Raw genomic sequence first — 244,745 nt, 5'->3', positions numbered from 1 at the left:
GGTTGCACATGCTCACTATCCTTTCATTTATACAGGAGCCTTTTGGACCCTTGTTCTCGAATCGGTAGAGGCCTCAGCAGTTAGATTCCCAGAGATGATAGATGATAAATGTATGATTTATGCTGTTTATGGGACAGTACTTTTAACTGTCTGAACTACAGTATATGTAGTTTCTGTTTCCTCTGTAAAGCAGTGTTCAGACTCAATTTTCAATGCCGTTTCACACAGTATAATATTTATTATAAAGCTATCAAAACCCCATTGAAATTTAACCTGTCAGTCGGATCAACCCTCCTAAGCAGATTTTCATGCAGATGAGTGTCCGGCTTAAACAGCCGGACATGTAAATGAGCTGAACAGCTCATTTACATATAAGAAAAACTTGGATTTTTCTACAATAAATCATCGAATCATCAAAGTATCATTTTATTCAGCTTCTTTTGAGTTACAGTGGCTTGTGAAAGTATTCACTCCTCCCCTTCCTTGGCTTTCTACCTATTTTGTTCCATTACATCCTGGGTTTAAATATGTTTGTAATCCGATTTGTGTGTGATGCATCAGCACTAAATAGTCCAAGTTGGTGAAGTGAGAAAAATATAGGTATAAATTAAATTTATGGAATCAAATAACTAAAAATTGGCATATGCAACATTGTGTGTCAGTATATACACACCTTTTCTGAAAGGCCACAGGGGCAGCAACACCATTAAGCTAGAAGCACCACTAACCAAACATCATGAAGACCAAGGAGATCTCCAAACAAGTCAGGGACAAAGTTGTTGAGAAGTATAAGTCAGGGTTGGGTTATATAAAAAAAAATTATATATATATATATATATATATATATATATATATATATATATAATACTGCTCAGAAAAATAAAGGGAACACTCAAATAACACATCCTAGATCTGAATGAATGAAATATTCTCATTGAATACTTTGTTCTGTACAAAGTTGAATGTGCTGACAGCAAAATCACACAAAAATCATCAATGGAAATCAAATTTATTAACCAATGGAGGCCTGGATTTGGAGTCACCCCCAAAATTAAAGTGGAAAAACACATTACAGGCTGATCCAACTTTGATGTAATGTCCTTAAAGCAAGTCAAAATGAGGCTCAGTATTGTGTGTGGCCTCCACGTGCCTGTATGACCTCCCTACAATGCCTGGGCATGCTCCTGATGAGGTTGCGGATGGGATCTCCTCTCAGACCTGGACTAAAGCATCCACCAACTCCTGGACAGTCTGTGGTGCAACGTGACATTGGTGGATGGAGCGAGACATGATGTCCCAGATGTGCTCAATCGGATTCAGGTCTGGGAAACGGGCGGGCCAGTCCATAGCTTCAATGCCTTCATCTTGCAGGAACTGCTGACACACTCCAGCCACATGAGGTCTGGCATTGTCCTGCATTAGGAGGAACCCAGGGTCAACCGCACCAGCATATGGTCTCACAAGGGGTCTGAGGATCTCATCTCGGTATGTAATGGCAGTCAGGCTACGTCTGGCGAGCACATGGAGGGCTGTGCGGCCCTCCAAAGAAATGCCACCCCACACCATTACTGACCCACTGCCAAACCGGTCATGCTGAAGGATGTTGCAGGCAGCAGATCGCTCTCCACGGCGTCTCCAGACTCTGTCACGTCTGTCACATGTGCTCAGTGTGAACCTGCTTTCATCTGTGAAGAGCACAGAGCGCTAGTTGTGACTTTGCCAATCTTGTTGTTCTGTGGCAAATGCCAAGCCTCCTGCACGGTGTTGGGCTGTGAGCACAACCCCCATCTGTGTACGTCGAGCCCTCATACCACCCTCATGGAGTCTCTTTCTAACCGTTTGTGCAGACGCATGCACATTTGTGGCCTGCTGGAGGTCATTTTACAGGGCTCTGGCAGTGTTCCTCCTTGCACAAAGGACGGAGGTAGCGGTCCTGCTGCTGGGTTGTTGCCCTCCTACGGTCCCCTCCACGTCTTCTGGTGTACTGGCCTGTCTCCTGGTAGCGTCTCCAGCCTCTGGACACTACGCTGACAGACACAGCAAACCTTCTTGCCACAGCTCGCAGTGATGTGCCATCCTGGATGAGCTGCACTACCTGAGAAACTTCTGTGGGTTGTAGAGTCCGTCTCATACTACCACGAGTGTGAAAGCACAACCAACATTCAAAAGTGACCAAAACATCAGCCAGAAAGCATTGGTTCTGAGATGTGGTCTGTGGTCCCCACCTGCAGAAAAAAATCCTTTATTGAGGGTGTCTTGATAATTGCCAATAATTTCCATCTATTGTCTATTCCATTTGCACAACAGCATGTGAAATTGATTGTCAATCAGTGTTGCTTCCTAAGTGGACAGTTTGATTTCACAGAAATTTGATTTACTTGGAGTTATATTCTGTTGTTCGTGTTCCCTTTATTTTTTTGAGCAGTGTCTATATGTGTATGTGTGTGTGTATGTATGTATATGTATATGTATATATATATATATATAGTACAGACCAAAAGTTTGGACACGCCTACTCATTTAAAGATTTTTCTGTATTTTAATGACTATGAAAATTGTACATTCACACTGAAGGCATCAAAACTATGAATTAACACATGTGGAATTATATACTTAACAAAAAAGTGTGAAACAACTGAAAATATGTCTTATATTCTAGGTTCTTCAAAGTAGCCACCTTTTGCTTTGATGACTGCTTTGCACACTCTTGGCATTCTCTTGATGAGCTTCAAGAGGTAGTCACAGGAAATGGTCTTCCAACAATCTTGAAGGAGTTCCCAGAGATGCTTAGCACTTGTTGGCCCTTTTGCCTTCACTCTGCGGTCCAACTCACCCTAAACCATCTCGATTGGGTTCAGGTCTGGTGACTGTGGAGGCCAGGTCATCTGGCATAGCACCCCATCACTCTCCTTCTTGGTCAAATAGCCCTTACACAGCCTGGAGGTGTGTTTTGGGTCATTGTCCTGTTGAAAAATAAATGATGATCCAACTAAACGCAAACTGGATGGAATAGCATGCCGCTGCAAGATGCTGTGGTAGCCATGCTGGTTCAGTATGCCTTCAATTTTGAATAAATCCCCAACAGTGTCACCAGCAAAGCACCCCCACACCATCACACCTCCTCCTCCTCCATGCTTCACAGTGGGAACCAGGCATGTAGAGTCCATCCGTTCACCTTTTCTGCATCGCACAAAGACACGGTGGTTGGAACCAAAGATCTCAAATTTTGACTCATCAGACCAAAGTACAGATTTCCACTGGTCTAATGTCCATTCCTTGTGTTCTTTAGCCCAAACAAGTCTCTTCTGCTTGTTGCCTGTCCTTAGCAGTGGTTTCCTAGCAGCTATTTTACCATGAAGGCCTGCTGCACAAAGTCTCCTCTTAACAGTTGTTGTAGAGATGTGTCTGCTACTAGAACTCTGTGTGGCATTGACCTGGTCTCTAATCTGAGCTGCTGTTAACCTGCGATTTCTGAGGCTGGTGACTCGGATAAACTTATCCTCAGAAGCAGAGGTGACTCCTGGTCTTCCTTTCCTGGGGCGGTCCTCATGTGAGCCAGTTTCTTTGTAGCGCTTGATGGTCTTTGCAACTGCACTTGGGGACACATTCAAAGTTTTCCCAATTTTTCGGACTGACTGACCTTCATTTCTTAAAGTAATAATGGCCACTCATTTTTCTTTACTTGGCTGCTTTTTTTCTTGCCATAATACAAATTTTAACAGTCTATTCAGTAGGACTATCAGCTGTGTATCCACCAGACTTCTGCACAACACAACTGATGGTCCCAACCCCATTTATAAGGCAAGAAATCCCACTTATTAAACCTGACAGGGCACACCTGTGAAGTGAAAACCATTTCCGGTGACTACCTCTTGAAGCTCATCAAGAGAATGCCAAGAGTGTGCAAAGCAGTCATCAAAGCAAAAGGTGGCTACTTTGAAGAACCTAGAATATAAGACATATTTTCAGTTGTTTCACACTTTTTTGTTAAGTATATAATTCCACATGTGTTAATTCATAGTTTTGATGCCTTCAGTGTGAATGTACAATTTTCATAGTCATGAAAATACAGAAAAATCTTTAAATGAGAAGGTGTGTCCAAACTTTTGGTTTGTACTGTATATTATATATATATTATATTATATATATATTAATATATATAATATCCCAATCTCTGATTATCCTCTAGAGCACCATCAAATCCATTATCATCAAATGGAAAAAAACATGGTACCAGTACAAACCGGCTAAGAGCGGACCGGCCACCAAAACTGTCAGCCCGGGTAAGGAGGGCATTAATCAGAGAGGCAGCACAGAGACCAAAGGCAACCCTGAAAGAGCTGCAGAGTTCCTAAGCAGAGACTGGAGTATCTGTCCTTAAGACCACAATAAGCCATACACTCCTACACGGAGGTGGTTCTTTATGGAAGAGTAGGCAGAAAAAAGCCTTTACTTACACACAAAAATTGTAAGGCTCCTTTTGAGTTTGCCAAAAGACACGTGGGTGTCTCCCCAACTGTATGGAGGAAGGTGCTGTGGTCAGATGAGACCAAAATTTAAGTTTTCGGCCACCAAGGTAAATGGTATGTCTGGGGCCAAACTAACACAGCTCAGCACCCCAAGAACACCATCCCCACAGTGAAACATGTTGGTGCAGCATCATTCTGTGGAGATGTTTTTCGGCAGCAGGAAGGGAAGAATGATGGTGCGATATACAAGGATATTCTTGAGTAAAACCTGTTTGTCAGTGATTTGAGACTGGGACGGGGGTTTATCTTTCAACAAGACAATGACCCAAAGCATACTGCTAAAGCAACACTCGAGAGGTTTATGGAGAAACGTGTAAATGTGTTGGAGTGGCCTAGTCAAAGCCCAGACCTTAATCCAATTGAGAATCAGTGGTCATACTTGAAGATTGCTGTTCACCAGAGGAAACAATCTAACTTGAAGGGGCTGGAGCAGTTTTGCCTTGAGGGATGGGCAAAAATCCCAGTGGCAAGATGTGGAAATCTCAAAGAGGCTTATCCAAAATGACTTGCAACTATAATTGTTGCAAATGGAGGCTCTACAAAGTATTTACTTTTTACTTTTTCAGTTTTCAGTTACTTTGTACTATTTGTTGATTGATTCACAATAAAAAGAAAACCAAATGTTCACAGTTGTATGCATGTTCTTTACATGAACTGATGCAAACCCTCAAAAAAAAAAAGACTGTGAAATTCCAGGTTGTGAGTTAGCAAAACACAAAAAATACCAAAGGGGTGAAGACTTTCTCAAGCCACTGTCTATGCCCATATAGACAGCTTAGGAGGGTTGATCCTACTGACAGATTCCCTTTAAACATGGCAGATTTCTAGCTGTGGAGTTTATGGTATAAGGCTGTGTGCCCACGATGCGTTTTTTTAAGCGTTTCCACAGCGGCAATTCCACCGCAGAAATGCTTAAAAAACGCTTGGTAGAAGGTCTCCTATGTTCCCCAATAATAATCCGCATGTGCTGTGCACATGCTGCGGAAATTTCCGCTGCTGATTATCATTGTAGAAAAAAATGCAGCACTACCAATTATTATACGGAAGCGCTGCGTTTTCGCCGCCATTGACTTGCATTGGAACACATGAAATCCGCATCACTGAATCTGTACATGCGGAATCCAAGCATTTCAATGTGCGGATGGTACCCGGGTTTGGAGAGGAGGAGACTCTCCTCCGGACCCGGGTACCATAGAACCTGTAAAAAAAAGAATAAAATAAAAAAAAAAACATTATACTTACCTTCTGATGGCCAGCGGTGTCTTTGTCCTGGCTTGCCGGCACATCGTGGTGGACTGAAGGACCTGCGCTGACTTCATTTAGTCATGTGACGGGTCACGCGACCGCTGACGTCGGCAGGTCCTTCAGTGAACCGCGAGCTGCCGGCAAGCCGAGACCCATCGGATAAAGACTCCGGGGGGCTATCAGAAGGTAAGTATAGATTTATTTTCTACCATTCTTTGGGGTCACACTATATAAATCCATGCTGTTTACATGGATTTATATAGTGTGACCAAGTTGACAAGCACTTTCCAAGTGATGCTAAAATCGCTTGGAAAGCGCTTGACAACCCGCATGCGGAAATGCATGTGAAGAACGCTTCACATCCGCTTGTCCCTGGCAGGAAAAACGCATGTACAATCCGCATGTACAATCCACATGTACAATCCGCATGTACAATCCGCATGCGTTTTTTCTGCCAGGGAGATGCAGAAACGCTCAGGAAAAATCCGGAGCATTTCTGCATTGTTGGCACATAGCCTAATGCAGATTTATAATTCCCCAGTATGCTGTTTATGATCCAGAGGAGAGATCTGAAGTAGAAATCTTGTATCTGATTCCACCCTGACAATCAGTTTTGGAGTTTGTGTCAAGTGTACGGGGCAAGCAGTCGCCCATCAGCAGATGTGATATAGATGGCTCCTTCACAGTATACAGTGAACATCTATAAGAAATTTTGAACAAGTAAGGAAAAAGACACTTAAAATGAAAACACTCTGGAAGTCTCCATCATACATCTTTTATTCCAGTGGGTCTTGTTGAACAGAATGCATTAGTAAAAATACATAGCTTTGTCTTGTAACATACATGTAAATATATATGCATTTGTACCACCATATGGCATTCTATGGAGAAGTGAGTACTGTTCGCATTTTGACAAAATGTAGAGTGAATCAGTATTAAAGTTACATGAGCACCAAGCAGAGCACCTTACAGACCACACGGCCAAGGGCTAAAACTGGTTAATACTATACCTCAATATTTATAAATTATTTCTTACATTTTTCTATACACTTACTAAAATCCTGCCATTTTAGGGATTTTATCAATTCCCACCTAATTAAAAATGGAAGCAACTCACAGTTCAGAGAGATCTATCTACCCTGAACATTTATCACCTATCAACACAATAGGCAATAAATGCTTGATCCACACCAATGACTGGTAGAAGGGTCTTGAGTTGCCCGTTCCTCTTAACTACATGACCACTCTCAGTAGGACGCATACTTCACCACCGTTCTATATAAACATCGTGCCCCAGCCGTACAGATTTAGGAAACTGACTTGACTGGCTTGAAGACTAGAGAAGATGCTGCAAGTTTGGGAGGCTAACTGTTTATTAAATGACAACAAAGGCCAACAAATATTTTTTTTGTAACAGAGCAAATGTGTGAAAAATGCCATCAGGATTATTTAATGTGAATTGTCACACTGAACATGTTGTCCTTTCTATGGAGCAGGAGGATGAGAAGAGTTGCAAGAATTAGGAGTCCAGTGGGTGGAGCAACATGGAGATTTACAGCCCTCTCTGTGTGAGGTTAAAGATAGCTGTCAATCACTGAATTGAACCGCCTATTAGACTCCTAAGACATCATGAATTAGACCTAATTTAGGTCTCATTCACATGTCCGATTTTTGCGTACGAGTGCCTATGATATTCTATGGGGCTGTGCACGTCCAATTTTTATTTTTTTTTCCATCGGATCAAATGGTCCGTGAAAAATATAGGAGACATGCTCAATTTTGATCCGCGGGTCAGATCAAAATCAGCAATCCAAGTCAATGGGTCCATGAAATATCGGACTGCATTTGGATAACATCCGAGTATGGTCCTATTTTCTTGGACTGCCAGAATGGAGAAGGTGGAGAAACTTTTTTTTTCTCCACATACGAGAAAAACAGATGACACTTGGATCACACTCTGATCAAAGTCTAATCAGAATAATCGGTCTGTTTTTCTTGTACGTGGAAAAATGTGTGAATGAGCCATTAGGGTGTGTATAGAATACATCTTTTTCAGGCAGATTACGTCTGGAACTAAATCTCAAAAGTGCTGCGAAACCTCAGCAAAAAGTTAAAATAATGTAAAAACATCGATGCTGTGCCATGTGTTCAGTGTTAAAGAGGTTGTCCACTACTTTTACATTGAAGGCCAGTCCTTAGGATTGGTCTACAATGTCCGATCGGCCAGGGTTCGACACCTGGCACACCCCGCCGATCAGCTGCTATCTGTGTCGGCGGCCGCCGTCCAGAAATACTCACTTGCCAAGCTGCCCAGTCTACTTGTAGTGGCTGCCACAGGGTACTGCACATCCGCCTCCTATTCAAATCAATAGGAGGCGAATGTGCAGTACCCTGCGGCAGCCACTATAAGTAGACGGAGCAGTTTGGCGAGTGAGTACTGGCAGCCACCGACACCAATAGCAGCTGATCGGCGGGGGGTGCTGGGTGTCGGACCCCGGTCGATCAGACATTGATGACCAATCCTAAGGACTGGCCTTCAATGTAAAAGTAGAGGACAACCTCTTAAATCATGAAGCAGTAAAAAAAAGTAACATGTTCATTCTTCGGTGTCTTATACAAGGAAGCTGCCCACTCGTTATAGATTAAACTATAGAAAACAAGATTATGCCGGTGAAGCCAGTGAAGCCACTTGAGGAAAAAAAGACGTTGGCTTTTTCCTAAAGCAGCTTTACCTAGCAAACATCAGCAAGTCTGCAGGTATCTTCAAGACGTCAGGTGCACATACCCTTAGACATCGGCATTTGTAAAACAAACCAGGAGTGGAACCTACACAGAGATAAGTATAATAGAAAGATTTTCACCTATTCCAGATTTGGGTAGCACTCAAGATTTTGGCTTACAAACACTGAGGCAAAAGAGACCCAATGCCAACTTCTATACAATAAAATCCTGCATTAAAGAGGTTGTCCACTACTATGACAACTCCTTCTTGATCTAAATGTTCGGCCCGATAAAATAAAAAAAGCTTATATTCACCTCCCGTGCCGGCACCATTCCCATGTTGCCGGCACTCGTTCTCCCAGGGGTTGTCATGTGGGTATTGTGAAAAGTGAGCCTGGCGCCCAATCATCGCTGGCGTCACTGTCCCTGACTTCAAACGAATTGAACATGAGGAGGAAGTCAGAGATCAGCTGCAGCCCGGACTTCCTCTTCATGTTCAATTCGTTTGAAGGCGGAGACAGTGATGCCAGCGCTGGTTGGGCGCCAGGGTCACATGTCACAATAACCGCACGAGAGCCCTGGGCGAGCAAGTGCCGACACCACTGGAACGGCGCCGGCACAGGAGGTGAGTATAAGATTTTTTATATTATCGGGGCCAAACATTTAGATCAAGAATGGGTTTTCCTAGTAGTGGACAACCCCTTTAATGTACTCTATTCCTCCTGCCCCATAATACTCTGAGCACAGACATAACAAATGGGTTCAGTGTGACAAATTTGCTTTGAAAGACAAATCAAGAAATTGTTGTTATTCAGTATTATAAAGTACAAATCTGTTTCGCTATTACTGTAATGTGGAATAATAAGATTATAATGAGGATGCAGAATACAGCTGGGTTCATAGCGTCAAATCAAAATGGACAGCATACCGTTTCCCAACAAAATCCAATAGATGTTCCTTGTTAGAAAAATTGATTACTTATTATGATCTATCATATTTTCCTAAGAAGACTATGGATCATATGTTTTAACTCTGGCTGGCCAAGATAGGTTAATTATACCTATCATGTGAAGTGCTACTGCGGAGAAATTGAGCTTTAAAGCCATATGCAAATTAACCTGAAAGTGCATTGGGGTGATGTTGATGCACTTGGAGCACACCTCCACTCCCCAATGCACTTCCGGCCTAATTTGCATTTCGCTTCAGAGCTCAATTTCTCCGGGATGGCTCTTCAGATTACAAGGCTGGTCTCATTTTTATTGCACCACTAGTTTCAGTAGTAAAATTATCCTAACCGATTCCCTGTAGTGCAAGTGAATTAATATGGTTTTGTTTTCAGTCTCTGAATGTAGATATCTAGAATAACCACCAGTTGTATATTTCTGCATTTATGTTACAACCCAGAACATTAGAAGAAATAATTAAGCACATATTGGATGGAGCATCTCTGCTGCAGTTGTGTGGTCCGGTCTCCCTGAACATCCAGGATTTCAGACCCATTTCTTCGCCACAATAGTATTCTATGTAGGTATGTGCAGCGGTACAGAGGAGGCATCCCAATTGTTCATCATGGTTGAGCGGTTCACTGAGATCATTGATATCAAGAAGACATGTATGACCCAAGTTGTCACATCAAGACAAAATACCATCCTTCCAAAATATGGACCCATAATATCGCTGCTTAATGATGCAACCCGACATTAGTCTTCCATTAGTGGCTGAGCGGTGCTCCAATAGCAACAACTATTAAATAAGACTTCTGTCTATCTTCATAGTTGTAGTCAGTGTCACGAGGTGGGTGCAGTAATGTATAAAAAGTTTAAGAAAATGCTAACTTTGGTCAATGAAAAGCAGATATTTCTTATCACAAGAAAAGCTCAGGAAAATACATATGACATTTTCTGAATGCTGTGTTTTATTGTTTATTCTGGTTATTACTATATTCATTTCAGCAATCCTGGTACAATAGCCATCATAATTAGGTGACAACTGAACAACATCCCTAAAAACATAAGGACAGGTTCAATGCTAATGATAACTCTGTTATACATCTAAATAGAAAGTTGTTTTTTTTTTTTTGCATACTTGTTTATAGTGAGATCCACAATACCACAGCGTTTCCATTCTCCTTTATGTATAAAGCTATATTATTGTAATAGATAGGAGTTGACAAGTATCATACTGAATGTATTGTCCTTGTTCTGGCAGTGTTGTTGAAGAAGGTTTATGTCCGGTGTGGTCAGCAGCCATTGAGAAGTTCAGGGGTTGGTCAAGGCATAAAACAGATTTTCGATGCTGCCTACTTGAAAACAACCAGATTCCACTATTCTTCCTGGTAAACTATGAAGATCATTAATAATGGCACCATCCAAAAGTGATGTTATTGCTGTTAAAGGGGTCGTCCAGTATAAGAAAAAAAATAAATAAAATGTTTTCCTCCCAGAAACAGCATCAGGCTGCAATACCAGACGCTTTCTATGATCCAATTTCGGACAACCCCTTTAATTGTCCAGTTCTCTGCCTGCAGATGTCAAATAGCACCTGTCTTGCAGTTGTGCATTGTATGGCATTTTTAATCTCTGAATCCCCATGTTGCAGCCTTTTTCCTGCTGCAGTCTTGCAGTGGTAGTAAAGCACGCTGCAGCAGTGGTATAGTTCTCGCCTTTTTCCAATGTTCTTTCTCGTCTGACCCCCAAGGCTTAAACAGCAATCCAACTGTGGGCACTAAGTGTGCATGGCACATGATTGTGTCTTAGTCAAATCATAGTGTCCTATTCAGTGAGATACATTAGTTGTACAGTGTCTCAAAGGCTGTGTTCACACACCACGGTGTTTGCATGCTTATCCAAAATGGAAAACTGTGAAGAATTGTTTTAAACCATATCTATAAATCCAAAAAAATAGAAGAATTCATCCAAAATTGCACTGTTGAGCACAATCTAAGCTGTATGTATAAAATATTTTTTTGTTATAACATAAAGGAAATGTGTAATCAGAAAATGACCTACTGTTTTACTTTTTATGTTACATGTATTTAAAAAAATATATATTTTTTTTCATCTCGTGAATTGTATTAACAAAATTAGTAATTTTGCAATGTTCACACTGTCCACTGTCTGGGACTATGTTAGCCTCTCCCTGTCCTTTCAGGAAGCGTTTTCAGCAGACCTATTATAACCATGAACAGGTAATGCCTCTATACACAGCTAATAACACATGATTCACTATTCACAGTGGGCATCTTCAGAGCTCCCTGCTTCTGCTCCCTTCACAATGACCTTTGCACACGCTTATTACATGCGCGAATACAAGAGATAGGGTCGGAGTCAATCTGTTGCTGCTAATGTACATGTGAATTTCCTGAAAGAACAGTAAGTATGAATCTAAATTAGCCCCAGTGACAAGTGTGAGAATTGCAAGATTTGTAATTTTTAATACAGATTGTAAAATGGGAAAACATTACTAAAAGACTACTTTTTTTTCACATACACTAAACCGAAAAACCTGATTTAAACAATAGGTTATTTTCTGATTATACCATCCCTTTATTCCAATTAAAATCAATGGGATTATTGATTATTCCTTTCACCACTTGTGTGATCCATGTGTGAATGTTCTATATGGTATATTGTGTATGGTGTACTGTGATGTATTGGGTTTGTTTTAGAGTAATTCCCTGAAATCTCTCGTATCAGATAAATGGTAATATCTGGACCTTTACATATATATGCTTCCATCAATTTTGCTTAGCATTCATTTTTGGAATTTCATGCATTTCTTGCACTCTGGGGAGATTAAGTGAGGCACATTTTATTTTCCATTTTTAAGAGACCAGACACTTGTGAATAATTGACATTTCGCTGTAGTATGAACAGTGGTGCGGGTGATGACTACGAGACAGAGAACTGGTACGGGTCTTCTTATGACCTTGGTTCACAGAAGTGGATTTCAGGACCAATTATGCTAAAGCTTCGTACCAAACCTCCATACATACTTCTCTTAGTAGAACATTCAGACAGTACTTCTTGTTTTTCAATATTTCTAAGCCAAGTTCTGTTTAGTCAAATACATTAGCCCCAAAGGCAATGGTCTTATTCGCTGCCGAGAATAGTTAAAGCACAATGCCTGGACAGTGGGACAACTAGAGACCTGACCCTTATCTCCTAGTGTACACATACCTCCATATTTAGAATAGAAGTCATCAGAGGTCTTCCTTTACATAGTTGGTCCTGGATGGAATATGCTTGAACTGTAACAAAAATGTTTAGGCAATGGCATACTAAATACCGTATGCCCTGGGCAGGAGCACACATTGTATATTGTAAGGTGTGGTTCATTTCCCACTTGTAATATTTAAAAAAAAACACATTGGCTCTCTAGAAATGGAAACTTTTTATATCTGGATAGTTATGGATCAGCATTCTCAGGAAATTCTTTAATGAATGCAGTTAATGCAGGTACTGGAAGATGAATGGTATACTCACTCCTCAGTCTGCTGTTCTTTGCTCTACTAGATGATACTTTGTAATTTTGTCAGTCCATTGTTTATATCACTCTATGGTCCATCCTTTTCCACTCCCTCATTTTCAACAAAACTAAACAGGACCAATAAGTTATTCCAGTGGTTAAGTTCCCAGACTTCCCGTGAACCGATGGCTGCTGCTTCCTGGAGAATACTACCACAGTCAAGGCTATTCTGATCTAGTCCCTTCTTCCTCAATTTGTGGAAGAGGCTGTTCTTTCCTCATGGAAGACTTTGGAGCACTTGGAGTGTCTATAGCTTTTGGTTCATTGGTGAGGTAAGATCCTTTATACCGGTGGAAATAATGATAAACCAAAAACAAACAGGCAACCGCGAGGAGGAAGAGGAAAATCACCACAACTGGTTAAAAAAGAAGAAAGAAATAGTTTACATTTCATTATACAAGAGATGTCAATTTGCCTTTGAATGTAACTAATTGTGTTGCCCATTTGGGGAATTAGATGTTTCGCCCTCAGCAGTTCGCCCCCGGGTACATTTGGCCCCCGCACATTTCGTCCCCAGCATTTGGCCCCCAGGATGTTTTGCCCCCGCACATCTCACCCCCGCACATATCGCCCCCAGTTCAAAACGTGCGGGGGCAAAATGTGCGGGGGCGAATCTTCCTGGCGGCGAAATGTGCGGGGCGAAATGTACCTGGGGGAAAACTGCTGGGGGCAAAACTTCCTATAACCGTCCATTTGTGTCCACTCAACAACTATCTGTATCAGTTTATGTGATAACTAGTCTGTCCATTTTGGCTTTTTTTTGACTCCTGATTGGTTAAACTGCTAATTCTGTAATGGTGCATGCTTTAATTCATCATAAAAGGTTTGATTCAATATTTAGGACAACTTAAAGGGGTTGTACACTACTCAGACAACCCCTTTTCAATCACTTCCAGCCAATATCAACAATGGGTTTCCCGGGGCTCGCATGACATTATGTCACACAATCACTGCAGCCAATCAGCAGCCACTTCACTGTCCTCTTCTTTGGACAAATCAGACATCCAGAAGAAGTGAGATCATGATCAACCTCCGCTCCATTCACATGGGGGTCCTCAGCGCCCCAGTTCTCGGATCTGTGTAGTCCTAGTGATCAGATTCCAAGTGATCGAAAAGTTATCCCCTATCCTATTGATATAGGATAACTTCCAAGCCTGGTACAACCTTTTAAAAATAGTGACATTAAAAAAAACACCAGTTTTTCAACAGAAAACAAGGCAACATACGCCTAATAAAGGAGGTTTCAGATTCCCGATTCTCGCAAATGTCTGAAACCATTTTTCAATAGGGTTAAAAACAATCAAAAGAGTGTTTGTACCTCAGAAGTCTTCACCCAGCTCTCTTTTTGGGGGATGGAGGTTGGCATTGGAAAATAAAACTGCAGTTCTGGTGTTCATTAATTTATTTCTTTTTAGAGTGTTCACTATAAGGGACTTGAACCTATAATTGCTTGATCACTGGTACAATGCACTGCAATACTTCCGTATATTAGGGCTTGCTCACATGAGAATATACATTGGACAAGTGCTATTCGATTTTTATCGGATAGCGCTCGGACCAACATTATTCAATGGGGCAGTGCTGATGCACAATTTTTTCACTGACAGAATCTGTCAATTGCAGCATGCTGGGATCTTACTTGTAAATCGGATGGTACTTACCCTTACAAGTCTATGGGTGCGTGGAAAACATCGGACTGCACTCGGATGACATCTGAGTGCAGTTTGATTTCCACAGACTCATAAAATGGAGAAATTTTGTTTTCCATCTTATCACAGTGTGCTCCAATTCCCTCATTCGAGAGAATCAGATCACACTATACTGACATTGGTATCAAACTGTGATCAGAGTTTGATCAGAGTGTCATTTGCATAATCGGCCCCATTCTCTAGGATGAATTTACGGCCGTCTGACGCTGCCTAATAAATGTAATTATCTCCTATGAAGCCCTGTTTCAGGACTCATAGGAGTACAAACATGGCAGACATGGGGGCCACCTTTACTAGTAATATTAAGTCCTGTATGGGCCTGATAGGCAAGATAAACTGCAATACGTGTACTGAAAAGTAATGAACTTTTCACAAATTTTGAAATGTCGCCTACTATTATGTTTGGTTGAGAGGGAAAATTGTACTCACATGCAATGATTCCAGCAAGACCATCATCATGTACATGAGGAAATACTACAAGACAGAATATAATTAGGATTTAGCTTAGTCACTGGGTCAGAATACAACAAGCTAAATCTTGAATGCACCAATTTAGCAGTATTTTATTTAAACCTATACCTATAGTCTGGCTCATTAGGAAGTAATGTTAAATGAAGGAAATGCAGTAGACATCATCCTATATTGCAGATACTATTCTGATGTTAACTATTTCATTAGTATTTACATCTAGAGTCCACAATAAGGCAATAGTCAATTCTGAGTAACATGGTCCCTCACCTGCGCCCATATACCACGGGTCCAGTTCGTATGGTATATGGTACACCTTCAGAGGCATGGCTCCGCAGTTAGATTCCACCAGATTTCCCTTTACGGTGATCACTTCTGATGCTCTAGGGGATCGGAATATGTCTCGTATTGGGGTGATGTTGTTGAAGCGGACATCTGCTAGGCATCCTATGAAGCCAGGTGTGTTGAACTTCTGTACATCTGAATCTATTGTCCCAGTCTCTAACAATAGAAATATAATAAATGGCAGAAATTTCAGACATTTTCAAGAATTTCTCTACTTTTCACTTCACATTTCATTACCTACTATCTTTTTTAAGATTGGCACTTTTTTATTGTTGTTACTTTTGCACAATTTCCATTTTTAAGACACTGTACTAAAAAAAAAAATCGAGGGGGGAGAACGGATGCAGCCAAGTTGCCCTACTATTTTAAATGGAGTAACATTTGCCGTGGATAGTGTTAGCCATGGTCAGATCAGACAATTAGGCCTGAACATATTCTGGCCATGTACTTTGCAAATTGTCTCTTCAGAGAGGAAGAGGACTTGTGCTCTATAGCGCCACCTATTGGAAGCAGCAATCCTACAAGTCACAATCAACCCTTTAACGAGTCGTGCAATATGACTTAGGATAAAAGCCAAATCAAAATCTCAAGTTGGAGACACGGTGTTTCAGGGAGGCGCTATAAAGTTTAAGTCCTTTTCCTCTCTGAAGAGGCAATTTGCATATTACATTTCCCAGAGAAGCATTACACGGGGAATAAGCCTCCTTACTTTGGCATGCCAGAGCCGGTGTGTCACTCTCCACAAAGAGAAACATTACCCCTTAGCCATGTACAGGTGCTTCTCACTAAATTAGAATATCATCAAAAAGTTAATTTATTTCAGTTCTTCAATACAAAAAGTGAAACTCATATTATATAGAGTCATTACAAACAGAGTGATCTATTTCAAGTGTTTATTTCTGTTAATGTTGATGATTATGGCTTACAGCCAATGAAAACACAAAACTCATTATCTCAGTAAATTAGAATACTTTATAACAGCTTGAAAAATGTATTGGCCTACTGAAATGTATGTTCAGTAAATGTACTCAATACTTGGTCGGGGCTCCTTTTGCATCAATTACTGTATCAATGTGGTGTGGCATGGAGGAGATCAGCCTGTGGCACTGCTGAGGTGTTATGGAAGCCCAGGTTGCTTTGATAGCAGCCTTCAGCTCGTCTGCATTGTTGGGTCTGGTGTCTCTCATCTTCCTCTTGACAATACCCCATAGATTCTCTATGGGGTTAAGGTCAGGCGAGCTTGCTGGCCAATCAAGCACAGTGATACTGTTGTTTTTAAACCAGGTATTGGTACTTTTGTCAGTGTGGACAGGTGCCAAGTCCTGTTGGAGAATGAAATTTCCATCTCCAAAAAGCTTGTTGGCAGAGGGAAGCATGAAGTGCTCTAAAATTTCCTGGTAGACGGCTGCGCTGACTTTGGTCTTGATAAAACACAGTGGACCTACACCAGCAGATGACATGGCTCCCAAAGCCATCACTGATTGTGGAAACTTCACACTAGACCTCAAGCAGCTTGGATTGTGGCCTCTCCACTCTTCCTCCAGACTCTGGGACCTTGATTTCCAAATGTAATGTAAAATTTACTTTCATCTGAAAATAACACCTTGGACCACTGAGCATCAGTCCAGGTCTTTTTCTCCTTGGCCCAGGTAAGACGCTTCTGGCGTTGTCTATTGGTCATGAGTGGCTTGACACAAGGAATGTGACACTTGTAGCCCATGTCCTTTATACATGTGGTGGCTCTTGAAGCAATGACTCCAGCAGCAGTCCACTCCTTGTGAATCTCCCCCAAATTTTTGAATGGCCTTTTCTTAACAATCTTTTCAAGACTGCAGTTATCCCGGTTGCTTGTGCACATTTTTCTACCACACTTTTTCCTTCCACTCAACTTTCCATTAATATGCTTGGATACAGCACTATGTGAACAGCCAGCTTCTTTAGCTATGACCTTTTGTGGCTTACCCTCCTTGTGGAGTGTGTCAATGACTGCCTTCTGGACATCTGTCAAGTCAGCAGTCTTCCCCATGATTGTGGAGCCTACTGAAACAGACTAAGGGACCTTTTTAAACGATAGGAAGCCTTTGCAGGTGTTTTTTGTTAATTATTCTAATTTACTGGGATAATGACTTTTGTATTTTCATTGGCCTGTAAGCCATAATCATCAACATTAACAGAAATAAACACTTGAAATAAATCACTCTGTTTGTAATGACTCTATATAATATATGCGTTTCACTTTTTGTATTGAAGAACTGTAATAAATTAACTTTTTGATGATATTCTAATTTAGTGAGAAGCACTTGTACTTGGAATGGGAAAAGCTAATGATGGAGGGTAGATGAGGGAGAGCCAGACCTTGAGCTTTTTACACAGGCAGCTGTGAGGGGCCTTCCCACTCACATTCAGGCAATCTGGGTGGCTACACATGGCAATAACAGACAAAGGGATCTAGGAAGTATTATACGCAGCCTGGCTCAGAGAGAACAAATAACTATATATTGCCATGTTAGATAAAACATAATTTTACAGCTCACAACAGCTGATAACACATGTAAAACTGGGCTCTATCAGAAATATGTAACACCCGGCTGGTGCTACCATCACGTTACTAAATCACGGCAGTGGTTAGTGGGGAGGATCCATGGAGACACACTTACAATGACTAGTGGAAGACATATCGAGAAAGTTCCTCCTTTGGTACCAAAAAAGGGGATGACAGAGTAAGCCCCCATATTACAGTCATGGGAGAAGTGAAAAACATCCATGCCCACTGTTGCCAAGTGCTAAATTAGTAGATGACACTTTGGGGGGCTGTTGACAAAATGGTGAAATGGGATGGGTTTTTAGCAATGATGGTTCTTCTGTTTATAAGCACCAACACTTACAAATAATTTTGCAGAGGATTTGTATTCTCTGATCCACACTGCAAGTCCATCAGCAGATAATGGCTAAATTAGGCTTGCAGCATAGGTGCTGTGAGGCACCAGGCCGCCCGCCCTGCTGGTGCATTGTCGCCGTGACGGTGGTTGGCGCACGACGCCGCTCCTTTTAGGCAGGAAACGTTAGGACTCACTAAGAGGTTTGCCGTGACGTGGCAGTGGGCTTCATAGTCTGATCAGAAACATGAATTTTTGGAGGTGCGGTCCATGCGCTTTTTTTTTTTTTAAGCTTTACTTGACCCATTCCACTCTTTATTAATATTTACTTATTATGGGAAACAGCTTTCATGTCAGCAAACTTGTAATTATACTGTATATCAGGAAGTTTTTAATGGGAACTAGTGATGAGCGAGCGTGCTCGTTTAACCCTTTCACAAGGCATGCTCGGGTGCTTACCGAGCTGAGTAGGAGAGGCCAGGGCAAGAATTCCCTGACTCATTTTTCAAGCTACATTTTCTCTAAAAAGATGCAGCATTTCAAAGCAAAACATTGTTCTATGTAATGAGGGAGCCTGTCTGTAAGGGGTGGACACATCATTGGTGCAACCAGAAGGTAAGGAGGCCCACTTCTACCTTCAAATCGGCAAGCAGCTTCTGTCACAAACACAAAGAGGGGCCCATATACTGTTCTTGCACAGGGGTCCTCTTCTGTCTCTGTCCGCCACTGTTGTTTGTATTCCATGCTTGCCATGATTTGAGCGTCATGACATGACTGACACATTCTCTTTAACGTTTAAAAACTCACCGACAACTCTTCCAAGATAAATAGCTTTTGGAGTATCGAACTTGGGATCTTCCCACAACAAGAACTGTTTCTGGACCACATCGTAATAGTCCACCTATAAGAGAAGAGTTAGTGTCAGAAATTGCGATCTGTGTTGCAGCCAAAGTAGCCGTATAGTCCCAACCTAATAATAAAGAAAAAACATTAGCACTCCTGAAAAAAAAATGTTTGCCCTGCCCATATAATAACTCACCAACACAAGTAGTACTCTATCTGTGTAATTAGTTTAATCCCAGCTCAGCATTCTAAACCTTTCATCATGGGCATAATACTCTCATTGTGGCAATCAGCCCAGAACATACTCTTATGCGTAGATAGGAGTTCACCTGCTGACTGCCATTGATGTACAGGATGACATCGTCACTACACATGAGCAAATCTTTTAAAATTCGAATTCACTAGCTTTGCCAAATTCTTCCCAAAAATTTGATTTGTGGCAAATGGATTCAACGCAAACCGCAAGAAATGCAAAGCCTAATTGCCCTGAAAAGATGTGTATAACATTCAGTAAAAATTACAGCAATACTACAACAAACTACGGACCCTTCTGATTCATAACAAGGAAAAGAAGCTGCACAGATTGCGCCTAAATTCAAGACACTATACAAACAGCTACAAAACAAAGCCAAAACCTGACAATTTGGACAACCACTCCATTCCAAACACAGAAGCATCTAACTGTGTCATCAATCTCTCAGATTATACACCCAACAAAGCGGAGCTGGCCGTGCTTTCTAGGGGACTCTCCTTTTGTCCTACTAAGGCCCTAGATCAGGGGTCTCAAACTCAGCTGGGCATATGGGCCGTACAAGGAAAAACATTTAATTTGGGGGGGCCGCATTATTTGCATGACAAAATGACATTTTTAGTGATACCATTTTATTTTCTATACACCTTTTGAACTGGTCCTCATCTTGCAGACATGATCTCCCCTCCAAGTTCCCCATATTGCAGACATGGTCTCCCCTCCACTTCCCCGATATTGCAGACATGGTCTCCCCTCCAGTTCCCCCATATTGCAGACATGGACTCCCCTCCAGGTCCCCCATATTGCAGACATGGTCCCCCCTCCAGGTCCCCCATATTGCAGACATGGTCCCCCCTCCAGGTCCCCCATATTGCAGACATGGTCCCCCAACCAGGTCCCCTATATTACAGACATGGTCTCCCATCCAGGTCCCCCATATTGCAGACATGGTCTCCCATCCAGGTCCCCCATATTGCAGACATGGTCCCCATATTGCAGACATGGTCCCCATATTGCAGACATGGTCTCCCATCCTGGTCCCCCATACTGCAGACATGGTCCCCCATATTGCAGACATGGTCCCCCATCCTGGTCCTTATCTTGCAGACATGTCCCCCATCCAGGTCCCCATGTTGCAGACATGTCCCCCATCCAGGTCTCCCCCAATACTGCGTACAGGGTCCCCGTCTCCCCAATACTGCGCACAGGGTCTCCGTCCCCCCAATACTGCGCACAGGGTCCCCGTCCCCCCAATACTGCGCACAGGGTCCCCTGTGGTGTATTTCACATGACAGAGAAAAAAAAAAAAGATTCTCACCTGTCCTCCGTTCCCTCGGCGTCCTTTCTGCACCTGTCTAACCAACACTGTTCAACCTAAAGACAGCGTAGGGGCAATAACATTAACAACATTTCGCCTAGTTGGCAACTAGAACCCCAAACTAAAGCCCTTAAAACTTAACTTTTATTATGGTATATAACTCATCCAAGGATAGTGAGTATTAAAATATTTGCATAGGTACTGGCAGCAGAGTGGGGTCGGATATAGTAATCTGCAATATTGCTTTTCCACTATGTGGTTATCTGACCAATTCTCATTATAATGTATTAGTGGCCGCGGACCACCTATTTCATGTTAACACTGCCTATGCCTTATCATAAAATCCAAAATTAGAGCCTGCGGGCCGCAAGAAGCAGCCGGAGGGGCCGCATGCGGCCCGCGGGCCCCGTGTTTGAGACCCCTGCCCTAGATAAAACTGAACTCTGTAGTGATATGGAAAATTATTTCAGGAGACTGCGCCTGAGGGAATACTGGAATACTTCAATGCTACAGAAGATTCAGAACCCACCCGAACTGAAGGAAAAGGGATCTTGACAACCAAAAAGAGGTCAGATTGGACACCTCCATCTGGACACAACCTTCATTTGGATACATATATAGACTCCTTCAGACATGTGATAAAATCCACCATCCTAGACACAAACCGGAGACAAGCATCCAACATCAGTGCCCAGGAGAGAAAGGCCATACAATCTTTGAAATCATCATTAAACCTGCTGACAAGGGTGGTGCAATAGTGAAGATGAACACATCAGACTACATGAAGGAAGCAAACAGACAACTGATGGACACGCGCTACTACAAAAAACTGGAGTCTGACCCTACACAGGACTATTACAAGGAGCTAAACAAGTTGGTATCTTGTCTGCCTGACAAATCCATAAGAGCCGATGACCTGATACCAGAGAGTCCAAGAATAGGGACATTCTATAATTCTATATGCTCCCCAAAATCCACAAATCTGGAAATCCAGGAAGACCAATTATTTAATGTATGGGCAACGTTACTGAGCAAGTTTCTGGATGGGTAGAGTGTGTTCTTAAACCCCTGAGAAAGAATACACCCAGCTAAATTCAGGACACAACGGACCTACTGAATAAACTAGCAGCAATAGGTCCTCTACCAGAAGGATCCATCCTGGCCACCATGGATGTGGAATCTTTGTATTCTAATATCCCACACCAGGATGGATTAAATGCCTGCAAAATCTTCATGGAAAATACAGGAATTGATGCTGATTCTGTGGTCAAACTTACAGAATTCATCCTCACCCACAATTACTTTGAATTTGATAACAGCATATATCTACAGGAGACTGGTACAGTGATGGGAAGTAAAATGGCTCCACAGTACGCAAATCTTTTCATGGCCGAGCTTGAAAGTGACTTTTTGTCCTCATGTCCTATCAGGCCTCTGGTCTACTATCGTTTCATTGACGATATTTTAATCATCTGGACGGGGTCTAAGCAACAGCTGAAGAAGTTCCATGAACACTTTAATCGATTTCATCCCACCATCAACCTAACACTCAACTACTCCTGTACTGAAATTAACTTTTTGGACACCATCATCAAGCTACAGAACAATGAAATAGAGACATCCTTGTACCGAAAACCAATCGATCATCCTACATACCTTAAATGGGACAGTTTCCATCCAAAACACATAAAAAAACTCTAATGTTTACAGCCAAGCCATCAGATACAATCGGATATGTTCCAACCAGATGGATAGAGGCAAACACCTTGATGGCCTCAAAGACCTTTTTGAATCAGGGCTACCATCCAAGAACAATTGAGAACCAGATTACAAGAGCCACCAGAATATCAAGGAATCATCTCCTACATTACAAAGCCAAACAAGAAAGCAACCGGGTGCCTCTAGTAGCCACCAACAATCCAAATCTGGAGGCGCTAAGAAGAGCTGCACAGAAACTACAACCCTTAATACAAAAAGATGCCCGATTACAATCCATATTTCCAGACCCCCCACTTCTGTGTTTCAGGCAGCCCCCAAATCTAAGAAGCATCATTGTCAGAAGCTCCCTGTCACCTCCACCAGCTACAGGTACCATTCCTTGCAACCAGCAAAAAATGTAAAACCTGTCCGTTTATAACGACCACAGACAAGATAGAGATCCCCAATTCACATCAGGACTATAAGATCCCAGGTACGTTCAGCTGTATCACATCTAATGTAGTGTACTTAATTATATGTACCAAATGTCCAGCTGGGGGTCTTTATGTAGGGGAGACAGGGCAAAAACTTAGAACAAGGATGAATCATCATCGCCACACAATAAAAGAAAAAATAATAGATCTACCTGTAGCCAAGCATTTTTGTTCCCCTGATCACAGCATAAAAGACATGAAATTACTGGTATTAAAAGGTAACTTCAAATCTCAAAGAGAAAGAAGAATCTCAGAATATAAACTGATGGTGACCTTTAACACTTTCAGAGCAGGAATGAATGTGTCGCATGGATTTATGTCATTCTACATCAACTAAGGAATGTGCCCCTCAGACTTGTGAGGCCATCATAACACTGGACCTAGTCACAGGACAATAAAACCTTCACACTCCTTATCTATTAACTGCTAAAACATTTATAGCCAGAACTCTTTATCTCCTCCATAATAACTCTGCTTTCCATCACCTGTCTTATCTATTGCATTATTTTTGTGTCTTATTGTGTATAAATATGTGTCTCTTCAGATTTTGTGTTATACTAGCCTGATGAAGAGACCTGCGTAGTCTCAAAAGCTTGAAATTTGTTACCATGTTTTCAGTTAGCCATTAAAAGGTATCAACCACTGAGGACTCTCAAATCTAAATATTTTTATAAAATTCTGAAAATCCTAAGGCTGTATTCAACCTCGTTGAAGTTATTTAATGCAGACACAGTCTTAGCAATGTTAATGTGACCTCTACAAATCTGGCTACGAGTAAATGGATGATAACTGATGCTAAGCAATAGCCTGTTTAATAACATATTGCACAGACAGACTGTTTATGTTTTTAAATATGTAAAAATTATACAATAAAATTATATCATTTTGGAGGCAGATGCCTGCCGTGTCAGAGTTTATACCCTGGCAGTGTACATGAAAGAAGTCAGAAGCCAAGGCTTATTGATAAGTGATGGTCCAAAACTATCCCTTTTTGGATAAGTTGCTACAGGTTTGTTGATTTGGAAATAAAGACACAATAGCTTTTAAGCATTCCAAAAATCCCTTTTTGGGATTAGCAATAGATTTGCTGTTTGGAAAATGAAGAAGCAATGTTTTTTTAAAAAGTCGTGCAAAAATTATCCCTTTATTGGAAACAGTTTCAGATTTACAGTGATGAGTAAAAGGGTAACAATGTTTTGAACTTTTGACTTTCAGGCTCCATATCTCACCATCCACTACTGCTTCCAGCGTGAGACTACCATCATTTTATAGACAATCATCTTGGCTATTTCATACATAAATTTGACTTGTAACTATTTAGCATATGATTAGTTATGCAGATTCTTGTTATGTCACTGCATTGTTACTGTTTTGCTCCTAAAGCTTTTAAATTTAATTTTTATTGTTTTGTTAGCATTTTGTAAATCTACCTTTGGCTTTGAAGACTGCCTGAATCCTTCTGGACATGCTCTTGCTCAGATTCAAGCATGCCTTGACCAAAATCTGATACCAGGTCTCTTCTACATGTTCCCAAAGTTGGTGCATACTTGTGGACTCACTTGGGTATGTATACATTTTTTTTTTCAACTCTACCCACAAGTGTTCGATTGGGTTGAGGTCTGGGGACTGTGGGGACCAATCCAGCACCTCTACTTCATTGTCATTTAACCATTTCTTTGCCAATCTTGACGTACGCTTCAGGTTGCTGTCCTGCTGGAACACTATTTTGTCCTTTTCATACCCATAGTACTCGAGTGTATGAAGTAACTCGTCTTGTAGGACACTCACATGTAGCTCAGCATTGAGACCACCATTGATCCTGTTCAAGCATCCAATGCCTTTGACTGTGAAACAATGCCATATCATCAGGCTTCCTGCACTGAATTTGACAGTTCCTTCAATTTCTTGATCTGTTAGCTCCTTGTCCCCTTGTTTCTTCCAGACCCATTTGCACCCATCAGAGCCTGGTCTATTGACCTTGGTCTCATGGCTCCAAATCACCCATTACCAATCTTCTGTCCACTTTTTGTACTTCTTTGCAAACAAGAGCTGACGCTTCTTATGACGATATTGAAGTTGAGGTTCCTTCACCTTTTGTTGAACCATCATTCCAGACTTGTGTAATGTGCATTACTTCCATGGACGTTTTTGATCCCACTATTAAGAAAGCATACGAGCCACCTCCAAAGCCATGTTTGTCGAGCCAGAACTGATAGACCTTGTGATGAGCCAACTTGCTAACTCCAATATTTTGGCTTTTGAATGGATAGATGGACTTCATTTTGTATTCTTCCAACTGTTATGGCACTCACATGATGCAGTTTGGCAATTTTCTTGACTGAGAGACTACTATCGTTGAGCTGGATGATGCTGTTTCTCTTTTCTTGGGAAATCTTCATGGCTGCTCCTCAATTTAAAGCAGTGACCTTTCACTTGGGAATTAACATAATAACACACTGAGCTACAGTTGTGCTCAAAAGTTTACATACCCCGGCAGAATTTTTCCTTTCTTGGCCTTGTTTCAGAGAATATGAATGATAACAAAAAGACTTTTTCTCCACTCATGGTTATGCGTTGGGTGAAGCCATTTATTGTCAAACTACTGTGTTTTCTCTTTTTAAATCTTAATGACAACCAAAACATCCAAATGACCCTGATCAAAAGTTCACATACCCCAGTTCTTAATACCGTGTATTGCCCCCTATAACATCAATGACAGCTTGAAGGCTTTTGTGGTAGTTGTGGATGAGGTCCTTTATTTTCTCAGATGGTAAAGCTGCCCACTCTTCTTGGTAAAAAGCCTCCAGCTCCTGTAAATTCCTGGGCTGTCTAGCATGAACTACACGCTTGAGATCTCCCCAGAGTGGCTCAATGATATTGAGGTCAGTAGACTGAGATGGCCACTCTAGAACCTTCACTTTGTTCTGCTGTAGCCAATGACAGGTCGAATTGGCCTTGTGTTTTGGATCGTTGTCATGTTGGAACGTCCAAGTACGTCCCATTCACAGTTTCCGAGCTGACGAGTGCAAATTTGCCTCCAGTATTAGCTGATAACGTGCTGCATTCATCTTTCCTTCAATTATTACCAAGTTTCCTGTGCCTTTGTAGCTCACACATCCCCAAAACATCAGCGAACCACCTCCGTGCTTCACTGTAGGAATGGTGTTTCTTTCATCATAGGCCTTGTTGACCTCTCTCCAAATGTAACATTTATGGTTGTGGCCAAAAAGTTCAATTTTGGTCTCATCACTCCAAATGACCTTATTCCAGAAGTTTTGAGGCTTGTCTCTGTGCTGTTTGGCGCATTGTAGGCGAGATACTTTGTGGCATTTGCGCAATAATGACTTTCTTTTGGCTACTCGACCATGCAGCCCATTTTTCTTCAAGTGCCTCCTTATTGTGCATCTTGAAACAGCCACACCACTAGTTTTCAGAGTCCTGAATTTCAGCTTATGTTATTTGTGGGTTTTTCTTTGCATCCCGAACAATTTTCCTGGCAGTTGTGGCCGAAATTTTTGTTGGTCTACCTGACCGTGGTTTGGTTATTACAGATTTTCCATTTGCTAATCACAGTTTGAACGCTGCTAACTGGCATTATCAATTCCTTGGATATTTTTTTGTATCCCTTTCCTGTGTTATAAAGTTCAACTACCTTTTCCCATAGATCCGTTGACAATTCTTTTGCTTTCCCCATGACTCACAATCCAGAAACGTCAGTGGCTGAATGAAAGATGCAAGAGTCTGTCTGGATCCCAGAAACTCGCTCAGCTTTTATGCACACACACTGATTACAAGCAAACAGGTCACAGGTGAGGATGTTACCTTTAGTAGCCAGTCAAACCCATTTGTGTCAAATTCTGTGCATGTTATCAGGCCAAAATCACCAGGGTATGTGAACTTTTGATCAGGGTCATTGGGATGTTTTTGGTTGTCATTAAGATTTAAAAAGAGAAAACACGGTAGTTTGAAAATAAATGGCTTCAGCCAACCTATAACCATGAGTGGAGAAAAAGTTTTTTTGTTATCATTCATATTCTCTGAAACAAGACCATGAAAGGAAAAATTCTGCCGGGGTATGTAAACTTTTGAGCACAACTGTATTAGGGAATGTGAGAACAGGTTGTATTTTGAAGTATACAGGAAGAAAAAGATTTTTGCACCACCTGGAGTAAAACAGTAACAATGTAGTAACATGACAAGAATCTGCTAAACTAATCATATTCTAAATAGTTGCAAGTCAAATTTATGTATGAGATAGCAAAGATGATTGTCTATCATCATCTATCATCAGATGGTAGCCTCACATTCAAAGCAGTAGTGGATAATGAGATATGGAGCCTGAAAGTCAAAAGTTCAAATCATTGTTACCCCTTTGCTCATCACTGTATTTAAGCTGTGCAGAGTAGGGTTCCCAGCACCTATACAGTATCTACTATATAATCGGCTTATCCCGTCTGTCTGTTCGTCCAGGAAATCCCGCGTCGCTGATTGGTCCGGCCGCGGCCAATCAGTGACGCGGGATTTCAGAACAAGTCGGGAGATAGCAGGGCTGACTCCGCCCATGTGGTCATGTGACTCACCAACTGCCCATGACGTACTGAACATGTTTTGTCAGTCACAGTGTGACATAGTTCAGTCACGTTTACTAAACACGGTCAGTCAGTGTGTGATGTACTTCTGTCACGTTCAGTGAACACGTTCTGTCAGTCACAGTGTGACGTACAGTACAGACCAAAAGTTTGGACACACCTTCTCATTTAAAGATTTTTCTGTATTTTCATGACTTTGAAAATTGTACATTCACACTGAAGGCATCAAAACTATGAATTAACACATGTGGAGTTATATACTTAACAAAAAAGTGTGAAATAACTGAAAACATGTCTTATATTCTAGGTTCTTCAAAGTAGCCACCTTTTGCTTTGATGACTGCTTTGCACACTCTTGGAATTCTCTTGATGAACTTCAAGAGGTAGTCACCGGAAATGATTTTCACTTCACAAGTGTGCCCTGTCAGGTTTAGTAAGTGGGATTTCTTGCCTTATAAATGGGGTTGGGACCATCAGTTGTGAATACACAGCTGATAGTCCTACTGAATAGACTGTTAGAATTTGTATTATGGCAAGAAAAAAGCAGCTAAGTAAAGAAAAACGAGTGGCCATCATTACTTTAAGAAATTAAGGTCAGTCAGTCCGAAAAATTGGGCAAACTTTGAAAGTGTCCCCAAGTGCAGTTGCAAAAACCATCAAGCACTACAAAGAAACTGGCTCACAGGAGGGCCGCCCCAGGAAAGGAAGACCAAGAGTCACCTCTGCTTCTGAGGATAAGTTTATCCGAGTCACCAGCCTCAGAAATTGCAGGTTAACAGAAGCTCAGATTAGAGACCAGGTCAATGCCACACAGAGTTCTAGCAGCAGACATATCTCTACAACAACTGTTAAGAGGAGACTTTGTGCAGCAGGCCTTCATGGTAAAATAGCTGCTAGGAAACCACTGCTAAGGACAGGCAACATGCAGAAGAGACTTGTTTGGGCTAAAGAACACAAGGAATGGACATTAGACCAGTGGAAGTCTGTGCTTTGGTCTGATGAGTCCAAATTTGAGATCTTTGGTTCCAACCACCGTGTCTTTGTGCGATGCAGAAAAGGTGAACGGATGGACTCTACACGCCTGGTTCCCACCGTGAAGCATGGAGGAGGAGGTGTGATGGTGTGGGGGTGCTTTGCTGGTGACACTGCTGGGGATTTATTCAAAATTGAAAGCATACTGAACCAGCATGGCTACCACAGCATCTTGCAGCGGCATGCTATTCCATCCGGTTTGCGTTTAGTTGGACCATCATTTATTTTTCAACAGGACAATGACCCCAAACACACCTCCAGGCTGTGTAAGGGCTATTTGACCAAGAAGGAGAGTGATGGGGTGCTATGCCAGATGACCTGGCCTCCACAGTCACCAGACCTGAACCCAATCAAGATGGTTTGGGGTGAGCTGGACCGCAGAGTGAAGGCAAAAGGGTCAACAAGTGCTAAGCATCTCTAGGAACTCCTTCAAGATTGTTGGAAGACCATTTCAGGTTACTACCTCTTGAAGCTCATCAAGAGAATACCAAGAGTGTGCAAAGCAGTCATCAAAGCAAAAGGTGGCTACTTTGAAGAACCTAGAATATAAGACATATTTTCAGTTGTTTCACACTTTTTTGTTAAGTATATAATTCCACATGTGTTAATTCATAGTTTTGATGCCTTCAGTGTGAATGTACAATTTTCATAGTCATGAAAATACAGAAAAATCTTTAAATGAGAAGGTGTGTCCAAACTTTTGGTCTGTACTGTATATGTCACGTTTCATTCACCGTGGTACGCGGAACAGGAGACCCCTGGCTGCAGCCGCAAATAGTCGTGATGTAAGCGGAAGCGGGGGAATTAAGTGCTGGCTGTGCGTGGTCAGCGATGTTGTCACAAGCAGTATTGATAACATGACGTAATTACAAAATTCATTAGGGGCCCCGGGGGGATACATTGGGGGGTTAATATAAAGTAGTGCACAACCCATTTAAACACTGCTTCGCTGATTAGTCGCGCCCGGTCGGCCGCATACATATTCTAGAATACCCGATGCGTTAGAATCGGGCCACCATCTAGTAGCTATATAACACAGTAGACAGGCAGGAAATGTGTGGCGGTGTATCAGCAGTGGCATTGTGAGCCAGCACACAGTATAGAATATAATTGAACAGGCAAGGAGGTGTCCAGCTGTGTGGGGCCAGCACTGGCAGCCCCGGCAGCAGCACAGTATAAATATAACACGTTGAACAGGCAGGAGATGCCGGCTGTACAGGGTCCTTTGCACTGGTGGAAGCAGAAAATTATAGAACAGTCGACATGCAGCCAGGTGCTGCAGCCTATCTAATAATTGCTATCAGCCATAGGTGAATGAAATTCAGCACAGATCCATGCCTGATTCATTTTGACAAATGTAAGGTTTTTCACACTTGTTAAAGACAATCTGGTCCATTTGGGCTTGACAAAGCTACCTGCCACAATGAATACTCTCTCTGATAATACACTGGATGCTGGACATTATGCCCATGGCAAACTGGATCATTACTAGCCACTGGTCCAATCTGCTGACCCAGAAGTCTAAAGAATCTTAGCTCATCATATATGCTGGAGAAAAGATACAGTCCAGGTTGTGCATCTATATTTTCTGTTATGCATCAGGTTGGAGGTATGGCAGATAAAATATCTGGCCCATCATGTCATACAGACTGTAATCCCTGTTGCTTCTGCATCGGCTAGTTGTAGCCATTGCGTTGTCACAGACAGGGGCGTGCTGGCTCTGTGGGGAGCAGAGAGGGGTCTACAGGTCAGACATGCGGTTGACAGGCATCTGCTCAGTGAAAGCCTTGCAGAGCAAGGAACAAAACTCATCCTGGTAATGCATTCATTTTAAACCCCTTGTTTAAGCTAGAAAAAAATCCCCCAAAGTATGGCTAACCAAGAGGTCATCTTCTTTATTAATTCTAACAATGTGGCTGTCAAACCACAAGCAATCGAGCATGCATCTTTCCATGCTTGCCATCATGACTGAGAGCCCTATTGGTTCACTTTCTGCACCCTGCACCCCACTGTGATGGTTGGTGGTCGGCGGCTAATACAATGTACTACAATAAAGTCCTGATGGGACGGATGCGGTGATAGATTTTCCTGGTCTAACCATTTAGATACTACAGAATGAGCTCTGATTGGTCACTGTCCAACATAAGATAGTATATAAGATAAGTCCCATTCGACACTATATACAATCAACAAATCTGTCACCTTATAACCAGGAAGAGCTTCCATGCTTAACAGTACCTGAAAGTAAAGCGTTCGGTAATCTCTGGTGACATTAACCCTGTGAGGTCTGCCATCGGTCATGTTTTTCTTGCTCAGCTGGAAGACATTCTGGCTATTGCTCCGCAGTTGGTAATTCAGCTGCAGTGTACCTGTGATAAATAATAATGTAGATACTGATAGTTGCACCACAATGTACAGAACTTCCAATGCGGTTCATGTAAATGAATAACAATTTTGTATAATACTTTGGCTTAACATCTTGACATCAACATGTGACGTACATGTAGCGCACACATCATCTGCAGATATGCTCAGAGATTGACAGTAACATGTAAGTAGTTAGAGGGTTATTCTCAAGTTGTGTCTTGAGCAGCACACAGCTCTCCACCCTTTCATTTTCCCTTTGCTGTAGGGTGGTCATTCCTCATTAAGAGACAGTTCTGGTTCAGTAGCTTCATCCAACTGCTTATTCTACTATGACACATTAACAGTCTGTCAGTACTTGTTCTGAATTCTACACTGTTCTGACTACATTTGCATATTAGTGATAACAGGGCTTTTAAACAAGCACATGGTTCAAGTGAGCAGTGATTCGCAGAAGTGCTCTGAAAAATGCTGACCCTGGGGGCTGGCGATTTTGCAGGACTGATAACAGCAGCTCAGTACGGAGCTGATAAGGAGGGGGAGTTGAGCAGCTAACTTCTGCATAGGAATCGATGGGCTGGAGAGAGCCGACTGGTATCTAAGGAGTTTACTCTTCAGCCTGGAATGTATCTACTACATATACTTGGCCAGGCTCTGGTGGTCAGTCTGCTTTTCAACAAGCTGTACATAATGTAAGATAAAAGCTCTCATAGCAAGACAGCAGACAGAAAATGCAAATCAACTGCAAACTTGCTTATTTTCATGTCGTCTAACTAACTAAACAAATTTCATAACATGAGAATACCCCTTAAACAGCACCAATCAGAACTAGCTCTGATCGCTGCTGTTAGACCCAGGTGCCGGCTATATAGCACAGCCAGCACCCACCCAGTTTGGCCAACGTGCTCAACCTCTAATGACAGCGATTCAAGCTATTTATTCTAGCTGCTTTTTAACTATGAAGATGTTTGGGTGTCCATCTGTAAATGGCAACCAGTTGTGCAGTCAATTCGATCACTCCCCACCTTTATGTTATACAATCATGGGGTGCTGATGGGTTACCATAGCAATCGGGGTCCTAATAAACATTCCTATCGCCGCTATCGTGATTCTTATATTAAAATTAATAGAAAGAAGTCATCCTTTTAAAAGAAAAAAAGCCACCCTCCCTTACTTCAAGGATGTAGTTCTGACGTTCTTCGTTGTATCGGAAGTAATGATGTCAAGACCACCATAGACTTCTGAGGCCACTGACAGGTGACTGGTGGATGGATCATCATAATTTCCAGTCTGACCATCAGAGTGGTAGCGCTGGAGTGGGAGGCAAAATCTGGTGGTAAGTATGGCTTTTTTCTTTTATAAGGATGGTGTCCTTATGTCTTCCTTAATAAAACAGCTTTAACTATTGTACTAGAAAAAGTCTTTGTGGACTGTGCCAATAGATCAACATACTTGTGCAAATTTACATAAATTAAAAAAAACATGCAAAATAGCACTTACCATCTGGCCTGAGCAAAAATGCTATGTAATCTGATGAGAATGAGCTTATGTACATCAAAACTGCTGGAGCAGTGGTGGTTCTGAAACTAAACGAAATTTCTTCACGCGTGAGGTTGCTAACAAACATTGGAAGAGTCACAACTTTGGCAAACTGCTGAGCAGCCACCATCCCAGCAGACAGGATATTGTGACGTAGCCAGACCCCGGCCTCAAAATATGCACCAATGTCTGTAAAAAGAAATTGAGTATACAGTACTCAGTTGTGGATCCATAATGATACTTTTTGATATCATACGGAAAAAATCATATGGACATAATTATTTAAAGCATACCTAACGTTTCAAGTGACTTTTCAGAATAAGCTGTCAATTGTGTGCACATGAGGTATAACACTATCATTTGCCATTGTATTTATTGTATTCTTAATATTTCACCAGATTTCCATTCTGCAGCCTCTATCTCTGATTTTCAGTTGTCTCTGAGCTAGTGGGTGGAGACTAATTGTTATGTCTCCCATACAATGCACACAGAAACATAAGTTACACTAATGAGCAAAAGGGAAACAATATTTTGAACTTTTGACTTTCAGGCTCCATATCATTATATTATATTATATTATGCAGAATCTTGTCATGTCACTCCTAAAATTCTACATTTTAATTTTTATTATTTTGTCAGTATTTTGTAAATCCACCTTTAGCTTTCAACACTGCCTGAATCCTTCTGGGCATGCTCTCGATCAGATTCAAGCATGTCTCGAACGAAATGAGATCCCATGTCTCTTCTACACGTTTCCAAAGTTGGTGCATACTGGTCGACTCACTTGTCTATGGATACAGATTTTTTCTTCAACTCTACCCACAAGTGTTCGATTGGGTTGAGGTCTGGGGACTGTGGGGACCAATCCAGCACCTCTACTTCATTGTCATTTAACCATTTCTTTGCCAATCTTGACATATGCTTCGGGTCGTTGTCCTGCTGGAACACTATATCATCCTTTTCATACCCATAGGACTCGAGTGTACGAAGTGACTCGTCTTGTAGGATACTCACATATAGCTCAGCATTGAATCCATCATCGATCCTGGTCAAGTATCCAACACCTTTGGCTGTGAAACAACTCCATATCATCAGGCTTACTCCACCAAACTTGACAGCTCCTTCAATTTCTCGATCCGTTAGCCTCTTTTTCCCTTGTTTCTTCCAGACCCATTTGAACCCATCAGAGCCTAGTCTATTGACTTTCCTCTCATCGCTCCAAATCACCCATTTCCAATCTTTTACTGTCCACTTTTCATACTTTTTTGCAAACTCAAACTGACGCTTCTTATGACTATGTTGAAGTCGAGGCTTCTTCACCTTTATTCGGGTCACCTTTCCAGACTTGTGTAATGTGCGTCGCATGGTGCTTGCATGGACGTCTGTGATCTCACTATTACGAAGCATACGGTCCACCTCCACTGCTGTGTTTGTCACCCCAGAACTGATAAATCTTGTGATGAGCCGACTTGTTGACTCCTATATTTTGCTTGGATGTCCACCTCTTGGCTTTTGAGTGGATGGAAAGACTTCATTTCGTATTCTTCCAACTGTCATGGCACTCCCATGATGCAGGTTGAAAATTTTCTGGGCTGAGAGACTGCTATTGATGAGCTGGATGATGCTGTTTCTCTTTTCTAGGGAAATCTTCATGGCTGCTCCTCGATTTGAAGCAGTGACCTTTCACTTGGGAATTATCCTAATAACACACTGAGCTATTAGGCATTGTGAGACCAGGTTGTATTTTGTACTACACAGGAAGAAAAAGATTTTTCCACCACCAGGAGAAAAACTGTAACAATGCAGTGACATGACAAGAATCTGCATAATTAATCATATACTAAATAGTTGTAAGTCAAATTTATGTATGAGATAACCAAGATGATTGTCTATAAACACTAAGCAGTGTAGCTATGAATCGAGCTCTGGCGTGAGACACATACAGAGATGGTTTTGCATCTTTCTAGTGTTCGTCTCTGTACTCCCCCCTCCCATCCCTTCTCCATAAACTTCAATAAGCATCTGTAATCTGATCCCTCAGTGAACTAGTAGTTTGTCTAGTTTTCAGAAAAATGAATTTTATCAATTGGGGTGAGGAGCAGAAGTGTGTCTTAAAGGGAGAAAGAGGCTTATTTCTCTGACAAAATGTTTTACGCTACTTATATTTGGGTATACTTTTGGGTGTTATAAAGTTTATTAAAACTACAGTGACCATTCTTGTCCTTTTACACAAAATCTGTAGATTTGTTTGGTAATGTAGAGTCTATCCCAACAACAACGTAAAATTTCTTTTGGTGAACATACAATGTCAAATATGTCTAGGAACTGTCCCAATTCCAACTAATTTTCAGTGGATGCTTCCTTTTCATCAGCATTCTGCCAGCACTATAGATGTTGGAACTTACCCTCACTCCCTATCATGCATTCTTCAATGACTGGTCTGCCTAAAACTGAAAGCCCACCTCTCTGCTATGACAGTATGTAGTTTGTCAGACAGAGAAAAGGCACTTCAAAGACCCGCCACCACTTCCAACCATTCGCCCTGGGCAGTAATCAGCAAGTTAAATAGAAGGGAGACACCTAGTGCCCAGCACATTGGAGTAGGTTTAAAACAGTAATTTATTTCAAATAAAATGATTTGCATATTGCCTATTTAGCACATTATTTATCAAATTAGATCAAGTTTGAAAGTACATTACAGTGATCATTTAATGCGGTTGCCTCTCTGTATGAAGACCTAAATATTTCCTGCACTATTTTAATACCAACCATGTTCAAAACAATTGATTTTTTTCCCTTGTGGGATTGAGTTATGGCCTAAGACAAACAAGTATTTATCCATACTTATTTCTGATGTCAAGTATTATTTAGCTGGTAGAAGGTGACAAGTATCATGTATATTTATTGTGAATTATGGACATTTGTATTTGTAAAATGTGATATATTATAAATATATATAATTTTTGTGTAAATATACACTCTCTTTCTCTATACTACTTCTTAAAATAAATATATGCAATTGGGATCATGTGGGTTTTTTTTATACAAGATGAGACTGTTACAGGGAGATGCACCATTACTTAATAATCACCTATAATTCTGTAGTAAAACTGCATTACCTCTGGTGCAGAATGGACCTTCGTAGCCAGTTCCATTACAATCACAGATGTAGTGGCTATATCTCTCTACACAGCGGGCTCCATTCTGACACTCCATCTGGGGATATTCACAATAGCCGGTGCAATTGGTTCTCACTCCTATAGATTCATTGGCCTTGCCTTCTAGATCTAGTGTCACTCCGTTCATTCGAAGTCCGCGGAGACATCCAATGTAAGGTTTCATCTTGTAGTCCGCTGACCCTGGTAAATTTAATGAACACTAAAGTGTGTGAGAGGTTAGTGATCACAAAGTCACATTTTCCAGACATCTCGGGCTTTGCTTAAAATTCTTTTCCAAAGACTTTAGTAATGTAAAAATAGATCTTTAGTTAAAGAAGTCGTCAATGTTACAATAAGGAACCATACTAATCTTGCCTACAGGTTGTGTCCGGTATTGCAGCTCAGTACCATTCACGTGAACTGACTGGCAATGCTAGACACTACACAAATCGATTCGTTTCTGATCTAATTTTGAATGGCCCCTTTTAATTGAAGTGTCAAGCAAAAGCTTTGTAAACCAAAAAAGCAGTGTTTCTTTTTAATTTTGGACAACCCCTTTAAATAAACATTTTAAGTCCTCATAATATATTTTGTTTCTCAGATACATATACCAATTCTAACTTTTACTGACCTACAGAAAGGAAACGATCATATGAAGTGTTGAGATATGTCTGGAGGGGAAAGTTGCGGATCACCCAAGGCATTCTGTCCACCTTCAGACGGGCAAGTTTCACGTTCATTTCAGCTTTCACCTCATGCCATTCATTGTCATTTAGAGGAAAAAGGTATTTCACTGTGACATTTTCATGACCATTCCCAATATCGTAGATGAAAACCAAGTCTCTTGTTGCTGGAGTAGAAGAGAAAATAACCCGACTTTAAGCTTGTGCCAAGCTTGTGTTAAGTCACATAAAACTTTTAAATGTATTTCTGAAAATATATTTATTCCACTCAAGGCGTACTATTCTATAAATTTGACATATGAGCTTTTCACATAATAATATTTGTCACTCTCCATAAGAAGAAACGTTACCCCTTAGACCTCAGTCTAAAGCCTCTCACCTAGCCAAATCAGTTCTCATACTTTGCACTGACGAGGGCCAACAGCCCGAAACACCGTGTCAGCAAACTGAGATTCTGATTTGGCTTTTATCCTAAGTCACATTGCACGACTCGTTAAAGGGTCGATAGTGACTTGTAGGATTGCTACTTCCAATAGGTGGCGCTATAGAGCACAAGTCCTCTTTTTCTCTGAAGAGGCAATTTGCACACAGAATAATGCTAATTAATGTACATTTTTTTGTCCTAGTCAAAAATTCACTGGATTTACCAGATATATTGATAAATCTACAAAACGCGTAAGGCTTTTTGCATGGGGAACATTTAAAATTTTTAGTACTCCTTATTTATTCAGTAGAACTTCTAAATGTGAAGATTCCACATTAGAGACACTGCTGCACCCCGGGTGGGACAGCTGCCTCGCCAAAATGGCCCAATCAGAGTGCAGCAGTGACACTTCATAAGCTTAAGGATGCAGTCAGACGGCCGTATAAATCAGGCCGAGATCAGAACGCAGTGCGGGGACTGGCCGGCGAGTCTCCCTACCTGAGCGTGGCAGCTGCATTGAAATACATGAAGCTGTCATGCTCGGGTGGAGAGAGCCGCCAGCCAGTCCATGCACTGCGTTCTGATCTCTGTCTGGTTTATATGGCTGTTGGACTGTGTCCTAATACAGACTCATTCTTTATTCTGTAAGGGAGTGTTGAAGATCGTTCACTCAGCTGCACACGGAGGTAGTCACAGGTATGCTGTCTCTTTAAATCTCGTTGGTTTATTAGAATGTGGCATAAACCAACATTGAGTCCATAAAAATAAAAACACAGCCCTTTGAGCAAACCAAGAAAACAAAACAAATAAAGTGGTCACGCACAACACAGTCCTTGTGTTAGCAGGGGTCCGCCTGCTCAGAGTTTAGCAACTCCAAATGGTTCAGGTCAGCTCAACACAAACATGTCTGGAGTTTTCCTCCCCAGACTCACTTGAACTCTGAATGCCTCCAAAGGCCGAGTATTTAAACCCCACACCACACCCTGGGGTGGAGATATGGTGAACGACCTCCCACCCGCTCTATAGTCGTTCACAAAAAAACTGGCCCATTATAATGGCTGAGTAACCCTCTCAGCATATAACATGCAAAAGAAGACTTCCAGGTTAATAGGCTCAGTGAAACATATCTCCCCTCCAGCACTCTGCCAGTGACATTGTAACAGGAGTCATCAATCAGTACATATCAGTAAAATATTATGAGCCTATTGACATACTGATAGCCCAGTCAGAGCTACCAGGAGCGCACTTACTATTCAACTCAATCCTGATGAAGATTTTGAAGTCACTCGCCATGTTTTCAAGAAATGTCCCAGACAATGAAGTGGTTTTGAAGTAGAAAGAGATGTCCATACTCTGGTCTGGCTGGAAAGTTGGGTAAATAAGGCTGGCAGGTTTCATAAATGTCACTGTGTTCCAGCTATTTCCTGTTGTCAGATGAGGAGAAAACATATTATGCAAACCATAACAGGGACAGGTGTATGTCCTTAGTGGTATTTCCTCAGTGCGACTAAAATAGATAACACTAAGATTTGAAAGTTTTCATTTTCCACCTTTGCATAACCAAAAAAGCAGAATACACAATTAAAAATATATATATATCCATAGTATTTTGTCACCTGCTTGTCTAGAAGCACAGCCGGTCATAAAAAGGAAAAAAAATAAGACCTATACAAATCATATTCCTCCATCCCTATTACAATTCAGTTATATCTCTGAGTTTTTGGGTAGACTGGGTGATCTTTGGACAATTTGGACTCAATTAGGTCTTAAAAGTAGCAACTTATTGGACTACTGAGGTGTTTGGGGTGCTGATTCCCAAATAAACCACATATAAACTAAAGGCAATTCAAAGAAATGGCTTTATTCAGCTTTTAAGTGGCATAAAAAGCCGCCGCCTCGCCAACACACATAGTGCTACATTACTTCTGGAACCCTAACTATGCTGAACCCTAAATCATCGCTTTAATAAGCAATCCGACTCTCATCAAACACTTTGAAGCCCCTGGTGTGTTTTCAGGTGGGTTACATGTGTGGGGTGCAAAAAGGCAGCAAAAAAAATCGCTGTCAAAACGCCACATGTGAACATAGCTTTACTGAGCCAATCACTCAATAGATCACGAGTACAGAGGGAATTGTTAGTGCTAGTACATCACCATCAGTAATACACTGAATTTGTCGTGCTCCTAAGGTTTATACCTTTTTATTATAAACCTAAATAAGTACATTTATAAGAGAGTGGCCAACCCCTTTAAAAGTATTAGAACAAATGAAAATTGAAATATTGGGCTATAGGAAACTCTTACTGTCTCCATAACAACGTAGAGGTCCAACAGAAAACCAAGCCTCAGAATCGGAACGGTTTGTATCCCCCACAACAACTTGGGTCACTGGTAGATGATCACGGAAAGTCAGTAAGCCTTTGTCATATCTCCTAAAATAATTCACAAAAAAAATATTGACAAGTATATTATATCATATGTCATGTTGTTTTTCTTTTGCTTCTGAATCCTGACAGCGTGTGGTGTGCAGGCTGGCAGGATTCTCTGATATTGCCAGTGAGAGTGGTTGATTTGCATACTTGCTATCACATGCCAACTAGACATGCTCATCCTTACTCAACAGAAGTGCGAGAGGACAAGCATGTCTAGTCAGAATGTGAGCTTAAAGGGGTTTTCCCACGAACAAAAGTTAATTTAAAAAATTCTCTGTGTCTGACCGTGTACGGAACATACCACATCTCCTGGGCAGGGGAAGAAGCCAAAGACAATACAGATATTACAGCGAGGGATCGTAGAGGATTCATTTTGTGAGGTAAAACATTTCACTGCCTGTTTTTAAACAATGTTTTACCTCACAAAATGAATCCTCTGCGATGCTGTAGTGTCTGTATACTCTTTTGCTTCCTCCCCTGCCCAGGAGATGTGGTATGTTCCGTACACGGTCAGACACAGACAATTTTTCAAATGAACGTTTGTTCGAGGGAAAACCCCTTTAAGTGTACAAAGTGCATACATGCAGTCGTGTGAACGCACGCTTTCACCAGTGACACTGGAGAATCCTGGCAGGGAACACACCACACTCTCTCACGATTCAGAAGTCTGCAGTCACTATAGGACTGACTGCAGACTTTCATCCCAATCCTGGACAATCCCTTTAAAGGTGTTCTTAAAAACCATTGCTTAGATAAGGCGTGTGTTTAAAGGGAATATACAATACTATGCAAACTTTTTAGACAGGTGCGGAAGAAATGCTGCAAAGTAAGAAAGTGTTAATAAAGAGAAGTGTCAAGAGTTCATTTTTATCAGTTAACAAAATGCAAAGTGAATGAACAAAAGAGAAATCTAAATCAAATCAATATTTGGTGTGACCGCCCCTTGCGCAATTGTACTTAGAAGAATTGATATTTCATTTCTGTTTTGAAGGCTAAGCTCGGTCACACCAAACATTGATCTGATTTAGATTCCTCTTTTGTTCATTTACTTTGCATTTTGATAATTGATAAAAAAATAAACTATTAACACTTCTATATTTAGAAAACATTCTTACTTTACAGAATTCCACTTGCTTAAAACTTTTGCACATATGGTATAATGTGTAAAGCATGTTTTGTTGTGAAACATAGTTGTTAAGGAATCTTTGTGATTATTTATTTATTTTTATAAATTTCCAAATCACTATTTATAAGGCCTCATTTAGACGTCCAAGATTTTTCAAGCACGCAAAAAAAAAAAAGTAGTTTCATCAGTGTTTCTGATCCCATTTTCATCGGTTTGGTCAGTGACACTTTTTATCATCAGGGTTTCATCAATGATTTTATCGTATGAAAAAAAAATGACAAATCTTCTCTTATTCATTGCAATGTTAAAGGGAATCTGTCACCAGCTTTTTGCTATCTCATCGGAGAGCAGCATAATGTAGGGAAAGAGACACTGACTTCAACAATGTATCACTTAGCTTACTGGGTGTAGCAGTTGTGACCCAATCAGAGTTTTTGGATATAGCATGAAGCAGAGCTGAGAAAGCTAACCTCACCCAGACCAAGCTCTCTATGTACATTGTCTATGGACAATGAGCTGCTTATCAGAGGAGGGGGTGTGGTCGTTCTAGACCTCACGCATGCAGCATGAGCTGTAGTCTGAGCAGTGATAATGTCCTGGTGATAAAACAGTAATTGTAAGTAAACAACAACACAAACCTTGATAAGTGACACGTCACTGAAATCTGTGTTTTAACCCCTAGCTTATGTTATCCACAGATTACATAGCAAAAACCTGCTGATAGATTACCTTTAAATGGGATCTGTCTGCAGGTTTTTGGTATTTAATCTGAGATTAGCATAATTTAGGGCAATTAAACCTGACTCCAACAATGTATCACTTAATTTACTGGGTGCCGCAGTTGTGACATGTAGCAAAGCTCAGAAAGCTACCACCCCCACCCCCTCCCCCCACCAGGCTCTCTAGATACAATTTCTTCTATTGACGGTAAACTGCTTATTTGAGAAGGGGGCGAAGTTGGACCACTGCTCACAAGAGTACCATTCTAACAGTGATAATCCCCAGGTGATAAAACCTTCATTGTAAGTATATAGCACACAGCCAAAAAAGTGACACTTCGCTGAAATCTGTGTTTCAACCCCTATTTCCTGCTGTCTTCAGATTACGTAACAAAAACCTGCAGACAGATTCCCTTTAATCATGGACTGCACACTGATGGATAATTTTGATCCATGACTTTCATCAAAAAAGGACATGTCTCTGTTTTTTTTTTTGCAGACACACGGTCCTCAAAATAACACTGACATATAATCAGCTCAATATATTATATTGGGTGAAAAACACAGACAGAAAACATACATAAAAAAACGGACTTCTGAATGAGGCTTAACAAACAGGTTTCACTCTTGCCACCTAGTCTTTCATTAGACTTACATCGGTAATTCCTTTTTTGTAGAGATCATTGCCTTTAAAGGGGTTGTTCGACATTAGGGTACAAGCCTGCAGTCACTCTATGTGACGACAGACTTGTGAATCCTCACAGTACATGCACTGCGCACTGTAAGGATACTCCAGTGCCAAGAGCAGGTGGGCATGTGACCGCAAGTATATGATTTGCATCCATGCTGTCACGTGCTGACAAGATGGGCATGTCCTGCTCATTGCAAGTGTATTGAGAGAGGCCAGACGCGTCTAGTTGGAATGTGGCCGGAAGTGAGCAAATCGCCTACTTGGGGTCACATGACCGCTCGCTCTCTACACCAGATTCACTGGATTCACAAGTCTGCAGTCACATAGAATGACTGCAAACTTGTACCCTAAGACAACTACTTTAATTAGTAAAAAATATATGTGATACATTCCCTTTAAGTAGTTAGGTTTATGCTTGAGGCTTTAAAAGGAATCTGTCAGCAGGTTTTTGCTTCCTCATCTGAGAGCAGCTTGATGTGGGCAAAGAGAAGCTGAATCCAATGATGTATCACTTAGATTACTGGGTGCAGCCATTCTGACAAAATCAGAGTTTTTAGATTTAGCAATACAGCAGAGCTGAGAAAGGTAACCCCGCCCACACCAGTCTATGTTTATACAATGTCCATAGACCCTGAGCTGCTCATCACAGAAGGGGCAGAGTCAGACCAGGAGGCAAATGCTGCTGTGTTCCAGCAATGATAAGCTCCCGTTGCTAAAATAATCATTTCAAGCAAACAAGACCCTGCACTAGGTACAAATTTACTTACTCTGCCTTCTTTAAAATAAAAGTCATAGTGATTTTAAAAATAATCAGTTGGCCGGTGCAGTAGGAAAACTGTAACTAGCGCAGGGTCTGATATGAGGGTCTGTGACATCCAGATTCTCTTTTTTGTGTTCTGGCCCTCATCTGATCTCTGCTTCTTGGTATTGTCCTCAACACACCGGAAATTGCCACATAATCACTCTCTCGGGTGGGTCACCAACACAGGCAGTGATTGCCTGAGTGGGCATTAGGAGTTGGTGTTTCAGGGATGGTAGCAGGCATTTCCATTGTGTCTAAGATAAGACCAGGAATCGGAGACCAGGCAAATGTCCAGACAGTAGCTAAAGCAGATGGATGAGCCTGAGCATAATTTGTTATTTTAAAGCAATCTTTAGAACACCCCTTTAAAGAGCATACGGGTAAACTAGATATCCAGATTCTCAATGATGTCACTTCAAACTTGATAGAGTGCATATTAACAGCGGATAAAAGGAAGGTTTCTACAGTCACAATTAATTCTACATTTAAATCATATAGAAAAAGAATCATTTTTTAGAGTTATCTTTTCAGTAAAACACACTATGTCCTATCTAGTGAATTATAACTCAATGCATGTACAAACCATTGAAGATGGTCAGCGTCACAATTACAGAAATGTGTGGGATCAGCGCATGTTTTCTCCATGCCACAGGCACATCTCTGAATACCGGGGTTAGAGCCTCCCCAATAAAAATGTCTCTCATTATTCCGCCCCATCCAGAAGCTGAATGGTAATCCCACTGTCAAAACAGAACATGCCATTGGTTAAAATATATTTTGTGCTCCCTTTAACTTTTATAAAGTGTTTAGCTGCATTTAAATAACATATGGACTAAATGTCTTTTTTTTTTTCTGCACACGGTCATATTACAGACACGTTCTTATTAATAGCACACACACGGACAAAATTGTTGGTTCCCTTCTGTTAAAATAAGAAAAACTCAGAATGGTCACTGAAATAATGTGAAACTGACAAAAGTAATTTTCAATGTAAATGTACTGAATATCAACTAATGACAATCATAAATTGCTTTTGAACTGTGGTTCAAAAGAAAATAAAAAAACAAACAAACTAATGATAATGGCCTTAATTGAAACTTAATTGCCTAAAATGGGGCAATTAGCACCTGCCTCATGGACTTTTTGCCTTCCTCTGGATCAACATGTCAGAGTAGAGGTTGAACTCAATGGACTTATGTCTACTTTCAGGCTATGTGCCCACGTAGCAGATTTGATGCAGAGCGTTTTTGCCTCTCTGGCAGAAAAAAACGCATGCAGATTTACATGCGTTTTTTCTGCCAGAGAGAAGCGTTTTTTCAGCGGTTTTTTTCAGCGTTTTTACATGCGTTTTTTCAAGCACTTTTCCCAGCGATTTTGAGCATCACTTGGAAAGTGCTTGACAAGTTGGTCACACAATATAAATCCATGCAACCGGCATGGATTTATATTGTGTGACCAACTTAGATGCTATAAATGCTGCATCCATAGTAAAAAAAAAATAAATAAATAAATAAAAAGTTAAAAATAAAAAAAATCTGTATACTCACCTCTCCAGTCTCTTCCCGGCAGCGATCCTCTCTCCTCGGCGTCCCGCGGTGTACTTGCAGGACCTGCGGTGTCGTCATTTAGTCAGCTGATGGTCACGCGACCATCACCTGACCGCTGACGTCAGCCGTTGCGTGACTATCAGCTGACTAAATGAGGTCACCGCAGGTCCTGACAGTACACCGCGGGACGCCGAGGAGAGAGGACGCGGCCGGGAGAAGACCGGAGAGGTGAGTATACAGATTTTTTTTATTTTTAACTTTTTTATTTATTTTTTTCACCGTGTGGTAGCCGGGATGAAGAGGAGTTGTAGTCTCCTCTTCATCCTGGGTACCACACGCACCGCGATTACGCTGCAAATTCGCGGCCATTGAATTTAATTGTGGGTTTGCTGCGTTTCAATGTTCCTCAATGGCCGCGAATTTGCAGCGTAATCGCGGTAGAAATGGTCATGCTGCGTTTTGCAACGCAATGCGAATTCGGTGCGCTAATTAGCGCATCATGTGCACAGCACATCCGAATTCACATTGCTTTGCATGGCAGACGGTTTTACAAGCGTTTTCGCGGCCGTAAAAACGCTGCAAAAACGCTACGTGGGCACATGGCCTCAACCTTAAAGGGAATTTCTCAGTAGGACAAACCTCTCAAAAAAATGTATATATGGACATGTAGGTCATAGGAAGCTGAATAAAATGATACCTTGATATGTGCGATCTGATGTCTTATTCCAGAGAAATCCATGTTTTTAATGAGCTGTAAAGATCTATGGGCATCCAGAACTTATTTTAAATGAAAGTGGAGTGTTATGTGTGAGACATGTAGATCAGGAGAGCAGACTGTCAGTTATTACATGTTCTTCCCCCTTTCATTTAAAATAAGCTCTGAAAGCAGAGTCTTAGGGAGATCTATCTCCGGCCCATAGATCTGAACAGCTCATTTGCATATTAGAAAAACGTGGATTTCTTGGGAATAAAATATCAGATTGCAGATATCAAGGTATAATTTTATTCAACTTTTTATGACCTGCATTCTCATATAGACGGCTTAGCCGAGTTGATCCTACTGATAGATTAACTTTAAAAACAATGAAAACTGTAAAACAATTATTGGAAAAAGCTAATTTTTTTTAAATATTTTTTTTTTACTATTCATGTTTCACACCAAATAACCTGTTGAATACATTCTCCTGGTTATTACAGTCATGTAACATGTGAAGGTCTTTTTTTTTGCAAGGATCAAGCAGCTCTGCACCCACAGGTGCTTCTATTCACTACATAGCGCTCATTGATACATAAACTGTACCTGTCTTCTCAGGATCTCCAGCTATGTCTGACAACTGGAGACCCGGACAGCTCTTGCCGCCAGATTGTAGAAGAAGCTTTAACGCCGAGCTGTAAATTTTCAATGGTGCGGAGTTAAATCCCAATATCAAGCACCATAACGACATTACAGCTCTTCATCGTTATTAGGTAAAGGGGGTTGTCTATTTTATGATCAGCCTATTTTAATAGGACAGCTCTAACAAGTAAGGATTTTACCAAAGTATCCCCTAGAAGGGACTACCATATAAGAAATGTGTTTTATTCATGAATTCGAAAAGTCTGAACTGTTCAAGATAGAAGTGTATACTAGTTTTACTGTATTAATAATAATACAAGCCTATCCTAAATTGTGTTTTCAGTGACATATAAAACATGTTTTTTACTTACTTGGTGTATTAAGGAGCCTGGATTTATAGCAGGAGTATTCTATCCTTTGCTCACAATATTCAGATCCATTAGCCAGAGAAGACACTTCCCCCCAGGATGCGTTCCAGTAATTTACCTCCCCTAGAAACGGCTGGTCAGGATTGGAACCGACAACTTTGGTTCGATAATATCGGTCATTTTGTACAGTTGTCCATGCTCTTTCCTCTGATAAGATTTGAAATGTATAAAGCAATTATGAATTCATTGTACAGTTATATTACCAGCTTTTATAAAACTGTCTCCTCTCCAATCATAGCAGTACCTGACAGTAAATATTATGTGGTTTACTCTACCATTAACAATTTGTGCAACTTTACTTAAAAGTAGATCTATCACCAAATTTCACAATACTAACTGCAAGCATTAATAAATAGTTCTCCCAGTCCCGATGAAAAATCCATGTCACAATGGCAGTATAATCCTTTCTGAAAGTTTAACTCAATCTCCGCCCACCTAGCCTGATTGACAACTCCTCAGTGTGCCTCCTCCCTGCTACCTCTAAGAGCTCACACTGCTTAGCACAAGCTGCAGCTGTCAGTCTGGCTGAGTGGGTGAGTGGAACTGAAGACACTTATTAACTCCCTCATTTTATAATGTATACAGTTTGCATTGCGAAATGTCATGACAAATCTGATAATGTTTTTCTCAATTGTTACTGACTAACATTGCTCCTATAGGTCTATGTGTTCATCCCCTCATATTCCTTTCCTTCCTTCTTTTTGCACTTTAAAAGTTTTTCTTTTAGGCCACGGCCCCACTATCAGTATTTGGTCAGTATTTGGTCAGTATTTTTTCTCAGGAGTGGGAGCCAAAACCAGGAGTGGGTGATAAATGCAGAATTGGGGACTTGTTTCTATTATACCTTTTCTCTGATTGTTTCTCACCTGGTTTTGGCTCCAACTCCTGAGAAAAAATACTGACAAAATACTGACCAAAACTGATAGTGGGGCCGTGCGCTTACCATGAATCCCCCGAACACATCTATAGAAAGCAGTGATGGAGAAGCCTCCTCTATGATATGTAATACCAAATCCAGTGACAGCCAGAGAGCTAAATCTAATTTTAGGACATGTATAAGCAATTTCCTTACTGTAATAAGTTAATGTGGATGATTGTGACTACATTACCAGATATATCACAGTAGACTGAAAACGGCTTTAAAGGACCACTACCATCAGGATCCACAGTGTAATTTCCAGAGTATTTTCCACTGATTCTGTAGGAATCACAGTTTTCCTTGAAGAGAGCTTTGAGGCAAATATTAATGGATTATTTGTAGGCAAGAATAGCATAAAATTATTTAAAGGGGTATTCCCATCTCCAATAGTTTAGGTCTCCATGGTTACGACTACTAACCACTCATATAGTTACAGTTAGTGGTCGTAACCATAGCGACCTAAGCTACTGCAGTACCCTGCACATAGGGTGACATAGCGAATCAGAAGAACTATACTACATTTCTAATTGGAGGTAATTGATAATATTATTATTATTATTATTATTATTATACCTACTACATATTGGGATAGGATCTTGGAGATGGGAATACCCATTTAAGTAATTGAGGTAATTGCTATTATTATTATTATTATTATTATTATTATTATACCTACTACATATTGGGATAGGATCTTGGAGATGGGAATACCCATTTAAGTAATTGGATTGGCCACAGGTCTCCTGACCTAAACGCAACAACCTCAAAGTCATATTTGAGGCTGTTAAGTTCAGGTCAGGAGACACGCGGCCAATCCAGATATAGCAGTCCATGCTCGGGCCACGAGTGTCAGATGTGTAAGACTTGTCTATGTTCAGTTACATTGCAGGAATTCAAGTTTTGTAGCTATTACATGCAGCTGCATTTTAGCTGTTATCATGCCAGAAGAAATAGTGCAGACATAGAACCACCCAGTGCCCCGCAGATGCTCATGGTAGGTTCTTAGTCTTGGACCTGTAAGTCCTTCAAATTGATATTCTACTCTTCAATTGACAGAGGACTTTTATCATCTGGGTTTATAAACTTGGACCTCGTTGTGTCTTCAAAACTTTGAAATGCTTAATCACCTTCTGCACTACTCTTTAGTATTCATTAGTGTATTATTACATATCGTTAACACAACATTGTAAAAGCACAGGTGATTTGTCTAAAAAGATGTGTCCAAGATTTGAGTAAATTATATCTCTGTACAGTACTAAAGAGGTTTGAGCACTCTATATAGCACTTCAGTGCCTTCATTTTTGGAAATGAATGGTGGACTGAACTCAGTAGTGCCAATGATGTAATCTTTTGTCCAGATCCCTCGAAATTAGGAAACCCTAATATAAATTAAATAAATTATATCCTTCACCTATACACTTACCTGACATGTAAAAATAACACTAGTTGATATTTGACAATTGACTCTTATTGGTACTCAGTATAAAATATGAAGGGCATCATGATTAGGAGGCTCCTGCATTTGGTTTTGGACAACCACAACACGATTTAGTAGGTACACATTAAATTTATTAAACACCAATAACCCAGATATATAGTTAGATTTTCAATTCAAAGCTAGCATGGACACTTACATTTATGGCAAGTTTCTCCTTTGTAGCCTGTCATGTCACAGATGCAGAAGAAGTCATCCCAGGATTGATAGCAGCGACCCCCATGTTCACATAAATTTGGCCTACACCTAAAGTTATGATAAGAATAAACTTCTATTAGTCTGTTATCTAGAACTATAATAAATCTGATTAAATAAGAATTATTCATTTTTACACCATCGGTGCTGAAGCTAGTTTTGGCATTCTGACTCAACATTTTATGTTTTTCAATACCAAACTCCTGAGATCAAATTATTTTTTTATTTTGTTGACTTTTTTTTTGCCAGATCAATTGGATTTCTCAATGGTATCATGTTGGTATACAGGAGTTCCTTTGGACAAGTCATCAATATCAGACTGGTGGGATACCACAGCTTCGTACACAGTCTACTGACCATTTCCAACTACTGCAGCTCATCTCGTATTCACTTCAAACTCTCATTCAATGCAGAGTTTTTATTATACGTAAAATGGCCACTTTATTAGACAACCATGTAGTAGTGTTTTAGACCTCATTTGGTCTTCAGAACTGCAACACTTTAAAGTACTGCAATAATGTGCTATACAATGAATTTGGTTGGCCAAAATGCTTAGGTAAGCCCTATTATGTAATCGTCCAGCCACAGATATCAGATGACTTCAGGGTTTGCCAAGACAACATACTGTATTTCACACCATTGCTCTACCTCTACCAGCCTGGGTAATTAATACCTGACTGGATTGGTGGATTGATTCATGCTGCTTGACTCCCTAGGCCAAAGGCTCTGATGGCTACATGATGAAAACTTTATTTCAATAATCGTTAAAATTATTAGGAATAAATACTTGTTAAGGGCCCCTTAGCTTATCCTTTTTGGTTTTCATGTTGAAAACTTTCCCATGATATCTCTACTGTATTTTTATTTTGCTGAATCGTGAAAAATGAAGAAGGGCACTCAAATATACACTCGGGGTGAATATTACATGTTGAATTTAGTCAATTCTGACCGATGGCTGATGGACAATATGACAACAGTGGAATATTTAAATTGTCAAAGTGGGGTCAGGACCAAACAAGTGATGTCAGTGACTTGTGGATCCTCAACCTTCTGAAGAGAGTTTTGTTCCTCTCAGGCATTCATCGACATTTGGAAAACTGATTTACTAATTTTCCAGACTTAGATCAGCTACAGTGGTATCTGAAACAGAAAATATTTTCCAGATCATAGAGTTATGGGGTAACCCAGAGGTATATTTGTTTGCTTCAAAACAAAACAAAATGAGAAAATCTGATTTTCTCAACTTGACAAACCTCTCAGTTGGAGTTGATAATTAAAGCTTCCGGACACATTAGATAAAAGTTGGCCGAACCCTCCAGTTTCTGCAAAATTGAACAACCATCAAATATCTATGGAGGCCTCCCAACTCCGTCCCAACAGATGATGTTGGGGAAGAAAGGATTTGGCCATTGGAATTTCAGTGGGCAATCCTTTTGTTCTGCAGGGAGATATGCAGCTGCCAGAGGAGACATGCCGCAGTTCGGGAGAGACAGGTGTCGGACATCCAACAGCTATCTAATGTGTATGTTATATAAGCTTCTAGATAAGGGACAACGCCAAAGAAATCTTGATAGGTCATGTTTGCCCAAGAACATCACATTTTACCAAGCTGAGGTTAATGCCAATAATAGGTCATTGAGCCCTTCTAATTTCATGGAACTTAAGTGGAAGTCACTATTAAATTTCAGTCTATCAGCAAAAGTCACTGCTACCCTGTTGAATAGTAGAAAGTAAGCTACCTGAAAAATCTGTTTTCAAGTTTGAGAAGCTTTCCTTAATTTAGCAGATTTTTAGTGTTTATACTTCTCTCAAGTTTACAGATTTCCAGCAGTTAGTATAGGTTTTTATAAGGGGTTAAGAACCTTCAAGATACAGATTTCTACCCTTGGCGCTTTGCTTGAATCAAAAATTGCAAATCAACTCCGGTGTTAAGATTTTTAGTCAGCTTCTAGATCCTTGGCTGTTAACAGCCCCAGAGTTTCGTCTTTGAATTGAATGGAGCCCCAAACGTTCTTATTGTATGTCATCTTCTCCTGACCCTCTTGATTGCATCATTATTATTAAGACTTTGACTGTTTCGGCTGTATTTTTGGTCGCTTTTATGTCTGCTTGGAGGAAACGAGTGTTACTTAACCTATATTTGATCCACCTTGGGGCAGGTGCAGACGAGTATGTATTCTGTCATGCGAGAGAATCGGGGCAATTATGCAAATCACACTCTGATAGAACTCTGATCAGAGTATGATCAGAGTGTCTGCAGTGTGATCTGATTCTCTCAGAAAAGGAGATGGAGAAAAAAAATTCTCCATCTTCTTCATTCTGTCAGTCCGTAAAAATCGGACTGCACTCAAATGTCATCCAAGTGCATTCCAATATTTTCCACAAGCTCACTGACTTGACGACGCGGTCTGAGAAACAAATCTGCCATGTGCACGGCCCCATAGACAAATCATCGGATTACACTCAGACCAATGTTAGTCAGTTCGCACTTGGACCGAAAATACACTCGTCTGTACCTGCCATTGTACTATTAAGTTATAAGATTGGATTGTAATATTGTAATTACAGAAGTTTACCCACCATTGCATATAATATCCACTGTCTAAAAAGTAAAAAATAAATAATACTTTCTTCCCTCATTTTATGATAACCTAAAGAAATACAGAAAAGAAACCTCTATAGTTAGGCCATTAAAAAGTTGTTTGTTAAATTTTGGAGTACCAAAATGGGAGAATCTGGCAGCAAGTGTACCAACTTTAGATGAATTAGACGAGTCCTTTACCTGGGTTATGAATCAGCAGACAATTCTGTACCAGTACCATTGAAGGCCCATTCTACAAGGGCAATGTATTCCTAGTGAGCAAGGAAGCTGACGCATCTGTGGAGGGCATCTGATTTGTCTATTGGGAATACAGTTTTACAAATGGTGGTCTTGTCAGCAAGAGCTATATATGAAGGAATGTTTTCTGAAGGATGAGCTGTTGTTCTCATCGGTAGTATTTTTGGATATGTGTGATTTTTTTTATCATTTTTCGTCCCATTTTTGAAAAGAGATAAACAAAAATATTCTGACAATCCTAACATTTTATCTTTTTTATGGTGTTCACTATGCTGTTGCATAATGTGATAGCTGTATACTTTGGGTTGTTACAAATGTGGCAATATCAATTAAGTGAACTTTTTTTCTTGTATTATTTCACTAGCGCAGCAGGAAAAGAGTTTATTGCTTTTTTTCTATATTTTGTAAAACTTTTATCAAACTTCTTTTTGTTTGTCCCTTGGACATGTAAGTGTAAATGCTCGATTGCTAGTATAACATATTGAGAGACTTTATTATTGTATTACTGACTGTGAGCACTACACCTACCACACCCTGCCTCCAGGGTTTAGATGTATTAAGAATGCAGACCGGGTGGCACTTGATAGGCCCATGGCTGTCAAAGTAACCCATCAACATCCTGTGATTGCGCTGTGGAGGGGCCGATTCCCCTTTTCCCTGCCTAAGCACTTAGATGGTGCTGCCATTTCTAACAGAGATGCAGTAAGTAATATAGCCAGAATCAAAGTTTCTCCGATTCCGGTCACTGAAGCATTGTGCCATCTGTAGTACACAGCTAAGGTCCAGGGTTCTGATGACCCCACTTATGGGGTCATCAGAATATCACTGCTAGAGGACCCTCAAACTCAAAATACCAAATCCACCAAAAAAATCCAAAATAAATTCAGTGACTGTGGCGGACTAGAGAATAAAAAATAACTTTTAATATATTGATTTAAAACAGTAATGATGTTGTCCACCGTGCTTTCAACAGTCTATTCACTATATACAACAATTTAGCGCCGTTAATTCCACAGCTCTTTACAGACATTATTGATCCCTAATAACTAGGTATTGCACTTCGTCCTGACAATTGGGGTAGTAGATTTATCATCCACTCAAGAGAATCTTAAGTTAGAAAGTACGGTATATAAGATAGTTCTCTAAATCGGGGCTGACTATTTCACTCCAGTATGAAATATACCGTAAATGGCATTCAGTTGTTAATTATGAAAGCTCAGATATCCCAGAAGACACTAAAAGTGTGACTAATCATATAGTATAACACTTGACTACTTTTTACAACAGCTCATATTATGCCCTGTTTGATCAATGACGGGATGTGGAGCAGTAAGAAATGCTACTCTCAATCCATTTATTACACATCCCTAAGTTACAGATTCACTGATACATATTGAGGATCATAATATCTCTCCTCCCTAACTACTGTATCAAAGCACCTCTAACTACTGTATCAAACCACCTCTAGCTACTGTATCAAACCACCTCTAGCTACTGTATCAGACCACCTCTAAATACTGTATCAGACCACCTCTAACTACTGTATCAAACCACCTCTAACTACTGTATCAGACCACCTCTAACTACTGTATCAGACCACCTCTAACTACTGTATCAAACCACCTCTAACTGCTGTATAAGATAGATCACCTCTAACTACTGTATCAGACCACCTCTAACTACTGTATCAAACCACCTCTAACTACTGTATCAAACCACCTCCAACTACTGTATCAAAGCACCTCTAACTACTGTATCAAAGCACCTCTAACTACTGTATCAGACCACCTCTAACTACTGTATCAAACCACCTCTAACTACTGTATCAGACCACCTCTAACTACTGTATCAGACCACCTCTAACTACTGTATCAAACCACCTCTAACTGCTGTATAAGACCACCTCTAACTACTGTATCAGACCACCTCTAACTACTGTATCAGACCACCTCTAACTGCTGTATAAGACCACCTCTAACTACTGTATCAGACCACCTCTAACTACTGTATCAAACCACCTCTAACTACTGCATCAGACCACCTCTAACTACTGTATCAAACCACCTGTAACTACTTTATCAGACCACCTCTAACTACTGTATCAGACCACCTCTAACTACTGTATCAAACCACCTCTAACTACTGTATCAGACCACCTCTAACTACTGTATCAGACCACCTCTAACTACTGTATCAAACCACCTCTAACTGCTGTATAAGATAGATCACCTCTAACTACTGTATCAGACCACCTCTAACTACTGTATCAAACCACCTCTAACTACTGTATCAAACCACCTCCAACTACTGTATCAAAGCACCTCTAACTACTGTATCAAAGCACCTCTAACTACTGTATCAGACCACCTCTAACTACTGTATCAAACCACCTCTAACTGCTGTATAAGACCACCTCTAACTACTGTATCAGACCACCTCTAACTACTGTATCAGACCACCTCTAACTGCTGTATAAGACCACCTCTAACTACTGTATCAGACCACCTCTAACTACTTTATCAGACCACCTCTAACTACTGTATCAGACCACCTCTAACTACTGTATCAAACCACCTCTAACTACTGTATCAGACCACCTCTAACTACTGTATCAGACCACCTCTAACTACTGTATCAAACCACCTCTAACTACTGTATCAGACCACCTCTAACTACTGTATCAGACCACCTTGACGCGTTACACCCATAATTAATATTGCTAGACACATCAGGAGGTTTCATTCATTTGTTAGTGCTTTAGTGCTTAGTTACATGGACTCATACTCCCGGCCATAATGTGAGCCACACTCATACTCCCAGCCATAATATGAGCTGTTGTAAAAAGCAGTCAAGTGTTACACTATATGATTAGACACACTTTTAGTGTCTTCTAGGATATCTGAGTGCTCATAATTAGCAACTGCCCTGTTGTGTATAAATATGTGACCCTTCAGATTTTGTGTTATTCTATGCCTGATGAAGAGACCTGAGTAGTCTGGAAAGCTTTCTGTTTTTTACTATCTTTTTAGTTAGCCATTAAAAGGTATCAACCACTTAGGACTCTCAAATCTTAATATTTTTCTATCTACTGGCTAACACGGTACAAAGATATATCTTTATGCTGAATATATATAGTATTCACAGGGTGAGAAAGATTGAAAAAAAACCTCTGAATAGCATGGCGGGAAAAAAAGTGTGGTCGTCAGCACATAAACTGGGTGGAATATTCATCCTGAGTCCTCAGTGCCTCCCAATGATCATATCAGAGCAGCTGCAGGGGTTGTGATCCAGTGGTAAGGCTGTATTTCAGGTAAATAAAACTTAGCATTTAATATACATGTTAAAAGAAAGACTCCAAATTGCAACTTAATAATAGTGCGAGTAGGCCAGGGTACACCTGTCAGATGCGATTAACCCTTCAGCTATTCCAGCATCAGCGGTTTCTAAACACTTTGCCACAATACACAATGGAAATTTGACGGTTCCGTTTTCTAGGTATTGAAAAGGTATATAATGAGGTGGAGATCATAAAAGAAAACTATTCAATTGACAGTCATGGTGTGAATAATAGACAGGACTTGATTCTACAATATTGAATATTCTGATTTTTCCTGACTTCTAGATTCCTTTCTCATTATGGGTACGTTAATTGCTTTTAATTCACATTGGTAACCACTTTGGGTCCCTGACTAGATAATTAATTACCTTTTCTTTGGCTATGCCTACAAATTATATGAAAGGTTTAAATAGGCTAATCTTGTGTCAGATACCTAGACCATGAGTAGGCCGAAACGCGTAGGTGTGGTTACTAGTATCCTACTCGCACTATTGTTAAATTGCCCTTCGGAGTCTTTCTTTTAACATGTATATTAAATGCTAAGTTTTACTTACCTGAAATACAGCCTTACCACTGGATCACAACCCCACCTTCCTGTATTCATTTTATCATGAGATGCACTGGAAAGCAGGAAAAAATTCCAAGTGTGTCGAAATTGCACAATTGTTTTTTTTTTTATTTACCATGTTCATTAAACGGTAAAACTGACCTGGCAATATGATTCTCCCAGTCAGTATGATTATGCAGATACCAAACATGTATATATATTTTTTTATTTAAGTGGTGAAAATAAATTCGGAAATTTGTAACGTTTTAAATTTTTGGGATATAGGGCTGTGTGAGGGTTTATTTTTTTGTGCCCTGAGCGGACATATTACTGACATCATTTTAGGGTAGATACAAAGTTTACTTTACCTCTAATTGCATTTTATTGCAATGTTGCAGCGGCCAAAAATCTGAAATTCTGGCGTTTCGATTTTTCTTTCTTGATATACAATTTATCGACCGGATTAATTTATTTATATTTTGATAGCTCGGACTTTTGCGAACACAGCTATATTTGCTATATTTTTAATGGGGCAAAAGGGGTTGATTTGAACTTTTATATTTTTAAATTTTTTTTTACTGTATTTCTTAGTGGACTTGATGTTGTGATCATCCGATCGCTTGGGCTATACACAGCGCACTGCTATGCATAGCGAAAATTGCAGTCTCCTATGAACGTCAGCTACGGGCTGGCTTTCACTAGAGTATCGTAATGACAGGCACGGGGGTCTTCAACAGATCCCTGACTGTCATGGCAACCCATCGATCCCCCTCGATGACGTCAGGGACGCACCGATTGGTGCATATAATGACGTGCCCACCCCCTGCCGCCGTGCATTAAATGCCGCTTTCAGAGATTGACAGCGGCGTTTAACAGGTTAACAGCCACGGGCCGAGCTCAACTCCAGCCGCAGTTATTAGAGGCAGATGATGGCTAAATAACACAGCAATCATCTTCCGGGACACATGTGACTCGGCTTGCGAGCCCCCATCAAAATCATATGTCAGGAAGAGGTTAAGGGGCACAGTATGAATACAAGTTTCTATACATATCAATTTCCATATTGATACAATGTGGATAGAAACACACATAAAAAATGGTCCATCTGATTTCGTAAGCCAGTTTTAGGGGTGCATTTACTTTGTTTGGCATAATATGATGGTGAAAATGAGTTTTGTTTTATTTGTTTTTGACTGTATTGGGATTGAGTTTTTTTAAAGCCAATACCACAGTCCCACTACAACCATGTTATACTGTTTGAATTAAATTCTATAGCATTTTATCTATTTATGTTACTTATATAGTGTCATTAATTCTACAATGCTTTACAGACAATATTATCACTGTCCCCAAAGGGAATGACAATCTAAATTTCCTATCTGTATCCTATCAGTTCTTTGGAGTGTGGGAGGAAACCCACGCAAACATGGGAGAACCATCAAACTTCTTGTAGATGTTGTCCTTGGTGGGATTTGAACCTCATCGCTGCAAGGTTACAGTGTAAACCACTGAGCTATCGTACATACAATCTGCATATTGATATTACCAATAAAAAAAGACAGTAATTAAGATAATTACCTGTCAGCAATTGCACAGACATTAAACATGACTTCTGAGAATCTCCCCAGCCATCCTAGCTGCATACGATGGAAGTCCACAGGCTGGCTGTCCACAGTTAGCAGTTGCATGCAGCCATGAAACGCTGTCTGGTTGGAATAGCAGCCTGAGCCTGCAGAGGGTTTCGGGCAACCTACAAGAAGAAAATGGTGGTTATGGAATAATATCTAATGTACAAGATATTCCATTTTATCAAGGTCACAAACGCATTAAAAATAAATGCATGCTACAAGAATAGAAGGATATTATAGCGTTGCTTCTATTTAATATTCCTTTGGAAAACAAACTGTAGCGCTGGCGTCCCTGCCCTCTGCTAGGCAGGGACGCTGCTCCCCTCACCGCTCTGCTGTCAGCGCGCGCTCCGTCCCGGCGTCCTCTCCCCGCTCTGCTGGCAGCGCGCGCTCCGTCCCGGCGTCCTTCTCCTGCTCTGCTCCGTGCCCGGCGTCCTCCTCCCGCTCTGCTCTCAGCGCGCGCTCCTTCCCGGCCCCTGTGCTTAGGGCGCGCGCGCGCGCGCTCCCCTCCTCTTAAAGGGGCCGCGCGCGCCGTCCTAAGGAGTCCCCGGCCAATGGCCGGAGGACTTCATCATATATAAGGCACCTCCTCCAAAATGGAGGTGCCCGAGCAATGTTGTTTGCACCTGTGTCTCACCTGTGCTTCAGCCCTCAGGTCCCGTTGCCAGTTACCTGCCAGTTACCTGCCAGTTTCCTGCCAGTTTCCTGCTAGTTTACCTGCCAGTTACCTGCCTGATTCCTGCCTGAATACTTGTTACCTGTCTGCCAGTCTGAGGTCCGACGGTCTGCCTTACTACTCCTGTCAGTCTGTCTAAAGGACCAGCCTGCCCGCTCACCTGGGAGCGCATATCAGCTACCTGCCTGCTTGCCTGAGGTCCGACGGTCTGCCTTACTACTCCGGTCAGTCTGTCTATGGACCAGCTTGCCCGCTCACCTGGGAGCGCTTCTCCGTTATCTGCCTGCTTGCCAGCCCGGAGGCTCCGTTGTCACGTGCTGTGACCACCAGCTATCTCAGAGACTCTTGCCCGCTCACCTGGGAGCGCATCTCCGTTACCTGCCTGCTTGCCAGCCCGGAGGTCCCGTTGTCACGTGCGGTGACCACCAGCTATTCCAGAGACTCTTGCCCGCTCACCTGGGAGCGCTTCTCCGTTACCTACCTGCCTGCCAGCCCGGAGGTTCCGCCGTCACGTGCCGTGACCACCTGCTATTCCAGAGACTCTCACTTGCTCACCTGGGAGCACACATCTACCATCTGCCTGCTAGCCTACCCGGAGGCTCTGCCATCTCAGGTCGTACCTACCCCTTACCCAGAGACTGCCCTGATCACTTGCCGTAACTCCCTGTCCGTTCACCCAGAGACTGCCACCCGCTCCCTTACAAGGGCCGCCCCCTTGTATAGTAGCTCAGAGGTTCCGCCTCCCGGACCCGTTACAGTTTGCTCGGGCCATGGAACCCGGTGGCACCCAAGCTCCCTCGCTCTCGGACCTCTGTCTTGAACTGTCCCGTCAGAAGTCCCAACAGGAGGCCATCCTGGGTCATCTGCGGAATGTTAATACTCGCCTGAACACCCTGTCTGATCCTGCAACTACGGCCAGTACCATGGTATCCTTTTCCGGACCCCGGCTCTCTGCACCTCCTCGCTTCGGAGGCGACTCCGTCCTGGCTCGGGGCTTCATAAATCAGTGCACCCTGCATTTTGAACTATTGTCCCACCAGTTTAACTCCGACCGAGCCAAAATTGCCTTTATCATGTCCCATCTCACCGGGGAGGCCCTGGCCTGGCTAAATCCTCTATGGGAGAGAGGAGATCCCCTGGTGTCCGACTTGCCTGCCTTTCTCATGGCTTTCCGGAAAGCCTTCGACGAACCCGGACGGAGGACCTCATCCGCATCTTCTCTGCTTCGCCTCCGTCAGGGAAGCCTCACCGTGGGCCAATATGCCATACGGTTCCGTACCCTTGCCTCGGAGCTGGCCTGGGATAACGAAGCCCTGGTATCCGTCTTCTGGGAGGGTCTGTCCGGCCGTATTAAAGATGAACTTGCTGGTCGGGACATTCCTACCACTCTCGATGATCTAATAACCCTTGCCACCCGGATTGACCTACGGTTCCAGGAGCGTGCCAAAGAGGTCACCCGTGAGGGAAGGATTCCACGTTTAGCTCCTACTTTCCAGGAACCCGTCATTCCTTCCGTTTCTCCCCAGGTACACTCTCCTGAGCCTATGCAGGTCGACCAGACCAAGATGGTCAAATCCCGTCAGGATTTCCGCCGTGCCGAGGGGAGCTGCTTCTACTGTGGCAGTAAGGAGCATCTGATCCGTGCCTGCCCGGAGAGGTCAGGAGAACGCCTGTATCTAGGTTCACTCAGAGGGGTCGATCTAGACAAAAATAAATCCTCTCCATCCCTGCTGTTGTCAGTCTCAATCATCTGCGGGGAGAATCGTTATTCCGAACTAGCCCAACTTGACTCTGGAGCAGCCGGAAATCTTATTTCACAGTCTCTGGTGGAGAAATTCCGCATCCCCACCAAACCTCTGGCTGTACCCTTGTCTGTTGTTGCCGTGGATGGGGGCCTCTTACCTCGCCCCATCCAATTCATCACCGAATCCATTACTCTGCAGGTGGGAATGCTGCATTCAGAGAGTATCTCCTTTCACGTTCTGCCTGGTCTCCCTCACGCCCTCTTGCTAGGTCTGCCTTGGCTCCAGAGACATGCACCCGTGCTTGACTGGCAAACCGGAGAAGTCCTTCACTGGGGACAGGCCTGTCATAAAACCTGCCTGGTTCCCGTCCATTCCGTCCGTCCCTCTCCTATCCCAGCTAATCTACCTGGACTTCCGATTTCTTATTGGTCTAGTGCTGATGTCTTTGTTAAGGAGGAGGCAGAGACATCACCACCTCATAGACCATGTGACTGCCCCATCGATCCCGCCAGAGTAATGCAGGTGGCTCCCGTGAGTCTAAATTGTCTCCCTCCTGGTAAGACGTTCGTATCGGTACCTGATCGGGAGAGAATCCTACACTGGGGTCATTCGTCTAAACTAGCTGACCACGCCGGTCGGAAAAAGACCCTCCAGCTCATTACCCGACACTACTGGTGGCCTAACCTGCACAAGGATGTTATGGACTTTGTTTCTGCCTGTGTGTCCTGCGCCCGCAACAAAGTTCCGAGACACCTGTCGGCCGGCCGCCTTCTTCCTCTGCCAGTACCTGCTGCCCCCTGGCAGCATTTAGCGATGGACCCTCCTCAATTCCGTCCTGGGGATAAAGTCTGGCTCTCGTCCAAATATGTCCGACTCAAGATCCCTTCCTATAAGTTAGGGTCTCGGTTCATCGGCCCACTGGTGGTCATCGGTCAGATCAACCCGGTAGCCTATAAATTGAAACTCCCGGCCAACTTACGGATCCCTAACTCCTTCCATGTATCTCTCCTCAAACCTGTGGTACTTAACTCTTTTTCTAAGTCTATAGGTACGCCTTCTGCTCTGGTTTCTGCTGAGGACAAGTTTGAGGTAGAGAACATTCTTGCCAGCAAAAGGGTAAGAGGAAAGACCTTTTTCTTGGTAGATTGGAGGGGGTTTGGTCCTGAGGAGAGAACGTGGGAGCCCCGGGAGAATATCCATGCCCCTCTCATCCTAGCTAAATTTCTGTCTGGCCTAAAAAAGGGGGGGCCTAAAGGGGGGGGTACTGTAGCGCTGGCGTCCCTGCCCTCTGCTAGGCAGGGACGCTGCTCCCCTCACCGCTCTGCTGTCAGCGCGCGCTCCGTCCCGGCGTCCTCTCCCCGCTCTGCTGGCAGCGCGCGCTCCGTCCCGGCGTCCTTCTCCTGCTCTGCTCCGTGCCCGGCGTCCTCCTCCCGCTCTGCTCTCAGCGCGCGCTCCTTCCCGGCCCCTGTGCTTAGGGCGCGCGCGCGCGCGCTCCCCTCCTCTTAAAGGGGCCGCGCGCGCCGTCCTAAGGAGTCCCCGGCCAATGGCCGGAGGACTTCATCATATATAAGGCACCTCCTCCAAAATGGAGGTGCCCGAGCAATGTTGTTTGCACCTGTGTCTCACCTGTGCTTCAGCCCTCAGGTCCCGTTGCCAGTTACCTGCCAGTTACCTGCCAGTTTCCTGCCAGTTTCCTGCTAGTTTACCTGCCAGTTACCTGCCTGATTCCTGCCTGAATACTTGTTACCTGTCTGCCAGTCTGAGGTCCGACGGTCTGCCTTACTACTCCTGTCAGTCTGTCTAAAGGACCAGCCTGCCCGCTCACCTGGGAGCGCATATCAGCTACCTGCCTGCTTGCCTGAGGTCCGACGGTCTGCCTTACTACTCCGGTCAGTCTGTCTATGGACCAGCTTGCCCGCTCACCTGGGAGCGCTTCTCCGTTATCTGCCTGCTTGCCAGCCCGGAGGCTCCGTTGTCACGTGCTGTGACCACCAGCTATCTCAGAGACTCTTGCCCGCTCACCTGGGAGCGCATCTCCGTTACCTGCCTGCTTGCCAGCCCGGAGGTCCCGTTGTCACGTGCGGTGACCACCAGCTATTCCAGAGACTCTTGCCCGCTCACCTGGGAGCGCTTCTCCGTTACCTACCTGCCTGCCAGCCCGGAGGTTCCGCCGTCACGTGCCGTGACCACCTGCTATTCCAGAGACTCTCACTTGCTCACCTGGGAGCACACATCTACCATCTGCCTGCTAGCCTACCCGGAGGCTCTGCCATCTCAGGTCGTACCTACCCCTTACCCAGAGACTGCCCTGATCACTTGCCGTAACTCCCTGTCCGTTCACCCAGAGACTGCCACCCGCTCCCTTACAAGGGCCGCCCCCTTGTATAGTAGCTCAGAGGTTCCGCCTCCCGGACCCGTTACACAAACAAAGGCAGTGTGTATTCCCTAATGAAGCGTCGCCTTATTAAAATGAAAAAACGGAACCTGGAGTGGTCAGCCACATCTTCAAGAAAAAGTATACTGATTGCAGTCTCTAAAACTGAAATGACCATCTACTTAGTTCCTGCTTAATCCTTGCTTTTCACTGATGAGAAGGCAAACACCCCGAAACATGTCGGCAAATTGAGTTTCTGGTTTGGCTTCTTATTCTTAAGTGAAGTGGCAAGACTGATTTACATTACAAAACATCTATCTGGATTGGTTTAACTTCATTCAGGATTCCAATCCTATGAGTCTAAGTTCCAGAAAAGCAAGTTGGCTGCAACCATAATTGACCAAGGTCCATGACCAGTTCTGGATCTACATCTCGGGCATGTGTAGGCCGCATGTTAAAACAAGTGATGCATGGCTTACAAATGTTTGTCAAACTTCCAACAGCAAATATCAAAATGAAACATCATGCACATTATTATGATTAAAAAGCCTTACTTTGAGGTTAGTATACAACACTACAGATTGTGAGACTACACTGCATAATAACAAGATTCTCAGTAGTATCTCATTCTATGGATGAAATTTCACAGCAATGTTCACAACCTTCATGCAGCCATGAGAAATGTTTGGCACAATTATAGTGAAAGTGTGTGAAAAGCAGCACGTCTGACTCATGAGGCAAAACATTTCAGGACTTAATTTAAGCCACATTATGCATCATAAATGAAATGTACCGTAATCTGAGGTTTTAGAAGTGAAATTTGGAAATGAAAAGCATTGTCCATCTTTCTTGGTACTCTAAACTTTTTTTCAATGCATTAAACATTGCTTATTTGTAATTATAGAACAAAGGAGGCTCCATAATGCTGACAGATTTTTATACCCATGATAGAAGAACCAAGTGCAGGTTTATTAAAGGGGTTTTCCCACGAATAAAGTTAATTTTAAAGTTGATTTTAATCAATACATCTTGGAATAATAATAATTTCCACAATTGGATGTGTTTAATTTTTTTTCCTGTGCTGAGATAATCTTATAAATGACACCGCAAGAAAGGACCTGGAAACCATCTGCAGTGACTTTGAAAACTTAGGCAAGAAAGTGAAGGAATTGAGAGCGCAGGTGGTCTCCTCATCCATCCTCCCAGTGGATGGCCATGGAACAATGAGGTGGAATAAGTTTCTACAGGTGAACAACTGGCTACGTCAATGGTGCCGTCAACAAGGATTTGGATTTCTGGATCACGGAATGAATTACCTATATGATGGACTACTTGCAAGAGATGGGGTGCACCTTACGAAGACTGGAAAATGTGTATTTGGAAGTCGCCTTGCTACACTCATCAGGAGAGCTTTAAACTAGAACAATGTGGGAAGGGAAGCAAAAGGCCAGAAAAAGCTATACAGCTGACAAATACTATTGAGATCTCTGCTATAGAAGTGGAAAGAAAGAACAAAGACAAAAAAATCTAATATATAAAAATATGGGAGAAAGAGAAACCAATCACAAACTAAAATTTTTTTTATACAAATGCACAAAGCATGGGAAACAAACAAGGGGAATTGGAACTACTAACGCAGGAAAGGAAATATGATGTAATTGGAATAACTGAAACTTGGTGGGACGATACACATGATTGGAATACAAGGCTAAAAGGATACAACTTATTTGCAAGAAACAGACTTGATAAACGAGGAGGAGGTGTCGCATTGTATGTTAGAAAAGCGTATATCTGCACAGAGATTGAAGCTTCAGAGACTGGGAGTTCTGTGGAAACTGTTTGGGTAAGAATACAAGGAGAGAACAACGGAAAGGACACCATTGTAGGCATTTACTACAGGCCACCTGGGCAAGCTGAAGATATGGATGAACTCTTTATGTATCAAGTGACCAAGTTCTCCAAAAATATGACGTAGTGGTCATGGGAGATTTCAACTATCCTGACATTTGTTGGGAATCTCTCTCAAGTAAAACTAACAGGTCAAGCAAATTCTTATCCTCTCTTGCTGACAACTTTATCATCCAAAAGTTAGGGGAGAAAACAAGGGGATCTGCTACTTTGGATCTAATCCTTATAAACAGGGAGGAAATGGTTGAGGAGGTAAAGGTGGCTGGGACCCTAGGAGGCAGCGATCATGCTATTATAGAATTTTGGATAACTAGAGGAGGAAGACATGTGAAGACTCAAATTTCAAGGTTAGATTTCAGAAAGGCAGATTTTAGGCGACTCAGAAAGAAAATAGGAGGGATCCAATGGCTGGATGTCCTTAAGGACAAAAATGTCCAGGAAGGATGGGAAATTTTTAAAAATGAGATTCTCAAAGCACAATCGTTAACACTCCCAAAAAGTAGGAAAAATGGGAAGCATTTAAGGAAACCAGGATGGATGAACACAGAACTTAAACACATGCTAAAAAAAAGAAAGAAATCAAATGGAAAGAGGGAGGCATATCTAAAGAAGATTATAATGCAGTCTGCAGAACCTGCAGGGCATGTATTAGGTTAGCTAAAGCTGACAATGAATTAAGGCTTGCAAGAGATGTCAAAAGCAATAAAAAAAGGATTTTGGGGGTATGTCAAAAGTAAAAGAAAAGTTAAAGATGCTATAGGATTTTTACAGGATGAAAATGGTGAAATGGTAAGAAAGGATGTTCAGAAGGCAGAACTTTTTAATTCCTATTTTGTATCAGTTTTCTCTCAGAAAGAAAATGTAACATCAACTGATCTTCACTGTCCTATTAAAGGAATAGAAGAATCCAGGTTATCTGTAAACAGAAAGATTGTGAGGGGATATTTAGCTAACATAAATGAGTTCAAGTCTCCAGGTCCAGATGAATTACACCCCAGAGTACTGAAGGAGATCATAGAAGAAATTTTAGAACCACTCTCCATAATCTTTGAAAATTCTTGGAGAACAGGAGAAGTCCCAGAAGACTGGAGAAGAGCAAATGTTGTTCCTATCTTCAAAAAGGGGAAGAAGGTGGACCCAGGGAACTATAGGCCAGTGAGTCTGACTTCTATACCAGGAAAGATCTTTGAACAAATTATTAAACAACATGTATGTAAGTACCTGGATAAGATGAAGTGATTAACCAGAGTCAGCATGGGTTTGTAACTAACAAGTCATGTCAGACTAACTTAATTTCCTTGTATGACAGAATCACTGATTCTTGACTTCAGCAAAGCATTTGACAAAGTATCTCACACCATCCTTATTGAAAAAATGACCAAGTATGGAATGGACAAGGCAACTGTTAGGTGGATTCATAACTGGCTTAGTGATCGGACTCAAAGAGTGGTCGTAAATGGCTTAACATCCAGTTGGATGAATGTCTCAAGTGGGGTACCACAGGGCTCTGTCCTGAGACCTGTATTGTTCAACATCTTTATCAATGATTTAGATGAAGGAATTGAGGGTAAACTGATTAAATTTGCTGATGACACAAAGCTAGGAGGGATAGCTAATACTAGAGAAGAGAGAGAGAGGATTCAAAAATACCTAAATAAACTGCAGCAGTGGGCAGCAACTAACAGAATGGTTTTTAACAGGGAAAAATGCAAAGTACTACATCTTGGCAATAAAAATGAAAAAAGCATATACAGAATGGGAGGAATAGAGCTAAGCAACAGTACATGTGAAAAAGACTTAGGTATACTAATAGATCATAGACTGAACATGAGTCAACAGTGTGATGCAAATGTGAAGGCAAATACAATTCTGGGTTGTATTAACAGAAGCATACAGTCCAGATCACGTGAAGTCATTATCGGTCTTTACTCCTCTTTGGTCAGACCTCATCTGGAATACTGTGTTCAGTTTTGGGCACCACATTTTAAAAAAGACATTGACAAACTGGAGCAAGTTCAGAGAAGAGCGACCAGAATGGTGACCGGTCTGGAAACCATGTCCTATGAGGAACGGTTACAGGATTTGGGAATGTTTAGCTTGCAAAAAAGAAGACTAGAGAGGAGACTTAATAGCTGTCTACAAATATCTCAAGGGATGCCACATTGTAGAAGGATCATCTTTATTCTCATTTGCACAAGGAAAGACTAGAAGCAATGGGATGAAACTGAATGGGAGGAGACACAGATTAGATATTAGAAAAAACTTTTTGACAGTTAGGGTGATCAATGAGTGGAATAGGCTGCCACGAGAGGTGGCGAGTTCCCCTTCAATGGACGTCTTCAAACAGAGGCTGGACAGACATCTGTATGAGCTGATTTAGTGAATCCTGCTTTGAGCAGGGGGTTGGACCAGATGACCCAGGAGGTCCCTTCCAACTCTACCATTCTATGATTCTATGCCCCTGCTGTGTACTGTGTAATGGCTGTGTCTGAACGTACAAGGACATGGTGTGATCATACCACAGCTCCTGGGAATTGGAGGACGCAAAAGAGTATACAGACATTATAGCAGGGGATTGCAGCTAATTCTTTTTGAGAAATAAAGCAGTTCCCTGTCTTGTTTTTAAAAAATGTTTAACTCAAAGAAAGAATTATTTGCCATCCCATGATGTAATGTCTGTATACTCTTTTGCTTCCTCCCCTGCCCAGGAGATGTGGTATGATCAGACCGTGTTCCTGCACGGTCAGACATAGCCATTACACAGTACACAGCAGGGACACATTTATAAGATTATCTCAGCACAGGAACATTTTATTTAAACACATACAATTGACGAAATTATTATTATTCCAAGATCTATTAATTAAAATAAACTTTGTTCATGGGACAAACCCTTTAAGAGCCATGGCTCCACTATCAGTATTTGGTCAGTATTTTTTTCTCAGGAGTGGGAGCCAAAACCGGGTGAGGAACAATCAGAGAAAAAGGATAATAGAAACAAGTCACCAATTCTGCATTTATCACCCACTCCTGGTTTTGGCTCCCACTCCTGAGAAAAAATACTGACCAAATACTGATAGTGGGGCTGTGGTCGTAGAGTAAGATGCCCCGAATTCATTAAGAGGGACTGGAGAACATTTTGGGCAAAATTTATGGCACCAAAGTGGTGGATTTGTCTGGCTGGCTTCATCCATTTTGGAGAAGCTGGCCTAGACTATGGTAAAAATACCAAAAGTTGCAACATTTTTACACAAAATTTTTTAAACATTTGAAGGTGTTTTATATCAGACAACTGGAGAAAACACCTTCATGAATTGGGCCCAGAGTGTTTCTTTTCTCCTCCACATCCTTTCTCTGACCCTTGGGACAATTCCTAATCCTCGTTATTGATAAAAAAATGCACTTCCTCTGGATATGGGAATATCACTCTTTCACATTTGGTATTCCCATATCCAGATGAAGTGCATTTTGGGATGGAAAGCTGGGCTCGCCCCAACAACTGCACTGCCTTTCCCCATGGAACTTACTCCTGTCAACCATACTTTGCAAAATTAAGACATTGGCATTGAATAATGTTATAGGGTTTAGGCCTCATTCAGACGATCATTTTCACATGTTCTATTTGTGTTTTTTTCGTATACAGCACGTACCCATTACAGTCTATGGCGCTGTTCACTTGTCCACAAAACCACATGCACCACGTCACCGAGTACTCTGTTTTTGATCCTAGTCAGAGATTTCTCTTTTTAAGTGAATGGGCCCATAAACAAAAGAATAGCAGTCAGTTTTTGGCTGTTTAATAGGTTGAAGAAACTTGGGAAAATATATATATATATTTTTTTACAAGAAATACAGATGCAACACTGATGATAAAACTGACAACTGACCAAAAATAGATGAGAATTTAATGCAAAACACCAGTGAAAAAATACCCATTTTTTTTCTCGTATACAGAAAAAAACATGGTTTTCTGATCCAAGAACGGCAGTGATATATGCAATATGCATACTCCCGAGCAGAAGCTGTCTAGTGGGCGCGGCCTCACTGCATACAAGTGTATGGAGCAAGGACGTCTAGTGGACGTGGCCGTCCAGTGGGCATGGCTATCTAGTGGGTGCGGCATATCGCATACATGACGGCCATTCCCTTCTCAGAAGCTTTGCAGTCACAGAGTTACTGTAGCCTTTTCATTTTGGACCGGACAACCCCAATAAGTAAACAGATTTTCATGGATCTATAGACTGTGCAATTTTGCTTTGTCTAGGATCAAAAATGGACATGTCTCCATGAATTTTTTGTGGACACACAGTCCGAAGGAAAACACAAACAAAAAGTGAACAGCTCCATAGACTTTAATGTGTAGTATCCATGAAAAACATGGACAGGACATCTATGTGATTCACGGACGTCTAAATGAGGCCAACAAAAGAGTGCACTGTCAGTGCGCATTGTAGAAGTCTCTTCCAGAGATGGAGCTGGTCACTGCTCGGCATTTTTTTTTTCTTACAATGTGCCCTGACAGTGCGCTCTCTTCATGGCTCGTCACTACTTATTCTAACCAGTGAGGGAGCGCATTGTCACTTTGCATTGAAAAGAATATTGCACAGTGACAAGGGAGCGCATACTAAGCATACATCAGAATTGACAACCGACGCATGCTCAGTAAAGCAGAGACTAGCCTAGCCCCTGAAATGGAGGTCACCGTTGATGCTTCAGAGACTGCAGCCTCTGTCCCCTGATGAATGCCCGTTTGAGTATCCGTATGCACTGGGCATTCTCAAAATGTCATCAAAACGTAGAGTAAGTAGGTAAAAAAAGAAATTAAAGCCGTTAGTGTAGAAAGAGAACAGTAGAAACTTTTTAATTAAAGTGTATTGAAAAACTATTAGATTATTACATTAAATAGATAACCATTTATGATTAAAATCTATTTTGATTTTGGATCACTCATTTAAGAATTTTCTATTCAGTAATTGCTATCAGCTGATGAAGTCATTTTTACCTCCAAAGTAATAACTGTCACCCGATCGAAGCTGGAACTGATAGTTAATTTTGAACTGTGCGCCTTCATCATCATCAATAACAACCACAGCAGAGTTCTCTCTGGCCACCAAGGAGACTGAGTGCCAGAAACCATCATTTAGCCGGTATCCTGAAAGAAAAATCAAAATCAGCAACTGTGATGTATCCACTGAGCTGTGCAACCACTCCTACAGCAATCTATTCCTATATTCCTATAACTGACACTCTTTAGATTTGGGTCACACAATGCTGGCAGGAATGTGTTACTTATTGGGTCTTTTTGTTAACTATGTACTAACTGTATAACAGAAAAACTGCACATGCTCCCCATAGCGACTAAAGCTTCATTTTTCTTTCATGAAAATTAAAAATACAATTGGTTACTATTGTTAACAAGTTTATTTTTTCTATTTGTCATACTTGCTAACTGTCTTGAAATGTCATGGAGGCTTCTGAATTCCCAAAAAAGTTTGCAAATCTTGTAGGAGCCACTAAAGCCTCCTGAAAAGTGCCTCTTCCATAGGGCTCACTCACACGAGCGTATAACACGGCTGAGTGCTATGAGATAAAACATCGCCTAGCACTCAGCCCAGTGTTATTCTATGGAGCAGCTCAGATCTGCGATTATTTTCTCATGCCAATTAGGCATGAGAAAACAATCGCAGAATGCTGCAATTGCATCCGAGAGTCGGATATGCACGCACCCATACAAGTAAGTGTTTGGGTGCATTGGAAATATCGGACTACACTCGGATGTCATCTGAGTGCAGTGCGATTATCACAGATGCAGACAATGGAGGAGGTGGAGAAATTACGTCTCCTCCGCACCTATACTGCGATTCTCTCATGCAAGAGGATCGGAGCACAGTGCATTGATACTCGGCTCACGCTCGGAACAGAGTTTGAGCCAAGCATCATTAGCATATCACATCTGATGCTATACGCTAATGTGACCCTGGCCTTAGGTTAAGTTCCCACAATGAAGATTTTCTCTATAGAATTGCATTAGATGCACAAAATCCACAGGTAAAAAATGCATATGCATTTTTAGTGCGTTTCCGCAGAGGAAACACACTACAAAATACATGTAACCTGCGCATGACTATATCAGTAAAGTTTTGTCAAAGCCAAATGCTAGAAAGTATCAAAAATAAATCAACTTTATTTAAAATATTACACACAAAAAAGAGACAAAAACAGAATCATCAAAACCGTGATTAAAACATATGTAAAAAAATGCACTCAAAAGTGCAATGAAGAAAACACAAGTAAACTAATTTAGCCAATAGCTGAAAATAACGGGTTTGGGGAATTTAAATACATGTATTTGTGGCTAAAAATAATTTTTTTTTAATTGAGTTTCTTTAAAAATGTATCACTATTTAACTTTTACAGGTTCACCTGCACTTTTAACTTTAATGTGGTTTGTGCTCATAAATCAGCTGAGGGAATATGAGAAAATTGCTGAAAAAAAGTTACAAGCTCAATGATGGATTCTCAGTTAACTCATTCTACAACCAGCAATACACAGTGCAACACAAAGATTATAGAAGGACAATGGTGCAAAATTTGTAATGAATCCCATGGCAAAAAATGATTTTAGCCCTACATACATGCATTTAACCCCTTCTTGACCAGGCAATTTTCCTGTTTTGTGCTTTTGTTTTTTTTTCCCTGCTTCCAATAGCCATAACTTTTTTTTTTCTGTTGACATAACCATATCAGGGCTTGTTTTTTTGTGGAATGAGTTGTACTTTTGATACCATTAATTTTACCATGCAATGTATTGGAAAACAGAAAAAAAAATTCAAAAGTGAGGTGAAATTAAGAAAAAATCTGCAATTCTGTTTTTTTTTTTAGTTTTGTTTTTAAGCCATTCATAAAAATGACCAAGCAGTATAATTTCGCCAGGTCAGTAAGATTATGGCAATACTAAACTTTCATAGTTTTTTTTAATATAAGTTGTGAAAAAATTGAGAAATTAAAGAGGTTGTCCACTACTTTAGCATTTATAACCTATCCTTAGGATAGGTCATCAATGTCTTACCGATTGTGGATCTGACACCTGGCACCCCTGACGATTAGCTGTTCTCGGTGTCAGTGACCACCAGCCAGAAATGCTCACTGGCAGAGCTGGCCGTCTTCTGATAGTACCCTGCCATTGGCCCTACACATCCACCTATTGATTTGAATAGGAGGCGAATTTGTAGTACCCAGCCTCGGACCCTGGCCAATCAGACCTTGATGACCTATCCTAGGGATAGGTCATCAATGCTAACGTAGTTGACAACTTCTTTAATTAAAAATTTTTTTTGCTTGTGTCGCCAACAAAGAAGCAGACCCCGCCTGTCATAGCAAGCCATTGGCGCATCAATTCCATAAAGAACATTGTAGTAGCTCATAAAAGGGGACCTAGTCAGTTGATTCATGCTGGTCAAACCGCGGACAGCATGAATCAGAGCCTGGACGCATGATTGCTGGCAGGTACGCTTTTCTCTGAAACGCTGCTGGAGTAGGTCAGGTAGAAGACAGTGACTTTCGAACTATGTTTTATGGAGCGTTTGGGAGAAATAAATTCTGGGCTGCAATTATGTAGCCAGGCTCTGATTCACGCTGCCCATGCTTCGGGCAGCATGAATCGACTGACAGATTCCCTATAAGGCAGTAACAAATACTTAAAAATCTTTGGTAATGGGGAACAAAGTGCTTGATTCTCCTTGATCCTCTGCTGCTCAGGTATAAATAACTATTTCTACACTACCAAACGGACTGAAAATAAATACGTCATACTAAACAACCAAATAAAACATTTACCATACAGATCTTAGGTTGGGTTTAGACGAGCATATGGAAAAGCATCCATTTTTCATACAGAAAAAAAAAGATAATTTTTCATCTGTATTGTATGTAATCCATATGGCCATTTTTATTACATCCATATGTATATTTTGTATGTTTTGTTTTGTAAGACATCCATTCTTTATATGAACCATTTAGTAAATAATAAAAGGTCAAATACAGTTTTCCGTGTTAATAATTGTAAGGGATCTGTGAAAAACGCTTGACATATGGATGGCAAACCGTATGTGATCTGTTTTTAGCGCACCCATTGACTTACAATGGGTGAGTCTGACCTTAAATTCAGATCAAAGAAGTGCATGCTATGATATTTTACGCACTGACAGTTTCATGAGAACTTCCACATTGACATGCATTGGTCCTTTTGCATTCCCTGTGCTATCCATTTTGCATGCGAACAGAACACAGACATTTAGGCCCCAATTCATCAAACTGATTACTCCAGAATTCTGGAGAAATTGCTTTAAAAAATGACAAAATTTTTGCGCAACATCGATTTGCACCAAAATTTTGCAACTTTTGGGCAGAGCTGGGGTGGAATGCCATGGCTCATCTAATTCATCATGAGTTGTGACATACCTTATGTCAGAAACCTTACTCCAGTCAGTGACTGGAGTAAGATTTATGGCGAGGATCACAGAGGCGCAGGCCACTTGTCAGATGTGATGGATTCATTAAGAGTATTACGCAGGGACATCTAACTCCACCATGTCCTCTCATCAAGACTGCCATTGTTTGCGCTTTGTCTTGCCCTTTATACATTCGTCTGAATGAACCCTTATACTAGAAGTACAAGATCTACTACTCACCAGCCGCAAACACCAGCTTCTTTCTGTGTGGTTGGGAGATAGTCACATTGATTTGACCTTCGCTCAGAGCCATTTCCAGTGATCCAAAAGATCCAGCAAAGTTGGTGAACATCAGAAGACCAACGGTGTCCCATGTCCGAAATTTAAAGCTCACCATCAACTTTAAATTGGCAGGAACTCCCGGTATCATTATATAGTTGTTAATACCAGAAAATGTGACGGGAACATAAGGCATCTCCACACATGAGAAGCGCACCTTGCCCTGTTATGTAACCCAAAGAAAATGTCAGTAGGGGGGCTACCAGATGGGGTATCATTAATAAAGGACAATGAGCGCGAGAAAACCGATATACCATTTTAAATGATCAGAAAATACCACATTTTACATTATATTGCAAAGTAAGAGAAACATACGAACGAATATGGATACAGCATGCACATTTTCAGAATATCCATGACATACAAAGGACGAGTGGCATAATTTGAGAGAAATTATTGATTCAGCCCAGCATGGAGTCCAATAGCACTGTCGGTACTGAGTGAATAAGCAGCTGCAGGCGTTTGTAAACCAATTATCGAGGCTCACATTCCTCTCATACAGGGCAAAATGCTTTTATCCAAAATGATCGTCACAGATGGCTGAGGGAATGTTCATGTAAAGCTGAGCAGTGATTATAAATTATACCAACCCTCAATCATTCCTAAAGGCAGAATTACACTGGCAAAACCCCTTATCTGTAATGTTATAACACTAAAACGCGGTGCCCCCTGTGGTTGTACACATGCCCTTCAGAGTCCCTCTTCTTCGTTCTGATGCCTCCTTCTGTCCAGCTGTTATACTTCCTTAGTCTACTTCTTTCTATACATGTTAGGTTAGAGGCACCCTGCATTTATGGCCATTAGCAGATGCATACATGCAGGAGATATACGCCTGGCAGCGGCCATACTTAGGACCGATGCCTAGACATCCATCCATCCACCAAAATTAGTGCAAAGGAAAATGAGTATTGGCAACCATTACATTTCAGAGACTGAAAGCTGAAAGAAGCCATTTGATTGATTACTATGAGCAACTAGTCTGCACCAGTTTTGATAAATCTCCCCTCATATTCGTGGTCACTTGTGGTAGCATTTGAGAGTATTACCCTGGGTGGCTTATTACTATTCTGCTCATATCATCATTGTTATAATTGACCATTGTACAACTCAGGCCATGTGCTTATATTGAGTATTTGGTGAGTTTTTTACATCAGTATTTGTAAGCCAAAAAATACTGACCAAATACTGAATGTGTAAACGTGGACTTAGGGTATGTGCCCCTGATGCGTACCAGCCTGCGGCCCCGACGTTGCGGAATAGCCACCACCGGCTTCAGCTCATTATGCAAATGAGCGGCGCCATTTTTTTATTATTTTTTTTTACATGCGGACTTTCCTCATAGATGTTAGTCTATGGGGAAAGCCTGCATGCGGACCTGCAAGAGAAATTGACATGATGCGATGTGGAAAGAGGCGCCGCATGTCCATGTCCGTGGGTGATCCGCAGGTGCACAGAGATGCATAGTGGACATGGGATTTCTACAAATCCCATCCACTATGCTGTAACATCTGGCCGCTGCGGGTTTAACGCTGCATAAGCACGCAGAGGCTCCAGATCGTGTGCACATACCCTCAAACTCAGGCTATATGGCGACACATCGCACGACAGCAATTCTCAGAAATGATGCATGACAGAAAAACATCTGTGCAATATGTCTGCAGTCGCATGACTATTTTAGAGCTATGATTTTGTCCTAAATAGATGAAAAATCACCCACAAGTCACTGACTTGCATTGAAGTCTATGGTAAGTGTGTAGTACGGGACTTGCAACCAGTGACTAAAATGCAACACATTTGGAAGCAATCTATGTTGCAATGGCAGATCGTAATACAACATAATAGGTAATCATTGCATCATAGATGCGATGTTGCAATGCGACACTAAGATTTCAGAGTTGCGTGATATATGTCGCCATGTAGCACTTGCCTAACTCAGATGACTTCCAAGTGACCCAAGATAGTTACATCTACTCTACTTGGCTCAATAGTATTTACAATTTTGTATGTTTTGTAAAATTAGAGACCACAACGTTGTCTTACATAAATTTAGAGTTGGTCTTTGAGATGACAGAACTATAATCTGAAAATCTAGTTGCAGCCAACCCTTGTACACTATGGCCAAGGATCCTAAATGTCAAGTTGCTGAAGTTTGAGCTGCATCAAGTTAGAAAGTTATCGGCTACAATCTCTTCCTGATCGATGGGGGTCCAACCGCTGGGGCCCCCATCGATCCCGAGGACAGGGGATCTTCAATCGAGCAGTGGTAGATCACATACATCTCCGCTCCATTCATTCTTAATGAGAGTGAGAAAGACCAATAGAGTGCACTGCTTGGCTATGGTGGTCCCATTAAGAATGAATGGAGTGGCAGTGCACATGATATCGATCACCGCTCCAATTTAGATTGGGCTTTTCAGAGCCTCAGGATCAGTGGGGGCCCCATGGTCAGACCCCCAGAGTTCAGTAAGTTAGCCCCTGTGGATAAGGGCTAATGTCCAACTTGAGATAATCACTTTAAAAATGAAATACACCCTTGAATGCAGTTATAAAAGTGATCACTTAGATACCGGAGATCTACTAAGATGTCCTTTATATGTTATTGGTTATCAGAGCTAAACATCATGGTGTCTGTGTTTTCAAAAGTGCAATTGGTGGTGGTCTTCGATGGTAATTGTGGTATTCCAACTCAGCCTTATTCTCTTCAATGGGGCTAAGCTACAATACCAGAAACACCAGACAGCTATGGCACTGCTTTTAGAAGAAATCCGCTATGCTTTTCTAAGGGCTCTTTCACACGTCAGTGTGTCCGGTACGTGTAGTGGCAGTTTCCACACATAATGGAGACACTGACACAAGCAGACCCATTCAAATCTATTGGCCTGTGCACATGTCGGTGTATTTCCACGGACCGTGTGTCCTTGTGATCCACATGTAGACATGTCCATTTTCGGCCAGCAGCAAGGATCAAACGGACCCACTCAAGTCAATGGGTCCGTGTAAACACGTACCGCACACGGATGCCATCCGTGTGACACGTATTGGCGTTTGGGAATCAGTGGTACAGTTAGCGCTGTTCCCAAACGCCGGGTGCTGAACACTGCCATCATCATAGTCCCCTGCTGGCGCTGCAATCAGCACCAGCAGGGACAATGATGAGAATAGTAGTCTGCTCCCGGTGTTTTCACCTGTAAAAATAAGAATAAAATGTAAAAAAAAAACATATACTCACCTGTCCTAAGTGTCCCTCTGCAAGCGGTGTCCTGTCACTCACTGAGCTCTGCGCACCTCTGGGACCCGCTCGCTGCAGGAGTCATTATCCCCGGCTTCTCTGCTGAGCGGTCGCATGGATTACAGCGAGGGACACTTTGGACAGGTGAGTATATGGATTTTTTATTTTATTCTTACTTTTACAGGTAGAGACACCGGGAGCAGACTACTACTCTCATCATTATTCCCTGCTGGTGCTGATCGCAGCGCCGGCAGGAGACAATGATGAGGGCAGCCTTCAGCACCCGGCGCTTGGGAACAGCGCTAACTGTTCCCAGGTGCCGGTACATGTGCTCCTGATGCAGCACATGGGCGGCACTCGTGTGCCACACATGTGCACACGGACACGGATGTCTCTGGTACTGGTTTCTCCGGTACCGAAAATATCAGGATGTGTGAAACCGGCCGTGTGCCTTTTCTCTGGGTGATGCTTTCATATTGATATTTTCATACCACCATATTATTATTCTTTTCTCTCGACCTCTTCCTAATTTTATATATCTTAATTTTTTTCATTATTCTTTTTTTTACGAGAATTTAAGATGATGCAATTTTTTGGAGTTATTTACATACTTATTTACATACATACTTATTTACATTCATCAAACAGGTTTTGCCGAAAAACTTTCGACATTCTTCCACCAGTCTCCATAAAGTCTGCCAACTTTTTTAAAAGTAAGTAGTGCTTAGCCTGGAGAGAGCATAACGGCATATATCATGACAGAAATGTACTCAAGTCTGTGATTGGAGTAGATTTTTTACGCTGTCGTATGCCAGCTGAAAGATGCGCCAAATTAATTAAGAAGCAAATACCTCTTAATGAATTTGTTACATCTTCTGTGGGTTTCGTGAAACATGGCATCTAAAGACCTGCCCCGACATCTGGGTGTCCCGATCTGAGCTAACTGCTTAAAAGGACTGTACACTACTCGGACAACCCCTTCTCAATCCTCATGTTTCCCCCCTTGTAAAATAATAACACTTATACTCATCTTTAGGCTATGTTCACACATTGTGTTTTTTTATGCAAATTTATGCACATTAAAAGCTGCGTTTTACAGTACCATCAAAAGCTATGAGATTTCAGAAATCTCATGCACACACATTGGGTTTTTTACTTGACTGAATTGGAAAACTGCTGCGTTTTGACTGCAATATGTCACTTCTTTCAGCGTTTTTTCACCAATAGAAAGCAAAAATGCAGCAAAAACCACAGGTATCAGGTTTTCCTGCGTTTTTAGTGAAAAAAAGCATGTACAGAAGTAGGTGAAACGCATTTATTTTGTGATTTTCCCCAAGTTTAAACCATCTTGTTTTGGTCTCATCACTTGAGAATGGCAGTTAGGATTAGTTCAGTTTAATTAAATTAGTGATGTGTGTAAAGTAAACATTGGGTGACCAAGGTGTGATATTCAACAATACCTGATCATCTCAAGGATTGACCAAAGTATGAAAGTAAACAGTGTCCTACAAACTCAATGCTCTGCCAATGTCTTAGGTTAACTATTTCAGACCAATTTACTTCCCCCCACTGTTACACTTGTAATGTGTGTATTCTTTTTCATAAATTCATGAACATTTTTTCTCAGAATAGTCACTATTTTTTCAGACATGAGAATCTTTTTCCACTAAATAATTTGATCAAATTGCCCTTTTTTCCAAAAATGGTTTTATGGTTTCACATATATCTTGCATTGGTGACCTGTGTTCATGCTTTCTGTGGTGGAAGCAAAGCTGAACTTTGGGATCCTGAAAAATGCAGCTTCTTTACTGCCAAGAGGGTAGGTTTTGCCTGCAGAAAAAACGTAGCAAAAACGCAACGTGTGAATATAGCCTTAGTGTTGGGGCCATTCCAGCAGCGTTGGCACTGGCTCTCCAAGGGATGGCATAACATTGTTATGTCACGCCATCCCTGTAGTCTGTCAGCCCCGCCTTTGGAGAACTCACATACATCTGGAGGAAGTGAGAGCTGCTGCTTATGTTCTAGCTATGTACTTTTGCTTTGCTATTCTGGGGTACAGATGATATTTTCTCTCCTCTTGTTTATCATGAAAAAGTATTCATCTCTGCTACTGCTATATACTATGTAGTTGAAGTATTTTGTATTTTCATTGCAAGTTCTCATTCACCTGTTGAATTTGTTGTACATGTCCTACCCATGTTTTTCACAGATAGTACATATACCTATTATAGTCCATAGTCACATTCACATGTCCCTTTTTAATTTTTTTGAGGACCAATCGCTTTTAGAAAAAAAAAAATGGAGACATGACCAATTTTAAGCTTATTTGAGGATCACAGTTACATTTTCAGGTGAATGGGTCTATGAAAATAGCACTTGGATGCCTTCTGAGTACTGAGGGTTTTTTACTGTCTATACTGTCTAATAGGTAGTAAAAGCTTAGACATTTTTGTTTTATTCTTTTTTTGCATGCGAAAAAAAACAAATGCCACACTGAAGATAAAAACAGACTTACTGACCCAAAGTGGATTAAAATCAAATCAGCGCACGGATGAAAAACAGTTCTAGTTTTTTTGTACACAGACACAGAGACTAAAGCCTGAATGAGGCCTACAGTTTGTCATGTACTATCTGAGCTATAGCTAGTCTCCTTTTTTCTGAAAAGCGGATTTTTTTTTTAATTATATAATTTACTTGTTATAAAATGTAACATTCATAGTCTCTAACAGCAGTATCATAATATTTATACACGGTGTGCACAATTATTAGCCAATTTGTATTTTAAATTATTAATTTTATTTTTAAACAACTATAGTGCTGTGGGTCAATCCAAAAGGTTAATAAACCTACATATTTAAGAAAGTAAAAGTGAGGTTTTGTCTTTTTTTAGGAGAATATTTATGTGTGCAGAATTGTTATACAACTAAATGAAAAAATTTAAATTTTCCCAAATCCATTGTTTATTTTCATCTGTTAAAGTGAGAATAATAACCAAACAATTCAAAATGTACAAAAATACATTTCTGGCATTTCCCCAAAAAAATTTTAGCGACCAGTATAGCCCCACCTTTTCAATAACAGTCATAAATAAGCCTTACATCCATGGAGTCTGTCAGTTTCATAGTCTGTTGACGATCAACTTTTTAGGCAGCCCAACCACAGCCCCCCAGACACTGATCAGAGAAGTGACTGTTTTCCTCACCGTAAATATCCCATTTAAGAAGGGCCCGTAAGTTCTCAATAGGGTTTAGGTCAGGTGAGGAAGGGGACATGTTATTATTCTTTCATCTTTAAGGCCTTTAAAGGCAGCAAAGCAGTGGAGACTTGAGATGGAGCATTGTCCTGCATAAAAGTCATGGTTTTCTTAAAAGATGGAGACTTTTTCCTCTACCAATGCTTGAAGAAAGTGTCTTCTAAAACCTGATGGTAGGTTTGGGAGTTGAGTTTGAGTCCATCTTCAACCTGAAAAGGTTGAACTAGCTCATCTTTAATAATACCAGTCCATAGCAGTACCCCACCTCCATCTTGCTGGCGTCTGAGTTGAAGTGGAGATCTATGCTCATTACTGATTCAGCCACAGGCCCATCCACCTGGTCTATCAAGAGTCACTCTTATCTTATCAATCCATGAAACCTTTGAAAATTCTGTCTTCAGATATTTCTTTGCTCAGTCTTGACGTTTCCACTTCTGTGTTTTGTTCACTGGTGGTCGGGTTTCATCCTCCCTTACCTCGGCCATGTCTCTGAGCACTGAACACCTTGTGCTTCTGGGCCTCCAGGGAGGTTGCCGTTCTGGAATATGACAGCACTGGAGGATAATGGCTTCCTGGTTTCCTGGTCACTTCTCATTTATTCTTCTCAAATCTTTGATAGTTAATGTGCGTCTTTTTTTCTCAACATTTTTTTTCCGACCCTGTTGACTATTTGCAACAAAACTTTTGATGTTCTTTGATCACACAACAATATCTTAGCAATTCCAAGAGTGCTACATCTCTATGTAAGACTTAACAATTTTTGACTTTTCAGAATCAAGGGAATTGTGTCCTTAGGCCTCACCCCCTCATTACACAAATACACATCACCTGATATGCCTCATCCAATAAGCATTCAAGTTCATACAGCCTGGAGTTGGAAAATCTGCATAAACATGATCATATGGTCAAAATACTCACTTGCCTAATAATTCTGCACACAGTGTAGAAAACAAAATTAATTTATGACCTAAACAAGAAAGAGATGCATGTTGTTGCTTTAGCTGACTATTCCTCATAACAAGTCCAAGTAATACCCATGTAAATGCTCACCACAAAGCGAATAGATGATTTATTTCTCCTTGCCAGATCAGCGATGTGCACTTTATTAAAAACAATGTTCTCAAGGCAGCCGCGGAAGTTCTGCTTGTAAGTGATGGTTTTACCTTCATGTAAAATGCCAGCGAAAAATATCTGCAAATATAAAAATAGAACCCTAAAAATACAGGCCTGAGTCAATGTGAGCTAGAAACTAATAGCCATACATACACTCGTCAACTATTAAATTGTAACACCAAGAAGGAAAAGTCATGAAATTATCGATCTGCAAATAATGATAAAATGGAAACAAAGGGCTCAATTCATGATGGACATGGAGGAATAAGATGTGTCTAACTCATTAAGAGGCGCACGCCACTCAATTAATTTGGCACATCTTATCACTGCTGTGCGCTACAAATTTTGATGAAATTATGGGACGGGCTTCGTCATGCTCTGTCCCGCCCCAGTTCCTCCCAGTTTAGGAGAGCTGACATGAAAACACCAAAAGTTGCAAAATTTTTGTGTAACTTCGAGTTCCGCAAATGTATTGCAACTTTTCAAACTGTTTTACTCTGGAAATCTGGGGAAAACACTTTGATGAATCGGATTCAAAAGATTTCAATTTATTCTGTATTGAGTATGAGAGCCATGCACAGGAATACACAGCTTGCTAAGGTGTTTAAAGCAAATCTGCCAGTAGGCTCAACCCGCCTAAGCCGTTTATATGGGCATGCAGATCATAGAAAGTTGAATAAAATGATAACTGGTAACTCCACCTTTCATTTAAAATAAGCTCTAGAGGTGGAGTCTCATGCAGATCAGTGTCCGGCCCATAATCCTGAACAGCTCATTTACATATCAGAAAAAGTGACTTTCTCTGGAATAGAACATCGGATTGCAGATATCAAAGTATCACTTTATTCAGCTTTGTATGACCTGCATGCCCATGTAGATGGCTTAGGAGTAGGGATGAGCGGACCCGTGGAAGTTTACCCGAATATGAATCTGAACCCCATTGAACTTCATGAGGACCCGAACTTTGGACCTGAGAAATTCTCTCTCCTTTCACCGGAACTTCGAACATTAAAACGGACTTCTGCGAGAAGTCCGTGTTCGGAGAACTTTAAGGTTTGGGTTTGCTCATCTCTACTTAGGAGGTTTGAACCTCCTGACAGATATACTTTAAGTACAGTGATTTTGGCATGTGGTGCTCATACTTGACACTGAATAAATGCAGATGCTTTTCAAATTTTGTTCCTGTTTTTTCTTCAATGGCATTTCATTAACATGTTTATCCATTCTGTGATTTCCAGAATTCCACAACTTTTCTCGTGACAACCCATTTTTGTCAAAGAGAAGGAAACTACTACTTTTGTGAACCAGATCAGAGACCTGCCAACAAGCAGCAGAACACGCTTTGGCTAGCCTAATCCATGCACAAATTTCACATGGAGGGCTGGATGTAATATTGCATTTGACCACAACCAGTCACATCTTTCCTTGGCAAAATCAGCCATAAGTGGAATCGATCCTTACCTTTGCTCTCCTAATAAATAGTTGTCTCTGATGAGACATCTTGCTGTTCCAGTTATGGGTTTGCATTCATCTTTGCCAAAGACAAGAGTAGATCCTAAGGAGAGATTTATAGCGCCTATCTCTTTAGTATCTAGGCTTGGAAAAGTCACACCCTTCTCAATTTTACACGAGAAGACTTTTTTTCTGCCCAACTGTAGAGAAAATTCTCCTGAGTGAGAAAATACATGGAAAACACCTACTGATCAAAGGGATGATAGAGAAGGAGTTCTGATACAAGTTAGTCTGATTCCCAGTCATATCTTCATTTAAAGAAGAGAATAAAATGCCTGTCAGCTTTCTCCATGAGATCCAGCACTGACAGTGCCTCGGACAGTGGCGTCTCTCAAAAACAAATGTTCGTGCTGCCTCCATGAAATCACTGCAAAGCTACAGAGGAAATATTTCTGGTCTCTCCTGACCTCTGTAGTTTTGCAATGAGGCAGAGAAAACATTTGTCTTTGAGATAAGGCGCTCTAATGCTGGCTCTCATCACAGTGTTTGACCACACGTCTACCCTTTTCCACCTCCAGAATCCTTCACCATGACTGACGGATCTATCATCCTCTCTTTTGCGGACTGTGCGCAGGTGTACTAGTCAGTTTATCAATATATCCCGAAGCAATATTAACTTGTCCCCATATATTTTCTTTGGCTATCACTGGAGCAGTGATCTAGAGGGGAGGACTACATGCTGGATTTTTTCCTTTGGGGCCATTTGAAAGGTCGGGTGTACAGTAACAAGCCATGAACATTACCGGAACTTCGGTTAACATACAGTGAGAAATTCAGGCAATGAAACCAGAAGCTCTGCAGAATACATTCAACAATATGGAATGGCGCGTGTTTGGATGCAAACGGTGGACATTATCAACACCTGCTTTAAAACATCAGTTTCTCATGAACCAAGGTATGTACAGTCCAAATTTCAGTATGATAGATTGTCTCTTTTAGAAGTTACAGCAATGTTTCCGGGGTAAAGTAGAGAGTGAATAACCCTGTACTTGAAGAGAAGACTGGGAATTATAGAAGCCACATCAGAAAGAATAAAAAAGAAGTACACAAGGTATTTAGAAACACCCGTAACCATCACCTATTGTGTGATGAATAATACTATACATAGGACCTAAGTTTGTGTACCACCAAAGTTCAAAAATAATAAAAAATGCTGAGTCCTACCTCTTTATCTAGATCTAGCTGGTCAAAATGCCCTTTGCATCGTATTCTTTGTGTTTCTCCATCCAATGTGATATTGAGATTGCGTAAATTCCGCCGGATACGCACTGAGTGCCAGTGCTGGTCATCTAGCAGGCTTCCCAGTATGGTAACCGTGTGACTATCTACAGATTGGAGAGGGCTGTTTCCTGTTAGGCGAAGTAATAACATACAGTAAAGCAGGGAGTTTATGCCACATAATCATATTGTAATATTCAGGGAGAAAATCAGTAATTCTGTCAATGCCCAATTACGGAATAATGTATATGAATATATAAAATAGTCAATACAGTGAAAAACTGAGATCAATGATCTACTTACCCAGACTGATACGGAAAATCAACTGCGCCTTCTGAAGCTCCAAAGTAATGTAGTCTCCTTGTGAGCCCTCCGCATGCATCAACACCCCATCTTTCTCCAATGTCTTAAAATTGAAAGAAATATCATCCTGTAAAGTCCGATTGGTCTTTCTTCTAAACTGGTAGGAAATTAGGTCATCGCCATCAAAAGACAGGACATCGTGGTCTAAAAGTTGGAAGAAAATTGTTAGTATGCAAGAAAGTCATTTTTTTCCAGTACAAACTGCGGTAATTCTTAACCTATGCAGTTGATGCCCCCAATGATCCAGGATTACAGACTACAAAAAAAATAATATTCATCGCCTGATCATACAGGCACGTGTTTCTCTCCTCTCCCTGTTCCTTCGTTCTTGCTAACCTACTTCAGAGCACATTGAAGACATCTGTAATTCGCAAACACAGTACAAATTGAACATTTTGAGGTACACAGACAAATCTAAAAATATTCTTTTATCCATGACAAACATTGCTCATAAACAAGTTAAAGAAATCTGAAGAAACTACATCCATAATAGCTATTGCTGTACAGTACATGTACTTAATTCATCCAAAAATATAACTTTGTTTTGTCATTTGAAAACACAAATTTAAAGAATAATTTAACTTTCATTTTTTAAGTAATTTTGTATAGCATGGAAAGTTATTAAACTTTGAAAACCACTTTATTAAGGGATTTGTCTTTATTCCTGTGAAAAACTTAATGCTAGAGGATTCCAAACCACTGCTTTTCCCTCAGATCTGATAAAAAGCTGCATTTTTATCAGATCATGCTTATTTGGAGTACAAATGATAGTGTGACACCCCAGGGGTCTGGTTGTCACAGTGATAGAGATATTACGTCTGAGAGCAGGTGGGAGGTCCTTTGGTCAGGGATCCTGTGCATGCCACACCTCCTGCCCAGCCTTGGGAGGGGAAGAACTTCCCCTGTATAAACCCGGGGCTGAGGCAGGGTTAGTGAGTCCAGGAAGAGTAGAGACAAGAGCAGCATAGGAAGCAGCAGAGTCACAAGGAGTCAGGGGCTGGCAGCTAAAGAGCTCGCCCTGACTAAGAAGATTCTTTACCGGACCCGGAGTCCGAGGCTGTGGGGACTAACTCCTACCCAGCAGCAGAATCCGTCAGGCAGGGGATTTCAGGTCCCCTGGCCCAGAAGCCCGAAGGCCCCGAGTCACCGGCCATACGGGTGAGCACCACACGGTACACTCAGGGACGTGGGCTACTTACATCAGCTTCTAGCAAGGTAGCCAGAAGAGTACAGTCAGCTTGGGAGGCCTACAACTACGCCTGGCCAGGGGAGATCCCATCTGCTCAAGGACTGACCAGGCCCCGTTCGCTAGCAAGTACTCCGGGAGGGTCTATCGTTGTTACCAGTAAGGACCCTGAACGCTACCATACCGTCTCTGAGTGGTTCCTGCTACCCCCATCATCCACGTCGGCTGCCCTGAGGCCATACCCCTCCCGTTGGGGGTTATACTATCACGCTGCACCATCCTTCCACCGGCCTCAGCGGTCTGCCCTGCAGCAGCAGCCCCCTGGCTGCATTCAACGGGTGGCGTAGTCATCAACCATTTTCTACCGCTAACAGACTGCCGTCCAGTTTGACTCCCTGGGCACGGACCGGGTCACCGCCACGAGACTACAACCCTAAACAGATCCGGCTCCGGGTAAGCTCCCGCGTGCGCAACGCAGCGCGACACAGGCCCAGGGGCGCGTCAACTTTGGCGTAGTCGGCAGGATCACGTGCCCGCAACCACCGGGTACTGCGTGCCTGAAAAGCAAAGACTGTTCAAACTTACCAGTGGTGAAGATTCCCGCCATCGGTGAAGATTCCCGCCATCCGGCGCCATCTTCAGCCTTCTTCCCGCCATCGGTGAAGTTTCCCGCCATCCGGCGCCATCTTCAGCCTTCTTCCCGCCATCCGTGGAGTTTTCCCGCCATTGGACGCCATCTTGAGGACGCCGCGCGGGAAGAAGAGGGGCGTGGACTCCGAAAGCGCGCGAGAACTGAAGCCCCGCCTCACGTCCGGACGTTGCGTAAGGTCCTGGAAGGAGCCCAGCAGACGCCGACGTCACAGGAGCGCGACGGAAGGTCCTCAACCCTGACGATCCACTGCGGAGCCGCGGCCTACGGAACAGGATCATCGCAAGGTAGGCCACGGTCCACTAGGGGGGAGGAAGATGTCGGATACGGAGGAGAGCTCCACTGCCTCAACCCCCGCCAGCGCTACCGCTGTTGCAGTTATGCCCTTCACCATGCCCTATATCCCGGGAGCAGCTTGGCTACCCCAGTACTCAGGGGAGTCACATACCCTGCATGACTTTAGAGAAAAGCTGGATAGCCTCTTCCAGGTGTACCCCCTCACAGAAGAGCAAAAAGTGAGCATCCTGGTGGCCCAACTAACTGGGGCAGCCAAAAGGGAAGTAAAATCCTGGCCACCTGGGAGGAAGACTGTCGCAGGGATACTAACCCGGCTGAAGGACACCTTTGATACCCGCACCTCAGCCGAGATTAAACTTAGATTCTACGGGTGCAAGCAGCGAGCGCATGAGAGTATAAGGGACTATGCACTCAACCTACAAGAGGCCCTGAGGGCCATTAAGCAGACCGACCCTAATGGAGTGGGAAACGAGGACAGGCTGTTGACCGAACAATTTATAGAGGGTTTATATTGCAATGCCCACCACACCCAGTTGCGGGCAATGGCCTTACAGGACCCTCATCTAGAATTTGCACAGTTCAAGGACAGAGCCATCCGGGTGCTCCGAGAACCGGCACCAGGTGGCGTTGTGACCCACAGACGCCCCACTACCACTTACTACCAGGAGGCGGCGCCCTTGTCAGCAGGGCCTGTGGGAGCTGATGCGCAGGCTTTGGACAATGACCCGGCTCCAGACCTACACCATCAGGTCCAAGAGCTAGCTAAAAGCGTTGCTGCGCTAACCCGAACTGTGCAGTCTTTACAGGTTTCCACTCCAGGGAAGATCCAGCTGGCATCCGGACCGGAGGACATCCCGTGGCGTTGACCAAGGAGGACCCCACCGGCCAGAGGAAGACCCAGTGACCGATACAGCGAGGACGGACGACCCATCTGCCGCCGCTGCAATCAACCCGGACATATGGAAAGGTACTGTTCTTTAAACGGGCACAACCTGGGGTAGAGGGCCAACCCCCAGGAAAAAGATCACCAGGCCCATCGAACTGGCGCGACAGATATGTGGGAGGACGTCCAGTCTTGCCTGTGGTACTGGATGGCATTCCCATGAGTGCCCTACTGGACACCGGGTCACAGGTCACCACCATCCCGTACGTGCTCTTCAAGCAGTACTGGAATGACTCGGATATTACCCGCTACCCTGACGACGACTTGAGTATCATCGCCAGCAATGGTCAGCCCGTGCCACAGATCGGATTTAAAGAGGTGACCATCAAAATTGGTAGAGTCGAACTGGCCGCACAGGGACTGATCATTGTAGATATTGACAAACATGAGAGTCACCCAAAAATAACTCTAGGAACTAATGTAATTGAAAATTGTCTTGCAGAGGTGATTTTCCTTTTACAGCAGGTTGCCAAGAATGCCAGCTCCGGCGAGCAGCGGGTGCTCCAGAAAGAGATCCGGGCACTGATGCAACGGCAACAAGTGGAACTCTCCGGCGGTGAGATTGGTAGCGTAAGAATGTGTGACCCTTTTCCTATTGCCATGCCCCCAAAAAGTGAAATGATGATTTGGTGCCGGGCAGCTATTGGTCTGAGAGGTAGAGATTACCAGGCAATGGTAGAACCAGTTTACTCAGACAGTAGGCCCACCATTTTGACAGCACGGGGGGTGGTCAATGTACGCCATGGGAGGGTGCCCGTTCGCATAATAAATATCGGGGAGAGGGAAGTGTACCTGCCCCGGTATGCCACGCTAGCCAAATTATATACCACTAATCAAAATTCTATACAATCTGTGGAACCCTTGCCTCCATCTCACCCGGAGGAAGGTAACGGCTCTAAGAAAGACATGGAGGACTGGTGTCAGCAACTACATCTGGGTACTGACTCCACTCCCTCACACCAGAAACAAGGAGTCTATCGGGTGGTTCAAGAGTATGAGAGAGTGTTTAGTAAACACCCGTTAGACTTCGGGCGAGTCAAGGGGGTAGAACACCGCATCCCCACGGGAGATCATCCTCCCATAAAAGAGAGGTATCGACCCGTACCCCCTGCACATTACCAACACGCCAAGGGGATGCTTAGAGACATGAAGGAGGCTGGGGTAATCCGGGATAGCTGTAGCCCCTGGGCAGCCCCACTAGTTTTAGTCAAAAAGAAAGACAACACCATGAGGATGTGTGTAGATTACCGGAAAATCAACCGTATCACACACAAGGATGCGTACCCCTTACCAAAGATAGAGGAGTCATTGGCTGCTTTAAGATCTGCTAACTTCTTCTCTACCTTGGATCTCACTAGCGGGTACTGGCAGGTTCCTGTAGCAGAGGCGGACCGGGAGAAGACCGCATTCACCACCCCGATGGGACTTAGCGAGTTCACCTGCATGCCGTTCGGACTCTGCAACGCCCCAGGAACCTTCCAACGATTAATGGAGTGCTGTCTGGGCCACAGAAACTTCGAGACGGTCCTGTTGTACCTGGACGATGTCATCGTATACTCCAAAACTTATGAGGACCACCTGAAACACCTGGCGGAGGTGTTCGAAGCTCTGGCGAGTTACGGCCTAAAGGTGAAACCCTCCAAGTGTCACCTCCTGAAACCAAAGGTGCAATACCTGGGACACGTGGTGAGCGCTGACGGAGTGGCTCCCGACCCCGATAAGATCACCGCAATTAAGGGATGGCCAAGCCCCTCCAGCGTAAAAGAAGTGCGGCAGTTCCTAGGGTTGGTAGGCTACTACCGAAGGTTTATTCCCGGTTTCACCAAAAAGGCAGCACCTATGCAGGACCTCCTGATAGGCCAGTCCCGGAAGGCCAAGAACCAGAAGCCGCCCTTCAAATGGGAAAAGCTAGAAGAAGAGTCCTTCCGCCAGCTGAAGATGGCCCTCACGGGGGATGAAATCTTGGCGTACCCGGACTATAGCCAGCCCTTCATCCTCTACACCGACGCCAGTAACATCGGGCTAGGAGCCGTACTGTCCCAGATTCAGCAGGGGAGAGAACGAGTAATCTCCTATGCCAGCCGAAAACTGCGACCCACCGAAAGGAACCCCGAAAATTACAGCTCATTTAAGCTAGAGTTCCTGGCCGTGGTATGGGCAGTCACCGAGCGCTTTAGGCATTACCTCGCTTCTTCCCGGTTCACCGTATACACGGATAACAACCCGCTGACACACCTGGACACGGCAAGACTCGGTGCCCTGGAGCAGAGGTGGATGGCCCGTCTGTCCAACTACGAGTTCACAATTAAATACCGGGCAGGGCGCTCCAATACCAACGCGGACGCCCTGTCCAGGATGCCCAACCTGCCGGACGGAGGAGAAGATCCGGAGGGACTGGAAGAAGTTGAACTCCCTGCGTTCCACCGTCATGGGACTATCCAGTATTCCCACCGGGTAAGCAGGCTGCTACGTTGAACCCCTTACCTCACTACAACTGGGCGGAAACGCAAGACAGCGACCCTGCCGTCCGACTGGTGAAGGAGATGCTGACTCGCCCGGAGGCTAGCCTGGAATCAGACGCTCCAGAGGAAGCCAAACAACTATGGGCAGAGAAGAGTCGACTGTTCCTTTACAAGGGGAAGTTGTGCCGCAGAATGGTTAACTCCAGGACGCATGAACTACTCTGGCAAGTAGTGGTGCCACGAAGAGACGCAGCCATGGTGATGGAGGCATACCACGACGGAGCTGGACACTTCGGGTGGAAAAAGCTGGAGTTCCTGCTGCGCGAGCGGTTCCACTGGGTAGGCATGAGGGGAACCATCGAGAAGTGGTGCAGAGACTGTGGCCCGTGCAATCTGAGAAGGAAGGACCGGGCCAGCCAGAAGACTCCCCTGCAGTCCATCGTCACCCGGCAACCGTTGGAACTGGTAGCCTTGGATCATGTAAAACTGACCCCCAGCAGAAGTGGCTACGTCTACGCGTTAACCATCGTGGATCATTACTCCCGGTTTCTGGTTGTCGTCCCCGTCAAGGACTTAACGGCTCGAACAGCAGCTAGAGCCTTCCAGCAGCACTTTTGCCGTCCACACGGGTACCCGGACCAAGTGCTGACGGACCAGGGACCTGCCTTTGAAGCGGAGGTCTTCCAGGAATTCTGCAATCTGTATGGCTGCCGGAAGATAAGGACGACACCCTACCATCCGCAAACTAATGGACTTTGTGAGAAAATGAACCAGGTGGTAATGGATCTTCTAAAAACGTTGCCCCTGGAAGAACGCAGTCTGTGGCCTGAGAAGTTGCCCGATCTGGTGGACCTATACAACCACATCCCGGTAGGTTCCACCAACTGTACCCCGGCTTACCTAATGAGGGCAAGACCTGGTAAGTTACCTGTTGACCTGGAAATGGGAGTCCTGACGCCCGAGGACACTTCACCAGAAACGGACTGGGACACAGAGAGGCAGCAGCAGTACCGGAAAGTACAGGAGAGCGTGGAGCGAAGTCTCTGTCAGGCTAGGGAAAGACAAGAGAAGACTTACAACCAGTATGCTCCCGCTGTTCCCCTGGTACCCGGAGAGCAGGTCTTGAAGAGGAAGAGACGGCTCCACAAGTTGGACGACCAGTGGGAGAAGGACCCGTACACCGTACTGCCCTCAAGCCACGAGAACCCGAAGGTCTGTACCATCAGTAAAGACGGAGGGGAAACCACAGCCATTGTATCCCGGGACCACCTGAAGAAGTGCCCCGAACAACTGAGGAACCCTGAGGAGGAACAGGAAGACCATCGACCCGTGGAAGAAAGGGAAGATATGGTTAGTACCGTGCTCGGGGACTTCCCTCGGTCTTGGACTCAAGTCAATGGTGCAGTTGTGGTACCCGTACTCACCTTCCTCCAACCATCATCCCAAGAACCTACGGAGCAACGGGTAGAGCTGGAAGAGCAGCCGGTCCAGGAGGCAGAAGACTCCACCCAAGCGGAACAGGAGAATCCACCCTCTGCTTATAGTGAGCCTGCCGTACCCCTAGTGAGACAAAGAGCCGGTAGACAGCTGCCCAGTTTACCCTTGACAGCTCCTACACCCTGTAGTTCAGGGCCAGACAGTCAGCTCCGTAGGTCCACTAGGGCCACTAGAGGCCAGTTACCCGCACGTTGGAGGATCTAAATGTTTAAGTTGTTTTACAATGTTTACCTGTTTATTGTTGCTTGTGTGTAATTTTGTGTTTCTAGTTGTTTTTAGGAGTCTTCGGTGGATTTACCGGGAATCCTTTGTATATAGTTGGAGCGTAACCCAGGATGGACTAGAGACTGTTAAGGACTCGGGGTAGGACAGACCCCTACCTGGTTACGTCTCCCTGTGTTGGTGAAATGGACACCTTTGCTTTTCTTCAAAGACTGCACCCGGTTGCGGACATCCGTGACCATCTTATTGTGTTTCCTTATTGTATTTTATTGTTCTTTGATATACCTTGTTATATTTTTCTAAAAAGTGTTTAGTCCCGGAGTACTAAATTTCACTAGGGGGGAGTGTGACACCCCAGGGGTCTGGTTGTCACAGTGATAGAGATATTACGTCTGAGAGCAGGTGGGAGGTCCTTTGGTCAGGGATCCTGTGCATGCCACACCTCCTGCCCAGCCTTGGGAGGGGAAGAACTTCCCCTGTATAAACCCGGGGCTGAGGCAGGGTTAGTGAGTCCAGGAAGAGTAGAGACAAGAGCAGCATAGGAAGCAGCAGAGTCACAAGGAGTCAGGGGCTGGCAGCTAAAGAGCTCGCCCTGACTAAGAAGATTCTTTACCGGACCCGGAGTCCGAGGCTGTGGGGACTAACTCCTACCCAGCAGCAGAATCCGTCAGGCAGGGGATTTCAGGTCCCCTGGCCCAGAAGCCCGAAGGCCCCGAGTCACCGGCCATACGGGTGAGTACCACACGGTACACTCAGGGACGTGGGCTACTTACATCAGCTTCTAGCAAGGTAGCCAGAAGAGTACAGTCAGCTTGGGAGGCCTACAACTACGCCTGGCCAGGGGAGATCCCATCTGCTCAAGGACTGACCAGGCCCCGTTCGCTAGCAAGTACTCCGGGAGGGTCTATCGTTGTTACCAGTAAAGACCCTGAACGCTACCATACCGTCTCTGAGTGGTTCCTGCTACCCCCATCATCCACGTCGGCTGCCCTGAGGCCATACCCCTCCCGTTGGGGGTTATACTATCACGCTGCACCATCCTTCCACCGGCCTCAGCGGTCTGCCCTGCAGCAGCAGCCCCCTGGCTGCATTCAACGGGTGGCGTAGTCATCAACCATTTTCTACCGCTAACAGACTGCCGTCCAGTTTGACTCCCTGGGCACGGACCGGGTCACCGCCACGAGACTACAACCCTAAACAGATCCGGCTCCGGGTAAGCTCCCGCGTGCGCAACGCAGCGCGACACAGGCCCAGGGGCGCGTCAATAGCACTGAGAGTGTCAGCATCTGTGTATCCCTCTGAGTGTTGTGCTTATCAGAACAATTTCCTGCAATCGGATTATCCCCAGAGTTAGTGAGACACAGTAGATGAACTAAGCCTTTCACTGCCATCATCAGTACTCCAAATGAGTATGTTCTGAAATCAATGCAGCTAATCACAGACAAATAGACTTAAAAACAGAAGTGGTTTGGAAGTCACTTAAATATAATTTTTCAACAGGAATTAAGAAAAATACCCTAGTAACTAGAGATGAGCGTTGTTCTGCTCGAACTGTTCGCCAATCTCAAATTCGAGCTGTTTTGGGCGGTGTTCGAGCCGTTCGGCGAACACGAACAATTTGAGAAAAATTCGGCTGTTCGAGGTTATGTTCGATAACTGTTCGTGCACCAAAATCATAACTGGATTTTTTCTCAGTAATGATGAAAATTAATGTTAATACGCAGTTTGAGTGTACAGCGGGGTGGGGGGAGGGGCAGGGGATGGATCTCTGCAGGAACAATGAAGATCTCCATTTTTTTTTTCTCTTTCCCGCATTTACAGTGGGGAGGTGCAATCTGTCAGCCTATCAGCAGCGCACACATGGAACAAAGTGCTTTTTTTCACACAAGCAAGGGCATGTGTCATTGGCAGTGTATGTCACATGTCCTTGCCCTATAAGACCAAGCCATTTTCCCCATCGCCACCATTTTCTCACTGCTGCAGCTGCGTGTTAGACGGCACCGCTGTTGCTGTGTGCGCTATACCTTGTTAATTTCAAGCCAATTTTCGCACAAATCTACAGATAGCTTGGGAGTAGGGAATAGTTGTGATTGCAGTCCTTTTAAGGACTAGGTTACAGCATTTCCTACGACTTTTATCAGGCAGGTCTGTGCTCTTAAATAGATAGATTGTGGGAGTAAAGACTAATTGTAATTGCAGTCCTTTTCAGGACTAGGTTACATCAGTTCCTATCAGTTTTTGCCAGGCAGGTCTGTGCCAGTGCTGTGCAAGTTTTTTTCACAGCATTTGGCTGAATCTAGCAAAGCTAACCCTTTTTGGCCTATTGCAGAGTGTGTTAGTCAGTGGAGTAGCCTATCTGTGTTGCAAGATATACCACCTGTGTATAGAATACCAATTTTTTTACTGCACCTAGTGAAGTAAAATCTTTTGGGCATAGCATCATTCTATTAGTCCATCTATACTGACCTCCATCAGGTTGCAAATTGAATATAATTTTTTTCTGCATCTAGCTCTGAAAAAATATTGGGCTTCTAGCTGTGTGTGGGACTTGCTGTATTAGTCCATCTATACTGACCTCCATCAGGTTGCAAACTGCATATATTTTTTTCTTCATCTACCTCTGAAAAAATATTGGGCTTCTAGCTGTGTGTGGGACTTGTTCTATTAATCCATCTATACAGACCTCCATCAGGTTGCAAACTGAATATATTTTTTTCTGCATCTACCTCTGAAAAAATATTGGGCTTCTAGCTGTGTGTGGGACTTGTTGTATTAGTCCATCTATACTGACCTCCATCAGGTTGCAAACTGAATATATTTTTTTCTGCATCTACCTCTGAAAAAATATTGGGCTTCTAGCTGTGTGTGGGACTTGTTGTATTAGTCCATCTATACAGACCTCCATCAGGTTGCAAACTGAATATATTTTTTTCTGCATCTACCTCTGAAAAAATATTGGGCTTCTAGCTGTGTGTGGGACTTGTTGTATTAGTCCATCTATACTGACCTCCATCAGGTTGCAAACTGAATATATTTTTTTCTGCATCTACCTCTGAAAAAATATTGGGCTTCTAGCTGTGTGTGGGACTTGTTCTATTAATCCATCTATACAGACCTCCATCAGGTTGCAAACTGAATATATTTTTTTCTGCATCTACCTCTGAAAAAATATTGGGCTTCTAGCTGTGTGTGGGACTTGTTGTATTAGTCCATCTATACTGACCTCCATCAGGTTGCAAACTGAATATATTTTTTTCTGCATCTACCTCTGAAAAAATATTGGGCTTCTAGCTGTGTGTGGGACTTGTTCTATTAATCTATCTATACAGACCTCCATCAGGTTGCAAACTGAATATATTTTTTTCTGCATCTACCTCTGAAAAAATATTGGGCTTCTAGCTGTGTGTGGGACTTGTTCTATTAATCCATCTATACAGACCTCCATCAGGTTGCAAACTGAATATATTTTTTTCTGCATCTACCTCTGAAAAAATATTGGGCTTCTAGCTGTGTGTGGGACTTGTTGTATTAGTCCATCTATACTGACCTCCATCAGGTTGCAAACTGAATATATTTTTTTCTGCATCTACCTCTGAAAAAATATTGGGCTTCTAGCTGTGTGTGGGACTTGTTGTATTAGTCCATCTATACTGACCTCCATCAGGTTGCAAACTGAATATATTTTTTTCTGCATCTACCTCTGAAAAAATATTGGTCTTCTAGCTGTGTGTGGGACTTGTTGTATTAGTCCATCTATACTGACCTCCATCAGGTTGCAAACTGAATATATTTTTTTCTGCATCTACCTCTGAAAAAATATTGGGCTTCTAGCTGTGTGTGGGACTTGTTCTATTAATCCATCTATACAGACCTCCATCAGGTTGCAAACTGAATATATTTTTTTCTGCATCTACCTCTGAAAAAATATTGGGCTTCTAGCTGTGTGTGGGACTTGTTGTATTAGTCCATCTATACTGACCTCCATCAGGTTGCAAACTGAATATATTTTTTTCTGCATCTACCTCTGAAAAAATATTGGGCTTCTAGCTGTGTGTGGGACTTGTTCTATTAATCCATCTATACAGACCTCCATCAGGTTGCAAACTGAATATATTTTTTTCTGCATCTACCTCTGAAAAAATATTTGGCCTTCTAGCAGTGTGTGGGACTTTCTCTATTAGTCCATCTATACTGACCTCCATCAGGTTGCAAATTAAAAATAATTTTTGGTCTGCATCTAGCTCTGAAAAAATATTTGGCCTTCTAGCAGTGTGTGGGACTTTCTCTATTAGTCCATCTATACTGACCTCCATCAGGTTGCAAATTAAAAATAATTTTTATCTGCATCTAGCTCTGAAAAAATATTTGGCCTTCTAGCAGTGTGTGGGACTTTCTCTATTAGTCCATCTATACTGACCTCCATCAGGTTGCAAATTGAATATAATTTTTTTCTGCATCTAACCCAGCCAATAGTTTTGGCCTAATACCACAGTTTGGCCACTCAGCTCTGCTCGGTTCCCATCCATTGTTTTTTTGTGCAAACAACTCCAGAGTTGTGAATTAGTTAACCACCAAAATGAGTGGAAAAAGGCCTGCTGCTGGTGGAAAGGGGAATAGGCGTGTTGGGAAGGGGAAAAAAGGTTGTGTCCGTGGGGTAGGTGTTAAAGCAACAGTAACATCTGCAGAAGAAAGACCATCTTCCAGCCAAACTAAAATGTCTACTTCTTTTAGCGGACAATGTGATAAGATACCTTTCTTACGGCCACGCCAATCGCTACAAATTCCAGATGAGGCACAAAAACAGCAGGTGCTTCAACGGATATCAAGTGCTCCTTTAAGTGGGCTCTCCTCCACATCAACTTCAACATCACAAATACTCCAGTCCTCAAAGGTGTCACCCCAATCGCACTTGCTTCCTCACAGCTCCAAAATCTCCAGCTGCCCGTCTGAGTATGAGGTAGAACAGATGGTTGAGTCTGCAGAGCTGTTTACTCATACTATAGCCTGGGAATCAGAGGTCGACTCCAGCGCTTCTGTGAATCCAGACGAGGAAATGATCTGCACTGATGCCCAGAATCTTTATGAGTCGGATCCAGGACCAGACGCAGAAGGTTCTGACCATAATGTAGACCCTCATTCCCAAACTGTAACTCCTGTTGGTGAAGACAATGAGGAAGACGATGATAAGACTCAAATACCTGATTGGAGCGACAACTTTAGTTTTTTGTCAGGGCAGGAACAGGTTGGCTCTGAGGACGACGGGTGTGATAACGCACAGGGTGATGATGATGAGGTTGGAGATCCCACTTACTGTCAACCCACAGTCAGCCAAGAGATGAGGTCAGCAGAGGAGGTGGAGGAAGATGCTAGTGACGACGAGGTCAGGTTGCGCCTTCCTGGACAGAGACGTAGTACTGGAAGCACGTCAACAACTGCATCCTCAAACACAACTCTGCCTCTCACCACAAGTCGTGGTGGCTCTTCAGGTCGCATGGGTGCTAAGCCTTGCATAGCCTGGGCATTTTTTCAGATCGATAAAGATGACCCAACTCGTGTTATCTGTAACATTTGTCAGCAAAAGCTAAGTAGAGGCCAAAAAATACATAGTTTGAGTACTTCATGCATGAACCGGCACATGGACATGAAGCATAAGTTGCAGTGGGAAGCTCAGTGTGCTACAATGCGGCCTAGCCAACCACCGTCTGCCACATCTTGTGCATCCGCGGCCTCTTCATCCTCTGTGACTGGGGGGACAGCAGTCACACCTGTTTTGGGGCGCAGACCTGCCACCTCTTTACCCGCAACAGCCAGCGTGATTGGCAGGTCATCATTTTCTTTGGAGGTGGTAACACCAGCTGGTGTTGAGCGCTGTCCGACATCGATAGCACCACCTTTGGATCAAGGCAACCTAACATGTCCGCCTGCATCTTCCTCACAGACCGGCAGTTTGCCGGGGACACCCTTATCAACCCCGTCTAAGCACAATAGCCAGCCCTCGGTCCCTCAGATGTGGACAAGTAAAAGACCATTTCCTCCTAGCCATGAGAAAGCTAAGAGGTTGAATTTCACCATCTGCAAGCTCTTGGCTACAGAAATGCTGCCTTTCCGCCTGGTGGACACAGAGGATTTTCGAGACCTTATGTCCGTCGCAGTGCCCCAGTACCAGATGCCCAGTCGGCACTACTTCTCAAAGAAAGGTGTGCCTGCGCTCCACCAGCATGTCGCACACAACATCACCGCTTCTTTGAGAAACTCTGTGTGTGACAGGGTGCATTTCACCACAGACACTTGGACGAGTAGGCATGGACAGGGGCGTTACATGTCGCTGACTGGGCACTGGGTAACTATGGTGACAGCAGGACAAGGGGCTGCTGTCCAAGTCTTGCCGCCCCCACGAGTTGTGCGTCAATCCTCTTTATCTCAAAGTTCCTCCACTGCTTCTGCCTCCTCAACCTCCTCTCGGTCTTCCACCTGCACCCAAAGCCTGTCTGGTCATGCCACAAGCTTTCTAACTGCGCAGAAGGGATCCTGCACACCTCCTTACTATGCTGGCAGTAGGGCTCAACGTCATCAGGCGGTTTTTACATTGAAATGTCTGGGAAATGTGAGTCACACAGCTGAGGAGTTGTGGTCAGCTCTGGAGAACCAATTTCATGAATGGTTGTCTCCACTGGACCTGAAACCAGGGAAGGCCGTGTGCGACAATGCTGCAAACCTGGGTGCGGCCCTTCGCCGGGGCAATGTCACACACGTGCCTTGTATGGCTCACGTGTTGAACCTGGTTGTCCAGCAATTTTTAGCCCACTATCCCAGACTAGATGGCCTTCTGCAGAGGGCACGGTCGCTGTGTGCTCACTTCCGCCGTTCGCATCCCGCAGCTCAGCGACTTACATCTCTACAGAAGTCGTTGGGCCTGCCACTTCACCGGCTAAAATGCGATGTGCCTACCCGGTGGAATTCAACTCTGCACATGTTGCAGCGACTGTGGCAGCACCGACAAGCCCTGGTGCAATACGTTCTGACGTATAGCCTGGGCCAACGAGATCCAGAGGTGGGGCAAATCACGCTGGAGGAGTGGTCTCAGATCAGGGACCTATGCACCCTTCTGCACAGTTTTGAAATGGCGACGAAGATGTTTAGTGCTGACGATGCCATTATCAGCATGACTATTCCGGTGATTTACATGCTGGAGCACATGTTAAACAGAATTCGGAGTCAGGTGGTGGCACAAGAGGAGGTGGAGGAAGTAGAGGAGGAGGAGTTGTATGCGGAAGGGCTAACATCTGCAAGGTCCAGACGGTCGGCAGCACCAAGGCGGCAGGCATGTGAGGGTGGGGGAGATGGTTTTACCAGGGCGCATGGTAGCAGCCAAACTAGTGAGGAAGGTGCAGGAGCCCAGGAAGAAGTGGAGGACGAACTGATGGAAGACTCATCAGATGAGGGAGACCTTGATCACATTTCTGTTGTGCGAGGTTGGGGGGAGAGGACAGAGGAAGGAAGCATGATTGTTACCTCGCCACCAACACAACAGGGACTTGGTGCTCCTGGATGCGCAACACACATGAGTGCCTTCTTGCTGCACTACCTGCAACATGACCCTCGAATTGTGAGAATTAGAAATAATCCTGACTACTGGGTTGCCACACTGTTAGATCCCCGGTACAAAAGTAAATTTGCAGAAATTATTCCTGCCATAGAAAGGGATGCACGCATGCAGGAGTATCAGCAGAGACTGTTGCAGAATCTTACATGTGCTTTTCCACAAAATACCAGTGGTGCACGTAGTGAATCTCACAGTTCCAACTTGCCAACCGTGGGACCGTCAAGTGTTCAGCACTCAAACCGTAACAGAACCACAGTATCTGCTGGTAACATCAATTTTGCGGAATCATTTCACCACTTTTTTAGCCCATCCTTTGCAAGGCCACAGGAGACAAGAAGTCTGACACATAGTCAACGCCTAGAGACGATGGTACAGGAGTATCTCCAAGTAAACATTGAAGCCATGACTGTGTCACTGGACCCTTGCTCTTTTTGGGCTTCCAATCTGGATAAATGGCCGGAGCTAGCCACTTACGCCTTGGAGATCTTGTCATGCCCCGCAGCCAGCGTTCTGTCTGAACGTGTGTTCAGCGCTGCTGGTGGTGTGCTGACAGATAAGCGCACGCGGCTCTCCACTGATAATGTAGACAGACTCACGTTCATAAAGATGAACAAATCATGGATCCGAAACGACTTTTCTACCCCTGTGTCATCCTGGGGAGAGTAAAAGCTTGATGATTGGTTAAAATCACCCTACCAACCGTTTTAAGCTTTCAAATTACTAATCATGTTTATCTGTATCTTGGCTGGAAAATAATTTGGGCTTTGTAGCAGTGTGCAGCACTGATCCTATTAGGCCATCTATACTAAAGCTTCACCAGATTTAAAATTAATAATAATTTTTAGCTGCATCTAGCCCGGAAAATAATTTTGGGGCTCCGAGATGCGCAAGACACATAAGTGCCTTCTTGCTGCACTACCTGCAGCATGACCCTCATATTGTCAGAATTCGAAGTAATCATGACTACTGGGTTGCCACACTCTTAGATCCCCCAAACTTTTCGATCAACCTTTTCATTTTAATAAAGACCAAAAAATGGTCATTTTTGAAATTATAAGCATTAGCAGGTTGTTAGAAACTGAAATCAAACAGTTTTCAACTCAAAACTTTATTCTAGGTGAAGTTACATTTTCACATAGGACCCCTTGTTCGAAAGGAGCTTCTGAACTCTCTCGTCCATTGAATTTGTCAGGTTTTGGATGGTTTCTGCTTCAATTGTTTTGCATGAGGACAGAATACCCTCCCAGAGCTGTTGCTTAGATGTGAACTGCCTCCCGCCATCATAGACACTCCTTTTAATGATGCTCCAAAGGTTCTGAATGGGGTAGAGGTCAGGGGAGCATGGGGGTCACACCATAAGTTTGTCCCCTTTTATGCCCATATCAGCCAGAGATGCAGATGTTTTATGTGCAGCATGAGATGGTGCATTATCATGCAGAAAAATGATCTTGCTGTGAAATACACGGTTCTTCTTCTTGAACCATGGCAGGAAGTGCTGTTTGAGAAAATCCACATACATTATGGAGTTCATCTTTAGCGCCTTCAGGGATCCTAAAGGGGCCGACAATCTCTCTCCCCATGATTCCAGCCCAAAACATTACTCCACCTCCTCCTTGTTGGCGCTGTAGCCGTGTTTGCGTGGGGTGTCCATCAACCAGCCATCCTCCACTCCATCCATCTGGACCATCGAGCGCTGCACGGCACTCATCCGTGAACAAAACAGTTTTGAAATCAGTCTTCATGTAATGTTTGGCCCACTGGAGCCGTTTCTGCTTGTGTGAAGTGGATAGAGGAGGTCGACAGGATGGCGTATGCACAGCTGCAAACCTCTGAAGGACCCTGCATCTTGTTGTTCGGGGGACGTTGGAGGCACAAGCAGCTTCAAAAACTTGTCTGCTGCTATGACAAGGCTTTTTTGCCGCTGCTCTTTCAACCTGACATAATTGCCTGTAGGAAAGAGTCCTCAATTTGCCCTTATCAGCACGCACACGTGTGTACTGTGAATCAGCTACATACTTCTTGATTGCCAAGACACTTCATCCTGATCATCGCACAATGTTGATTGTAGTCATGCCTTGACCTAAACACTCCACAATTTGTTGCTTCTCAGCAGCCGACACATCCTTTTTCTTTCCCATTTTGGCAGAAAATGTAGGCTGCTTAATAATGTGAGACAGCCTTCTTAAGTAGTCTTGCCTTTCATTGGACACACCTGCCAAACTAATTAGCACAGGTGTCTGCAATTGCTTACAGTGATATAAAGAGCCCTGACACACATCACCATCAATGAGTTTAACTGACAAACAAACAAATTCTTCCCTTATCACTCCTAAACACTTTTTGCATAATAATTTGGAACACAGTGTACATGTGCTTTTCCACAAAACACCAGTGGTTCACGTAGTGAATCTTACAGTTCTAACTTGCCAACCGTGGTCTGTATGGAGTTGTTCAATAAAGGGCCCAAAATTAAGATAACATAGATGGGAGAGGTCTCTATGAATAGGAATTCCTAAGTATTTAATACCCTGTGAGGGCCAGGCAAAGGGAAAGTTGGACTGGATGGAATCCTATATGGATTTGGGGAGGGAGACATCGAGGGCCTCAGACTTCGCTGCATTGATTTTAAAATTTGACCATGTAACAAAGTGATCTATTTCAGCCATAACAGCATGGATGGATATATGTGATTGAGTGATATATACTAGGACATCATCAGCAAATAGAGAGCACTTGTACTCGGTGCCTCCCACCTCAATCCACCTAATATTGGGGTTATGGCGAATTGATGAGAGCAGGTGCTCCGTCACTAGGATGTATAAGAGAGGGGACAGAGAACATCCCTGCCTTGTCCCATTGGTGATTGTGAAAGGTGATGAAAATGTTCTGACGCGCCCCCTGGGCCTTGGGACACCCGGAGCCGGACCCTTTTTGGTGGATGCTGGTGGTTGTAGTCTCCATGGCGGCAACCCGGTTCCGTGGCTCAGGGCGGTCAAACCAGTGGCGGAACTATTTATGTGGTTTTGATGTTTAAATGTCCGACTACGCCACCCGTGGATTGCGGTCAGAGTGAACCGCCGCTCCAGGGCAGACCGCTGAGGCTGGTGTTGTGGGTGCAGCAGAGCGTAGCATAACTCCCCACGGGAGGAGTATAGCCTCAGGGCAGTGTATGCGGAGGATGGGGGTGATGGTGCAGGGCAGCAGCAGTAATGACACGGAGTCAGTGATGCAGTCCAGGGCCTTTACTCACAGTTCTTATTATCCAGACCACGTCTGCAGGTAACGGCTGCCCACGTCGTACTGTGCTCACCAGGTGAGGGGCTCAGACAACTCCCAGATAACTTTGGAGTGCTTCACAGGACCCCCTTTGTGTGTCCTTTGTCTGGCCTTTCTTACCAACCCTTCTGTCCGGCTGCCTCGGGCCTCCTCTTGGTAAACTTGGCGCCAGTTTCCCTGACCCTATGTGGTGCCTTCCTAGCGGGTGTAGCGAGGGGCTGCGCCACATAAAATGTCACAGCCTCCTGTTTCTAGCTGAGGGTCGTTTCCTGCCTCCACTAGTTTCGGGGACCGGTCTCCCCCTTTGGCCTGACCCCTCCACGCAGGTGGATTCAGGCGTGCGGTGGTGACTCGCCCGTCCGCACCCCTGAGATCCCTTCGTTCCTCGTTCCTGGAGCCTTCTCCGCTCCTCTTCCTTCCTTCTCCCTCTTCCAGGCCTGGGCCTCTGTTACTAGGCCCGCCTCCGGAGCAGAGCTCATGCAGAGCCCCTGCTCCCTGCCACTTCTGCTCAGACTTCTCTGCACTGAACTAAGATGGTGCCCACCTTTTATACTCCCTTCTCAATGCACCCAGGAACTGCTTCCTCCCTGCTCCTGCACTACAGGGTTCCCCTTCCTCAGTGTTCCCTCCCCCCACTCCAGCCAGGGACAGGGACTGTCGTGCCCATCTCAGGGGCATATTGGTCGCCCTGCCCCACGGCAATGTGGTGTAATGCATGCAGGTGTCGGGTCCTGATCCACACTACATCCTTACCTTTAGAGTGATATATCACACCTCTGGGTGAGGTGCAATACCTCTGTAGCAACCGAGCCCTCAGGGTGCTACAGTTCCATTTATCTTCAGCCTAGGTGACGTATTGCGATACAGGGCCGTGATTTTGGCTATAAAAGGGTCCCCTAGACCCCTACCCCAAGCTTTTTAAGAGAATCATATATGGCGTGCCAGGAGACTCTATGGAATGCTTTCTCAGCATCCAACGAGAGTATCTAATTACAAATTTTTAACTGCATCTAGCCCAGGAAATACTTTGTGCCTAGTAGCAGGGTCTGCTAGTCAGCGGATTATCCCGGCTGTTAAGCAAGCTACACCACCTGTAGTTTGGACACTTCATTTTTTCAAAGGAAATGCTTCGGGACCACGGGATACTCAGTGAAGAGCATCAGGAGGCACCCCAAGGCATAGGGGCTGGGACTGGCAGTAGGATGCCTTGCGGTGGACAGCCGAGCTCGATCCTTATAAAAGCTTTTTAACTGCAGCAGCTTTAGTGGACGCTACTGGAGCTGGAATTACGCGGCTGCTGGCATGAGACTTGCCCTCCAATAGATCCTTGTAAATGGATTTAAAGTGTATTTATTCAAATTAGAGAGACAATTTAAATTAAAAAGCTTAGAGCTGCCTCCACCACAGGGGGGCTCGCTCGACCCACCAGCGGACAGGCACCAGTATTGGGAGAGGGGGGCTGGCCGTCAGGGTTCACCGCGGCTCTGGCACAAACCCGGCGACACGGAGGTGGCACGGGCAGGAGCGGACTGAACGTGTCGGCTTCTCACTTTTTGGATTTTAGAAGGGCATGACATGCCTATATCTGTGTCTCCCCCTCCTTTTACTCCTCCACCTCTTTTCTTTTCGCATGACTATATGTACTTGTCACTTTTCCATGTGTTTGTTGTGTCTTCTGAGCAGTTTGTCAGCTTTTGGACACCTTTGAAGGTGTTTTCTATGTGTTTCTATGTGTTTTTGTTTGCCTGCCATTGGTTTTAACGGTGTTCGAAGGTGTTCGACGAACAGTTCGACGAACAGTTCGGCGAACACACGGGTGTTTGACGAACCGAACGGAACTCGAACACTACGGGGGTGGCTCAACACTACTAGTAACGTGATTTGCAAAGTTTCATAACTTTCTATGCTATATAAAGAATAAGTTTTGTTACTCTTTACCTTTGACTGAAATGCATTCATCAAGAAAAGCAAGACAATAACTATCCTATTATTTTGAAGAAATAATTGGGGATATAAAAAGAAGAACAGAACACATTTACATTTTTTGTAACAAAAACACAGAAAAGAGAAGAGCCTTGTAGCTTTTTAAATGTCAACTTACTACTTTCACAGCCATAAAGTGCAACCCGAAGCCCAATCTTTCCCCGAGGATTCCAGGCTATAGGAATAAAACGAACATAGCGTGCCTTTATGGGATAGTGTAGGCGGTGCTCTGTCACCCCTGTAGAATTGACATTACCAAAAAATGTCTGTTCAAAAACATAAGGAAGAAAAATGTAAGCAATGCAGGTGCCAACTCGTTTTACAACGCTCAATATTATTCACCAATATAGTGCAATAAACTTAAAATGCTAATAAACTAATTTCTAGGATTAAATTAAAGAAGTTGTTCAGTACTTTTGATTAATGCCCCAATGTCCACAAATATATTTACCTTGGGTCCATAAGTGTTTTTGTAATTACCTTGCTGTGTCTTTATGGCCTGTGAGCGGCGCTATCGTGGGCCGACATTGGGGCATTTGTCAAAAGTACTGGACAACTCCTTTAAGAAACCCATGGACTTCTACATGAAGCAAACAGTTGCTTACTTGAGCCTTAATAACCAAGCATTGGGGAGTGTTTTATGGCATAACAACATCAATAAGTATGGCATTCAATCCGAATCCTCTGAACAAAACTTCGAATGCTTATCAATCATATGCTTATATATGAAAAATAAAACGCCACAATTGTATGTAAGTAAAACATCACTAAGCAAATATTAATTTACATGTTGTGGTAAGGGTCACTATATAGCCCTAGTCTTAAGGAGATGTCCTTGTAAACAGCGGTACTCTTGTTCATGGACTGCTAATGAAAGCTGCAGCGCATGCAATGAAGGATTACGTTCTGACGCTAGCCAGTGCCAGCATTTGGACATATTTTATGGGTGGAGTCAGCGTGCTCCGCGCTCCCGTCCCATTTATAAAGACAGCCACCACAACGTCTCCTATGTGATGCTCCAGCTGAGCGTCTCCTATGTAATGTATATGCTCCAGTCTCTCCTAAGTGATGTATATGCCCCAGCATCTCCTATGTGATGTATATGCTCCAGCCCCAACGTCTCCTATGTGATGTACACTACCGTTCAAAAGTTTGGGGTCATTTAGAAATTTCATTATTTTTGAAAGAAAAGCACTTTTTTTTTTCAATGAAGCTAACATTAAATGAATCATAAATACACTCTATACATTGTTAATGTGGTAAATGACTATTCTAGCTACAAACGTCTAGTTTTTATTGCAATATCTACATAGGTGTATAGAGGCCCATTTCCAACAACCACCATTCCAGTGTTTTAATGGTACATTATGTTTGCTAACTGTGGAAGAAGGCTAATGGATGTTTAGAAAACCCTTGCACAAGTATGTTAGCCCAGCTGAAAACGGTTTGGCTGATTTGAGAAGCTATAAAATTTACCTTCCTTTGAGCTAGTTGAGAATCTGGAGCATTACATTTGTTTGTTCTATGAAACTCTCAAAATGGCCAGAAAAAGAGAACTTTCATGTGAAACTCAACAGTCTATTCTTGTTCTTAGAAATGAAGGCTATTCCATGCGAGAACTTGCCAAGAAACTGAAGATTTCCTACAACGGTGTGTACTACTACCTTCAGAGGAGAGCACAAACAGGCTCTAACCAGAGTAGAAAGAGAAGTGGGAGGCCTCGCTGCACAACTGAGCAACAAGACAAGTACATTAGAGTCTCTAGTTTGAGAAATCGACGCCTCACAGCTCCTCAACTGGCAGCTTCATTAAATAGTACACGCAAAACGCCAGTGTCAACGTCTATAGTGAAGTGGCCACTCCAGGATGCTTGTCTTCAGGGCAAAGTGGCAAAGAAAAAGCCATATCTGAGATTGGCTAATAAAAGGAAAAGATTAATATGGGCAAAAGAACACAGACATTGGACAGAGGAAGATTGGAAAAAAGTTTTATGGACAGACGAATCAAAGTTTGAGGTGTTTGGATCAAACAGAACAACATTTGTGAGACGCAGAACAACTGAAAAGATGCTGGAAGAGTGCCTGACGCCATCTGTCAAGCATGGTGGAGGTAATGTGATGGTCTGGGGTTGCTTTGGTGCTGGTAAAGTGGGAGATTTGTACAAGGTAAATGGGATTTTGAATAAGGAAGGCTATCACTCCATTTCGCAACGCCATGCCAAACCCTGTGGACAGCGCTTGATTGAAGCCAAATTCATCCTACAACAGGACAATGACCCAAAGCACACCTCCAAATTATGCATGAACTATTTAGGGAAGAAGCAGGCAGCTGGTATTCTATCTGTAATGGAGTGGCCAGCGCAGTCACCAGATCTCAACCCCATTGAGCTGTTGTGGGAGCAGCTTGACCGTATGGCACGCAGAAAGTGCTCATCAAGCCAATCCAACTTGTGGGAGGGGCTTCAGGAAGCATGGGGTGAAATTTCTCAAGATTATCTCAGCAAATTAACAGCTAGAATGCCAAAGGTCTGCAATGCTGTAATTGCTGCAAAGGGAGCATTCTTTGACGAAAGCAAAGTTTGAAGGAGAAAATTATTCTTTCAAATAAAAATCATTATTTCTAACCTTGTCAATGTCTAGACTGTATTTTCTATTCATTTTGCAACTCATTTGATAAATAAAAGTATTTCATGGAAAACACTAAATTGTCTGGGTGACCCCAAACTTTTGAACGGTAGTGTATATGCTCCAGCCACAGCATCTCCTATGCGATTTATATGCAAAAGCCCCGGTGTCTCCTGTGATGTATATACTGAAATCTCAGTGTCTGCTATGTGATGTATATACAAGCCTCAGTGTATCCTATGTCATGTATAGAGCATTTTTGGTGTCTTCAATGTGATGTATATGCCTGAGCACCAGTATCTCTTATGTGCTATATATACTCCAGGGCCAGTGTCTCCGATGTGATGTATATGCACCAGCCCTGGTGTCTCCTGAGATGCATACACAGCAGTGTCTCCTATGTGATGTATATACCAAAGTCTAGGTATCCAATGTCATTTATAGTGCAGTCTCAGTGTCTCCAATGTGATGTATACAGCAGTAGAAACATCATCAACACCACCTAATATCTCACGCCTCACGAAAGAGAAGCAACTTCAGCCATCACATTAGCGGTGAGTTAATTAAATGTTTGACAAAATATAGCAGGATAAGTTTCAAGTTGATAATTTTGTACGGCCTGCGGATGATGTTACAAATATCCAAATGGCCCTTGGTAGAAAAACGTTTCCCAATCCCTCCTTTGAAGGGTTATTTCCAATAAAGACGTTATTCCCAGCCTAGAGGTAAGGAATAACTTGCTGATAGCTGGGGGATCTGACCTCTACAAACCCGTCCTGAATAGAGTGGAGGAGCGTCTGCTTAACCTACCATTGGAAGAGCCAGTAATGGCCGAACAATGTGCGCAACAATCCCATAGACTATGCATGGAGTGGAAATCGAACATGCCCACATCTCCCCCTTTAGGACGGGGCTGCAGATCCCTGATCTAAGGTTTGCTGGGGGTCCAGGAGGTCAGACCGACAATGATCACAAACCTGTCACCAAACAGGTGTAAATTATGAATTTATTGCTCTGTTTTCAAAAACTAAAAAAAATCTCCATTGTATATAACACTTTCTACTCAATCTCTATTAACTTACTAGCAATCATTGAAACCTAGTTTTGACACTGCCTCCCTTCCTGCTATGAGGTTGTGTACTTCAGCACATTAATAGGCAGGCAATAAGCAGAGTAGGGGCACAGGTACATGCCTTTCCCAAAAAGCCCTTATTCCTCCAGTCTCCGCTCTCATTTTCTCATCCTGTGAAGCGCACACTATCAGATGTATCTGCATGATGTATTTACTGTGCCTCAGGCTCATCCAGTCTTTTTATTGATCACTTTGCGGTTGGGCTCACACACTTCCGCTTCTATGAATTACTCACACTCATTCTGCGTGATTTTAAAATCCCCATTGATAAATCACTGTCCCCTTCAGTTTATAATCTCCTTTCTTTAATCTCATAGCTAGCATTTTCCATGCTCACTCCCTCCCCAACACATGACTTGCTTGATCTGATCTTGAATCTATGTTTTATTCCCGATTTCTTGATATTAACTTATCCATTGTCAAATCACTACTTTATTTTCTTTACTAATTTATTACCTTTCGTCCTGTGCCCATACACCTTTTATAACTATTGGGCGACTCCACTGAATTCAGTGAGTTCAGATGACTTTAATCTAATGTGTATGGGAGCCTTTAAGATCGTTTTATACAGACAGATTTTATGCCCTAAACGAGTGTCAACTGATGATATAGCAAAGCAATCTCGCTCATTTAGCTCTGACCACACTTTAAACGGGAAGTCCGAAGGCTTCCTCACATGTTCCACTCTCTGCTGCAGTTGCACAAGGTTCATTTTGAGTCCCCTCCTGGTTTTCCTTCACAATTCCTTTTGAACAGGTTTGCTTTTCAGTACTATTTTCATGCTGATGGCACCCAACTAAATACATCTTCCCTAGACATTTCTTCTGTTCTCCTAAAAAGCATTAATGAGTGTCTGTCAGACGTCTCTGCGCCGGTTATGTCTTCTCTATATCTGAAAGGTAAATTTCTAAATCCGTGCTCTTCTGTTTCCTCCATCATTTTCTCTGCTGAAACCTAATATCTCCATGTCTCTCTGTTACAAAAACTACCCTACACACTCTTCATATCTAATGTCTTTCAGTCAAATTCACCTTAATCCTTCACATTCATATCTTTAACTTTTGTGTCGCTACATTCAGTGAGCCACAGCTTTTTCCCCGTCAATGTAGTTGTATTTTTCAATATCAACATTTTGGGGTACATATAACTTTTATATTTTTAAAGAGGTTGCCCACTACTTTAGCATTGATGACCTATCCATAGGATAGGTCATCAATATTTGATCGGCCGGGGTCCGAAACCCGGCACCCTCACCAATCAGCTGTTATCTGAGTTGGCGGCCGCCGCTGGGCAGAAGTACTCACTTGCAGAGTTGGACGTCTTCTGTTAGTGGCCAAGGCTTGGTACTACACATCTGCCTCCTATTCACATCAATAGGAGGCAGATGTGTAGTACCCTGCCGCGGCCACTATCAGAAGACAGCCAGCTCCGCAAGTGAGTACTTCTGGCCAGCGGCGGCCGCTGACTCCGATAACAGCTGATCGGTGGGGGTGCCGGGTGTCGGACCCCGGCCGATCAGACATTGATGACTTATCCTACGGATAGGTCATCAATGCTAAAGAAGTGGACAACCTCTTTAAGCCTATAGGGGCTTACTTCGAGTTCAGACATTTTTAAAATAGCTTCATTTTTTATTACATATGCATTATCAAGTAACTTTTATTATTGTTAGAGGGTGTAAGGTTGCAGCTGGACAGATCATGGACGGGAGATATGTGTCCCCAATGTGCCAAGCCTTGGTGATGTAGGACTCGGAAAGCAGGCTCCAGCACATATAGTCCTGAATGACATTTAATGGGCCCGGATTATAGGGCCAGGTTTTACGAGCAGCTGAAAGAGCTGGGGGGGGGAACAGCTGCTCACTTACCTCCAGTCCAGGTCTTGGAAGGCTGATTTAAGACAGCTGCGCCTGTCTCACTCTGTCTGTGTGTTGCGCAAGGTGAGCAAGCCTTGCATGTGCAGCTCAGACGTTGCTGAAGGCAGAGAAAAGCACTTCACTTAAACGGCCGAGGCCGTGCTGTATGGACGTGTTACTTTGAGTTTTGTTTCTGTTATACCTTTTTGTGCCAGATAGAGGCGGTTATCATTTGTTACCCTGACCGGTTTATGAACATGGAATAAACTGCCTGTTTATTTGCACCAACGAACTGCATCCCTGTGTGAACCTGTGCCTACCACAGAGCCGACTCTCCACAAGGCGTAAAGTCATTGTTTTAGCTTACGTTTATAGATAGCTACACAGGCCTCAATACCATATACTGTATGTGTATTTTAACATTTAAAAAAGGGCTGGGTGGTTTTCTATTAATCAATAACATTTTGGTTTATAAATAATCTAACGATAGTGAATGCATAACTGTTCCAGAAAGTTTGATCTTGATGAACCTATATCTTTATTCAATCTATGTAAATGTGTAACTATTTTTTTACTATTTGGCAAAATAAAAACACTTTTTAAATATTTAGAAAAAAAATGATTACCTATTAAATCAAACTACGTGACTTCACAATGCAATCATCTGATCATATTATCAGCGTACCAAAGCATTATAGCCCGTCAGTAATTCATAACACTAATCCGGGTTCTAATCATTTCTCACCTAGACTACTATAAATCACGACTATCTGGCACTCTACCACACAGACTGACACCATGCCAATCCATGAAGGCTGCAGTGAGGATGGTCTTTCTGCCTACTTGCTTCCTTGCAGAATTAAATTAAAAACACTATCACACGTCTCTGCGTTCAATGACCTACAACTTTCATTCTCACTTATTAGGCTACGTGCCCATGATATAGCAGCAGCATATTTTCGCTGCTATATCATCCAGCGTCTCCGCAACAGAAATTGACATGCTGCGGCCTGTAAAGCTGCGCCGCCGGTGAGTTTACGCAGCGTCAAATAGAAGCACAGAGGGCATTGGATTTCTATAAATCCCATCCACTGTGCCTCTGATGTGAGCTGCGTCCAAACCACTGCTATTACGGATCGTGGGCACGTAGCCTTACTCACTCCCGTCTGCTGGACTTCTGTGCTGCACCTATTGTGTGGAACAAGCTGCCCTGTACCATTTGACAAGACGAGAAGAAAGTTTTTTCTAATCTTTGTCAGGCAGGACATGCAAATCCATGATGCACTGCAAAGACCGAAGTCAGCAGTAATAATCCATAGGAAACAAGCAACAGAAGTGACATGCTGCATATCTGAAAATTACCTATTGATTTTTTTTTTATACTTTCAGATGGAATTTAAGAAGATCCTTCAATATATTTATATCACCAGCAAAAAAATGACAAAAATCTGGCAAATGGGAATTCATTCTCTTGAATTGAAAATGTATTATGATGTTCTAATAGTCCAGCTGAAACAGTATGGACATATTATATGCGTATATTATGTTCAGTGTATACATATTCTGTGCTATAGATATCTGCTAAGAACAAATGTCTGACACTTACCCAGTTAGTGCCTTGCTGGAAGAAGGGTTTCCAACTATCGGGACGGTCACCAAAAAGCAGGATGTACTTGGTAACCCAGTCATAATAAGTGTTATGTGTTCCCTGAGTGGCAATTCCCTTTATTTTATATTTCCTCTTTAGGTCTATTTGAAGCCATGGATTTTTATCCCCAGGGGCAGGAGACCATCCACTGCTGCCTGCAAATGGAGAGCACAGGGAAACAAAGCAACCCGAGTATCAGTAATAATAAAAAGTGAAAGGGATTGTCCAATCACAAGATATTGATGACCTATCTTCAGGATAGATCATTAATATCAGATCAGTGGGGGTTTGGCACACCCACGATCAGCTGATCGTAGGTCTGGCTGCGGCTGTATGTAAGCATTGAACAACGTTGCAATTCCCTGTAATGTCTGTTCTTAAATAGGAGCTGTTCTGCAGCACCCAGCAGCAGACGCTACAGACTGAATGGAGCTGTGAAGTGTACCTACAGTTAGGTCCATATATATTTGGACAGAGACAACATTTTTCTAATTTTGGTTCTAGACATTACCACAATGACTTTTAAACAAAACAATTCAGATTCAGTTGAAGTTCAGACTTTCAGCTTTCATTTGAGGGTATCCACATTAAAATTGGATGAAGGGTTTAGGAGTTTCAGCTCCTTAACATGTGCCACCCTGTTTTTAAAGGGACCAAAAGTAATTGGACAATTGACTCCAAGGCTATTTCATGGACAGGTGTGGGCAATCCCTTCGTTATGTCATTCTCAATTAAGCAGATAAAAGGCCTGGAGTTGATTTGAGGTGTGGTGCTTGCATTTGGAAGGTTTTGCTGTGAAGTAAACATGCGGTCAAAGGAGCTCTCCATGCAGGTGAAACAAGCCATCCTTAAGCTGCAAAAACAGAAAAAACCCATCCGAGAAATTGCTACAATATTAGGAGTGGCAAAATCTACAGTTTGGTACATCCTGAGAAAGAAAGCAAGCACTGGTGAACTCATCAATGTAAAAAGACCTGGGCGCCCACGGAAGACAACAGTGGTGGATGATCGCAGAATAATCTCCATGGTGAAGAGAAACCCCTTCACAACAGCCAACCAAGTGAACAACACTCTCCAGGAGGTAGGCGTATCAATATCCAAATCTACCATAAAGAGAAGACTGCATGAAAGTAAATACAGAGGGTTCACTGCACGGTGCAAGCCACTCATAAGCAACAAGAATAAAAAGGCTAGACTTGACTTTGCTAAACAACATCTAAAAAAGCCAGCACAGTTCTGGAAGAACATTCTTTGGACAGGTGAAACCAAGATCAACCTCTACCAGAATGATGGAAAGAGAAAAATATGGTGAAGGCGTGGTACAGCTCATGATCCAAAGCATACCACATCATCTGTAAAACACGGCGGAGGCAGTGTGATAGCTTGGGCATGCATGGCCGCCAGTGGCACTGGGTCACTAGTGTTTATTGATGATGTGACACAGGACAGAAGCAACCGGATGAATTCTGATGTATTCAGAGCCATACTGTGTGCTCAGATCCAGCCAAACGCAGCCAAACTGATTGGTCGTCGTTTCATACTACAGATGGACAATGACCCAAAACATAAAGCCAAAGCAACTCAGGAGTTTATTAAAGCAAAGAAGTGGAATATTCTTGAATGGCCAAGTCAGTCACCTGATCTCAACCCAATTGAGCATGCATTTCACTTGTTAAAGACTAAACTTCAGACAGAAAGGCCCACAAACAAACAGCAACTGGAAACCACCGCAGTGAAGGCCTGGCAGAGCATCAAAAAGGAGGAAACACAGCGTCTGGTGATGTCCATGAGTTCAAGACTTCAGGGAGTCATTGCCAACAAAGGGTTTTCAACCAAGTACTAGAAATGAACATTTTATTTACAATTATTTAATCTGTCCAATTACTTTCGGTCCCTTTAAAAACAGGGTGGCACATGTTAAGGAGCTGAAACTCCTAAACCCTTCATCCAATTTTAAAGTGGATACCCTCAAATGAAAGCTGGAAGTCTGAACTTCAACTGCATCTGAATTGCTTTGTTTAAAATTCATTGCGGTAATGTCTAGAACCAAAATTAGAAAAATGTTGTCTCTGTCCAAATATATATGGACCTAACTGTATGTTCAATGTTTCCATGCGGACACTACCAGAGCTAATAACAGCTGATCGGTGGGGGGTGTTGGGTGTCATCAATATCTTGGGACAACCCTTTAAGGAACCATAATCCTCAATAAGAATTTTAGTATATGGTCTAAGCAAAATTAGCAACTTACCATAAAGTCGTGCAAAGTTAGCTGCATAAAAAATAGTGTATCTTGAAGAAGCATCAAATGAAGTAAAGTACAAGGGGGAAACCAGGTCATTGTAGCACCATTCTGAAAAGAGAAAGAAATGCTGTGTATAAGGAGAGGCAGAAAGTAAGGGCATCTACATACACAAAATAAAGGGAAATTCAGTCCTGACAAGAACAGTGTTATTATTTAGAAATGGTAACACAAATGCTTCAATATGTGTAACTATTTACTATGACCACACTTGTGATCACCGGTCAAGATGTATATCTGTCATGATCAGGGTTGGTTTTAGACAAAGGTTGGTACAGGGCAAAAATAAAAGTGGGACCTCAAAAATACATTGCAACATTACACAGAAATATTTAGGGTGCATTTACATGAGCCAATTTCAGTTAAACGAGCAGAGATCAACTATACTCAAGTTATTCATTACCGGCCTCTTTACACAGGCGGACACGGGTGATGGTGGACAGAATGATCACTAATAGATTCCTCTGTTTCCACACAGCTTCATGTTATTAGTAGTACATCTGATTACACTGGGCGATGTGCTGCCGAGAACAAAGATTTTTTTTGCAGCATATGCGATCTAATCACCCAATGAATGAGCATTTTTGCTTGTTGGTTGGGTGATTGCCGACATGTTTAGACTTACTAATGTTCATCCTAAACACACTGCTTATTACACACACTGTGTGTTACACACAAAATCCATGCTACTTACACACAGTTTGTTACATACATACACACTCTATGTAATATACACTCCATGTTACACATACACACAGTACGTGTATGTTGCACAACCATTTGTTACACACTTTATGTAACTGCATGTTAAATACCCTGTAAGTTACACACACACACACTCCATGCTACACACACACACACACACACACACACACATACACACTGAATTTTCCACCACTATAGGGTCTGTATGGATTTTCTTACTACTATGTTGTATTTCTGATTGTTTTGCTAATATTATCCTATCTTTAGTGCTAGATTACTTGTGTATATGGTTTAGTTTCTGATAAGAGGGGGTTCACTATTTACTTATAGCACATTAGGCCAGCTATTTGTATTTGTAAGTTTTACCCCACTACTTTTCATAGCTGCCTACCCTAGTGCTGATGTATGGTCAGAAGTCATTTGCAATATAATTTAATTTTCTGTGCATGCACTATTTATGCTTTGCCACCCTTTAGTAGTTTATTTTGTGCAATTCTCCCAAATTGATGTAAGATTTTTAATATTATTCATTAATAAAAATAAGATCAATTTGTATATACTTTTGTTGTCCAAATTATTTGTGCGGTTGGAAAGACTGTATGATACACACACCATGCTAGACATACAGTTTGTTACAGACATACACACACTGCATGTTACACATACACACTGCATGGTAAACAAACAAACACTTACACAGTGTAGAGGACCTGCAGTCTCTTTCCTGCTCTTAAATAGGTTCTCCGACAAATGTGCTAAAATAAATAAATATAATAAATAATACACATTTAAATAATTTAAATATGAAACATTTTCTAAATACCTCTATATGGCAAAAAGGTATGCTTTATCTACTGCACTCTGTCAGGATTCCAAGATGAAAGCTACCATCAATCACACCCCGTCCTAGATTTCAGAGGACATGCAGTAGGAGTAGGATGGGCTGTGTGAATCACAAGACAGAGGCCACGTCAGAGCAGCGTCCTGTCAGGCATATTCCTCTGTCCAGTCAACCTCACAGGACACTGAGTGAAAGGGACTAATGGAGAAGCTAAACATGTTTCTTTAGCTGCCTGTGAATGAACATCCATCTCAGTCTGCCTGACAGTTTTAGTGCTTCTGCTTCATGCAGTCCGTCCTACTGCATGTCCTGGCAGTTGCCATGTTTAAAGTTCTGACACACTGCAGTAGATAAAAAAAAACTTTTTTCTAAATTAAGGTATTTAGAAAAATGTTAAATATTTAGATGTGTATTATTTATTTTATTACATTTCTTGAAGAACCCCTTTAAGTTCCTCCATACTCCTGCTGGGTGTCACGGGTGTGTTGGGTGTAACAGACAGTCGCTCTGTATCTGGCTGTAGAAGGTCACTGCGCTTGGCATTGCAGACACCTTCTTAATCCTTCTTCCTTTAAGACCCAGCGGCGACCTCCCTCCTGCTGCTGATTGACACACACTTGCATGGGAGTTAAAAACCCTCAGTTTGCTCCAGGCAATCGCCGGTGATACTTCTATGTTCTTTTGTGCATGCTTGGAGCACTAGCTGTTAGCTGGCTTCTTCTCTGGTGCCCTTGGAGGACAGTTGGCGTTCCTCCTCTGGTGTCTGCTCAAGCTAAGTTAATCCCCTTTGTTTGTCTACCATGTTGTCTTTAGTTTGTAGTTGGGCCTGACCAGTGCTCACCCCTCCCCCTCCCTATCTAGGACCAAGTTCTAGGGATATACAGGGTTTAGGGTCCTGCTCGGCGATTGGTGTGGAACCAATATAGTGACTGTAGGGTAGGCAGGGTGTTATTAGATCGGCCTAGGGGTCTCCACTAGAGATGAGCGTTGTTCGACTCGAACTGTTCGCCAATCTCAAATTCGAGCTGTTTTGGGCGGTGTTCGAGCCGTTCGGCGAACACGAACGATTTGAGAAAAATTCGGCTGTTCGAGGTTATGTTCGATAACTGTTCGTGCACCAAAATCATAACTGGATTTTTTCTCAGTAATGATGAAAATTAATGTTAATACGCAGTTTGAGTGTACAGCAGGGCGGGGGGGGGGGGGGGGCAGGGGATGGATCTCTGCAGGAATAATGAAGATCTCCATTTTTTTTTCTCTTTCCCGCATCTACAGTGGGGAGGTGCAATCTGTCAGCCTATCAGCAGCGCACACACGGAGCGAAGTGCTTTTTTTCACACAAGCAAGGGCATGTGTCATTGGCAGTGTATGTCACATGTCCTTGCCCTATAAGACCAAGCCATTTTCCCCGTCGCCACCATTTTCTCACTGCTGCAGCTGCGTGTTAGACGGCACCGCTGTTGCTGTGTGCGCTATACCTTGTTAATTTCAAGCCAATTTTCGCACAAATCTACAGATAGCTTGGGAGTAGGGAATAGTTGTGATTGCAGTCCTTTTAAGGACTAGGTTAAAGCATTTCCTACGACTTTTATCAGGCAGGTCTGTGCTCTTAAATAGATAGGTTGTGGGAGTAAAGACTAATTGTAATTGCAGTCCTTTTCAGGACTAGGTTACATCAGTTCCTATCAGTTTTTTCCAGGCAGGTCTGTGCCAGTGCTGTGCAAGTTTTTTTCACAGCATTTGGCTGAATCTAGCAAAGCTAATCCTTTTTGGCCTATTGCAGAGTGTGTTAATCAGTGGAGTAGCCTATCTGTGTTGCAAGATATACCACCTGTGTATAGAATACCAATTTTTTTACTTCACCTAGTGAAGTAAAAGTTTTGGGTATAGCATCATTCTATTAGTCCATGTAGCATACCTGGCGGCGTTCTTGCATGGTGTTCCATCTCTCATCATGCAAGATCGCAAACTTCATCTCCCGCCCAGCTTCCTGGTCTGGCTTCTTTCCTTGTGCTCTGCTCTGCTCCACTTTGGGTGCATAGGGCGACGCCCGCTGAACTTCCTGTTTCTTGTACCTGCTGCGGACACGCCCCTGTTGCACCTTCAGCCTATTGCTGTCCATCTTTGGGTATTTATACCACCTTCTTCCTCAAGATGGCGCCTGAGCATTGTTTCTTGTCAGTTGGCTTTTTGTCTCTGCCATGCCAGGTCCTATCCTGTTTTCCTGCCTGTTTTCCAGTTCTGTGTCTGAACTGTGGTCTGTTCTTGTGAACACGCTTCTTGCCTGTTCTTTCGCCTTCTAGGGGCCATATTCCTAGTTCTGCCTGTCTGTGCCTTGCGGTATCTGTTCCCGTCTGAACAGAGTCCTGTTTGTGTCTCTGCCTTGCGGTATCTGTTCCCGTCTGAACAGAGTCCTGTTTGTGTCCCTGCCTTGCGGTATCTGTTCCCGTCTGAACAGAGTCCTGTTTGTGTTCCTGCCTTGCGGTATCTGTTCCCGTCTGAACAGAGTCCTGTTTGTGTTCCTGCCTTGCCGTCTCTGTTCCCGTTCCTCTGTTCCCTGTTGTCTGTGCCTCGTTTCTACTTTTACCCTGTCTCCCTTTTCCCTCTATGTCTGTTTTCTGCGTCTTTCTGCAGAGTCTGAACCCGCTCCTAAATTCCTTCTCGTCGTCTCTGTACCTCTGTTGTGAATTTAGTGTACGCTCGCTACTTCTATGTAAGTACTGTGCGTGCTTCTGGTTCTGCCTTTCCTTCTCCATCTGTTCTTTGTGAACAGAGTCCTATCCCCTTGCCTTGTTTACCGCTCTGCGGTGTCCGCTCTGCTCCTGCTTAGCTTGCCGCTCTTGCGGTTTCTGCTCTGCTCCTGCCTTGTTTACCGCTCTGCGGTGTCCGCTCTGCTCCTGCTTAGCTTGCCGCTCTTGCGCTTTCTGCTCTGCTCCTGCCTTGTTCACCGCTCTGCGGTGTCCGCTCTGCTCCTGCTTAGCTTGCCGCTCTTGCGGTTTCTGCTCTGCTCCTGCCTTGTTTACCGCTCTGCGGTGTCCGCTCTGCTCCTGCTTAGCTTGCCGCTCTTGCGGTTTCTGCTCTGCTCCTGCCTTGTTCACCGCTCTGCGGTGTCCGCTCTGCTCCTGCTTAGCTTGCCGCTCTTGCGGTTTCTGCTCTGCTCCTGCCTTGTTTACCGCTCTGCGGTGTCCGCTCTGCTCCTGCTTAGCTTGCCGCTCTTGCGGTTTCTGCTCTGCTCCTGCCTTGTTTACCGCTCTGCGGTGTCCGCTCTGCTCCTGCTTAGCTTACCGCTATTGCGGTTTCTACTCTGCTCCTGCCTTGTTTACCGCTCTGCGGTGTCCGCTCTGCTCCTGCTTAGCTTGCCGCTCTTGCGGTTTCTGCTCTGCTCCTGCCTTGTTTACCGCTCTGCGGTGTCCGCTCTGCTCCTGCTTAGCTTGCCGCTCTTGCGGTTTTCACTCTGCTCTTATCTTGCTTACTGCTTCTGCGGTTTCCGCCCTGCCCTGCTTCTGCCCGCTGCTCCGGCAGTCCTGTCCTGCCCTGCTTGTGCTCGCTGCTCCTGCAGCCCCGTCCTGCTCTGTTCTTGCCCACCGCTTCGGGCGTTCCCTCTCTGCTGTGGTTGTCTACCGCATCTGCGGTTCTGTGACCCAGTCTGTACTGGGTCTTAACCTCTCTGTGCTCCAGCCCGTCCTTTCGGCCAGTACCTCCCTGCCTGCATACTCGCCTGTATCCACCCATCTGCATACCTGCCGTGTTTGCTTACATCCACCAGTCTGTGCCAGCCTAACCTGCCTGTTCCAGTAATCCCAGTGTGGGTCAACCCCCGTGCCTGGAGTTTGACCTGGAGTAGCATCTGGTCCCTCTGCCCGGTTTCTCCCTGGTGCACTGGCGTCATATGCCGTCGTGCCACCTTGGTCGGATCGGCCAGATACTTAGTCACGCCCCTCCAGGCACTCTCCGGTCCATGGTCCAGTGGAACCACAACACCCGCACATGCCAGTCAGTCCGGGCGTGTGCATAACAGTCCATCTATACTGACCTCCATCAGGTTGCAAATTGAATATAATTTTTTTCTGCATCTAGCTCTGAAAAAATATTTCGGCTTCTAGCAGTGTGTGGGACTTGTTCTATTAGTCCATCTATACTGACCTCCATCACGTTGCAAATTCAAAATAATTTTTTGTCTGCATCTAGCTCTGAAAAAATATTTGGCCTTCTAGCAGTGTGTGAGACTTTCTCTATTAGTCCATCTATACTGACCTCCATCAGGTTGCAAATTAAAAATAATTTTTATCTGCATCTAGCTCTGAAAAAATATTTGGCCTTCTAGCAGTGTGTGGGACTTTCTCTATTAGTCCATCTATACTGACCTCCATCAGGTTGAAAATTAAAAATAATGTTTATCTGCATCTAGCTCTGAAAAAATATTTAGCCTTCTAGCAGTGTGTGGGACTTGTTCTATTAGTCCATCTATACTGACCTCCATCAGGTTGCAAACTGAATATAATTTTTTTCTGCATCTACCTCTGAAAAAATATTTGGGCTTCTAGCTGTGTGTGGGCCTTGTTCTATTAGTCCATCTATACTGACCTCCATCAGGTTGCAAACTGAATATAATTTTTTTCTGCATCTAGCTCTGAAAAAATATTTGGCCTTCTAGCAGTGTGTGGGACTTGTTCTATTAGTCCACCTATACTGACCTCCATCAGGTTGCAAATTCAAAATAATTTTTTGTCTGCATCTAGCTCTGAAAAAATATTTGGCCTTCTAGCAGTGTGTGGGACTTGTTCTATTAGTCCATCTATACTGACCTCCATCAGGTTGCAAACTGTATATCATTTTTTTCTGCATCTAGCGCTGAAAAAATATTTGGCCTTCTAGCAGTGTGTGGGACTTTCTCTATTAGTCCATCTATACTGACCTCCATCAGGTTGCAAATTAAAAATAATTTTTCTCTGCATCTACCTCTGAAAAAATATTTGGGCTTCTAGCTGTGTGTGGGACTTGTTCTATTAGTCCATCTATACTGACCTCCATCAGGTTGCAAACTGTATATAATTTTTTTCTGCATCTAGCGCTGAAAAAATATTTGGCCTTCTAGCAGTGTGTGGGACTTTCTCTATTAGTCCATCTATACTGACCTCCATCAGGTTGCAAATTGAATATAATTGTTTTCTGCATCTAGCTCTGAAAAAATATTTGGGCTTCTAGCAGTGTGTGGGACTTGTTCTATTAGTCCATCTATACTGACCTCCATCAGGTTGCAAATTGAATATAATTTTTTTCTGCATCTAGCTCTGAAAAAATATTTGGGCTTCTAGCAGTGTGTGGGACTTCTTCTATTAGTCCATCTATACTGACCTCCATCAGGTTGCAAACTGAATATAATTTTTTTCTGCATCTAGCTCTGAAAAAATATTTGGCCTTCTAGCAGTGTGTGGGACTTTCTCTATTAGTCCATCTATACTGACCTCCATCAGGTTGCAAATGAAAAACAATTTTTATCTGCATCTACCTCTGAAAAAATATTTGGGCTTCTAGCTGTGTGTGGGACTTGTTCTATTAGTCCATCTATACTGACCTCCATCAGGTTGAAAACTGTATATCATTTTTTTCTGCATCTAGCGCTGAAAAAATATTTGGCCTTCTAGCAGTGTGTGGGACTTTCTCTATTAGTCCATCTATACTGACCTCCATCAGGTTGCAAATTAAAAATAATTTTTATCTGCATCTACCTCTGAAAAAATATTTGGGCTTCTAGCTGTGTGTGGGACTTGTTCTATTAGTCCATCTATACTGACCTCCATCAGGTTGCAAACTGTATATAATTTTTTTCTGCATCTAGCGCTGAAAAAATATTTGGCCTTCTAGCAGTGTGTGGGACTTTCTCTATTAGTCCATCTATACTGACCTCCATCAGGTTGCAAATTAAAAATAATTTTTATCTGCATCTAGCTCTGAAAAAATATTTGGGCTTCTAGCTGTGTGTGGGACTTTCTCTATTAGTCCATCTATACTGACCTCCATCAGGTTGCAAATTAAAAATAATTTTTATCTGCATCTAGCTCTGAAAAAATATTTGGCCTTCTAGCAGTGTGTGGGACTTGTTCTATTAGTCCACCTATACTGACCTCCATCAGGTTGCAAATTCAAAATAATTTTTTGTCTGCATCTAGCTCTGAAAAAATATTTGGCCTTCTAGCAGTGTGTGGGACTTGTTCTATTAGTCCATCTATACTGACCTCCATCAGGTTGCAAACTGTATATCATTTTTTTCTGCATCTAGCGCTGAAAAAATATTTGGCCTTCTAGCAGTGTGTGGGACTTTCTCTATTAGTCCATCTATACTGACCTCCATCAGGTTGCAAATTAAAAATAATTTTTATCTGCATCTACCTCTGAAAAAAATATTTGGGCTTCTAGCTGTGTGTGGGACTTGTTCTATTAGTCCATCTATACTGACCTCCATCAGGTTGCAAACTGTATATAATTTTTTTCTGCATCTAGCACTGAAAAAATATTTGGCCTTCTAGCAGTGTGTGGGACTTGTTCTATTAGTCCATCTATACTGACCTCCATCAGGTTGCAAATTGAATATAATTTTTTTCTGCATCTAGCTCTGAAAAAATATTTGGGCTTCTAGCAGTGTGTGGGACTTCTTCTATTAGTCCATCTATACTGACCTCCATCAGGTTGCAAACTGAATATAATTTTTTTCTGCATCTAGCTCTGAAAAAATATTTGGCCTTCTAGCAGTGTGTGGGACTTTCTCTATTAGTCCATCTATACTGACCTCCATCAGGTTGCAAATGAAAAACAATTTTTATCTGCATCTACCTCTGAAAAAATATTTGGGCTTCTAGCTGTGTGTGGGACTTGTTCTATTAGTCCATCTATACTGACCTCCATCAGGTTGCAAACTGTATATAATTTTTTTCTGCATCTAGCGCTGAAAAAATATTTGGCCTTCTAGCAGTGTGTGGGACTTTCTCTATTAGTCCATCTATACTGACCTCCATCAGGTTGCAAATTAAAAATAATTTTTATCTGCATCTACCTCTGAAAAAATATTTGGGCTTCTAGCTGTGTGTGGGACTTGTTCTATTAGTCCATCTATACTGACCTCCATCAGGTTGCAAACTGTATATAATTTTTTTCTGCATCTAGCGCTGAAAAAATATTTGGCCTTCTAGCAGTGTGTGGGACTTTCTCTATTAGTCCATCTATACTGACCTCCATCAGGTTGCAAATTAAAAATAATTTTTATCTGCATCTAGCTCTGAAAAAATATTTGGGCTTCTAGCTGTGTGTGGGACTTTCTCTATTAGTCCATCTATACTGACCTCCATCAGGTTGCAAATTAAAAATAATTTTTATCTGCATCTAGCTCTAAAAAAATATTTGGCTTTCTAGCAGTGTGTGGGACTTTCTCTATTAGTCCATCTATACTGACCTCCATCAGGTTGCAAATTAAAAATAATTTTTGGTCTGCATCTAGCTCTGAAAAAATATTTGGCCTTCTAGCAGTGTGTTGGACTTTCTCTATTAGTCCATCTATACTGACCTCCATCAGGTTGCAAACTGAATATATATTTTTTCTGCATCTACCTCTGAAAAAATATTTGGGCTTCTAGCTGTGTGTGGGACTTGTTCTATTAGTCCATCTATACTGACCTCCATCAGGTTGCAAATTGAATATAATTTTTTTCTGCATCTAACCCAGCCAATAGTTTTGGCCTAATACCACAGTTTGGCCACTCAGCTCTGCTCGGTTCCCATCCATTGATTTTTTGTGCAAACAACTCCAGAGTTGTGAATTAGTTAACCACCAAAATGAGTGGAAAAAGGCCTGCTGCTGGTGGAAAGGGGAATAGGCGTGTTGGGAAGGGGAAAAAAGGTTGTGTCCGTGGGGTAGGTGTTAAAGCAACAGTAACATCTGCAGAAGAAAGACCATCTTCCAGCTAAACTAAACTGTCTACTTCTTTTAGCGGACAATGTGATAAGATCCCTTTCTTACGGCCACGCCAATCGCTACAAATTCCAGATGAGGCACAAAACCAGCAGGTGCTTCAACGGATATCAAGTGTTCCTTTAAGTGGGCTCTCCTCCACATCAACTTCAACATCACAAATACTCCAGTCCTCAAAGGTGTCACCCCAATCGCACTTGCTTCCTCACAGCTCTCAAATCTCCAGCTGCCCGTCTGAGTATGAGGTAGAACAGATGGTTGAGTCTGCAGAGCTGTTTACTCATACTATAGCCTGGGAATCAGAGGTCGACTCCAGCGCTTCTGTGAATCCAGACGAGGAAATGATCTGCACTGATGCCCAGAATCTTTATGAGTCGGATCCAGGACCAGACGCAGAAGGTTCTGACCATAATGTAGACCCTCATTCCCAAACTGTAACTACTGTTGGTGGAGACAATGAGGAAGACGATGATGAGACTCAAATACCTGATTGGAGCAACAACTTTAGTTTTTTGTCAGGGCAGGAACAGGTTGGCTCTGAGGACGACGGGTGTGATAACGCACAGGGTGATGATGATGAGGTTGGAGATCCCACTTACTGTCAACCCACAGTCAGCCAAGAGATGAGGTCAGCAGAGGAGGTGGAGGAGGATGCTAGTGACGACGAGGTCAGGTTGCGCCTTCCTGGACAGAGACGTAGTACTGGAAGCACGTCAACAACTGCATCCTCAAACACAACTCTGCCTCTCACCACAAGTCGTGGTGGCTCTTCAGGTCGCATGGGTGCTAAGCCTTGCATAGCCTGGGCATTTTTTCAGATCGATAAAGATGACCCAACTCGTGTTATCTGTAACATTTGTCAGCAAAAGCTAAGTAGAGGCCAAAAAATACATAGTTTGAGTACTTCATGCATGAACCGGCACATGGACATGAAGCATAAGTTGCAGTGGGAAGCTCACTGTGCTACAATGCGGCCTAGCCGCCCGGGCCAACCACCGTCTGCCATATCTTGTGCATCCGCGGCCTCTTCATCCTCTGTGACTGGGGGGACAGCAGTCACACCTGTTTTGGGGCGCAGACCTGCCACCTCTTTACCCGCAACAGCCAGCGTGATTGGCAGGTCATCATTTTCTTTGGAGGTGGTAACACCAGCTGGTGTTGAGCGCTGTCCGACATCGATAGCACCACCTTTGGATCAAGGCAACCTAACATGTCCGCCTGCATCTTCCTCACAGACCGGCAGTTTGCCGGGGACACCCTTATCAACCCCGTCTAAGCACAATAGCCAGCCCTCGGTCCCTCAGATGTGGACAAGTAAAAGACCATTTCCTCCTAGCCAAGAGAAAGCTAAGAGGTTGAATTTCACCATCTGCAAGCTTTTGGCTACAGAAATGCTGCCTTTCCGCCTGGTGGACACAGAGGATTTTCGAGACCTTATGTCCGTCGCAGTGCCCCAGTACCAGATGCCCAGTCGGCACTACTTCTCAAAGAAAGGTGTGCCTGCGCTCCACCAGCATGTCGCACACAACATCACCGCTTCTTTGAGAAACTCTGTGTGTGACAGGGTGCATTTCACCACAGACACTTGGACGAGTAGGCATGGACAGGGGCGTTACATGTCGCTGACTGGGCACTGGGTAACTATGGTGACAGCAGGACAAGGGGCTGCTGTCCAAGTCTTGCCGTCCCCACGAGTTGTGCGTCAATCCTCTTTATCTCAAAGTTCCTCCACTGCTTCTGCCTCCTCAACCTCCTCTCGGTCCTCCACCTGCACCCAAAGCCTGTCTGGTCATGCCACAAGCTTTCTAACTGCGCAGAAGGGATCCTGCACACCTCCTTACTATGCTGGCAGTAGGGCTCAACGTCATCAGGCGGTTTTTACTTTGAAATGTCTGGGAAATGTGAGTCACACAGCTGAGGAGTTGTGGTCAGCTCTGGAGAACCAATTTCATGAATGGTTGTCTCCACTGGACCTGAAACCAGGGAAGGCCATGTGCGACAATGCTGCAAACCTGGGTGCGGCCCTTCGCCGGGGCAATGTCACACACGTGCCTTGTATGGCTCACGTGTTGAACCTGGTTGTCCAGCAATTTTTAGCCCACTATCCCGGACTAGATGGCCTTCTGCAGAGGGCACGGTCGCTGTGTGCTCACTTCCGCCGTTCGCATCCCGCAGCTCGGCGACTTACATCTCTACAGAAGTCGCTGGGCCTGCCACTTCACCGGCTAAAATGCGATGTGCCTACCCGGTGGAATTCAACTCTGCACATGTTGCAGCGACTGTGGCAGCACCGACAAGCCCTGGTGCAATACGTTCTGACGTATAGCCTGGGCCAACGAGATCCAGAGGTGGGGCAAATCACACTGGAGGAGTGGTCTCAGATCAGGGACCTATGCACCCTTCTGCACAGTTTTGAAATGGCGACGAAGATGTTTAGTGCTGACGATGCCATTATCAGCATGACTATTCCGGTGATTTACATGCTGGAGCACATGTTAAACAGAATTCGGAGTCAGGTGGTGGCACAAGAGGAGGTGGAGGAAGTAGAGGAGGAGGAGTTGTATGCGGAAGGGCTAACATCTGCAAGGTCCAGATGGTCGGCAGCACCAAGGCGGCAGGCATATGAGGGTGGGGGAGATGGTTTTACCAGGGCGCATGGTAGCAGCCAAACTAGTGAGGAAGGTGCAGGAGCCCAGGAAGAAGTGGAGGACGAACTGATGGAAGACTCATCAGATGAGGGAGACCTTGATCACATTTCTGTTGTGCGAGGTTGGGGGGAGAGGACAGAGGAAGGAAGCATGATTGTTACCTCGCCACCAACACAACAGGGACTTGGTGCTCCTGGATGCGCAACACACATGAGTGCCTTCTTGCTGCACTACCTGCAACATGACCCTCGAATTGTGAGAATTAGAAATAATCCTGACTACTGGGTTGCCACATTGTTAGATCCCCGGTACAAAAGTAAATTTGCAGAAATTATTCCTGCCATAGAAAGGGATGCATGTGTAGCACCCCGAGGGCTCGGCTGCTACAGGGGTATTGCACCTCGAACCAGAGGTGTGGTATTCCACTCCCGGGTAAGGATGGAGTGTGGACTGGAACTCTGTCAGCTGCATTCACCACATACATCCCATTTCCGGGGGACAGATCAACGGTACTCCCACCAGATAGATGTGCAGGTACGACAGCGTCTGTCCCTGGCTGGAGTGGGAGGGGGGGAGGAATAGCCCAGTGGTGCAGGAGCAGAGAGGGGAGGGACTCTGGGCATAGGAAGGAGCCCATTGGTGGCTAGTCACCTGGGCTCGGGTGTCAGAGGGAGTATAAAAAGGTGGGCACCATCTTAGGGGGTGTGGAGTTAGACAGAAGAAGAGGAGAAGAGTAGTGACAGGGAGCAGCAGCCCTGTCTGGGTGCTGCTCCTGAAGGGAGCAAGAGAGAGAAAGACAAGAGGAAAGGAACAAGGAACAAGGAAGGAATGGAACCTGGAGAAAGGCCCAGAGACATGAAGGAAGAGGGAACCCTGAGATCCCACGAGTGAGCTAAAACGGGTGAAGGGTTGGCAGATCAGGGTACCGGATCCCGAACTGGTGGAGGCCACTTATCCTCAGCCAGGAACCGGAGGTCGTGGCCACGTCTTGGCGCGACCACTCACTACACTCACCACGAAGGCACGCCACATAGGGTCAGGGAAACCGGAGATAGGTTTCGCCACCAGAAGGCCCGAGGAAGCTGGACATGGGTGGGTCCCTAGTGGGGATGGCCAGGGAAAGGAACGGAGAAAGGAGTTCAAGGTCACACTCTGGAACTGCCTGGGGGTTGGTCGAGCCTCGTACCTGGTGGACGCAGCACGGCTCGGGTCGTCATCACCTGCCGGACTGACACTGATAACATCTGTGAGTAAAGCATTGAAAACTGCCATCAGTCTCTGTGTTCCATCGTACTACCAGCACTAAAGGTACCGGGACGCCCTTTCTATCACTTCCTTCACCCGCACCAGCTGCCCTGAGGCCATACCTCTCCCGTTGGGGGTTATACCACCATTGCTGCAATCCTATCACCGGCCTCAGCAGTCTGCCCTGCAGCGGCGGCCTCATAGCCGCAAATCAACGGGTGGCGTAGTCGACACTTAAACAACATCTACAAAGACTGCCACACACATAGTTTGACCACCCTGGGCACGGACCGGGTCCCCGCCACTCGGAGACTACTACCCCCATCGGATCCGGCTCCGGGTATTCCCCCGCGCACACGTGCGCCGCACTACACCACAGGCCCAGGGGGCGCGTCAACTTTGGCGTAGTCGGCAGGATTACGTGCCCGCAACCACCGGGTACTGCGTGCCTGAAAAAAGAGACTTTTATACTTACCTGTGGTGAAGTTTTCCGCCGTCCGAAGTCGTTTCCCGCCATCCGACGCCATCTTCTGCCTTCTTCCCGCCATCCGTGGAGCTTTCCCGCCATTGGACGCCATCTTGAGGACGACGCGCAGGAAGAAGAGGGGCGTGGACTCCGAAAGCCCGCGAGAATTGAAGCCCCGCCTCACGTCCGGACGTTGCGTCGGGTCCTGGAGGGAGCCCAGCGACGCCGACGTCACAGGAGCGCGACGGAAGGTCCTCAACCCTGACGATCCACTGCGGAGCCGCGGCCTACGGAAGAGGATCATCGCAAGGTAGGCCACGGTCCACTAGGGGGGAGGAGGATGTCGGATACGGAGGAGAGCTTCACTGCCGCAGCCACCATCCAGCACCGCGTACATCCCGAGAGGCAGCAGAAGCGGATCGGAGGCCGAGGACGACGCCGCGGGGGAGGCCGCAACGACAAGTAAGGGGGACGCCGTTACTCCGTGCCCTGAGGCCGCGGACCTGCCCCTACCTCCCGCCGCGGAACCCGAAGCTCTGGGTGCCGCGCCGCCCGCCGTGCCTCCATCACCAGCAGTCAGCCCTCCAGCAGCAAGCTCTGCAGCGGAGCCTCGCCCTGGACCGTGCTCCCCAACACCGGGCACGATCAGAAAGTCACCGGCCTGGTTAAAAGGCCGAGTGCCCGCGGGCGCTGCACCCCAGCCGGGGCCCCCAGTCGTGCCGCCATTGGGGAAAGACCTGTATGAGCAGCACACCTGCCCGGATGGGACACCATTCGTCTGGCCGCCTGGGTACACCAACCCCCGCTCCAAGAAGAGTCACCCCGTAGGAGTGGCTCCACATTAAAAACGTGGAGCAAAAGACAAGGGCCCGCCAGGACCCCCCCCCCCGTACAGCTCACGGTCCCCGAGTCACCGGGACTGTTGTTAAGTTTCACATGGCATGTGGCTGGGGCATCATTCAAGACCCGAAGACCATAGGCCAGGTGTTTGTAAACAGGAGCGACGTAGAGTCCCACCTACCGGAGAGGCACAGTGGACGGGTCTGAACCTGAGGAAGAGAAAGGAGCGTGTGGAGCACACCGTTAATCGTAAACGGTAAAAGAGGAGATGTGAATAGTTACCCGACCGGGTATAAGGACTGTTGTGGGACTGTTTCCACTAAGAGTGTGGTCCCCGTTGGGACAGAAAGAGAACTGTTGCCTATTTATGCCCTAATCCCTAACCTGACCGAGGACTGAGAGCGGCCAGATCCCAAGATCCCAAGAACCCGAGAATTCAAGAATGTTTTATTTGAGAATGCCTTAATGTGAAATTTGATATGATGCCAAAGTTTTACATAGTGTTTTTGTAAAAGAGTTCCGGTGGCATTAGCCAGCTGTTGAGAAAACCTCCCATAAAGGGATGGATGAAAGTTGATGTGTTTTATGTGTACGTACACTTTAAAAATTGTTTTACTCTATTTCAGCCCGAGGACGTGCTGTGGTTTACCAGGGGGGAATGTAGCACCCCGAGTGCTCGGCTGCTACAGGGGTATTGCACCTCGAACCAGAGGTGTGGTATTCCACTCCCGGGTAAGGATGGAGTGTGGACTGGAACTCTGTCAGCTGCATGCACCACATACATCCCATTTCCGGGGGACAGATCAACGGTACTCCCACCAGATAGATGTGCAGGTACGACAGCGTCTGTCCCTGGCTGGAGTGGGAGGGGGGGAGGAATAGCCCAGTGGTGCAGGAGCAGAGAGGGGAGGGACTCTGGGCATAGGAAGGAGCCCATTGGTGGCTAGTCACCTGGGCTCGGGTGTCAGAGGGAGTATAAAAAGGTGGGCACCATCTTAGGGGGTGTGGAGTTAGACAGAAGAAGAGGAGAAGAGTAGTGACAGGGAGCAGCAGCCCTGTCTGGGTGCTGCTCCTGAAGGGAGCAAGAGAGAGAAAGACAAGAGGAAAGGAACAAGGAACAAGGAAGGAATGGAACCTGGAGAAAGGCCCAGAGACATAAAGGAAGAGGGAACCCTGAGATCCCACGAGTGAGCTAAAACGGGTGAAGGGTTGGCAGATCAGGGTACCGGATCCCGAACTGGTGGAGGCCACTTATCCTCAGCCAGGAACCGGAGGTCGTGGCCACGTCTTGGCGCGACCACTCACTACACTCACCACGAAGGCACGCCACATAGGGTCAGGGAAACCGGAGATAGGTTTCGCCACCAGAAGGCCCGAGGAAGCTGGACATGGGTGGGTCCCTAGTGGGGATGGCCAGAGAAAGGAACGGAGAAAGGAGTTCAAGGTCACACTCTGGAACTGCCTGGGGGTTGGTCGAGCCCCGTACCTGGTGGACGCAGCACGGCTCGGGTCGTCATCACCTGCAGGACTGACACTGATAACATCTGTGAGTAAAGCATTGAAAACTGCCATCAGTCTCTGTGTTCCATCGTACTACCAGCACTAAAGGTACCGGGACGCCCTTTCTATCACTTCCTTCACCCGCACCAGCTGCCCTGAGGCCATACCTCTCCCGTTGGGGGTTATACCACCATTGCTGCAATCCTATCACCGGCCTCAGCGGTCTGCCCTGCAGCGGCGGCCTCATAACCGCAAATCAACGGGTGGCGTAGTCGACACTTAAACAACATCTACAAAGACTGCCACACATATAGTTTGACCACCCTGGGCACGGACCGGGTCCCCGCCACTCGGAGACTACTACCCCCATCGGATCCGGCTCTGGGTATTCCCCAGCGCACACGTGCGCCGCACTACAGCACAGGCCCAGGGGGCGCGTCACATGCATGCAGGAGTATCAGCAGAGACTGTTGCAGAATCTTACATGTGCTTTTCCACAAAACACCAGTGGTGCACGTAGTGAATCTCACAGTTCCAACTTGCCAACCGTGGGACCGTCGAGTGTTCAGCACTCAAACCGTAACAGAACCACAGTATCTGCTGGTAACATCAATTTTGCGGAATCATTTCACCACTTTTTTAGCCCATCCTTTGCAAGGCCACAGGAGACAAGAAGTCTGACACATAGTCAACGCCTAGAGACGATGGTACAGAAGTATCTCCAAGTAAACATTGAAGCCATGACTGTGTCATTGGACCCTTGCTCTTTTTGGGCTTCCAATCTGGATAAATGGCCGGAGCTCACCACTTACGCCTTGGAGATCTTGTCATGCCCCGCAGCCAGCGTTCTGTCTGAACGTGTGTTCAGCGCTGCTGGTGGTGTGCTGACAGATAAGCGCACGCGGCTCTCCACTGATAATGTAGACAGACTCACGTTCATAAAGATGAACAAATCATGGATCCGAAATGACTTTTCTACCCCTGTGTCATCCTGGGGAGAGTAAAAGCTTGATGATTGGTTAAAATCACCTCACCAACCGTTTTAAGCTTTCAAATTACTAATCATGTTTATCTGTATCTTGGCTGGAAAATAATTTGGGCTTTGTAGCAGTGTGCAGCACTGATTCTATTAGGCCATCTATAATAAGCTCCACCAGATTTAAAATTACTAATCATGTTTATCTGTATCTTGGCTGGAAAATAATTTGGGCTTTGTAGCAGTGTGCAGTACTGATTCTATTAGGCCATCTATACTAAGCTCCACCAGATTTAAAATTACTAATCATGTTTATCTGTACCTTGGCTGGAAAATAATTTGGGCTTTGTAGCAGTGTGCAGCACTGATTCTATTAGGCCATCTATACTAAGCTCCACCAGATTTAAAATTAATAATAATTTTTAGCTGCATCTAGCCCGGAAAATAATTTTGGGGCTCCGAGATGCGCAAGACACATAAGTGCCTTCTTGCTGCACTACCTGCAACATGACCCTCATATTGTCAGAATTCGAAGTAATCCTGACTACTGGGTGGCCACACTCTTAGATCCCCCAAACTTTTCGATCAACCTTTTCATTTTAATAAAGACCAAAAAAATGGTCATTTTTGAAATTATAAGCATTAGCAGGTTATTAGAAACTGAAATCAAACAGTTTTCAACTCAAAACTTTATTCTAGGTGATGTTACATTTTCACATAGGACCCCTTGTTCGAAAGGAGCTTCTGAACTCTCTCGTCCATTGAATTTGTCAGGTTTTGGATGGTTTCTGCTTCAATTGTTTTACATGAGGACAGAATACCCTCCCAGAGCTGTTGCTTAGATGTGAACTGCCTCCCGCCATCATAGACACTCCTTTTGATGATGCTCCAGAGGTTCTGAATGGGGTAGAGGTCAGGGGAGCATGTGGGTCACACCATAAGTTTGTCCCCTTTTATGCCCATATCAGCCAGAGATGCAGATGTTTTATGTGCAGCAAGAGATGGTGCATTATCATGCATAAAAATGATCTTGCTGTGGAATACACGGTTCTTCTTTTTGAACCATGGCAGGAAGTGCTGTTTGAGAAACTCCACATACATTATGGAGTTCATCTTTACCCCTTCAGGGATCCTAAAGGGGCCAACAATCTCTCTCCCCATGATTCCAGCCCAAAACATTACTCCACCTCCTCCTTGTTGGTGCTGTAGCCGTGTTTGCGTGGGGTGTCCATCAACCAGCCATCCTCCACTCCATCCATCTGGACCATCGAGCGTTGCACGGCACTCATCCATGAACAAAACAGTTTTGAAATCAGTCTTCATGTAATGTTTGGCCCACTGGAGCCGTTTCTGCTTGTGTGAAGTGGATAGAGGAGGTCGACAGGATGGCGTATGCACAGCTGCAAACCTCTGAAGGACCCTGCATCTTGTTGTTCGGGGGACGTTGGAGGCACCAGCAGCTTCAAAAACTTGTCTGCTGCTATGACAAGGCTTTTTTGCCGCTGCTCTTTTAACCTGACGTAATTGCCTGTAGGAAAGAGTCCTCAATTTGCCCTTATCAGCACGCACACGTGTGTACTGTGAATCAGCTACATACTTCTTGACTGCCAAGACACTTCATCCTGATCATTGCACAATGTTGATTGTAGTCATGCCTTGACCTAAACACTCCACAATTTGTTGCTTCTCAGCAGCCGACACATCCTTTTTCTTTCCCATTTTGGCAGAAAATGTAGGCTGCTTAATAATGTGGGACAGCCTTCTTAAGTAGTCTTGCCTTTCATTGGACACACCTGCCAAACTAATTAGCACAGGTGTCTGCAATTGCTTACAGTGATATAAAGAGCCCTGACACACATCACCATCAATGAGTTTAACTGACAAACAAATTCTTCCCTTATCACTCCTAAACACTTTTTGCATAATAATTTGGAACACAGTGTACATGTGCTTTTCCACAAAACACCAGTGGTTCACGTAGTGAATCTTACAGTTCTAACTTGCCAACCGTGGTCTGTATGGAGTTGTTCAATAAAGGGCCCAAAATGAAGATAACATAGATGAGAGAGGTCTCTATGAATAGGAATTCCTAAGTATTTGATACCCTGTGAGGGCCAGGCAAAGGGAAAGTTGGACTGGATGGAATCCTGTATGGATTTGGGGAGGGAGACATCGAGGGCCTCAGACTTCGCTGCATTGATTTTAAAATTTGACCATGTAACAAAGTGATCTATTTCAGCCATAACAGCATGGATGGATATATGTGATTGAGTGATATATACTAGGACATCATCAGCAAATAGAGAGCACTTGTACTCGGTGCCTCCCACCTCAATCCACCTAATATTGGGGTCATGGCGAATTGATGAGAGCAGGTGCTCCGTCACTAGGATGTATAAGAGAGGGGACAGAGGACATCCCTGCCTTGTCCCATTGGTGATTGTGAAAGGTGATGAAAATGTTCTGATGCACCCCCTGGGCCTTGGGACACCCGGAGCCGGACCCTTTTAGGTGGATGCTGGTGGTTGTAGTCTCCGTGGCGGCGACCCGGTTCCGTGGCTCAGGGCGGTCAAACCAGTGGCGGAACTATTTATGTGGTTTTGATGTTTAAATGTCCGAGTATGCCACCCGTGGATTGCGGTCAGAGTGAACCGCCGCTGCAGGGCAGACCGCTGAGGCTGGTGTTGTGGTTGCAGCAGAGCGTAGCATAACTCCCCACGGGAGGAGTATAGCCTCAGGGCAGTGTATGCGGAGGATGGGGGTGATGGTGCAGGGCAGCAGCAGTAACAACACGGAGTCAGTGATGCAGTCCAGGGCCTTTACTCACAGTTCTTATTATCCAGACCACGTCTGCAGGTAACGGCTGCCCACGTCGTACTGTGCTCACCAGGTGAGGGGCTCAGACAACTCCCAGATAACTTTGGAGCGCTTCACAGGACCCCCTTTGTGTGTCCTTTGTCTGGCCTTTCTTACCAACCCTTCTGTCCGGCTGCCTCGGGCCTCCTCTTGGTAAACTTGGCGCCAGTTTCCCTGACCCTATGTGGTGCCTTCCTAGCGGGTGTAGCGAGGGGCTGCGCCACATAAAATGTCACAGCCTCCGGTTTCTAGCTGAGGGTCGTTTCCTGCCTCCACTAGTTTCGGGGACCGGTCTCCCCCTTTGGCCTGACCCCTCCACGCAGGTGGATTCGGGCGTGAGGTGGCGACTCGCCCGTCCGCACCCCTGGGATCCCTTCGTTCCTCGTTCCTGGAGCCTTCTCCGCTCCTCTTCCTTCCTTCTCCCTCTTCCAGGCCTGGGCCTCTGTTACTAGGCCCGCCTCCGGAGCAGAGCTCATGCAGAGCCCCTGCTCCCTGTCACTTCTGCTCAGACTTCTCTGCACTGAACTAAGATGGTGCCCACCTTTTATACTCCCTTCTCAATGCACCCAGGAACTGCTTCCTCCCTGCTCCTGCACTACAGGGTTCCCCTTCCTCAGTGTTCCCTCCCCCCACTCCAGCCAGGGACAGGGACTGTCGTGCCCATCTCAGGCACATTGGTCGCCCTGCCCCACGGCAATGTGGTGTAATGCATGCAGGTGTCGGGTCCTGATCCACACTCCATCCTTACCTGAGAGTGAGATATCACACCTCTGGGTGAGGTGCAATACCTCTGTAGCAACTGAGCCCTCAGGGTGCTACAGTTCCATTTATCTTCAGCCTAGGTGACGTATTGCTATACAGGGCTGTGATTTTGTCTATAAAAGGCATAGGCATAGGCATAGGCATAGGGGCTGAGACTGGCTCGATCCTTATAAAAGCTTTTTAACTGCAGCAGCTTTAGTGTACGCTACTGGAGCTGGAATTACGCGGCTGCTGGCATGAGACTTGCCCTCCAATAGATCCTTGTAAATGGATTTAAAGTGTATTTATTCAAATTAGAGAGACAATTTAAATTAAAAAGCTTAGAGCTGCCTCCACCACAGGGGGGCTCGCTCGACCCACCAGCGGACAGGCACCAGTATTGGGAGAGGGGGGCTGGCCGTCAGGGTTCACCGCGGCTCTGGCACAAACCCGGCGACACGGAGGTGGCACGGGCAGGAGCGGACTGGCCGTGTCGGCTTCTCACTTTTTGGATTTTAGAAGGGCATGACATGCCTATATCTGTGTCTCCCCCTCCTTTTACTCCTCCACCTCTTTTCTTTTCGCATGACTATATGTACTTGTCACTTTTCCATGTGTTAGTTATGTCTTCTGAGCAGTTTGTCAGCTTTTGGACACCTTTGAAGGTGGTTTCTATGTGTTTCTATGTGTTTTTTGTTTGCCTGCCATTGGTTTTAACGGTGTTCAAAGGTGTTCGACGAACAGTTCGACGAACAGTTCGGCGAACACACGGGTGTTCGACGAACCGAACCGAACTCGAACACTACGGGGATGGCTCAACACTAGTCTCCACTCCCCTTTTCCCTAGTGTTTGGGCTTCCTCCCGCTCTTCCCTTCGTGTTACACTTATTCTTTCTCACACCTTGCGTGACACAGGGTGAAGGACCTTTGGTCAAATGACCATAAATTCACTAAAGGTCCTTCTACACTTTCGACTTCAGAAATTGCACTGATAATGCAAGGCTGGCATTTTCAGTGCAGTTTCACATAGAAGTAATCCTAAAACATAAGACTCCATCTCTATCTACAATACTACCGCTGAATCATACAGATGTGTATTACATTACCTTAGCTTGTTCCTTTTGTAATGAAGCGTGCACTAACCAGGCAATATCTTCACCTCTATCTGGACCATAAAAAGACACCAACATGTGGGAGAGTGTACACATTCATTGTGCAAAATGTATCAATAGAGAAACCCGTTCAGATGGTGCGGCCAGCAATAACAGATGTTTTGAAGCTGGTGGAATCACTCTAATAATTGCAGTTAAACATTATCCGAGTTAATCCTTATCCAAGACATCCCCCACTGACATCTGTCCTGCTGCCTCCTCACTTTCTGTCTCCAGTCCTTTCTAAGCAGCAGATGGATATGAATTATTCCACTGACAAATGCCTGCTTTCCAGGTTTAAATACCACATCCGCACATTTCACCGCAGCCAGCCCACATAGGACTTCTAGTCCACAATCATACCTGACCTGTGCAGCACTGCAGCTTGCATTCGACATATATATATTTATATAGATATATATATATAATATATATAATATGCAGATAAGATACAGCAATGGTTCTGAGATGTCAAACCAATGTACTGCAGCTCTAACAATCAAATGACTCCCCACGTTTTGATTTAAAGACCATCCTGCATAAGATTCATTTAGGGATTGTCCACTGGATGAAAATTATTTTTAAACGGGCTCAGACTGGTCAAAAAATGTATAGAATACTCTCATTGATCCCCAGCAGCTCCCGTTCCAATGTTTACGTGATGATCCCCTTTGGTCTCTACTTAGTTATGTCTCGACACCTTGAAAATTGTGGCCAATGAATATTTGGATCATATGCAACCACACTTTTGTGAGCAGACTGTTTGACACCTTAGGTTTGGTATGTGACATCTAATGGATCATTATGCGCCATTCTCCTAATATGACGATCCACTGGTGAAGAGGTTTGCCTCTGTGCATCTCTTGGTGTTATTCCAGTCTGATGTTCTCCCAAAAACTGGGACACTCAATGTTGAACAATGCTGACAACTTGGCCTACCAATGCTGTGATCTGCTGGAGTGATAAACCAAAGTATCTCAGTTCAAGAATTATATCCCTCTAAGTTTGCGACAATCGGCGATAACTGGCACATCAACGAATAGGAGGCATCGCACAATCATCCTACAAAACTTGATCCAATTTTTGAGGTTTCATAATGTGCTCTCATTCTGTTTTTTTTGCCCCTTCCAAATTCCAATGCTTGAAAATGTGATCATTTGCAGATCTTGGCAACAACTGCTACTTCCTCGATTTGCATTATCTTATGGCTTGTTCTTCTTGGTGTTGGAATTTTGAGGAGGCTAGATTTTGTTCAGTTTGTCATCATTTTGAACTTCTTTTCTTGCTGTCAGTAATTGGACACATTCATTAATTAGACGGCCCTCCTGACCTACTTGTATTTTTCACTCAGCTAAGGGTTTGTTGCATTTCGCATTCTTCCTGTGCTCTGCACTGAGAATAGCATTGGGGAAGACTACAGTTTTGTGCCTACCTAAAAAGATGGACAATGTCGGAACAGAGGCGAGATAGGGTACAAATTGAGTCTGTCTTCCTCATTATCGAGAAAGTATCCATTATGGAGCTAATCTGAATCCAATTTTTTTGCAGATATATTGTAGATGATAACCCCAAAGAAATGCTCAGCATAGAACACAATAAAAATGTATTTCTTGCCTAAGAGATATTAGGAGAGAGATTTGCACTGTAAGGCTGCGTGCCCATGATGCGTTTTTCATGCATTTCCGCAGCGGAAACGCATCAAAAACGCATGGTAATCCGCACCCCATGGTCCCCAATGGCATTCTGCAATGTCAATGCACATGCTGCGGATTTTTCCGCAGCGTTTCTGCAGCGCAAATAAATCCGCAGCATGTTCATTAATTTTGCGGAAACGCAGCGGAAGCGCCGCCATTGACTTGCATTGAGACGCATAGAATCCGTGTCAGTACATTAGAGATTCTATGGGTCTCTATGTGCGGATGGTACCCAGTTCTGGAGGAGAGGAGACTCTCATCCAGACCTGGGTACCATTGTACCTGTGAAAAAAAGAATAAAATAATAAATAAAGTTTATATTCACCTGTCCGGAGGCCCCTGCAGCGCTTACCTTCCAGGACCTGAGATGACGTCGCGGTCATGTGACCGCAGGCTGTCTCACGAGATGCCGGCAACCCGGAAGAAGCCAGGACGAGCGCGACAGCACACGCGGCGGCATCGGAGGTAAGTATAGCTTTATTTTTTTTATTTTTACGGTCACACTGTATAAATCCATGCCGTTTGCATGGATTTATACAGTGTGACCTAGTTGTCAAGCACTTTCCAAGTGATGCTATCACCTGGAAAGTGCTTGTCAGTCCGCATGCGGAAACACATGGGTTAACGCATGTGGATACGCATGTGAATCCGCATGTATTCCGCATGTATTCTGCAGGAAAAACGCATACACAATCTGCATGCGTTTTTTCTGCCAGGGAGATGCAGAAATTTTCTGCTTCATTTCTGCATCGTGGACACATAGCCTTACTGTGTTAAGCCTATAGAATAGACAAGGGATAAACAGTAAGATCTCTATTCATTAAGATTGGCGTCTTGTATGCCAGTCTTAATGAAGGAAACCGAGGAGTAAGATGTCACAAATTCATTAAAGGGAATCTGTCCCCTGATATTTGCTATCCTATCTGAGAGCAGCATGTTGTAGGGAAGTAGACCCTGAATCAAGTGGTGTATCACTTACTGGGCCACTTGATGTAGTTTGGATAAAATCAGTTTCCTCTGCTGCAGATCTACCAGTGCTCTGAATGCTGAGCTCTATATAACCCAGCGCTTACCTCTGATTGGCAGCTTCCTGTGTATACTGTGCATAGGCAGAAAGCTGCCAGTCAGTGGTGAAGAATATGGAGAACTACATGACATCAGGTTTAATAGTCCAGTATTGATAATTTCATGTTGATAAAAACAGTAACTTTGTCAAAACTACAGCAAGCAGCCCAGTTAGTGACACATCACTGGAATCAGGGTCTCTGTCTTTATATTATGCTACTATCACAGGGATACCGCGACAGAGAGAGGCCAGAAGATCACGTTGCCTGGTTATCTGAACTGCTGCCCTGGTTATAACTGCTTCACCATCTTATTTAACAGTGCAGGTTTTTCCTTGCTGGCAGTGTACGGGTTAATCAGTTCAGTTGAAGCTCCTGGAGCTCTCCAACCTGGATTGTCTCAGCTTTCAGTGTTGGCCACTCCCCTCTACTATATATGCTCGCCCCTAGTAATTGGTAATTGCCAGTGATTGTTCTTTCTGCCTGGTTAGGAGTTGGAGGTGAAGTTCGTGTTTGGAGTAGGCATTTGGAGATTTGTTCAGGAGATTGTTGCTTGGAGTTTTGTTTGTGTGCACATCCTCCTCCTCTCCTATTTGGTTTCTCCTACCTATGTCTCCCCTGTGTTCCACTTTTTTGTTTGGTGAGTGTATTTTGTATGATTGTTACTTTCATTTATCTCTGTCCATCTTCCCTTGTTTGTCTTTTTAGTGCTATCCTATGCACTTCAGCCTCACACCTCTCTGGGTGGGGGAGGGGACAGATAAGGGTAAATACAGGAGCATTGCAAGGCACGTGAACCCCCAGAAGTAATCCAGAGGACAGGAATACACTAGGGCACCCCCTAGTTCGAGGGATTGGGTAGGCGCCCACAGTTCCTAGTCACTCCCTGACAGCAACTCTCAGGTTGCGTGGCTAAAACCTGGTGACAGATTCCATTTAGGAAACGTATCTTTAAGAGGCGCATTATAATAAACTTGTTGGGCTGGCTTTGCCACGCCCCTTTCCAGCTTTACCCATTTTTCTAAAAATTGGCATTGCAGGCTGGGTCTGGAATAAAAATTTCAAAAGTTACAAGATTTTTGGGCAACTTTGATATTTTTGCAACATGGCAAAAACTCCTAGATAAATCAGGGCCTTGGTATTGTACTTCAAATTGCTGTGAATTTGCTGTGCAGAATCCACAGCAAATTCTGAATGTGTGAACATGCCCTTACCGTACAACTGTAAACCTCTAATTTAATGAAATATTTTGTTGGATTCTTTATTACTGAGCTATTTCCTCCTAGATACAAGGCCTCTAATGGGTTAATAACCACATAATATGGTGCCACATAGTGCCTATGTTGTGTGCCTTAGGCCTTATACGTTTTCAATCCACTTTTGGTTTTTGGCTCTGGTAATAAGAAATATTGATGAAGACTTTAACTGTGTGAGCACCAGTCTAGTAAAAGCTGCATGTGCTGTGTGCACTGACTAAGCAGAATTGAAGATGACTACATAAACCTGAGTATTGTTTCTCTAACACAAAATGGCACTATATATGCAGATTTTATCTACCTGTGAAGGTTGTTTTTAAGAATTGGTTTCGGCTGACTATTTGATGCACAAGATTTACAGTTTCCTCTTTGACTGAGGAACATGAAACAATTTTGACAGCTCAATTCTGTTAATCTGTATCTGTCATCATGGCACAAAAAAGAGACCTGACAAAAGATATAAAACACTATGAAAAATAACATCTTCTCAAGTTCATTTACCAGAGAGAGCATCCAAACTGAGGTTTCAAGGAACATCGGGGACTACTGTGTGCATACCTGAAAAACAGGACACATTTTTGCCCTGGCGGAGTCATTGACTTCAATTAGTTCAACGCATGGAACACTCAGTTTGACCACTTTGATGGTAGTCTCCATCTTTTTAAGCCGGACGTAATATGATTTAGACATCCTGCACTCAACATACAAGAGTACAATTCACAGTCTATTAACAATCTAAGTTCTAGCTTCTGATTTTTCCATCATCACCATATGTAGAATAGAATATGAGGTCATATTCAGGGTTAGATATTATACCTAGTTATTGGAGATGAACAAATTGATTCAATCAAAAAAAAATGTGTCAAATTTTTAAGGAATTCGCTAAACCCGGTGAACTCAAACAATTTAGGATTCGCTTTGTATAAATTGTCTAAATGCCCGCCACCATTTTACACATTGATAAAGATTGTATCAGCCAAAGCAAAATCACATGACCTTGTGCAAGCTTCAGTATACTGCCTTGCAGATATCACATGGTATAATGCAACCAGGAGGACTTTTAGTAGCCTGTATAAAAGCAGAAGCAGGAACTGCAGCATCCATTTTATAGTGAATCTGGATAGTCAAAGGACGTCACAGCTTAGCCATAGATAGGGAGAGAAAGTCATAAAATACTGAACAAACTGCCTAGATAGTGGGTGACAGTACAGCAGTGAAGAATGTTAGTGTGTAAAGAAAAGTGAATAGTGTCATACACATCTTTTCAGGGTAAGTGAAAACTTTGGAGTACTTTCGATTCATTGGAAAATTTGGGGAAGCTGGTGAATTCGAATTTCAAAAGATTCACTCATCTCTAAAAGATATACTGTATATGTGACATTTTGGAAATGATGACAATATTATGGTGAGCTAAAAAGTAAAAAACACAGGAGGTAACAAGAGGAAAAGGCTGAATAATGCAGCAGTCATGTTTTACTGTGCAGGGAGCGTTCATGCTCAGTCAGCATCGTCTAGATTCTGCTTATTCAGTGTGGACAAGATGCAGAGACCTTGCTGACATAAGGTTTTCTGTACTGCCCTTCCAGGAAGTAACGGCACAGATTCTCCCCAATGATATACTCTATCTAGAGAGTAAACCTCTGTCTCTTTTGCAATCTATCAAGTATTACCGTTTCCTATCTGAAAAATCCGTCAGATGAAAAATGCAGATTCTAAAAATAACTTCTCCGCCTCCGATAACGTAGGAAACATGATAAGAAACAGTTATGTAACATGCAATATAACAATCCTAATTAGAAATTTGTAGAAAGTATTGCAGGAAATATTTACATTGTTACGTTTAATACTTACCAATGAAAAGGATCATTTAAATGTCTTTACCCTAAATTGTCAATTTATTCATACAATTCCAACAGGAATTACAGAGGAATGTGGACAATGTGGACTTTTTAGAAAGATGCTCCAATACTGTTATCTTCATAAAATACATATGAAAGTAGAAAGGTCAGAACAGCAAGGAAACAAATCGAACTAGACATCGCCATAACAGGAAATATCAATTCACACCTAGAAGCGACCTTACTGTTCAATAACTATTAAAGGGAATCTGTCAGGTCCCCCATGGCCACGATGTCCTGCACTGGACATATTTTAGGGACAGTGAAGAAGACGTCAGTCTCATAGATGAGGTTGTGATTACAGGAATAGACGCCTCGCCAGACTAGTTCTGGCTAATTCGCATATAAAGAGCAGTACAATAAAAGTGATTTTGGTACACGTATTATGATTGTTTTGGGACACCAAGAACTTTATTATAATAAAGCAATAAGTCTGTACTGCATAATGATAGTGGTTTTGGAATATGATTCATTCCCTTTAAAAGGAATCTATCACCAGGTTTTTGACACCTAATCTGAGAGCAAAATGATGTAGAGAGAACGATCATGATTCCAGCGATGCATCACTTACTGGGCTGCTTGCTGCAGTACTGATAAAATCACTGTTTTATATGCTGCAGATCTACTAGTTGTCTGAGTGCTGAGCTCTGTATAACCCCGCCCACCCCACTGATTGGCAGCTTTCTATGTACACTGTGCATAGGCAGAAAGCGGCCAATCAGAGGTAGAGGCGGGGTTATATAGAGCATTTTTTATTGTTTGTATTTTTTTTTAAACCTAGACAAATCCATCCATTTAAGGTTCTAATATTTTTAATCCCTTAAGTTTTTTGGGCCATGAAGACATGGTTATTTTATTAGCGAAACAACATTTTTTTTTTGTCAGTCACCATAGCTCTATGAAGACATTTAAGCCAAATTATAATTTTTAAAGCACCACTCCAGCATTTGTTTTTTTTATTACACTGCTGGAGTTTATGACGAATGTCTGTTTCCTGCCTCGCTCCGATAGTCTTTTTCTGTTTGTGACCTATTTGATCGCTACAGTGTTTGCTGGGTGAGCCAGAGCTTACTTCTCAATCTAAGATTATGAGAGCCAGAAAGAGGCCAGTACAAGGCTTCCATAGACTTACACTGAGAGCTTATGACCGTTACCTCTGATTTCTGATAAGTCAGAAGCTGCAGTCAGAATATTGCGGATCAGGACTAAAGATGCGCAGGGAATTGCAGAAGACGACAGCTGGTAAGTATAACACTAGGGGGCAGGGAACATGAATTAGTGATACCACTGCAGCGGTGAAATAAAAAAGATGCCAGAGTGGTGCTAGAACTGCCACAATTTAGTGTAAATAAAATGTGCTGAAAAAATGTAGGTAAGTTTTTGGGATGAAAAATGGTAGAAAACTATCATTCCCTGTGTGGTATAAATGACATGTTACATTTATTATGCAGGTCAGTGCAGTTATGGAGATATCAAATTTTGTGAGGCAAGGTTAACAAAAACAGGAATTGTGGTACTGTGTTTTTTATTATATTTCACTGATAGTGGAGTGGTAATTTTATAGTTCGGGTAGTTAAGAATGTGGAAATATAATTTTCTTATTTTTTTTTCACTGAAAGGGATTTTTTTGCATGTTGCATTTTTTAAGCTGTTTTATATTTTTAATATCTTTGTATATTAAATTTCTTTTAGTTCTACTAGGCAATTTGTAGATTGTAGCTTTTATTAATCACTGCAATAGTTTACCTTAGTTTATTAAGACTGTCAACTTAACACTAATATGCATGCTACTAGACACAAAAAGGTGCCCCAAGATGGCTGATTGGGGGTTCATTCTTAAGCCCCTGGTTGCTATAGCAACCTATCCGCGCCACATGAACAGTGGAGGGAAGAAAATAGCATGACAAAAGTATCCTCTTCCTTCTGTAAAACACTTAGATGTCATGGACAGCATTGACTGAATTACCTAAGTGGTTAAACAACCAGTACAGGAATTATCTCCAATTCTGGCCATTGCAGCAGGAGCCTGAGCCATGATAGCGCCATATATGTACAATGGCTATCCTCAATATCCTGGGGGCTTCATCATTTATATACAGCAAGTGGTTAAAGATAATGTGATGTCAATAAAAGAGTCCCCCCCTCAACTAAAACCATATTTCAATCCAGTGGCGGACCCAGACAGAAGAGGCTCCTGTGCAAGAACAATATTTGGGCCCTTTGCAGTCCAGTAGCTCATTATAATACACAATGCTACCTACTTTGGAGGTGGAGTATGCCCCTTACCTCTTGGGCCTCAGGTTGCACCAATGGTATGTCCACCCCTGTTTAAATCATTTAATCTAAGAGTAGTTGCACTTTAGGCTTAGAGGTTCTTTAACAGCTTCTGTTTAATTACATTCCCTTAGGAATATCTAACATGATGATGTATTTTATTTTTAGTTCGCTATTGCACTATTTTCCAGGAAATGTTAATTAAATGCAAAAGAAAACCATTTCTAAATTATGTCTCCTCGGATAGGGGCAGAAACAGCTAATGAATATTCACGAGAGGGCAGTTTCATTAAGAAACACAAATGAAAAACCACGAAGACCACAAATTAACTGAAGATAATGTAACTCTAAACCAGAGCATAAAGGCGTAAAATATTCCCTCCTCGATACTTAACACTAAACTGACAACTGGGTATTACCCTTGTCATTACCACTGTCAATAAGGTGTGACCCCAAGTCGTCTGACACCCAATTCAAACACAGACGGCTTTGATCTCCTATTTTCAGGTTTATATTACTTTGTTGCTAACCTTTAAAATATCAGTATAATATGATTGGCCTATGCACAGAATACAAAAAAGTGTATAATTCCTGAAGAAAAGTAACACAAACTACACTTTGATTTACTTTTGCTGTTTTTATTAATTATAACACTAAAATATAACCCCTCATCATTCATAAACGGGATAACTTAGAAAGCCTGAAAAAAAAGGATTTTAATTCTGTTGCATTTTATTACAACATTAGTAACACCTCTTGTTTTTCACATGTAACATGAAGAATTAGAACAGGGACCAGGTAGGAATTATATGACTGGCACTGATGAGGCAATGGAACTGAACTTGAATTGGGAACAAGATAATTGGTATTTACTCAAGTCATCTGGACTGGTAGTGATGGGGCAATATTATGGGGGCATTGTGGCAGCCAAATAACTAATAGTCCTTGGGAGATATCGGGATACCTAGAAAGTTAATTGTGGCGTTCACACCACTAACGTATAACCATTTTCTGTGAATGACAATGATGTGATCACGTCGTGGAGGACTCTGATGACTCAGTTACAGTTATTGGCACTGTTGAAAATCAATTCAGTAATTGCAACTTATACTACTGAGCTATTGTTGTGTGGGAGATTAATTTGCTAAGTTTGCCTTCAACAAAATAAAATAACTTTTTCTGACTATATGTCCCTGTGAGACATGAGCATGGCCGGGAAAGTGTAAGTTGGAGTTGATAGAAATAAATAGCCTTCATTGAGTTGATCAGACTTTGAGAAGTACACGTAGTGGGGGCTATGACGGAAGTAAGCATATGCCATGTCATTGTATCAGCATTAAAATAAAACAGTGTATTACTGGGAATACTCTTAGCAGCTCATCAATAATGTAACAAGAAGTGATTAGATGGTGAGATAGGCAAAATTATTGCTGGCAGGACATCAGGAACAACATAAGATGGGTTTAAAATGTTAAGCTAAATGGATAGAGTAGTAAATAACCCACTTACCGCTTGTCCGGGGATAATGGAGATGGTACATGCAACATACATGAAGGCCAACATGAAATGGAATGGATAGACCAACAGGCAGGAGTCAAAAAGAAAAACAAAACCCAAGTGAGACCGGGTTCATGTTGGGCTGTTTGGGTGAAATTTTTAGCTTGCTGTGAGACAAATACACTGAAGAAAAAAGGTTGCGTTTTCTAAGGTTATTGAACTAGGGTATATGCACACGGCGTCTTCTTCAAGCACATTCCACCTGCAATCCACCTGAAAAAGCTGCAATTTTACAGCAATGTAAAAACGTTATTGCCATGCACATGTTCAGCCTTTTGTTACTTCTTTTAAAGGGAACCGGTCATGTCAGTTGGAGCGTGTAAACTACCCCCAGGTTGTTGTTAGTGATGCAATATGCATCACTAACATGCTTTTTGCATTAAAATCGGTGCTGTAATTTTTTGTAAAAATCACTTTATGTACTTATATCTTACTTACTCGTTTAGTCATAGGGATGTTCCTTTCCTTATTCAGTCCGGCTTGTCCCGCCCACTCGATTTAAATTGCCCCTGGTGTGCGCCGACGCTGATGCTGTGACCCACGCTTGCGCAATGTGTATTGAAAGACAGCGCATGCGCAGTGATGATCGGCCCCAGCGCGTGCGAAGTGATGACCGGCCCCAGCGCGTGCGCAGTGATGATCGACCCCAGCGCGTGCGCAGTGGTGATCGGCCCCAGTGCGTGCGCAGTGATGATCGGCCCCAGCGTGTGCACAGTGATGATCGGCCCCAGTGCGTGCGCAGTGATGATCGGCCCCAGCGTGTGCACAGTGATGATCGGCCCCAGCGCGTGCGCAGTGATGATCGGCTCCCGCACTTTTGGTTTTGGAAACTGTGAAGTGGTTAAAAGAAGTAACATGTTCATTCTTTGTGTGGTTTAACTTGGAAAGTACAGGGAAAAAATGACGGTGTCAGAACCACCACAGAAAACAATGGCAAAATCACAAGTGAAGCCACTCCAGGAAAAAGACTGCCAGCTTCGCCTTGGACAACTGTCTTATTTCTGATGGCGAAGCCAGCACATTGTCTGCACATACCCTTACTGAGATTTAGATATCACTGCTTAGTCACAAAACCTTTTTTTCAGGTTGGGACTTGTGGCCATGCTGCAGGCACTGACCTAATACTCTTCTTTTTTTTGTGTGTCAAGTTCTGGTTTTAATCTAAAGACCTGTCCCAATGGGAAATTATTGCAGGAACATAAATATGGTACACTCCTCAACATTGAAATTGCAACACCAAAAAGGAAAAGTCATATCATATATGACATATCAAGTCATATATTGCATAGCACTAACATGTCTATCCTGTGATTTCCAGAATGTCATATAAACAGTAAATATATTCCTGCTCAAGCTGCGGCTGCCATTTAATACATAGCCAGACAAACAAGTTTGGAAGCTGCCATATCCTATAAAGTGACACTGCAGAAAGATGAATGTTAACACTCACTAGCAGCATTTAACATAGCACAGACTGATAGGAAGTTACACTATGAATTGGCCTCAAATACTTAAGTCAGTTTCACATAAGTGTAACATAGATGCATTTTTATACCAGTATTATGGTCTTGCATGTCCACTATAATCATTTGTGGGCGGCCCGTATTATACTCGTGTGAAACTATGTTACTCTTGGATGTATGGGTCTCACTACAACACAACATGTGGCTGTAGGGGCACAATTATTTTTGCTTTATTGATTGCTAGTGGGGTAAAATTTAGTTAAGCTGTAAGTCATTGAGAAAGCAGCATACAACCCACTTTCATCCAACCCACTCATGGTCTCTTAATAAAATGCACTGATTTTCTGTACTCAAATATTTCAAATGATATGGAATTTATCCATAAGAACTTAGATTTATATTTTTAGGATTGTTAAAAAATAATTAGAATTGTAAACCAAAATGTAAAACTTTAGTCTTAAGACCTCTTTTCATGTGGGTTGATAATGGGCTGATTCATGGGATCAAGGGTCTGTGTAATCATGGGCCTGTGTAACCATGGCAGCGATCATGGGCCTGTGTAATCATGGCAGCAATCATGGGCCTGTATCTCAACGGCATCGATCATGGGCCCATGGGCCTGTATAATCATGGCATTGATCATGAACCTGTGTAATCATGGCATCGATCATGGGCCTGTGTAATCATTGCAGAGATCATGGGCCTCTGTAATCATTGCAGAGATCATGGGCCTGTGTAATCATGGCATCGATCATGGGCCTGTGTAATCATTGCAGCGATCATGGGCCTGTGTAATCACGGAATCGATCATGGGCCTGTGTAATCATGGCAGCAATCATGGGCCCATGGGCCTGTATAATCATGGCAACAATTATGGGCCTGTGTAATCATGGCATCAATCATGGGCCTGTGTTATCATTGCAGCGATCATGGGTCTGTGTAATCATGGCATCGATCATGGGTTCTGTGTAATCACGGCAGCGATCATGGGCCTGTGTAATCACGGCAGCGATCATGGGCCTGTGTAATCAAGGCATTGATCATGGGCCTGTGTAATCACTGCATTGATCATGGGCCTGTGTAATCATGGCATCGATCATGTGTTCTGTGTAGTCATGGCAACAATCATGGGCCTGTGTAATCATGGCATCGATCATGTGCTCTGTGTAATCATGGCATCGATCATGGGTTCTATGTAATCATGGCATCGATCATGGGTTCTGTGTAATCATGGCAGCGATCATGGGCCTGTGTAATCATGGCAGCGATCATGGGCCTGTGTAATAATTGCAGCGATCATGGGCCTGTGTAATCACGGAATCGATCATGAGCCTGTGTAATCATGGCAGCAATCATGGGCCCATGGGCCTGTATAATCATGGCAACAATTATGGGCCTATGTAATCATGGCATCAATCATGGGCCTGTGTAATCATTGCAGCGATCATGGGTCTGTGTAATCACAGCATCGATCATGGGTTCTGTGTAATCACGGCAGCGATCATGGGTTCTATGTAATCATGGCATCGATCATGGGTTCTGTGTAATCATGGCAGCGATCATGGGCCTGTGTAATCATGGCAGCGATCATGGGCCTGTGTAATCATTGCAGCGATCATGGGCCTGTGTAATCACGGAATCGATCATGAGCCTGTGTAATCATGGCAGCAATCATGGGCCCATGGGCCTGTATAATCATGGCAACAATTATGGGCCTGTGTAATCATGGCATCAATCATGGGCCTGTGTAATCATTGCAGCGATCATGGGTCTGTGTAATCACGGCATCGATCATGGGTTCTGTGTAACCACGGCAGCGATCATGGGCCTGTGTAATCACGGCAGCGATCATGGGCCTGTGTAATCAAGGCATTGATCATGGGCCTGTGTAATCACTGCATTGATCATGGGCCTGTGTAATCATGGCATCGATCATGTGTTCTGTGTAGTCATGGCAACGATCATGGGCCTGTGTAATCATGGCATCGATCATGTGTTCTGTGTAATCATGGCATCGATCATGGGTTCTGTGTAATCATGGCAGCGATCATGGGTTCTGTGTAATCATGGCAGCGATCATGGGCCTGTGTAATCATGGCAGCGATCATGGACCTGTGTAATCACGGCATTGATCATGGGCCTGTGTAATCATGGCAGCGATCATGGGCCTGTGTAATCATGGCAGCGCTTATGGGCCTGTGTAATAATCGCAGCGATCATGGGCCTGTGTAATCACGGCATTGATCATGGACCTGTGTAATCACTGCATTGATCATGGGCATGTGTAATCACGGCATCGATCATCAGGTCTGTGTAATCATGGCAGCGATCATGAGCATGTGTAATCACGGCAGCGATCATAGGCCTATGTAATCACGGCATTGATAATGGGCCTGTGTAATCATGGCATCGATCATGTGTTCTGTGTAATCATGGCAGCGAACAGCTGATGAATAAGAAAAATGTGATTGTTGCAGATCTAAAAATCATCGTTGTTGGAATTACATCTTCTTTTGTAAACAGGGAATGTGCTTCTGACAATATACAGTTGTGCTCAAAAGTTTACATACCCCGGCAGAATTTTTCCTTTCTTGGCTTTGTTTCAGAGAATATGAATGAGAACAAAAAAACTTGTTCTCCACTCATGATTATTGGTTGGGTGAAGCCATTTATTGTCAAACTACTATGTTTTCTCTTTTTAAATCTTAATGACAACCAAAAACATCCAAATGACCCTGATCAAAAGTTCACATACCCCAGTTCTTAATACCGTGTATTGCCCCCTCTAACATCAATGACAGCTTGAAGTCTTTTGTGGTAGTTGTGGGTGAGGTTCTTTAATTTCTCAGATGGTAAAGCTGCCCATTCTTCTTGGCAAAAAGCCTCCAGTTCCTGTAAATTACTGGACTGTCTAGCATGAACTGCGCGCTTGAGATCTCCCCAGAGTGGCTCAATGATATTGAGGTCAGAAGACTAAGATGGCCACTCCAGAACCTTCACTTTGTTCTGCTGTAGCCAATGACAGGTTGGCTTGACCTTGTGTTTTGGATCGTTGTCATGTTGGAAAGTCGAAGTACATACCATGCGCAGCTTCCGGACTGATGAGTGCCAAATTTGCCTCCAGTATTTGCTGATAATGTGCTGTATTCATCTTTCCTTCAACTTTTACCAAGTTTCCTGTGCCTTTGTTGCTCACTCATCCCCAAAACATCAGCGATCCAGCTCCGTGCTTTACTGTAGGAATGGTGTTCCTTTCACCATAGGCCTTGTTGACCTATTTCCAAATGTAACGTTTATGGTTGTGGCCAAAAAGTTCAATTTTGGTTACATCACTACAAATTACTTTGTACCAGAAGTTTTGATGCTTGTCTCTGTGCTGTTTGGCATATTGTAGGCGAGATACTTTGTAGCATTTGCACAGTAATGGCTTTTTTCTGGCGACTCGACCATGCAGCCCATTTTTCTTCAAGTGCCTCCTTATTGTGCATCTTGAAACAGCCACACTGCTAGTTTTGAGAGAGTCCTGAATTTCAGCTGATGTTATTTATGGGTTTTTTTTGCATCTCGAACAATTTTCCTGGCAGTTGTGGCCGAAATTTTTGTTGGTCTACCTGACCGTGGTTTGGTTTTTACAGAGCCCCTTATTTTCCATTTGTTAATTACAGTTTGAACGCTGCTGACTGGCATTATCAATTCCTTGGATATTTTTTTGTATCCCTTTCCTGTGTTATACAGTTCTACTACCTTTTCCGGTAGATCCGTTGACAATTCTTTTGCTTTCCCCATGACTCACAAACCAGAAACGTCAGTGGCTGGATGTAAGATGCAAGAGTCTGTCTGGATCCCAGAAACTCACTCAGCTTTTATGCACACACACTGATTACAAGCAAACAGATCACACGTGAGGCTGTTACCTTTAGTAGCCATTCAAACCCATTTGTGTCAAATTCTGTGCATGTTATCAGACCAAAATTACCAGAGTATGTGAACTTTTGATCAGGGTCATTTGGATGTTTTTGGTTGTCATTAAAATTTAAAAAGAGAAAACACAGTAGTTTGACAACAAATGGCTTTACCCAACCAATAACCATGAGTGGAGAAAAAGTTTTTTGTTATCATTCATATTCTCTGAAACAAGGCCAAGAAAGGAAAAATTCTGCCCGGGTATGTAAACTTTTGAGCACAACTGTACAAACTGTATAGGGACCAAAAGATCGTATCGCAAGGGATCAGATCAGAATTTCACGATTGTTCGGTCTCCATACAGTTTTGATCAGTCCATGTAAAGGAGCATTAAACAAGCACCGATAAACTTATTATAACATCAATCGTGATTGTTATGAGCAGAACTCAGCCCACGTAAACCCACTCTTAGCTTTAGTACTGCAGCTCCACCCTTGAAGGTCCTCTAGCAGCAGAGCAGTCTAAATGAGGTGATATCACTACATCTTCTGCAATAGTTATGGTTTGTGCATAACAAAATTCTCCTTATGGAAAGTTGAGAACTGATATTTTGGATGAAGCAGGGTTGCAGGTGATGTGGTTATGGCATCTAGTTCTGAGCCACTGACTTACACGTGCATACATTGGATCAAACTACACCTCACAATATAGAAAACTTTTGAGGTACAGTATACAGTGGTAGAGGTTGGTTGTTTGGCATATCCAATTTTCAGCCAAAATTAATTTTTAATCCCCATCCTCGGTCCACCACTGAGTCTCTGCTGATACTCCTAGTCGCAGGTATTGGTTGCAGCGTTAACGACACGTCAACAGTAGCGCTGTAGACAATAAGCGAGTTCAGTGGCTCTGCCCATGTAGATGGAACACACCGCTCAGAGCCACTGAGCTCACTAATTGCCTGCAGCGTTGTCAACGTGACGTCAATGCTGCACCCAATAACTTGACATCGGGAATAGCGGCGCAGATTCAGCGGTGGACCGGGGACTGTGAGTAAAGCAAAGTGAGTCCATTTTTTTTTTTACAACAAACTGCTTCCATAGACTGAGATTTTCTGAAAGGGGACAACCTCTTTAACCTTGCATACATGCCTAGCTATTCCTCAACCACAGAAAAAGAAGAGTTACTGACTGTTTTCACTGAATGGACGAGTTATGTTTAACCCTCATCTTATAGGTACATTATTCATAAATGGAATGAAAAGGAAGATATAACAAACATAATTTCTATGATTGCCATTTCAACTACATGTACTAAACCTTGAATAGAAGAAATCTATGGTTTCCCTCTGATACAGAATTCGCAAGATTCATTCAAGGCTCTTACATCAAACAGCCCCAATTTACGTGACACACAAACTGTGTCCTTCACCCAGTAAATGACAACCTCACTCTTCCTTTTGAACATAAAGACAAGGTTATACCCAAAGGTAATGAATGCAGGTAAGATGGTGAGAAATAAAAACCTGACTGGTGACCCAGGGCTGCGAATGTGCAGGGCAGGGTGGTGACGATACTGCAGTAAGGTCATATGGAATAAAGTTCTGCATTACAGTCCATTGCCCCTTTCCTGACTCTATTGTCTCTGAAAGCATCTGTTTGCAGAATTTGCAAAAGTTAAGGGGTTAATCTTCGTTGAAAGAAAAAAAAATGTAAATCAGCCGCCTAAACGTAATATTTAGCACAGTTAAAATTAATTACTTGTACTGATAACTGCGATTAGAACCGTTCTGGTTGCTTAGCAATGTCATTTTTTTTTTCACAGACATCTTTAGATACATATTAAGAATTGTTATGTGATTTCTCTGATTCTTGGACAGGACCCAAAAAAACACCCACAGAAAAAAAAAAAAAAAAAAGCAATGACTGCAGATCTGGCTCAAAACACCGCAGTAGGAAACCCCCAAAAGCCCATCAGATATGGTGCTTCTAGAAGTCACAAAAACTGATGCTCCAGGACTTCCCTAAAATATTTGTGTATAAGGGTATAGACAATAAAGAGTCAATATTTGGACAGATGGTGAATGACAGTCTGTACAGAGCGAGGCGGGCTGCCTCTTTATTAGGATGTCAGTGTTAGAAAGGCATGAGCAGGGAAGGCTGGGGTATGGGATAAGGAGTGCTGCAATGCAGGGCAGAGTTTGGTGTGCCTCATGTGCTCCCAGCACTGCATTGCAGATCACAACTTTATCATGCCAGCTCGCTCCTTGCAATAACCAACATAATCTATTTAAGTTTTAAGAAGTAAATGCTACATCTTGCACTTACCTGCCAGGGTTAGATGTCCTCCATGTAGTGCAGCAGCCCATGTGAGCAATAATAAGGGATACATTTTTTTTTTTTCCTCTGGCAATTTAGAAGCTTGAAGCTTTAGACATGAGCTGGTCCAGAGGCTTCTAAAGATGCATTAAGCTGGGATACAGGAGGGAGGATCAGCTTCCTCTGTACTGAAGCATAGTAGCAGCGCAGAGCTAAGAGTGCTTAGTCTATCATTCCCACACTGTGACACAGAGCATCCTAGCAAGGCTGGGAGAGGATCACATGACTGCCTTCCAGTGAAGCCAGAAGGAAGACATCTTTGTCATGGGCTATTTACTTTAAGGCTATCTTAACACACTACCTTTTTAGGTTTTAAAAAAATAAAAATTGGTAAAAACAGCCTCTGTATTTTCATGTTTTTCCTGACATTTTTTTCCGCAGTTTTTATTCCTCACATTTCAAATTAAGGTTTGGTTTTTTTTTATTTACACCTCAAGCTTAACCCCTTCACCCCCCAGCCTGTTTTCATCTTCATGACCAGGCCAAATTTTACTATTCTGACCAGTGTCACTTTATGTGGTAATAACTCTGGAAAGCTTCAACGGATCCCAGTGATTCTGAGATTTTTTTCGTGACATATTGTGGTAAAATTTCTTTGATATGATTTACGTTTATTTGTAGTAAAAAAAAAAACCTGAAATTTGACAAAAATTTTGCAATTTTCAAACTTTTAATTCTTATGCTCTTAAACCAGAGTTATATCGCACAAAATAGTTAATAAATAACATTTCCCACATGTCTACTTTACATTTGCATCATTTTTTAAACATATTTATTTGTTAGGAAGTTATAAGGGGTAAAAGTTGACCAGCGATTTCTCATTTTTTCAACAAAATTTTCAAAACCATTTTTTTAGGGTCCACATCACATTTGAAGTCACTTTGAGAAGTCCATATGACAGAAAATACCCAAAAGTGACACCATTCTAAAAACTGCACCCCCTCAAGGTGCTCAAAACCACATTCAAGAAGTTTATTAACCCTTCATGTGCTTCACAGGAATTAATGGAATGTGGAAGGAAAAAATGTACATTTTCCTTTTTTTTCACAAAAATGTTATTTTAGCCCTAAATTTTTTATTTTCTCAAGGGAAACAGGAGAAAATGTACCCTAAAATCTGTTGTGCAATTTCTCCTGAGTATGTCGATACCCCATATGTGGGAGAAAACTACTGTTTGGGCACATGGCAGGTGGGCTCGGAAGGGAAAGAGCACCATTTGATTTTTTGAACCCTGGAATCGAAAGAGGATGCCAGGGTGCGTTTGGTGAGTCCCTGATGTGCCTAAACAGTCTAAACCCACCACAAGTGACCCCATTTTGGAAACTAGACCCCTCAATGAATTTATCTAGATGTGTGGTGAGCACCTTGAGCCCCCAAGTGCTTCACAAAAGTTTATAACGTTCAGCTGTGAAAATAAAAAATCACATTTTTCCCACAAAAATGTTGTGCTAGTTCCAATTTTTTTAATGGTGCCATGTCACATTGGCAGAGCCCCTGAGGTGCCAGAACAGCTAAAAACCCTCCATAATTGACCTAATTTTACAAACTACACCCCCCAATGAATTCATCTAGGGGTGCAGCGAACATGTTGACACCACATGTGCCACACATAATTTATATAATTGGGCGGTGTAGAAAGAATAATTACATTTTACCACTAAAATGTTAGTTTAGCCAAAAGTTTTTAATTTTTATAAAGGCTAATAGGAAAAAAATTCTCCCAAGTGCACCAATACCCTACATGTAATCGGGACCTACTTTTCAGGCACAGAGCCAAGTTCATAAGGAAAAGAGCGCCATATTATAGTGCAGATTTTAGTGTTATTGTTTGCAGGTGCCATTACCCACTGAAAGAGCCTCTGAGGTGCCAGAACAGCAGAAACCCCGATAAATGACCCCATTTTACAAACTACACCTCTCAATGAATTCAGTGATCATATTGACATCACAGGTATATCACAGAATTTTATACGATTGGGCAGTGAAGAAAAATAATTGCATTTTTACCACAACAATTTTACTTTAGCCCCAGATTTTAAATTTTCACGTGGGTAAAAATTGCACCAAAATTTGTCACACAATTTCTGCTGAATGTAGAAATACCCTATATGTGGCTGTACAGTACTGCTTAGCCACACGGCGACACTCGGGAGGGATGAAGCGCTCTTTGCCTCCTGGAACACAGATTTTCCTAGAACAGTTTGCGGACTCCGTATACAGAGCCCCAAAGTGCTAGGAGAGCAGAATACCCCTCTCAAGTGACCCCATTTGTACATTGTAGTGCCCAGTACATTGTAGTGTCCGTACATTGTAGTGCCCATACATTGAAGTGCCCAGTACATTGTAGTGCCCAGTACATTATGCCCACCTCGTGCTTCTGGAGACACGCACCCGTAAATTAGGCGAGCTCTCATCGCTACAGAAATGCCAAACATGTGAACACTAAATGTGGTTTAGGCACACTGTGGGGCTCAGGAGGGAGCGGGCATTTGGATTTGGGAGCGCAGAATTTGCTTAATTTTGTTTTGGGGGGCAATGAGCAATTTCGCTTTTCCAGAGCCTTTGTGATACCAGTAACGTGGAAGCCCCCTATATTTCCATTAACAAATGACAGACCCAAGAGGGGACTTGATTTTTTTGTGGATTGATTTTAAGCTTTTGTTGAGAACATTTTACTTAACATTTTGGATCACGTATATCCGGTGCTCTACGCTGAGCACTTACATTGGGGTTTCCATCTAAATCTCCAAGTGACGTGATTCAGATGAAATCACCGAGGGAACCATTCACTATAATGAGGCAGCAGAGTTACTCTGGAATCCGTCTGGCCTCTATTCAGTGTTGTCCTTCTTTTCAGAAGTACACAAAACTGTTGCCGATGGCACTTTTATGAACACTTCAGAAGACGGACACAGCCGGATCACAGGCCAGACGGCATCCACAAGTGACTCTATCTGCCCCTTTATAGGGAATCGTCTATCGTAGTTTCCATCTGAATCATGTATTTCAGAGATATACATGAAGGAAAAATATATATCTTTGTATCGTTTTAGCCAATAGATAGAAAAATATGAATATTTGAGTGTCCTCGGTGGTTGATACCTTTTAATTCATGACAACTGTTGTCACACTGAGTGCTGGAATGAATGTGTCACTTGGATTTATGTCTTTCTATATCAACTAAGGAATGTGCCCCTCAGACCATGTGGCAAAATCACAATCATGGACCAGACCTTAATCATAGGACAATAAATTTTCACACTCCTTATCTATGAACTGGTCCAATATTTGCGGCCACAACTGTTTATCCCTCTCCCATAATGATAGTTAAGCTTTACGTCACTTGTCTCAGCTATTGCATTATTTCTGTGTCCTGTTGTGCATAAATATTTGGCTCTTCAGATTTTGTGTTATTCTATGCCTGATGAAGAGACATGAGTAGTCTCGAAAGCTTGCAATTTGTTACCATCTTTTTAGTTAGCCATTAAAAGGTATCAACCACTGAGGACTCTCAAATCTTAAGAGATTTACATGGAAATCCCAATGTAAGTGCTCATCGTAGAGCGCAGGATAAATGTGAGCTGAGCCTTCTGTGATCTTTGGGAGGACAAATAGAAATCAACAGCAGGTGAAGAATTGTTTTTATTTCTTTTTTATGCCATTCTTCGTATGGTATAAGTGATTAGATTACTTTATTGTTCGGGTTGGTGCGATTTCATCGATACCAAATTGATATTGTTTTTTTATGTTTGACTGCTGTCACACACTAAAAGACACTTTTTTTACAAAAAAAAGTTTTTGCTCTGCCATATTTGGGAGCTATCATTTTTCCATATTTCTGCAGACAAAGTCATATGAGGGCTTGTTTTTTGACACAGCTTTGATTGGCACCATTTTCGTCACATAACGATTTCGGATTTTTGGAAGGCAAAATGAACAAAAACCAGCACTTCAGGAATTGTTTTTCTGTTTTTTTTTTTATACCGTTTTGCATGTGGTAAAATTGATAAGGCAGCTTTATTCTTCGGGTCAGTACGATTACAGCGATACCACATTTATATCATTTTTTAATATTTTGGCTCTTTTACACGATAAAAACTATTTCATAGAAAAAATAATTATTTTTGCATCTCTTTATTCTGAGAGCTATAACTTTTTTATATTTCCGCTGTTGGAGCTGTAAGATGGCTTGTTTTTTGCAGGACAAGATGACATTTTCAGTGATATTTTTTTTATTTACATCCATCTTTTTGATTGAGTTTGTTTGGCGGTATGATGAAAAATCATAGTTTTTTTCCTCATTTTTTACTTACTTTTTTATGGTATTCACTGAAGGGGCTAACTAGTGTTAGAGTTTTATAGGTCGGGTCGTTCCGTACATGGTGATACCAAACGTGTACTTTTTTTGTTTATTTTTTTTACACAAAAATAAATATTTATGGGTATAATTTTTTTTTTTGTGATTTTTTAAAAAAATGTTTTTACTTTTTTTTTTTAACTTTTTACTTAGTCCCTCTATGAGACTTTAACTTTTAGCACTCTGATTGCTGTGCTGGTATAAAGCATTGCAATGTTTTATACCTGTCAGTGCTGTACTGACAGAAGCCTCTTAGACCATGCTCTACTGTGCGGTCTTGTGATTCTTGCAGGTCGTGAGGCCTTGTGATTCTCGCTTGTCTTTCAGCCTGGTGTTTCTCTTTTGGTCTGCAGCCTGTCATGTGGCTTGCAGCTTGACGCATGGCCTACAGCCTGGCACGTGGCCTGCAGTCTGGCATTTATCCTTTCAGCCTTACGTTTCTCATTTAGGTGCTGTGGCTTAGTTGGTTAAAGAGCCTGTCTTGTCAACAGATCCTGTGTTGGAATCTCAGTAGTGTCTGGCGTCGTATCTTGTATGTTGGGCGGCTGCCTCATGTTTGGCCTTGTGTCTTGTATGTTGGATCGGCTGCCTCATGTCTGGCCTCTTGTCTTGTATGTTGGGCCGGCTGCCTCATGTCTGGCCTTGCGTCTTGTATGTTGGTCCGGCTGCCTCATGTCTGTCCTCATGTCTTGTATGTTGGGCCGGCTGCCTCATGTCTGGCCTTGTGTCTTGTATGTTGGTCCGGCTGCCTCATGTCTGTCCTCGTGTCTTGTATGTTGGTCCGGCTGCCTCATGGGTGGCCTTATGTCTTGTGTGTTGACATTTAGCTTACAATATATTATTGTCTCAGTTATCCTTCTAGTTGACGTTGGTCATGGTTGGGTTACACCAAATGAAATCATTGTAAGTCCAGTTAACTCTCATGGGTCTGGAGTCATAATTTGGACTGGTTGGCATTTAAATTGGTTAATCATTTAGGTTTCAGGTTATTTTTCTAGTGGGATTTGTATCTTAGGCATGGCTAAGCTGAACAAAACCAATGTAAGTCCTGTTGATCCTCCCAGTCTGGTGTCATCAGATGGACTGCTAAGCGTTTAAGTCTGTCTTTCTAATGGAGGTGTGAGTTGGACTTGCCGGTATGGAGGCTGATAAACCATCAATTGCCGAAATCTACCCTCCTGGTATGGAGTGATAAGATGAACTTAATTGTGACAAGTCGGGGGGCACTATACTGATCTGCCCTTCTAATAGAGGTGAGAGTTGGAGTCGCCGGTATAGGGGCTGATAAAGCATCAATTGTCCCAATCTACTCTCCTGGTATGGAGTGGTAAGATGAACATGATTGTGCAAAGTCGGGCGGCACTATACTGGTCTGCCTTCCCAATAGAGGGGCAAGCTGGACGCGCTATTATGGGGCTGATAAACCATTAATATCCCAGTCTATCCCCCTAATTTGAGTTGATAAACATCTACATTTCATTTTATCCTCCTAGTTGCAGGTGCAAGATGGAGATGGCTGTGCTAAGCTGAATAAAACCACCGTTTGAGGCACTGGGACACTAATCAAAGACCGGAGACATGAGGACATGATTTTGAGGCTTTAGGCTTCTATCGTCTATCTGGGACCACTTTTTATCTCTGGTCATGATAAGTCCTCCATTGGAGACACTGGGACACTGATAAAAGGCTGAAACCTTCGTTATACATCCTGGACCATCTCCTTATGGGCAAGATAAGTCATCTATCTACAATACTCTCATAGTTTTTCGCTGTGTTTACAATATATGCCTTAGATTGCATCGGATTGTGGTGCAATTAGGAATAAATTCTAGGGCGAGCCAGGATATTTAGGGATAGCCGGCGTGGAGCGGGGGTGCCAAAATCACCAACTTTAATTAGGGTGCCAACCTCCGCAGATAGGCAGGAATCAGCATATAGGTAATAATTTAGAGCCTGGTGAGTGGTATATTCAGTGTAGAGGTCTATGGTAGAGTGATCCTATTTGTTTGTTTTAATTATGTACTACAATCACTTTGTTCACTGGGTTGCACTTATCCTTGTGAGGTACTGAAACACTCGCTATATGATTCTATTTAATCCTTTCTACATGTATAAAGGAAGGGATTACTTGATTATGATAAATGGTATACTAGCTGTGTGAGATACCCCCTTCTTTTTGCCAATAGGGCTCTGTGGGATAAACCAATAGAGTCCAGTACCTCTAGTGTGTTTTTTTCACAATAATATGTATGTTGGTCCGCTTTTTAAAGAGATTTTTCTGATTAAAGGTTTTTTATTCTGAGGTTACATGTTAGCCACGTTTTTTCCTCAGAACAGTTGTATTATAATATAAATAAAACCACCGTAAGTCAAGTTAGGCTCCTAGTTGAAGTCACGAAATGGCCTTGTGGACGCTAAGTGATTAAACGCTCAATGCTTCAATCTACCCTACTGGTATAGAGTGGTAAGATGAACTTGATTGTGCCAAGTCAAGCAGCACTATACCAGTCTGCCCTCCTAATGGAGGTGCGACTTAGACTCGCCGTTATGTTGCTGATAAACCATCATAACCACCCAACCAACATAACCACCCAATCTACCCTTCTGGTATGGAGTGATAAGATGAAGTTAATGGTGCCAAGTTGGGCAGCACTATACCAGTCTGTCTTCCTAATGGAGGTGTGAGTTGGACTTGCCGGTATGGAGGCTGATAAACCATCAATTGCCGAAAACTACCCTCCTGGTATGGAGTGATAAGATGAACTTAATTGTGACAAGTCGGGTGGCACTATACTGATCTGCCCTCCTAATAGAGGTGAGAGTTGGAGTCGCCGGTATAGGGGCTAATAAAGCATCAATTGTCCCAATCTACTCTCCTGGTATGGAGTGGTAAGATGAACATGATTGTGCAAAGTCGGGTTTCACTATACCGGTCTGCCTTCCCAATAGAGGGGCAAGCTGGACGTGCTATTATAGGGCTGATAAGCCATTAATATCCCAGTCTATCCCCCTAATTTGAGTTGCATGACAGACATGTTATACCGTATCTGGTGAAAATATTGCAAAGCCAGTGAATCCTCCTGGTCGGAAAATGGACTCATTGGAAATTAAGTTGGTGGAACCATCATACCCAATAAGTATTTCAGGATTGAAGTCATAAAAACTTGGTAGATTGAACTAAGGTGACTTGGTTAAATATCCAGTCAATGTGCTTTTGGAGTGATAAAACGGCAACTCTGCAATAAACCTATAAGGAAAGGAATTGATGAATGAGTTAAAATGTCCCCTTACCTGTCGGACTCCTGTGGTGAAGGAGGAACATCTTCACTAGTTAAGACAAATACCTTTGCACTGAGGTAAGACCATTCTGATTATTACTCAAGAACAGGATGATAAATCCATAAGGTACATGGTTAAGGGGATGGGGTTCTAATACCTTGGTTTAAGACCATCTGAGCTTTCACCAATATCATATGAGGTCAATATCTCTATCTTACTGAGTCGCTTCCTACTGGGGGGTTGGATAGTGGTGTATCAGAGATGATGGTTATCACTTTGTTTTCTTAGACTCTTTGCTCGAAAACGAATCTATTTTGCTTTTAACTGTTTTCAACTAAGAATCTTCATGGTTGGATTGTATTATTATCATCCATTTATGCTGCAGAATTGATGCCATTATAGCGAAGAGGATAAATTCTATCATCCCTAAATGAATGTTGGATCGTGGCAAGCAAATTAAATGAAGATAATAATACCAAAGAATTTGTAATTGCAATCATTTTCAGGAAGAAACTGAGTATTATCTGACAGAATTGCAGGGGTGCCAATACTTTTGGCCACAACTGTAGGTGCCTTACAATAGTTATACCATTCCAGCACCACAATACAAAAAATGCTGGAGTGGTGCTTAAAAGTATGCCTGTCTCATGGCAATGGCTTTTTAAATTAAAGGATCAGCTGGTAGCGAAAAAATCAATGGCAAAAATTTCTAGAAAATAAATAAGATTAATAAAGCAGAAAAAAAGAACAATAGAGATGCACATACAATACTGCCATTAGTGTACATGATTAAACTGAACTCATCAAAAAATTCAAGGAAGTACTTAATTGTTGGATCTCAATAAATTAAAGGCTCAAGTTAAAAATCTTTACTGATATAAAATGTAAAATTTGAATATGACTGTATCAAGGATCAATGGAAACAAAAGCATCAATCAATTGAGCGCAGGGCTCCAAACCACTCCAAAAATCAAAGTAAAACATGTAAATCACAGGCAGATCCGATCTACATGAATTTCATCACCACAAGTCATAATGTTGGTAATAAAATTGAGGATGGTGTCCTGGGGGTATCTCCTCCAAAACCTGAATCAGGATATCAATGAGCTCGTGGACAGTCTGTGGCACTAATTAGCAGTGTTGGATTCAATGATACTTAAGGTCTCAGAGGTTCTTAATTGGATTCTGTTCTTGGGAACGTGAGAACCAGTCAATCGCATCAGTGTACTCATCATCCAGGAACTGCTTACACTCTCTGGCCCCATGAAGAGGGCATTGTCCTGCACCAGGAGGAACCTAGGACTCACTGGACCAATGTAAGGTCTGACAATGGTTATGAGTAGTGATGAGCGAGCATGCTCGCTACTGCTCGGTGCTCGTGCGAGCATCTCACGGCTCGAGATGCTCGGCGCTCGCCGATTATTTCCGGGGTTGCTCGGCGGGAGCTTGGGTCCCCTCCCTGCATGTTTGGCGCTCTTTAGAGCACCAATCAACATGCAGGGATTGCCTGCTACTCACTGTAATGCCGTAGCCATGTTGGTTGTTGCACTACAGTGATTGGCTGGCCGCACAGCGTCATCAGGTCTGTATCAGACCTGGCGCCGCCATGTTCGTCACAGTCACTCCGGAATCAGACAGTGTAGGGAGAGGTGCTGCTGTGTCAGGGAGAGATTTGCTTGTGTATTAGGTAGTGTAGGGAGAAAAAACGTACATTACACATATCCATCTTAACAAACAGTCCTTCTGAGGACTAACTAATCCATCTGCAGAGATAACAGGCAGGCAGTGTATATAGGCAGGCAGGCAGGGTATATAGCAGACTGCAGTGCATATAGCACAAGAGGCTCCATTCCAATTCTGCCTTCTGCTGCTGTTAGATATTTCATACAAAGGCCCAGGTCTCAGGGGCCAGGAATACTTTTCTTTGGATCTTAATCCTCATGATTTGCTTAAAAAGGAATCCAGAGAACACCATTTTTCTGCACCATTTGCTTGTTGGCACTGCAGAATACAGCCAGGTCCTTTCCATATTACAGGGCTAGAAATCCAGCTATTTAAAACTGTTTTCTCCATCACACGGATCACATATACATTGTCAGAAAATACTGCCATTTCTGGCCTCCATTAAAAATTTCCTTTAGTGTGTCAGTGAAGCAATTCACAGCAGTTTGCTGTTAAAAACTAATTACCTACAGGCCAGGTATTTAAAACTTAGTTTTCTCCGTCACATGGATCACATATAAGTTCGCTCCAAACTCAGTCATTTGTAGTGAGCGTGGAAGATACTGTCCTCCATTTAAAATGGGCAAGGCATGTGGCAAGGGACGAGGAACTGGACGTGATGGTAATGGTGCATGCAGAGGCCGAAGACAAGGCCGTGGGCAAGCTGAAATTGTGCCACCACAAACACCCACATCATCTCGCCTGACCTTCCTGTCCCAATTTCTAGGGGACCGCAGCACACCACTATTGAACCCAGAGCAGTGTCAAAAGGTTGTTGGTTGGGTAGCGGATAATGCTTCCAGTCACTTAGCCACCACCACCACCACCACCACCCTGTCTTCCACACGGTCAACTCTCAGTAGCCGTGAGTCTGGACCGCATATTCCTCACCCTGATCCTCCTTCCTCCCACCATGCCAAGTACCCAGAAACAACTGTTCCCACACTTGGACACTGAAGAGCGGTTTACTTTTCCATTTATAGATTCGGGCCTCTCGCCCGGTCCACTTAAAGCGGGGCAAGAGGAGATCGCGTGTAGCAATGCCAAAATATTTGAGCAGCCACGGTCACACGAAGGCGACGGTGGGAAAGTGTCACAAGAGGTGGACGATGATGAGACACAATTGCCAGTAAGTCAGGAGGAGGACCAGGGTGCGAAAGTGGAAGATGAGGTGGTGGATGATATAGTAACTGACCCAACCTGGCAGGAGGAAATGGAGAGCGAGGACAGCAGCACACAGGGGGGAGGGAGGCAGAGCACCCCAACAGGCAGGAAGAAGCAGTGTGGTGGCCGCAGACAGAAGGCAGGCAACCGTTCCCCGTAACACCAACACGAAGGAAGTTGCCAGTACAACTGTTAGGTCTTCCCGAGTCTGGTTGTTTTTTTAAAGACTCTGCCGATAACCCCAAAAAGGCCAATTGCACCACCTGCCAGGCCAGCATCAGCAGAGGTGGCAAAACGACCAGCCTGACAACCACCAGCATGATCAGGCACATGGCAGCAAAGCACCCTACTTTGTGGGCCAAATCCCAGGGTCCAGGAACAGTGTCTGCAGCTGGCACCATTGCTTCTTCCGCTGTTGTGCATGCAAGCCAATCCCCTGTCCATGGTGCATGCCTCCTGCCCTGCACCTGTCGTTGCGCACTCTCAAGTAGCAGCATCAGGAAGCACATCCATGTCCTTGTCCCAGCGCAGCGTTCAGTTGTCCATACCCCAGTCCTTGGAACGCAAGCGCAAATATGCAGCCAACGCCCCACAGGCCACACTACTAAATTCTCACATTTCACGACTGCTTCCGCTCAAAATGTTGCCTTTTAGGCTCGTGGAGACGGAAGCATTCCACAACCTGATAGCGGTGGCCATCCCTCGGTACTGGTCCCCAGCCGCCACTATTTCTCCCAGTGTGCCGTCCCCACATTACATAAGCACTTGTCCCAAAACATTAGCCGTGCCCTCAACAACGCAGTTATCGGGAAAGTCCACCTAACCATGGACATGTGGACAAGTGCTTGTGGGCAGGGGCGGTACATCTCGCTGATGGCACACTGGGTTAACATAGTGGAAGCCGGGACCCAGTCGAACCTTGGGAAGGAACATGTCCTCCCGACGCCAAGGATTGCGGGCCCTAGGTCAATCAGGGTTGCCCCCGCGGTCTACAGCTCCTGCTCCTCATCCTCCTCAGCCTCCTCCTCCTCTTCAGCCTCCATCTCCGAAATGACCACATCAGTCACAAACTGGAAGCACTGCAGCACTGCCTCGGCCAAGCGGCAACAGGCTGTGCTGAAGCTAATATGCTTAGGTGACAAACCGTACAATGCTGAAAAGTTGTGGACAGCTCTGAAAGAGCAGGCAGATCTGTGGCTCACACCGCTGAACCTACAGCCAGGCATGATCGTGTGTGACAATGTCCGGAACCTGGTGGCAGCTCTGAGGCGAGGCGAGCTCACACACGTACCATGCCTGGCCCATGTGCTTAACCTCATGGTTCAGCAGTTTCTCAAATCCTACCCGGAGCTGCTGGATCTGCTTGTTAAAGTACGCCGCCTGTGTGCCCATTTTAGAAAGTCAGCTACAGCTTCCGCCACCCTTGCAGTGTTTCAGCAGCGTTTGCAGCTTCCGGCTCACAGACTGGTGTGTGATGTCCCCACGTGTTGGAACTCTACACTGCAGATGTTGGGAAGGATTTATGAGCAGAAGAGGGCAGTTGTTGAGTACCAACATCAACAAGGCCGGCGGTATCCAGTTCAGACTCCACACATAAGACCTCAGGAGTGGACATGGATGTCAGACATATGTACCATCCTCCAAAACTTTGAGGACTCCACCATGGACGAGGAGGAGGAAGGACGGGAGCTAATTTCATGCACTATAGGTGGTACTACCTGCACAGCTGTCATACCGTCTATTCAGCGTGCATGGCCAGAGGACAGAGAGGAGGAGGAGAGCATGGTCAGTCATCCTCTTGGTGAGGACACGGAAGTCTTGCCTGTTAGTAGTCTGGCACGCATGGCTGAGTCTATGTTACGCTGCCTTTCCCATGACCCTCACGTTCTTAAAATTTTGGGTGACAGTCATTACTGATTGGTGACACTTCTAGACCCACGCTACAAGGAGAACTTTATATCTCTTATTCCTGAGGCGGACAGGTCTACAAAAATGGGGATGTACTAGAAGGCCCTTGTTGCCGAACTATTAAAAAAATTCCCATCTGAAAACGCTGGCGGCAGAGGGCACACTTCATTGGACAACCAAGGAGTACAGGCGAGAGAGACCCAACTTCAATCCAGCAGAGGCAGGGGAACACTGTCAAAGTTCTGGGAGAGTTTTCTCAAACCCTCCCATCGCACAGGCACTGAGGCGCGGGGTACTCTCACAAGGAGTGCAAAGTTTGGGAAGATGCTGAGGGAGTACCTTGCCGACCGTATCAACATCCTCCGTGATTCCGCTGTGCCTTATAATTATTGGGTATCCAAGCTGGATACGTGGAATGAACTGTCTCTCTATGCCTTGGAGGTCTTGGCCTGCCCTGCCACCAGCGTTTTATCAGAATGGGTTTTTAGTGCAGCTGGTGGAATTATAACTGATAAGCGCATCCGCCTGTCAACTGAAAATGCTGACAGGCTGACTCTTATAAAAATGAACAAGGCCTGGATTGGGCCAGACTTCTCAACAGAACTGAATGATAGCAGGGTAACATAAACTCAAATCCAGTGTCTTTTCTTGGGAGGTGTATTCCCATTCACCTTTTCACACCCAGACATGGGTATACGCTTCCTGATTTTGTCTATTTGCTCTTGTCCTCCTCCATCTTCTCATCCTCCACCACCATATCACCAGGGTGACCATGGTCCGTGATGCAACACCCACATAATTTTTTTAAAGGGTGTTTATGATGCCCGTAAAAAAAAAATTGTATACAGTATGTTCATGTATACCCCCCAGGGGTAAATGTTTGTCAGCCCATACACTTAGTGCATGGGCATTACAAGTATAGGAGGCCCGCTCCTTTCTAATGGGAACATTTTTTTATGAGGCCCTCCTCCACATCTCTTCCAAGGGGCATTGAAGTGCCTCCAAATTTTTGGCAGCCCTTGTATTCACTGCATAGGCCAACACTATGGGAGACTGTCTCCTTTCTAATGGGAATTTGTCATTACTGTGGCCCTGCTCTATGTGTCTTTAAATTGTTAGTGGGATTTTTCCTAAAATTGGTTAGCCGTTGGACTCACTGCATACCCTATAACTGTATAGCGGACCCTCCCCTTTCTAATGGGAACATGTCGTACTTGTTACTGTGGCCCTGCTCTATGTGTCTTTAAATTCTTAGTGGGGTTTTCCGAAATTTTGGCAGCCCTTGTAGTCACAGCATGGGCATTACCACTTATAGGAGACCCGCTCCTTTATAATGGGAACATTTTTTTTACTGAGACCCTCCTCTATGCTCTTCAAAGGGGTATTGGGTTGCGTCCAAATTTTTGGCAGCCCTTGCAGTCACTGGATATGCAATAACAGTATAGGAGACCCACTTGTTAATAATGGGAACAACAAAGCATAGCCGGCTGATGGCTCTCTAACAATAGCAAGGGCCGACTGCTGGCCTTTTAAGAATAGTAAGGGCCGTCTGATGTCCCTATAAAAATAGGCTTTATGACTTTCAGAGTCCCTCCATCATAAATAAAACAGGATGTGTCTGATGATGTGTCACACACCACATTGCCAGATAAGGTTGTAAAATGTTAAAATGACATTTCCCGGTGAATGCATTTGTCTTAAAAAATAATGTACAAAAACAAAACAATAGGATCTTTCTTTAGTATAAAAAACTGCGTCACCAATTGAACCTCAATGTAATCACATTGTTCAGCTCCTGCACCTCCTCCTCCATCTCTGAAATGACCACATCAGCCACAAGCTGACAGCACTGCAGCACTATCTTGGCCAAGCGGCAACAGGCTGTGCTGAAGATAACATTCTTAATGCTTAATTGACAAACCGTCCAGCTCTTCAGAGTTATTGAAAGCTGTAACACAGCAGCCTGATCTGTGGCTCTCACCGCTGAACATACAGCCAGGCATGGTCGTGTGTGACAATGGGCGGAACCTGGTGACGGAGAAATGACACCCAGAGTAGATACGGTTTCACTCTATGCCAGTACTTTCACCAAGCTAAATTCAACTCTCAGCAAAAAAAGCTGTGGACTGGCTCTGTACCGTCCCTGGCCACATTCACCTGTACACATGTTTGTGGGTGAGGCGGTCCTTCCCAGTAAGTGCACTGAGGAGGGCACGGGTAATGTTGTGGGACCCGTGCTTGTGGAAGGCGGAGACGATACCGGGAGAAATAGTGGCAGCTGTGGACCGAGTATGGACACCCGGCCGCCGCTGGCATTAGGCTGTGAAAAGCTTCCGCCTCCACAAGCCTAAAAGGCCATATTGCAAGTGCAACCACTGCCCAGAAATCTGGCAGTTTAGTGTTGCTGCCTGTGGGTGGGTGGGTGGCTGGCTGCATACTTGCGCTTGCATTCCAAGTAACAGAAAATTAAGCAGATGGTGGCCTCTATCATCATCATGGCCTCACCTCAGCACTATGAACTCTCCTGAAGGAGAAGCCAGGGCCCACCGGAGGAGTCTCTGGTGGGCCCGACCAACCCTGCCGAGAAGCAGCCCTGGCTAAGAAAAGTGTGGGGGAAGGTTCCCGGACACTCTATGGCTGCTTTTTTAATGTGGATCGGATATGCTTAATCATGTTATACCGGGAGAAACAGTGGCGGCTGGGGACCGAGTATGGACACCCCGCCGCCGCCAGCATGAGGTTATGAAAAGTTTCTGCCTCCACGAGCCTAAAAGGCCACATTTCAAGTGCAAGCAGCTGTCAAAAATTTGGCAGTATAGTATTGCAGCCTGTGGGTGGGTGGGTGGCTGGCTGCATACTTGCGCTTGCATTCCAAGGAATGGGGTAGGGACAACTGAACGCTGCACTGGGACAAGGATGTGGACGGTGATTGTTGCAAGTCTGCAATGACAGGTGCATGGCGGGAGGCATCTTCACATGCGCCAAGGATCACTTATGATGGGCACACTTTTCGGCAGTGACCTGGGAGTCAGAAATGCTTCCAGAGGTCTTCCCCATGCTGTTCCCATGTCTTTTCATCCCTGTATGCAAGTGTTTGATGATGTGTCACACACCACATGTCAAGATAAGGTTGTAAAATGTTAAAATGACATTTACCAGTGAATGCATTTGTCTTTGTTGAAAGCAATGCAAAAGTGCAAAAACGCATCAAAAACGCTACGAGTGAACATAGCTCAAGGTGTGGAGGAGTATTTTTTGTTTTGGTTATATTTTTTGCCTTATATACAAGTCATTACCCTGGAAAGGATGTTCCTTAATATATTTCCCAGGAAAATCCATTTTGTTTTTGTATGTTTTATTATGAGTCCATAAAAGTAGCGTAATACTCTGACAACGTTGTTGACAGCAGTGACCTGGGAGTCAGAAATGCTTCCAGGGGTCTTCCCCATGCTGTTCCCATGTCATTTGAACACTGTTCCCATCAAGTTGGTCAATTTTTAGGCCCTCTGCAGACCGCCGGGGAGAGCCGCCTGAAAAATGCTCGAGTTTCCCATAGACTTACATTGGGCTCGTTGCTCGGGTCGAGCACCCGAATATTCCAATTTGCTCGACCCGAGCAACAAGTACCCGAGCATTTTAGTGCTCGCTCATCACTAGTTCTGAGGATTTCATCCCGGTGCCTAACTACAGTCAGGGTACTAGTGACTATTACACTGTGTTCCAAATTATTATGCAAATAATATTTTCTCAGAATTTCCCAAATTACCTATATGAATTGCAGTCATTGTAATTTTCCAGTCAAATAACTATTAGAGTACAATTGAAAGGTTTTTGTACAAACTGCCTATGATAACAGTATATTTAACAAAAAGATAAAAAAATCAAACTGCACTCAAAATGCATGTTCCAAATTATTATGCACAGCAGAGTTTTCAACCTTTTCATTTTAATAAAGAACAAAAAAATTGTCATTTTTGAAATTATAAGCATTAGCAGGTTATTACAAACTGAAATCAAACAGTTTTCAACTCAAAACTTTATTGTAGGTGATGTTACATTTGCACATAGGACCGCTTGTTCGAAAGGAGCTTCTGAACTCTCTCGTCCATTGAATTTGTCAGGTTTTGGATGGTTTCTGCTTCAATTGTTTTGCTTGAGGACAGAATACCCTCCCAGAGCTGTTGCTTAGATGTGAACTGCCTCCCGCCATCATAGACACTCCTTTTGATGATGCTCCAGAGGTTCTCAATGGGGTTGAGGTCAGGGGAGCATGGGTGCCACACCATAAGTTTGTCCCCTTTTATGCCCATAGCAGCCAGAGATGGAGATGTGTTATGTGCAGCATGAGACGGGGCATTATCATGCATGAAATGATCTCGATGGTCCAGATGGATGGAGTGGAGGGTGGCTGGTTGATGGACACCCCATGCAAACACGGCTACGGCGCTAACAAGGAGGAGGTGGAGTAATGTTTTGGGCTGGAATCATGGGGAGAGAGATTATCGGCCCTTTTAGGATCCCTGAAGGGGTAAAGATGAACTCCATAATGTATGTTGAGTTTCTCAAAGAGCACTTCCTTCCATGGTTCAAGAAGAAGAACCGTGCATTCCGCAGCAAGATCATTTTCATGCATGATAATGCCCCGTCTCATGCTGCACATAACACATCTGCATCTCTGGCTGCTATGGGCATAAAAGGGGACAAACTTATGGTGTGGCACCCATGCTCCCCTGACCTTAACCCCATTGAGAACCTTTGGAGAATCATCAAAAGGAGTGTCTATGATGGCGGGAGGCAGTTCACATCTAAGCAACAGCTCTGGGAGGGTATTCTGTCCTCATGCAAAACAATTGAAGCAGAAACCATCCAAAACCTGACAAATTCAATGGACGAGAGAGTTCAGAAGCTCCTTTCGAACAAGTGGTCCTATGTGCAAATGTAACATCACCTAGAATAAAGTTTTGAGGTGAAAACTGTTTGATTTCAGTTTGTAATAAACTGCTAATGCTTATAATTTCAAAAATGACAATTTTTTTGTTCTTTATTAAAATGAAAAGGTTGAAAACTCTGCTGTGCATAATAATTTGAAACATGCATTTTGAGTGCAGTTTGAGTTTTTTATTTTTTTAAAAATATACTGTTATCATAGGCAGTTTGTACAAAAACCTTTCAATTGTAATCTAATAGTTATTTGACTGGAAAATTACAATGACTGCAATTCATATAGGTAATTTGGGAAAATCTGAGAAAATATTATTTGCATAATAATTTGGAACACAGTGTATATGGACTATTATAAAGACAGCAACGCATTTCAAAATTGATCTGATTTCCTCCTCAGACTATCATACAAAGAAGTATATATACATTGCATTGTGAAAGTATTTGACTTGTCTTTTGAACAGTTCATACTTCTTTGGGGTCAACTCAACTCTGTGTTGTTAATACCGTTGTAATACGGTCCTTACACGTTCAACATGCTTCCAGAAGGTTTTGCTGTGTACCCAGTGTCATCCAAGTACGTCTGGCAGATATCGTCCCTCAATCCTTCTGAACTGAGCCCAAACGGTATGCGGATCCACTCTTATAATTCCCATGGTGTGATGAATGCTGTCAAGGGTCTACTGGACTCTTCGGCAAACCCTTGGAGGTATGTCTTACCCTGATCGAGGACAGAGAACCAGGTGCTTCCTGATAGGCTATCCAGCATATCTTGGATCTTTGGTATCGGGTGTCAATCAGGTACTGACTTTCGGTTTAGTTCCCGGTAATCACAACAGATTCTCAACGTACCGTCCTTCTTCCTAACACAGACAATAGGAGAGGAATAAGACGACTTCGACTTTTGGACCCAACCTCTGTTGATGAGATCTTGTAAATATTCTTTCACTTCACGATGTAATGGTTTTGGCACAGACATGTAACTTCTGGTTACTGGGGTCGTGTCTTTCAAATTGATTTTCAAATGCAAAGACGGGATACAGTCTATATCAGAGTCATCTTTGGAGAACGCATGACACTCTTCTCTCAGCATCTGTTTTCCTACCGCTAGATCTTCAGCACACAAGTGTTCCAGGGGTACTGGGGGATCCCAGGACCCCGAGGTGGGTTGCCCAATTTCCTCCCATGGGAAACTCCTGTTCCTTGGTGGGGAGGCTGAATTCACTGTAGACCCCTGGGCTGGTCTCACACTGGCTGGATATACCTTTTTAACGATTTCGTGTTTCGTAGTATTCATCACCAGTACTGTCACTCGAGCAAACCCACCAGTAAAAATCGTAAGCACAGTCTTTTGGCACGAACAGTCTGTTCTGGACTTTTCTTCCCGGCTCTACCCGGACTCCACACCTCACCCCCACCATTTGGATTGCAGGGATGATGGTTGGGCACAAGCCTACCTTGACTTCTTTTAAGTCCATTGTATTCTGTGCTTTCTTTACTGTATGAATCACATTTTCCGCCATGGCGTTGGGTATGGCGAGCGATGTGGTGATTGCATCCACCACCGATGCCCCTGTCTTGTGTTTTGTGATGACCTCACTGATTACATTATTACCCAGGATAGGATCCTCTGCCATGTTCTGGTCACTGGTCACGAGAAAAGGTACCAGAAGCTCGATGGTGTTGCTGTTCTTCATGACCCTGAGGTGGAAAGCCACTTCCACCCAGGCTATGAAAGGGACTTCGGTCTGGTTGACGGCTTTGCCGTGGAGTTCCACTGGTCCCAAGAGTTCTTTTAGTGACCGAAGACAAGTGTCTGGCAGGTAGCGCCTTCTCCATTCTTCACTTAAAAGGCTTGCTTGAGCTCCTGTGTCCCACAGTGCTTTTACTAGGAGTCCATCTAGCTGGCACTGTATAAAGCACCTTTCACCGATTAGGCTGATGAGGCTATCTTTACTGACCGAGGAATCCTCCTCCCAGGAGTACATCGTTTGACCTCCGCACTTGGCATTAAGTAACTGATGCCCCTGTCTCCCTTGCAGCTGTTGTAGATGGGAACACACTTGGGGATAGTACTGACGCAGCCGTTTCACCTCATGTGCCGTTCTGGGGTTTGATGAGATTTGGATTTGCTTCTGGGGCCTCCTCTGTGTCACGGTTACCAGTCGCCCCGCACTGGAAACCTCCTGTCTTTTAACCCAAATGATCGTGACCATTGGCATTCCTTGGCATAATGTCCTTCTTCATCACATCTTAGACAGTGGACACACACCGTATTCTGATTTGATGAATGGCATGCTTCACAAGCCGGGTATCTTCTGTTTTGGAATCCACTTCTGGGTCTGAGGGATACCGGTTCTGGCCTGGAACGAATCAACTTTTTCATCTCAATCAACTCGGCTCGCAGTTCTCCTATTACTTTCTCCCAGCCAGGCCTCTCTTTTGTTGGTGATTTAAGGATCCCTCTCGGAGGTGGCACTGGAGGGTCTCTATGATGATCTTCGGACTGGCCACCGGGCGTCTCCAACTTCAGCTAACTCATCTTGGTGATTTTAGGAGCAGAGCCTTTCTTTAACTTCTGTTCGCTCTCTGATTCCAAGCTAGCTGCCTCATTCATTTTTTCAATTAGGACTTCGTCCAAAATGCCAGGATCTTCTAGGTACTGTTTCAGCTGCAACTTGATGTTTTTGCTGATTAACCCCATTCCCAATGATCTCAAGAACTTCTTCTGGACTAGTCCAGCATCAAACTTCTCTTCCGCTTCCACATCTCTGGATGCAAACAACAGTCTATCCTTCAGTTCAATTGCTCTGAACAAGAAATTTTGGGGTGATTCATTATTTTTCTGTGAGAGGTTAATGAGTCGGTGGAACAATTCTGAAGTACTCTCTTCTTTATAGTGCCCTTTTAAAATCATCTTCAGCTGTTGCAAGGTCAATTGACTTTTCATTTCTAGCATACTACGGAAGTTCAGTCCTGGACTGATCGCTTTCACCACCCCCTCGACGATCTCATCTCGCTGGTAGCCTTTCTGTAAGCCTGCATTGATCTGGCGCAACAAGTTCCTATAAGACAGTATCTCTTTCTGTTCACACTCTCCAATCTGTACCAGGATCTTGAATTCTTTCCTTATGGTGATTTGTGGTGTTAGAGAGGACTGTCTCCCTGATTTATCTAACCCGAGCAGGTTAAAGGTTCTGTCTGAGTCTATCACCCGTTCAGATGTTTTGGTCAATTGCGGCAGGGCTGTTGTTAGGGCTTTGAATTGTTTTTTCAATTCCTGTAGTTCAGTCTGTGGACAGAGATTCCCGCTTTTGGTAATTGGTGCCGCTCCTCCATCCTCCAACTTCTACCTGGTTAGAAAGTGTGTTAGTTCCTGGAGGAATGTCCCCATTACGTCTTCAGCTTCTTTCTCCCCCAGCTCATCCATTTTTACATTAATGACAGCTAACAGTTGCCTGCGGTTGTGTGCTTTGGAAATCTGTTCTACTGACATCTTTATATGTTCTGCTATTGTTCTCAATTCTTCACAGGTTGACTGAAGAAGCAGCTCACTAATTCTGTCCATTTGTATTTCCACATCCATTGCTGCTAGTGAGTTTTTCTTTAGGGCTGGTGCCTTTTAACTGGTGTAGCAGAGTTGAGTTGAGGTGCTGTGCTGCTGTGTTTTTCCACACACTTTTCGTCTTCTCCCTCTACACGCTAATTCCCGCTCAGGATTCCCCGTACAGGCCACCAATGTTACACGCACGCCGCTAGGTTCAGATAAGGGCGAGACAGGTTACATGAATTCTTTGGATTCCTGGGGGAACCGTTACTCAGGGCTACCATAGACCATGTGCTGCAGCTTCTCTCAGGCACACAGGGGTATTGACCCTCAGGCACAGACACGTAGGTTGTTTCACTTGCTGACCAGACACACTTGACAGGAGTTCTCATAAACGGTAGGACAGTAGCATTTAATAAGAAGCCGCACAGCCAGTGCAAGTTAAGTCTTATGAGCAACAGGCTCCAGTGACAAACAGTACAGTTTCCTTAGCAGCACAGCAGTTCAAGTCTTCCCAGTAGTGCAGGACAGCACCGTTATAATGCAAAGGCACATTAATGAACACAACATTCTTTACAGCACAGTGAGATGGGGGTGGGGGGGGGGTTGGTAAGGGAGATGATCCCTGTGACACCATTTCTTCTAGTCCTTATCTTTCTGCCTGACAATAATCTGCACTGCTAGTTCAGGAACTCTACCTGACCTGTGCTTAGCTTCACTCCTGACTTGAATCCTTTTCACTTGCAGGGGCGCTTCTGTGAGATACAGAACACACACACCACCTTTCTCTTCGGCTCCAGCCAGACAGTAAACAACTTCCCCACAATCCCCCTGGGGCTCTGCTAAAACACTACCCTTCTCCTGTGACTGTGTTAACCCCTCTAGTTGCTGGATGCTTCTAGAGCACAACACTTCCTGTCTCATGTGCTTGTGTTACTTCTTATAGGTGCTGAATGCTTTTAAAGCAACAGCACTACTTCTGCATGTCACACTCTGCAACAGCACTACTTCTGCATGTAACAATTGTCCTTCACCAGAGGGAACTTAGGACTTACTGGACTGGCGTAAGGCCTGACAAAGGTTCTGAGGATTTCATCCCAGTGCATTAACAGCAGTCAGGGTACTATTGGCTATCACGTGGAGTTCTGTGAGACACTTCAAGGATATCATAGAATCATAGAATGGTAGAGTTGGAAGGGACCTCCTGGGTCATCTGGTCCAACCCCCTGCTCAAAGCAGGATTCACTAGATCATCTCAGACAGATGTCTGTCCAGCCTCTGTTTGAAGACGTCCATTGAAGGGGAACTCACCACCTCTCGTGGCAGCCTGTTCCACTCATTAATCACCCTAACTGTCAAAAAGTTTTTTCTAATATCTAATCTGTGTCTCCTCCCATTTAGTTTCATCCCATTGCTTCTAGTCTTTCCTTGTGCAAATGAGAATAAAGATGATCCTTCTACAATGTGACAGCCCTTGACATATTTGTAGACAGCTATTAAGTCTCCTCTCAGTCTTCTTTTTTGCAAGCTAAACATTCCCAAATCCTGCAACCGTTCCTCATAGGACATGGTTTGCAGACCAGTCACCATTCTGGTCGCTCTTCTCTGAACTTGCTCCAGTTTGTCTATGTCTTTTTTAAAATGTGGTGCCCAAAACTGTACACAGTATTCCAGATGAGGTCTGACCAAAGAGGAGTAAAGACCGATAATGACTTCACGTGATGTAGACTGTATGCTTCTGTTAATACATCCCAGAATTGTATTTGCCTTTTTTGCTGCTGCATCACACTGTTGACTCATGTTCAGTCTATGATCTATTAGTATACCTAAGTCTTTTTCACATGTACTGTTGCTTAGCTCTATTCCTCCCATTCTGTATATGCTTTTTTCATTTTTATTGCCCAGATGTAGCACTTTGCATTTTTCCCTGTTAAAAACCATTCTGTTGGTTGCTGCCCACTGCTCCAGTTTATTTAGGTCTTTTTGAATCCTCTCTCTCTCTTCTCTAGTATTAGCTATCCCTCCTAGCTTTGTGTCATCAGCAAATTTAATCAGTTTACCCTCAATTCCTTCATCTAAATCATTGATAAAGATGTTGAACAATACAGGTCCCAGGACGGAGCCCTGTGGTACCCCACTTGAGACATTCATCCAGCTGGATGTGAAGCCATTTACAACCACCCTTTGAGTCCGATCACTAAGCCAGTTATGAATCCACCTAACAGTTGCCTGGTCCATTGCATACTTGGTCATTTTTTCAATAAGGATGGTGTGAGATACTTTGTCAAATGCTTTGCTGAAGTCAAGATATACTATATCTACAGCATTTCCCTGATCCACCCAGTCAGTGATTCTGTCATAGAAGGAAATTAAGTTAGTCTGACATGACTTGTTAGTTACAAACCCATGCTGACTCTGGTTAATCACTTCATTCTTATCCATGTACTTACATACATGTTGTTTAATAATTTGTTCAAAGATCTTTCCTGGTATAGAAGTCAGACTCACCGGCCTATAGTTCCCTGGGTCCACCTTCTTCCCCTTTTTGAAGATAGGAACAACATTTGCTCTTCTCCAGTCTTCTGGGACTTCTCCTGTTCTCCAAGAATTTTCAAAGATTATGGAGAGTGGTTCTAAAATTTCTTCTACGATCTCCTTCAGTACTCTGGGGTGTAACTCATCTGGACCTGGAGACTTGAACTCATTTATGTTAGCTAAATATTCCCTCACAATCTTTCTGTTTACAGATAACTTGGATTCCTCTATTCCTTTAAAAGGACAGTGAAGATCAGTTGATGTTACATTTTCTTTCTGAGAGAAAACAGATGCAAAATAGGAATTAAAAAGTTCGGCCTTCTCAACATCCTCTCTTACCATTTCTCCATTTTCATCCTGTAAAAATCCTATAGCATCTTTGACTTTTCTTTTACTTTTGACATACCCCCAAAATCCTTTTTTATTGCTTTTGACATCTCTTGCAAGCCTTAATTCATTGTCAGCTTTAGCTAACCTGATACGTGCCCTACATGATCTGCAGACTGCATTATAATCTTCTTTAGATATGCCTCCCTCTTTCCATTTAATAAACATTTCTTTCTTTCTTTTTAGCATGTGTTTAAGTTCTGTGTTCATCCATCCTGGTTTCCTTAAATGCTTCCCATTCTTCCTACTTTTCGGGATTGTTAACGATTGTGCTTTGAGAATCTCATTTTTAAAAATTTCCCATCCTTCCTGGACATTTTTGTCCTTAAGGACATCCAGCCATTGGATCCCTCCTATTCTCTTTCTGAGTCTCTTAAAATCTGCCTTTCTAAAATCTAACCTTGAAGTTTGAGTCTTCACATGTCTTCCTCCTCTAGTTATCCAAAATTCTATAATAACATGATCGCTGCCTCCTAGGGTCCCAGCCACCTTTACCTCCTCAACCATTTCCTCCCTGTTTATAAGGATTAGATCCAAAGTAGCAGATCCCCTTGTTTTCTCCCCTACCTTTTGGAAGATAAAGTTGTCAGCAAGAGAGGATAAGAATTTGCTTGACCTGTTAGTTTTACTTGAGAGAGATTCCCAACAAATGTCTGGATAGTTGAAATCTCCCATGACCACTACGTCATATTTTTTGGAGAACTTGGTCATTTGATACATAAAGAGTTCATCCATATCTTCAGCTTGCCCAGGTGGCCTGTAGTAAACGCCTACAATGGTGTCCTTTCCGTTGTTCTCTCCTTGTATTCTTACCCAAACAGTTTCCACAGAACTCCCAGTCTCTGAAGCTTCAATCTCTGTGCAGATATACGCTTTTCTAACATACAATGCAACACCTCCTCCTCGTTTATCAAGTCTGTTTCTTGCAAATAAGTTGTATCCTTTTAGCCTTTTATTCCAATCATGTGTATCGTCCCACCAAGTTTCAGTGATTCCAATGACATCATATTCCTTTTCCTGCATTAGTAGTTCCACCCCAGACCATCACTTACTCAATACCTAAACCATTGTTACTGAATGATGTTACAGGCAACATAACATTCACAAAAGTGATTTCAGATTCTTTCACATCTGTCACATGTGCTCAGCGTGAACCTGATTTCATCGGTGAAAATAACAATGGTTGACTGACAATTCTGGTGTTTGCTGGCGAATGCCTATCAAGCTGTACAGTGCTGGGCTGTGAACAAGGGTCCCCCTACAGGTCGTTGGGCCCTCATATCACGCTAATAGAAACTATTTCTCAGAAACATGCCCACCAGTAATCCACTGAAGGTCATTTTTAGGCTCATGAGACTGCTGGGAGACACAGCAAACCTTGTTATAATGGCATTTACAGATGGGCCATCCTGGAGAAGCTGGTCTACCTGTGCAACCTGAATGGGCTACAGGTATCACCTCTTGTTAGTGAAAAGGACAATGTGATTGTCTGTGGCCACCACTTGCAAAACCATTTCCTTTTTAGGGGATGTCTCACTATTGCCCCTCCAGTGCACCTGGTGCCACTTTTGTTTTCACCAAGCAGGTGAAATTGATCTAAAATTACTTACTTTACAGATTGATATCACTGAAGTTTGATTGGCTTAGAGTTAGGTTGGTTTCACACTTTTAACATTAGCAGTCCAAGTACATGATGTCCAGACCAGCCAATGGTCTTCTCTATGCCTATAAGGGTGTTCACATGGGTCAGGAGACATGTGTCATGTCCAGAAAACATGATCTGTGCTCAGATTGTAAATGTTAGAAGTGTGAATCTGGCCTTATATTGTTGTGCTTGAGTGTTTTCTCAAGTTTTTTAAGCAATGTATATGATGATTTCTGTTCTAGTCAATATGCAAACTATGTTGTACAGTTTCAAGAAAAAAAAAGCAAATTCTTTGGAATTAACTGTATTTCTGTTTTAGTTACTGAAAAAAATATTGTTATTATTGTTATTTAAGAAAGTCAGTTATAGACAAACTGGTAGAACTCTCCTGTTAGTTTTTTTTTAGTTTGCTGGTCACATGACCATTTTTGCCTATTTAATCCGGCTCCGCCCTCCTGGCCTTGCTGGACTTCATTATATTTACTACTCTTGAGCAAGCTTGGTGCTCTGTTGCCGTTCTCTGTTAGTTTTGCTAGGTCTTCTGACCTCTATGCTTTTTGTTGTGTGTTTGTCTTTGACTGCTACTATTTCTGCTAGGAGGTGTCCAACTTATCCCAGTCCCTAGTTCTTGTAGGGATCCCTCCCACACATCTATAGGTCTTCGTACAGACTAGCCGAGGACTTTAGCGGGTCTGATCGCAGGATCAGGTTCCCCGTTACATCGTAGGGATCTAGTTTAGTTCTATTGTAGGGACAGATCTCCTGTCTTTCCTTAGTCCCTGTAGCAGATCATAACAGTAAGTCCAGCCATAAAAAAAAAAAAAAAAAATTTCTCTAAGGAAAGACCTCCAGTTTTCCATCATGGTCTCGGTTCAAGATTTGGCTCAACGCTTGCAGGGACTCTCTCTGGAGGTGGCCAAGCTCCAACAACACGTGAGTAGCTGTTCTGGAGCACATTTTGTGGAACCAAAGGTACGTCTGCCTGATTTATTTTTTGGCGAACAACAAGATTTTTTTTCTTTTAAAAATGCTTGTTTATTGTATTTTCGTTTGTGATGAATCACAGCGCATAGGGTTCATAATGTCACTTTTGCGCAAAGATCCTCAGGGATGGGCCTTCTCTCTCCAACCTAGTGATCCGTGCTTTAGATCAGTGGATAGTTTTTTTTCTGCTTTGGGTTTGTTGTACGATGATCCTGATCGTGTCTCATCTGCTGAGCCTGAATTGAGACGTTTGAGGCAGGGATCAGGTAATGTGGAAAAATATTGTTCTCACTTCCGTCGGTGGTCTGCCCAGGTGGGGTGGAACGATTCAGCTTTGAAAAGCTTGTTTCTTGCAGGGCTAGGTGAAAGGGTTAAGGATTTACTGATTGCTTATCCCACACCTGGAAACTTGCAGGAGGCAATGCAATTAGCTATACGGGTGGACAGGAGACTGCGTGCAAGGGTTAATGAGAGCAAATCCTCTGCTATGTCAGCTCCGAGTCCTGAGAGGGTCTGTGCTGACAATGGAGAGCCGATGGAGATTGGGGCGATGGCACCCCGCTCTCAGGAAAAAGGCCGCAGGCTTTCTGAAGGCTTGTGCTTCTATTGCGGAAATTCTGGTCATTTTATTAAGAACTGTGTGCTTCGTATGAAGAAAGAAAAAAAAATGGTCAGTCATGCACGTATTGCCTGTTTAAATTCTAAGGGAGTATTCCTATCTGCTACTACTGCTGCTCAGGATGAATTAATTGAATTTCGGGTTTTTGTGGATTGTGGTTCTACTCTGAATGTGATTGATGGGGGATTCTTGGAAAAACTTAGATTAGAACCTAAAACTTTGTCATCCCCTATTGCTGTGGTTTCTGTTGATGGCTCTCCCTTGAAGAGTGTTACTCATAAGGTCTGTGAATTTCCCCTCACTATTAATGGTATTCATCAAGAAAATTTGGATTTGGTGGTATTGGATAATTTGCCTTCTCCAGTAATATTGGGGTTACCCTGTTTAAAATTGCACAATCCTGTACTGGATTGGTCTACCAATGAAATTAAGTCCTGGAGCCCTAAGTGTTATGACAAGTGTTGTAACGGACGTATTGCTGCGGTGGAAAAAGGGGAATTACCTGTACCTATTCAGGATTTTTGGAGAGTTTTTTCTGAGAAGGAGTCACAAATTTTGCCTCCCCATAGAGACTATGATTGTACCATTGAATTTGTCCCTGGAGCGACTCTTCCTAAAAGTCGTTTATTTAATCTTACTATTCCTGAGAGAAAGGCTTTGGAGGAATACATACAGACAAGCTTGGCCGCCGGTCACATTAGGCCTTCCAAGTCTCCTGTGGCTGTTGGATTTTTTTTTGTAAAAAAAAAAGATGGCGGTTTACGTCCTTGTCTGGACTTTCGTGAGATTAATAAAATTACTGTACGCAATCCTTACCCACTGCCATTGATTCCTGATTTATTTAACCAGTTAGTGGGGGCCAAGTGGTTCTCTAAAATTGATCTCCGGGGGGCATACAATTTGTTGCACATGAAGGAGGGTGATGAATGGAAGACTGCTTTTAACACTCCTGTGGGTCATTTTGAGAATCTGGTGATGCCTTTTGGTCTTACCAATGCTCCAGCATTTTTTCAGAATCTTATTAATGACATCCTTAGACCTTTAATCGGCAAAAATGTGGTTGTGTATTTGGATGACATTCTGATTTATTCGCCTGATCTGGAGTCTCATTGGCGGAGCGTACGTGAGGTATTACAGTTATTAATGGACAATTCGCTTTTTGCTAAGCTGGAGAAATGTGAGTTCGCTGTACAGAGAATTAGTTTTTTGGGCTACATTATCTCCAGTGAAGGTTTTGAGATGGACCCGGTTAAAGTTCAAGCTGTGCAGGAATGGCCTAGGCCTATTGGTTTGAAATCGATACAGAGGTTTTTGGGTTTCGCCAATTATTATAGAAAATTCATAAAAAAAATTTCTATTATTGTCAAACCGCTGACCGATCTCACCAGGAAAGGTGCTAATGCGGTTCAGTGGACTTCTGAGGCCATTGAAGCTTTTGTGTTTCTAAAGGAGAGGTTTACCTCTGCTCCCATCCTTATGCAGCCTGATATGACTAAGCCGTTTTTGGTTGAGGTTGATGCTTCTTCGGTGGGGGTCGGTGCGGTGTTGTCTCAGGAAAACAAGGATGGAGTACATCCCTGTGCCTTTTTTTCAAAAAAATTTTCTGAGACTGAACTTAATTACGATATTGGTAATCGGGAATTGCTGGCTATTAAACTCGCATTTGAACACTGGCGTCACCTCTTGGAAGGTGCTGAATTTCCCATTCAGGTTTTCACTGATCATAAAAATCTGATCTATCTTGATGCTGCCAAGCGCTTGAATGCCCGTCAGGCTAGGTGGGCACTTTTTTTCTCGCGGTTTAATTTTTCCGTTACTTACATCCCGGGTACCAAGAATGTTAAAGCGGATGCTTTGTCTCGCAGCTTTTTTCCCATGGTCGGTGTTGAGGAGGAAGAGGAGAGCATTTTACAAGAAGGTGTTGTGATTGCTGCTTTGGATTCCGTTTTGGAGGATGAGATTCTTAAAGCTCAGGAGAATGCCCCATCTAACACTCCCCATGGGAGGTTGTTTGTGCCTAGGACCTTTAGGAGAGATTTGTTTGTTGAGTGTCATGAGTCTCGGTTGGCAGGTCATCCAGGAATTTCTGAGACCAAGAGACTTGTGGGTCGCAGTTTTTGGTGGCCTGGATGGCAGAAGGAAGTCATTAAGTGGGTGCGCCAATGTACTGTGTGTGCTAGATCCAAGTCTTCGCATGCTCCTGCTGCGGGGTTGCTTTGCCCTCTGGAGGTTCCTAGTGCACCTTGGACACATCTGGCTATGGACTTTATTACTGACTTTCCCCCCTCTGAAGGTTTCACAGTCATCTGGGTGATCGTGGACCGTTTTAGCAAGATGTGTCACTTGGTTCCCTTCATCAAACTGCCTTGCGCTAAGACACTCGCTAAGGTCTTTGTCAAGGAAATTGTCAGACTTCATGGTGTTCCTACTGACTTTGTTTCTGATAGGGGACCTCAGTTCGTGGCTCGTTTTTGGCGTGCCTTTTGTGACAGGTTGGGAGTTCATTTTTCGTTTTCATCCGGATATCATCCTGAGTCTAATGGCCAGACAGAAAAGAAGAACCAGGATGTTGAGCAGTTCTTGCGTTGTTTTGTGGCAGACAATCAAGAGGGGTGGTCTGAGTTTCTGCCACTTGCTGAATTTGCTCTTAACAACCATACATCCTCTTCTGCTGGGTGTTCGCCTTTTTTTTGTTGTTCTGGGAGACATCCGTCTTTTGGGTCATTCTCCAAATTGGTTTCGGCTGTGCCTGAGGAGGAGAGTTTTTCCGGTGATTTGGAGAGAGTTTGGACGGAGGTACGTGGTAATCTTCAGGAGGCTAACAAAAAATCTAAGAGGTACTTTGATAGGAAACGGCAAGAGGTTTTGTTTGCTGTTGGTGACATGGTTTGGTTGTCCTCTAAGAATCTGCGATTGAGGATTCCTTCTAAAAAATTGGGTCCCAAGTTCGTAGGGCCCTTTAAGGTGCTTCAGATAGTTAACCAATCTGCTGTTAGGTTGGAGGTTCCTACGTCCTGGAAGATTAACCCGGTATTTCATGTTTCTCTGTTGAAAAAAGCTGATGTGTCGGATGGTGACGCCTCTGCCACTGTTCCTCCGGTGGTGGAGGACGGGGAATATGAAATTTCCCGCATCCAAAATTCTAGATGGTATAGAAGGAGTTTGCAGTATCTCGTCGCTTGAAAGGGTTTCGGACCTGAGGATAACTCATGGGTGAGGGCGGATGATGTTTCTGCTTCCAGACTTGTCAGAGCTTTTCACAGGAGGTTTCCTGGTAAGCCTGGGCCTAGGGGATCCGGAGGATCCTCTTAGAAGAGGGGGTACTGTTAGAACTCTCCTGTTAGTTTTTTTTTAGTTTGCTGGTCACATGACCATTTTTGCCTATTTAATCCGGCTCCGCCCTCCTGGCCTTGCTGGACTTCATTGTATTTACTACTCTTGATCTAGCTTGGTGCTCTGTTGCCGTTCTCTGTTAGTTTTGCTAGGTCTTCTAACCTCTATGCTTTTTGTTGTGTGTTTGTCTTTGACTGCTACTATTTCTGCTAGGAGGTGTCCAACTTATCCCAGTCCCTAGTTCTTGTAGGGATCCCTCCCACACATCTATAGGTCTTCGTACAGACTAGCCGAGGACTTTAGCGGGTCTGATCGCAGGATCAGGTTCCCCGTTACATCGTAGGGATCTAGTTTAGTTCTATTGTAGGGACAGATCTCCTGTCTTTCCTTAGTCCCTGTAGCAGATCATAACACAAACACAATCAAATGACGCTAGCAATACAAAAACCTTGTACCATACATGTCTTTTATTGATGACCTGAAGAGGCCGGTATACCAAAGGCATCCCAGAAATATTAATGAACTTAAACCCACCGGCAGGGAGGAATGGCCCCAAATTTCTCCTCAACATTGTGCAAATCTTATTTGCAGCTACAGTACACTTTTGGTGGAGGTGACTACTGCTGAAGTGGGGTCTACAGGTTAGCAAATTCAAGAGCTCATGTGACGCTAGTCACTACTCACGGACTAGCCGTGAGGCAGAGTGGTCAAGAGGTCAAAAGCCACGAAACCAGGTCAAAGATAGAGGAATAAGACAAACGGATAATCAGAAGCAAAGTCTGGTATCTGGTAACTAAAGTCAGAATATGTCAAAGGCAAAAGGAGTTATACAAAGGGGTAGTCGAAAGGCAAATCCTAGGTCCGACAACAAAAGATCAGAATATCAAAATATAGAGCACAGAGTAAACACTTCACTGAGCTGAAGTTACAATTGGCAATGATCTGACATTGCCAGCCAGTTAAAGCACACCTGTCAGCAGGATTGTGCTCAGTAAACTACATACATCAGGTGGGCGACCTTACACTGATTAAAATGATACCTTGGATGATGAAATCCGTCCTGTGGCTCTTGTGTAATCTTTACTTTCAGTTTGGAGATAATGATATGCTCGTGCTCCGGGGTGGCCTGTGGGGTGGGCTCTATTTGGTGCTCTGCTTACATATTCATTCTCCCACATTTATTTGTGAGGTTCTTCATCAGCACATTCTTCATGACAGTAAGTGCACACTCACCCAGGATGTGGTGCTGTTGGATGGAATCGTTTATGCATAGCATTTTTTATGTTTTAAAGTAGATGGTCTTGATGGCTCAGGCTGCGGCTTCCTGTGCCTTCTCTTAAAGAGCAGCAAAACTAGCCATGATCCTGAACATCTCTGCAGCAAAGACTGTGGAGAAGTTTGGAACGCACAGGAAGCCAGTAGACCTGCTACCACATAGGCATATCGTGGAGTTATAATTAGGACATAAAGTTTATTTACACTGCATTCCATAAGGTAGGTTTAATTTAGTTAAAAAAGTAGCGTTTTTTTTTTTTGTCTATTTGATTAGTCTTTGTCGAGGTTCCTTGGTGCAAGTCTCTGCCACACCACATTATATTATGTGAATGTGTCCTTAGAAATCATAATTTAACTGGCATGAATAAATTGCACTCCCCAATACAGCACATACAGAATGAAAAGAATTTTTTTTTATCTATTCCACTTTAACACAAAGTAACTAAATCCTCTTACCAGAACTAGCACTGAATTGTGATAACAGGGAGTACAGCCAGAACATAGATGGACGATGTTGGAGATGATCCTGAAACAGACAGCAGATTAACAAGTGTAAGGATTTGTAAACGTGGTGCCCTACTAAAAATAAATCAAGAATCATTACTCACCCTATATTTCTTCTCTATGCAGGATGGACAGTCATATTGGCGCAGACACATTTATGTTCCAAAGGCAACATTATCCAAATATCTATGCATTATTCTGTACAATTCTGTTACTGTCCAAGCCAAATACTAGAGATTAATATTAAAATTACTATTTTATTAATATTATATTAAAAATGTTATTCAAAAAGAAAGACACCACAAACTAGAAAAATTTAGTTTAGGACAATATTGGATACATACAGTACAGACAAAAAGTTAGGACACACCTTCTCATTTAAAGATTTTTCTGTATTTTCATGACTTTGAAAATTGTACATTCACACTGAAGTCATCAAAACTATGAATTAACACATGTGGAATTATATACTTAACAAAAAAGCGTGAAACAAATGAAAATATGTCTTATATTCTAGGTTCTTCAAAGTAGCCACCTTTAGCTTTGATGACTGCTTTGCACACTCTTGGCATTCTCTTGATGAGCTTCAAGAGGTAGTCACCGGAAATGGCCTTCCAACAATCCCAGAGATGCTTAGCACTTGTTGGCCCTTTTGCCTTCACTCTGCGGTCCAGCTCACCCCAAACCATCTCGATTGGGTTCAGGTCTGGTGACTGTGGAGGCCAGGTCATCTGGCGTAGCACCCCATCACTCTCCTTCTTGGTAAAATAGCCCTTACACAGCATGGAGGTGTGTTTGGGGTTATTGTCCTGTTGAAAAATAAATGATGGTCCAACTAAACGCAAACCGGATGGAATAGCATGCCGCTGCAAGATGATGTGGTAGCCATGCTGGTTCAGTATGCCTTCAGTTTTGAATAAATCCCCAACAGTGTCACCAGCAAAGCAGCCCCACACCATCACACCTCCTCCTCCATGCTTCACGGTGGGAACCAGGCATGTAGAGTCCATCCGTTCACCTTTTCTGCGTCGCACAAAGACACGGTGGTTGGAACCAAAGATCTCAAATTTGGACTCATCAGACCAAAGCACAAATTTCCACTGGTCTAATGTCCATTCTTTATGTTCTTTAGCCCAAACAAGTCTCTTCTGCTTGTTGCCTGTCCTTACCAGTGGCTTCATAGCAGCTATTTTACCATGAAGGCCTGCTGCACAAAGTCTCCTCCTAACAGTTGTTGTAGAGATGTGTCTGCTGCTAGAACTCTGTGTGGCATTGACCAGGTCTCTAATCTGAGCTGCTGTTAACCTGCGATTTCTGAGGCTGGTGATTCGGATAAACTTATCCTCAGAAGCAGAAGTGACTCTTGGTCTTCCTTTCCTGGGGCGGTCCTCATGTGAGCCAGTTTCTTTGTAGCGCTTGATGGTTTTTGCAACTGCACTTGGGGACACTTTCAAAGTTTTCCCAATTTTTCGCACTGACTGACCTTCATTTCCTAAAGTAATGATGGCCACTCGTTTTTCTTTACTTAGCTGCTTTTTTTCTTGCCATAATACAAATTCTAACAGTCTATTCAGTAGGACTATCAGCTGTGTATCCACCTGACTTCTGCACAACACAACTGATGGTCCCAACCCCATTTATAAGGCAAGAAATCCCACTTATTAAACCTAACAGGGCACACCTGTGAAGTGAAAACCATTTCCGGTGACTACCTCTTGAAGCAGGGGCGGAACTACCGCCCGTGCAGCCGGTTCATTGAACGGGGGCCCCGAGGGAGAGGGGGCCCCTCCAGCCTCCAGCAGGGCCGCCATCAGGGCATGACTGCCCTGACTCCAGTATGGGGCCCGGCCGGTAGGGGCCCCCTCGGGGGCCCCCCTCTTGTGCGTCTCTCTCCGGGGCCCCATGCTATGCGCCGGGTCCGGGACATTTCAGCGCTGAGCTGCGCTGTTGCAGCAGCGCCTTGATGATTCCCCTGACTTCCGGTCATGTGACGGTGCCGTCACATGGCCGGAAGTCAGGAGAACCTGCTGTCAGCGATTTGGACGAGCGCCAGGATTCTGCAGGGATCGCATGGGGGTAAGTATAACAAGTTTTATTTTTTTTAAAATACAATTAACTAGGAGTGGAGAGATGGGAGAAGCACATGTGTGTGTGTATGTGTGTGTGGGGGGGGAGATGGGAGATGCACATGTGTGTGTGTGTGTGGGGGGGGGGAGATGGGAGATGCACATGTGTGTGTGTGTGTGGGGGGGAGATGGGAGATGCACATGTGTGTGTGTGGGGGGGGAGATGGGAGATGCACATGTGTGTGTGTGGGGGGGGGAGATGGGAGATGCACATGTGTGTGTGGGGGGGAGATGGGAGATGCACATGTGTGTGGTGGGGGGGAGATGGGAGATGCACATGTGTGTGGGGGGGGGAGATGGGAGATGCACATGTGGTGGAGGGGGATGAGATGGGAGATGCACATGTGGTGGAGGGGGATGAGAGAGGGGCACATGTGGGGGAGGGGGATGAGAGAGGGGCACATGTGGGGGAGGGGGATGAGAGAGGGGCACATGTGGGGGAGGGGGATGAGAGAGGGGCACATGTGGGGGAGGGGGATGAGAGAGGGGCACATGTGGGGGAGGGGGATGAGAGAGGGGCACATGTGGGGGAGGGGGATGAGAGAGGGGCACATGTGGGGGAGGGGGATGAGAGAGGGGCACATGTGGGGGAGGGGGATGAGAGAGGGGCACATAACGAATGTGGGGTGGGGGAGAGTAAATGATAAATGATGATGGGGTGGGGAGAGCACGGACATGATATAATGAATTGGGGCAGGGGGTGCATGTAAATATTGAATGCGGGGAGCAGGAAGTATAGAGTAGGGGGCGTTGCGGATGCAGGAGTGTGACTGGTAACAAATTGGCGGAAAGAGTAGAGGTTCTAATTAAATTATATATTAAGTGCCTATTTACAGTTAATGGGGGCACAGTGGTGGATTACAATTTATATTTGGAATGGTAGGTTGCCTAATAACTAACCATATATTGATGGTGGATGCACGTCTGTATTCAGCTGCGTAATGTAGAAGTTGGGGAATGTGCTCTAGATAACTGTGTTATTTTATGCAGAGACGAGTGATGGCGGTCTGTGCTGGATGAAGGAGAAAAGCGAAGATGAAGGACTTCACCTAGAGACGTCACCGGTGAGTCAGTCTATTACATGTACACTGTGTATAATGTCACTGGTGATCACTGTATTACCTGTACACTGACACTATATACAGAGCTCCTGTGTATAATGTCACTGGTGATCACTGTATTACCTGTACACTGACACTATATACAGAGCTCCTGTGTATAATTTCACTGGTGATCACTGTATTACCTGTACACTGACACTATATACAGAGCTCCTGTGTATAATGTCACTGGTGATCCCTGTATTACCTGTACACTGACACTATATACAGAGCTCCTGTGTATAATGTCACTGATGATCACTGTATTACCTGTACACTATATACAGAGCTCCTGTGTATAATGTCACTGTATTACCTGTACACTGACACTATATACAGAGCTCCTGTGTATAATTTCACTGGTGATCACTAGATTACCTGGACACTTACGTTATACATACCATGTATAGAGCTCCCGTGTATAATGACACTTATGGTAATATTAGTAATGTGGTGGTAATATTAGTAATGTAGTGGTAATATGTGGTCTGGTCATGGTGTGGCAGTTTTTCTCCCTTCTGTGTGGTATTATTCGGTCACTATGTTGTGGTAATATGTGGTCTGGTCATGGTGTGGCGGTATTCCCTGTATGTGGTATTATTGGTCATTTAAAAAAAAAATGTATATGACACATTCCCTTAAAGAAAACTAAATAAAAATATATCTAAAAAGAGTATTGGATATTTTAAGAAAATTTTAATAGGTTAGAGTAGGGCCCGCCCAGAAGAGTCTACCTTATCGTGGTGGCGGCTTTAAAAATCTTTTGGCCAAAACAAAAGCTGATGGCTATGTATGTGGCGCCGTCACATGGCCGAACGTCAGGAGAACCTGGTGGCAGCGACGTGGACGAGCGCCAGGATTCTGCAGGGATTGCATGGGGGTAAGTATAACAAGTTTTATTTTTTTTAAATACAATTAATTAACTAGGAGTGGGGGGAATCAGAGATGCACATGGGGGGGGATGAGAGATGCACATGGGGGGGGGTGAGAGATGCACATGGGGGGGGGATGAGAGATGCACATGGGGGGGGATGAGAGATGCACATGGGGGGGATGAGAGATGCACATGGGGGGGATGAGAGATGCACATGGGGGGATGAGAGATGCACATGGGGGGGATGAGAGATGCACGGAGGGGGATGAGAGATGCACATGGGGGGGATGAGAGATGCACATGGGGGGGATGAGAGATGCACATGGGGGGGATAAGAGATGCACGGGGGGTGAGAGCTGCACATGGGTGGGATGAGAGCTGCACATGGGGGGGTGAGAGATGCACATGGGGGGTTATGTTTACATAACTTTGTTGCCTTATGAAGGGCAGGGGGGGCCCCCCAAAATTTCTTGCACAGGGGCCCACTACAGTCTGTGTCCGCCCCTGTCTTGAAGCTCATCAAGAGAATGCCAAGAGTGTGCAAAGCAGTCATCAAAGCAAAAGGTGGCTACTTTGAAGAACCTAGAATATAAGACATATTTTCAATTGTTTCACACTTTTTTGTTAAGTATATAATTCCACATGTGTTAATTCATAGTTTTGATGCCTTCAATATGAATGTACAATTTTCAAAGTCATGAAAATACAGAAAAATCTCTAAATGAGAAGGTGTGTCCAAACTTTTGGTCTGTACTGTATATAATCAAATAATATCGAAATTTATCCTTAGATCCATAATATAAAGTAGATAACAATACAATAGTCTCTAGCACCTTCTATAATCAAAAAATATTAGCTTGAGTACTTAATAGCCACTCTATTAAACAGCCATTGCTTTGGCTGGTCCTTCCATTCAATGTGACCTATTCCCATTCAGTCTGAAGGGATAATATCTCAGAATATCAGTAGCTTTATTAATGGATCCTCAAGCAATGGACAAAATAGGATACCATACATAGAAATCAGATACATACACACGTGATGGTCAAAATTGTTGATACCCCTCATTTAATGAAAGAAAAACCCACAATGGTCACAGAAATAGCTTGAATCTGACAAAAGTAATAATAAATTAAAAATCTGTGAAAATGAACACATGAAATTCAGACATTACCTTTCAACCCTGCTTCCACAGAATTTTTAAAAAAATTAAACTCATGAAATAGTCCTCGACAGAAATGATGGTAACCCTAAAAATAATGCGACAAAAAAGGGACATGTAAAATCAAGTTGTGTCCACTAATTAGCATCACAGGTGTCTACAATCTTGTAATCAGTCAGTGGGCCTGTATATAGGGCTACAGATACTCACTGTGCTGTTTGGTGACATGGTGTGTACCACACTCAACATGGACCAGAGGAAGCAAAGGAAAGAGCTGTCTCAGGAGATTAGAAAGAAAATTATAGACAAGCATGTTAAAGGTAAAGGTTATAAGACAATCTCCAAGCAGCTTGATGTTCCTGTGACTACAGTTGCACATATTATTCAGAAATTTAAGATCCCTGGGACTGTAGCCAACCTCCCTGGACGTGGCCACAGGATGAAAATTGATGACAAATCAAAGAGATGGATAATACAAATGGTAACAAAAGAGCCCAGGATAACTTCTGTGAACTTCAAGCTTCAAGGAACATCAGTGTCAGATCGCACCATCCGTCGTTGTTTGATCCAAAGTGGACTTCATGGGAGACGACCAAGGAGAACACCATTGTTGAAAAAAAATCATAAAAAAGCCAGACTGGAATTTGCCAAACTACATGTTGACAAGCCACAAAGCTATCTATTCCCATTCAGTCCGAAGGGATAATATCTCACAATATCAGTGGCTTTTTACTCTCCCAATTCATGTATTATTAATGGATCCTCAAGCAATGGATAAAATAGGATACCATACACAGAAATCAGATACATATATATTCATGAACAAACTCAGTTACACGTGCTTTTGTTTGACAGTGGTCTCTCTAATGCTACGTATAATATAATATGAATCAATGATCAGGGGATATATCAACAGTGGTCCCATGTATTTGCTTTGTTTCCATGCGGTATAGTATTATCAATCATGTGTCCACATATCTAATATATATAATCGTCTTATCCCGTCTGTCTGTCTGTCCTTCTGTCCAAGGAATCCCGCCTCGCTGATTGGTCCGGCCGCGGCCAATCAGCGACGCGGGATTTAAGAAAAAGATGGCGGCCGTTAGCGGCTAATCTGACGCATGGAGGTCAGCGGCGATGCAGCCGAGAGATGACCGGTGCTAGCCGGTTATCTTCCGGCTTCTCGCAGCAGAAGTACCCCGACCGGCGGCGCCGCTGACCTCCATGCGGCTACCGTCGGGAGATCAGCAGCTAGGGCCGCTGATCTCCCAACGGCAAGTGTGAAGGGAGGATCGGGGAGCAGCGCCGCCGGTCTGGATACTTCTGCTGCGATCAGCCGGTCATCTCCGGGCTGCTCGCAGCGGAAGTACCCGCACAGGCAGCGCCGCTCCCCGGTCCTCACTAATACGATTCGCTGATTGGTCGGGGATTTACTAGTAGGTAACGACCTGCTAGGTTCTGCCCCGAGAAGATCTTTCCCATCTTAGGCGGCGTTACCACTGTTTCTTTTGACCTCACGTTAACAGGGCACGTTAACAGCCTTCTCTTTCGGTCAACGGGCATCACTGCCGTCGTCATGTTGATTAACAGCTAGATTGGAGCGGGGAGCCAGCTGCCAATCATCATGACATTAGCAGTGACGCCCCTTAAACAGAGCAGAGTGGAAGAAAAGGCTCTGCTCTTTTGATGTAACGTCACAGAGAAGAAGGAGAATTATTGGCAGGAACGGTCCGTGAATGCTCTGAACCAAGGCTGATCGTCGCAGGGCAGACGTTAGCAACTACCTGCCAGTATGTTAGCTTAATAGGAGAAAAAAAACATGCAAATTGTCTCTTCAGAGAAAAAGAGGACTTGAACTCTATAGCGCCACTTTTGGAAGCAGCAATCCTACAAGTCACAATCAACCCTTTAACAAGTCGTGAAAAAAAAAAAAACCCTAAGTCTTGGATAACCCCTGCTAACTCCTAAGTTGCTGTTGTATTAAAATGACGCAGAACTCCCCTCAGAAGTACAACATACTTCTTTGCAGTATACTGGGTCTGAATAGAACTCTATTTCTCTTGTGTGGGTTGTGTAGGATAATGCTTATTGGCCTCATCCATCAAAATTGTCTCAAGCTTTTTTCACAAGTCTGTGTGCATTTTGCTTCTGAAAATAAACAGATAGTTTATCATCCGCGTCATGATTCATTTTTCATCTGTTTTTGGTTTATGTATTTGTTTTTGCCGTGCTTGTGTCATCTCTTCACGTTTACAAAAAAAATATTGATGTTGGTTTCATAAGTGTCTACTCGCAACCTGTCTGTGGAAATAGGACAGTACACAGATGCCATTTGTGTGCTGTGTTTTTCACACATTCATTCACTTGAATGGCAAGTTATGTATGGAAGAGAGACCAGAGTAGGACATATCTCCTAACTTTTTATGCGGATCACTGGTCAACAAAAGGCTGATGTGAGTAGTGCGAAAGAATATGATCTATCCATATGTTGTCTAGAGAGAAAACAGACATCGGACTGATACATGAAAGCTTTTACTCCACAAACGTGGCGTAAAAGCTTTGAAAAGTCGCAATATTTTTGCTCAAAAAAAAAACAAAAACCTGTGACTTTTGGCATTTTCACGCCACTTTGGATCAACTCTGCCAATAAGTGCTGAGCTAGGAAGATTGTGGGATGGGGCATGGTCACCCCTGCCCATCCAATGCATCAAAGTAGTGGTGTTTTTTTTACACCAGAAATGCTACTCCAGTCCTTGGCTAGAGTAGCATTTCTGACTCGGTGCACAGAAGCTCACGCGACTCAGAAGAAGCACCAAACCAAAGCAATACATAGAGTTGTATGCACTGTCGGACTGGAGTACCTTGGGCACACCAGAGGAAAATCATTCTTGGGGCCCACCATGCAGTTATATAGAAATATTACAAAGCAACCAATTTTATTGCAAAATGTGGTAAAATCGTTACATAATGTCAAACACAGTGTATATAAACCAATATATAGCTAATTTAACTTAATGAATAATAAAATAAAGAAACACTCCAGGCAAAAGAGAATCCCATGTCTCAATTAAGATCTGTGTGGCATAACACAACAATAAATACTTTTAACCCCTTTACGACGAATGACATACAGCACGTCATGAGTGGGTGTCATCATGACGTGCTATGTCCATCATAAATTCAAACTATCACTGTGTGTAAACACGCAGTGACAGTTCAGTTGCCGATAGCTGTCACTGACAGCTGAGCGGCACGGACAAAGATGCAGGGACCCATTTCATCGGTCCCCGCACTCAGATTTCTGGGATTAGTCAGTCAATCTAACTGACCAATCACAGCATAATCGTGCAGGGGGTGCTGAAATATCAGCACCTCCCTCAAGAACTTGGCTCAGCTAAAAGCCGAGCTCCTGCAGTAACAGCCAGGGACAATGCCCGCACAGCATCTGGCTGATTGACCCTCCAGATGCCGTGATCGAGAGTGATCTCGACATTAGGAAGGTTGTGAGAGGGAGTGGGCTCACTCTCTTACCCCATCGGCACCCCGTGCTGAAATCACGGGGAGCCGATGGTTGTCATGGCTGCCAGAGGTCAAACAATTGCCTCCTGGTGTGCCAGGTACGGTGGCCTGTCACACCCAGTCACAGACAGGGTGTAATAGGTGCTCAGCCTGTGTAATATTCAGGTCTCATGCTGGTGCATTGCAATGCATGAGACCAGTGATCAGAATAATAAAAGTTAAAGTCCCATAGCGTGACTAAGTTAAAAGATAAAAAAAAAAAATTAAGATGAAGATTGAAAAAAATATTAAAAACCCCACCACAAAATAAGGAATAAAAAATATGACACCAATAAATACACATATTTATGTAAAAACAAAGAATTGCACATATTTGGTATCGCCACGTCCAGAACGACCTGATCTATAACACTATCACACTAGTTAACCCCTACAGTAAACGCCGTTAAAATAAAGATAACCATCACACCACTGAAAAAACAGTGGAATAAAAATAAATGAAAAAGACGAATGTAAATAAAAATGGTATTGCTGAAAACGGTATTGCTTGTCCTGTAAAAAACAAACTCCATCAGTGGAAAAATAAAAAAGCTCTAGCTCTCAGAATATAATGATGCAAAAACAAAATTTTTTCTATTGTGTAGAAGCGACAAACATAAAAAAAATATATATAAATGTGGTATTGCTCTAATCGTACATATTTGAAGAATAAAGTTGTCTTATCACTTCAACCACACGATAAACGACATAAAAAAAAATAATATCCTAAATTGCTGGTTTTTATTTATTCTGTCTCCTAAAAATTGGAATAGAAAGCGATCAAAAAATGTCATGTGCCAGAAAATGGTACCAATAAAAACATCAACTCGTCCTGCAAAAAACAAGCTGTCACATGACTCTGCTGGCCAAAATATGGAAAAATTATAGCTCTCAAAATATGGTGAAGCAAAAACTTTATTTTGCAAAAAAAGCGTCTTTTAGTGTGTGACAGCAGCCAAACATAAAAAACTATATAAATTTGGTATCACTGTAATTGCACCGACCTGAAGAATAAAGTCATCTAATCAATTATACCGCACGAGGAACAGCGTAAAAAATAAATAAAATAAATTCTTCACCTGCTGCTGATTTTTTCATTCAGCCCCCCAAAGATCACAGTAACGTGCGGCTCACATTTATCCTGCTCTCTACGCTAAGCGCTTATGACGCGCCCCCTGGGCCATGTTGTTAGGGATACCCGGAGCCGGATCAGATGGGGGTTGTAGTCTCCGAGTGGCTGTGACCCGGTCCGTGCCCAGGGTGTCAAACTCAGTGTGCGGCAGTCCTTGCAGATGTTCTTAGTGTCGACTACGCCACCCGTTGATTTGCGGTCAAAAGGCCGCCGCTGCAGGATGGTCCGCTGAGGCTGGTGGTGTGTGTGCAGCTGTGGTAGTATAACCCCCAACGGGAGGGGTATAGCCTCAGGGGGTCAGACGTGGAGGATGGTGGTTGTGAAGGTGCAGCAAGGAGACTCAGAGTCAGGAGATGCAGTTCAGGGCTTTTACTTACTGGTGTTCTTTTGGTCACTCTGGCCTTGAGTGACCACCCGAGCCGTGCTGCGTCCACCAGGTCCTGGACTCGGCCAACCCCCAGGCAATTCTGGAGCGTGGTCCTGAGCTCCTTTCTGACTCTCCCTTTCTACTGGCCGTTCCCACCAGGGATCCACTTATGTCCGGCTCCCTCGGGTCTCTTGTTGGTTGCACCTTTTCTGGGTTCCCTGACCCTATGCTTGGTGTGCCTTTCTAGTGGACTTGGTGAGGGTCGTGGCAGATCCTGACCACGACCTCCGGTTCCTGGCTAAGGTGTGCTTTGGCCTCTGCCAGCTTGGGTTCCGGTACCCTGGTCCGCCAACCCTTCACCCTTCTGTCTGTATTCTGGGGTCTTGGGGTTCTTTCTTCTTTCCTCTCTGGGTCCTTCTGACTCCTCTCTCTCTCTCTCTCTGCAGGCTCTGCTCTGGAGCTGGGCCCAGCCGGAGCCACAGCTCCCTGTCAGCCCTTCTGGCTGAGCTCCTCTGCTCTGCTCCTCTTGCCTGACTGAACTCACCCTGTTCTAAGATGGTGCCCACCTTATATACTCCCTCTATGTGTGAGCTCAGGTGACCAGCACCCAATGAGCTCCTATCTTTACCCAGACTACTCCCCCTATCTGCCCCTACACTACTGGGATGTTCCACCCCCCTCCCACTCCAGCCAGGGACAGACGCAGTCGTACCTGCACATAAACTGGTGGGAGTACCGTCGTTCTGTCCCCCGGAAATGGGATGTATGTAGTGCATGCAGCCTACTGAGCTCAGTCCCACACTCCATCCTTACCCGGGAGTGGAATACCACACCTCTGGAGTGAGGTGCAATACCCCTGTAGCAGCCGAATCCTCAGGGTGCTACACTTACACTGGGGTTTCTGTGTAAATCTCTGAAAATACGTGATTCAGACGGAAACCCCGGCGGAAGATTCCCTGTAATGAGGCAGATGGAGGCACTGTGGACACCGTCTAGCTCATAATCTGGCGGTGCTCATCTTTTTAAGTGGGCATAAAAGCGTGGTCGACCACAGTTTTGTGAGCCTCTGAAAAGCTGGATACTACCGAACAGAAGCCAGACGGAGTCCAGAGAAACTCTGCTGCTTCATTATAATGAATGGATCCCTCAGGGGGGGTTCATCCGAATCACATATTTTGTAGATTTGGATGTAAGTGCTTAGCTAAGAGCACAAGATAAATGTGATCCAAAATGTTCTGTTCCCCAAAATGCCACCAATAAAAGCTTCTACTTAACCCACAAAAGAGCAAGCCCCACTCAGGTTCATCATCTGTTAACATAAATATACGAGCCTTACACATTACTGGTACCACAAAGCCTCTGGAAAACTGATGTGGCTCCCACCAAAAGAAATCCAGCGAAATCTGCACTCCCAAATCTGCCACATGGATGACACACACGTACACATGGACCCCCATGTCATAAGTACTGCTTTTTTCAGTCCCAGAAATATCAGGACATGTGAAGGGGTCCTTAGTACGAATACAGTAATAGAAAACATGCATAGTCTTTAATTATTTCAATGGCTTAAAATAATTCTGAATTTGGTAAAAAAATAATATTTTTTTTTGTTCCTTTTTTCCAAAACTTATAACGTATTATTTTTCCATCGATAGAGCTGTATGAGGACTTTTTTTTTGTGCACCAAGTGGCACATTTAATTGGTTCCATATTGGTATACATATTAGATTTTGATCACTTTTATTGCATTTTGTTTTTTTCTATTGTTCTTTACATTTTGTACAGTTTAAAAATTGTTATATACATTAATGCTTTATAGATAGGACTTTTCCAAGCACGGCGATACCAAATGTGCTTATTTTAAATGTCTTTATTTTTTTCTGGCGAAAAGGTGAGTGATTCAAATTTATGTTTTTTATTTGTCTTATATTTTTTTACTTTGATCTTTTTTTAATCCTCATAGGGGACTTGAAGCTGCAATCGTTTGATCGCTTGTACTCTACATATAGTGCAATAGAAGACCGTGACCAGAGCCGAACCAAGCTTGAGAGACGATCAGGCTGTAGCGGATGACCGTTCCTGTGGGCCGTTACTTCCAGACGCACGGTACACATGTGGCACCCCAGGGGTCTGGTTGCCACAGTAATAGAAATATTATGTCTGAGAGCAAGTGGGAGGTTTCTCTGGTCAGGAGCCCTAAGCATGCAACACGGCCCACCCAGACCTGGGAGGGGAGGAATCTGCCCTTATAAACTGGGTCTGGGGCGGGATTAGGTCAGACAGAGGCAGAGACAGAGCCTGCAGAACAAGCAGAGCAGTCAGAGCCTGGAGAGGGAAAGTAAGAACCAGGAGCTCTGTACGAACAGTAGCTGAATACCAGGGGCTGGAGCTGAGCAGAGTTCGCCCTGGTTGAAGACACTAATACCGGACACGGAGTCCGAGGCTGTGGGGACATCCAGGTCCAGCAGCAGAATCCAACCGGCAGGGGATTCCATGTCCTCTGGCCATAGAAGCCCGGAGGCACGGTCACAAGCAAGGGACCAGCACCGCCATCGTGAAGCGGAGGCTAACGGAAGGCCCCAAGTCACCGGCCATACGGATGAGCACCACACGGTATACTCAGGGACGTGGGCTACTTCTACCCGCATAGAGCAAGGTAGCCAGGAAAGAGTGCAGATAGTCGGGGGGGCCTACAACTCCACCTGGCCAGGGGAGATCCTACTTGCTTACAGACTGACCAGGCCCCTACTGCTAACCAGTACTCCCAGGAGGGTGTGCGTTATACCATCAGTAAAGACCCTGAACTGCACCACACGTCTCTGTGTTTCATCGCCGCACCAGCACCATCAGTACTAGGACGCTCACACCATCACTCCCATCATCCACTCTAGCTGCCCTGAGGCAATACTTCTCCCGTGGGGAGTCATCCCATACTTGGCTGCGCATACAACATCAGCCTCAGCGGTCTGCAGCGCAGCGGCGGTCCCCACTGACCGCAATCCACGGGTGGCGTAGTCAGACATTTATCACACTCAGACTGCCACTGGTTTGACCGCCCTGGGCACGGACCGGGTCACCGCCACACTGAGACTACAACCCCCAGCGATCCGGCTCTGGGTACTCCCCTGCACAGCACAGGCCCAGGGGGCGCTTCACACACGGTACAGGGTGTGTGCTGTGGCCGCTCTTCAGAAGAGAGCAAGTGCGGCTAGTGTGACAAGCACATGCAGGGTACTAAGTGACACACTTATGAAGGACTTGTGGCCTAGCGGGAAATACTGGTGACCCTCATTAGTGCCAGTGACTCGCCCAGGGGAATGGGGATGACTCGGTACCCGGGCCTTTAGCCTGGCCTTTAGGGATGTCGCAGTGGTCGGCTCCCGGGCCCGTACCTGGGGTCTCTCCTTAAAAAGGGTGAATAATTTGTTAAGGTTATAAAAGAGTTTGTGACGCCACCTGTGGCTTCTGGTGAGGATCACCAGCGCTGCTCAGTCCACTGAGGCCGATGATAAGGCAGCTTGATGGTATAGCTCCCCACAGGTGGAGCTAGGCCTCAGGGCAGTGTAGGGAAATGGATGCAGGACAGGCGAGACCCAGCCAGATCAGAGCAAGAACAGGGACAGACACTATAGTCACTTCAGTACCTTTTACTGATGGAAATTCAGGCACATCCCGGAGCACTGTAGGGTGAAGGGTGCATGTCAGGATCCTCCCCAATGAGCGGGTGTAGGGCCTCCTGTTTCTTGCCTCTGCGTAGTAAGTTTCTGACCTGCCTGGAGCTAGGCCTAACTTTGTCTCTGTCCTGCGCTGGCTGACCTTGTGGTAGGGCCTTTCCTTGGAGTACACGCTCCTCAGCTTGCGGGGCCTATGTGTCTCCTGGCTCTGTTACGTATCAGCACTTTAGCAATCCTGTGACTTGTAGTTCCCCAGGGATTCCGGTTATATCTTACTGGGTCATAGAGATCCCGGTAAACTTCGGACCCGGTGTCCGGTAACTACTTCGGGGTGAGCCAGTTAAGCTCCTCTGCCCCCTATGTACTCACTCTCCTCTCGCCTTCGGCCTACTCGGGCCCTCACTAGGCTACTCACACTAACGGCAGCTTGCCGCGCTTCACCGATCTTATGGCGCCGGCACACCTAAAGCTCACCTCTCTGAGCTACACGGAGTCTCGATCTGGATAAGCTCCAATGCAGGATAGCAATTGCAGGAGCTGGAACAGGCTTTAGTCCTCTGAGGTAACTCTTCTCATACTGTACTGGACTCACTGCTAAACCAGAATCGTCTAGACTCTGTCTAGACTCTGACTCCAGTCTAGACTAACTGCCGCCTGGCTCCACCTTCCCTATTTATCTATCCCTAACGGGCTCCCTCTGGTGTTCTGAGGTGGAAGGTGGAGATGTGTGAATGGTTATGGGGGCCTCTTGTGGAGGAATCCATCAATACACCCTTCTAGGATCTGTGATACCAAGCGCAGCTGGGCGTCACACCAACTCTTATAAAGAATATGACAGCAACGGGCCTAGTGTTGAGAGTGGCGCCCATTGAGCTAAGACAGAAAAGCATAAATATTTGTTTGACTGTTGAACCATAAGGATAGTGGATTTAAATAGAACATTCAATAAGATATTGCATTTAGTTTAGTAAGTGTCGTAAAATACTGTGCTGCACTTATTGTTACTACTCCTAACATTGTGTTCACCTGTTGATATCCATATATATATATATATATATATATATATATATATACAGTGCCTACAAGTAGTATTCAACCCCCTGCAGATTTAGCTGGTTGACACATGCGGAATTAACTTGGCATTGTGACATTTGTACTGTAGATCAGCCTGGAAGTGGGAAATGCACTGCAGCAAATTTTTTTTTTTTTTTTTTTAAACGTTAAAAGTTAATTCAGAGTGTCATTTATTATTCAACCCCTCAAACCACAAGAATTCTGTTTGGTCCCCCTAAAGTATTAAGAAGTAGTTCAGGCACCAAGAATAATGAGCTTCAAATGTGTGTATTAAAGATCTCTTTTGCCAGCCTTTTATGACTATTTAAGACCCTCCCCAAACTTGTGAACAGCACTCAGACATGGTCAACATGGGAAAGACAAAGGAGCATTCCAAGGCCATCAGAGACAAGATCGTGGAGGGTCACAAGGCTGGCAAGGGGTACAAAACCCTTTCCAAGGAGTTGGGCCTACCTGTCTCCACTGTTGGGAGCATCATCCGTAAGTGGAAGGCTTATGGAACTACTGTTAGCCTTCCACGGCCTGGACAGCCTTTGAAAGTGTCCTCCCGTGCCGAGGCCAGGCTTGTCCGAGTCAAGGCTAACCCAAGGACAACAAGGAAGGAGCTCCGGGAAGATCTCATGGCAGTGGGGACATTGGTCTCAGTCAATACCATAAGTAACGTACTCCACCGCAATGGTCTCCGTTCCAGACGAGCCCGTAAGGTACCTTTACTTTCAAAGCGTCATGTCAAGGCTCGTCTACAGTTTGCTCATGATCACTTGGAGGACTCTGAGACAGACTGGTTCAAGGTTCTATGGTCTGATGAGACCAAGATCGAGATCTTTGGTGCCAACCACACACGTGACGTTTGGAGACTGGATGGCACTGCATACGAGCCCAAGAATACCATCCCTACAGTCAAGCATGGTGGTGGCAGCATCATGCTGTTGGGCTGTTTCTCTGCCAAGGGGCCTGGCCATCTGGTCCGCATCCATGGGAAGATGGATAGCACGGCCTACCTGGAGATTTTGGCCAAGAACCTCCGCTCCTCCATCAAGGATCTTAAGATGGGTCGTAATTTCATCTTCCAACAAGACAACGACCCAAAGCACACAGCCAAGAAAACCAAGGCCTGGTTCAAGAAGGAAAAAGTCAAGGTGTTGGAGTGGCCTAGTCAGTCTCCTGACCTTAACCCAATTGAAAACTTGTGGAAGGAGCTCAAGAATAAAGTCCACATGAGACACCCAAAGAACCTAGATAACTTGGAGAAGATCTGCATGGAGGAGTGGGCCAAGATAACTCTACAGACCTGTGCCGGCCTGATCAGGTCTTATAAAAGACGATTATTAGCTGTAATTGCAAACAAGGGTTATTCCACAAAATATTAAACATAGGGGTTGTATAATAATTGACCCACACTTTTATGTTTAAAATTTAATAAAATTCAACTGAGCAACATAACTTTTTGGTTTGTAAGATTTATGCTTCTGTTCATAAAACTTACTCTCGTTTGCAGTTTGAAGGCTCTAACTTATTTGCATCTTATCAAACCAGCTAAATCTGCAGGGGGTTGAATACTACTTGTAGGCACTGTATATATATATATATATATATATATATATATATATATATATATATATATGTATATATACGTCCCTACAGTTAGATTTCCTTTCTGTGGTAGAGAAATAAATATTTTTGGATGATTAATAATAATAATAATAATAATTTTTTATTTTTATAGCGCCAACATATTCCGCAGCACTTTACAATTTTAGGGGGAACTTATACAAACAATACAGAATAAGCATTTCTCAAATCAAAAGGAGTGGGCCTGCTCGCAAGCTTACAGTCTATGAGGAAATGGGGGAGACAGAAAAGGTAAAGTGTACATATACAGTGGTGGCTAAAAGTATTGGCACCCCTGCAATTCTGTCAGATAATACTCAGTTTCTTCCTGAAAATTATTGCAATCACAAATTCTTTGGTATTATTATCTTCATTTAATTTGCTTGCAAGGAAAAAACACAAAAGAGAATGAAGCAAAAATCAAATCATTGATCATTTCACACAAAACTCCAAAAATGGGCCAGACAAAAGTATTGGCACCCTCAGCCTAATACTTGGTTGCACAACCTTTAGCCAAAATAACTGCGAACAACCGCTTACGGTAACCATCAATGAGTTTCTTACAATGCTCTGCTGGAATTGTAGACCATTCTTCTTTGGCAAACTGCTCCAGGTCCCTGATATTTGAAGGGTGCCTTCTCCAAACTGCCATTTTGAGATCTCTCCATAGGTGTTCTATGGGATTCAGGTCTGGACTCATTGTTGGCCACCTTAGAAGTCTCCAGTGCTTTCTCTCAAACCATTTTATAGTGCTTTTGGAAGTGTGTTTTGGGTCATTGTCCTGCTGGAAGACCCATGACCTCTGAGGGAGACCCAGCTTTCTCACACTGGGCCCTACATTATGCTGTAAAATTTGTTGGTAGTCTTCAGACTTCATAATGCCATGCACACGGTCAAGCAGTCCAGTGCCAGAGGCAGCAAAGCAACCCCAAAACATCAGGGAACCTCCGCCATGTTTGACTGTAGGGACCGTGTTCTTTTCTTTGAATGCCTCTTTTTTTTCCTGTACACTCTATGTTGATGCTTTTCCCCAAAAAGCTCTACTTTTGTCTCATCTGACCAGAGAACATTCTTCCAAAACGTTTTAGGCTTTCTCAGGTAAGTTTTGGCAAACTCCAGCCTGGCTTTTTTATGTCTCGGGGTAAGAAGTGGGGTCTTCCTGGGTATCCTATCATACAGTCCCTTTTCATTCAGACGCCGACGGATAGTACGGGTTGACACTGTGGTACCCTCGGACTGCAGGGCAGCTTGAACTTGTTTGGATGTTAGTCGAGGTTCTTTATCCACCATCCGCACAATCTTGCATTGAAATCTCTCGTCAATTTTTCTTTTCCGTCCACATCTAGGGAGGTTAGCCACAGTGCCATGGGCTTTAAACTTCTTGATGACACTGCGCACGGAAGACACAGGAACATTCAGGTCTTTGGAGATGGACTTGTAGCCTTGAGATTGCTCATGCTTCCTCACAATTTGGTTTCTCAAGTCCTCAGACAGTTCTTTGGTCTTCTTTCTTTTCTCCATGCTCAATGTGGTACACACAAGGACACAGGACAGAGGTTGAGTCAACTTTAATCCATGTTAACTGGCAGCAAGTGTGATTTAGTTATTGCCAACACCTGTTAGGTGCCACAGGTAAGTTACAGGTGCTGTTAATTACACGAATTAGAGAAGCATCACATGATTTTTCAAACAGTGCCAATACTTTTGTCCACCCCCTTTTTAAGGTTTGGTGTGGAATTGTATCCAATTTGGCTTTAGGACAATTCTTTTTGTGTTTTTTCATTGAAGACAAATTAAATGAAGATAATAATACCAAAGAATTTGTGATTGCAATCATTTTCAGGAAGAAACTGAGTATTATCTGACGGAATTGCAGGGGTGCCAATACTTTTGGCCACCACTGTATTGTATAATGCAGCCTTGATATACTAAATAGAATAAATAATAATACATGGACTGGTCGCCAGCCAGTATGTGTACAGTCCTGACCGAGGCTATTAAGTACATGGTTGGTATGAACCTGAAATTGAAGAAGATTTTAATATGGGGGAAAACTTAGATGGACAGATACGCCAGTCTAAAGAAATGGGTTTTTAGGGTCCACTTGAAACTGTGGGTATTGGGAATTAATCGAACTGTCCTGGGTAGTGCATTCCAAAAAATTGGCGCAGCACGCGAGAAATCTTGGAGACGGGAGTGGGAAGTTCGGATTATGGAGGATTTTAGTTTTAAGTCATTGGCAGAATGGAGGGCACTTGTAGGGTGGTAGACTGAGACAAGGGAGAAGATGTAAGGGGGTACTGAAGCATGGAGAGCTTTGTGGGTAAGCGTGATAAGTTTAAATTGAACTCTATATTGGATGGGCAACCAATGCAATGACTGGCACAGGGAAGAGGCATCGGTGTAGCGGCTGGCGAGGAATATGATCCTTGCTGCTGCGTTAAGGACGGATTGGAGAGGGGAGAGTTTAGTAAGAGGGAGACCGATTAGTAGAGTGTTGCAATAGTCGAGACGAGAATGAATAAGAGCTACAGTAAGAGTTTCTGGCGAGTTGAGGTGTAGATGACATGAACGAGCGAGTGATTTGATGTGAGGAGTGAAGGAAAGATCTGAAGCAAAAATGACCCCAAGACAACATGCTTGTTGCTGGGGAGTAATGGTTGAACCACAAACGGAAAAGGCAATATCGGGCACAGGTAGGTTAGTGGAGGGAGGAAATACGAGTAGTTCAGTTTTTGACAGATTCAGTTTTAGTCAGAGGGACGACATAATGTTAGACACAGCAGAAAGACAATCACTGGTCTTTTGTAGTAATGCAGGGGTGATGCCCGAAGCAGGGGTGTATAATTGGGTGTCATCAGCATAGAGATGGTACTGAAAAAACCGAATCTGCTGATTGTTTGTCCAATAGTGTGTAAGGAGAAAAGAAGAGGGCCTAGGACTGATCCTTGAGGAACCCCGACAGTAAGGGGAAGGAGAGAGGAAGAGGAGCCGGCAAAAGACACAGAGAAGGAGCGGTCAGAGAGATAGGAAGAGAACCAGGAGAGAACAGTGTCCTTGAGGCCAATAGAGCGGAGCATAGTGAGGAGGAGCTGGTGATCCACAGTGTCGAATGCTGCAGAGAGATCCAGGAGAATCAGCAGGGAGTAGTGACCATTAGATTTAGCTGTTAGTAGATCATTAGAAACTTTAGTGAGGGCAGTTTCAGTAGAATGTAAAGAGCGGAAACCAGATTGTAGAGGGTCAAGAAGAGAGTTGTCTGAGAAATAGCAGATTAGATGGGAATGGACCAGGCGTTCCAGGAGTTTAGAGATAAATGGAAGATTGGAAACAGGTCTGTAGTTGGCCGTGCAGTTCTGGTCAAGGGATGGTTTTTTAAGTAATGGATGTATGCTGGTGTGTTTAAAAGAAGAGGGAAAGATACCAGATGAGAGGGAGAGGTTGAAAATTTTAGTTAGGTGAGTGGTGACAGCTGGAGAAAGGGACTTAAGGAGATGTGAGGGAATAGGGTCACTGGTGCAGGTAGTAGGGCGAGAAGATGAAAGGAGCCTGATCACTTCATCTTCCGTGACTGGTTTGAAGTCAGAAAGTGAGCAAGATACAATGTGGCGGGGGAGAGCATGCATAACGTTAGGGGATTGGGAGAAAATTTCCTGTTGGATATGGTCAATTTTTTCTTAAATAATTGACCAGATAGTCAGCGCTATGGTCAGTGGTCGGGGCCTGTGCTGTTTGATTGAGGAGAGAATGAAACATGTCAAAGAGGAGTTTAGGATTATTGGAAAGTGAGATGATGAGATTGTTAAAGTAGGTTTGTTTGGAGAGGTGAAGGGCAGAGTTATATGTTTTCAGCATAAATTTATAATGGAGGAAAACTTCAGGCAGATTTGATTTTCTCCACAGCCGTTCAGCGCACCTGGAACACCGCTGGAGAAGACGTGTTTGAGGCGTGTGCCAGGGTTGTCGCCGTCTATGCCGAATTGTTCTTTGTGTAGGAGCTGTGGCTTCATCCAGGGCGCATAGCAATATTTTGTTATAATGCTTCAATGCAGAGTCGGGACATGAGAGGGAGGAGATTGGGGCCAATTTTTTCATAAATTTCTGGGTGTTAATGGCCCGTATATTTCTATAAGTGTGGAAAGTTGGGGGGTCTTGAGTAGAGTCACAGTTCTTGACAGAGAATGAAAGAAGATTATGGTCAGCGAGTGGAAGGGGAGAGTTAGTAAAGTCATGTACTGTGCAAAGCCGGGAGAATATCAGGTCCAATGTGTTCCCGTCTTCATGTGTAGGAGAATTAGCATTACCATTGTCCCTTCATTGTCTGTGCTGTTGCATCCAGATAACCTGTTCACAAAGTCAATGTATGTCACTGGGTGGGAAGGGGTTAAAGAGACAGCTTTGATGACATCAAAGACATCATATGACATCACAATTGATATAGAATGTACAAAGTGCAACACCTGAGCCATCTTGTTTCATTGGAGCCTGACAGCCTGAAGGGAACAAGTCCAGGTAAGGAACTCTTCACTTATGACCTCACTCATACATTGTATAGATGGGGGGTTAGTAGTGGGATTCAGAACTGCATCATTAGGCCACAGCCCCACTATCAGTATTTGGTCAGTATTCGGTCAATATTTTTTCTCAGGAGTGGGAGCCCAAACCAGGAGTGGGTGATAAATGCAGAATTGGTGATTTGTTTCTATTATACCTTTTCTCTGATTGTTCCTCACCTGGTTTTGGCTCCCACTGCTGAGAAAAAATACTGACCGAATACTGACCAAATACTGATAGTGGGGCTGTGGACTTAACCTGAAAATCTTAGCAAAAAGCGCTGTATCATGTGTCCCTTGCGGTGATTGTTATAATGATTCTATGATTTCAAAAAAAATGTTATTGACCAGATTCCAAGGAAAATATGAATAGTTGGGTGATTTAGTAAGCCAGTGTGAACCCGTCCTAGTGTGAACCCGACCTAACAGGGGTTACCAATCTGGACAACCCCTTCCCTAAATGAGGACAAGCTGGTGATCAACTTATTATGTCACTGGTCTTGAAGACCCTCAGCAGTCGGCTGGTTTTGCCCTCTATAACACCCATGTGCTCTAATAAAAGCATATAGAAAGGGGTGGGTGGGTGGGCCAGTTGAGACAACTCCATTTGGTTCCATTTTTGGGTAGCTTTGTCATTAGTGTTGTCAAAATATAGCGTTTTCATAACATAAATGTAATTGCAGACTGCTACAGTTCTTCATTGTCAGCTCCCTTGGTCCTGTTGGATGTGGGGTGACCTGGAACTGACGGTTTATCATGATCAGGAATTGGTTTTGTTTTATTAATTCAACTCTTCCTTGATGTTGGAAACTTGATACATAACACAGCAATGGCAGTTATTACGACAAGAGACATGACATCACAGGGCACATGACATTATAGATATCACATGGTACAGAATATATAAAGTTCTAATCCTGAACCATCTTGTGTCCAGGTAGGTAGCTCTTCACTGAACACTAAGGCCTCATTCACACATTGTGTAGCTGTGGGATGCTTGTGGTGAAGTTTAGAACTGCACTATTTACCCCTACAAAATCTCAACAAACATCCCTGAGTGCCTTGTTCTCTCTTGTGTATCAGGATGATTCTTTAAGGCTATGTGCCCACGATGCAGAAATGCTCCGGATTTTTCCTGAGCATTTCTGCATCTCCCTGGCAGAAAAAACACATACGGATTGTACATGGGGATTGTACATGCGGATTGTACATGCGGATTGTACATGCGGATTGCACATGCGGATTGTACATGCGGATTATACATGCGTTTTCCTGCCAGGGACATGCGGATGTGAAGCGTTCTTCACATGCATTTCCGCATGCGGGTTGTCAAGCGCTTTCCAAGCGATTTTAGCATCACTTGGAAAGTGCTTGTCAACTTGGTCACACTATATAAATCCATGCAAACGGCATATATAGTGTGACCCGAGAGAATGTCAAAAAATAAAAAAATAAATCTATCCTTACCCTCTGATGGCCCCCGGAGTCTTGCTTTGCTCCGTCCTGGCTTGCCGGCAGCGGTTCACTGAAGGACCTTCCGACGTCAGCGTCGCGTAACCCGTCACATGACTCTGACGTCAGCGCAGATCCTTCAGTCCATCGCGAACTGCCGGCATGAAAGGACGAGTGCAGCGGGGGCCATCAGAAGGTAAATATATATTTATTTTTTATTTTATTCTTTTTTTTACAGTTTTCTATGATACCCAAGTCCGGAGGAGAGTCTCCTCTTCTCTAGACCTGGGTACCATCCGCACATTAGAACGCATGGAATGCGCATCTACATATACTGTGATGCGTAATCCATGCGTTCTAATGCAAGTCAATGGCGGCGAAAACGCTGCACTTCCGCAAAATAATTGGTAGTTTTGCGTTTTTTTCCGCAATGATAATCCGCAGTGGAAATTTCCGCAGCATGTGCAGAGCACATGCGGATTATCATTGGGGAACATGGCAGGCCTTCTACCATGCGTTTTTTAAGCGTTTCTGCAGCGTTTTTGCCACTGCGGAAACGCTTAAAAAACGCATAATGGGCACACAGCCTCAATAGGACTTATCATGTAATCCTCTCTTTTGTAATGATAGGTGTTATGTCTCATCTAGTTCAGATGAGCAGCTGTAATGAAGCACGGACAGATGACGGTGGAGCAGCAGGATGGCCGAGCAGAAACAAGAGAGAACGTAGATGGAAGCAGGAGGACCAGAACTGGAACCAACAGGCTATCATGAGCAGAATTGAGGCAACGGCAACTTGCGTAATTGAGTTACAGACTCTGATCAGAGTTTGATTAGAGTGGCATCAGTTTTTCTCGGACATGAAGAGGGGAAAAAAGGTTTTTCTACCTTCTCCATTCTGTCAGTATGTGAAAATCGGACCACACTCGCATGTCAACCAAGTGCGGCCCAATTTTTTCACGGACCCATAGACTTGCATCGCCGATTTTGATCCGACACTGGGATCAAAATCGGACTTGTCTCCGATTTTTTACCTGGGCCACTAGGTCCAAGGAAAAAATCTGACATTTGCACCATAGAATATCATAGGTACAAGTGCTATCCATCAAAACCACAGATAGCACTCAGATAAGAAAATCGGTCATGTGCACGAGCCCTTATGTGAAGTGGATCAGTGGGGGACTGGGACCTGAGAAATCCACTAATTGTTCAAAACAGCTGCTCTACAGAGCTTCTGCCTGAGCGGGCTCAAATCTATTAGCCTGTATTCCACTCTGCAGGGGTTATCCAAGCACCCTCGAGTCCTAACCGAGTATTTTCGGCGTGCTCGGAAAACATGTTCGCGTCGCCACGACTGCATGTCTCTCAGCTGTTAGACTGCTGCACTACATGCAGCGATTGCCTGTTTGTCAATCTCTGCAGCATGGCCAGAGTCAAAAGGAAGCATCCAGTGTTAATAGAGGTGATAGGGAGGAGGATGGAGGAGTGTGGCGCCGGGGATCGCGGTATGCGTAGGTGCTGACCGCATATCGCTATGTCTGGCGCAATGAGGACATACCGAGATCTCTGGCGAGGCTGGAGACGGAGTGTGGTGCCGGAGTCGGCACATGCGCATACCATGATCTTTGGGGCCACACTCCTCGACAGTGTCTTCAAAATGGCGCCGGATATCATGGGATGTGCATGCATTGACTCCGGTGCTATTTTATTGAAGAATTCCACTACAATGTCAACATAGCAGTGCGTATGCGCCAGTCGTCACCATTATCCCTATGGCCGGCATGTGCACACTGCTATGTTGACGATGTTGTACATTACTTCAATATTTAATTTAAATATTTAATGCGATCTCCAGCGCCATGACTATTTATGACTATGGGGTGCATTATACTACTATGTATGACTATGGTGGTGCATTATACTACTATGTATGACTATGGTGCTGCATTATACTACTATGTATTACCATGGTGAGTGCATTATACTACTATATATAACTACAGGGAGCATTATAATACTATTTGTGACTATATGGTGCATTATACATATATATAGTAGTACAATGCACCCCATAGTCATACATAGTAGTATAATGCACCCCAATAGTCATATATAGTAGTATAATACATCCCAAAGTCATATATAGTAGTATAATGCACTCCCATAGTCATCCATAATAATATAATGCCCCCCTATAGTCATATATAGTAGTATAATGCACTCCATAGTAATATAAAGCACCCCCATAGTCATCCATATTAATATTATGCACCCCGTAGTCATCCATAGTAATATAATGCACCCCCATAGTTATCCATAGTAATATAATGCACCTTCATAGTTCTATATATGACTATGGGGGTGCATTATACTACTATGTATGACTATGGGGGCGCATTATACTACTATATATGACTATGGCAGTGCATTATACTACTATATATGACTATGTGGGTGCATTATACTACTATGTATGACTATGAGGATACATTATACTACTATATATGATTATGGGGTGCATTTCACTACTATATATGACTATCATGATGCATTATACTACTATATATGATTTTGGGGTGGTATATACTACTATGCATGACTATGGGGGTGCATTATACTACTATGTATTTCAATGGGAAGTGCATTATACTACTATATATGACTATGGGGTATATTATACTGCCATATATGACTATGGAGTGCATTATACTTATATATAAAAGTATAATGCACCCCATAGTCATACATAGTAGTATAATGCACCCCATAGTCATACATAAAGGATAATGCACCCCCATAGTTAAATATAGAAGTATAATGCACCCCATAGTCATCTATATTAATATTATGCACCCTGTATTCATACATAGCAGTATAATGCACCTCATAGTCATACATGTAGTATAATGCATTCACATAGTCTTATATAGGAGTATAATGCACCTTCATAGTCATCCATAGTGGTATAATATATATATGGCTACGTGGGTGATTATACTACTATATATGACTATGCGGGTGCATTATACTACTATATATGACTATGAGAATACATTATACTACCATATATGACTATGGGGGTGCATTTTACTACTATATATGTTTATGGGGTCCATTATACTACTATATATGACTATGAGAGTGCATTATAGCATGATCTCCGGTGCCATTTTAGTGATATATTTATATATTTATAGTCATATATAGTAGGATAATGCACCTACATAGTCATATATAGCAGTACAATGCACCCGCATAGTCATATATAGTAGTATAATTCACCCCCATAGTCATATATAGCAGTATAATGCACCCCATAGTCCTATATATGACTATGCTGGTGCATTATACTACTATGAATGACTATGGGGGCACATTACACTACTATATATGACTATGGTGGTGCATTAAACTACTACATATGACTATGCGGGTGCATTATACTGCAAATATATGACTATGGGGGTGCATTATACTGCTATATATGACTATTGGGGTGCATTATACTACTATATATGACTATGCGGGTGCATTATACTATTAAATATGACTATGCGGGTGCATTATACTACTATATATGCCTATGAAGATACATTATACTACTATATATGATTATGGGGGCATTATACTACTATATATGACTATGGGGATACATTATACTACTATATATGACTATGGGTGCATTATACTATTATATATGACTATGGGGTGCATTATACTACTATATATGACTATGCAGGTGCATTATACTACTATATATGCCTATGAGGATAAATTATACTACTATATATGATTATGGGGGTGCATTATACTACTATATGTGACTATGAGGATACATTTTGCTACTATATATGATTATGGGGTGCATTATACTACTATATAAGACTATGGGGATGCATTATACTACGATATATGACTATGGGAGCATTATACTGTAATATATGACTATGGGGTACATTATACTACTATATATGACTATGGAGTGCATTATACTTATACATAGAAGTATAATGCACTCCATAGTCATACATAATGTATAATGCACCCCCATAGTCATATATAGTAGTATAATGCACCCCAAAGTCATATATAGTAGTATAATGAAACCCCATAGTCATCCATAATATTATGATGCACCGCCATAGTCATCCATAATAATAAAATTCACCCCCATGGTCATATATAGTAGTATAATGCACCCCATATTAATATTATGCACCTCGTATTCATACATAGTAGTATAATGGACCATAGTAAAATATAGTATAATGCACTCCGTAGTCATACATGTAGTATAATGCACCCGCATAGTCATATATAGCAGTATAATGCGCCTCATAGTCATACATATAGTATAATGCACCCGCATAGTCATCCATAGCAGTATAATGCGCTCCATAGTCCTATATATGACTATGGGGTTGCATTATACTATTATGTATGTCTATGGGGGGCATTATACTACTATGTATGACTATGATGATATATTATACTACCTTATATGATTATGGGGTGCATTACACTACTATATATGACTATGATGATACATTATACTACTATATATGATTGTGGGGTGGATTATACTACTATGCATGACTATGGGGTATATTATACTGCCATATATCACTATGGGGTGCATTATACTTATATATAAAAGTATAATGCACCCCATAGTCATACATAGTAGTATAATGTACCCCATAGTCATACATAAAGTATAATGCACCCCCATAGTCATATATAGAACTATAATGCACCCCATAGTCATCTATATTAATATTACGCACCTCGTATTCATACATAGCATTATAATGCACCCCATAGTCATATATAGTATAATGCACCCCATAGTCATACATGTAGTATAATGACTATGCGGGTGCATTATACTACTATATACGACTATGAGGATACATTATACAACTATATATGACTATGGGGGTGCATTATACTACTATATATGTCTATGGGGTCCATTATACTACTATATATTACTATGACAGTGCATTATAGCGTGATCTCCAGTGCCATTTTAGTGATATATATATATAGTCATATAAAGTAGTATAATTCACCCGCATAGTGATATATAGCAGTATAATGCACCCGCATAGTCATATATAGTAGTATAATGCTCCCCCATAGTCATATATAACAGTATAATATGCCCCATAGTCATACATCTGGTATAATGTACCCGCATAGTCATATATAGTAGTATAATGCACCTTCATAGCTATACATAGTATTATAGTGCACCCCATTGTCCTATATATGACTATGCTAGTGCATTATACTACTATGAATGACTATGGGGGGCATTATACTACTATGTATGACTATGAGGATACATTATACGACTATATATGATTATGGGGTGCATTACACTACTATATATGATTATGATGATACATTATACTACTATATATGATTATGAGGTGGATTAAACTACTATGCATGACTATGGGGGTGCATTATACTACTATGTATTTCTATGGGAAGTGCATTTTACTACTATATATGACTATGGGGTACATTATACTTCCATATATTACTATGGGGTGCATTATACTTATATATAAAAGTCTAATGCACCCCATAGTCATACATAGTAGTATAATGCACCCCATAGTCATACTAAAAGTATAATGCACCCCCATAGTCATATATAGAAGTATAATGCACCCTATAGTCATCTATATTAATATTATGCACCCCGTATTCATACATAGCAGTCTAATGCACCCCATAGTCACATATAGTATAATGCACCCCATAGTCATACATGTAGTATAATGCACCCGCATAGTCATATATAGTAGTATAATGCACCCCCATAATCATATATAGCAGTATAATGCACCCAATAGTCATACATGTAGTATAATGCACCCACATAGTCATATATAGTAGTATAATTCCCCCTCATAGTCATCCATAGTACTATAATATATATATATGACTATGCGGGTGCATTATACTACTATATATGACTATGCGGGTGCATTATACTACTATATATGCCTATGGGGGTGCATTTTACTACTATGTATGTTTATGGGGTCCATTATACTACTATATATGACTATGAGAGTGCATTATAGCATGATCTCCGGTGCCATTTTAGTGATATATTTATATATTTATAGTCATATATAGTAGGATAATGCACCTACATAGTCATATATAGCAGTATAATGCACCCGCATAGTCATATATAGAAGTATAATGCACCCCCATAGTCATATATAGCAGTATAATACCCCCCAAAGTCATACATGTAGTATAATGCACCCGCATAATCATATATAATAATATAATGCACCTTCATAGTCATACATAGTAGTATAATGCACCCCATAGTCCTATATATGACTATGTTGGTGCATTATACTTCTATGAATGACTATGGGGGCACATTAAACTACTATATATGACTATGGTGGTGCATTAAACTACTACATATGACTATGTGGGTGCATTATACTGCTATATATGACTATGGGGGTGCATTATACTGCTATATATGACTATTGGGGTGCATTATACTACTATATATGACTATGGGGGTGCATTATACTACTATATATGACTATGCGGGTGCATTATACTATTATATATAACTATGCGGGTGCATTATACTACTATATATGACTATGCGGGTGCATTATACTACTATATATGCCTATGAGGATAAATTATACTACTATATATGATTATATATGACTATGAGGATACATTATGCTACTATATATGATTATGGGGTGCATTATACTACTATATATGACTATGGGGATGCATTATACTACGATATATGACTATGGGAGCATTATACTGTAATATATGACTATGGGGTACATTATACTACTATATATGACTATGGGGAGCATTATACTTATACATAGAAGTATAATGCACTCCATAATCACACATAACGTATAATGCACCCCCATAGTCATATATAGTAGTATAATGCACCCCAAAGTCATATATAGTAGTATAATGAAACCCCATAGTCATCCATAATAATATGATGCACCGCCATAGTCATCCATAATAATAAAATTCACCCCCATGGTCATATATTGTAGTATAATGCACCCCATATTAATATTATGCACCCCATATTCATACATAGCAGTATAATGCACCATAGTAAAATATAGTATAATGCACTCCGTAGTCACACATGTAGTATAATGCACCCGCATAGTCATATATAGCAGTATAATGCACCTCATAGTCATACATATAGTATAATGCACTCGCATAGTCATCCATAGCAGTATAATGCGCTCCATAGTCCTATATATGACTATGGGGGTGCATTATACTATTATGTATGTCTATGGGGGGCATTATACTACTATGTATGACTATGATGATACATTATACTACTATATATGATTATGGGGTGCATTACACTACTATATATGACTATGATGATACATTATACTACTATATAAGATTGTGGGGTGGATTATACTACTATGCATGACTATGGGGGTGCATTATACTATTATGTATTTCTTTGGGAAGTGCATTATACTACTATATATGACTATGGGGTATATTATACTGCCATATATGACTATGGGGTGCATTATACTTATATATAAAAGTATAATGCACCCCATAGTCATACATAAAGTATAATGTACCCCATAGTCATACAAAAAGTATAATGCACCCCCATAGTCATATATAGAAGTATAATGCACCCTATAGTCATCTATATTAATAATATGCACCCCGTATTCATACATAGCAGTCTAATGCACCCCATAGTCACATATAGTATAATGCACCCCGTAGTCATACATGTAGTATAATGCACCCGCATAGTCATATATAGTAGTATAATGCACCCCCATAATCATATATAGCAGTATAATGCACCCAATAGTCATACATGTAGTATAATGCACCCATATAGTCATATATAGTAGTATAATTCACCCTCATAGTCATCCATAGTACTATAATATATATATATGACTATGCGGGTGCATTATACTACTGTATATGACTATGGGGGTGCATTATACTACTAAGTATGTCTATGGGGTCCATTATACTACTATATATGACTATGAGAGTGCATTATAGTGCAATCTCCGATGCCATTTTATTGATATATATAGTATAATGTATCCTCATAGGCATATTTATATAGTGTGACCGTAAAAGAATGGGAAAAAATAAAAAATAAATATATACTTACCTTCTGATGGCCTGCCGATGTCAGCAGTCACGTGACCCGTCACATGACTAAATGACGTCACCACAGGTCCTTTAGTCTACCGCGAGCTGCCGGCAAGCCAGGATGCATCGGATAAAGACACTGGGGGCCATCAGAAGGTAAGTATAATATTAATTTTTTATTTTATTCTTTTTTTTACAGGTACTATGGTAACCCGGTCTGGAGGAGAGTCTCCTCTTCTCCAGACCGGGTACCATCCGCACATTGAACCGCATGGTATCCGCATGTGCACATGTACAGATGCAGTGATGCGGATGTCATGCGGTCCAATGCAAGTCAATGGCCGCGAAAACGCCGCGCTTCCGCATAATAATTGGTAGTGCTGCGGATTTTTCGTCAATGATAATCCGCAGTGGAAATTTCCGCAGCATGTGCACAGCACATGCGGATTATCATTGGGGAACATGGCAGGCCTTCTACCAAGTGTTTTTTAAGCGTTTCTGCAGCAGAATTGCCGCTGCGAAAACGCTTAAAAAAACGCATAGTGGGCACACAGCCTAAAAAAAATTATTAGAATTATTATATTAATATTGTGCCAAATTAATTTCACGTGAACTATCACATGATCTATCACAGGGGATCATGTGACATGTGATACATCAGGTGTGTGTGGGGGGGCCCGCGCCTTTTAAACTGCCCGCGGCCTTTGCTACTCTTAATCCACCCCTGATTATATTGTAAACTACTAGGAGCAGGGTGTAGATTATTCTGTATGCTCTGAGCAGCCTGTATATTGTATATTAGATTGTAAACTCCTCGGAGCAGGGTGTATATTATTCTGCATGCTATGAGCAGCCTGTATATTGTATATTAGATTGTAAACGCCTAGGAGCAGGGTGTAGATTATTCTGCATGCTCTCAGCAGTATGTATATTGTATATTAGATTGTAAACTCCTAGGAGCAGGGTGTAGATTGTTCTGTATGCTCTCAGCAGTATGTATATTGTATATTAGATTGTAAACTCCTAGGAGCAGGGTGTAGATTATTCTGTATGCTCTCAGCAGTATCTATATTGTATATTAGATTGTAAACTCCTAGGAGCAGGGTGTAGAATAGTCTGTATGCTCTCAGCAGTATGTATATTATATATTAGATTGTAAGCACCTAGGAGCAGGGTGTAGATTATTCTGTATGCTCTCAGCAGTATGTATATTGTATATTAGATTGTAAGCTCCTTGGAGCAGGGTGTAGATTATTCGGTATGCTCTCCGCAGTGTGTATATTGCATATTAGATTGTAAGCTCCTAGGAGCAGTGTGTAGATTAGTCTGTATGCTCTCAGCAGTATGTATATTATATATTAGATTGTAAGCTCCTAGGAGCAGGGTGTAGATTATTCTGTATGCTCTCAGCAGTATGTATATTGTATATTAGATTGTAAACTCCTAGGAGCAGGGTGTAGATTATTCTGTATGCTCTCAGCAGTATCTATATTGTATATTAGATTGTAAACTCCTAGGAGCAGGGAGTAGATTAGTCTGTATGCTCTCAGCAGTGTGTATATTGTATATTAGATTGTAAACTCCTAGGAGCAGGGTGTAGATTATTCTGCATGCTCTGAGCAGTATGTATATTGTATATTAGATTGTAAACTCCTAGGAGCAGGGTGTAGATTATTCTGTATGCTCTCAGCAGTATGTATATTGTATATTAGATTGTAAACTCCTAGGAGCAGGGTGTAGATCAGTCTGTATGCTCTCAGCAGCCTGTATATTGTATATTAGATTGTAAACTCCTAGGAGCAGGGTGTAGATCAGTCTGTATGCTCTCAGCAGTGTGTATATTGTATATTAGATTGTAAGCTCCTAGGAGCAGGGTGTAGATTATTCTGTATGCTCTCAGCAGTATGTATATTGTATATTAGATGGTAAACTCCTAGGAGCAGGGTGTAGATTAGTCTGTATGCTCTCAGCAGTATGTATATTGTATATTAGATTGTAAGCTCCTAGGAGCAGGGTGTAGATTGTTCTGTATGCTCTCAGCAGTATGTATATTGTATATTAGATTGTAAGCTCCTAGGAGCAGGGTGTAGATTAGTCTGTATGCTCTCAGCAGTATGTATATTGTATATTAGATTGTAAACTCCTAGGAGCAGGGTGTAGATTATTCTGTATGCTCTCAGCAGTGTGTATATTGTATATTAGATTGTAAACTCCTCGGAGCAGGGTGTAGATTATTCTGCATGCTCTGAGCAGTATGTATATTGTATATTAGATTATAAGCTCCTAGGAGCAGGGTGTAGATTATTCTGTATGCTCTAAGCAGTATGTATATTGTATATTAGATTGTAAGCTCCTTGGAGCAGGGTGTAGATTATTCTGTATGCTCTAAGCAGTATGTATATTGTATATTAGATTGTAAGCTCCTAGGACAGGGTGTACATTATTCTGTATGCTCTCAGGAGCAGCCTGTATATTGTATATTAGATTGTAAACTCCTAGGAGCAGGGTGTAGAATAGTCTGTATGCTCTCAGCAGTATGTATATTATATATTAGATTGTAAGCACCTAGGAGCAGGGTGTAGATTATTCTGTATGCTCTCAGCAGTATGTATATTGTATATTAGATTGTAAGCTCCTTGGAGCAGGGTGTAGATTATTCGGTATGCTCTCCGCAGTGTGTATATTGCATATTAGATTGTAAGCTCCTAGGAGCAGTGTGTAGATTAGTCTGTATGCTCTCAGCAGTATGTATATTATATATTAGATTGTAAGCTCCTAGGAGCAGGGTGTAGATTATTCTGTATGCTCTCAGCAGTATCTATATTGTATATTAGATTGTAAACTCCTAGGAGCAGGGTGTAGATTATTCTGTATGCTCTCAGCAGTATCTATATTGTATATTAGATTGTAAACTCCTAGGAGCAGGGTGTAGATTAGTCTGTATGCTCTCAGCAGTGTGTATATTGTATATTAGATTGTAAACTCCTAGGAGCAGGGTGTAGATTATTCTGCATGCTCTGAGCAGTATGTATATTGTATATTAGATTGTAAACTCCTAGGAGCAGGGTGTAGATTATTCTGTATGCTCTCAGCAGTATGTATATTGTATATTAGATTGTAAACTCCTAGGAGCAGGGTGTAGATCAGTCTGTATGCTCTCAGCAGTGTGTATATTGTATATTAGATTGCAAGCTCCTAGGAGCAGGGTGTAGATTATTCTGTATGCTCTCAGCAGTATGTATATTGTATATTAGATGGTAAACTCCTAGGAGCAGGGTGTAGATTAGTCTGTATGATCTCAGCAGTATGTATATTGTATATTAGATTGTAAGCTCCTAGGAGCAGGGTGTAGATTGTTCTGTATGCTCTCAGCAGTATGTATATTGTATATTAGATTGTAAGCTCCTAGGAGCAGGGTGTAGATTAGTCTGTATGCTCTCAGCAGTATGTATATTGTATATTAGATTGTAAACTCCTAGGAGCAGGGTGTAGATTATTCTGTATGCTCTCAGCAGTGTGTATATTGTATATTAGATTGTAAACTCCTCGGAGCAGGGTGTAGATTATTCTGCATGCTCTGAGCAGTATGTATATGGTATATTAGATTATAAGCTCCTAGGAGCAGGGTGTAGATTATTCTGTATGCTCTAAGCAGTATGTATATTGTATATTAGATTGTAAGCTCCTTGGAGCAGGGTGTAGATTATTCTGTATGCTCTCAGCAGTATGTATATTGTATATTAGATTGTAAACTCCTAGGAGCAGGGTGTAGAATAGTCTGTATGCTCTCAGCAGTATGTATATTATATATTAGATTGTAAGCACCTAGGAGCAGGGTGTAGATTATTCTGTATGCTCTCAGCAGTATGTATATTGTATATTAGATTGTAAGCTCCTTGGAGCAGGGTGTAGATTATTCTGTATGCTCTCAGTAGTCTGTATATTGTATATTAGATTGTAAACTCCAAGAAGCAGAGTGTAGATTATTCTGTATGCTCTCAGCAGTATGTATATTAAATATTAGATTGTAAGCACCTAGGAGCAGGGTGTAGATTATTCTGTATGCTCTCAGCAGTATGTATATTGTATATTAGAATGTAAACTCCTAGGAGCAGGGTGTAGATTATTCTGTATGCTCTCAGCAGTATGTATATTGTATATTAGATTGTAAACTCCTCGGAGCAGGGTGTAGATTAGTCGGTATGCTCTCAGCAGTATGTATATTGTATATTAGATTGTAAACTCCTCGGAGCAGGGTGTAGATTAGTCTGTATGCTCTCAGTAGTCTGTATATTGTATATTAGATTGTAAACTCCTAGGAGCAGGGTGTAGATTATTCTGCATGCTCTCAGCAGTCTGTATATTGTATATTAGATTGTAAGCTCCTAGGAGCAGGGTGTAGATTATTCTGTATGCTCTCAGCAGTATGTATATTATATATTAGATTGTAAACTCCTAGGAGCATTGTGTAGATTATTCTGTATGCTCTCAGTAGTATGTATATTTTATATTAGATTGTAAGCTCCTAGGAGCAGGGTGTAGATTAGTCTGTATGCTCTCAGTAGTATGTATATTGTATATTAGATTGTAAGGTCCTAGGAGCAGGGTGTAGATTATTCTGTATGCCCTCAGCAGTATGTATATTATATATTAGATTGTAAGCTCCTAGGAGCAGGGTGTAGATTATTCTGTATGCTCTCAGCAGTATGTATATTATATATTAGATTGTAAGCTCCTAGGAGCAGGGTGTAGATTGTTGTGTATGCTCTCAGCAGTATGTATATTGTATATTAGATTGTAAACTCCTAGGAGCAGGGTGTAGATTATTCTGTATGCTCTCAGCAGTATGTATATTGCATATTAGATTGTAAACTCCAAGAAGCAGAGTGTAGATTATTCTGTATGCTCTCAGTAGTCTGTATATTGTATATTAGATTGTAAACTCCAAGAAGCAGAGTGTAGATTATTCTGTATGCTCTCAGCAGTCTGTATATTGTATATTAGATTGTAAGCTCCTAGGAGCAGGGTGTACATTATTCTGTATGCTCTCAGCAGTATGTATATTGTATATTAGATTGTAAACTCCTCGGAGCAGGGTGTAGATTAGTCTGTATGCTCTCAGTAGTCTGTATATTGTATATTAGATTGTAAACTCCTAGGAGCAGGGTGTAGATTATTCTGCATGCTCTCAGCAGTCTGTATATTGTATATTAGATTGTAAGCTCCTAGGAGCAGGGTGTAGATTATTCTGTATGCTCTCAGCAGTATGTATATTATATATTAGATTGTAAACTCCTAGGAGCATTGTGTAGATTATTCTGTATGCTCTCAGTAGTATGTATATTGTATATTAGATTGTAAGCTCCTAGGAGCAGGGTGTAGATTAGTCTGTATGCTCTCAGTAGTATGTATATTGTATATTAGATTGTAAGGTCCTAGGAGCAGGGTGTAGATTATTCTGTATGCCCTCAGCAGTATGTATATTATATATTAGATTGTAAGCTCCTAGGAGCAGGGTGTAGATTATTCTGTATGCTCTCAGCAGTATGTATATTATATATTAGATTGTAAGCTCCTAGGAGCAGGGTGTAGATTGTTCTGTATGCTCTCAGCAGTATGTATATTGTATATTAGATTGTAAACTCCTAGGAGCAGGGTGTAGATTATTCTGTATGCTCTCAGCAGTATGTATATTGTATATTAGATTGTAAGCTCCAAGAAGCAGAGTGTAGATTATTCTGTATGCTCTCAGTAGTCTGTATATTGTATATTAGATTGTAAACTCCAAGAAGCAGAGTGTAGATTATTCTGTATGCTCTCAGCAGTCTGTATATTGTATATTAGATTGTAAGCTCCTAGGAGCAGGGTGTAGATTAGTCTGTATGCTCTCAGCAGTATGTATATTATATATTAGATTGTAAGCTCCAAGAAGCAGAGTGTAGATTATTCTGTATGCTCTCAGTAGTATGTATATTGTATATTAGATTGTAAACTCCTAGGAGCAGGGTGTAGATTATTCTGCATGCTCTCAGCAGTATGTATATTGTATATTAGATTGTAAACTCCTAGGAGCAGGGTGTAGATTATTCTGTATGCTCTCAGCAGTATCTATATTGTATATTAGATTGTAAACTCCTAGGAGCAGGGTGTAGAATAGTCTGTATGCTCTCAGCAGTATGTATATTATATATTAGATTGTAAGCACCTAGGAGCAGGGTGTAGATTATTCTGTATGCTCTCAGCAGTATGTATATTGTATATTAGATTGTAAGCTCCTTGGAGCAGGGTGTAGATTATTCGGTATGCTCTCCGCAGTGTGTATATTGCATATTAGATTGTAAGCTCCTAGGAGCAGTGTGTAGATTAGTCTGTATGCTCTCAGCAGTATGTATATTATATATTAGATTGTAAGCTCCTAGGAGCAGGGTGTAGATTATTCTGTATGCTCTCAGCAGTATGTATATTGTATATTAGATTGTAAACTCCTAGGAGCAGGGTGTAGATTATTCTGTATGCTCTCAGCAGTATCTATATTGTATATTAGATTGTAAACTCCTAGGAGCAGGGTGTAGATCAGTCTGTATGCTCTCAGCAGTGTGTATATTGTATATTAGATTGTAAACTCCTAGGAGCAGGGTGTACATTATTCTGCATGCTCTCAGCAGTATGTATATTATATATTAGATTGTAAGCTCCTAGGAGCAGGGTGTAGATTATTCTGTATGCTCTCAGCAGTATGTATATTGTATATTAGATTGTAAGCTCCAAGAAGCAGAGTGTAGATTATTCTGTATGCTCTCAGTAGTCTGTATATTGTATATTAGATTGTAAACTCCAAGAAGCAGAGTGTAGATTATTCTGTATGCTCTCAGCAGTCTGTATATTGTATATTAGATTGTAAGCTCCTAGGAGCAGGGTGTAGATTAGTCTGTATGCTCTCAGCAGTGTGTATATTGTATATTAGATTGTAAACTCCTAGGAGCAGGGTGTAGATTATTCTGTATGCTCTCAGCAGCCTGTATATTGTATATTAGATTGTAAACTCCTCGGAGCAGGGTGTAGATTATTCTGTATGCTCTCAGCAGTATGTATATTGCATATTAGATTGTAAACTCCTCGGATAAGGGTGTAGATTATTCTGTATGCTCTAAGCAGCCTGTATATTGTATATTAGATTGTAAACTCCTAGGAGCAGGGTGTAGATTATTCTGCATGCTCTCAGCAGTATGTATATTGTATATTAGATTGTAAACTCCTAGGAGCAGGGTGTAGATTAGTCTGTATGGTCTCAGCAGTGTGTATATTGTATATTAGATTGTAAACTCCTAGGAGCAGGGTGTACATTATTCTGCATGCTCTCAGCAGTATGTATATTATATATTAGATTGTAAGCTCCTAGGAGCAGGGTGTAGATTATTCTGTATGCTCTCAGCAGTATGTATATTGTATATTAGATTGTAAGCTCCAAGAAGCAGAGTGTAGATTATTCTGTATGCTCTCAGTAGTCTGTATATTGTATATTAGATTGTAAACTCCAAGAAGCAGAGTGTAGATTATTCTGTATGCTCTCAGCAGTATGTATATTGTATATTAGATTGTAAGCTCCTAGGAGCAGGGTGTAGATTGTTCTGTATGCTCTCAGCAGTCTGTATATTGTATATTAGATTGTAAGCTCCTAGGAGCAGGGTGTAGATTAGTCTGTATGCTCTCAGCAGTGTGTATATTGTATATTAGATTGTAAACTCCTAGGAGCAGGGTGTAGATTATTCTGTATGCTCTCAGCAGCCTGTATATTGTATATTAGATTGTAAACTCCTCGGAGCAGGGTGTAGATTATTCTGTATGCTCTCAGCAGTATGTATATTGCATATTAGATTGTAAACTCCTCGGATAAGGGTGTAGATTATTCTGTATGCTCTAAGCAGCCTGTATATTGTATATTAGATTGTAAACTCCTCGGAGCAGGGTGTAGATTATTCTGTATGCTCTCAGCAGTATGTATATTGTATATTAGATTGTAAACACCTAGGAGCAGTGTGTAGATTAGTCTGTATGCTCTGAGCAGTGTGTATACTGTATATTAGATTGTAAGCTCCTAGGAGCAGGGTGTATATTATTCTGTATGCTCTCAGCAGTATGTATATTGTATATTAGATTGAAAACTCCTCGGAGCAGGGTGTAGATTATTCTGTATGCTCTCAGCAGTATGTATATTGTATATTAGACTGAAAACTCCTCGGAGCAGGGTGTAGATTGTTCTGTATGCTCTCAGCAGTATGTATATTGTATATTAGATTGTAAGCTCCTTGGAGCAGGGTGTAGATTATTCTGTATGCTCTGAGCAGCCTGTATATTGTATATTAGATTGTAAACTCCTAGGAGCAGGGTGTAGATTATTCTGCATGCTCTCAGCAGTATGTATATTGTATATTAGATTGTAAACTCCTAGGAGCAGGGTGTAGATTATTCTGCATGCTCTCAGCAGTATGTATATTGTATATTAGATTGTAAGCTCCTAGGAGCAGGGTGTAGATTATTCTGTAAACTCTCAGGGCAGCCTGTATATTGTATATTAGATTGTAAACTCCTAGGAGCAGGGTGTAGATTAGTCTGTATGCTCTCAGCAGTATGTATATTGTATGTTAGATTGTAAACTCCTAGAAGCAGAGTGTAGATTGTTCTGTATGCTCTCAGCAGTATGTATATTGTATATTAGATGGTAAACTCCTAGGAGCAGGGTGTAGATTATTCTGTATGCTCTCAGCAGTATGTATATTGTATATTAGATTGTAAGCTCCTAGGAGCAGGGTGTAGATTATTCTGTATGATCTCAGCAGTGTGTATATTCTATATTAGATGGTAAACTCCTAGGAGCAGGGTGTAGATTATTTTGTGTGCTCTGAGCAGCCTGTATATTGTATATTAGATTTTAAGCTCCTAGGAGCAGGTTGTAGATTAGTCTGTATGCTCTCAGCAGTATGTATATTGTATATTAGATTGTAAGCTCCTAGGAGCAGAGTGTAGATTAGTCTGTATGCTCTCAGCAGTATGTATATTGTATATTAGATTGTAAACTCCTAGGAGCAGGGTGTAGATTATTCTGTATGCTCTCAGCAGTATGTATATTGTATATTAGATTGTAAACTCCTAGGAGCAGGGTGTAGATTATTCTGCATGCTCTCAGCAGTATGTATATTGTATATTAGATTGTAAGCTCCTAGGAGCAGGGTGTAGATTATTCTGTATGCTCTCAGCAGTATGTATATTGTATATTAGATTGTAAACTCCTAGGAGCAGGGTGTAGATAAGTCTGTATGCTCTCAGCAGTATGTATATTGTATATTAGATTGTAAACTCCTAGGAGCAGGGTGTAGATTGTTCTGTATGCTCTCAGAAGTATGTATATTGTATATTAGATTATAAGCTCCAAGGAGCAGGGTGTAGATTATTCTGTATGCTCTCAGCAGTATGTATATTGTATATTAGATTGTAAGCTCCTACGAGCAGGGTGTAGAATAGTCTGTATGCTCCCAGCAGTATGTATATTATATATTAGATTGTAAGCTCCTAGGAGCAGGGTGTAGATTATTCTGTATGCTCTCAGTAGTATGTATATTGTATATTAGATTGTAAACTCCTAGGAGCAGGGTGTAGATTAGTCTGTATGCTCTCAGTAGTATGTATATTGTATATTAGATTGTAAGCTCCTAGGAGCAGGGTGTAGATTATTCTGTATGCCCTCAGCAGTATGTATATTATATATTAGATTGTAAGCTCCTAGGAGCAGGGTCTAGATTGTTCTGTATGCTCTCAGCAGTATGTATATTGTTTATTAGATGGTAAACTCCTAGGAGCAGAGTGTAGATTATTCTGTATGCTCTCAGCAGTGTGTATATTGTATATTAGATTGTAAACTCCTAGGAGCAGGGTGTAGATTGTTCTGTATGCTCTCAGCAGTATGTATATTGTATATTAGATGGTAAACTCCTAGGAGCAGAGTGTAGATTATTCTGTATGCTCTCAGCAGTGTGTATATTGTATATTAGATTGTAAACTCCTAGGAGCAGGGTGTAGATTATTCTGTATGCTCTCAGCAGTATGTATATTGTATATTAGAGTGTAAACTCCTAGGAGCAGGGTGTAGATTAGTCTGTATGCTCTCAGCAGTATGTATATTGTATATTAGATTGTAAACTCCTAGAAGCAGAGTGTAGATTGTTCTGTATGCTCTCAGCAGTATGTATATTGTATATTAGATGGTAAACTCCTAGGAGCAGGGTGTAGATTATTCTGTATGCTCTCAGCAGTATGTATATTGTATATTAGATTGTAAGCTCCTAGGAGCAGGGTGTAGATTATTCTGTATGATCTCAGCAGTGTGTATATTGTATATTACATGGTAAACTCCTAGGAGCAGGGTGTAGATTATTCTGTATGCTCTCAGCAGTATGTATATTGTATATTAGATTGTAAGCTCCTATGAGCAGGGTGTAGATTATTCTGTATGCTCTCAGCAGTATGTATATTGTATATTAGATGGTAACCTCCTAGGAGCAGGGTGTAGATTAGTCTGTATGCTCTCAGCAGTATGTATATTGTATATTAGATTGTAAGCTCCTAGGAGCAGGGTGTAGATTGTTCTGTATGCTCTCAGCAGTATGTATATTGTATATTAGATGGTAAACTCCTAGGAGCAGAGTGTAGATTATTCTGTATGCTCTCAGCAGTGTGTATATTGTATATTAGATTCTAAACTCCTAGGAGCAGGGTGTAGAATAGTCTGTATGCTCTCAGCAGTATGTATATTGTATATTAGATTGTAAACTCCTAGGAGCAGGGTGTAGATTATTCTGTATGCTCTCAGCAGTATGTATATTGTATATTAGATTGTAAACTCCTAGGAGCAGGTATAGATTATTCTGTATGCTCTCAGCAGTATGTATATTGTATATTAGAGTGTAAACTCCTAGGAGCAGGGTGTAGATTAGTCTGTATGCTCTCAGCAGTATGTATATTGTATATTAGATTGTAAACTCCTAGAAGCAGAGTGTAGATTGTTCTGTATGCTCTCAGCAGTATGTATATTGTATATTAGATGGTAAACTCCTAGGAGCAGGGTGTAGATTATTCTGTATGCTCTCAGCAGTATGTATATTGTATATTAGATTGTAAGCTCCTAGGAGCAGGGTGTAGATTATTCTGTATGATCACAGCAGTGTGTATATTGTATATTAGATGGTAAACTCCTAGGAGCAGGGTGTAGATTATTCTGTATGCTCTCAGCAGTATGTATATTGTATATTAGATTGTAAGCTCCTAGGAGCAGGGTGTAGATTATTCTGTATGCTTTCAGCAGTATGTATATTGTATATTAGATTGTAAGCTCCTAGTAGCAGGGTGTAGATTGTTCTGTATGCTCTCAGCAGTATGTATATTGTACATTAGATGGTAAACTCCTAGGAGCAGAGTGTAGATTATTCTGTATGCTCTCAGCAGTGTGTATATTGTATATTAGATTGTAAACTCCTAGGAGCAGGGTGTAGAATAGTCTGTATGCTCTCAGCAGTATGTATATTGTATATTAGATTGTAAACTCCTAGGAGCAGGGTGTAGATTATTCTGTATGCTCTCAGCAGTATGTATATTGTATATTAGAGTGTAAACTCATAGGAGCAGGGTGTAGATTAGTCTGTATGCTCTCAGCAGTATGTATATTGTATATTAGATTGTAAACTCCTAGAAGCAGAGTGTAGATTGTTCTGTATGCTCTCAGCAGTATGTATATTGTATATTAGATGGTAAACTCCTAGGAGCAGGGTGTAGATTATTCTGTATGCTCTCAGCAGTATGTATATTGTATATTAGATTGTAAGCTCCTAGGAGCAGGGTGTAGATTATTCTGTATGATCTCAGCAGTGTGTATATTGTATATTAGATGGTAAACTCCTAGGAGCAGGGTGTAGATTATTCTGTGTGCTCTGAGCAGCCTGTATATTGTATATTAGATTTTAAGCTCCTAGGAGCAGGTTGTAGATTAGTCTGTATGCTCTCAGCAGTATGTATATTGTATATTAGATTGTAAGCTCCTAGGAGCAGAGTGTAGATTAGTCTGTATGCTCTCAGCAGTATGTATATTGTATATTAGATTGTAAACTCCTAGGAGCAGGGTGTAGATTATTCTGTATGCTCTCAGTAGTCTGTATATTGTATATTAGATTGTAAGCTCCTAGGAGCAGAGTGTAGATTAGTCTGTATGCTCTCAGCAGTATGTATATTGTATATTAGATTGTAAACTCCTAGGAGCAGGGTGTAGATTATTCTGTATGCTCTCAGCAGTATGTATATTGTATATTAGATTGTAAACTCCTAGGAGCAGGGTGTAGATTATTCTGTATGCTCTCAGCAGTATGTATATTGTATATTAGATTGTAAACTCCTAGGAGCAGGGTGTAGATTATTCTGCATGCTCTCAGCAGTATGTATATTGTATATTAGATTGTAAGCTCCTAGGAGCAGGGTGTAGATTATTCTGTATGCTCTCAGCAGTATGTATATTGTATATTAGATTGTAAACTCCTAGGAGCAGGGTGTAGATAAGTCTGTATGCTCTCAGCAGTATGTATATTATATATTAGATTGTAAACTACTAGGAGCAGGGTGTAGATTGTTCTGTATGCACTCAGAAGTATGTATATTGTATATTAGATTATAAGCTCCAAGGAGCAGGGTGTAGATTATTCTGTATGCTCTCAGCAGTATGTATATTGTATATTAGATTGTAAGCTTCTACGAGCAGGGTGTAGAATAGTCTGTATGCTCTCAGCAGTATGTATATTATATATTAGATTGTAAGCTCCTAGGAGCAGGGTGTAGATTATTCTGTATGCTCTCAGTAGTATGTATATTGTATATTAGATTGTAAGCTCCTAGGAGCAGGGTGTAGATTAGTCTGTATGCTCTCAGTAGTATGTATATTGTATATTAGATTGTAAGCTCCTAGGAGCAGGGTGTAGATTATTCTGTATGCCCTCAGCAGTATGTATATTATATATTAGATTGTAAGCTCCTAGGAGCAGGGTATAGATTATTCTGTATGCTCTCAGCAGTATGTATATTGTATATTAGATTGTAAGCTCCTAGGAGCAGGGTGTAGATTATTCTGTATGCTCTCAGCAGTATGTATATTGTATATTAGATTGTAAACTCCTAGGAGCAGGGTGTAGATTATTCTGCATGCTCTCAGCAGTATGTATATTATATATTAGATTGTAAGCTCCTAGGAGCAGGGTGTAGATTATTCTGTATGCTCTCAGCAGTATGTATATTATATATTAGATTGTAAGCTCCTAGGAGCAGGGTGTAGATTATTCTGTATGCTCTCAGTAGTATGTATATTGTATATTAGATTGTAAGCTCCTAGGAGCAGGGTGTAGATTAGTCTGTATGCTCTCAGTAGTATGTATATTGTATATTAGATTGTAAGCTCCTAGGAGCAGGGTGTAGATTATTCTGTATGCCCTCAGCAGTATGTATATTATATATTAGATTGTAAGCTCCTAGGAGCAGGGTGTAGATTATTCTGTATGCTCTCAACAGTATGTATATTATATATTAGATTGTAAGCTCCTAGGAGCAGGGTGTAGATTGTTCTGTATGCTCTCAGCAGTATGTATATTGTATATTAGATTGTAAACTCCTAGGAGCAGAGTGAAGATTATTCTGTATGCTCTCAGCAGTATGTATATTGTATATTAGATTGTAAGCTCCAAGAAGCAGAGTGTAGATTATTCTGTATCCTCTCAGCAGTCTGTATATTGTATATTAGATTGTAAACTCCAAGAAGCAGAGTGTAGATTATTCTGTATGCTCTCAGCAGTCTGTATATTGTATATTAGATTGTAAGCTCCTAGGAGCAGGGTGTAGATTATTCTGTAGGCTCTCAGCAGTATGTATATTGTATATTAGATGGTAAACTCCTAGGAGCAGGGTGTAGATTAGTCTGTATGCTCTCAGCAGTATGTATATTGTATATTAGATTGTAAGCTCCTAGTAGCAGGGTGTAGATTGTTCTGTATGCTCTCAGCAGTATGTATATTGTACATTAGATGGTAAACTCCTAGGAGCAGAGTGTAGATTATTCTGTATGCTCTCAGCAGTGTGTATATTGTATATTAGATTGTTAACTCCTAGGAGCAGGGTGTAGAATAGTCTGTATGCTCTCAGCAGTATGTATATTGTATATTAGATTGTAAACTCCTAGAAGCAGAGTGTAGATTGTTCTGTATGCTCTCAGCAGTATGTATATTGTATATTAGATGGTAAACTCCTAGGAGCAGGGTGTAGATTATTCTGTATGCTCTCAGCAGTATGTATATTGTATATTAGATTGTAAGCTCCTAGGAGCAGGGTGTAGATTATTCTGTATGATCTCAGCAGTGTGTATATTGTATATTAGATGGTAAACTCCTAGGAGCAGGGTGTAGATTATTCTGTGTGCTCTGAGCAGCCTGTATATTGTATATTAGATTTTAAGCTCCTAGGAGCAGGTTGTAGATTAGTCTGTATGCTCTCAGCAGTATGTATATTGTATATTAGATTGTAAGCTCCTAGGAGCAGAGTGTAGATTATTCTGTATGCTCTTAGCAGTATGTATATTATATATTAGATTGTAAGCTCCTAGGAGCAGGGTGTAGATTATTCTGTATGCTCTCAGCAGTATGTATATTGTATATTAGATTGTAAACTCCTAGGAGCAGGGTGTAGATTATTCTGTATGCTCTCAGCAGTATGTATATTGTATATTAGATTGTAAACTCCTAGGAGCAGGGTGTAGATTATTCTGCATGCTCTCAGCAGTATGTATATTGTATATTAGATTGTAAGCTCCTAGGAGCAGGGAGTAGATTATTCTGTATGCTCTCAGCAGTATGTATATTGTATATTAGATTGTAAACTCCTAGGAGCAGGGTGTAGATTAGTCTGTATGCTCTCAGCAGTATGTATATTGTATATTAGACTGTAAACTACTAGGAGCAGGGTGTAGATTGTTCTGTATGCTCTCAGAAGTATGTATATTGTATATTAGATTGTAAGCTCCAAGGAGCAGGGTGTAGATTATTCTGTATGCTCTCAGCAGTATGTATATTGTATATTAGATTGTAAGCTTCTACGAGCAGGGTGTAGAATAGTCTGTATGCTCTCAGCAGTATGTATATTATATATTAGATTGTAAGCTCCTAGGAGCAGGGTGTAGATTATTCTGTATGCTCTCAGTAGTATGTATATTGTATATTAGATTGTAAGCTCCTAGGAGCAGGGTGTAGATTAGTCTGTATGCTCTCAGTAGTATGTATATTGTATATTAGATTGTAAGCTCCTAGGAGCAGGGTATAGATTATTCTGTATGCTCTCAGCAGTATGTATATTGTATATTAGATTGTAAACTCCTAGGAGCAGGGTGTAGATTATTCTGTATGCCCTCAGCAGTATGTATATTATATATTAGATTGTAAGCTCCTAGGAGCAGGGTATAGATTATTCTGTATGCTCTCAGCAGTATGTATATTGTATATTAGATTGTAAACTCCTAGGAGCAGGGTGTAGATTATTCTGTATGCTCTCAGCAGTATGTATATTATATATTAGATTGTAAGCTCCTAGGAGCAGGGTGTAGATTATTCTGTATGCTCTCAGCAGTATGTATATTGTATATTAGATTGTAAACTCCTAGGAGCAGGGTGTGGAATAGTCTGTATGCTCTCAGCAGTCTGTATATTGTATATTAGATTGTAAACTCCTAGGAGCAGGGTGTACATTATTCTGCATGCTCTCAGCAGTATGTATATTGTATATTAGATTGTAAGCTCCTAGGAGCAGGGTGTAGATTATTCTGTATGCTCTCAGCAGTATGTATATTATATATTAGATTGTAAGCTCCTAGGAGCAGGGTGTAGATTATTCTGTATGCTCTCAGTAGTATGTATATTGTATATTGGATTGTAAGCTCCTAGGAGCAGGGTGTAGATTAGTCTGTATGCTCTCAGTAGTATGTATATTGTATATTAGATTGTAAGCTCCTAGGAGCAGGGTGTAGATTATTCTGTATGCCCTCAGCAGTATGTATATTATATATTAGATTGTAAGCTCCTAGGAGCAGGGTGTAGATTATTCTGTATGCTCTCAACAGTATGTATATTATATATTAGATTGTAAACTCCTAGGAGCAGGGTGTAGATTGTTCTGTATGCTCTCAGCAGTATGTATATTGTATATTAGATTGTAAACTCCTAGGAGCAGAGTGAAGATTATTCTGTATGCTCTCAGCAGTATGTATATTGTATATTAGATTGTAAGCTCCAAGAAGCAGAGTGTAGATTAGTCTGTATGCTCTGAGCAGCCTGTATATTGTATATTAGATTGTAAGCTCCTACGAGCAGGGTGTAGAATAGTCTGTATGCTCTCAGCATTGTGTATATTGTATATTAGATTGTAAACTCCTAGAAGCAGAGTGTAGATTATTCTGTATGCTCTCAGCAGTATGTATATTGTATATTAGATTGTAAGCTCCTAGAAGCAGGGTGTAGATTATTCTGTATGCTCTCAGCAGTATTTATATTGTATATTAGATTGTAAACTCCTCGGAGCAGGGTGTAGATTAGTCTGTATGCTCTGAGCAGCCTGTATATTGTATACTAGATAGTAAACTCCTCGGAGCAGGGTGTAGATTAGTCTGTATGCTCTGAGCAGCCTGTATATTGTATATTAGATTGTAAACTCCTCGGAGCAGGGTGTAGATTAGTCTGTATGCTCTGAGCAGCCTGTATATTGTATATTAGATAGTAAACTCCTCGGAGCAGGGTGTAGATTAGTCTGTATGCTCTGAGCAGCCTGTATATTGTATATTAGATTCTAAACTCCTAGGAGCAGGGAGTGGATTATTCTGTATGCTCTCAGTAGTATGTATATTGTATATTAGATTGTAAACTCCTAGGAGCAGGGTGAAGATTGTTCTGTATGCTCTCAGCAGTATGTATATTGTATATTAGATTGTCAACTCCTAGGAGCAGGGTGTAGATTATTCTGTATGCCCTCAGGAGCAGCCTCTATATTGTATATTAGATTGTAAACTCCTAGGAGCAGGGTGTAGATTAGTCTGTATGCTCTCAGCAGTATGTATATTGTATATTAGATTGTAAGCTTCTAGGAGCAGGGTGTAGATTATTCTGTATGCTCTGAGCAGCCTGTATATTGTATATTAGATTGTAAACTCCTAGGAGCAGGGTGTAGATTATTCTGTGTGCTCTGAGCAGCCTGTATATTGTATATTAGATTGTAAACTCCTAGGAGCAGGGTGTAGATTATTCTGCATGCTCTGAGCAGCCTGTATATTGTATGTTAGATTGAAAGCTCCTACGAGCAGGGTTTAGAATAGTCTGTATGCTCTCAGCAGTATGTATATTGTATATTAGATTGTAAACTCCTAGAAGCAGAGTGTAGATTGTTCTGTATGCTCTCAGCAGTATGTATATTGTATATTAGATGGTAAACTCCTAGGAGCAGGGTGTAGATTATTCTGTATGCTCTCAGCAGTATGTATATTGTATATTACAGTGTAAACACCTAGGAGCAGGGTGTGGATTATTCTGTATGCTCTCAGCAGTATGTATATTGTATATTAGATGGTAAACTCCTAGGAGCAGAGTGTAGATTATTCTGTATGCTCTCAGCAGTATGTATATTGTATATTAGATTGTAAACTCCTAGGAGCAGGGTGTAGATTATTCTGTATGCTCTCAGCAGTATGTATATTGTATATTAGATTGTAAACTCCTAGAAGCAGAGTGTAGATTGTTCTGTATGCTCTCAGCAGTATGTATATTGTATATTAGATGGTAAACTCCTAGGAGCAGGGTGTAGATTATTCTGTATGCTCTCAGCAGTATGTATATTGTATATTACAGTGTAAACACCTAGGAGCAGGGTGTGGATTATTCTGTATGCTCTCAGCAGTATGTATATTGTATATTAGATGGTAAACTCCTAGGAGCAGAGTGTAGATTATTCTGTATGCTCTCAGCAGTATGTATATTGTATATTAGATTGTAAACTCCTAGGAGCAGGGTGTAGATTATTCTGTATGCTCTCAGCAGTATGTATATTGTATATTAGATTGTAAACTCCTAGTAGCAGGGTGTAGATTAGTCTGTATGGTCTCAGCAGTGTGTATATTGTATATTAGATGGTAAACTCCTAGGAGCAGGGTGTAGATTATTCTGTGTGCTCTGAGCAGCCTGTATATTGTATATTAGATTGTAAGCTCCTAGGAGCAGGGTGTAGATTAGTCTGTATGCTCTCAGCAGTATGTATATTGTATATTAGATTGTAAGCTCCTGGGAGCAGGGTGTAGATTAGTCTGTATGCTCTCAGCAGTATGTATATTGTATATTAGATTGTAAACTCCTAGGAGCATGGTGTAGATTATTCTGTATGCTCTGAGCAGCCTGTATATTGTATATTAGATTGTAAACTCCTAGGAGCAGGGTGTAGATTATTCTGCATGCTCTGAGCAGCCTGTATATTGTATATTAGAGTGTAAGCTCTTAGGAGCAGGGTGTAGATTATTCTGTATGCTCTCAGCAGTATGTATATTGTATATTAGATTGTAAACTCCTAGGAGCAGGGTGTAGATTATTCTGTATGCTCTCAGCAGTATGTATATTGTATATTAGATTGTAAACTCCTAGGAGCAGGGTGTAGATTAGTCTGTATGCTGTCAGCAGTATGTATATTGTATATTAGATTGTAATCTCCTAGGAGCAGGGTGTAGATTGTTCTGTATGCTCTCAGCAGTATGTATATTGTATATTAGATTATAAGCTCCAAAGAGCAGGGTGTAGATTAGTCTGTATGCTCTAAGCAGTATGTATATTGTATATTAGATTGTAAGCTCCTACGAGCAGGGTTTAGAATAGTCTGTATGCTCTCAGCAGTATGTATATTATATATTAGATTGTAAATTCCTAGGAGCAGGGTGTAGATTATTCTGTATGCTCTCAGCAGTATGTATATTGTATATTAGATTGTAAACTCCTAGGAGCAGGGTGTGGAATAGTCTGTATGCTCTCAGCAGTCTGTATATTGTATATTAGATTGTAAGCTCCTAGGAGCAGGGTGTAGATTATTCTGCATGCTCTCAGCAGTATGTATATTGTATATTAGATTGTAAGCTCCTAGGAGCAGAGTGTAGATTATTCTGTATGCTCTCAGCAGTATGTATATTATATATTAGATTGTAAGCTCCTAGGAGCAGGGTGTAGATTATTCTGTATGCTCTCAGCAGTATGTATATTGTATATTAGATTGTTAGCTCCTAGGAGCAGGGTGTAGATTAGTCTGTATGCTCTCAGCAGTATGTATATTGTATATTAGATTGTAAACTCCTAGGAGCAGAGTGTAGATTATTCTGTATGCTCTCAGCAGTATGTATATTGTATATTAGATTGTAAACTCCAAGAAGCAGAGTGTAGATTATTCTGTATGCTCTCAGCAGTCTGTATATTGTATATTAGATTGTAAACTGCTAGGAGCAGGGTGTAGATTAGTCTGTATGCTCTCAGCGGTGTGTATATTGTATATTAGATTGTAAATTCCTAGAAGCAGAGTGTAGATTATTCTGTATGCTCTCAGCAGCCTGTATATTGTATATTAGATTGTAAACTCCTCGGAGCAGGGTGTAGATTATTCTGTATGCTCTCAGCAGTATGTATATTGTATATTAGATTGTAAACTCCTAGGAGCAGTGTGTAGATTAGTCTGTATGCTCTGAGCAGTGTGTATACTGTATATTAGATTGTAAGCTCCTAGGAGCAGGGTGTATATTATTCTGTATGCTCTCAGCAGTATGTATATTGTATATTAGTTTGTAAACTCCTAGGAGCAGGGTGTAGATTATTCTGTAAACTCTCAGGGCAGCCTGTATATTGTATATGAGATTGTAAACTCCTAGGAGCAGGGTGTAGATTAGTCTGTATGCTCTCAGCAGTATGTATATTGTATATTAGATTGTAAGCTTCTAGGAGCAGGGTGTAGATTATTCTGTATACTCTGAGCAGCCTGTATATTGTATATTAGATTGTAAACTCCTAGGAGCAGGGTGTAGATTATTCTGCATGCTCTGAGCAGCCTGTATATTGTATATTAGATTGTAAACTCCTAGGAGCAGGGTGTAGATTATTCTGCATACTCTCAGCAGCATGTATATTGTATATTAGATTGTAAACTCCTAGGAGCAGGGTGTAGATTATTCTGCATGCTCTCAGCAGTATGTATATTGTATATTAGATTGTAAACTCCTCGGAGCAGGGTGTAGATTATTCTGTATGCTCTCAGCAGTATGTATATTGTATATTAGATTGTAAACTCCTAGGAGCAGGGTGTAGATTATTCTGTATGCTCTGAGCAGCCTGTATATTGTATATTAGATGGTAAACTCCTAGGAGCAGGGTGTGGATTATTCTGTATGCTCTCAGCAGTATGTATATTGTATATTAGATTGTAAGCTTCTAGGAGCAGGGTGTAGATTATTCTGTATGCTCTGAGCAGCCTGTATATTGTATATTAGATTGTAAACTCCTAGGAGCAGGGTGTAGATTATTCTGCATGCTCTCAGCAGTATGTATATTGTATATTAGATTGAAAGCTCCTACGAGCAGAGTGTAGATTATTCTGTATGCTCTCAGCAGTATGTATATTGTATATTAGATTGTAAACTCCTAGAAGCAGAGTGTAGATTGTTCTGTATGCTCTCAGCAGTATGTATATTGTATATTAGATGGTAAACTCCTAGGAGCAGAGTATAGATTATTCTGTATGCTCTCAGCAGTATGTATATTGTATATTAGATTGTTAGCTCCTAGGAGCAGAGTGTAGATTATTCTGTATGCTCTCAGCAGTATGTATATTGTATATTAGATGGTAAACTCCTAGGAGCAGGGTGTAGATTATTCTGTATGCTCTCAGCAGTATGTATATTGTATATTAGATTGTAAGCTCCTAGGAGCAGGGTGTAGATTAGTCTGTATGCTCTCAGCAGTATGTATATTGTATATTAGATTGTAAGCTCCTAGGAGTAGGGTGTAGATTAGTCTGTATGCTCTCAGCAGTATGTATATTGTATATAAGATTGTAAGCTCCTAGGAGCATGGTGTAGATTATTCTGTATGCTCTGAGCAGCCTGTATATTGTATATTAGATTGTAAACTCCTAGGAGCAGGGTGTAGATTATTCTGCATGATCTGAGCAGCCTGTATATTGTATATTAGAGTGTAAACTCTTAGGAGCAGGGTGTAAATTATTCTGTATGCTCTCAGCAGTATGTATATTGTATATTAGATTGTAAACTTCTAGGAGCATGGTGTAGATTATTCTGCATGCTCTCAGCAGTATGTATATTGTATATTAGATTGTAAACTCCTAGGAGCAGGGTGTAGATTATTCTGTATGCTCTCAGCAGTATGTATATTGTATATTAGATTGTAAACTCCTAGGAGCAGGGTGTAGATTAATCTGTATCCTCTCGGCAGTATGTATATTGTATATTAGATTGTAAACTCCTAGGAGCAGGGTGTAGATTATTCTGTATGCTCTCAGCAGTATGTATATTGTATATTACATTGTAAACTCCTAGGAGCAGGGTGTAGATTAGTCTGTATGCTCTCAGCAGTATGTATATTGTATATTAGATTGTAAACTCCTAGGAGCAGGGTGTAGATTATTCTGTATGCTCTCAGCAGTATGTATATTGTATATTACATTGTAAACTCCTAGGAGCAGGGTGTAGATTAGTCTGTATGCTCTCAGCAGTATGTATATTGTATATTACATTGTAAACTCCTAGGAGCAGGGTGTAGATTAGTCTGTATGCTCTCAGTAGTATGTATATTGTATATTAGATTGTAAACTCCTAGGAGCAGGGTGTAGATTATTCTGTATGCTCTCAGCAGTATGTATATTGTATATTAGATTGTAAGCTCCTAGGAGCAGGGTGTAGATTATTCTGTATGCTCTCAGCAGTATGTATATTGTATATTAGATTGTAAACTCCTAGGAGCAGGGTGTAGATTATTCTGTATGCTCTCAGCAGTATGTATATTGTATATTACATTGTAAGCTCCTAGGAGCAGGGTGTAGATTATTCTGTATGCTCTCAGCAGTATGTATATTGTATATTAGATTGTAAACTCCTAGGAGCAGGGTGTGGAATAGTCTGTATGCTCTCAGCAGTCTGTATATTGTATATTAGATTGTAAGCTCCTAGGAGCAGGGTGTAGATTATTCTGCATGCTCTCAGCAGTATGTATATTGTATATTAGATTGTAAGCTCCTAGGAGCAGAGTGTAGATTATTCTGTATGCTCTCAGCAGTATGTATATTATATATTAGATTGTAAGCTCCTAGGAGCAGGGTGTAGATTATTCTGTATGCTCTCAGCAGTATGTATATTGTATATTAGATTGTTAGCTCCTAGGAGCAGGGTGTAGATTAGTCTGTATGCTCTCAGCAGTATGTATATTGTATATTAGATTGTAAACTCCTAGGAGCAGAGTGTAGATTATTCTGTATGCTCTCAGCAGTATGTATATTGTATATTAGATTGTAAACTCCAAGAAGCAGAGTGTAGATTATTCTGTATGCTCTCAGCAGTCTGTATATTGTATATTAGATTGTAAACTCCTAGGAGCAGGGTGTAGATTAGTCTGTATGCTCTCAGCGGTGTGTATATTGTATATTAGATTGTAAATTCCTAGAAGCAGAGTGTAGATTATTCTGTAAACTCTCAGGGCAGCCTGTATATTGTATATTAGATTGTAAACTCCTAGGAGCAGGGTGTAGATTAGTCTGTATGCTCTCAGCAGTATGTATATTGTATATTAGATTGTAAGCTTCTAGGAGCAGGGTGTAGATTATTCTGTATACTCTGAGCAGCCTTTATATTGTATATTAGATTGTAAACTCCTAGGAGCAGGGTGTAGATTATTCTGCATGCTCTGAGCAGCCTGTATATTGTATATTAGATTGTAAACTCCTAGGAGCAGGGTGTAGATTATTCTGCATACTCTCAGCAGTATGTATATTGTATATTAGATTGTAAACTCCTAGGAGCAGGGTGTAGATTATTCTGTATGCTCTCAGCAGTATGTATATTGTATATTAGATTGTAAACTCCTAGGAGCAGGGTGTAGATTATTCTGTATGCTCTGAGCAGCCTGTATATTGTATATTAGATTGTAAACTCCTAGGAGCAGGGTGTGGATTATTCTGTATGCTCTCAGCAGTATGTATATTGTATATTAGATTGTAAGCTTCTAGGAGCAGGGTGTAGATTATTCTGTATGCTCTGAGCAGCCTGTATATTGTATATTAGATTGTAAACTCCTAGGAGCAGGGTGTAGATTATTCTGCATGCTCTCAGCAGTATGTATATTGTATATTAGATTGAAAGCTCCTACGAGCAGAGTGTAGATTATTCTGTATGCTCTCAGCAGTATGTATATTGTATATTAGATTGTAAACTCCTAGAAGCAGAGTGTAGATTGTTCTGTATGCTCTCAGCAGTATGTATATTGTATATTAGATGGTAAACTCCTAGGAGCAGAGTATAGATTATTCTGTATGCTCTCAGCAGTATGTATATTGTATATTAGATTGTTAGCTCCTAGGAGCAGAGTGTAGATTATTCTGTATGCTCTCAGCAGTATGTATATTGTATATTAGATGGTAAACTCCTAGGAGCAGGGTGTAGATTATTCTGTATGCTCTCAGCAGTATGTATATTGTATATTAGATTGTAAGCTCCTAGGAGCAGGGTGTAGATTAGTCTGTATGCTCTCAGCAGTATGTATATTGTATATTAGATTGTAAGCTCCTAGGAGTAGGGTGTAGATTAGTCTGTATGCTCTCAGCAGTATGTATATTGTATATAAGATTGTAAGCTCCTAGGAGCATGGTGTAGATTATTCTGTATGCTCTGAGCAGCCTGTATATTGTATATTAGATTGTAAACTCCTAGGAGCAGGGTGTAGATTATTCTGCATGATCTGAGCAGCCTGTATATTGTATATTAGAGTGTAAGCTCTTAGGAGCAGGGTGTAAATTATTCTGTATGCTCTCAGCAGTATGTATATTGTATATTAGATTGTAAACTTCTAGGAGCATGGTGTAGATTATTCTGCATGCTCTCAGCAGTATGTATATTGTATATTAGATTGTAAACTCCTAGGAGCAGGGTGTAGATTATTCTGTATGCTCTCAGCAGTATGTATATTATATATTAGATTGTAAACTCCTAGGAGCAGGGTGTAGATTATTCTGTATGCTCTCAGCAGTATGTATATTGTATATTAGATTGTAAACTCCTAGGAGCAGGGTGTAGATTATTCTGTATGCTCTCAGCAGTATGTGTATTGTATATTAGATTGTAAACTCCTAGGAGCAGGGTGTAGATTAATCTGTATCCTCTCGGCAGTATGTATATTGTATATTAGATTGTAAACTCCTAGGAGCAGGGTGTAGATTATTCTGTATGCTCTCAGCAGTATGTATATTGTATATTACATTGTAAACTCCTAGGAGCAGGGTGTAGATTAGTCTGTATGCTCTCAGCAGTATGTATATTGTATATTAGATTGTAAACTCCTAGGAGCAGGGTGTAGATTATTCTGTATGCTCTCAGCAGTATGTATATTGTATATTACATTGTAAACTCCTAGGAGCAGGGTGTAGATTAGTCTGTATGCTCTCAGCAGTATGTATATTGTATATTACATTGTAAACTCCTAGGAGCAGGGTGTAGATTAGTCTGTATGCTCTCAGTAGTATGTATATTGTATATTAGATTGTAAACTCCTAGGAGCAGGGTGTAGATTATTCTGTATGCTCTCAGCAGTATGTATATTGTATATTACATTGTAAACTCCTAGGAGCAGGGTGTAGATTAGTCTGTATGCTCTCAGTAGTATGTATATTGTATATTAGATTGTAAACTCCTAGGAGCAGGGTGTAGATTATTCTGCATGCTCTCAGCAGTATGTATATTGTATATTAGATTATAAGCTCCAAGGAGCAGGGTGTAGATTAGTCTGTATGCTCTAAGCAGTACGTATATTGTATATTAGATTGTAAGCTCCTACGAGCAGGGTTTAGAATAGTCTGTATGCTCTCAGCAGTATGTATATTATATATTAGCTTGAAAGCTCCTAGGAGCAGGGTGTAGATTATTCTGTATGCTCTCAGCAGTATGTATATTGTATATTAGATTGTAAACTCCTAGGAGCAGGGTGTGGAATAGTCTGTATGATCTCAGCAGTCTGTATATTGTATATTAGATTGTAAGCTCCTAGGAGCAGGGTGTAGATTATTCTGCATGCTCTCAGCAGTATGTATATTGTATATTAGATTGTAAGCTCCTAGGAGCAGAGTGTAGATTATTCTGTATGCTCTCAGCAGTATGTATATTGTATATTAGATTGTAAACTCCAAGAAGCAGAGTGTAGATTATTCTGTATGCTCTCAGCAGTCTGTATATTGTATATTAGATTGTAAGCTCCTAGGAGCAGGGTGAAGATTAGTCTGTATGCTCTCAGCGGTGTGTATATTGTATATTAGATTGTAAACTCCTAGAAGCAGAGTGTAGATTATTCTGTATGCTCTCAGCAGTCTGTATATTGTATATTAGATTGTAAGCTCCTAGGAGCAGGGTGTAGATTAGTCTGTATGCTCTCAGCAGTGTGTATATTGTATATTAGATTGTAAACTCCTCGGAGCAGAGTGTAGATTATTCTGTATGCTCTCAGCAGTATGTATATTGTATATTAGATTGTAAACTCCAAGAAGCAGAGTGTAGATTATTCTGTATGCTCTCAGCAGTCTGTATATTGTATATTAGATTGTAAGCTCTTAGGAGCAGGGTGTAGATTAGTCTGTATGCTCTCAGCGGTGTGTATATTGTATATTAGATTGTAAACTCCTAGAAGCAGAGTGTAGATTATTCTGTATGCTCTCAGCAGCCTTTATATTGTATATTAGATTGTAAACTCCTCGGAGCAGGGTGTAGATTATTCTGTATGCTCTCAGCAGTATGTATATTGTATATTAGATTGTAAACTCCTAGGAGCAGTGTGTAGATTAGTCTGTATGATCTGAGCAGTGTGTATACTGTATATTAGATTGTAAACTCCTAGGAGCAGGGTGTAGATTGTTCTGTATGCTCTCAGCAGTATGTATATTGTATATTAGATTGTAAACTCCTAGGAGCAGGGTGTAGATTATTCTGTAAACTCTCAGGGCAGCCTGTATATTGTATATTAGATTGTAAACTTCTAGGAGCAGGGAGTAGATTAGTCTGTATGCTCTCAGCAGTGTGTATATTGTATATTAGATTGTAAGCTTCTAGGAGCAGGGTGTAGATTATTCTGTATACTCTGAGCAGCCTGTATATTGTATATTAGATTGTAAACTCCTAGGAGCAGGGTATAGATTATTCTGCATGCTCTGAGCAGCCTGTATATTGTATATTAGATTGTAAACTCCTAGGAGCAGGGTGTAGATTATTCTGCATACTCTCAGCAGTATGTATATTGTATATTAGATTGTAAACTCCTAGGAGCAGGGTGTACATTATTCTGCATGCTCTCAGCAGTATGTATATTGTATATTAGATTGTAAACTCCTAGGAGCAGGGTGTAGATTATTCTGTAAACTCTCAGGGCAGCCTGTATATTGTATATTAGATTGTAAACTCCTAGGAGCAGGCTGTAGATTAGTCTGTATGCTCTCAGCAGTATGTATATTGTATATTAGATTGTAAGCTTCTAGGAGCAGGGTGTAGATTATTCTGTATGCTCTGAGCAGCCTGTATATTGTATATTAGATTGTAAACTCCTAGGAGCAGGGTGTAGATTATTCTGTATGCTCTGAGCAGCCTGTATATTGTATATTAGATTGTAAGCTCCTACGAGCAGGATGTAGAATAGTCTGTATGCTCTCTGCAGTATGTATATTGTTTATTAGATTGTAAGCTCCTAGGAGCAGAGTGTAGATTATTCTGTATGCTCTCAGCAGTATGTATATTGTATATTAGAGTGTAAACTCCTAGGAGCAGGGTGTAGATTAGTCTGTATGCTCTCAGCAGTATGTATATTGTTTATTAGATTGTAAGCTCCTAGGAGCAGGGTGTAGATTATTCTGCATGCTCTCAGCAGTATGTATATTGTTTATTAGATTGTAAGCTCCTAGGAGCAGGGTGTAGATTATTCTGTATGCTCTCAGCAGTATGTATATTGTTTATTAGATTGTAAGCTCCTAGGAGCAGGGTGTAGATTATTCTGTATGCTCTCAGCAGTATGTATATTGTATATTAGAGTGTAAACTCCTAGGAACAGGGTGTAGATTATTCTGTATGCTCTCAGCAGTGTGTATATTATATATTAGATTATAAGCTCCTTGGAGCAGGGTGTAGATTATTCTGTATGCTCTCAGCAGTATGTATATTGTATATTAGATTGTAAACTCCTAGGAGCATGGTGTAGATTATTCTGTATGCTCTCAGCAGTATGTATATTGTATATTAGATTGTAAACTCCTAGGAGCAGGGTGTAGATTATTCTGCATGCTCGCAGCAGTGTGTATATTGTATATTAGATTGTAAGCTCCTAGGAGCAGGGTGTAGATTATTCTGTATGCTCTCAGCAGTATGTATATTGTATATTAGATTGTAAGCTCCTAGGAGCAGGGTGTAGATTAGTCTGTATGCTCTCAGCAGTATGTATATTGCATATTAGATTGTAAGCTCCTTGGAGCAGGGTGTAGATTATTCTGTATGCTCTCAGCAGTATGTATATTGTATATTAGATTGTAAGCTCCTAGGAGCAGGGTGTAGATTATTCTGTATGCTCTCAGCAGTGTGTATATTGTATATTAGATTGTAAGCTCCTAGGAGCAGGGTGTAGATTATTCTGTATGCTCTCAGCAGTATGTATATTGTATATTAGATTGTAAGCTCCTAGGAGCAGGGTGTAGATTATTCTGTATGCTCTCAGCAGTGTGTATATTGTATATTAGATTGTAAGCTCCTAGGAGCAGGGTGTAGATTATTCTGTATGCTCTCAGCAGTATGTATATTGTATATTAGAGTGTAAACTCCTAGGAACAGGGTGTAGATTATTCTGTATGCTCTCAGCAGTGTGTATATTATATATTAGATTATAAGCTCCTTGGAGCAGGGTGTAGATTATTCTGTATGCTCTCAGCAGTATGTATATTGTATATTAGATTGTAAACTCCTAGGAGCATGGTGTAGATTATTCTGTATGCTCTCAGCAGTATGTATATTGTATATTAGAGTGTAAACTCCTAGGAACAGGGTGTAGATTATTCTGTATGCTCTCAGCAGTGTGTATATTATATATTAGATTATAAGCTCCTTGGAGCAGGGTGTAGATTATTCTGTATGCTCTCAGCAGTATGTATATTGTATATTAGATTGTAAACTCCTAGGAGCATGGTGTAGATTATTCTGTATGCTCTCAGCAGTATGTATATTGTATATTAGATTGTAAACTCCTAGGAGCAGGGTGTAGATTATTCTGCATGCTCGCAGCAGTGTGTATATTGTATATTAGATTGTAAGCTCCTAGGAGCAGGGTGTAGATTATTCTGTATGCTCTCAGCAGTATGTATATTGTATATTAGATTGTAAGCTCCTAGGAGCAGGGTGTAGATTAGTCTGTATGCTCTCAGCAGTATGTATATTGCATATTAGATTGTAAGCTCCTTGGAGCAGGGTGTAGATTATTCTGTATGCTCTCAGCAGTATGTATATTGTATATTAGATTGTAAGCTCCTAGGAGCAGGGTGTAGATTATTCTGTATGCTCTCAGCAGTGTGTATATTGTATATTAGATTGTAAGCTCCTAGGAGCAGGGTGTAGATTATTCTGTATGCTCTCAGCAGTATGTATATTGTATATTAGATTGTAAGCTCCTAGGAGCAGGGTGTAGATTATTCTGTATGCTCTCAGCAGTGTGTATATTGTATATTAGATTGTAAGCTCCTAGGAGCAGGGTGTAGATTAGTCTGTATGCTCTCAGCAGTGTGTATATTGTATATTAGATTGTAAGCTCCTAGGAGCAGGGTGTAGATTAGTCTGTATGCTCTCAGCAGTGTGTATATTGTATATTAGATTGTAAGCTCCTCGGAGCAGGGTGTAGATTATTGTATATGCTCTCAGCAGCCTGTATATTGTATATTATATTGTAAACTCCTAGGAGCAGGGTGTAGATCAGTCTGTATGCTCTCAGCAGTGTGTATATTGTATATTAGATTGTTAGCTCCTAGGAGCAGGGTGTAAATTATTCTGTATGCCCGAAGGAGCAGCCTGTATATTGTATATTAGATTGTAAACTCCTAGGAGCAGGGTGTAGATTGTTCTGTATGCTCTCAGCAGTATGTATATTGTATATTAGATTGTAAACTC

At 42.6% G+C, this 244,745-nt stretch overlaps 1 protein-coding gene across 1 annotated transcript; it reads right to left on the bottom strand.

Annotated features, from left to right (window-relative positions):
- Positions 1-8,955: 8,955 nt before the first annotated feature.
- On the bottom strand, positions 8,956-152,342 carry CNTNAP1 (contactin associated protein 1). Its single transcript, XM_073683594.1, has 24 exons — positions 152,077-152,342; positions 112,661-112,762; positions 110,368-110,564; positions 103,269-103,416; positions 82,973-83,176; positions 82,616-82,800; positions 79,877-80,017; positions 72,246-72,507; positions 68,558-68,707; positions 56,803-56,974; positions 48,446-48,552; positions 47,002-47,121; positions 45,836-46,039; positions 43,165-43,321; positions 39,116-39,243; positions 38,063-38,236; positions 36,337-36,555; positions 35,667-35,906; positions 32,509-32,736; positions 30,883-31,013; positions 19,228-19,321; positions 15,470-15,700; positions 15,161-15,205; positions 8,956-13,377 (listed from the first exon to the last, which is right to left on the bottom strand). The coding sequence occupies exons 1-24, from the start codon at positions 152,138-152,140 to the stop codon at positions 13,187-13,189; spliced, it is 3,894 nt and encodes a 1,297-aa protein (XP_073539695.1). The 5' UTR covers positions 152,141-152,342; the 3' UTR covers positions 8,956-13,186.
- Between the last annotated feature and the right edge of the window lie 92,403 nt (positions 152,343-244,745).

Source organism: Phyllobates terribilis, unplaced genomic scaffold, assembly GCF_046119375.1.
Source record: "Phyllobates terribilis strain yellow unplaced genomic scaffold, ASM4611937v1 Scaffold_5__5_contigs__length_657084704, whole genome shotgun sequence".
NCBI classification, from domain to species: Eukaryota; Metazoa; Chordata; class Amphibia; order Anura; family Dendrobatidae; genus Phyllobates; species Phyllobates terribilis.
Note: the sequence above shows the minus strand (reverse complement) of the source record. Positions and strands in the feature narration are given on the sequence as shown.

Excerpts from the sequence above, each read along its gene's own strand:
- CNTNAP1 (XM_073683594.1), bottom strand. The coding sequence starts at position 152,140 with ATGTATCCCTTATTATTGCTCACATGGGCTGCTGCACTACATGGAGGA. Across the intron at positions 36,556-38,062 it reads CATCAGGATTGAGTTGAATA|CAACAAGAGACTTGGTTTTC; the intron begins GTAAGTGCGCTC and ends CTTCTACTCCAG. Across the intron at positions 19,322-30,882 it reads ACCGAACGCTTTACTTTCAG|GTGGACTATTACGATGTGGT; the intron begins GTACTGTTAAGC and ends CTTCTCTTATAG.